At 33.8% G+C, this 202,944-nt stretch overlaps 14 protein-coding genes and 1 pseudogene across 18 annotated transcripts in view; 6 read left to right on the top strand and 9 right to left on the bottom strand.

Moving 5' to 3' along the window:
- Positions 1-25,644: 25,644 nt before the first annotated feature.
- On the bottom strand, positions 25,645-38,289 carry LOC112035557 (alpha-mannosidase At3g26720). Its single transcript, XM_024068378.2, has 29 exons — positions 37,837-38,289; positions 37,662-37,745; positions 37,433-37,521; positions 37,146-37,320; positions 36,834-36,953; positions 36,612-36,695; positions 36,452-36,523; positions 36,091-36,204; positions 35,850-35,950; positions 35,675-35,768; positions 35,415-35,582; positions 35,228-35,317; positions 34,582-34,647; positions 34,411-34,467; positions 32,895-33,114; positions 32,641-32,780; positions 32,344-32,412; positions 32,126-32,185; positions 31,942-32,013; positions 31,024-31,071; positions 30,356-30,475; positions 29,873-29,938; positions 28,782-28,894; positions 28,564-28,648; positions 27,585-27,695; positions 27,414-27,509; positions 27,267-27,314; positions 26,432-26,500; positions 25,645-26,338 (listed from the first exon to the last, which is right to left on the bottom strand). Exons 1-29 carry the CDS (start codon positions 38,029-38,031, stop codon positions 26,123-26,125), a joined length of 3,042 nt encoding a protein of 1,013 aa, XP_023924146.1. The 5' UTR covers positions 38,032-38,289; the 3' UTR covers positions 25,645-26,122.
- A 2,819-nt stretch (positions 38,290-41,108) lies between these two features.
- LOC112035566 (uncharacterized) lies at positions 41,109-43,849 on the top strand. Its single transcript, XM_024068392.2, has 3 exons — positions 41,109-41,700; positions 41,959-42,894; positions 43,458-43,849. Exons 1-2 carry the CDS (start codon positions 41,287-41,289, stop codon positions 42,868-42,870), a joined length of 1,326 nt encoding a protein of 441 aa, XP_023924160.1. The 5' UTR covers positions 41,109-41,286; the 3' UTR covers positions 42,871-42,894; positions 43,458-43,849.
- Positions 43,850-45,952: 2,103 nt separating this feature from the next.
- On the bottom strand, positions 45,953-53,172 carry LOC112035578 (uncharacterized). Its single transcript, XM_024068413.2, has 4 exons — positions 52,607-53,172; positions 51,117-51,166; positions 50,937-50,989; positions 45,953-46,720 (listed from the first exon to the last, which is right to left on the bottom strand). The coding sequence occupies exons 1-4, from the start codon at positions 52,861-52,863 to the stop codon at positions 46,391-46,393; spliced, it is 690 nt and encodes a 229-aa protein (XP_023924181.1). The 5' UTR covers positions 52,864-53,172; the 3' UTR covers positions 45,953-46,390.
- A 372-nt stretch (positions 53,173-53,544) lies between these two features.
- Positions 53,545-57,132, bottom strand: LOC112035559 (proteasome subunit alpha type-4). Of its 2 annotated transcripts, none has more exons than XM_024068382.2 (2): positions 56,970-57,132; positions 53,545-54,543 (listed from the first exon to the last, which is right to left on the bottom strand). In XM_024068382.2, the coding sequence occupies exon 2, from the start codon at positions 54,524-54,526 to the stop codon at positions 53,774-53,776; it is 753 nt and encodes a 250-aa protein (XP_023924150.1). In that variant the 5' UTR covers positions 54,527-54,543; positions 56,970-57,132; the 3' UTR covers positions 53,545-53,773. The 2 variants fall into 2 exon arrangements, with proteins under 2 accessions (XP_023924150.1, XP_023924149.1); XM_024068381.2 differs by having other exon boundaries at positions 53,545-54,538; positions 56,970-57,131.
- A 634-nt stretch (positions 57,133-57,766) lies between these two features.
- Positions 57,767-58,620, bottom strand: LOC136066746 (nudix hydrolase 3-like). Its single transcript, XM_065771513.1, has 3 exons — positions 58,408-58,620; positions 58,079-58,329; positions 57,767-57,977 (listed from the first exon to the last, which is right to left on the bottom strand). The coding sequence occupies exons 1-3, from the start codon at positions 58,603-58,605 to the stop codon at positions 57,884-57,886; spliced, it is 543 nt and encodes a 180-aa protein (XP_065627585.1). The 5' UTR covers positions 58,606-58,620; the 3' UTR covers positions 57,767-57,883.
- A 144-nt stretch (positions 58,621-58,764) lies between these two features.
- On the bottom strand, positions 58,765-73,836 carry LOC112035570 (histone-lysine N-methyltransferase, H3 lysine-9 specific SUVH4). 3 transcript variants are annotated; one of them, XM_024068398.2, is made up of 17 exons: positions 73,501-73,836; positions 72,943-73,415; positions 72,787-72,852; positions 72,585-72,623; positions 72,320-72,394; positions 71,689-71,743; positions 71,437-71,546; positions 68,446-68,625; positions 67,985-68,083; positions 65,338-65,436; positions 63,905-63,954; positions 63,724-63,812; positions 62,905-63,064; positions 62,658-62,763; positions 62,375-62,557; positions 61,436-61,672; positions 58,765-59,045 (listed from the first exon to the last, which is right to left on the bottom strand). In XM_024068398.2, exons 2-17 carry the CDS (start codon positions 73,375-73,377, stop codon positions 58,932-58,934), a joined length of 2,097 nt encoding a protein of 698 aa, XP_023924166.1. In that variant the 5' UTR covers positions 73,378-73,415; positions 73,501-73,836; the 3' UTR covers positions 58,765-58,931. The 3 variants fall into 3 exon arrangements, with proteins under 3 accessions (XP_023924166.1, XP_065627584.1, XP_023924168.1); XM_065771512.1 differs by having other exon boundaries at positions 72,943-73,836; XM_024068400.2 differs by lacking the exons at positions 72,585-72,623; positions 72,787-72,852; positions 72,943-73,415; positions 73,501-73,836 and having other exon boundaries at positions 71,689-71,798.
- A 19,043-nt stretch (positions 73,837-92,879) lies between these two features.
- LOC112035576 (N-alpha-acetyltransferase MAK3) lies at positions 92,880-95,054 on the bottom strand. Its single transcript, XM_024068411.2, has 4 exons — positions 94,777-95,054; positions 94,555-94,675; positions 93,930-93,985; positions 92,880-93,263 (listed from the first exon to the last, which is right to left on the bottom strand). The coding sequence occupies exons 1-4, from the start codon at positions 94,972-94,974 to the stop codon at positions 93,018-93,020; spliced, it is 621 nt and encodes a 206-aa protein (XP_023924179.1). The 5' UTR covers positions 94,975-95,054; the 3' UTR covers positions 92,880-93,017.
- A 10,327-nt stretch (positions 95,055-105,381) lies between these two features.
- Positions 105,382-108,493, top strand: LOC112035569 (ethylene-responsive transcription factor ERF113). Its single transcript, XM_024068397.2, has 2 exons — positions 105,382-105,968; positions 107,510-108,493. Exons 1-2 carry the CDS (start codon positions 105,836-105,838, stop codon positions 108,196-108,198), a joined length of 822 nt encoding a protein of 273 aa, XP_023924165.1. The 5' UTR covers positions 105,382-105,835; the 3' UTR covers positions 108,199-108,493.
- A 13,171-nt stretch (positions 108,494-121,664) lies between these two features.
- LOC112035588 (protein TRIGALACTOSYLDIACYLGLYCEROL 2, chloroplastic-like) lies at positions 121,665-160,281 on the top strand (annotated as a pseudogene).
- Positions 134,078-142,791, bottom strand: LOC112021024 (zinc finger BED domain-containing protein RICESLEEPER 2). Of its 2 annotated transcripts, none has more exons than XM_024053596.2 (7): positions 142,268-142,791; positions 141,652-141,835; positions 139,776-139,901; positions 139,558-139,658; positions 135,156-137,009; positions 134,957-135,066; positions 134,078-134,528 (listed from the first exon to the last, which is right to left on the bottom strand). In XM_024053596.2, the coding sequence occupies exons 2-6, from the start codon at positions 141,753-141,755 to the stop codon at positions 134,978-134,980; spliced, it is 2,274 nt and encodes a 757-aa protein (XP_023909364.1). In that variant the 5' UTR covers positions 141,756-141,835; positions 142,268-142,791; the 3' UTR covers positions 134,078-134,528; positions 134,957-134,977. The 2 variants fall into 2 exon arrangements, with proteins under 2 accessions (XP_023909364.1, XP_065627583.1); XM_065771511.1 differs by having other exon boundaries at positions 141,652-141,794.
- Positions 160,282-161,311: 1,030 nt separating the features above from the next.
- LOC112021011 (uncharacterized) lies at positions 161,312-164,188 on the bottom strand. The gene is made up of 4 exons (XM_024053589.2): positions 164,057-164,188; positions 163,821-163,975; positions 161,857-161,982; positions 161,312-161,738 (listed from the first exon to the last, which is right to left on the bottom strand). The coding sequence occupies exons 1-4, from the start codon at positions 164,099-164,101 to the stop codon at positions 161,609-161,611; spliced, it is 456 nt and encodes a 151-aa protein (XP_023909357.1). The 5' UTR covers positions 164,102-164,188; the 3' UTR covers positions 161,312-161,608.
- A 4,438-nt stretch (positions 164,189-168,626) lies between these two features.
- LOC112021034 (small ribosomal subunit protein uS14z/uS14y/uS14x) lies at positions 168,627-169,782 on the top strand. Its single transcript, XM_024053604.2, has 3 exons — positions 168,627-168,797; positions 169,294-169,393; positions 169,496-169,782. The coding sequence occupies exons 1-3, from the start codon at positions 168,736-168,738 to the stop codon at positions 169,502-169,504; spliced, it is 171 nt and encodes a 56-aa protein (XP_023909372.1). The 5' UTR covers positions 168,627-168,735; the 3' UTR covers positions 169,505-169,782.
- Positions 169,783-179,702: 9,920 nt separating this feature from the next.
- LOC112020957 (cytochrome b-c1 complex subunit Rieske-4, mitochondrial) lies at positions 179,703-182,885 on the top strand. Its single transcript, XM_024053532.2, has 2 exons — positions 179,703-180,065; positions 181,974-182,885. The coding sequence occupies exons 1-2, from the start codon at positions 179,870-179,872 to the stop codon at positions 182,615-182,617; spliced, it is 840 nt and encodes a 279-aa protein (XP_023909300.1). The 5' UTR covers positions 179,703-179,869; the 3' UTR covers positions 182,618-182,885.
- A 133-nt stretch (positions 182,886-183,018) lies between these two features.
- LOC112020965 (protein COFACTOR ASSEMBLY OF COMPLEX C SUBUNIT B CCB1, chloroplastic) lies at positions 183,019-185,181 on the bottom strand. The gene is made up of 4 exons (XM_024053539.2): positions 184,714-185,181; positions 184,452-184,576; positions 183,489-183,641; positions 183,019-183,411 (listed from the first exon to the last, which is right to left on the bottom strand). The coding sequence occupies exons 1-4, from the start codon at positions 185,065-185,067 to the stop codon at positions 183,225-183,227; spliced, it is 819 nt and encodes a 272-aa protein (XP_023909307.1). The 5' UTR covers positions 185,068-185,181; the 3' UTR covers positions 183,019-183,224.
- A 12,485-nt stretch (positions 185,182-197,666) lies between these two features.
- The window catches only part of LOC112020991 (uncharacterized), a 12,274-nt gene continuing 6,996 nt past the window's right edge, over positions 197,667-202,944 (top strand). The window contains exons 1-6 of the mRNA XM_065771491.1: positions 197,667-198,183; positions 200,117-200,535; positions 200,617-200,753; positions 201,467-201,580; positions 201,684-201,767; positions 202,521-202,696. Coding sequence (XP_065627563.1) covers positions 200,218-200,535; positions 200,617-200,753; positions 201,467-201,580; positions 201,684-201,767; positions 202,521-202,696 — 829 coding nt within the window. The 5' untranslated portion in view covers positions 197,667-198,183; positions 200,117-200,217. The remainder of the gene's footprint in view (positions 198,184-200,116; positions 200,536-200,616; positions 200,754-201,466; positions 201,581-201,683; positions 201,768-202,520; positions 202,697-202,944) is intronic.

Below are 202,944 nucleotides of genomic sequence, written 5' to 3'. Positions count from 1 at the left end.
AAAAAAAAAAAAAAAAAAAGCTCAGCGGTGGAACGTTTTGGAGGTGAAGTGAAAGAGAAAAAGGGGAAAGAAAGAAGATAAAATGAAAGGTAAGGTGGAATGTCCTGGTTTTTTTTTTTTTTTTTTTTTTTTTTTTTGTGTGTGTGTATTATGTAAGGTTTACATCTTGCATCTTTAGAATTTAATGTTTCTCATTTTATTTTAAATTCGTTAATTAGTTTTGATTTGATAAGGTAGTGATTTGTTATTTGATATTTATATCACAATTTTTAACTTAAGAATTTTTTTATATATAAAGTTTGGTCCCTTTGAATAAAATTTCTGGCGTTATTACTGCATCCACCTCAGTCCATCTAGACAGAATAGAAAGAGCTTGTTCATTTTCCTTTTCAGTTTCAGTTGTGACTGTTACAGTTCTATTTACTTGGTTTCTAGTATAGTTCTCCCCTTGTAAACCATTTCCCCCCTAATTTACAAATAAAATGTGACGCTCATTTACCTTATCTGTATTTTGACCTAATTTACCTAATTTACAGGTAGAATCACAGCGGAAGCCAATAAGCAAAGAGGACAGTTGTGTCTTCCAACATAGCCAAATAGCAGTATCCGTTCATTCATATTTTAAGATTATTAAATATCACGAAAATCTAATTTCACAATGATAAGGTTTAAACTAGAGCCAAGCAGTGAATATCACATAGTATTTGTAACAAAAATAAGAAACCATATTCATGAAATTCGAAAGGTTATTTATGAAAATAAAAAGTAGTAACAGTTTTAAAAATCTGTAATTTCAAAAAGTACTTGGAGAAGAAGTTCGGAAGAGAAAGGGTTGAAGAAGGGGGGATACTACAAATAACTGCACAGCTGCAACAGGATGCCTCACCAACTACGTCTGGGTTTTTGGTTTTTGTACTTTTTTTCCCCAAATAATAGTAGAAATTTTTTTTGGATAATTTAATGCAAAAAAAAAAAATCACTAATAATACAACTAAAGTGAAATTAAAAGACCGAATTGAATTTTAATCAAAGTTATGGTGCAATTTGTAAAACCTAATAACTAATTGTTGGAAGGGGCTTAGGAGGAAGGCATAGAGACATCCAGAATAACACTTGAGAAAAGTTTAATTAATAACTTTATCTCTTAAAATTGTATTGGAGAAAATAATATCACCACTCTTTTTTAGCCATTAATATGCCAAAGTCTTTCAACCGTGACATCATTAGAAGACTTTAATCCTACTTACCTTTCACCAAGTCTTCGTTATTGATGTTTGGAATTTCCAAATACTTGGAAAATTCAAAGTCTTGGAACGTTTTTTTCTTTGATTGCTATGGTCTCGGAACCATTAAACATGTGGCAAAAATGTTATCCAGATCAATTTTATGTCATGTCTTTCTTTTTCCTCAAATTAATTAAAAAAAATTATTATGATTAAATATCTACGCTTTTTTTTTTTTTTTTTTTTGAGGTAAAAGAGAAATAAAATATCAAGAAATTAAGTTTATTTATATTTAATACATGTTAATTACAAAGAGCACTTAGGAAATATTTGTTATCGAAAGAGTACTTATGAAATAATTTCAAGTTCGTTTAATCTCAATCTCTGATTAGCTTCCTGATATCTTCACCAAGGTACTTCATTTTCCTCACTTTCTTGATCATCAATCCAAACTTAGGGCTTATTTCTTCCATCTTCGTTTAAGAGGGGGATGTGTAATTAAACAAGTTATGAGATGAGCTACAACTGGCTTGATCCCATTATATGATGAGCTAGGAATCCTTTTTACAAGCTACCAGTTGCCGTGGGTTACAATCTTCTATAAGTGCACTAGCATGGAGGGGTGTAAACACCCCCTAGTTGCTATTTTACAACCTAAACCACCCAAAACCCACTTCATCTGGATTTGTAAACTTAAAAAAATTTGTAACCTAAGAATGGTAAGAGCATTAGCATTCAGGGATGCCAAAAAAAAAAAAAAAAACTTATTTTGCATACTCAAACACTACTTTATCTATTTTACCAACTCACCCTATATCACAATTTTTATTTTTACATACAATCTAATAAAATAATACAAACTATCTAATAAAATAATAAAAAGTATTATTCTCTATCTTTTTCCCTCACTTACTTTTTCTCTTCACACCCAACCACATATTAAAATAATATTTTTTTTACAACCTGTGAACAGTAAGGTTGCATATGTGCAACCTTACCATTCATGGGTTGCAAATTTTTTTAAGTTTACAAACCCGGATGGAGTGGGTTTTGGGTAGCTTAGGTTGTAAAATAGCAATTAGTGGGTATTTACACCTCTCAATGCTAGTGTTCTAAGGTTGTATATATGTAACCTTAGTATTCATATGTTGTAAAAAATATATATTATTTTAATGTGTAGTTGTGTGTAAAGAGAAAAAGTGAGTGGGGAAAAAAGAGAGATAATAATACTTTTTGTTATTTTATTAGATAGTTTATATTATTTTATTGGGTTGTATGTAAAAATAAAAACTGGGATGTAGGGTAAGTTGCAAAATAAGTTGGAAAAATAGATAAAGTAATGTTTGAAGATATAAAATAGTTTTTTTTTTTTTTTTTGCATCCCCAGATGCTAATGCTCAAAACTACAAGTCGCACTACAGTATGTTCAAGGGTCGAGCTAGGAGTTCAGGGTTTTGTGGGGGGACCTCGTCCTAACCCTCTTCCCACCTTTTATTTAAATGCTATTTAATGTATATATGTATGTATGTATGTGTGCAAAATAATAACATCATATCTAATTCTTTTTTTTTATTGATAATATTTTGAACTCTCCTACAATGGGCAAGGAAAAAAAATTATTATTTGTACTATATACGTAGCCTTATAGTTTTAAAATGGAATACTATCCAAACATCTCAACTAAATGTGCCAAATTTTATATATTGTTGTTTTTATGAATAACTCTACAATGCTACATACTCTTAAGGTTTTTTTTTTTTTTTTTTTTTAATTTATTTTTAAAAAAAAATCTATTGTAGTGGGACCAAATTGGAATTGATCTTCCTATAATAAATTTATTAATTGAAGGAAAGCTCGGATGAAGCTAGACATCATCTAAGTCCGGCACAAATAAGGATTGGCATCGCGTTGGATGACGCTAAGTTTGTGAACAACATGAAAGAATAAGTTCAAATTGTGAAAGAGAGTTTTGTACGAACAAAGGGAGCCGGATGAGTAAAGAGAGACTGGATGAACAAGTCTTGCTTAATTTCGTTAATTAGTTTTTATTTATATTAATATTTTTGGAATTATTTTTGTCTTACTTTTATTTTAGTCTTGTCTTCTAAAGTAAAATCTGGCTCTGACACTATCTGTGTTAAAGTCCTTAGTAAACGACCTATCGTTGTACAAAGAATAGCTAGCACTTGCGTTTCTGTTATGAAAGCTGTTAAGTTAGTTGTGGTTGTTAGGGCAGTTAATAATATGTTATGAAAAATGGTAACAAAGATGAGCAGTTATGCCTAGCTCTTGTATGTAAATAAATAAATTCAATGAATCGGAGATTGATTCTCTCTCTTTCATCAAATTTTCTCTTACGTACTTATCTGTTTCTTTTTTCTCTTTTGGTTTCACTAACTCTCTTAGTTCTCTTTTCATAACGGAGAAGTCTTTTACCTTCAGATTCTTGTTCATTGCTTTCATCAATCTGTATGGAAGAAAAAATACCACGTACTAGACTTACTATAAGTTTTAGACTCGCCAAATTCATTCTAAAGTTTGGAAGCGTATGCTGCAGGTTAATAGTCAATAGAATAACTTTTCCATGTCTTTGTAAGTTCCGAACAGAGACCAAAGACTTCATGAAAGCGCATGCTGGCTCTTTCTGTATGTCGTTAATAAATCTGCCAGTTTCCCTTTCATCAACCGTGAAGACGTGTGATACGGATTAGAAGACTTTAATGCCTGTTATTGTTTTCACCAAGTCATTGCTAATTGTCTGGAACTACGTTCCAAAGACTTAGAAAATTATAATCTTGGAATTTTCGACTATGACAATTGTTTGATGTAGATTGCAAACTGAATGTGTGGCAATCAATAAACGTGTAGCAATCATGTTATTGTGGTCGCTCTATTAACCAAGTAAGATTGAACGTGTAGCAATCATGTTATTCAAGTCAGTTTTATGCCATCCAATTATTTTTCCTCAATTAAATTAGGAAAAAAGACTTTTTATAATTACATATCTACTCATTAGTATCCCGTGCAATGATCAAGAAAATTAAATAAAATTTATTTTTATATAATACATATTTTTTTAAGACGTGTGATACGGATTAGAAGACTTTAATGCCTGTTATTGGTTTCACCAAGTCTTTGCTAATTGTTTGGAACTACGATGCAAAGACTTGGAAAATGGAACTACGATCCAAAGACTTGGAAAATTATAATCTTAGAATTTTCGACTATAACAATTGTTTGACGTAGATTGCAAACTGAATGTGTGGCAATCAATAAACGTTTAGCAATCATTTGTTTGATGTAGAATGCAAACTGAATGTTTGGCAATCGATAAACGTGTAGCAATCATGTTATTGTGGTCGCTCTATTAACCAAGTAAGATTGAACTTGTAGCAATCATGTTATTCAAGTCAGTTTTATGTCATCCATTTATTTTTCCTCAATTAAATTAGGAAAAGGACTTTTTATAATTACATATCTACTCATTAATATCCCGTGCAATGATCAAGAAAATTAAATAAAATTTATTTTTATATAATACATATTTATTTAAGTGTAAACTATAATTACATTCTGTAATTATATAACATATTTTCAAATCAATCATTTAGGGTCCGTTTGGTTGGAGAGGTGGAAAAGTGAGAGGATAGAAAATGATGAGAGAATAGAAAAGTGAGAGGATAGAAAAGATTTTAATTTCTCCCATTTTTGTTTGGTTGGGAGTGGAAAATTGAGGGATAGAAAAAGTGAGTTTGTATAAATTTATGCATATACCCTTATTAAAAAATGATGCCCAATAAAAACCAAAAAAGTGATAAACAATCAAACAAAAATCAACCACCTAAATTTATTAAAAAATAAAAATCATGTCCGTAAAAAAAATCACATCTAAAAAAAAATAATACTGGACAAGCTGCCCAGGAAATCAAAAGTAAAAAGAAAAAAAAAGGAAAAAAAAAGGAAAAAAAAAAAGAAAAAAAGAAAAGAAAAGAGAGAGGCAGGCAATGTAGGAAAAAAAAAAAAGTGTGAAGAAAAGTAACGTGGGTGAAGGTGCAATTGTACATGGCCTTTTCGTCCAAAGATAATGACCAATTTCTCCCTTCAGTTTTCTCTCCTTTTTGGAGAGAGAACTTTTTGGTAGGCCCGAGGAAAAAGTATCTAGGTTCCATCATTTATTTTCATTTCTCTCCACCCAACCAAACACAATCCAAAAAAAATTTCATTTTCATTTTCTCTCTAAAGTTTTTCATCTACCCTATTTCACCTCTAAACAAACACACCCTTAAGTTTCATTTTCTCCGTTTCAATCTTTTAATTTTGTCCAATCCCACCGTTAGTTTTAGATTGTTCACTTCCCAAAACAATGTCATTTTAGTGAATTCAAAGAGGCAGATCAAATGGGAAAATTAAATTGAAAACAAATTAAAGTTAAATTATTGAAGGGGAAAAAAAAGTGAAACTAAAAGGACTGAGTTGAAAACATATCAAAATCTTTTTCTTTTTTTTTGAGAAACCAGACTCGAGGGTGTAGTTTGTGATTTAGCCTTTATTTAATATAAGTGTTAATCAATAAAATTTAATTAGAGAATTTGTAGAAAATGATATGCCTTAACTAATTAAAATTTATTTATAGAAAGCCAATCCTAATTTAATTCAAACTTTGTTTAGTGTTTGGTTGTGTTATCTAATGTTGGGTAATAAGCTGACCCCAATTCAATTAATTAATTACATAAGTTGATTAATTAATTCAATTACATGCAAATTCCAATAAAAAACATAACCATATCACCAATCTAGAGTTCAATGTGTGTAGTAGAAAATAATGAGAAAACCTTCACAAGAAAAACCCCAATGAGTGATTATGTAGGTCACTACTCCTAAAGAATCCACTAATCAAATTGAGGTTATAATTATAGAGATCTTACACAATCCCAAAGATCAATACATACCTACAATAGAACATACTGATACTTGATACTAGCTCAACTCCAACTTAGTTGGACTTTAATCTTAGTGGACTTCTTATGTTAATTAGCATAGATCTCCTAACGATGTAGCTAATAGTTGCACGAATCCCCAATCAACGTGACTAGTTCTCCATAACAATCCAAAATAGTCGTTGGTGCAAAGTTCTTCGCAACAGTAAACTTCAATAATGAATCCGAAGTAGCTTAGAATTACAAAATTCTTAGCACACAAAAGTTGCAACAACTCTGTGTGGCGTATAGGATGACGGCTCTAAAAATACTATTTAAGTCATCTTGAAACCCTAGTGTATGAATCCCAAAGTTGCCATGTCATTAGAAATAGAACTAAGAATTCTATTAATTTGAGGCTTAATTGATCAACTGTTATCAAGCTAGTTGTCAAGGTATAAATTCCCTTAACGGATCGGCTGCTTCCGAACTATCTGTTGAGACAGCAGTTGCAACATTGATTTAAGCAAACCTTAAGTAGTTTTGATTAAATTAATCTTTCTTGAACGCTTTCTAGACACTCTAAATTAAGACTCAAATACATAAAAAGTGAGTTTTTACTCGAATTTTCCAATTTACAAAAAATATGACCCTAACATCTAAAAAGACAATAAATTCTAATTGGTTCAAATTAACAATTAACCACTAGTCGTAACTCCAAAGAGGTGGAGTTAGACCCTATTCTTTCTTTGAAGAGAGGAAAGTATCATTAATCATTGCTCTGATGATGGTGTTGATGGATGGAATGAATCCTAAAACTACTTGGGTTGGTGTTTATGAATGATTCCTATATAGACTAAAGTGTTGTGTGTTTGCTTTGAAATGGTGATGAAAACATGCAGAAAAAGAAAGTGAATTTTGTGGCTATGGGTGGGGGGATTGGTAACCTAAGCTTTGGGTTTCTAGCAAGGTTTTAAATTCCATTATGTTTCGGTCAGAAATTTTCATTTAGGTTATTCTAGTGCTTAATTCGGTGCACTTACCTGTTCCGTTTTGGTCTAAACTCGATCTATTCCAAATTGTTTAGATGTTTTAGATGAATTCCAGAAATTTTGGTCTCTCAATTCCAGACTATTTCGGGTTGTTCCAAATTGTGTAGAATTTTTAAAACGTTGAAACCCAAATTTGTTATTTGACTAAATTTAGTCTCATATCATATATAAAATTTTGCCTCGGTCAATTAGATATAAAGAAATATTAAGTTATATATATATATATACACAGCGTGTAAGTGCACTGGTATTAGAATATTCTGTTTCCTGTAGTCAAATGTTTGTGCAATTGGTGGTATAATCTCATGCTTATCTTCCATTAAATGAGAGAGAGAGAGAGAGAGAGAGAGAGAGAGAGAGAGAGAGAGAGAGAGAGAGAGAGAGATAAAAAGGGATATGGTGCTTTAAAAATTGATATGAGCAAGGCCTATGATAGGGTTAATTGGAACTTTCTCAAAGCTGTCTTACAGTCTATGAATTTTGGAACCACCTGGGTTAATTGGGTCATGGAATGTGTAACAACGGAACAATACACTTTACTTATTAATGGTAGCCCCACACAACCCTTTTATCCCTTTAGAGGTCTTAGACAGGGTGACCCTATCTCTCCATACCTCTTCCTTTTCTGTGCAAATATTCTATCTATTGCTTTACTTGATGCAGAGAACCATAAGAAAATCAAAGGTGTTAAAATTGGAGGAAATGGAGTATCCTTTAATCATATCTTTTTTGCTGATGACTCTTTCTTTTTCTTCCAAAATGATAAAACTTCTCTCCTGACCCTTAAAACCACTTTACTATGGTACTGCTCTTTGTCTGGTCAAACCATCAATCATTATAAATCCGAGTTGTTTTGCTCTCCCAATATTGATCTAAGCATACAGGAATCCCTGGCCTCTTCCCTTCAGGTTAATCTTGTTCAAGAGCCTAGTAAGTATTTAGGGCTAAATTTTAAGCTTAGAGGGAAAAGGATATCTAATTTTCAGGATCTAATTGATAGAGTTCAAAAAAAACTTCAAGGCTGGAAAGCCAAACTTCTTTCTCAAGCTGGCAGATTTACACTTATCTCCTCTGTTTTACAATCCATGCCTTTATACTCTTTTTCTTGTTTTAAAATTCCTGAGGCTGTGTGCAATAAACTGGATGCCATCACCAGAGCTTTTTGGTGGGGTCATGATCCTGGAGTAAGGAAACTACATTTGATAAATTGGGACACTCTCTGTCTACCAAAAGCCAAGGGTGGACTAGGACTAAAGAAATTCAGTTTTGTGAATCAAGCTATGATTTCTAAACAATATTGGAGAGTGCAGAACTACCCAAACTCTCTCATGGCTAAAACCTTCAAAGCCAAATACTTTCCTAACTCAAGTCTTCAAAACTATAAACCTAAACCTCACCACTCTTGGACTTGGAGAAACATTGCTACCTCTCATCATCCTTCTCTTCTACAGGGTCGTTGGGTAATTGGCAATGGTCACCTTATCCCCCTCACACACCCTGACTGGTTTCATTGTCCACAGCAAACCTTAGTTGAAAATCACCTCCTTGATGGAACCGTTGCTGACCTAATTGATCCAAATTCAAGGACTTGGAGAGTTGATTTGGTTAAGAAGTTGTATCCTTTTCCTATTTGTATGGAAATTTTCCAACTGGCTTTACCCAAATCTGAAGGGAACCAAGATAGACTGTTATGGAAACACTCCAGATCTGGAGAGTATAAAGTTAAGAAAGCTTACCAGATTATACAACAAAGCGCCTGCTCCTCTATACTCTCATCAAAGAGACCTTTTGGTATTCCCCATCATTGCTAGAAAATTATTTTTAAAGTTAAACTCCTTATGGAAGTTCTGAACTTCATCTGGAAGCTGCTTCATGACAGTCTCCCTGTGCTTACTGTTTTGAATAGTAGGGGAATTGTTACTCCTTCTTGTTGCCTTTTGTGTAATACAGATGATGAAACTATCAATCACCTCTTTCTCCATTGTTCTTTCTCCAGAGCTATATGGCACGGATCAATGTTGGAAATTAGAACTTCCTCTTTAAATGATATTTCTATTAAACAATTGATTATGGGATACCTGTCCTCTACTTACCCGTGGGAACAGAGCAAGATGGACTTTTTACAATCCTTCTTCACCATGTTGTGGTCCATTTGGAGACATAGAAATTTGGTCCTTTATCAGAGCAAAACCCTTAACCCCATTGAAGTTGTTTTAACCTCCCAGTCTCTTATTTGCAGGTACCTGGAAGCCTTCAAGAATTGCAATTCCCAAGTTCACAAATCCAATCAACAAACTCAGAGACTCACAAATTGTGATTGTCAGCTCATCCTTAAAGTTGCAGCTCACCGAAATAGGAGATCAAGAAGGTGTGGGTATGCGTATGAAGCTAGGGACATGGAGGGCAGAGTCATCTTCACAGGTGGTGCCATCAAAGGAAGACAGATCCTTTACCTAGCTCTTTTGGAAGCAGTGAGTGAGGCGATTTATAAAGCAAAGAATCTGGGCTTTAATGAAGTTAGCATACTCAGTAATAGCAAAAGGCTGGAACAAATATGCAATAAAGCTCAGTCTCTGACTTTGCAGGAGCTCCCTCTTGTTTCTGACTTGGTCCAGTTTCAACAGCAAGGACTTATAACCTTTTCCTTTGTTGTTCCTAACTTAGTTCTCTCTCGTGTAACTAAGTTAGCCTTTATTACTACTTGTTTTCCGGTTCACTTATGTAGACTAAATCCCATCTTGTCGTGATACAATGACTGTGTATATCTTGTTATGTTCTTTTTTAATGAATGTTTTATTTAGTATAAAAAAAAAATGATAGATCTGTTAGTTCAAAACTTCAAATATCACGTGACTCTCTCTCTCTCTCTCAGTCTCTCTCTTTTAAGTTTTAACTCAACTTCTATTTTTTAAAATAAATTTGGATTGTTTTTAATTATTGAATTGGAGTTTCGGCTTAAATCTACAATCAAGTTTTTTTTTTTTTTGGTAGTGAAATTTTCTTTTAAATTTAATTAATTTTCTATGTTTATAACCCTTCATGTAAATGTGTTTGGGTAATTTCTTGGAGTTTAAACACAAATTTTAATAAAGGGGTATTTAATAATTTTCTTCTTCTTCTTTTTTTATTTAAATAATTGCTCATTATCATAGCTAGGCCAAGGCACCAATAGTTTTTGCTTAATAATTTTCTGAAAGTAAAATCTACTTTCAGTTTTTTTGTTTTTTTTTTTTTTTGTTTTTGTTTTCATTTTTATTATATGGGAGTTTTGAAACTATGTAATAAATTTTCGCTTAATTTCTTAATAAAATAATATTTTTTGCAAGTTCATAACTAAAATATAAAACCAAAGTGTTTAACCATTTGTTGACATTCTAATATTTTGTCACATAAGTTTAGTAGTCCCACAATTTCACACATCTTTTTTTAATAATTTATTTATTATGTTAAAAAGAGAGGTTCAAACCGGCTATTACGTACTTAGCAAACTATAGAGTTTTTAGCCAACTACTACTGAATATCTTCATATGTGTCTTGAATTGTGGGTAATTCTTAAGTTGTCATTTGTTGTATGCTCCATGATCTTCTTCATATATAAGTGAAAATAAGTAAAGAAAACATACCAAAATTGAGTATAAGTAAAGAAAATAAGTCAAAGTACACTGCTAAGAGAATGTTCATATGGACATTCCAAAAACCTTAGGTGGGGTGCTAGTAACAATGGCCGGGAGAGGGGCAATTTGTTTGGCAACTGAATGAAGAAACAAAGAAGAATGTTAACGAAATCAACAGTACAATTTTTTATTTTTTATTTTTTTTTTTGGGTGGAGAAACAATAGGAAGCTAAGAGTCCGTTTGAGTTTTGTTTATTTTCGGTAGTTATTTGCATGGTATTTATCAAAAGGATATAATTTTTGGTAAGTTTTATGTTGAAGTGTAACAAATAGCTAAAACTAGTTTAGTTCCTAATAAAACCTAAAAGTTATATTATTTGAAAAAACAGCTAAGACTAAAAAGATAAAAAGAAAAAATCTTCTCAAAAAAAAAAAAAAAAAACTATAGCCAAACTCGTCCTAAAAATATAAAACAGCTAAGACTAAAAAGATAAAAAGAAAAAATCTTCTCAAAAAAAAAAAAAAAAAACTATAGCCAAACTCGTCCTAAAAATATTAACCAAACTAGAAATTGCATTATGATTAAGTGATAATTCAACATTGTGAAATAACTAAAAATAAAATCAGGAGGGAATGAAAAAAAAAAAAGATATTGATATATATGTAAAAGAAATTTGATTACCATATATTTGATAGAGGAAACAAGAATTACTATTGGATTGCAAGCAATAAACCGAATGTGGTATTGAATGGTTGATAGTTTCCACTCCGACAACAATCTGATGTGCATTGACTAAAGAGAGAAATTTGAAAAAAAAAAAAAAAAATGAAGGTCCAAATCTGAAGTGGAGCAGAGATAAGGCTTTACGGGTTGAGAGGAATTTTGGATTCAAATGTTGAAAGTGAAAGGGTGATTTGCATTTGAGATTTAAAATAGAGATAGTGAAGCCAAAGCATGGAAATTCATTTTTCCACTAATGGAGAGCAGTGCAAGGATGGGGATGATTGCGCTATCCGGCCCGGCATGGCATCAAATGAGTCATCCTTGGTGGGTCTTCAAGTCAGACATATAAGAGAGAACAGAGACGAAGGTAGTAGCATGGAGGAGTGCACCACAGCAATCTCTAGTGCCCCTCTTATGCGAATTCGACCAAAGCCCCTTTTCTCTCGGAGAGAAGGATGTTGGAAGCCACTCCGATGTTGACCTCAATGATGGGGAACAAGAACACCCTCAAGTTAATTCAAGTGTTCCACCCAACAACAGAGTTCAGTATCGCTAGCATGCAAGGGACATGAATATGGGAGTACTTCAGTACTGCATTACCCTGATGCATGGGAGAGAGTTCTCCATGGAGATGATACGCTGGATTGGATGGAATTTGATGGAGGAGGCTAGGCATTATCCCTTCCTCCTCCTGATGAGTGTCCGTCGCCCTTATCAACATCTAATGATGAATGTCTGGAACTGCAGGAGGGCGTTGAAGCCTTCCTTCAAATCCGATGTGAGTGAGCTGTTTGCTAATCACAATCCAGCTATTTTGGTGGTTATGGAGACCCGTTTAGGTGGTGACTGAGTAAAAGAAATACCCGAAAATCTCCCTTTCCAGGGAGCAATTCATACAAACACCGTTGTCTTTTCTGGCGGTCTTTGGCTGCTTTGGAACTCAGACAGAGTGGAGATAACCAATCTCACTAGCACAGAGAAAGAAATCCATGTTCTCATGAAGGTAAGGTCCTCTAATCTGAATTGGGTTTTTACTGTTGTATATGCTAGTCCTAGGCATAGAGAAAGGTGTATGTTATGGAATAATTTATCAACTGTAGCAAATAATCACAATTTACCCTAGGTAATTGCTGGAGATTTTAAAGAACTTCTATCTAGTTATGAAAATTTTGGTGGTAGACCTATAAGCATGTCCAGAGCTATCTCCTTTAAGGAGTGTTTAGACGTGTGTAACATGGCTGATCTTGAGTGTAACTTGAGTCTCACTAATGTGTAACTTGAGTCTCTCTATTAGGGTCTCTCAAGTTTTTTTTTTTTTTAATCAAAAATTCAACAAAAAAAATTTCTATGTTCTCAAAAAATGAGTGTGTTCTCATGGATGGATGATTATTTTTTTTAGGCAAAAATTCACTTTTAGTCCCTACATTTTGGGTCAATTCTCGTTTTGGTCTCTAAATTGATTTTGCTCCTAAGTCAGTCCCTGAAATTAGAAAATCAATTCTATTTTGGTCTATGCCATAACCCCAGTAACAAAAAATGCATATGTGCTAAACGGAATGCACTGTTGGCATATTATATGATGAATGGCTAATAAAATAATAATTATATTTAGCATTTTTTAAATGCCACTTCAGCATTTAAATTAATAAAAAGCCAGCTTGGAAAATTTAAACTAAATTAAAAAACAAACCTTAAATCTAATTTTATTTTTATTTTTACTTTCATTATTTTTTTTTGTAAGAACATAAGAACTTGTTCTTCATGTTCTTCCCAAATCCAAGAAATAAACCCAACAACCAAACCAATCTCTGGCAAATCCCAAATCCAAATCCAACAACCAAACCTAATCTCCATCAAATCTAGAAAAACAAGAAATAAATTAAAGAAACTAGTTTCTAAAAAAAATAAAATTAAAGAAACCAACAGTGCAGGTTGAACCGAGAACAAGAGCAAACCCAAAATCAAACTTCACTTTCTCTCAATCCAGCCCAGAACAAGAGCAAGGATACCGAACAAACTTAACGTTCTCACAATCAAACCCACCACCACCATCGATTGAGAGCAAGTCGAACCCAACCAAACAAACCCATCTCTTAGCAACCAAACACAGCAACAAGTAACAACAAACACAAAGAAAAAAAAATACGTCTCTTTCAATTTCGTACCCAACACCTGTAACGACAGAGCCCCCACAATTCCCGACTGCCGTGTGCACATACTTCAACTCGGGCTTAGATCCCCAAGTTTTCACAAGCTTCTGGGGTAAAAGTTTGTGCACACGTTAGTCGGGAACTGTGGGGGCTCTGTCATTACAAATGGTATCAAAGCCGAGGTCGGCTCTCCTCTTGAAGGTGTGGTAGGGTGAGGGGATCTAAGCCCAAAAGTCTTGATCCCACATCGCAAAGTGAGCGACCAAAGCAAAGGTTCATAAATGATGGGCAACCCCTAACGTGTGCACAAAAGCTTTTACCCCAGAAGCTTGTGAAAACTCAAGGATCTAAGCCTAGGTTGAAGTATGTGCACACGGCAGTCGGGAATTGTGGGGACTCTGTCGTTACAAATAAGCCCAAAAGTCCTGATCCCATATCGTAAAGTGAGCGACCAAAGCAAAGGTTCATAAGTGATGGGCAACTCCTAACGTGCACACAAGCTTTTACCCCAGAAGCTTGTGAAAACTCGGGGATCTAAGCCTGAGTTGAAGTATGTGCACACGGCAGTCGGGAACTGTGGGGGCTCTGTCGTTACAAATAAGCCCAAAAGTCCTGATCTCACATCGCAAAGTGAGCGACCAAAGCAAAGGTTCATAAGTGATGGGCAACTCCTAACGTGCGCACAAGCTTTTACCCCAAAAGCTTATGAAAACTTGGGGACCTAAGCCTGGGTTGAAGTATGTACACATGGCAGTCAAGAACTGTAGGAGCTCTGTCGTTACAACACCAACCTAAATCCAACCGAAATATCTCTCCCCCTCTTAAAAATATTAGCTTTGTGAAGATATTTCTAGGGTTTGCTTACCATAAACAAACCCCAAACAAATTGGGCAAAATCTTAGAACACGAACAAACCTAGAACATCGAGGGCAAAATCTTAGAACACAAACAAGCCCAGAACATCAAGGGCCAAAAAAAAAAAAAAAACACAAACACAAACACAAATAAACCCAAAGTTCATAAATCCAAGACCTACAACCTATAAAAACGAAACCAAACTCACTATCCTTGATCCAAATCCACCATCAACAACACCACCCCGCCAATCAAACCCATTTGCCCAAAGCAACAAACACCACCACCATCACTCCAAAGCACCAATGTCCTTTACTCCCCATGCAAAGCGACCTCGACCACTCCAACGCCATCGTTCTCTCTCACCCAGGTCGAGTTCATTTTTCCGGCAAAATATAGTGTTTACATCGTTTTCTCCGCATCAAGAGAGAAGCTTGATCTACTTGCCGTTGGTTTGCTTGTGAGCTTGTGAGCTCCGGCCATGCCCCTACAGTGGAGAGTGAGAGATTCTATCCATGGAGAGAGAGAGAGAGAGAGAGAGAGAGAGAGAGAGAGATTTTTGATTAAAAAGATAATGATTTTAAAAAAGAATGATTTTATTAAAAAGATCTGGGTTTTTTATTTTTTAAGATAAAAACAAAAAGAATTAGAATTAAAAAGAATTAAAAAGATAAAAACAAAAACGAAAAGAATTAAAAAGATAATGATTTTTTATTTTTTAAGAAATGATTTTAGTTTAAATTAGATTTAAGGTTTAAAAAAAATTGATTTACTTTTTTTTTTTTAATTTTCTAACGTGGCTTTTTTTAAAATTAAAATGCTGACATAAGATTTAAAAAATTTCAAATAAAATATTTTATTATTAGTATTTTATTAGCCATGTCAGTAAACAGGGCATTCCGTCTGTCACATATGTATTTTCTATTACTGGGTTAATGGTAGGGACCAAAATAGAATCGATTTTTTGATTTCAGGAACTATTTAAGAGCAAAATCAATTTAAGAACCAAAACAAGAATTGGCCCAAAATGTTGGACCAAAAGTGTATTTTTGCCTTTTTCTTTTTCTTTTTTTTTTCTTTTTCTTTTTCTTTTTTTTAACCCAGGACATACAATTCTCATTTTTCAGTTTGGATCTGAAATGGCTTTGTCAGGACATACAATTCTCATTTTTCGGTTTAGATCTGAAATGGCTTTGTCATGCTACACATTTTCGGCAATGGATGCATTGTGGAGATGCAGAATTGCCAGCAAACTCCTCATCTCCTATCTATTATATATAGCACAGGCTGCACAACATACAGCCCACACCAAACCACCGCACCAACACCACCCCACCTTCACGCCCACACCAACATGGCTAACGACGATGGCTGGGAAGAATTATATGAAAAGAGGTTCACACCCTCTGATGAAAGGAAATTGCAACTGAATGCATACGCTCTATACAGCACAAGGTGCACTGGATGATCATCAAGGTGTAATGAATTGTTGTGGTCTTATAGCGTATGCGTTGAGCTGCAAATTCCTTTCATCAGAGGTCTCACTCAGTTCAGTTATCTACCAAAAACATTAATGAAGCTGATCTCAAACGCAAAAGAATACATTTTCGTTGTGACCTTAACCCATTCTTAAATCTTGGTCCTCAAGATGTTGTCTCAGACTTTTTGAACGGCAAATCACAAGGGTTTGGGATCAGCTGTGGAGATTATCGGATACTCGAGGGGAGTATTGTCCTACTGGAAGTTCTCAAGTTGACGATATAGAAAGCTCTTTTTGGCTTGAATGCTCCGATCTCATTGATTCGGATCCTCCTCTCCTTAGGATAAATCAGGAGATCGCTCTAATTGCTTGTTGGGAGTTTGGTATTGCTCACTTCGAGTTTGCACTGCTATGGTATAAAATATTTGAAATTTTATATACATATATTTTAATCTTGTTTTCAATTTTCTAAGTATTTTCTCGTTTGTTGGCCAGAGTCAGATTCTAAGGGAGACGTGTTGCTGATGAGCTGTGTTGTCCTTGTTGTTGGCCTGTTGCTGGATTCTGTTTTTAAAATTTTATTTATGTTTGATGTTATATATGGACAATATTAATTTAGGTTTGCTGTTCAGTATTAACTTTTTTTTTTTAGAAGGATCATGTATTAACTTTATTAAACTCTATATTTCCTGTCTTTGTTATAAGTTTGTTAAACTCTATATTTCCTGTTCCTGTATGAACTTTTGTGGTATATGCTTCTTTAATCTTTTCGTGCTAGACAACATCTTATGGAATTATATTATTACATGGCTTGTATTATTTTGGACCAATTTTCATTCTATTCGTAATATTGGTATTGCTTTGGAGGACATCTCTCCTGCTCTCTCTCAACCCAAGACTGTGCCACTGCCCAGTGAGTTTTCTCAATCTAAATTTTTTTGAAGCTCTGTTTGGTTGCTGGGAAAACGAAGGAAAACAAATTATGATCCCACAATTTTGTTGATTTATGTGCTGAATCTGGTTTGTTTTTTATGTGGGTTTTTTTTTAAGTCGTTGGTTTTGAGCTTAGGGATTGAAATGTGTTGGAATGCCCTGCCATCTTATGGTTAAAATTTTGCTTTGCTTTGCCTAATTCTGAACTATTTCTGGGAAAGCATAAGAAAAAGACAGGAAAAAAGAGAATGTTCGTGGTTTTGTTTCTTAATATTTAGATATGGATTTACTTCTATATATGTATGGATTTGAGAAATATAACATCTTTTTTAAAGCTGGTTTAGAATGGTAACTATTCATTTAGTTCCACACTTGGATCACATATTCTGATCAATGGTAACTAATATAGTAATATTTAAAACATAGAGAATACATGAATACATGTTTTTTTCTTGGACATGAAAGTTGTAAAAATGAAATCTTGGCCTAAAGGATTCAGGTTTAATTTGTTTAGCAGCTTAGCAAATTCCATTCACATTTAAGCAAACTTCATGAATATCAATTACTGAGTTTGGTCAGGTCACAGAATTACAACACTCTTAATTGAAGACTTGCATGATTTTGTAACTTCTGTTATATGAGCAGGTTATCCAGCTCAAATGACCAATTCCAGCATTTTTTTTATAGAACAATTTGGCTGAATGATCACATCCAAGATGGGTATGACCAAGTGAGATAGTTCTGAGCCAAAGACCCTCAACTGTAAATGTTAGTGCCTAACAATCTCACAAGCTTTATCATATTCGGAAGATTTTTGCAAGAATGAAAAATATTGAGAGGTGGAAGAGGTTATCTAGATGTGACTAGTGAAGTTTTCAAAACTGTTTGATATCTTAGAGATGAATGTTTTTTTGTCCAGGCGGGTAGCTTTACATACTAGATTGTGTAACTTTCATATATTTTTGTAGTTATGTTGTCAGTGGGTTACTCAAGGAGGAGCTTTCTGTTGTAAACAAGCTAGAGCCTACTAGCTTATATATATGACAAGATGAAAACAAGATTATGCTAGAATGAATTGTACCATCCTATTTATCTTGCAATGGATTGCAAAATCCTATCTATTTTATAATTGTAAATTTTATTGTTATAGAAGTGTACCTGGGAAGGCAAGAGTTCTTTGCCAAGGCAACTTGGTGTAATTTTCGTGCTTCTGGTTTTGCTTAGTTTTATTTATTTTCACTTTCAAATAAACATAGTTGATTGATTCCTAACTTTCAATATGTAATGTTAATTTGTGAATGCATAGCAAATTTATTCCATAATTGATCCATTATGCTCAATGCCTAACCACATTCTAATATATCCAGAAATGAAGTCAAATGCTATTTGCATTCCCACATGAGATTATAGAGTAATAAGAATTCAAAGAAGAGATTATTTTTTTAATTAATGCATACTTATCAAAGTACATATCTACAACTCAGAACATTGTTCCGCATGAGATAAAGAGCGAAATTGTCTTTCATATATCATTTGGAACAATGTTCTGAGTTGTAGATATGTTCACTTCAACCTACTCATAGTTACCATTGATAATAAAATGACTTGTAGTAGATGGACATTTGCTATGTGTTCTTTTTTTTTTTTCCATCAATGAATTTCTTTTCTTGCTGATAATAAAATTTAAAAGGAAAAAAAATGGACATTAGCTATGTATTCCTGTGGAAATAAAACCACATGAGAATTTTAGTTCCAATAAATTACGACTGACTTATTTTACAAAGGTGTAGCTCAATTTGATAAGTCTATGCTGTTGATATGTATTAACTATTAACATATTAAATTGGCAAGGACATATACTAGTATACCACGTACCTAATGTGTTACTTATATCCGGATTTGGTGAAGCAATACAGTGAAGACTGAAGCCACAGTGCGTGGATTCCCAATGCCTTTTAAATTAGATCAACTAATCTAGACTGGATATCAACAGATTTGTGTGGCTGTTTGGAGGGCTCCAGTAGCAGCAAAATACAGAGGTCTTTCAAGAATAATCGTTCTAGCTAGTGCTGAAGATGCTGCTACATGTATGTCAGCATAAAACAGTTTGCACTTTTTTTTTGCTAATATAAAACAGCTTACACTTCCAAGTAGCATCATAGGAAACTTTAATATTTGATAGATCACGAGGCAGTTGCAAGGAGTGCTTAGAGTAGGTGATAATGATGTTAACGGGTATCATAAGGCGCTTGTTAAGGATGATTTATTATGGATCCATTTAATAAAAAATTGGTATAATATCTTTCATGCGCTTGAGTTGGAACTGTTATACCTTATTCTGACATAGTATCTTAAAATGCAACCAAAAAAATTAAATTAAATAACATTTTCCTTGTGTAGTAATTTCAAACTTTTTTTTTTGGGGAGTAAATAGTAATTTCAAACTTTAATAGCAGGATATAACATTGTATAATACGCTTCTAATGTTCAACTGGCGCTACTGCTGTCAGCAAAGTAAAAAATAAAGAGAAACTATAAGTTTGGTCCCTGACTTTTACTTAGTATGTCAATTTGGTCCTAACGTTTTACATGTGTCAATTTAGTTCCTAACGTTTTGATATTATGTTAAAATAGTCTTTACCATTAAGGCTGTGTTTGTTTCGTGTAAAATGTTTTCCGGAAAATACATATTTTCCGGAAATACTATTTTTCGGAAAAGGAAAATATTTTTAAGTGTTTGGTTGAATTATGAAAATTGTTGTGAAAAATTGAGTTCATGTGTTTGGTTCTATTAGAAAAATGCTATTTTCCTTCCATTTTTTCACATTAATTCCAGCAACAACAACAACAAATTGATTCCGGTGACAACAACGCAACAACAACAACAACAAATTGATTCCGGCGACAACAACAACAATCAAACTTTAACAAACAAAACTAAGATGGGTCTGGGTCTGGGTCTGGGTCTCGGAGCTCAGATCGAAGGCAATCGCCGGCGATCGAAGGCGAGATCGAGCGAAGGCGACGAGCTCGAGCGAAGGCGACGCGGTGCTTGGTGGGTCTCGGAGCTCGGATCGAAGGCGATCGCCGGCGATCGAAGGCGAGATCGAGCGAAGGCGACGCGGTGCTTGGTGTGGATCGGAGCTCAGATCGAAGGCGATCGTCGGCGATCGAAGGCGAGATCGAGTGAAGGCGACGAGCTCGAGTGAAGGCGACGCGGTGAGAGAGCTTGGAGAGTTGCTGTGCTGCTGTGTGAGAGAGAGTTGCTGTGTGAGAGAGCTTGGAGAGTTGAGAGTGCTTGGAGAGTTGTGTTGCTGTGTGAGAGAGACTTGCTGTGTGAGAGAGCCTGGAGAGTTGAGAGAGTTTTTTCCGGAAATTGGTTTAAGGGAAAATAGAAGGTGAAATCCATTTCCACCTGGGTTGGGGTTATTTTCGGTCAAAGGGGAAATTATTTTCCGTTGACCCAATTTTCCTAAGCAGCCAAATACCCTTATTTTACGGAAATTGATTTCCGAAAGTAGTTTGAAGTCGAAACAAACGCAGCCTAAAAGATGGATGGAAAATAATGACATGACTAATAGTCAAAATAAATTTTTTCTTTTTTCCATGACATATAAATTGCCACTTGTATTGCCACATAATCATAAACTTTAAAAATAAAAATAAAAATAGTAGGCACTAATAACCCAAGAATTTTCTTTTCCTTTGCTTTCTCGATAACAATTTTGGGGTTAAAAACCCAAAACTGAAAACTCAACTTCATTCATTTGAAAAAATAAATAAATAACTTCAAAGCTCATGAAAGCCACTCTTAAATCCCCATTCCCAGATTAAACAACAAAACTTAGCATGCGGTGGAGTGGAGAGCAGCAAAAAGATTTCTCTCCCTACTATCTTTATTTGATGGCCAAAAACTCAGATTCAGATCCTCTAGATTTTCTAGGGTACTCTACCAATAAATTTCTTAAATCTTAACCATTCTTTTATGATTTAAGAGTTTAAGATTTAAAAGTCTAGATTTTGTCATGTCAGCATTCCACTAATAATACTCTTAACATAATATAACAATGTTGCAAACAAAACAATTAAGATTATTATTAGTGAAATGCAGACATGGCAAAATCTAGACCATTAAATCATTCAAGAATGGTTAAAATTTAAAGAAATCCATTTAGTGGAGTACCCTAAGAAATCTAGAGGATTTAAATTCCAAAAACTCATATAGTGGAATTTTGTTGAGAATCTGCAGCTTTTAATTGATATCTGTGTGGGGTCACTTGCTGATGAGAACTATTATGGTTTCCTCCTAGATAATAACCCATATAATTTTCCTCCTAGCTGATAAGGAACCTCTGGGTTTTTAATCCCTAAACCTCAATATAAGGATGATCCCTAAACATATGGGTTAATCCCTAAATCTATGTTAATCTTGGAATTTTCCTCTTAGCAGTCATGGACCCCACCTATAAACCTCAATATAAGGAGTGACCTTGTTCTTTTATGCACCAAAACCATTACTAAGCTAGACCTCAAAGAAAAAAATAATTCGTTTTGGTTGTAATCTTGGGCCATTCGTGGAATCTGGTCCAGTTGATGGTTTTGTATTATTTTGGAACAATTACTTTTATGTAATTTTATTATCATTGTTTGTATTATTTTGGACCTATTACTTTTATGTAATTTTATTATTTGGCTTGTATTATTTTGGACCAATTTCTTTTATGTAATTTTATTATTAGATTGAATTGATGTAACTCATCTTACTACGACTAATATGGTATTAGTAATTTTATGTTATCTTTGACTCCCAAAGTGCGTTTGTACTAGATAGGCTTATCACAGACAATAATACTGTGGCTTTTGAAATGTTACACAGGATGCAAAATAAAAGACAAGGGAAGGTTGGGCACATGGCAATCAAGCTCGATATTAGTAAGGCTTATAACAGGGTGGAATGAGATTTCCTTGAAAGAATCATGTTAAGGCTGGGCTTCCTAGTGCCTTGGGTGAATCTAGTAATGACGATAGTGCACACAACCTCATACTCTATCCTCATCAATGGCGAGCCCCGTGGCTATGTAATCTCCTCAATGGGTATCAAATAAAGTGACTCTTTGTCTCCATATCTCTTCCTCCTTTGTGCCGAAGGTCTCTCTTCTTTGCTGCAGAAAGCCACCAAATCTCACAAGGGCTCTTATCTTGCCAAGGGGGTGTTCAAATTTTACACCTACTTTTCGTCGATGATAATCTGCTCTTTTGTGAAGCTAAACCCAATGAATGCCGCCAGTTACTGGAATTGCTCACACGGAATGAAGAAGCTTCTGGGCAAGTTATTAATCGACAAAAGACTACCTTGTTCTTTAGTCAAAACACTAGTCGTGGGGTGCAAGAAGATATTCGGGCAATGTTTGGGGCACAAATTTTGACAAACTGCGAAAGATATCTCGGTTTGCTTATGGTGGGGGGTAAGTCAAAGGTGAGCACGTTTAAGGAGCTCCAGGAAAGGATTACTAAAAGGGTGATAGGGTGGAAAGAAAAGTATATTTCTAAGGTTGGTAGATAGGTTCTTATTAAGACGGTGGCCCAAGCTATCCCCACTTACTCAATGAGCATTTTCAAATTACCTAGGGCAACATGCGATGGTATAAACTCAACGTTGGCTAAGTATTGGTGGGGACAGACTCGGAACAAATGGAAGATTCATTGGATTAATTGGAGTAAACTGTGTGCCCCTAAAGATAGAGGTGGTATGGGCTTTCGAGATATTCATGTGTTTAACCTCACAATGTTGGCCAAGCAGGCATGGCGATTGATTCATGGAACCCATTCTTTATTCTATAGGGTGTACAAAACCAAATACTTCCCCACATGTTCTTTCATGGAGGTAGAACTAGGGAACAATCCTTCTTATGTCTAGCGTAGCCTACTCAGTGCTAGGGAGTTACTACAGGCCGGGTCAGTATGGCAAGTTGAAGATGGACACACGATTGGCATTCAGAGTCACAAGTGGCTCCCTTACCCCCCATTGTTCCGTGATGGTGTGGACCTATCTTTGAGGTCTGTGACTTCATTGATCCACACACTAAGCAATGGGATCGGGGTAAGGTTAACTCCTAGTTCCTACCATTGTCAAGGGATGGAGTGCTCAAAATTCCTTTGGGAACCTTGGAGGTCTGAGATAAACTGTGTTGGAATGAGAACAAGTCCTAGACCTTCTCAGTATGAACTGCATATTGTGTAGCTCTTCGAATGAACCAAGTTTCGATGGCAGAGCACTCCATGGCTCATGAGGATAAACAGGTCTGGAATAGAATATGGAAACTACCCATCCCTTCAAAAGTGCGAATCTTTGTGTGGCGTGCTAGCTCAGACATTCTACCCACCCAAGCCAACCTTGTCCATTGGAAAGTCCCTGTCAACCCGAAGTGTGCAATCTTCGGAATGCAAGATGAGATAGTTATCCATATTCTCTGGCAATGCCCCTTAGCCTGAAATGCTTGGGCACTTGCTCCGAGAAAAGTGCAAAAATGTGACTCCTCGACTCAGAATTTTCATGGCCTCACTAGAATGTTGATGAAGAAACTACCCAACGGAGATATAGAAATATGGGCTATGGTGGCCTGGTCCATTTGGCACACACGAAACCATTTCCTTTTTTAAGCAACTCAGACTCCCCCTCATGCAATCGAAAAATTCTTAGGTAGTCCCGGAGTATAGTGAAATGGTGCTCCCTCCTCTCACATTTATGGTGGACTCCATCATGAATTTAATAAGCAGACTCCACCATGAATGTGAGTGAAGGAAGCACCATTCTCCGTATTTTGAGAGTACCTAAAAATTACTCCATGCAATCCTAAAATGAGCAGTGTCCATGATGGAAAATGATTAGAGGCTAGCTCGTAGTATGGCTCATAGCTGAGCACCAATGTGTGCCCCATACTCTTTTTTGAGACATGATGTATACCTTTTAGTTCTTTTTTTCTTTTTTTTTTTATTTGTTTGTCCTTATTGATGGGATTGGTCTATGGGTCCCTCCTTGAGTTTTTGTTAGACATGGCAAAACGGGCAGGTCGGGTCGGGTTCGGGTAGGGTTAATCGGGTCGCGGGTCAAAACGGATCACGGGTCAAAACGGGTCATTTTTAAACGGGTCAAACGGGTTGCGGGTCAAACGGGTCGCGGGTCAAACGGGTTGCGGGTCAAACGGGTCGCGGGTCAAACGGGTCACGGGACGGGTCGAGTTGACCCGTATTTTTCAAACAAGTTTTTTTTTTTTGGAAATAGATGCAATTTGTCAATTGTTTCTAAGTTCCTTAACTGTGATTAGATTTTCATTGGTGATACTATTACCACTTATCAATTACCACTAAACACTTGATACCTAAATTTGGTGCAACTCTTATTCCAGCTTTCTAGAAGCTAATCTTGGTATAATTTTTGATATGTTTAAAGTAGGAAGAGAAAATGAAGGTGGCAAGTAAAGAATGACAAACTATAATGGAGTACATAACATATTAAGTGAAGAAGAATAAATAAACATCTTATAAGAATTACACCTCAATCTCAATCTACTCAACGTTGGTAGACGTGGAAAAACGGGAGGGTCGGGTCGGGTCAATCGGGTCGCGGGTCAAAACGGGTCACAGGTCAAAACGGGTCATTTTTAAACGGGTCAAACGGGTCGCGGGTCAAACGGGTCTGACCCGTTTTGCCATGTCTAGTTTTTGTTTCCTTTCTTTGTATCTGTTGTTGTTGTTGTTGTTTTTTTTTTTTTTCCAATATACGTCTATCTTTTCTGTGTATATATATATATAAGGTATTTCCTGAAATGTTATCTTTCCTTTGGGTATTTAGAACCTTTGACTTCATAGGAATAAAGTGATTTCCAACAACGATCAATTTAGTTGTGTTAAAAGTTAAAGCCATCTGTTTTGGCTCAAGCTTCAAGTCCGAGCACCTATACATTATTTAGGCCAATGATTCTGTTTTGTTCCTATTGTATCTGTTGCGAGTTAATTAATAGAAATTTCCCCTTTTACCAAAAATTTTATTATTATGTGTTTGATTAATGTTTTTTATTATTATTTTATTTTAAAAAGAAAGTTGGGTAGTGTAGAGAAACTTCAAATGTGGTCATAGAGTAAATGCTAGGATACTACTAATTTAATTATTATATAAATATTTTAAAAAAAAATTAAGAATTCTGTGTACCATATTGTTGATATACCAACCACATTATTAGGTAGTAAGTTTATAAACATCTTGAACTAAATTTTATCTCTTTTTAATAGATCATATAGAATGCCCTGAGGGCACCATAAATTAAAGTGGTATCTAAATTTCTATATTGTTTAATTTACAAATGTCCTGGGACACTGTTAGCCAGGCCCATTTTAAAATGTGTAAAGATATCATTTTAAAGAATAATTGTTCCTTTTAACTATTGCTGAAGCTGCTGCTACATGGCAGCATAAAACAGCTACGCTTCCAAGTAGTGTTATAGGAAACTTGAATATAATATTTGATAGATCATGAGGCAGTTGCAAGGAGTGCAATTTAGAGTTGCAAAACAGTTGCAAGGAAACCTGAATATAATATTTGATAGTTTTCAACAAGCAGTTGTAGAATAATCTTTCATGACCCTAAGTTGGAACTGTCATAACCAATTCTGAGATAATATCTAAAATGCAAGAAAGAAGTCGAGCAAAAAGATAAAAATTTATCACTACACTTTTTTGTGCCACAACTCTTCTGTTGCAGATTGTGAGAGTTGGAGAAAAAATGTTGAAACCATGTATAAGTAAACAGGCAGTCATTCACAATCTAACATGTAGGATAATTACAAAAAATAGTGTAATCCTAGAATTACTCTCGCACGAAAATGGTGGTCAAGTGGTACCTGGGTGCTGTACTCTTCTTGCTCTTACTGAGATATCAATAACACGAGGGTCAAACAGGCATTTTCTGGTGCTTACAAATTGAATGATATTTCAACTTCAGCCACTAATGAATTACAATAATATAAAAACTGATTATCAGTTCTTTTTTCTTTCTTTTCTTGAAATTATGGGTACTGTACAGAGATATTTCCACACTGTGACATTAGCACATACAGAAGTGAAGCTTAGCAAAGAGTTCACCTTAGACCAAAATGCAACTTAGACCTAAGCTTCTCTTTCAAGAACCAAACATTTGGAGATAATCGAAGTCAATTAAGAAAGTCCGAATTTCCATTGGGGCAAGTTCCGCCACTAGCTTTACTGGATCTACAGGCCCTCCCCTTACCACCTTGGATTCTTCGGCAGGGCCTTCAACTTCCCAGACTAACCTTTTCTTCTCCATCTCAGCTCTTTCTTGATTGGCAGACAAACTCACCTCTGTTACTTTACTTATCTGCAAAGAATATGGAATGAAACTAAGAATTATGATCCAACAACATATTTGCCAATGATAAGAGTGATTTAGTCATGTACTTATTGTTCTTACCTCCTTCTTTGGAAACAGCTTCTTCAAATCCACACTCGCCATCACTGAATAGTCCTTGTCCTCTCCAATCTTTGTACACATCAAAGAGCAACCAAGTCGAGTTTAGAATATATATTGATTGATGTATATATGTAAACCAAAGGGCAATAATTGATAAATCAGCTTAAGAGTAATGCTTAAAATTTATCAGTCACTTGTTAAAAACTCTTCTCAGATGATATTCAAGTTGGCACATATAAGACAACAGACAAATGCCAGGAGTTTCCTTTTTTGGTTCTAGAGCAGGACTAGGGCATTTTGAAAGCAACTGATTCATAGTGCAACACTGCTACTCTGGTAAGATCATTGTAGATTGCAATGACTACCTCCATTTCCAGCGATATCCAATTCAAAATTACTCAACAGTAAATTGCAAAACAGCTCTCAAAGAAGTAGAAAGAAACTGTAGAAAGATTTTGGGAATGGATGAAAAATTTTTGACCATGGCAAGATAAACTAGAAGCTAGCAGATATATGAACCCATCACACATTGACAGGCAAACATAATTAAATATGCATGAGAAAGAAACAAAGTTGGAGAAAAAGAAACTAACAGCCAATCACAGTTTGCATGAGAATGTATGTCTTGACTCATTCCACAACACACACAACCTACATGAAGAGCAATGTGACAGAGCAACCTAAAAAGCAAACCAGTTTCTTGAATTTGTACTTCAAAATACTTAAGGCTAAGGGTAGCCCATACAAATCTTTAAAGTTGGTATCTTTTTTCTAATAAACTTTTAAGTTGGTATCCAGAATGACCACTTTTAGCCTTATAAGCAGATAAGCACACCTCATACAAGTGAGCCAGCCGAAGAAGCACTTTTCCATTTGCAAGTTCCTACAATATCAAGAAAAAAAAAATTATAACCACCCCGTCCTCATTATCATTAATGGGGCCCAACTTAGAAGAAATATTCATAAGGAATTTACCCATTACCTGGAGGGTTATCACAGCAATGTTGTTTGGTAAAGCATAGGAAGGATCAATTGCTGAGAAAGTAGGTACATGGGAATTTATCCAATTATTTCCATCCTGAAAAAAGGAAAACTAGTCGCCTGAGCATTGTGACCCCATGGCAACAAATCAATGTCAAGATTTTTCATTCACCTGCTCTGTGAAGGCCAAGAGAAGTGGAGAATAAATCTCCTGGCCAACTGTGCGGCGCCACTTGGCACCTTCTCCTATATTATCAATTTTGAGATAAAATTTTCCTTGGACCTGCAATATAGCCATAGATCAATAAGAGGTGACAGCTGCAGTAAAAAGAGAAATAGCAATATATGGGTTTACGCTCAATCTCTATTACAGCGCCTTAAAAAAATGTTAATGTGTACTGTAGCAAAAAAAGCAACCATAATCTGATGGTCTATCATCAAATAAAGGACAATAAATTAAAAAATAAGTTTGATATTTAATAACAAGGCAGCAGTAAAAAAGAAGAAGAATAGGTTTAATAAGGTAAAAGCCTTGAGGGAAATGGCTATTAAAGACAGCCAGAAGCCAAATTACACATGTACATCAAATGATCTCCTTGAATATTTGAAAACTGACTACATGATCAGGTAGAAAAATGGTAACGATAGAACCACATGTTCTTGTATGTGACATGGTAATGGATGCTTACAAATTTTTTTTTTTTTTTTTTTTTTTTTGAGAAAAGGATGCTTACAGTTAAACCTTCACATTTAGCTAGGACACAAACTGTTTCATTTAATGTACGCTCAATCTCTATTACAGCGCCTTAAAAAAATGTTAATGTGTACTGTAGCAAAAAAAGCAACCATAATCTGATGGTCTATCATCAAATAAAGGACAATAAATTAAAAAATAAGTTTGATATTTAATAACAAGGCAGCAGTAAAAAAGAAGAAGAATAGGTTTAATAAGGTAAAAGCCTTGAGGAAAATGGCTATTAAAGACAGCCAGAAGCCAAATTACACATGTACATCATATGATCCCCTTGAATATTTGAAAACTGACTACATGATCAGGTAGAAATATAGTAACGATAGAACCACATGTTCTTGTATGTGACATTGCAAGGGATGCTTACAATTTTTTTTTTTTTTGAGAAAAGGATGCTTACAGTTAAACCTTCACATTTAGCTAGGACACAAACTGTTTCATTTAATGCCTCACCAACACCTCTTGAATCATCATGAAGCAATCTCCTATGAAACAGAGAAGCACATCAGAGATCATGAAGGAACAAGAAATTCTATTTATACAAGTGAAATGGATAAAAACAGAATCAAAGTACATAATAATTGATTATCATAGAAAGCAGTGAGAGATATAAGAAACCTATGCAGCATCAACTCTATTTGACCATCCACTAAGCTAGTTCCTCCCACTGAGCGGTCCACCAATACTGAGAGTTCCATGCTGCTATCTTGTACATAAATTCCAAGATTGATCTGAAGCAATGGAGTAAAGGTAAAAGAAAAAGATTTGCTAAGCAAAAGAATTATTAAAACAAAAATGAACAACATAGAAAACGAATTCATTACAAATATGCTTGACGATAAATGCTAAGAGAGATCACCTTGAATGCTTTCAAAAGAGGCTTGCCATCTTTAAACCCAATATTCCTCAAAAGGCAAGTAAGCAGGAGCTTCTAAAAGAAACACTAGGGAAACACCCAAACTCATATCCAAATCCACAATATGCTTTAGTGTCAACTTGTAATTGGTTCACCCAAATCCACTTTTCACTAAGTACCAATGGTAGTTCCATGTGTAAGTGATGTAATCCAATCACAAGTTGACACCCAAACATGTTGTGAAATTGGGTGTGGATTTGGTGTGTCCGGGCGAACTGGTTTCTAGTTTCCATATAATGCCTTTTTAGGGACAAAGTGAACAACTGTACAACTTAACAGGCTTTATATGCAAGGGACACTGAACCACTGTACAACTTAACATGCTTTATATGCAACATAAAACTTTAAACTGGTGGTGGTAATTGACTGGCTTTTGGGGCTTCCCGAACAGCATCTGAGTGCCATGAAGTAATGTCAACACTTAACAGTAGAATATACCCGATGAAACATTTTTCAATTGATACTTCTTTCAATTAACAAATTTTGCTTGATATGCAGGACATTGTGGAGACTGCTAGACATCACATTTGAGAAAGAATTTTTTCTTAAAGAAGAAACTAATAGCATTAACTTAAGACCCCCCTTGTATCAAAATGATATATTTTCTGTCCAAGAAAAGGGAGGGGAAAAATGTGGTGTATCCTGAAAGGCGCATGAATATATAAAGATTGGAAAAGCAAAGAAAAAGCTGGAATATGAATATAAGAATTCACATAAATTAAAAAAGCTCCTAACATTTTATATCTATCAAATGAATAGTTGCCAAAATATTTCATGCAAAAGAAAAACATACAGGATAATAATTTCCAGCAACTGGTTGGTTCACTTGCAGGTTCCAGTCTGTCCTGAAATCCCGAACCTGCAAATCAATTAGAAGTATGAGGTCAAACCTTGAAATGAAAGTCAATACTATAATTAATACCCTGAGTGCAATTTTTTAATCAAGCATATCATGTATGTTTCTTTTCCAAAATATCCCCATTCAAATTTTCATCCTTAATGATAACGATAATGTTGTCTTATTTGAGCTATGCCCAACTCCCCACCCCCATGTGGGATGCCATTTATTAAAATAAAAAAAATAAAAAATTATATATATATATAGAGAGAGAGAGAGAAAGAGAGAGAGAGAGAGAGAGAGAGAGAGAGGAGAATTTCACCTAAAACATAGCAGATACAACAGTCAAAATCATTCACATTGTTCCAATCATAAGTAATGCAGCTAAATCTTAAAGAAACAAATTGTAGAAACAACAGTTAGCAAGTATTGCCATACCCTTTTGATGAAATCACGTCCATTAGAATCAGTGTAGAATGTCTTATTGGTCTTCATTGTTGTTGTGATTTGAGTTGTGATTTCTTTCCCAATCCCATCATCAGCAGGTATAGGCCCAATCTACAATTCATGTAAATAAAGTAAACAAATAAAGCCTCAAGTGATTTATCAAACATATAATAACCATGTTGTTTCAGAGGCCTTTTTGGTTAATATTATTGACCTAGCCCTAGTAATATTTGGACCTCTACTAGCCAATTCTATTAGGTCTTCTTTAGTGAAACAGGGAGCACCTATATACATATCTTGGTTGTTTTTGAAAAAGAGGGTTCAAGCCGTGGCATTAGCTTAGAGAAAATAAGGATTCTCTTCTTGCGTGCTTTTGAGAAAGATAGCTCTTTGGGTGTATTTGGGGTTTAGACTTTGTGAGAGACCTTTTGTGCCACCTTTGTAATCTCCTTATTTTATTAGTGAAACTTTCTCATTGACGCTGTCCATGGGCATTGGCCTAAGGCCTAACCATGTAATTGTTTGTGTTTCCTGTGTGATTTCGTCTTCTATTTTCCTATTTCTATTTTGCATAAACACTATCTCAACAAACCACAAAAGCCAAAAGGGAGGAAAAGTAATCGCTTAAATAAATCAACATACAAGAGAAGTTAACTTACACTGAACTCAACTTCAGCATGCTCTTTTCCCTTGAATACTCTGGTAATCTGTCCACACAACCAGCATAATATTATGGAAGTAGAAGTAAAAAAATCTTTTCTTTTAGGGGGTGGGGGAGAGAGACAACAGATTCTTACACAGCATAAAGTTATCGTTCAAAAAGAGATTCAGCAGGAAATTAGAATATAACCGCCTCAGGATCTAATAGAACTGTTTGATCCCACTGCTTCCTCTTTTAAAGCACTATCTATTTCATGAAATGACACTGATAAATCTAAAAAAAGGATTTCAGTAAGACTAATTAAAACCAACACATGTCATATTTCCACAATTCCTCCACAACTACAAAGAAATTAGGTCACAGGTGAAAGCACACTACATGGAATTTTCATTAGCAATGCCCACATACAGCATTCTCAATGGTGGCTATCCCAATATCTATCATAATCGTCAGCATCTCCTGTCTGACAACACTCACCAGTGACCCTCACCAAAATTCAATTCAACGGGGCCCCATAGAAGTTGGTGCATAATATTGCATCCAGCACAACCTAGGCCAACACCAAATGCATCCATGTCCATCCTCAACCTACTTCGTCACATTTCCACCAACAGAGGCAATACAGCAACAGTACCTATAAACAATTGCTTTGGTTTCTCTCTCTCAGCTCAATCACTATAGCACAAATCATATGCAGCTTCCTCTTTATGCATGTGACACCATCACAAATCTCTTGACATATGCATTCAGAAAGCTTTCTTGAATCAAGTAAATGATTTATCGATATAATTTTAGTGGATGAGAAAATCAAATTAATCTTTTTTATATTACTGCATTAGAAAAAGTAAGGTTCAGTACAAAAGTTGGTGCCTCTGTGTGTGTGCGTGTCTGTGTGTTCTTTTGAAAAGCAAACAACCTGAGATATCCATGGGTTGACTTGTTGGTGTACTTCATCCAATACTGGACCCCTGAGAACTGTTAAAGGATCCTGGAACAGATATGCATATTAACTCAATCAGGCACTCAAATTTTGTAAGCAATGAGTTTATAGTGAGAGATTTATTGATGAATTTTGGAAGATCTTTGAAGGACATGATTACCTGGTGTTCAGATTCAACCAGAAACGTAGCATTTGGGCGGAAGACGTATGCTCCAGAAGCCTTCAACAAAAGGAAAAATTATAAAATGGTAATAAATCTTACAACTTTCTTTCAACATTTGAAGCAAACAGAAATTTTGATGCAAGTAATATAATGACAGTGGAATAATGATGTTTCACAAGACATAATAAAGCTTTGATGTATACAGATTTGACTACCTGAGGATCTTTCTCAGTTCCATTACTTCCAGAATAATAACTGTATGATTGCTTAGCAGATGCTGTGACCTTCAGTAATGAGAAAAAGATTGTCAAAATGTAAGCATTACATTCATCGTTCTAGAATATATAGAGAAAGGCTATGATTGAAGATCATTAAACTATATATTCCATGTTTAATTACTTGATCATAATCTTGAAAGCATATTGGGATTCAACATATCCCAGGGTAAAGATAAGTCACATGGACAAAATACAATAGAACACTGAAACTGTATCTTATACAATATACAATACCAGATTTCTGCTATTAACAAAATGAGTAAGTTTTCCTTCATCTGCAGTAAAAATTAGCTTCAAACTGCCTTGCCCAACTTCTATGGTATTGCTTGCTCTTCCTTCTGATGTATAAACCATTGAGCTGGTGGAACTAGGACCTTTATTTCAATAAGTGGAAAGATGGAAATAATATTTCATGTCAGCAACATGGTACCACTGTTTCCTTATAGTTCTATGTTTGTAGGAAGTGTAAATGAAAAGATATTCCTAACCTGTCTGTTTTGCATTTGAGACAATGTAAGTGCTGAAGCCAAGAGGAGGTACGGATGCTGAAAAAGCAAGCCAATACTTAAGTGATCCATTAGGGGATGTACCCATATATGCTTTAACGTAGTAATTTCTCATGCTCAAAGTCACATTTGACAAAGGTAGAAGCTGAGATTCAATTTCTCTCCCATCAGAATCTTGAACAAAAACCTTATCAGAAGAAACCTGTAGCAAGTTCAATTTGCATTAAGCTATTTGTAAGTAAAGTTAATTCTTTTTTTTCTTTTTTTTTTAAGATTTGAATGACTTTTTTTTGATAAGTAAGAGAGAATTATATTCAAGAATTTAAGATTTGAATGACTTCTATAAAGTATTATGTAAACTCTAACCCTAACAAAAGGATAGGAGCTTTTTGATAACAATACAACAACCACAATCAAGTCTTAGTCCCAAAATTATGGAGTCAGCTATGGATCCTCAATAGGCCAATCCTAGGTCAGCCACATATATTCTTTTCCACCATTCTATTATGTCCAAAGTCATACTATTTTTAACATCCTTAATTGACATGTCTTTTTTTACTACTTCTAAACGTTATTTTAGTTATTTTTCTATCTTTTTCTATGCTCTCAACTTGAATCAACTTACCCTTTCTCAGTAGTGTATTAATTGCCCTCATCTGCACATGACCAAACTATCTCAAGCAACTATTCCTCATCTTTTCATCAATAGAGACCACCTCCATCATTAAGCAAATATCGTCGTTACAAATCCTATCTTTCCTTATATTTCCAATTATCCATCTAAACAATCTCATTTCAGCTACACTAATTTTATGAACATGTCACTTCTTAATTGCCCCACATTTAGTAGCATAGAGCATAACAAGTCTTATAGGAGTCTTATAAAATTATCCCTTTAATTTAATAGGTATTCTACAACCACATAATACTCTTGATGTGCTTCTCCACTCCATCCACCATGCTCTTATCTTACGATTCACATCCTCTTCTATATGTTCACTCGTTTTAGGTAATAAGAGGTTACCTTTCTATGTAGATGAGCTGTGTGAGTGTGGTGTGTGTCTGTGCAAGTGAGAGCATACATGTTTATAATACAACTTATGAGACAATCTCAATGTTTGATTTCTGGATGGTCAAATAATATAATGTTAATTTATACTGAAACAATGGTTTGTTTTTATGTAATTTGCAAATTATTACAAGGTTACATCATAAGCTATGCAGAGTCATTAAAAGCAATGCTATTCAGGGTGCTCTAAGTGGCAGGGAGTAGTATCAGAAAGGCCCAAAGATCAGAATGAATAAACAATGATTAAACTTATGAAAAAGCAGTTTACATGTAGATAATTACCATTAGATAAACAAGGGATGAAGAAAAATCTAAACAATATGATAATAAATTTAATTTTGGAGCATGATAACAAGTGCTGGCTATGAAGCATTGGTGAAAAATATTCAATTCAATTACGTAAGAAAGACTAAGAACAGAAGCACTCACAGGAATTCGTATTACTTCCTCCCTCTTCCATCCTAAGGGATTATAAACAACAACAACCTGCAGAGCAAATGAGAATACAAGACAATAATTAATATATCAAAATGCAAGATTTAGTTTTAATTTTTAATGAAGGATAAAATCAAAAAGTTTAAAATAAAATGATGACCTTACCAAGCTTTTACCATCTGACAATACAGCTTCTGATGGAGGACAGTAACTTATATTAAGAAGAGGACACTGCCAAGTACCCAAAATTTCCATGAGACAGAAGTCAGCAGAACATTTAACTCTGTTATTATTTAAAATTAAGAATTGATTACAGAGTTCATATGAGATACAAAATGGTCAGGAAAAGGGTGAGCGCACATGTAGTCTTCACCAAATTTTCTTCCAAATGCTAAGCAGAATAATATTTCAATGATTTTTTTTATACCTTTCGTGAATAAGTTCTTGGAAGACAAGGTAGCACTCTTACACATGATAAATTAAGGGACAAACAAAAACACCTAAACTTCAGATCTTGGATAGTCTGTTGTTAGATAAGACATCATCTTGAGATCTTCCAACAGGCTATAATTTAGTATGAAAGTGCAGTTCACCAAAATTTAAGCGTGAAACAAACCAGAGTTCATGTTGCAGCAGATACAAAAGATGACATGTAACATGACCTAATAATCATATTAGTCATATGACGTTTAGTGGCAAATGATTTGCCACCATACCAAAAGAATAATTTATAGCACGATTCTTCTGATGTAATATAAAGCAGAGAGTACATGATATACCAAAAAAAAAAAAAGTCAATATTGTATATTGCCTGCTGAAAATTTGTTACTGGATTTCCTTGTCTAGTACTTGATCTCAAGTCTGCCAAGAAACCAAGCGAAGAGGAAACCACCTTCTCAGCCTGTAGAGAAGTATAACTCGGCAGTATTAGACATTCACATAAAACTTTACAGTGTCAACAATCATAACTTATTGCTGGAAATCAAACTAAGTTGCACCTCTGCATAGCCCATCGACAATCGTTTTGCATAATCAGCAGCAACATGCTCTCTTTCTGTACCACTAACTGCATCATGGTGTTGAGCAATTGCCAGAGCATCAGCTAGTGCATCGGTGTTTGGCCCAGATTTGTTCCTGCCTTTGAAGAACTCCAATTGCCTTGCTGCCTAATTGTAGAACACAAAAGGATTTAAATGTTCAAAGCATGCCAAGATAGCCTGACAGGACATAATAGAAGAAGTAAGGACCAAGATCTTACCAGATAATAACCACTCATCATCCTGACATAACCTTTAAACGCTGGTCTACTTGTAAAGTAACCAGTCCAATAGGCATTTGGATGATCTGCATACCTGAACATGGTTTATATATTTAAATTCGAAGTTCGTAAAACAAAGATGAGCTGAGTGCCAAAATAATAATATCAAACTCACGGAAAGAAATCTTCGGTTTTGAGAGGCCATTTTTCTTTTGTTGCATATTTTGCATCAGTGTAGATGGACGGGGTTGAGTACAGTGCATTAACACGCCCATCCTGAGAATATTCCAATAAAACTTTTCAATAAATTTACAATACATATAAAACAGTGACAGAAATGACAAAAGGACGTAAACCTATGAAGCCATGTAATTTTAATCAAGTAATCTTTGAAAAGGCTTCTAAAAATTAAGTACCTCATTGACATAATGAATGAACTTGTCCATCTGCCTGAACCATGAATTTGCATATTGAAAGCGAAAATCTGTCCCCATGGTCCACATAATATGCTTTGTCCTGGTTACATTAGCCTAGAAAAAAGAAGAAAGTCTATTTTTTATCTGTAATAATCATTAAGCTAAAAAACTTCAGTGGGATTAAAGGCATTTCTTTCCATGTGCATTTGGTGAAGTACTTCAAGTTCAATCACTTCCTAAACTTGAATTATTCAAATTAGTCATTACACAACATGGCCATTTGAAGCTATGAATTAACCTTCACGTTGTGCAAACAATAAGGAACATGAATATTGGTGAGATAAAAATTTCTACTGCTTACCTGTGCCAATGCAGCATCTACAAAGTCATTAACTCGCTCTTGAACATTATAGTCAAACAGGAGAATATCATCCTTCAATCAAAAATATCATTTCAATAAGACCTCTAGAGCAAAAATTCAGGAGAACCATATGAATATTTTTTACCACAAAAAGTTTTACCTGAATAGGAGGGGAAACATCATTAATCTCAAATGTGAAGCCATCAGGAGGGTCATAATGCCTAGGGAATATCCCAGTGAATATCTGCATATGAAGTTTGCAACACAAGTCAAAAGAGTACATAAAATATCATCAAAGTAGAACGCATAAAACAAGTAGTAAATTCTCAAGTCGAACACTTTGAATAGGTAAAAGAATATAGACATCATGTCCCTCCCTAACCTGTGAAGATGAAGCTAGAGACTTGGAACCCCGCCAAACAATCTCAAGACTCTTGTCATTTAGTCGCTTAGCTCTATCTTGGTAATCAATTCGAGCAAAAAAGAGGGAATCAAATCCTAACTGCAACAGAAATTCAGACACATTAGGACGATAACGCTCACACAAAAACTATATAAATCTACCACATGACTAAGCCCTTGATTCAATCCATGATAACTTCGATAAATACCCATTATTAGATTGCAACAGATAAAGAATTTCCAGCACCAAAAAGAACACAAAAGAGAGCAACAAATTTTTTTATAAGCATACCTCTGCACCAAGTAAGTAAGCCTGCACAGCAGAATGCCCGAAAGGATCGATCTGCCAACCAACTCTAGGAACCTTACCAAATTCGTCTTTGATAAATTGATGCCCTAAAGTGGTCTGATCAATCAAATCAATGTAATGAGGAGTAGCCTCATCATGCATGCACATACCCCCATTTCTTCAAAATCCAAAAAAAAAAAAAAATTGTAATGTGCGAAACAAAATCAACAAATTACTCAAATCACAAAGCACTAGTACATTAATTAGCTTATGAAATTAATCAATCATACATGAATTCAAGTTGACCAGAGTTGACAAGCTCCTTGACTTTAGCCTTCCTACCCTCACTTTGCTGCCTCCACCATCTTTCAAAGAATGCCTGAACAAATTTTTCAACCATAACTACTTTAACCCCTAGTCCTTCACATGCACTATTAAAAACAAAAACAAAAAAAAAAAAAAAACTAATACCCATATCAAAAAAACACAATTTAAAGAAGAAACAAAAAAAATGGGTACCATCTCAACATAAATGAATTTGCGATTGCTATCATCCAACAAAGCCGAAATTACAGAGTCCAACACGTTCTGCACACAAGCTCCCTATTCCACCAAACAAAAACCCAGAAATCAGTCTTTAACACAAACAAAGATAAAGAGTGTGAGAAAGTCAAAAATAGCAATTTGGGAGTACTCGAATGGAGTTATTAGCGCCAACATAGTACTGATCGACAGTCTTAAGCCAACCCACATCGTCGTGAGAGTGAGGGACCAAGTGGACATTGATCTTATCTGGGACGATTCTGTGCGTGGTGTTGTAGGCTATGAACGTGGATTCTGATGAAGCCAACAAAATCAGCGACAACAAGAAGAACAGCACGAACGCCATGGCTGCCGATGGGATTCTGTTTCTTCTTCAGCAGGGAAATCAAAGAAGTGGATTGAAGAAGAGTTACTATAATAAGTAAAGAGAGATTGAGTTAGCAGATAAAATATGTGTCATATTCCTATATATAGTACAAGCTAGCAAAGTCTTGACTCTTGATCAGTGATCACTTTGAGGTTCATTATTTTTTTTGTATAGTATCTTTTTCTGCTTCTCTCTCTGTCTGCAGATAATAATAGAGTTCTCTTGACTTCGAAGAAATGTGAACCGATATGATAATTGGGGTTTGAGAAAGACAGTTTCATTTCTTTATTTTTCTGTTGTTTTTTTTTTTTTTTTTTTTTTGAGAAACTTAAAATTTGAAGATTAAATTGACACAGTTTCTAATCAAATTTTGATATTTTTTTTTTTTTTTTGAGTGTGTTTAAATGAAAAAGGATAGTATCATATAATTAATTTTAGAATTAAGTTATTTTCAAGATGAGTATGATCTCCTATAAAAATAAAAATAAAAATAGAGTATGACCTTATCCTGCGGTTTATTGTTGAGAAAAGTGAAGCATATCAAATATTGATTTTAAGTTTTTGATGAAAAAATATTGATATTTTGGATTGACTGGGATGAGAGTAGGTTGGTTTTAGTAAATCTAAAATGTCACAAGGTGAATGATACCTCTCCCATGTCTTAAGTGTATGGGGAAATTAGTTAAAAAAATGTCACTTGTGAGTGCTTATTTGGGACTAAATTCCAAATTACAAAGGCATGATTCAGTTAAGTTTTTTTTTTTTTTTTTTTTTTAAGTTCATTCAAATCCTGTTATTTTTATTCATTTTTAATATAGTCATTCGGTCTAATCCCCATCTTAACTCTACCAAAACAACCTTGTTTTGGAACTTGAAAATACAAACTAACAACAAGGTTGGACTGAACTAGAGAGAATAACTAAATTAAAAATACATTAAAAAAAATTTCATCCTTCAAATCAACAGAAGAATAACAACATGCTGAAATGTTTTTAATGAAAGAAATTCATCTACAATAACCCCTATATGCCTAGAGAGGTATTGTTCATAAGCAATTTTTTTTTTTTTTTTTAGATTTATAGAGATTATTGGAGCAATGTTTTGTGGTTCCACTCTCTATTGTAAAGAGTGTTTTGTGTTTAGCTAGACTGTTGCAAATGATCTTAACTTCCTAGTTACAATTTAAATGTAAGGACACGAAAATTAGAGGCCCAAATCCACTTAGAATAGTGAAGCCTATACCACCTAACTAAGCCCAAACAGATAAAAAATTATTTAGAGAGTGGATAAAATAAGTCAGGCTCAAGTCCGAAGATTCAAACAGGAAGGGAATGAACAGCAATTAAAAACAAGTATATTGATGGTTCTTTACAAGCTCGCTTGAGAATGATATTTTTATGCAAGGATACACACTGTTCTCCCTCTCTTTCTTCTCACTATTCTTGTTCTAATCTCTTTTTCTTGATTTTTTGGTCTAGCCCTTTCATTTGGAAGTTCTCTTCCTTTATATACTCCCATACTTCTTGCATCCCAGCCCTCTATTTGCAATCCTCTAGGCCCTCCTTAGGACACTTGTCCCATTAGATTCTTGTTGAAGGCGGTAGAATGAGCTGCTTAGCTGTGAACCTACTGTTCAAGGGTCATTTCTTCATCAATACAACTGATAAAACTGTTGCCAATCATTTAATGAGAAGATAGTAGGTGAGCTTTCACAGAAAACTTCTTTCAACTACCTTGAATCTCTCTCTAAACGCCATTCTCTCCTCCCAAATTTCCAAGAGCTATTTTGTCTCTTCCCCTCCTCTCCACGGGCAACCCCCCTCCTCGGGCTTAAAATGCTTTCACCCGAGGAACGAACAATGGTCACAGTGGTTTTACCCTTCTTTGGTCCTCGGGCCCCCACATTAAAGATGGTAAAAATGATTTAAAAAAAATAATGGTAAAAATAAGTAATCCCAAGTAAAAAAAAAAAAGCTTAAAAGGGGCAAGTAACGAAAGAAATTAGCTAGATATGCATATAAAAAGTTATGCTAAACTACTCAAGGAGGAATATGATTCCCATAAATAAATAAATAAATAAATAAATAAAAAGAGGAATATGATTGATGTCTTAAGCATCTAAGCACTGTGGTAGATGTTAATATGTAGTATTAATATTCTCTAGTTAATCCTTTTTGCAGGTATCTGTTCCTCAAATTATTCTACAACCAATTGCATTATCAACATAAAATTGAAAAAAAAAATCTCAAATAAATAATTAAAAAACGAAAAATTGTAGTTTTTTTTTTTAAATTAAAAAATTTATTTAGACCTTTTCTTCTAAAGCACACAATTTAGTCCTAGTTAAGAAAAATTTTAAAATTAGAAAAATCATTCCTGTGCTGCAAAAAATAAACACCCTCCGAAACTAAAGAAAAATGAAAAATCAACAAGCTTTTAAAATAGTGACGAGTGTCATTATATATATTTTTTAATTTATTAAATTATTAATTATGTGATAAAATTAATTAATTTTTAAATGGATTGATGAGATTTTAAAATTTTCTTAAATAAGTTGTCCTAAAATATTACTACTATTAAGACCAATGCATGTTGACCCACAAAACAACAGTAAGGTTTATTTTAGCTAGAGGGACTTTTTTTTTTCCTCCTTTAGATACAACAAGTAATATCTTGAAAACACCAACAAATGTTAACTAGTTAAATTACAAGTCTCTATGAATATTACTACTATTAAATTGACTATAAGTAATTCTCTTATTTTACAATATGTTTAAATTTCATAATTTTTTATGTTGAGCTGACATTTAGTAATTGGTGAATTTTTTTTTTTAGAAAAGTAATTGAAAAATAATGAAGTGATATTGGAAGATCTTTCTCAAAAAAAAAAGCATTATTGGAAGAAATCCCGTAGTAGTGACCATAAGATACTGACTAGTGACTAGAGGTTTGGAAGACCTAGAATCCCGGATATATCACGAGTGACGAGACCCCAGCTCAGATTCTACGAGTGATGGTTTAAATAAAACGACACGTCGTATAATAGCATCTAACAGACTGTAGAAAAACAACGGCGAAGGCTGGAGTAGTGGGATTCGCAGCCAGACATTGATAAAAATAAAATAGTCAGATTGTCGAAACTCCAAAAAGCTTCTCATTCTCAAACCCCCAAAATCGTGTAACTTTTCAAAACCCTGATACTTTCCCCTTCCTTCCTTAAAACCAGCTGCAGCCATGGACGACAGCTTCAAAGTCCGAGTTGATAAAATCTTCGGCTCTCTAGCTGCTGCTTCTTCTTCTTCTTCTTCTTCTTCAGCATCAGCTTCAACCCCAACAGCCACAACGCCATCTTCGTCTCTGTGGTCTCTCACAGACGACGAAATCGAAAGGAAGGAATGGGTCAGAGACAAGACCATTTCCGAACCCGACTCCCATTCCTTATTGACAAACCATGATCACAAGCTGCAGGAAAATCGTTTGGTGGATTTGAGTTTGAAGGATGAGCTGGTGAAAGACCTCGATGACCTTGACGATGACGACGTCGACGACGAACCCGGTTCACTCGCCTCCATTAAACCGGAAGACTTTAACGATGAAGAGTGGCAAATTAAGTGCTCTATTGGCCAAGACTGTACTTTGGATTACGAGGTATTTGGAATGTGGTTTTTATAATTTAGTCGTGTCATGTTATTACATGGTCAAAACGCTAAAATTTGACACGGGTTTTGTTTTGCATAGGTAAGGAAAATTTTATTTTGCAAGTAATTCCACTTTATGCAACATGTGTGATTATGGGTACTAAATACTAATTTTGTGTGTTATGTACTGTGTTAATTTAATGGGGTTTTAGTTGTTATAGTAGTGATGTGGGATTTGTCTAAATGGATATTGGATTATTTGGTGCAGGAAGAGGAAGATGAATATGACAAACTGGCTGTTAATAGTGAAAAGCCTGAGGAACGGTTGTATATGAAGGATATAAATGATTATGGTATAGCTATAGATTCTAACTATGAGCTTCCTGATTCGATTGAGGAAGTTGAGAGAGACCCACGTGCGAATCACTTGGCTGCAAAAATTAGGCTCAAAGAAGATGCCGAAGCAGCTCAACAAATTGATTCTTTGCGAGTCTCTGAGAAAGATGCACCGGCGAGAGAGGATGAAAGTAACATGTCTGAGGATGGTGTTAAACTGAAATCTATTCTGAAGAGGAAGGATTGTCAATCGGATTCCAAGTCAGACAAACGTGTCCGGTTTGAACCTGAATGTAAAGCTAATTGTAGTGGAGGTTCTGAAGGAGACAGCAATGTCCCAATGGATACCGGTTTTGTGGGAAATGCTATGGTTTTAAATGAGGCTAACTTTTCTTCTGCAGTTCCGGATTATATACGGAATCCTTCGAAATATACACATTACACCTTTGATTCATCTAGCGACATGGACGAGGAATCTAACAAGCAAGCCTATATGGACTTTTTAAAGCTGCTGAATAGGCCAAAGGATATGGACTCACAGCAGGAAGATGCTTCCAATGATCTTCCATCAGTCACCTTTATACCAAAAAGAAAAACAGGTGATACTATAATGGTAGACAATGCTACTGTCTCAAAGCAAAACCGGGATGATTTGGGCAAGGAATTTATGCATAGGAGAGGCTTGCCTATTAGAATTGCAGCTTGGGCCATGGAAGACAATGAAGTTTGTGCAATGGAGGAAGATGAAATGAAACCATTAGAAGATGGAAGTAACAGCTCGCAGAGACTGGGCCGAAAGTATAGGATGAAGTCCAAAGTAGAGTCGGACGAGTCTATTGCTTGATTACCCGATGAACCCCAGCAGCTTGTAAGGCACACTATGCTAGCTTCTCCTTTTTTGTTGAATCTTGATTCTTGACTTCTTTTTATCTGTATGTACTTGCACTTCTACCTGACTTTTTTCCTAGTGTACTATTGAAAAAGGATTAAGGAAAAACTGAAGTTAGTCAGACCACTGCACTGTGAATATGCATTGTGCTTCGGCTGTCCACTCAATCACCTAGTCAATGTGAATTTTTGCGTGCATGCATGATGCACCTGCAAATTGTTAATTGTATTTGAGCCGGTTTCTATCTTCAGCTACAGACTGACTTATAGTGCCATATACCTTTCAGTATCCATAATTTGTGTTAATATTGCCTTGACCTGCCCCATTCAGATCTCGTAAATCTCTTGTTCTTTCTCTTCTTCCAGCCAAGAATGAGATCTTCACGAAGGCAGAATAGTTATTGCCACTTTGAGTTTGCATGTTTTCAAACATTATGCATTTATTTCCCCCATTTCTTGTCTCAAAATGATTCCTCATTCTTTGTGTGACCTTTTTGATCTTATTGTCCTTGGCAAAGATAGAATGATCTTTTATGCTGCCAGAATGCAGATTGATCCATGATTCAAGGTGACATTTGCACTGAACGAGTTCAGGGCCCAGCTGGGATCAAAAGGTTTGACTCGTGAGTCAAATATGCCCTGAAAAACCCCTTGGAGTTGATTCTTGCCAACCTCATCGGCGGTGGCGTCAACATGTTTACAGCACTTAAAAAGAACAATTATGTTTAGAACATTCAATATGTTGCCAAAACAAAAAGGGGTTGGTGGCAATAATGTTTCTTAGTTTGTTTTTGTTGATCTTATCTAGAAAAGCTAACTTTTTAAGGGAACATTTAGTACATTGTCTATCATATGTTATAAGTTTTCAAAACTGTACATGTCGCCTAGTTATTAAGCAAGCCTGGAGAAATAAATTTCAAGATTCTCTGTACTTAGTTCTTATGTTGGCTTTTGTTTGTTTTGTTGTTTTTTCTTGTTGTTTGTTTCCTTCTCTGTACTCCTTGCTCTACCTTTTGTTTTTCATGAGGTAGCTCTTTGAATATACATCTTTTTACTTATCAAAAAAAAAAAATATATGTGGCAACATTCACTTCTGAATATAGTGATTGCAAACTGAATAGGTGAAGTTCAAAAGGTAGAATCCGGTAACTATAGTCTGGAATTGGAACTACAGCTTACTATTGAACTCGAGGAATGCTTTATAAGAGAGGAGTTTTGGAAACAGAAATTTAGAGTCTAATGGCTTAACGAGCTCAGACTTAAATATTGGTATTTTCACCTCTCAACAATAATTACAAGGAGAAAGAATGCTACTGATTTCTTGAAAGGCCAATGGAAATTGGATTTCTGGGTAGAGAGGCAATTAAGGATTGCTTTGTTAATCACTTCTCTGGTCTTTTCAAATCCTCAAGATCTTCTTCCTCACCTAACTTAAATCTAGAGCATTTAATTCACCCGACTGTCGCAGAAGAAGAAAATCAAAACCTCTGTATGGTCCACAATGATGTTGAAATCAAACAAGCCATTTTCAACAAGGGAGCAATAAAAACTCCAAAGCCTAATCTGTTTGTGATCTTTTTACTAGCATTATTGAAGTATTGAGGTGGTTCCCGGTGTGACCAGACTTAAGTATGATTTCTTCACCAGTGGTCTCAAAGAGATGAATCACACCTTCTTGGCACTAATTTCTAAATTTAATCGATTTGCAACCTCCCAAAACTATCGTCCAAAAAGCTTATGCAATGCGATTTTTAACACCATCTCAAAGATAATATAGCTAACAGACTGAAAAACTTTACTCCCCGAACTTATTTGAGGTAGTCTTCATTTATCGCAGGAAAGCATATTCATGACAACTCCATTCATGATTCAAGCATTGTATGATGCATTGCTCCACTAATCAGAGAAGATAAATTCATCTGTTTTCCCAATAACAATGGTAGATTCACTACAAAATCTAATAACTAATAAGCAAGATGATTTTCATTCCATGGTCCATTTCTCTCAACAGTAAACTTATGGAATACAAGTAAATTCTAAATTAACAAGTACCAGACCTAAAATCTAAGTAAGATCCAATGCCATTGATTCACAGGAAGCTAAGCAATTCATGATTAAGCTAAGTTTAATTGCAAACAGAACAGATCAAGGCCTAATTAGTCTAAACAATAAATAGATCAAATGATTCAGTACTTTGCATAGGAAATAGATCGAAGCCTAAATAAACATTCTAAACATCAAATGAGATTGATGCATTATAGATCAAACAAAATTGACAACTAAGAATTGAGATCAAACTAAGGTTGTGGATCCATTGAAACAAGATTAAACAAGTAACAAGTTATAAGTAACTCGCATGAACAACTTACAAAACCTTACTAAAGCAAGTTTGTTAGTAGAGAACGTGTCCTCCATTTATACTTAAGGCTCAACAGTTATCAACAATTGTTCCTTCCACATCTGCTTCCTACGACATTCTGGGGCTTTTACAAGTGTAATATCTCCAAGGCCCAATTACATGTGTTCAATTCATCTGTTTGAATTTTATGCTACAACTTGATTCAGTGAACAAGACTTTTGAGAGAATGTGCATCCATACAAAAGTTTGCCTTAAACTTACAAATAGGTCGTGCTCTTGTATGGAATTTGCTAAATTCTTGTGCCCTTGCATTTTGTTTCATTTGCGTGCACATGTGTATGCAGCTACACAAGGAAATAAAAAGCTTATGAGCTGCAATACCTTATTCTACATGATCTTCTCCATTTCAAAAACTATACATTTCGTCTATTTCATTATTTAGATTTTATTTTTGGATCTAACAGTGTATAAACTGTCCTATCATTCAAATTTTTGAATGATATGGCATATTGTACACCTTTGCTTTGAAATCCATATCTAGAAAGCAAATCCATATCTAGCTCGTACGGACAAGGTAGATTAATATTTGATAGAACCATGGACCAATACTCTGAGCTTGTTGGTTCAGAGAGATTAAGGTATGTAAACTAACCAATAAAAACCAGTCGATCACCACAGCTTGAAACCAATAACTCACATTCTTTGGTAATGTGATGCATCAAAATTTACTCTCCTTAAGGCATTCACACTACTTATCACGAAAAACAAAAATAAAGAAAGAAAAAAAAGATCTATAATTAAATACTCTTACATGTTGCAAGCACAGAAAATGCCCAACAAGAGAGACAATTCAGCCGCATAAAATTTCCACTAATAAGCAATTAAATTTTTTGATCAATGGATCTCTCTATGTAACTTGTGCTGATCCCAAAACCATGCAAATTGATTGTCGGACTTTTCCCCCCAAAAAAGAAGACAATTCAGGTGCATGCTTTGTCTAAAACAAAACCTTTGTGCTTTTATATCTACTTGAATTGAAGAAGCTTGTGTTCATGTTTTCGCATCTTGAGAAGACCCTCCATTTTGGGTCTTGCCCTTCTGATCCTGCAGGGAAGCTTCAGGAACCTGGTCTCGGTTCCACAGGCTCCTGTTTATTGAGATGATCTTTACCTACAATATTGCTGGGTTCTGATCTACTTTTGGTGTTGGTTGGCTCAGTGGCAAGATCCTTTTTCTCACTGCCCTCTTTCTGATTTTTGGCTAGACCACTAGCAGGTTGCTTCTTTGTTTCAACCACTATCTCCTTTATAGCCTCCTCAAGCTTATCCAGTCTCACTTTCACCTCCAAAAGCTCTGAATCAGATCCTGCTTCTTTTTCTTCTGTGGCATTTAACTCCATTTCTTTTGCTTTCTTTTCTTCTTCTTGCTTCTTTTTCTGCTCCAGTTCCTAAGATTTTGTATTTTTTTTTTCTAAATCATCAAAAAGGAAGCCAACTAAAATCCAAGCAAAACAGGAGGGGGGGAAACCTAAAAAAAGTTGTATACTAGGTAGTAGAAAGTTATCAATTGCTGACAAACATCCAGCAATTGATCCCCATTAAAATGAATCTGCTTGATCTCACTTAAGATAGCATTCTTCTTACATGTTGAACCTTGCAATGCTACTTCTATGAAATTAAGGATTAAAAACAAATGAAGCAATCTCAAAAACAGATATTATTATTCCAATTAATACTGCAGACTAATCGTATAGAGGAGTGTCTGCAATTTAAAAAATTAAGGTCATTTTAATGACTTTAACCTTTTTGTCAAATTACAGCCATGCCATCAAGATCTTTTGTTTTAAATAAGTTATAACAATGGCAATAGATTTGATCCAAACTATGACACATGCAATATAATAATTTGCACGTAGTTATGTATTACTCCTCACGTGTAGGGGACAAAAAAGGGAGGGGAGTTTTAAAGTAACATTTATTGATACTTTCGATTTTCAAATTACAGCCCAAGGTCAATAAATAAAAAGCATCCAGATTAGCCATATTAGCAGTTTATGAGGCTGTGTTAACTGTTAGGTTCTGCACAAACGCTGATATTACTGAGTTTTTGCTTATGTTCAAAATATTTCATGTAAAATGAAGTGGTTTTAAAATGCTTCCAAACGTTTAACCAAATACTAGTTGTGTAAATCAGTGTGCAATAGAAGCATAGTGTCAATTCCAATCTTGTAAATTGATTCTTAATTAGGAAGGTTCTAGCTAATTCAACTAGCAAAAGTCTTATGGTGTAATATTAGAGACTAAGCTTAAACCCCCACCTTCGAGTTGAGCAGTTATGGGCTTGCTTTGCAGAGTGAGAGCAAGAGAGCAGAAATTTTGAAACCATCTTAAGGTCAAGAGTGTCAGAAGAGCACCTATGTTCACTTGTGCCCATATTTCCAAAATTTTATGTCTGAACTTAGGCAAGTAAGGAATTTGTTGTCAATTCCACTCCAAATGCTCCGATTGCAAATTGGCTTGAAATTTGCCACCTGTAATGGCAAGTTATGTATAGTGGTTATGATGGGAGAGGACTACCCCCAACTTTGTTGCCAAACCTTTGAACAAGTTTTGGGGGGGGGGGGGGGGGGGGGGGTGGGGGGGGGTGAAATTCTTACTGTCAAAAGAAAATACTTTTTATCCCTCAGCTTCCACATGAATTTAGTAGTTTGCTTGGTCAAAAATTGATCTTTTTGTTTTGGATAAGACTGTAATTTGAGCTCGTTGTCCTTTACTTACGGACAAATTTAAATTAGGAATCTACTTTCCACACAGGAGTAACATAAATTCAAAAATTATTTGAAACAACACTACTAAAGTCATTGAATTTTTATGAGAGGGAAATAAAATGTGTTGGAACTTTCAAATTCCACTATGGTTTGTTGAATAGAAACATTTAGGAAAGATTGGATTTGGATTTGGATTTGCAATTTAGTGAATTGAATAAAGATGAGAAGTTCAACTTTTTTCTCTTGATGACTTTTTTCTCTTGATGAAATTTATGGATGAATTGGAGCTTTATTAATAAGTGGTTTTGAAATCATTAGACGTAAAATGTCATTTTAAATACATAACATCACAAGTGTCTTTGTTTGAGAAAAATCCCCAAATCTGAAATTGTCCTGTGTTATTAAATTAATATCAATAAATTTATATTAATAATTATTCTTCAAATACTTTGATTGTTAGTCCCCATATCCAAACACAACACTAATAAATTCAAAATTTCAAAGTAGTCATTAATCCCCACTAGAGGTATCATTAGAAACTTTTTTTCAGTAGTCATTACTGATTGAATAAAGCACAACAATAGCATGTGGCAAGTGAAATGTGAATGAATGCCACAAGGTGATATCATCATGTTTCTTTTAGAGAGAGAGAATGATGTAGGACAAAACTAGAATGTTACAATAATAAAACTGAAAAACAGAAAAACAAATGATAGATAACCTAGGAGTCAACACCAAGGAAGAGAGAACCTCTATAAATCAACACCTAGGGTTGGTTAAGGTCTCTTTGATGTAGTAGAGGATGCCACCAGAAATAAATTTTGGGTGGATGTGTGATGACAAGTGATAAGGAAGCTCCAGTAGCAGACCAATAATAGGGTGTTGAATTTTATATATCCATTTCAAGATTGTGAGTTGGGAGTCCTTTTCGTCTGTTTTGGATCTTTTACTCAGTTTCTATGAGTCCATGGAGAGGACAGGCATTGCTTTCTTCACTTAAATTGTGTCATTTGGGAAAATCTAAATAGTGGATAATTTGAGGAAAAAAAGCATTATTTCAGTGAGTTTTTGTTGTCTGTGTAAGAGGGAAGAGGAGATAGTTGATCACTTGCTTCTTCACCGTTCGTTTGCTAAAGTTGTGGAATATGATTTTGCCCTTTTTGGGGTTCAATGGGTGATGCCTAGAGGGGTTGTTACTTTATGTTTTGGTAGACATCCAAATAGTGGGATTTGAAAGGCCATCCTTTATTTTTTTATTTTTTTATGTGGTGTATTTGAAAGGAGAGGAATGTGCAAAGCTTTAAGGGATATGAACAAACAATCATATATAGGAAACAACAACATATTAGAACTTTGTTTAAATGAATGACAATGACAGGAATTTTTTTTTTCTTTCTCAAGCTTGTTGGATTTTATTGATTATCGTAACTTTAGCACTTACTTAGATCTTTTTCTTTTTCTTCTCTTCCTGTTTTGATTGATCATTGTTTTTTGGGATCTTAATTGTATTGCACCCATAGTACATTTCCTGTGTACTTGGGTCTGTTATTAGTTATGAGCTTCAACTTAAGTATATGTCCTATGTACTTGGTGCAATCTACTTTTTTAATCAATAAAACTTATTAAAAAAATTAAAAAAGTCAACACCAAACCAATGGAAATTTTCCAAAGAAATTTCATTAATCAAGCTATCTATAATTTAGTAATGAGTACAATACTACCCTTATAAGCTATATAGCCTACTAAACTCTATTATCAATGACTTGGGAAATTCTAATTGACTTGGAAAGTCCCATTTATTGAATTAAAAAAACAACATCGACTCTAGGAAATAAAATACCATTAACCTAATTAACTAATAATACCTAAAAAATACAATTGACTTTTGTAATTAAATAAAAATAAATATTTCTTTGTGCTTCCTGGATGAGAGAAGTTAACTATAAAAAGGAGGTGTCTATTTTAGAACATGATGTCTCCAGTATTTGAGCTAAACTATATGTATATTTTTTCCTTCCAATAAGCATAAACTACCACTGTACTGAAAGTGCTGTGTCACTGTTGATATCAATAACTGAGAGGAAGTTCCAGATTACATGCCCAACAAGGCCCCTAAATTAAGGTTCTCACATCAATATGGAGAATTAATTTAGGTTACTTACACTAAATGTTTCTTCAAGAGTTTGTCACTGCCATCAAGAAAGAATACAATGAAGAATAAACAGGGTATAAATTCATTTTTCTTCACAAGCTTTGTGGAACACAAATGTCCTACATGTAGAACACTCCTTTGTTTCAAATTCTCATGGTCAGTTTCTTCAAGAGTAAATTGCACGATTTCCTTATAAGGCAGAATTGTTTCATGCCAAATGTTTAACTAATGTGACTCTGTGATATTTTCCCTTCCATGAGAAAGGTTTCCATGAAAGTCAGCCCGATATTAAGACTAATGAGGTGGAAAAGGCAGAGTGCCTACAAAAGTTGTACATGCTGGCTCCTCACATTCTCACAATTTATTGTCAAATGAAAACTACTGTCTAATCTATAGACTTCAATTGCAGAAGCATAATTTATACAGATACAAGAATCAAAATTTGATGGCATAGAAGTTTTTAAGTTATAATTAGTACCATACAGTAATTATAATGCATTAAGGTTTTCTGGCAGGGAACTTGCTAAGTGGATCAATATGCACCATGAGTGTCCTTAAACTGTTAACAAGGAATTCCAATGCATATATGAAAGAACTGAGGATATATAGTTAAGGAAATAAAGAAGGATCAACAGTCTATAAACAAAGAGAGAACAAATGAGAAAACGATCCAAGAAAGGCCAATAATTTTATTGACTTCATTGCAGGCCTGTAAAGAGAAGAGGAAAAAAAAACAAAACTTACTGCTTCCATTTTTCTGATATCATAGCGAGCATATTGAGCCACCAAATATACAGCTGTCACAAAAATAAGTGTTTTTAGATAGTAGCACCAACCCAAGAGACATGTCTAAAAATAAATCCCAGCAAGACATGTCTAAAAAATAAGTGTTTTGTATATGTTAAGATGTGCAAATTAACATACCCAAGGAAGGCATGCAGGCAAAGAAGAATTGTACCAGATGGAAATCAAACCTGACCATGGAAGAGACATGTAAGAATATGTATTGATAATGGAAATGAAAATGCAAAGAGGGTTTTAGATATAGACAATATGACTAATATATCATTCCTCTGGGAAATAATTTACAGTATAAAAACATTGGCAAACAAGCACGCAACATTTCTGTAAACACTTAGAAATGAAATGTTGCTCATTCCAGGCACTCAAAAACATTAAGTATGGATATGGAATATGCAGCCAGAACATGAAGTAGGATACATTCAAAAGTTCAGCAGACAAAAGCAGATTTGCAGTTTACTTTACTTTCCTCAAAACACATTCTCAATTTATTTGTCAACTACATGGATATCTCAAACAATGTGGAGTATTATCATAAGCAGAGAATGTTACATATTATATTTTACCCGTAGGGTGCAGACTAAGAATCTCAAGGTGCCAGAAAAGGCACTCTTTCGTACAATATCCTAGATTTCGTGGAATGAAAGTAGCATATTGAGCTATGAACCAATAGATTACATTAGAATAAAACCCCTAGGATATAAATGTGGATCCATTTTGACAGGTATGAAACCAACTGAAAAGATCTAAATTTATGACATTCCAGGGTATACACATGATATGATGCAGAACAGAAGGTGTGAGCGGGCTAGATATTGTTTTAGCTAGATGCTAACCCTTATGGAAAATGATATTTGATGAATATCATGGATTATTCACTCTCCTATTATGATGATAATTGTGCTGATGAACAAAAATGTCTATTAGAAGATGATGTACAAAATACATACAGCATAGGATCCATATTAAATATGCCTAAGCCTACAGAAAATGTAATCCAAATATATGTGTGCATGTCATAGTAGAGATTACATCTAGATAAGAGGAATGACAATGAACCCGTCTCTTATATCAACATTTTGAACAAAATAAGTTTTGTCATCACCCCAATTTACCTTCCAACATTCAATTTTTAAACATTTTACAAACTAAGAAACCATCAAGCTTACCTCTCCTATCCATCAAACCTGTAACAAACAGTTGTTAAGAAACTTCTTTTTTGTTACAAATAGATTTTTAAGGGCACTATGCCCCCACATATCAAAACTACAATCTTTCCATCAGGGAGAGGCAGAGGTACCAACAGAGCTATAAGGCTTAAGAAACTATTATCAGAGTCAAAATGAAAGATAACTAAACATTGAAGTCTATACAACCTTAATGAGTTTCACTATCCTCAAATCCAACTGGTACCACTCTAATTTTCACTAACCTTTCTTCTATTTGTCCAAATTACTGTCCCCATTCCTAAATTCCATCGCTATCACAATTCATAAATATCAAAACACAAATGAAACAAAGGTGTTTGACGAAATGCCGAAAGAAGCTTAAACCCCAAGAGAACCCAAAAGCAGTAGCTACGACATGAAGTACCAAAAAAGGCAAAACAATACCCGAATTTCTTTTTCTTGGGAGGATCCGTGAAGAGCATCTTAGCGGCAGTGACAAAGTCCAGCTTGTCCAGCTGCTTATACGCTTGGTGGTAATCATTACTCACATTGGATTCAACAGCATTGTTTTCACTGACACTGATACTGTTATTGCTTGTGGGTTTGGTCGTCTTGTTGTTGTTGTTGGTGCAAAATGGTCTGGGTTTGGAATTGAATAATGGCTTTGCGGATCGGACCCAAGTGGCTCTGGTGCGAAACATGGTTGGTTACCTTTTTTCACATTTTTGCTTAAACTGCATGTAGTAGCTGTTGGGCTAGGATTGATAGTCCCACTCAACTATCAACAAGTAGGGTCCGATAACTAGCTTGAACAAGAAGTAACAGATAAACTAACACGAATCAGAATAATGCATCAAGAGAGACCCAGCTTGAACCTTCAAATCTGTGCGTTTCTCGCTCGCTCTGACTTTGTTTCCCTCACTTTCTCTTTGTCCCGGCCTCGGCTTTGGAATACCGGTGGTGGTGTTGGTGGGTCTAAACAATTACGGCCCGCCATAGATAATGGGCAGCTAATAGGCTTGGGCCTTAGCAGGTTTTGTTTCCACCAAAGGTCCAAAACAGATTTTTTTTTTTTTTTGGCTGATTGTTAAAGTAACTTAAATTTAGTAAAGTAAAGATTAAAAAATAAAAAGTTATTAGATTAAGGTGGTGTTTGAAAAATGAGATGGATTTGATTTTTGGAAACCTCAAAATGCTTTTGAAGGACCAAGCAATATTGATATATGATTTAGATTGGATTTCACATTACAACTAAAAATTCAGTGGGTGAGACCACCCCATTTAAGAAAACCACAATTGAAGATAATCACATGAATGAAAATCCATCTATACACCTAAAAATACATAAATTGCAAAAATATGAAACAAATTCCATGCTAAAATAACCAAAAAGAAGTAGATCAAACTTCCAAATAAAAGAAGTAATACCAGGAATGTGATAAATTTGGCTTTAAGCTACATGCCCGATTAAATACTAGGAACATCTGAGAGGAATTAGATGGAAAGATCAAACACAATGGTTGCAATCCAATACAAAAGAGTAATTATGAAAATACAACAAAAACATCCCGAGAAAACATAATTTAATAAACCAGTATAGATTAACATAGTTTAGGAAGCCTCAGCAGCTGGTTGGGTCACCCCAAACTTCACCAACAGCTTATTCAGAGTCTCGGGTGAGCAAACTTGATACTTCACATTGCCGGAAGGTGAGAGGAAAACCTCAGCTAATTCAAGCTTATCTGAAGTTAGGCTTGTGCTGTCCATTGTTTTACTGAGCACCTTCAGTGCAAGCTGGACCCCCTCTTCCCTTGTCATATCATCCTTGTAATCCTGTTTAAGCATTGATTGTGCAGCCTGGTTGTTCGCACCAATTGCTGCAGCTTTCCAACCTCCATAGTTACCACTTGGGTCACTCATATAAAGCTGAAACCCAAAATTTTTGTCCCATCCTGCAAAAAGAAATGAAACACCAAAAGGCCGGAGACCACCAAATTGTGTGTACCCTTGCTTAGTATCACAGAGAGATTGAACTAGCTGCTCAACAGGCATGGGCTCTTGGTAAGCAAAAGTGTAGCGTTGGGCTTGGACCCTAGCAGTGTTAATTAGGATGTTGGCATCAGACATTATTCCAGCCACAGCACATGCAACATGATCATCAATCTTGTACATCTTTTCAGTGGAAGCTGAGGTTTGCAGGAGTTTGGAAGTAACTTTCTTTTCACCAACCAAGACAACCCCATCTTTTGATAATATCCCAATTGCAGCACCTGCATTTCCAATGGCCTCCATTGCATATTCAACTTGGAATAGACGGCCTTCAGGGGAGAAGATTGTTGTACGACTATCATACCTTCGAGACATTTTGAATTAGACCTGGACTAATAAGAAAAGAAACTATCATGACTTCAATGCGCAAATAACCAGAATGAAAGAACATTAACAATGCCAACCCACAAAATTTTTTAGAACAGAGCAAAATAGGAAAAACCTAGAAGCCAAAGCACACACAAACAGGTAGAGGGCACAACTTAAGCACTTGAAGGACATATGTTGAGATATGATAATCAGAACATATTAGAAAGCATCCAAGAACATGAATCAAAAGCATACATATTTAAATAAATAAATTATTAAAAAAAAAAAAAAAAGCATACATATTTGCAACTTTGAAGAGATTTAGCAGCTATTTCAAGATGCTAATAATTATTAAAAAAAAAAAAAAAGCATACATATTTGCAACTTTGAAGAGATTTAGCAGCTATTTCAAGATGCTAACAGAAGATTCAGGTAATATATAAAAAGGAAAAATGATGTGTACACGTACAAAAGAACACAAATATATGTAAATATAGACATTAGGTAATAGTAGGCTACAAGATGGGGTAGCTTTCCCACAGCCAAATCTTTCTGCTCTCAAGGATTGAACCCAAGACCTCACCAATATTTTAGTAGACATGCCACTTGAGTACGATAGCCATTGGCATAATGATTTAGTGATAATAATAGCAGTAACTAGTGAAAGAAAGAATCAACACTACAATGTAGAAATGCCCTTTTCAAAATACGGAGGCAAAAATAATATATTTTACATTTGAGATTACACTTCATTTGATTTGGGATAATCTTTTAGGATTCCTGAGAATTTTTAGTGGATTCCTCATTCCAGAGCATTCCTAGTTCTGGTTGCAAATAGCTCAGGGTATAGGCACCAACCCTCACATTTGTAGGACTGTGAATTTACTTTAAAGTATCCACATTCCCATAACTTGGGAAAGCTCTGCTTTTTAAGAGTGACAATTACACCCCCAGTTTAATACCATGACTAACTAAAACAGAATACTTTTCTAATCAAACATCTCTTCTTTATTCTCAGGTGCTTACGCTATGCATTCAACATCTTTTATACATATTCACCTTTAACAATTATTGTTAACTTTGATTTTTTATCTTCTATTCAGAACTGTTTTAGTGTTCGAACAAAATAAATCAGTTTGATATGATAACAATGAAACACAAGAATTTGAAATAATTATTTCAGTCTTTTATGTGTCAATCAAAAGTGATAAACTTTCACTTTAAGAGATTTGACTTTAGTTCACAGTTCATACTATTTTTTCCATTATTTATTTGTAGAAGTCACATATAAGTGATGGGTAATATGCTTGACATTTTTAGGAGAATAAATAATTTCTAAAGGATTAAGAATAAACCAAACATGGTGACCTCGTATTCTTATTAAATCCTACTAGATTTCTAACAAACCAAAAGTGGGTATAATTACATTTCCGATCATCTAAATTCTAAGGAATCATAAACCTAGGAACTGAAATTTTTTTTTTTTTTGACAAGTAACGAAAAAAAATTTACTAAAAAGAAAACATACCAAGTACACTAAGGTTGTACTCAGGTTGAAGTACAATCAATTCAAGAAAAGTCCATTCACATCCCTCAAAACTTCTAGCATTCCGTTCTCGCCAAAAACAATGCAATGTGGCACAGCTTCCAAAAAGTTATGTTTCTATGCCTGCCTAAACTTCTAGGAACTGGATGTTGAGAGTACATTAGATTCCACGAACCAAATGCTACGTTAGCTCCCTATTCATTTTATCTATTATCAATCTAGAACTCTTTTATGTAAAAATTCACATGTTTAACAACATATTTCATAGCCAAGCTCAGTAGCATGAGATAATATCATAAACAAGCAGGCACTAAGTAGTTGGAGGGCCCTATTGCTTGAAAGATATCCCTACTCACAATTGATAGGTAGCAACCTAAGCACGGACACAACAAAAACTTCTCCGTGTCTGACACAGATACTGACACGCCTAAGACACAGTTTCATGTGTGCCCTTGGATAACATCCACCAAAAAGTCGAGCTCATGTGCCTCAAAGCAGCAATGTAAATTTTTTTTTTCACTTAATTTTTCTTTTCTTTTATTGTTGATGTTAAATATAATTTATTGTACTTGTTCTTTCTTTTCTTTTTTTACTATGCTATCTATTATTACTTTTAATCAAATGTAAAAGTGGAAGCTTTGTGCACAAACAATTCAAGGAAAATTGAATATCCTAATCAATTTAGTGTACAAACAATTCAAGGGTTAGCGCACTCAGCCAATAACAGCATATACTAATCAGTTCTAGGGTTCATGCAAAAATTGAATGCCATTATTGCAAACAAAATTAGGGTTTTTACAACAACCTAGTCTAAGTATGAGAGAGAGAGAGAGAGAGAGATCAGAAATGTGGAGGAGTGAGGTTTAAGAGAGAGAGAGAGATGCAGAGAGATATTTTGATTACCAGATGCAGATCGGACCAACTGAAAGCTTCGATCGTTCACTGTTTCTTTTCTGGGTGAAAGCTTGTTGAATAGCTTCGCTCTCTCTCTCTCTCAGTCTTCTCTGCTAAAATCTCAATCTGCCTTTAAAAAGAGAACCAATAGCTGCTTCTTTCTCAAGAAATCTGCACATAAATAAACGCTCTTTTTTTTTTTTTTTGGGGTATGTGGCTGTGCTTGAACCCTAAAAAAAAAAAAAAAAAAAAAAAAAAAGAACCACACTAACAAATTTAACGCCAATATGCTCCAACCAGTCAGCAAATCCAATAGCAACACACACAACTCCAATCAAGGCAGCAATCAATCCATACCAACAGTAACATGCCCAATCCACCAGCAAACATCAACCAACAAATCAACTCAAGGCTGCCTAAACAGAGGATCAGAATGGCAGTGGTGATAGCGGTGGGTGGTGGTTGAAGTGTTAATGGCAGTGGGTTGGGTGCTTTGATACCATGTTGTTAAGATTATAGTGTTTAGGGTTTGACAAGTCAATCCTAACACATTACTATTTTACCCCTAGTTTTAAACTAAACTCATAACAGGTATCAATAAAGTTCAAAGAGAAACTTTATAGTCACCAATAAACTGGTTAAGAACCAATGCAATCTATTCAAAAGAATAAAAGGATGAACTATAGTGCAAGTGTGTGTGTGAGAGAGAGAGAAAGAGAGACTTAACAGGTGCAAAAATCTTTTCCTTTTTTGGAGACTGTCTAATGAAAAAAAAAAAAAAAAACATAAAACATAAAACAAAATCAAATATTCATTTTTTTTTTTAAAAGGAAAAAAACAACAAATAGATATCATTCCATTGTGTGTTTTGTACCATCACCAAATGGTTTATGTTAACAGAATTATGAAGGTAAAACCAAATACTAAATACTAACCAACTCTATCCAAGCTATGTCTGAATCATAATAATCATTCGATAGGAAAGCATTGGCTTTGCTATGCAGCAATCTTTTCAAACTACAAAAGAAAAGAAAGATTCAGCAAAGATTTGCAAGCACAATAGAAATTAGCATATTCTTAGCCAATAAACTACCAACAGAAACCTGCAAACATATTACCTCGATGAACTGGTCAGGTCCCCTGCTTTACACAATAATTCAGCAGCATTTTTGAGGAAAGGATTATACTCTTGAGAAAAAGGAACGATACATAGATCATGAGTGGAATCAACAAAACGATTTGTCACGTCAGCTGTATCATTAGAGAGAAATGATTCCAGACCAAATTCACTATGCCTTTTGATAACATTGAAAAAGCCAGTTGCATCTTGTTTATCCTTTGTTAGACTGTCCTTCCATAATTCAAATTCCTAGACAAGAGAAACCTATTTGTATTCATGTATGTAAAACAATTTTTGATTCATATGATAAACTTCACCAACAAATACCTTTTTATCCATGTCTGGTGGATAGAAGTTTGCACCAGGGGGCTTCAGCATAGGAAAAGCAGCTCTATATTCAAGACCCTTCCACCCAGTAACTTGTTGTGTGGCTTCAGGAAGCAACTTTATGGCTGAATCTGCGGTTGTCAAAAATGCCTCATTCTTATCAAGGCAAGACCTGTTGATAAAGAAAGATGTTAACATGGAGTGGAGGGTGAGACAATGGGTCCAAGATCTACAGTGGGTATTTTTTTTAGAACATGTCTTTTTTTTTAAATGAATTAAATTATATGAAATTATATTTCACATCTTACATTACTCAACCCTATAAAAAAAAAACAAAAAAAAAAAAAAAAATGGACGCAGGGGAACCTAAGAGTAAAAATGATGTACGAACCACCAAAAAAGGGGACTCAGGATGTAGTTGGTTACATAATTCAAATCAGCGAACAGTCAGTGTACAAAATGTTAGGGCAAACCAAGGTTTCACCAAAAGAGCTGACAGGAAGGTGTTCATCACAATTAAGCACCTAGAATAACCGCTTTCTACAATCTGGTGCACCACAGTAACAAGCCATCTGTTTTATCTTTCCATCCGGACCATACACACTATCAAGGGCATAGCCATAGTCATACGTCAGTTCCTACAAGAAAAAAAAAATGGTTGGTCACTTCTAATATCAGTTGAAAAATACTCTTAGAGCAAGATTAACATAGCAGTGCAACAACAACAACAACAACAACCAAAAAAGAAAAAAAGACCGTTCAAACAAAATTATCATAGCAATAGCAGTGCNCTTACATTACTCAACCCTATAAAAAAAAAACAAAAACTTAATTTGATAATTTTTATTCTAAATTTTCATATGCATAATAAAATTTTCAACTTAAGTAACCAAAAAATAAATAAATAAACAATGAGTTCTGCTGCATTTCACAGATAATAAGCAAACTAATGTAGGAAGAATTAATAAATTTTATTTGATTTAGTATTGTGTAATTTTACAAACAAGTGTATTTTATTGGTCAATTGTCTTCTTAGTTAATCAGGTTTTTTTTTTTTTTTTTTTTTTAAGCAACGTAAGAAATTTTATTTGAAAAAACCAAGCAAGTACACTGGAAGTGTACTAGAGTGGCACAAATCAAGAGCCCAGATTAAACGATCAATAAGATTAGAGAGAGAAAAACAAGTATAAAAAGGCAAAAATACACTCCAATCAAGGAGAGTACAGAAAAAGCAAGATTTAATGTCAAGAATAGACCATTCACAATCCTCAAAGCATCTAGCATTCTGCTCCTGCCATAAGCACAAAACAAATAATGCGGCACAAACCTCCATAAATCTATATTTCAATACCTACCAAACTTGCCTGCAAGAAGCTAGCAATTCGCTAACTTTATATGGCATAACCCAATGAATACCAAACAAACAAAAAACCATGGACCACAACTCATAAGCTATAGGACAATGAAGGAGAAGGTGATCCACCAATTCTGACACATTTTACACAAAAAACACCACTCTATCATGCAATATGTCTTTTCTAAAGATTATCCATAGTTAAGATCTTATCTAAGGCAGCAGTCCAAGAAAAGAACACTACTTTAGAAGGAACCTTCGATTTCCACACCATTTCCAGGGAAATCAATGGCATGAGAAGGAGATAATAAGTGATAGAAACCTCAAACCTCAAACCTCTACTCAATGCTAGCTTTCTAGCAAAGTCCATCAACACAACACCGCGCACATTTGTGGAATAAAGCACATCTCAAAACAAATCGACCGATGCTTCCTCCCAATCTTACAGAAGACGACGAAACTGAATGTCCCAATGCAGCTGCCCATCAGAGAACACATAACTCCGACACTAAAGACTCCTTATTCCAACTAATACTGTACAATTCTGGAAATGCTACCTTAAGAGAACAATCCTTACACCATTCATGCTCCCAAAACTTTACTCTAGTACCATCACCCATATCAAACCGAAGGAATTTAGAAAAGTCCAACCAACCACTTCTAATGGATTTCCACACACTAACACCATAGTTCCTAACAGTGGTTTGGTGCACCATCCACCCCCTCCATCCCCATATTTTGCCTCAATAACCTTCTTCTAAAGGGCATCTCTCTCCGTTTCATATCTCCATTACCATTTGCCTAACAAAGCAGAATTAAATCATCTCAGCCATTGAATCCCTAAACCTCCATTCTATATCGACATACAAACCTTAGCCCATTCCACTAGAGAAATCTTAGGAGCATCAATACCATTCCAAAGAAAGTCTCTTTGTAGTTTCTCCATACGATTAGCCACCTTTACTGGAATAGGAAAGAGAGAAAGGAAATAAGTAGGTAAGTTGGATAGAGTACTAATAAGAGTTACTTTGCCTCCAAAAAAAAAAAAAAAAACCACAGTTAACATGTCAATGAATCTCACCACTTTGTTTTTCTACCTAGAGGCTCTGCTAAAAAAAGGGTTGAGAAAACAATGAACAACACCACCTTTGCAAGAGACTCTAAAAAGTAACGGAAGTCCAACCAAAATATCAAGTGCGTTATCAGTCCTAAGTAGCATGTCCACTTAACATAAGCAAGCATACATCTATTCTTTCTTCCAGAATTACTCATCCTTACGCATATGCAATGTTTAAAATCTAACCCATTCCTCAATTCATCAAAGGAATGGATTAATGGGTTTGTAGTTGAACAATTTGCTAAACACTTGAAACACTTTCTAATCAATGATGTCAGCATGAAAGCATATATGGTTATTATTTTACAGCATAATATTAGACTCATTAAAAAAAAATTAAAAAATTAAAAAAAAATAAATTAAAAAAAAAAAGCTCAAACCACTTTCTTTTTAAATTATGGTAGATGGAAATATGTGACAGTTCAACAAACCAATCCAATAGAAAACTAAATCCTATCTGGACAGAGAATCTAGCAAAGGTTGATTCTTCATTAAGAACTCCACCCCACCCCAAATGGCACTCACACTCACACACAGAGAGAGAACCAGTGAAGAACCTGCAAAGGAGGTATGTTGTCTGCTGCAAATAGCATTACTCGAGCAAGCTTGATGTCATGGTGTGAGCTCAAAACACATTGGACAAAAAGATTAGGCTCACAACTGTGATTAATAAACCTGGCAATATTTCCAGTTGAACCTGCATCGATGCAAAACTCCGGCACACTTTCCGATCTCAGATCATCATGTCTGTCTGAAGAAATGATTGTTGGTACAGATACATCTCCAAATCGCCTCTGTCAAGGAACAAATATCAGACAATATAAATTCAGTGCGACTTGAAAGTAACAAGAATAAGGAGTACATTAATTCATATGTAGATGAAGGGCGGCAGCATTAATCAGCCGATCATAAATCAGACATTTAGTTTCTCACCATAGAAAAATTCACATAGTCCAATCAGTTTCAATCATGATTTTGTTTCTTCGAAATTTTTAAATAAGGTTTCATACTTTCATTAGTAGCAAATGGAAAAATGGGACACAGGAACGAGTGATACAAATGTCTATAAACTCTTATCATATGGACAATGAAACTATTTTAGACTTGTTCTCAATCAAGCAGAATTTAACTTCTTGATTCATACTTCAATTTATCAATACAATCCAAAACTTTAAGATAATACACCTACTTCATTTCAGAGGAAATGCTGCTGCTTGGTCTCAAAGCACTAAAACATTAAAAATAAAAAAATAAAAGGTTAAGCTTTGGCAGGACAAAGACACTTTTATGTAGTTTTATATAGCACACAACAGCAAATGAACAGCATGATTTAGTAAAGTAAGAAATTCATAATGCAAATTTACTGACGTTAAAGCTTTGGCGGGACAAAGAAACTTTTATGTAGTTTTATATAGCACACAAAAGCAAATGAACAGCACGATTTAGTAAAGTAAGAAATTCATAATGCAAATTTACTGAGGTTAAAATAGCAATACCTCTCTTCCACCAATACCCCTCATTGTTTGCAAGCAATCAATGTCAAAAATATAATTATTCTCAGAGACACTATCTGTATCCTCTGTCTGCATAAGTATTCCTGTGTACTCACAAACTGGTGCCCCAGAAGGTATGAAGTCCCAAGATCGAACAGCCCACCCTTTCTTTGGAGTGCGGTAAACCTATTAACACCACCAAAAGATTTTCATGTATCAGTTAAAATATGTTGATAGTCTTAGACAGATAGTGAGCATTTTAGGAACTTGAGGAAACAAGCTCTACCTCAAGTCGATACTTCAGCCCTCTCTGAGATGTACGGTTCAAACAATCTGGTCCACAGCCACAATTTGGACCACATTCAAAGACAACATCCTTGGCTTCAATTAATCTGGGAGGTGCAACATATGCAAGGACACCATTAAATCATATATTAACATATAAATTCTCTATAACTCAAGCTAAAGTCCTCCCACCTAAAACATATTTCAACAAATTCAATCAAGCCTAATATTATCAATTAGCTTCTCACCTGCCACCATCACGAGATACGTAAGGAAAGTCTGAGCCATTAAGCCTAGCACAAGCACAAGTCCTGGGGTCCACACATTTTCCATTGCAGTTGCACCCAGGGACATTTGTGGGAAGCTTCACATTTTTTGCAACTTGTATAGACTTGCAATACTTGTAACCTGAAAGTTAGGTATGTAACAAGCATACCAAAGAACTTTATTACATTCCATCTGAAAAACAGTATTAGAAGCGAGAATGCAAAATGAAAATACAATAACAAAGCCTTAACAAAAGAAATGTTAGAGAAATGGCTCTTGGTTGTAATCCTCTTCGAGAGAAGAATGTGCTAGGCTTGTAAAGATGCTCATCCAAGCTTCTTTATAACACGCAAAAATAGAGCTTGAACTTAAGCTCAATATTTCAGCCCATCTGAACCCCTTAGCAATCCCAATCTCAAGGCAATACTCATCTCCCCTCTATTTTGTGTGGCCCTCATTTTCTATGCTCCTACTCCCCATCATCTCTTCTGCCAACCTAGTGTCTTCGGAAAGTTTTCAGAAACTTAAGAGCCTCATGCCAACATCACAAAGTTGGATGTAACAACATTAGAAAAGAAACTCAACCTCACTTTCCTTAATTGGCAAATATGCCAAACAATGAACTCAATGAAGTCCTTTAAACAGGCTTGTTGAGGATAAAAATCAATTAAATAAAGCCAATCTAATCTCATAACCATTAGCAAAGAACAAAACTGAGACAACATGGCAAGCCAACATTCTCAAAAAAATTCATAAGATCAGGGAACCCATAAATGTATCAAAGCTACTGTTTAACTTGCCTGTGGGTGCAACAGGTGGATCATCAACCAAATTTGTAGCTGGAATGGGAATATCCTCTTGACCACCAGTGATGTCCTCACACACCAACCTTAGCCATAAGATAATAAAATTTAAGCACAGTTTAAACTTCCAATTTAGAATATAAAATCTTTGATTCTTGATATTTTGTTCTTTACGTACCCACGTATTTCTGAAACAGACTGTGGCACACGCCCATAAGAAAACTGAACCTGCAATTAGAGAACTTTTATAAACTAAAGATTCATTAAAGGCTCACTGGCTTGCCAAACAAGAATAGTCTAAATGAAGATGGAATCCAAACTTTTCTAGAAATTAGAAAGAAAACAGTTCAACAGCATACATCATATCTGAGATTAGCTTGGCATCTGACTCATTACAGAAGGCCAACCATGTAATCAAAGACAAGGGTAAATTTTCAGATCATAGAAATTTATTAAAAGTAACTACCAGCTAGTCTTCAACAAACTCCAAACAGTATTGAAAACATGTGACATGGCTCCACACTATCAGAACAAGGCCTACTGCAATTAGTTGCTCAGAAATGACTATTTTCCTTGAGTTGCTAGATATTCCTCCACAAAAAGCAATAGAGAGGTAGTTGTGTATTTAGTGTACCTTGCTTATTCATAATGCTCCATTTGGTTGGGTGGAAAAAGTGGAGGATGGAATATGAGAGTTAAAATTTGTTTGGTGTGGTGGAAAAGAGGAAGAATGGAAAGGGGTGACAACTGGGTCCATCAAAAACCATCCTCCCAAATTGGGGATACAATGATTTTTACTTGGAATTTACTATTTTGCCCAATATTTTTTATCCATTCTTTATGTAATAAGGGTATAATTATAAATTTATTCAAATTATATTTTCGATCCTTTCACCTTTCCATCCTCTCCAAACACATTAGGGAAAGACTGGAACATTTTCTATCCTTCCTACAGTTTGCATCCTCCCAACCCAAATGGACCCTAATGGTATAATTTAGTTGACGTGAGTAGCCAGGACTACGATGTACAAACACTGTCATATCACTTGGATGATATTCTCAATTATTGTTTTTTGATAAGTTGATATACTCAATTATTGTTGACACATAACTAGAGCATAAAGTGTATCTTTCTCTTTCAGAAGCAGCTAACTAAAGAGAAGCTCCCACCCACAATATGTCAATACCTTGGCTGTCTTCAACGTTTGAGATTTCCTAATCAAACAAAAAACAAATGTTCAAAGGGCAATTCTAACAGCATTCCAGAAAACCATTGGCCAGGTCCCAATAAGACCAATCACTCTCCAGTCAGTATCATACTTGACAGACAGAGTGTTCCACAGTTGGGATAAAATCTGCTAACTAGATTTGCTGTAAGATGCCTAGAGTGACCTTTTGTTTTCTTCTTCCCTTGTAGTCACCCTCTTCTTTCTTCCTCAAGGGGAGACACAACTCTAGAATCCAACATGGGAATGCCATTAAAAAAAAATCAGGGCTGGCCTACTCTCCAATCAAACTAATCATATATGCCAAACTCCTCTTATCCAGATACCAGAATCAATATTGGAACAATAGGCATGTCTGTCAGACAATCAATGAAAATATGCAAACCTGGTTAGTGGTCAATAGTGGCTGCCCGTCTTGTCGCCTTAGGCGAAACTTAAATATGGTAAATCCAGAAATACCCTTCTCTGCCCAGTAGTGAACAACCTGTAAAGAGAAAGCAAATTTGATTGAAGAAATGGAAAGTTATAGCGAATTGCGTGCACTGGAAAATCAAAAATTCATAAATCTCTCAAGTTTAAGAAAGCAAAAAAAAATTTTTAATATCATAAAGCAATCAATGAATAGTTTTCAAAAGATCCCCCACCATTGAAAGAATTGGATCAAACATATGTTGCATACTTTTTTTTAATGACATGTCCGTTTGAGAACAGCTTACTTAGTTTTTTGCTAAAAGTGTGCTAAAGTATACTTGTACCTTGAAAAAATTTGAAAAAGTGAGAAAATACAGGAAAATGTGAGGTTTTAAAAAGCTGTGCATAAAAATTAAAAACTAAAGCTGATGTCAAACAAGCACTAACGTGGAACCTCACCAAGGCAAGGTCCTTTAGACCCACCCCTCGAGAGTAAACCACAGATACATGACCCCACCCGCCAAAACCATGTATTAGGTAATCCAGGGGAGCTCCTAGTGAGGATTGAATCTAGGATGTCTATGTCTACAGTTCATCCCAAGCCTCCAACCACTAGGCTGCAAACATTATCATCAAAATTATCAAAATCTCATTAAAAGTAGTACAAACCCGGGAGAAGCAAAGGCCTTGTGCACTAGCTATGAAATTTTTCTTTTTTTTACATCATAAGCGGTACAAAGAATTCCACAAAAATAACTCATTCTATCTCCCATCATTTAATCTAAAAAATTGCAAAGTTTTATATATGAATTATTTGTGCCCAAACAAGGACCTTCACATAAAGATTAGACAAAAGAAGAACACATAACCAAATGCTAGCTCTAACCAAAATAAATTTCTGCTTAAAAATTGACTATCATTACAATTAAATTATAAATCTTGGGCATCATCATCACTAACATTGTCATATGACAAATTCACAACTCTACAAATATAAGACAAATGAACAACAAATGAAACCAACACATGAAAGCCATATCAACCATCACACACTGTTCAAATCTTAGAAACTAGCTGAAAAACTACTGTTTGCCCAAAAATCTTAAGCAATCAAGAAAGGGTGATTTAATCATTCTTCTAACACTCTCCCTCATGTGTGGGCCCAAACTTTCCCTTTAAAAGTGGGGCACAACATGTGAGATTTTAGAACTTTTTAAATGGGAGTTAGAGTAAAGAAAAGGTTTGAAGTTAGGGCTGTATTATCTAATACCCATAAGCTACCGGTCCCAAAAGCTTAAACGGTTAGGAAAGAGTAAATTTGGTCATTTGACCATTATTCTAGCATTGGCTATATCTCCATCAAGACCGAGACCCAAAAAAAATTAAACTTCAAATGTTATAGTGGAATAAGATAAAAAGGAAATTTTTAACCCAAGAACACATGCACAAAAGAAAATTCTGTAGGAATTATTTACTTTTACCAAGTAGAGTCTTTTATTTTGAGTAGTGCATATTCAGGATAAAGCCAACAATTCATTGTCAGTGAAACCATGAGGTGCACTTAAGCACAAAGGCCTCCAAGATCCCAGGTGCAAAGTAAAAATATGTGCTTGATTGAAGCACACGTTTTACAAACATAATGTAGTCAATTTTTAATGGACAATATAATAATCAAGTGATCAACTACAACAAATCACTAAAATTTAAACATAGCATTTTATATAATTATTTTGTGCTATACAGTAACACAATTTTAATATTTGATAAGCATAGTCAAAATGAAGTACATTGTTGTATCAGATACACCAAGAAGGCAAAGACCAAAAAGCACCAGAATTGTAAGTAGTGACTTCTATGCCTAAATAAGCAATGCATTGCAAGATCTGTAACCCTCATCATCCTCCTCATCTAAATACCCCACCCCCACCCCAAAAAAAATCCAATGCCAAGTAATTATCATCGAGCACAAGCTCATGTTCAGCACATTAATTGGGTTCTGCTTCTCCATTCTCCTGTTCAACCACTAATTGTAATCTATCTTTCAACCATACTAGATCCATCATGTAAAAGAAATAAAACCATGGGGTTCCTCCAATATTTTTCCTCTTCTTATAGAAATTATAATGAGGAGAAATCTTATTGTGCAGCGTATCACTATCACACCACAAGGTGACTATTTTTCAACAAATCAAGGGCCCATGTCAATAGTGTGCTTTACAAAGAAATTGCATTTTAAAACCCAAGAAAGGTGCAAAAAAAGTGTGCTTTACAAAGAAATTGCATTTTAGCCACGCTTTTTAAAACACAATTCACTTTAGGTGTAAAAAGCACTTCACTCTTGATGCTTTGTGCTTTAAGAACACTTTAACCAACTGCAAAATTTTCAATTCCAAGTATGATAAAGTACCACATGCATGTTGGAAAAGAAAAATATATCCCCCAATTAGTTATCTTTGTTTATATTACTTAATTCTTCAAATTAACTGTATGCATCCAGAACTTAGATATTTCAAGCAGAGAAACTCAAACAAATTAAGAAGTAAATGAAACTAATGCAAGATAGAAGTCAATGGGGACCCAAGAAATAAAACAAATTATATAGAGATGTTTTAGAAAATCACCTGGTACAAGCCATCATACGTGTAAACTTTGCCACAGTAACTGCTTTTAGATTCATGGCCACGAATGACTCTTACAGCAACTTTCTGTTCCACACAGTTCTGCAATTGAGTGCATAGCAGGTAGGAGTCAAGTAATATTATTTTAAATTCAGAAGGAACTTCATACACTCTCACTAGTTCTTGTGGCAAACTGATTTCCCTCATTAGATCACACTGAACTTCTGGCTAAAATCAGGACTAACCCAAAATATAAAAATTAAAATAAAAGAAGAATAGATCAACTACAGAGTGTATCTCAAACTGTTGATCCAGTCCACGCACACGCACACGCACACACACACACACAATGGTTAATGTTAAGATAAAGTCACTTTGGTTATAAGGAGAATGGTGACAAGTTCCATGCAAGTGAGTTATAGACAGAAAAATGTCCAAACATGGGAGAGCTTTAAAATACACACCTTGAGTGCCAAATTTCCACGTTCCATCTTTTGATCCTGAATTTGACGTTTATTACCAGTTAAATCATGTCCACCTTGACCCGTATATAAAACATCCTCAGCATTATCCAAGTCATCCTCATACATGCCAGACAAAACAATGGCAACTGCTAGTGGGAATGTTTTGCCCTTGTGCTCCTCCTGTTTCCAAAAAGAATATTTTTCATGAATTTTAATTTAGTTTAGATTCCTAAACACATCAACAAGAACAAATGCCATTTAGTCAGGGATTGTTTTTAATTATTTAGTCCATGGTTTACAGTACAGCATCTAAACACATAGCATAGCATATACAAGGTTATACCACTAAAGAACAACAGAAAAACTTATAAACTAGCAAAACTGTAAATAGTTGGCATTCTTCTCTTTTATATATATATATATATATATATGATAATTCCATAGTTGGGGGAGGGAGGATTTAAATCCTTAATGTCTCCATTGGAAATATCAAGAAGTGCCAACTAGTTGAGCTAATGTTATCAATACCGTTTCGGTGCCAATTTCGGTTTGTCTATTGGAACGGAATATTTCGATACCGATCTATTTCAGTGTACCAGTTCAAAATTGCAGTTCTATATATATTTGGTCAATACCCATATAAATTACTAAAAATATTAAAATAAGTCCATATTTTTAACTAATATATCAATCTCAAGTTCAATAATCATAATCACAAAAGTAATAACAATAATAATAATATTTTAAAAATATAATAACGATAGGATTTATTATTTACTAGATAATGAAAAAAAAAACAACAGCAACAACAACCCAAAGAGTATCAGGTGGAGGCTACAAATGAAAAGACACAAAGGCTGAAAAATTTACTCTACTTTTCAAGTTCCCATGTTAGTCACATGTAGTGGCTCACAAAACAAAAAAGTGGAATATAAAAGCCAAAAAAACAAAGCAAAAAGAAAAAATTGGAGGAAAAATGGACAGACAGAAAAATAAAAAGAAGTGAAGGAGTGAAGAACAAAGATTGAAACACAGAGAAGAAGCCAAGAAGGGGCAAGCTGCTGGGTGTGTTCAGACTACCGCGAAGTGGTGGTGAGTGCCGTGGTAGGTTTATTCATGTAAATAACAGTCATTAAACTTGAAAGTATCAAAATAGTAAAAAAAAAAAAAAAAAAATTATGCATTTTTCAATACTGGCCGAAACTGTTATACCAACCAAAATTCACCGAAACCGGCCGGAATGGCCAGAACAGTCCAGCATGAACCGAAATTCAGTTCGAAGTGGAACAAAGGGGTGCTTTGTTCCGGTTGAGAGGCTGGTACAAACTATTCCGGCCATTCCAGAAAGAACAGAATGGTATTCATAACAATGCTTTTAAGTATAATATGCAGACAATTAAGTTGCAAATGGCATGCATTGATAGTGTGGAACCAAGAAACTTAAGACCTCTAGTTCCCAAACTACAGCCACAACTAACTATGCTACCTGAGTAGTAAATGGCTTAGTATTCAAAGATAGTGCTTCCAAAAGACTAAAAAATTTAGGTATATAAAACATAGAGCTATTGAATGCTAAGCATATGAGAATAAAACGTTGAGCAATACCATTTCAAACCTAAGACCTCTAGTTCCCATCAAGAACCCCAACAAACTTTGCTACCCGTGCAGGTTGTATTTAGCTTAGCATCCCACAATAGATTTCTTCTAAAAGACAGTAAAAATTTAGTTGTATAAAACATAAAGCCACTAAGCAGATAGTGCTAACGAAAAGCCAATTAGCTCAGTGTTGGTATAACAGCGAGGCGCACCTAAGCGCAAAGACTTTTTGGAGCCTAGGCGCAAAGCTTGTGCAAGCTTGATTGGAGTGAAACGCACATTTTAAAAAATTGATTTAATAAATTTGAAAATAATTATTAATGGACAATACAACAATCAAGTGATCAAATAATTATATAAATTGAAATAAGACATTTTATATAATTCATATAACATTTATATATGTCCTCCTTTTGGAGTTTTACCACAAAAATTGCAAGTCAAGTCATTATAATTTTTTAGATCTGCTAGATTTGAGAACTTCCATGCAATATCCTTTCTTGAATCTCCAGTAGCCATAATGCCCTGTTACTAATTACTAATATTAATCACTAATTATACAACTTAATGACTACAAGTCTATAAGAATTGCTCAGTATAAGTAGTACTATGTTTAACATCAACTACCAAAGTAACTAAACGATTAACAAAAATAAATTATATCATAATTTTTGTTTTCCCAAAAATGAACTAAGAATTTCAGGACAAACCAATTATGGTAATTGGTACCAAGCAGATACTTGAAGAGGAAAAATACAAAATAAGAAGAAGAAGATGGATGGGTTAATGTTTCAGGGAGAAAAAGACAACAATAACAAAAATAATAATAGAGGACTACAGGGTTGCGGGTTTCAAGATAAGTTTCACTAAAAATATGTCAAATCAATGGTTTACATCAATAATGTTAGGATCCAATGGTTACAGTTCAGTTTTGGTTTATTTTTCTGAACATAAAAAAGCACAAAAACACACTGAGCTTTTTTTTAAAGTGCGCTTTGCTTTGGAGGCAAAAAGTGCTGGAGCCTTAGCACTTAAAGCTCACTTTTACCAATACTGAATCAGCTTGAGCAATATCATTTCATAAAGCTTTTAAAAACATAAAAGAACATTTCAGTACAGCCTATTTTCAAATTTTCAATATCCTCCATGAGTTACCTATTAAAATAAACTCCATGAGTACCAAAAGAAAAATTAGGAGGAAAAAAAAAAAAAAAAAAAAACCAAACAACAGATCCGTCTGCATGTCAGTTGATTAAATTTTAGAAGACTATTTATTTAATACGACAGCCTTATATTAATCATACATCCAATCATGATACTTGTCATGAAAAATGAAAAACTACAAGAAAATGCATTGCTTGCATTCTCAAACACCCCATAACCAGATTAAATTACCAATTTGCTGTAATTCTGCCCCATATAATCAATGCCGTTCAGCCAGTGACTATGAAAACCAACAGCTACCATTTCAGCCCGTGAATAGAACTGATGCCCAACCCTAATGCCTGCCATAAAAAAAGCATTTATCAATACCTCCTAATAAAAACTAATTACAGTGTAAGTGAACAGGTAGATATTAGCTATAAACCAGTTCAAACAACAGCAAAACACAAATTACCAAACACAACAAAAGAGCTAGCAACCGACCTGGAATATTACCAATTCTTTTCTCAGGGTACAATATTTCACCATTCTCCATCATCTGCCAGAGATTTTCATTTGGAAAAACAAGGGGTGGATTTATCAGAACGTTGTAACTGCAACCATTTTAATACCATCATATTCTCCACAACCAACATCATTCATCATTATCATAATTCAGAAATATGACCATAGACAAAGAAGATGGATTCAAGAACTTATATCATTCCCACATTACCATCATCACCTTTAATACCATGAAACACCATGTTACTTTACATGTTTCACACAAAATATTTTAGTGCCTATTTAATAGAGCAAAAGGGTAAAACTAGATTAAGAGCATGAGTTGCTTTAAAGTGGCTATTGTTCAGAATGTTTCAGACTAAGGTTTAGTACAAAATATTACATAAGAGATAAACCCTTCAAAACAAACAAGAGGGAAGAATGTGACATCAGTCCAAAGGAAAATGACATAATAATTATTATAAAAAAAATTAAAATTAAAATATCATGTTTTGCAATCATAATTAGTGAAATGGATGATGATGATTTACCGCATAGTAAAAAATTATTTCTAGAAAGCTATAGTGAAGATTCTAAGAAAGAACCATTAGCCCTTCAACTCTCAACTTACCTTAGATATGGCCTTCAAATCAGGTCGCTTGGCCTTGCTCTTTGTATCTTCGGGAAGGACAGGGACAACCAGTTTCTGCACAAATCAGTATGTTAACATAGCACATAAACATCACAGCAGTTAAAAATCACAATATACAACCCATAAAGCTTCAAAATGAAACATCAAAGCAAAACAAATAAAAACCCTGATGATAAAAATACAAAACACACCATTGTACATAAAAATAAAGCCCTAAGAACATATAACTAAAGTAGATGCTAACCTTAGATTTCGAGCCTTTGGTTGCTTTTGACTCTTTTTTCTGCACAAACCCATATCTTAATATAGCAAATAAAACAATAGCAAAACACAAAATCACATACAAATAGAACCCATCAACCCCCTTCACCCCAAAATCAATTTCAAAGATATAAAAACCCTAATAAACACCAAAATCCAAAACCACAAGAAAAGATAACGTTAACCTTAGATTTTGAAACCTTAGAGGCTTTCTTATCGGCTTCGACTTTTCTGCACCTCTTTTCCTCTTCCTACACACCCAATCCAAAAAACTCATACACATTTAAACAAACAAAACACAAAAACCAAAAAAACGAGAGAGGGCAAAAAAAGTAACAAACCTGAACAAGAAGGAGGTAGTACTTGTTGAACAATCTGATAGTCTCCTTGACCTTAGCAATGTCACTCTTCTCAGCCACCACGCCTTTAACGGCGCCATTGCCGGCCTCGGAATCTTCGGCGCTCTTCGCCACCTCTCCATTAACCTTCTTCTCTTCCTCTTGACTCACATTTCCACCAATACACCTCCTTTTATAGGTCTTCTTCTTCTTCTCGCTACTCTTTTCTTCGCTTCCTCCTCCTACTGCTGATGCTACAACTTCTTCGTTGTCATCCAAGAGCTCCACTCTTCGCCGAACCAAAAGCTCCTTCTCGACTCGCTGCTTCTCCTTGAGCCTCGGACTCACCCTCTTCTGAAACTCCGAATCGGTCCTCAAACTCACCTCTCCGTTCGAAATACTACTCTCCTGTACACATTTCGGGGACTGCACAACCATCTTCGCCACACCAAAAGAGAAAACAAAAAAAACCCTACCTACACGCAAAACCCAAAATGTACGGAAATGAAAGGAAAAGCAAACAAAGTTGAAAATAAAAAGTGAGTGTTTAGACGGGCAAACCTGATTTTGAAATTAACGATTAAGAATTTGAATTTGAAAATTTGTTAGGGTTTTAAGAGTTGGTGGTGGCGGTGACGGTGGTGATGGGACTTGGAGAGACAGGGGTAATGGTAAAAAAGAATTTAGTTTCTACTACAATCGAGGAGTGCAGTGGAGGGCAGTGAGAGTGAAGTGGACAAGCCTTTTATTATAGCTTTATATATTTTGTTTTTTAGTTTTCTTTTTCTTCTTCTTTTTTTCTTTTTGTTTTTTGAGTTTTCCTATCGTTATGGATTCCCGCTCTACTTTTTCATCTGCCTCGCAAACAAACGAGCATTGAGGCTGGCTGTAAAAGGAAAGAGAGAGAATGTTTATGTTTATTTGCGGTTTGAGTGACAAATGGGACAAAATGTACATAAAAAAAAAATTTGTATTTGTATATTTTATATATACATATAGTAATTTGGATATTTCAACTGTTAATTACTCCTGCAACGTGATTGACGTGGCGGAGACGGGTGATCACGGCCATCGAAGATAAAAGATTAATAATGAGAGAGAGAGAGAGAGAGAGAGAGAGTTAGGAGGTTTGTTGGTGGCGTCTACCGATTTGGAGTTGAATTGCCATTTTATTTGACCCCCTAAATTTTTATTGGTTCAATTGAGTCGTTTGTTATAATTGTGGGTGATATGAGACCCATTTGGTAAGAGATTTTTAGAGGGTGTTTGGATGGTTTATTTTCGTAATTCAATTCTCTGTATTCATTACTCATAACTCAAAAATGATAGAATCCATAGCTAAAAGTCTGTTTGGCATTACCATATTTCTGTTTCCATCATTCAATTCTCTGTTTTTTGAGTTATGAGTTATGAAAATTGAAAACACATTTTGTCTGTTTTCAATTTCCATAACTCATAACTCAATGATTTTTTGTAATTAAACACACATGAGGGACCCACTCAGCTGCAACTTTTGACCAATCTACTTTCTTTCTTTCTTTCTTTTTCCTTTCTTCTCCTGGTTCAGTCTTCAGTTCTAAGTTTTTTTTTTTTCACTGGATTCGGTGAGTTTGGGTACTTGGAGAAAAAAAATGCAACACCAAGTGACAGAGCTAGGGCCCACAAATAGGGCAAAAAATATTGAATGATGGCATTTGTGTGATATGAGGCCCATTTTGGTAAGAGATTTTTAGAGGGTGTTTGGCTGGCTTATTTTCGTAAGTCAATTCTCTGTTTCCATTACTCATAACTAAAAAATGATGGAATCCATAGCTAGAAGTCCGTTTGGCACCACCATATCTCTATTTCCATCACTCAATTCTCTAATTTTTGAGTTATGAGTTACGAAAATTGAAAACACATTTTGGCTATTTTCAATTTCCATAACTCATAACTCAATGACATTTTTGTAATTAAACACACATGAGGGACCCACTCAGCTGCAACTTTTGACCAATCTACTTCTTTTTTTTTTCCCCTTTCTTCTCCTGGTTCGGTCTTCAGTTCTGGGAAAAAAAAAAAAAAAAAAAATTCTGGATTCAGTGAGTTTGGGTACTTGGAGAAAAAAAAAATGTAACACCAAGTGACAGAGCTGGGGCCTACAAATAGTGTGAAAAATATTAAATGATAGCATTTGAGTGATGGTGCCAAACGGATGTAATATTTTAGAGTGATGAGTGATAAGTGATAAGTAATGAGTGATGAGTGATGGAAATTGAGTGATGAAAAAAAAGCATCTAAACATCCCCTTAGTAACTGTGTTTAAGTTTTATGGAAATTCGTGTGCGTGAAAAAGTACGTGAAAATACATGTTGTGAAGTAATGCTATTTAGGGGAATATTATTTAATGTATTGTTTTTCAAATCAAAATGAAGAGTAATGCTATAGTTATTACCAATTTTATAACATTTTTACAGACCACATATGTGACCAGTTATTCTTCACCTAGAGTAATGCTACAAACTTTTTTATAAAAAATTTACAAACTACTGATGTAGTGAGTGGTTATGGATAAATGAAAATGTGATATTAATGATATGCCTAAATGAAAATCAATAAGAAGTTAGTCACATCAATAGTTTGTAAAAATATTGTAAAATAATTTGTGACTGTAGCATTACTCTTTCACCTAAGTCCACCATTAACGTCACTTTTTAATTTACCAATAACTACTCACTATATCAGTAGTTTCTAAATTTTTTTGTAAAAAAGTTTGTATCGCTAGCATTACTTAAAATGTAAAGATTTCTAAAATTTAAATTTTTAACAAAAGAGAGGTATTGACTTTTAAATTAAATAAATATTAAGTTAATAATTTATCCCAAAAAAAAATACTTTTGCCTTTGCGAATAATGCTAGAGATTTCAACTAGTTTACAAAAAATTTTACAAACTGCTGATGTGGTGAGTGATTATTAGTAAATGAAAAAGTAAAATTAATTTGTGGGCCTAAGTGAAAACCTAAAAGTAGGGGTGGCAATTCGTGGTCGCGTGTCGGGTTCATGTCGTGTCAACTCATGAGTATCTAACTATATAGGTCAACACTAACCCAACATGTTTATTAAACATATCAAGATTGCTTAACCCTAACACGACTCATTTATTAAACGGATCAGTCGTATCAACCTGTTTATTAGATATTATCAAAATGAAAAGAAAAAAAAAACTTAAGAAAAAAAAATTTAATATAAAATTCAGAACTAACGAGTAATTGCATCACAAATATTCAAACTAAATCATATTTCAATATCACAAATAATCAATCATAATATGTCAAAAAAAAAATAAACCACAACAACTAATAAATTTATATATTTAAGGTTTTAAAGGTATATTAGTAAAATGTCAATTAATTAAACAGGTCAAATAAGTCAAACGAGCTTCGTATGTTAAACACTAACTCAACCTATTTATTAAATGGGTCATTCATGTCAACATGAATATCACAGGAACTTATTAATACTCAACCCACAACCTACTAATTTCGTGTCAGGTTCGCAGGTCGTGTCCAATTTTGCCACCCCTACCAAAAAGAGGTTAGTCACATCAATATTTTGTAAAATAGTTTATGACTATAGCATTAATCTTTGCCTTAATATTATTGATTTTTCAAAAAAATACGTATTTAAGGACATCTCAAAATGAAATAAACAATTAACAATTTGGGATGAAATAGTGATATGATCTAAATAATCTAGTCTTTACAAATAATTCAAGGTAGAAAGTAATGCTAAAAGAGGGAGAAAAAAAAAGTATCTAGGGCATGTTTGGTTAAGAAAAAAAAGTAGTGTTTTCAGTATTCATTTTTGGTTTTTTGTGAGACCTACCATCAAAAAACTAGTTTGGTTGTGTTTTTGTACTCAATATTCATTTTCAATTTAAAAAAAAAAAAGTGGATTTAAATACGGAAAAATGAATACAAATTTTCAGTGTTTTTGATTTCTATGAATATAAATACAGTGGTATATTCATAAATACTGTGAAAACAAAAAGATTGCTTTTTTTTAGTGATGTGATGTGTGTGAGCGAGAAAAGTTACCTTTAAAAAAAATAGAAAATAATGACAAAACCCAAGTATAATGTATTTTATACTCAAATTATGTATTCAAAACAACTTATCAAATACTATTAATTGTGAAAATTAGTGTTTTTTTTTTCTATATTCAAATTCAGGATTTGAATATAAAATAATAAAAAAAATTAAAAAGTTGATACACCACTTTTTGAAACCAAACAAGCCTTTCCATTTCTGCAATTGAGGAGGGGACACGACCTTTATTTTCCCCCTCCCCTTTGCTTTTACTTCTACCCTCCTCTATCACATCACCTGTCATTTAATATGACAAAAAAAAAAAATCAAATTTAATAGATATATTGTTGAGAATAAAATTAATGGATATTATGACCTATTATTTTGAATACACGTGAAAATGGTAGAGAAGAAGCTTATAAATTTTTTATTTTATTTTTATTTTTTTAGAAAATAAGAAACTTTGTAAAGAATAGTATGCAACTTTTTTTTTTTTGTCATTTTTTTTTTCTCCTTACATCCAAACAAACATTAGAAGATATATTTTTTCCTCTATTTCCCCTTTCTCTTGCCCTTTCCCTTTCCCTACCTGCCAAGGTGCTACCAAACATTATGTGAATGGTCAAAATAGTAATTTAATATTTAAATTATTTCAAATACAAATTCAAAAAAACCACCATTTAAATGGTCAATATTTTCACACCTACCATCCTATGATCCCTTTCCATTTCTTGTCACCTCAATGCTCAATATAATAACATTAGTCGATAACCAGTGCAATGTAATAAATAAATTAATATAATTTGTTTTTCTTTTTTGTGTTTTTGTTAAATTTAATTTTTTATAATTATTTTATGACATTTATTTACTATGAATGTATTTGTATATAGAACTATATATTATAACATTAGATATTTATTAATATCGTTTTTGTATATGAAGTTATATATTCAACTGTTTAAAGAATATATTTAGCTGATTAGCATGTGAAAATTTTCACTTTTCTTTTATATGTTGCATACCTCTCAAGAGTATCATAAGATTCTTCATGTGATTAAATAAATAAATAAATATTCCATTTTTTTGTGATAATGTCCTGAATAATTAATTTCCATGTTTGCATCAGCCAAAGGCAAGATTATTTTCCTCATTGATTTTACTTTCTTAATTTTAATATAAAAAATAAGAATAAACAAATATTTCATTGTATTATCCGCAATTCCGCACCTTTGGAGAATGTTGGTTGTCTAATTAAAATTTTAGCTAAAAAATAGGGAGAAGAATAAAGAAAGAAAAGGCAAGGGATTGAGAAGAAAAGTTGTGGAGAAAAACAGTTGAAAATTGTGTTATAAGCGCTGCAAATCATAGTATTGCTTGTTTTGTGTAAATTATGGGTTTCAATTAGTACAATTGATAAAAATTTTTATTGTCAAATAATAAAATTTGAAGTTTAATCGCACTTATATTAAAAACTAACTGGTATTTTAATCTAATGATAAAGACTAAATGTAAATTAAAATTCGATTGTACCTAGTGAATATATATATTTATAACAAATAATTCATTATATTATGGATTCATTTGAAATCTGTTTATTTTGTTAAAACTGAAATTTTTTTTGAAAGTATTATAAATAAAGATAAAAGTTAGTTAAAATAGCACAGTAAGACATATGAATAGTACAAAAAATAAGTTAAATAGTAAAATAAGTAGACAAAAATAATTTTTTGCCAAACGGGGGCTATATTTGTCTTTGGCCAATATTGGCTGCATGATTAGAGTTTGACTACACAAAAAAGGAGAGCGACCAGAGATACAAGGCAAAATTTGCTAAATAGACTGATTTTTAGAAGTTTTTTTGTGAGCAAAATGTGCTTGAAACTATATCGTTAGTCAGACTGTTTCCAAAAAAAAAAAGTGGAAGTCGAGTTTAAGAAACTCGACTTCTGTGCAAATGCAACTCGAGTTTCTTAAACTCGACTTCCACTTTTTTTTTTTTTAGTCACTGACAGGGTGCGGGCAAGAGAAAAATGGGTTGGAACTCGATTTTCTTAAACTCGATTTTCAAAAACAGTCCAACTAACAAATTAGTTTCACGCGTGTGCTGTTCACCCAAAAAATTCTTAAAATCATGGCAAAATTTGCTAAATAGACTGATTTTTAGAAGTTTTTTTGTGAGCAAAATGTGCTTGAAACTATATCGTTAGTCAGACTGTTTCCAAAAAAAAAAAGTGGAAGTCGAGTTTAAGAAACTCGACTTCTGTGCAAATGCAACTCGAGTTTCTTAAACTCGACTTCCACTTTTTTTTTTTTTAGTCACTGACAGGGTGCGGGCAAGAGAAAAATGGGTTGGAACTCGATTTTCTTAAACTCGATTTTCAAAAACAGTCCAACTAACAAATTAGTTTCACGCGTGTGCTGTTCACCCAAAAAATTCTTAAAATCAATCCAACTAGCAAATTTTGCCGAGATACAAACTATAGTCAGAAAAACAAGAACCTAAAGATAAATTGAATTGAAAAGAGAGATTTTGATAAATTGAATTGAAAAGAGAGATTTTGATAAATTGAGATTGATCATTATGGTGGTCCGGTGGAAGTGATCTCGTGAAAATCGTAGCTTCAAGATACAATGCCTAACGTAAGAAAAATTAAGGTCTAACTCTTCAATTATCTGTAACAACTTTTTGGTAAATTTTTTTTTTGGGGTCAAATATCTATTTATAAATCATTAAACACATTTAGAAAAGTATCATAACATAAGAGAGAAAGGAGAAAAGCCTCTATTGAAAAAAAAAATAATCTTTCTTATTGTATCTCTATTTAAGCATTCATAAATAAATCAAAAGACACATTTTTAAAGCCGACCATTTTTTATAAGTGGGGTATTTTAGAAAAAAAAAATACTCAATTTGATATTTCATGAACAATTATTCCATTTTGTTCTTTATTATGTTATATATTAATAATAAATATCTGGTGTCTTAGTAGTTGTGCATAATGATAGTATTTAATTAATTAGGTGAATACGTGACAAGTATTTATTGATGGAGTATATAGTGGAGCAAGAAAAGTGGGACAAAATATTTGGATTGTGGCATATTTGAACTCCTTGCCAGTGTTGTTTATTGTTTTCTTTAGTGAAGTTTTCTAGTTTATATTTTCACAAACACTTTCTCAACATATATATATATATATATAAGATAAATTACAAATTACATCCCTAAAGTTTGGGATTGACTAGATTTTACACCCTAAAATTTTGAAAACTTTATTTTTTCTGCCGTTAAGTGACACATCATCGTGGTGATATATTTTATTTTTGACAAATTAGTCTTAAAACTATGTCATTTTAGTGATGGCCAACCAAAGAGCTGTCATGCATCAAAATTACGTAGTTTCAAAGCTAAAATTAAAACAAAAACTTCCACCTAAACGGCACAATTTCAGCCAAAATCCTAAAATCTAAAAACAAAAACTCACCACAAAAAACTAAGTTCCCACAAATGTTCAACTACTTCAAAATGGGAACTACAAGTCTGGATGTATAGCTTTATCCACAGCGAACTATGAAAACTATTCCAACCACCTGGGATTAGCCTTGTTTTGGGGAAAAATTACAAGAAATACAACCTGAATTTCCCCAACGCACAATTGCCATGAAAAGAACGAATTCAAAATTTTCATCAGTGTCATCTTTAACTGCCAAAGTAACAATTATCCCTCTACAGCAAGATGCGGAGTACAGCAAGACCAACTGCAAATATTGAGACGAGGGTACCTATGTAATATTTGATCACATCATACTTTGCAGCTTCTAACTAGGCTTTTAATGAATGAATTTCCTGTTAACAATATTCAAAGAATTATGAATTAGTTCATAAATCAAGGTGCTTTAAGAATACATTTTCCAACGCAATCACTACACTCACTTTGTCAAGTTTGTTGGTGAGACCCATAGTTCCCATTTTGAAGTGGTTGAACATTTGTTTTGATGTATTTCTCGGCTAAGACTTACAAAGGCCAAAGTCGTCACTTAGGCTGCCTGAGTTTTTTGTTGTGGGTTTTTGTTTTTAGATTTTAGGATTTTGGCTGAAATTGTGCCATTTAGGGGAGGTGTTTGTTTTAAGTTTAGCTTTGAAACTACATAGTTTTGATGCATGCCAACTCTTTGCTTGGTCATCACTAAAATGACATAGTTTTGAGATTGATTTGTCAAAAATAAAACACATCAGTATGATAATGTGTCACTTAACGGCAGAAATTAACCGTAGTGGGTGAATTGCTAACAGACCAAATTTCAGGAGTGTAATTTGCAATTTACCCAAAAATATATATTTTCACAAACAATTTCCCAATATTCTATTTGAAGTGTGTTGGGAGATATGATTTATCTTTCATATAGATTGAATCAAAAGATTGATTAATATTTGGTGTGAATTATGAGTTCAAATAATTGACTTGTTGCAAATGGCATTTAGGCTGATTGGCATTTAATTTGTGAGGTCTCCCACTATGATCTACCAACCTAAAAAAAGACAACAAAAGCTCCGTTTGGATTGTGTTCCACGTTCACACGTCTGCGTCTGCTTCTTTTTTTTTTTTTTAGCTTTTCCAGTGAATTTCGTGCACTGTTCACAGGGCTCAGAAACCTCTTTTTTCAACAAAACTTTCATTAAAAATAGGTCTCAACACACTATTCACATATTTAAAAAATTATTTTGTTACAGTGTTTTTAATTTTCAACAAAATAAGCGGTATCTAAACGCACACAAAGTTGACTTAAAATACCATTTTTGTGTTGATTTTGTAATTCAAATATACAGAATTATTGTTCTTCATTTCACATTATTGTTGGGCATACGCTAGATCTCAATTCACAATTACAAGAAAAAATTTAAGACCACAACCAATTCCACACATATTTTCACAACTATTTGTGAATGGTAAGAAAAAAGTAGTGGATTTTTGTTTTTATTTTATTTTATGGTAGTGGATTTAATTATAAGATAGTTGTGAAAATATGTGTGTAATTAATTGTGGTCTGACAATAACTCCGGTTATAAATATGAACTCCCATTATATTGATTTGTGGTGGTGAATTACATTATGTCATTAACTATTTTTGTGTCAATGATTTGTTTTCTTTCATAGGTCATGCTAACGAGTGTCCTTAGGGCATTGGTTAAGAATCCATTTTAAGAAAGTTTTGACATCACTTTTATAGGAAATAAAAAAAGCTGTCAAAACATTAATTGTTTTTTTTTTCCCCCATAAAACCTTTCTTTAAATGGATTCTTAACCAATGTCATAAGAATACTCGTTAGTATTTTCCTTATTTCATTATAACATTTAATACTTTAGAATGAAGAAAAGAAGATCATTGAAATTCATTAACGGATAAATTTGGATGAATGTGCAAATATTGCTTTACAAAAGTCGGACACAATTTTATTTAGTTAAAAAAAAATCTCAAATTGTTAAAACAAAATTAGAAAAGACATGTTTAATGTTTTATCTAAATATCTCCAAAATCCCACCGGTTCCCATCTATTTCCTCTTCTTCTTCTTCTTCTTCTTCTTCTTTTATTTTTATTTTTTTTAATAAGCCCATCTATTTTCAACTTTGGTTGTCAATTTAAGTAATTTTTATATACAGAGAAGACCAACGAGCTAAGAGTTTTGAAATTCAATTGCCGTGATTTGTTGCTACTCTTGCAACTTGCCTTGAAGCATTTCTTTACCCCTAGAGTCCTAGTCAACGGTTACACCTCAACTCTTTAATAACGAAGCTACGAATTTATCCTTGGGTCAAATTAAAATATGACAATTAATTTATTTACATAATCTATGTTATGTTATACATAGTAGTGTAACACAAATCACGTGAGTGTTGGTCTAGTAATTTTCAAGACCTCATAAGATTCATAGGGTCCTAAGTACACATACTCAAGAGCACAGTCATACTTCTATACCAGTTTTGGTCATTCTGGACACTCACACAAACAAAAAATAAAATAAAAGTAGCAATGTAAAAAAATGTATAAACATTTTCAACATGCAAAATTAAGTATTTTATAGACTAACAGATTTATAACAAAAAGTATCAATAAACTTCATAGAATTCAACTTAATAGAAATGTGCTAAATCTCATTGTGCACGAGCATTCACAGCAGTGTAGCTATAATGCTATATTGCTAAAATTTAGCTCTACAAACACAAAAAACGTGCTGCAGCAGTGGAGGCATAACTTAAAATTTTAGATGATTTGCTACAGTGCACATCTATCTTTAGATGTGCACTGTAGCTCCAAAGCTAAAAAAAATAATATATTTTATTTGACTATTCTCTCTCCTTTTCATTAAAATATTCTCTCTCTCTCTCTTCCTTCTCTATGTTTTCTCTCTTTCTTTTCGTCAAACTCTCAGTCTCAGCTCTCTCTTCCTTCTCTATCTTTTCTCTCTTTCTTTTCATCAGACTCAGTCTCATGGCGTGATCGGCGATGGCGTGGGTCAGTGGTTGGCGATGGCGTGGGTCAGTGGTCGGCGATGGCGTGATCGGCGATGGATGGTCCGGTTCAACGGTGGTTTGGGTTTGATTCAGCGAATCTGGTTCGGTGATGGCTGATCGGCGATCGGCGATGGCATGGGTCGATGGGTGTTGTGCCTCTTGGTCTTGTTTCTTCTCTCTATCGATCAAGCTCAGATGGTGGTCTGGGGTGCTAGCTCCATCGCCAATCTATTCTGCTGTGCTGCCAAAAAAAAAAAAAAAAAATTTTTGTGGATGTTTTTTTATTATTTTAATGAGTTTTTCTGTGGTTTTTTTTTTTTCTTCTGCTATGGGCTGGTGGTGGTTGTGATGGTGTTGGTGCCGTGAGGGGCTGTGGGTTGAAAAGAGGGAAGAGAGGGAGAAAATAGAGAGAAGATGAATAGTGAGAAAAAAAAATAGCTGACTGTGGATATATATTATTTTATCGTGGTTGTTATATTATTTTATTGTGTTGGAAGATAAAATAGCTCCACTGCTGTAGTATTAGTGTAGGTAAAATAGATAAAGTGGTTTTTTGTAGTGCTAAATAGCTATAATTATTGCTCCACTGCTGTGGATGCTCTAAGAAGCCCATGGAAGTTTTCTAACAGTTTTGTGTGGCCACGCATTTGGGCCAGGTCCCGGAAGGCCTTTTAATGATTGTTAAGCTGGTACCCTAGGTTTGTTCAAAAGGAATTGTGAATTTCACACATTTTGTAGCCTAGGGGCCATAAATGACAGAACCTGAGCTCCGTGATCATTAGAATGCAAACTCATCCACTACAGAATTTTGAAGATGATTTGTACTAATGCCAATACCACAATATACCAAACTAATGTGACAAAATAAACGGGTCCATAAAATCCTTCCAGTCTTACTATGTGCTTGCTATGTTTTCTTTTGTAATTAAGCAATTTGATAAGAATGGTCCAGACCAGCAGTTTTTGCTTGTTAGCCTTAGGTAACAGCTCTACCAAATCCTACTCAGTGTAACACGGGAGAAGATGGGTTTTTGCCCTTTTTTTTTTTTTTTTTTTAAATATCTATCAAAATGCCTCCTATGTGAAACTATTTAGGGAAATGTCCTGATTTTGAAACTCGATTTTCTAACAATCAAGTTCCAATTTAAAACTAAATTTTTGGACAATCGAGTTATAACGAACTAAAAATTAAAAAATATATATATATATATATTTCTGGAACTCGACTTCCATGTGAAGTACTCAAGTTCATGGAACTCGAGTTCTTTGAAAAACAAATCAAGTGGAACTTGAGTTCCATGAACTCGAGTACTTTACATGGAACTCAAGTTCCAAAAAAAAAAATATTTCTAAGTCCACGTTCACTATAACTCGATATTCCAAAAATCGAGTTATACATTTGAAACTTGATTTTTAGAAAATCGAGTTTCAAAACAGGGGCATTTCTCTAATTAGTTTCAGACTAGGGCATTTTGATGGAAATTTTGTGAGAAAGGGGTAAAAGCACATTTTGGCCGTGTAACACGATTTGTTTCTACTCTTTTGTTTTTCATAAAACGCTATAGCTTTTGGTTGTGGTTTGTTGTAGCTCTTATTCATTGAGGGTGATTTGGAGATAGTCATCAACTCCGATCCTTACAGGACGAAGCTAATTCTGTCCTCTTTTGGTCACCTACTTCAAGATGCTAAGTGTCATATAGAGACATTTGGCAATATGTTTTTTTTTTTCTGATGTTAGGCGTGATGGTAATTTTGTAACGCATAATCTTGCTAGACATGTTTTACATGTCACATATTTTTTGGTTTGGATAGAAGATGTTCCACCAGTAATTCTTTATGTTGTAATTCAAGTTGACTTAGTTTTGTTTCATTGAAAAAAAAAATCCTCAATTTTCTTCTATATATATATATATATATATTGTCAATGATTGCCAACACCTAATAAAGGAAAAATATCTTTGGTTAACACAAAAAATATGGTTATTTTTAGAGATTGTTTTTCACTCATTTAAACAAAAACAAAAAAAAAAAAACAAATCTATCTCACCTTAAGCTAAATAAGAAAAGTTAATATATATATATATATATTTTACTTATTTAAGGTTACTACCAAACATAGGAAAATATAATAGTTTTATATAAAACATTTTTTTTGGAAAATGACTCATTTTCTAGAAAATATTATTGTTGAAACAAATAGAGCGTTAATTGGTGAATGTTTGACTATATAATAACATCATTAACCATTGTGCACCTTTGGTGTGATGGTCATTCCACAATTATAAGTGCTTATAGGGTATGAGGGGACAAAAGTCGGAGTTCAAGTTCCTAAGAGAGAGTTTCACATACATAAACTTAGATTAGACTAGAGTAAAATTTTTATCTTGTATAATAAATAAATAAATAAATAAATAACACCATTAACTACATGCTTTTGCCATATATTTTTTTAGAGGGTGTTTAGTAAGGGTATTTAAACAACGGTTTTCATTGTTTAAACAATATAATATGTATTTTTACAATACTTTTTCATCTCATGTATTCCCAAAAAACTTAAACAACATTACTAAAACAACATTACTAAATAGCCCCTCAATCGCTTAGTTTTTGGAGACACCATTGAATTTATTAGGTAAATTTTTTTTTTTTTAGGAAATATTATGAGGTAAATTTCTCAGCTCATGAAAGGACAATTTTTATTTCTCCAATTATATGACTTGTATTTTTATTATACAGGGAACCAAATATAAACCAAGGGGGCAATGGCGCCAAAACAATTTAAAACTTTAAATAGGTTTTTTTTTTTTTTTTAATAAATTTTTTTATTTTTTAGACAGAAGATTTAAAGAAAGAAATATATTTACTATTTATAGACAAAAGATTATTAAATTTGGATTAAAATTTATTCCAGGCCCCTCCATATTGAAAGTTGACCCAACAAAATTTTTTTTTTTTTTTTGAGAGATGATCCAACAAATTTAAAAAACTAAAAGTCACTTAATTAATGTTTTCTAGTGGGCAGTGACCTCTTTCAAAATAAATAAATAAATTGATTTCTATATAACATGATTAACCACCGTACACTTTTGGTGTGATGGTTACTCTACAATTATAACTGTTTATGGGGTATGAGGGGACAAGAGTCGGAGTTCAAGTCTTTAATAGGGAGTTTTATATACATACACTTAGATTAAACTATAGTAGAATTTCTATCTTGTATAATAAATAAATAAATAACACCATTAACTACATACTTTTGCCATATATTTTTTTAGGGGGTGTTTAGTAGGGGTATTTAAACAACGGTTTTCGTTGTTTAAACAACATAACACGTATTTTCACAACACTTTTTCACCCCATCTCACGTATTTTCAAAAAATTTAAACAACATTACTAGAACAATATTACCAAACGGCCCCTCAATCATTGAGTTTTTGGAGACACCATTGAATTTATTAGGTAAATTTTTTTTTTTTTTTAAGGAAATATTATGAGGTAAATTTCTCAGGTCATGGAAGGACAATTTTTCTTTCTCCAATTATATGACTTGTATTTTTATTATACAGGGAACCACATATAAACCAAGGGGGCCATGGCGCCAAAACAGTTTAAAACTTTAAATAGGAATTTTTTTTTTTTTTTTTGAGACAGAAGATTTAAAGAAAGAAGTATATTTACTATTTATAGACAAAAGATTATTAAATTTGGATTAAAATTTATTCCACGCCCCTCCATATTGAAAGTTGACCCAACAAATTTAAAAAACTAAAAGTCACTTAATTAACGTTTTCCAGCGGCCAGTGACCTCTTTCAAAATAAATAAATTGATTTCTATATTAAAAAAAAAAAAAGTATGAATGCGCGTAGAGTGTTTTTTGGTTTTTTTGAAATGACGTTGTAGCTATATTAGCTATAATTTTTTTTTTTTTTTAGTCATTGGTTTGTGTATTTATTTATTTTTATATTTATATGAGCTGGCATATATATTGTTATAATGCGTGTAGCTACAGTAGCTACCGCGTTTTTTGGTTTGTTCAATTGACAAAGTAGTTATAGTTTTTTTTTTAGTAATTTTTTTATAATATTTATATGAGCCGGCCTATATATACTGTTATACTAACACAACAAATTTTGCAATATTTTCACAATTATTAAGGTGTCAATTTATTATAGGTCGAAATAAAATAATAAATGTGAGACTGTGACCTACCACAACTGAAAATAAATGTTTTGTGAAAATGTTGTAACACTTGTGGTGTGAATGTGTAAAAGCTATTGTACTTTTTAGTTTGCTCAATATGTACTGTTAATCTTCATTGTTTTGTTTTGTTTTGTTTTTTGTTTTTTTTTTTATTTTTTCATTTTTCGATTTGTACTTTAAGAAAAAAAATTGTATGAGTTGGCATATGTATTATTATACTGACACAACAAATTTCACAATATTTTCACAATTATTTAGGTGTCAATTTCTTATTGGTCGAAATAAAATAATAAAATATGAGAATGTGACCAACTACAACTGAAAATAAATGTTTTGTGAAAATGTTGTAACACTTATTGTTATCACAATATTTTCACAATTTTTGATATTTTAGTTTCTTATAGATCAAATAAAAAAAGGCTAAGTCCACAACATTTTCATATTAATTTCATAACAAATCATAGGTAAACTATTATTGATGGATAATAAAATGATATTAGTCATAGATCCATTTTAAAATCAGTAACAACTTGCCATATAAAATTTGTTATGAATATATTATGGAGATAGCATTTCTATAAAATAAATAATAATATATCAAACCGAAACTTACCACGGCTAAAAATAAAGGTATTGTGAAAATATTGTGACATTTTGTTGTGTTCACAGACTTATTTTTTGGTTTAGTCAACTTTGGTGAGCAAAAAATCACTGTTTCATGCATAATTTTATTCTGTTGGTTTTTTTTTTGTTGTTGTTTCTTTTAATGCATAGTTTAAATTGGTTGTTTTAATTAAAAACCAATAGCAATTTACCACCTAGGACTTGTTGTTAAAATGTTGTAGATGTAGCATTACTCTATAATAAAATTATAAAAGATGATACCATGGCCCACCATAGCTAAAATAAAGGTATTGAAAAAATATTATGACATTTATTGTGTTCTTGACTTTTTTTTTTTTAGCCAATTTGTTGAGCCAAAATTCATAGTTTTATGGACAATTTTCTTGGGCTAACTTTATATATATATATTTTAACACATTGGTTAAAGTAAAAACACATAATTTTACTAACAAAAAATAATTATGTAAAAAAGTACTTTCCCCCTTTATATTTGAGGTAGTTTCATCCCCCCAACTTTAAAGTTGAATAATTTCCTCTTTTATATTTTGTAGACAAGTTATAGTCCCTACTATTACTCTCTTATTTAAACCTTAACAAAATCTTATGATTCGTAGAATGTTTCATTGTGTAATATCTAAAATGCCTCATGAAATTTTAATGTCCCATAAATTTTCTTCGTGTATTTTGGGTTTTATATGTTAGTCATACTTAGAAAGTAAAAATAGTGATGTATGGTATTCTATTTGTTACCTAGATAACACTAATTTATTAGTGGTTTAAATCTTCTAAATTTATAATTTTATCTAATAGAAACTTCAATGACATATGTTTTTTGTTATTTTTTTATTCTTTTAAAAATTGTTTTCTCTCTTAAAAAGGTATTCATTAAAAATAAAGTAAGCTAAGCATCGTAGTTAGGCTCATAAAATAAAATGATAAAGAAGGAATTATGAAATCTGAATAACAAAATATTGGGGGAAAATGGGCTTTTGCCCTTATTTTTTAAAATATCTAGCATAATGTCCATGTTTTGAAACTATTAATATTGAGTTACACTTAAAAATATACATATTACTCGACTTTGAGAATATTGAATTTTACACAAAACTCAATTTTTGTTAAGATCACGTTTCAAAAATAGGGGCATTTTGCTAAATAGTTTCAAAACTTGAGTATTTTATTGTATAGTTTTAAAATTAGGGGTAAATGCCCATTTCCCCCCAAAATATTCATTGCAAATGGTTGTAGGTATTTAATTTGATAAAGAGTTTCAATTGTAGCATATGTCATCATTTATTGCAAAAATTTAAATATTGTGACAATGTTTTATCTAAACTTAGTTGTTTATTGTTGGAAGATGACGACATTTGTTATAATTCTTAGTAGAATTTTATTGTGAGTAGATATATACTGTCTTTAGTAAATAGGTTATAGGAAATAAAAAAAGTATTTTATATCAAATGATATCACGTCATCCGTATCAAAATCCAATAAACAAGAGACATGTGTACAAAAATAACTACCTACTAACACATGTCTTTCAATTGTTAGTGAGTTAGTTATTTTTTGTTGATATGCCTTACACTTATTAGAGTTTGATACCTCTGACATGGTATCATTTGATACTAAATTCCTTCTATTAAGAAATTGTTAGTGGCGAAAAAGTATACCATGTTTTGGTAATACCAACTTAGTAAATGTTTTAGTATTTCTTACCCAATAAATGAGTGACATCTTTTTCAAAAAATCACATCAAATTACTTTAATAAATGATTAATTTATTTTCCCGATAGTATAAAAGATTGTAATATTTATTGGAGTAGTCTGATGTGATTTTTTGACATAGACTCATTTATTAGGTAAAAAATACCAAAATAATTATTGAGTTAGTATTACCGAAACATGATAAACTTTGTCGTTAGAAGTCACGTGCAATCCTTACCAGTGTTTGTAATAAATCCGTAAGTGTTGTTGGAATCAACGCGTTTGGCTTTTATTTATTTATTTATTTTTATATAATATTAAAATTATTGTTTTTGGTATTTCCAAACGTTACTGTGTATGGCAATTTGGTTGGTCAGTGTTTGGAACACAAAGGGAGAAGTTTGAAACTTTCATGTCGTCAAATTGTTGCTCGTCCCCACCTAAACGACTCATTTAGTTTCTTAAAAAAAAGGAAAATTAAAAAAAAAAAAAATTTACAGATCAGTGGTCAAATTGTTAATTGGTTAACAAAGTGCCTGCTAATGGGAAAAATAGCTTGTAATGCCTTAGTGGAGAAATTTTCTCAAAATATTATACTGAAATACAAATGAGTTTTATTCTCATATATCCTGCTGACTTGTGCTTCCTGATATATAGGCTTGTTCATGAGACATTCTACTTGATTTTAGCCATATTGCCATCATGGTCATTTTGGGCTTATAACATGGTGTGTCGACACTCTATTTTGCATCTCTTATGACTCAAAACTAATAAAGAATTCTCATGAGTTACAATGTCTTCTTCTCCTCTCCAAAGAAACTTAAAAAGGAAAAAAAAATCAGGTAGAAGTAGAACTACTGAACTACCATCAACTCAGTTGGCTGGTTGGCCTTAGCATACTTTCTTCAAGTACAAAGGTGGAAGCTATTTGAAAATTTATGAGAAATTTTCTAAGGCACTAAGCAGAAATCACAAGAAGAATATCCCATATGTTGGTTCTCAATGATTATCCATTGTTCTTCCACTCATCATAGTCAAAATCACCACCCGCAACACCATCAAAATCTGAGAACTAGAATCTGGTCAAGTGGTGCTATGTATTTGCAGTTTTTGCCTACTTGAAAATGGTTGGAGAAGTCCATGCCCAAAACCCAAATTCGGATACTTGAAAACCTCGAAGATTTTGAAATTTTGTAAGAGTAATTCTAGTACTACAAACTAATCTGCCACATGGGACAGTTGTGGCTTACTTTTTTTTTTGAACTCAGTTGTGGCTTACTTTGTGGTACTAGAATTACTCAAGTTCAATATGAGTCATGCTCCCCCTGCCTTCTAATTAGAGAACTCGTCCACATCCATAAACCATGCTTGGTCTTCCGCCTGCCCTGCTTTTGGATCAGCCTCTACCCTTTCGGGTTCTATCTTTTCATGATGCATGAACTCTACCACAAAGTTTGCCAATGCTTGTTCTTTGATAGCTATCTTTGGGCAATAACTCGCTCAGTTCAACTGACCATTGCATGAGACAACTAGTGGCATCTAGCCTATAGAAGGGCTTTTTAAGCAGGTGGTCAATCATTACAACAATGATATGTGAACATAGAAATAAAGTACTACACATAAGAAATTGTATCTAAATTTCATGTTAATTTCAATAGCTATTTTCTTAGAAATCACCTTATAAATAGCATTACCCAAACTAATAGGTCCAGAGCTTATTAGCATTTAAAGCACTATCAAACTTGGGTATTAAAGCAATAAAAGTGTGATTTACCTCTTTTAACACAGCCATTAGCAACTGACATGACTTTATTTTTCCAAAATTGGCATTAGCGTTTATAAAACACAACAGACATGATTGCTTTGAGACTTCCCAAGCTGAACATCGCTTAAATTAACTCAGCAGTTTCATCTTTTGTGATGAGCTGAGGAATAAGACCCTTCAAAGTTCAATCCATAGAAAACTGAGGAGAAGATGTGAAAAGAGCCTAAAAACGATTTATGAAACTAGCTCCAATCTACTCTGGCTGATATCCTATTGCCACTGCCATCTTTGAGAATGTCAAAAAGAATTTCGTAGAAAGATGAAAAAACTTACAAAGATTAGCTACTGTCAACCACACTTATTTTTTTTTCTTCCATAGCTATTCCTCTTTGGTAAGAAGCTCAAGAAGTTCTTGTTCAGGAATCTTTCAATACCAAGGGAGTTGAAGATGAGGGCTGCTTTTGCAATTCTGAGACCTGGCTTCTTCTATCTTGGCTTGTATAGCATTCAATAAGATTATAATTAAAGCACAGAAAAAGATTAATGAGAAGGTTTATCTTCATGATATGACTATAACAGTTGCAGACTGGGCTAGTTACCCACTTTCTTGTGAGTTATACCTTCATTTTGCCCAGGTTTATGAACGATGACCTCACCAAGCAAAATTCTAAGTCTGCTGTCTGCATGCGCCAAATGATATGCTTGCTTCCAACTTTGGGGTGACGCAAAGACAAACTTTTAAGCATATTACAAAATAATAGGAACTCAAATTTGGCCAACAGGTTGGTGGTTTGCTACACATTTACTCTTCCAGAAGACTTGTTTTGTCTTCCTAAATGCAATATGTTCTGGGAACAACAGGTTTTCACTGCTTTTAAGACAGAGCATTTCTAATATGCTATGGTATCTTTATCCATTCCATTCTAGCGAATACCTAGTAAAAAAGTGTATATTGTGTAAAGAAAATAAATTCTGAAGCTTTCAAAATCAGCATGGTAAACCAATTAGCAATTTAGCAATATGAAAAAAAAAAAAAAAACAGAGCTTTCTAAGGATAACCATTGCAAATGATGGATAATGAAGATAGTATACATCTCATTGAGAAATTATGTCAGAGATAAAAAGTTATAGATAAATCATAAATGACTCTAGCAATGAACTGCACAATTTTGTGGATAAAACATATACTGAGCTGGAAAATCTAAATTACAAGTGTTGATGTAGCTCACAACATTCTTCATGTGGTATGTGATCATTGTGACTGAGGCTTTCATCTTTGTTTGCTATCATAGGCAGGGAGGGATATAACTCGGGACAAGGGAATAAAAGCTTCAGACGGAAAGCATCAACTCCATTCAAGTAGTACCGGAAGAGCCGTTTTGCCCTAATAAACCCCAGACGTCCATACAGTGCTAATGCTCCTTTATTTGTGACTTCTGCTTCCAATGTTACCTTCACAAAGTAATAATAAAAATAAGAAAGAATATTAAGAAAAGAACAATAATAACCATGAGTCAGTATATTCCCTGCAGAACATTGCTAGAAAAAAAATGACAAACTCAAGAACACCATGAATCATACTAAAGAATAATTGTAGTTGGGATATGTTAGTGCAAATGAAGAAAACATCACTATTGGTATCCTCATGGAAGCACACCCATATTACATTAACCAAGTCATTGAATTTTAATCTTTTGAATGGATCAATCAATTAAATATGCTATTTCAGGTGTATGTACCAATCAATTGGAGGGGGGGGGGGGGGTGGGGGGGGGGGGGGGGGGGGGGACAATAGCAAGAAACAATAACGCAGGCCATGATTTAAAAAACAGAATGAAATGGGAAGCCAATCCATCATTGCTCCATCAATTTACAATTCTATTGACCTTCTCTGCTTTACTTTATAAAGATGAAGGGAAAGAGGTAAAAACCAAATAAATCCTAATAAACCACTTAAGAAACCTTAAACAAGTTTGCAAAATCCAAGCTATTCATTTAAACTTGGTTACTTTCTCTATATGGATCATTACCTTCAAAAATTATATATGGAGGAGTATTTTGGAATAAATTGATACAGCATAACACACAATGGTAACATTAGAATCCACATTGACATACCTCTTCACAACCAGATTCCATCATCACTTTGATAGATCTGGTAACAAGTTCTGTAGCTGCAACATAAAGGAAACCTCAACTTAGATAATAATACAAAAATGCATAGATATTATGAGAAACCAGTAGCCTCAAAATTGCACTAGACCATCATTTTCTACTACAACAAACTTATCATTCCTAAGTAACCCAAAAACTTAAATATAATAAATGCATAATCACCAAACAATCATTTATGTTACTCAACTAAATGGAACAAGATTCTCTTCATTTCAAGTCCTATCCATTTAGTGCATTTCATGGTTAAGATTTTATTTTATGGATCTAATATTGATGACGTGACAGTAGGCACACCTTTAGATTTGTAAAATTTAATCTGAACCATGAAATGGACAAGACTTGAAATTTGGAAAAAACTTTCCCCATGAATGACAACTCATTCTTCATGATGCTTTCTCTTTACAAGATCACCCCATATCTAAGAGTTCTACACACACACACACAAAAACAGTTAGACACAGCCACAAATAAAACTAAATAAAATTCAGGATGATCAAAATGCAATTAACATAATTAGTTCAATGAAGTTCCATCCCAGTAATTAGATTGGATGGAAGGGAAAAGTTACCAATGCCTTTGCCTCTATAAGGCTTGATGACAACCAGCATAGCAATGTAGCCTCTGAACGTATTTCGATGCTGACCCATCTTACACACCACCGTCCCCACACACTTCCCATTGTGAAAAGCCTAGACCCACATAGAGAAAAAAACCAAACGAATTACAGAGTGAGTGAGTGAGAAATTTTTAGTTTTGAAAGAAACCCAATAGAAGTGAAAGTAAAGGGTACCAGGAAGGAGAGCTGGGGCCAGAGATAGACGAAGTAACGGTAGGTGAAGATGGAGTAAGGTTCACTGAGTTCTTGGTCAACAAGGGACATGACAAGGGGTAGATGGTGTTCTCCTCCATAGCTCACGTACTCTATTTGCGATGCATCCAATTCTGATTTTCCCGTTTCTGTTTCTTCTTCTTCATTCTTTCTTTCCATTCCTCCTCCTCTCTCTCTCTCTCTCTCTCTCTCTCTGCACTCTGTTTGCACTCTGTGTTGGTGGTGTAGGGTTTGAAGCAGTGGGCTTAGTGTGAGAAAGAAATCAAAGAATATGGATTTTGGGCTCTTTATGGGCCTATACTTTTAAGGGAGAAGAACAGGTCCATCTAAAAGGCCGACGTACTCTACCCCTTCAAAAAAATAGGCCCATTTTTCAACCCAAAAAAAAAAGAAGGAAAAACAGACTAATTTATCAAATAAAAACGAGTTGCTATGACCATTTGGTCCAACCACAAGGTGCTTCCTCCCTTGTTAACTGAGAGTTTTATTGAGGGTTCAAATGATAGTTTAATTGTAATGACATTTTTTGTTGTACTTGATAAAATATATATATATATATATATCATGAGATCTCCTAGAAATTTGAATGTGATTCAAAAATGAATTTTCATTTAATTATGTATTTTGTAAGTGCCTTTCATGAGCATGTATTTTTATGGTAAAGAAAGCAGAAACACGACAGTTGACTGTTGTAAGTTGTAAGTGTGCATGCATCTTTTTTTGTGTTGTAGAGATATTGTTCATGATATTTCTTACTCTTGTTCGGAAATTTGAAGTATTGTTGCCATTTCTCTCTTTAAAAATATATTGAAACACTTATTTTGGGCTCTTTATGGGCCTTTACTTATGAGGGAGAAGAATTGGTCATTTTAAAGGCTGAAATACTCTTACCCTCCAAAAAAGGGCTCAATTTTCAGCCCAATAATAAATAAGGAAAAACATACTAAATCAATAAATAAGACTTGCTATGATCATTTGGCCCAACCACAAGGTGCTTCCTCCCTTGTTAATTGTGAGTTTAAAATAACCACTTACAGGAAGTAATAGTAGAAATAAGAGGTTACAAGGTAAGATGGGGGTAGGGAAATCTAACGGGAGTTTTAAAGCTAGAAAAGTAATAAGTTTTGAATACAACTTGAAAGGAACATCCCTTTTATAAGCCAAAGAAAACACTATTTAAACAGTGAATATATATATATATATATATTTTAGCAAGCGATCTCCTAGAAACTTGAATGTGATTTGAAAAATGAATTTTCATGTATTTTGTAAGTGCCATTCATGAGTATGTATTTTGATGGTAAAGAAAGCATAAGTATGACAGTCGAGTGTTGTAATTTATAAGTGTGCATGCATCAGTTTTTTGTGCTGTAGAGATATTGTTTAAGGGGTTTGGCTTACCTCTAGTATTTTTTTAATTGGACATGTCATTTTGTTCTAAATATACAATAACAAGTGGCAATGAGTTTAATCTCTACTTTTTATTTAGTTAGTAGATAATGTGGCAATTTCTTATTAAAATAAAAGGAGATTCTAGTTAAAAAAGTAATGGAAGTAAGATAAACTCTTGTTTATGATATTTCCCTGACTCTTGTTTGGAAATTTGGAGTATTGTTGCCATTTCTTTCTTTAGAAACACTTATAGAGGTAGGCAATTTCCCTTCAAAGTAGTAAATTCCTCTATCAGTGTGCATGACACACACCCACAAACATGGAACATTGCTAGTGCACCAAACACGAAACGCTATCAAGGGATTTTGCCCACACAAATGCAGAACTTTGTAAAATTTTGGCCATAAGAACTATATAATATAGGAGATACATATCTTTGTGTGTTTAATTATGTATAATTCTTATCAAAGGCCAAACCACATTGCTCCTAATTATTTGGTGGCATCTAGATTATGATTGGCAAAACCAAAAAGCGTTGTTGCTTTGATTTATGTTGAATTCTGAGTACATTATAATATTAACTCATTGACAATTCACAATTTTCAAACTATGAGTACTATTTTTTTTTACTTAACCCCCAATCAATAAAAACCACTACTACCAGCCACTAAAGTAAAGTCTATGTTCTCACTTATTTTCCATTTGAATAACATTGTAAGAGATAGTTAGAATTATCTACCATCTTTGAACGACCATCAAAAGAAGAGGTGTAAAACACATTCTCTACGCATGACTGAGCATTCAGATCTAATTGGAGACATTATTTTATTATTTAGGTTAAAGGACTTTTAGAACTTTATGGACCTAGACCTTAATAAGTTAAGAACATTTGAATTGAATGATCAATTATGATTTTGAATTGGTGGTAACCACTTTAAACTTTTTCCCCAAACATACGTGCGTCATCATTCAAGTGGCTGATATCCCCCGACAAAAAATTAGACTTTAATACATAGAACTTTTTTTTTTTTGGGTGTCAATTTGTGTAAATGAGTGATAGGAAGAAATTTCAATTTTTTTAGATTGGATTTGGATACTTGAATTTGGATATGAATTTAGATTTGAATTTAAAAGCGATGGATTTAAAATGCCTTAATATTCTAAATCTATAAATATATTTAGCCAAACAATAAATTCAAGTGTAAGATTCACCATTTTATAGATTGCAAAACAAAAAACTATATTTAAATACTCTTACCAAACAGGACCTAAGTATGTCATATGAATTTCTAAAATGTTATGAATTTAGAAGTTATTTCAAATTTAAGAATTTTAAGGTTTAAAATCTTTAATAGATTTGTCAAATCCAAGTTCTTGACCATTTGTAAACTAGTCAAACAAAGTATTTGAAATTTAATCACTTAAATCCAAATTCATGTGCCCAAATTTTGCCATCCAAGCACGCCATTAGGTTGTGTTTGGAAACTTGAATCTAGATTTGAATTTTAATTTTAAATTAAGAGATTTGAAATGTCTTGATTTCAAATTTATTGATTTTAGGAGTTATTTTAAATCCAAACATTTTAAATATTTAAAATCCTTCTTAGATTTGTCAAATTCAAATTATTGACATTTTTTTAATTGTCCAAACAAGATATTTAGATTTCAATTACCCAAATCCAAATGGCCAAATTATGTCATCCAAACACACTATTAGAAAATTTTAGTCAGGGCTTGAGGGCTCAAAATTCTGCATATAAATTTCACCTAGAAAAAACTTATTTCCAAATTTCGATATCTATGACTTGGAGTGAGAATAAATTGCCTTGAAACAACCAATGATAACCTTCTCATTGAAGTGAGGATAAGCTTTTGAGCAACGAACATTTCACTATTGCTACTCCACCTCCACTCCACCAATGGAACCGCTTGTAGTTAAACACAACAATTATAAGTTGCGTTAGTTCATTGACGGAGAGTACTGCAAGTTGCCCAACCACGTTAGATTCTTCATTGTATAAGGTCTTGTGCTACTCAATGGTGTGTATGACCATAGCACCTCCTTGGGTTCTTCATTATTTTGAACAAATGAACAGTTACTTTTTTTAGTTGATGAGAGGGGGAATTGAATTTTTTGATAGTTTGATAGTTACAAAAATAGGGGATAATTTCGAGGACTTAATACATGGTTTTAAATCTGAACTGGAAGAAAAACCAGATTTGCCTCTGATTCCTGAAATTTTTTTTTTCCCGGTTTTGATAAGTTTTTCTTTGTTTTAGGCAATTTTTTGGACCGGACTAGCCTCCGGTTCCCGGTTCAACTGATCGGATTGGCAGGTCCGGTTTGGTTTTTAAAACAAATGAGGACTATGGAAAGGTCTTGTGCATGCCATGTAGTTTCTGCAAATTTGTTTATGTATTTTTTGTAATGGGTGTGTGTTGAATGTTAATTCAATTATTGTATTTATATATGAAAATATGGTTTAATAGTGAGCTTAACGATTATGATATACTTTTTCAATTTTTTTTTTCTTATATTTAGGTTAGTATAATTTTTTTTTTTAATTTTTTTTTATGTATATAGTATCCAAATAAATTTAGGGCCGTAAACAAGTCATGTTTTGCTGAGTAGTTAATGTTCGAGTTCAGCTTGACAACAAAAGTAAAATTTTCAAGTTCGACTTGAGCTCGGATCAAGCCTACAAAAAATGTTTGAACTCGAGCTCATCAAAAAGTTCATAAGCTTGAATTTGGCAGCTCAACTTAATTCATTAATCAAGCAGAACTTGAGATTCAACATGAGTAAATTATCAAATGCTTAAATCTCCAAAAATCAGGTAAGCATAATTAACCTACCAATTACATCATGCTTCTAATCCTACATGTGTATTTGCAATTATTTAGAATTTTAGATTACAACTTTACATGATTATATCCATACATTCATCTCTCAATTTGCTATTGTCACCTCACTTTTCACTCCACCTTTGTTTACAACTAATTGTTTTTGCTTCCTATAAGCTATTTTACGACTTAAACAAAGCCTTCAACTTTCAAGTGCCTATGGGATTGTGTTGTTGCACCCTTTCCATTTTAGGGAAGTGTTTTTAGGTAGTAAACACATTAAACCTTTCTTGTTCCATTGGAAGGACAAGTTTTCTATAGTCATTCCAAACCATAAAAATTCTCTTCCTTTTTCTAAATTTAATTTAAAAAAAAAAAAAGGGTTCTCTCTTTACGTTCACTCTCATTATTTTCTATAAATACTTCATTATCATGAAGACTAATTGCTATGTCTATATTTTCAAAAGCAGCCATTTATTGACTCTCCGCTTCACAATTCTATATATTAACATTCCAAAACTTATATGAATAAACAAGAAATTAACTTTAATATAACATTTAAAGAACTTATGGCACATATCACAAAACAAAGCTAATATAACAATTTCAGTAGCTACCCAGACAACGGACTCTACACCTCAACAAAAAAGAAAAAGGAAAAATAGAACTTCATTCCAATTTACACACCAAACTCCCAATTTACAAGCTAAGCTGCCATCAAACAAAAACAATAAAAAAGAAGTTAGCGAGTTTTATAGAAATTTCAAAAACAACCATAAGCTGAACATTAAGATTGTTAGAGATATATTTATATATTAGACCAATAGTATATGCCCAAAGCCAATCCTAATTTGTGTGCAACAAGCTAAGATCCTACTTGTACTAAAAGTCTATTAACTATAGGATTAAGTCTACTATATATACCCATGTTGGGTTCATTGTAACACGATTTATACTACACTTTCATTTAATAAAAATGTAGGCCTTAAGAATTTTCTCTATAGATGTAGGCTGTCAAATTGAATCATGTAACTCTCGTGTTCTTGTATTATCTATTTTATGCTTCCACTTGCACATATATTTTAGCATATTCAACATAATAGTAGGATTTAGCCTACTATATATACTCATGTTGGGTTCATTGTAACATGATTTATACTATACTTTCATATAATAAAAATGTAGGCCTTAAGAGTTTTCTCTGTAGATGTTGGTTGCCAAATTAAACCATGTAACCCTCGTGTTCTTGTATTATCTATTTTATTCTTCCACTTACACATATATTTTAGCATATTCAACATTATATTAGAGCAAATATTCAACAAAGATGTTTCTAAGTTATCAAAGAAACAACAGTGGCTAACAACTATAAAAATATATAGACATTTTAAGAATTTTAAACCAAAAATTCTCTCTCTCTCTCTCTCTCTCTCTCTCTCTCTCTCTCAGTTGAATTCTTTGAGAAAAATTGAAAAAAAAAAAAAAACAATTGAAGTGAAAGAGAGAAAAGATGAGGCAATTCGAGGAAGTCAGAGCACTAGGATATAGAATATGTTGATGAAAACACAATAATAATGGAAATAACAAAAAAAAAAAAAAAGAATAATACTTTTGAATATTAATTATTTGGAGATAAAAAAAAATACACAACACTATTTAGACTGAGGTGCGACACTCGCTCTCACCTCCTCCCTCTATCTCCCCCTTGCGCACATATTTAGCCAAATATTTGATTCAATACATATTAGTCTATTAATCGCCACAATTAAAAAGAATAAAATAATCCATCTCTTTTTCAATGTGAGATTAAATATTTTACTAAATCCTTATCTTCCTTATTAACTCCCATATTTTTATATTTTAGTATGCATTGGGGTAGAAATTATTCTATCCTGCGTTTGCGTTTCTGGCGTTTCACGCCTCTTTTTATTTTTTATTTTTTTTATTATTATTAATTGAGAAGCACATGAACATAGACCTGCCAGTGAGTCTCGTGCACTGTACACGGGACCAACCACCTTGTTGACCGTCAAATTTGTACTGGAATAGCACTGTTCAGTGGATTCCGTGCACTATTCATGGGACTCACAAACTTTTTTTTAACAACTTTTTCATTAAAAATGGGTTCCACGGCATTATTCACACATTTAAAAATTATTTTGTTATAATGTTTTCAGTTTTCAACAAAATAAGTGGTATCCAAATGGACCCTTAGTTATATTATTAATTCATTTTAATTAGATAATATTAATATGCCCCAACAGAATACTAGAGTACTACTCTCATTTATTGGTTAAAAAAATAGAATACTAGAGTACTAGACAGAAACATTGAGGATGACTGCGTGAAAAGAGCTAAAGAAGTCTAGAACAAGCTAAAATGAATAGTAATTACTAATGTCTAATGGCCTGTTTGGTAACATTGTTTAAACATCATAACACGTATTTTTGTAATATTTTTTCACTTACACGTATTTTCACAATACTTAAATAACATTATTAGAAATTTTTTACCGAAATGACCTATTTGCTAGGAACATAAGCAAGGTAGGGAGAGGTTTGGCTAAGTTAGGCTAAGGCAAAAAGTTAAAGTAACAAGAGAGAGAGGGGGAGGGGGATTCGCCTTAAAGATGAAAAAGGACCCATAAAGGATGCGGTTACATTAGATGCATGGTGGACGCATGGCCCACTTAGATGGAAAAAAAAAAAAATTTGTAACTAAAGGGGCTTCATGTCCAGTCAGCTAAGAAAGAAGAAAAAAAAAAAGTAATGGATTCCCTAACTTGGCTGACTATGGACATCTGATAGAGGTGGTCAAGATGTTGGCAGAAAGTTTTGTAGCAATTGAGTTCAGTTTTATTCCAAAACAGTGTAATATTTTAGCCCATAAATATGTTAGCAAGTATACGGTGTAGATGGAGGATGTTCCTCTACACTTGTTCACTGTAATTCATGCTACTTTGGTTTCTTAAATAAAATCCCAATGTTCTTTCTCAAAAAAAAAAAGAAAAAAAGAAAAAAAGAAAAATGAAAAAAGAAAATGAAAAAAAGTTCAAGTTGTTTTGAACTAAGCCTTACTGTTCATGAGTTTGTTCATGAACAATTTTTTTAAAAAAATTTTATTTGGACTCTACTTGTTTATTAAATAAGTTTAAAATTAAGGCTTAAACTTGACTCATTTATATATATATATATATATATAAGCATAAATGAGTCTTTTACTTTTTATTTTTATTTTTATTTTTTTATATACAAGATAGAAATTTTACTTTAGCCTAATTTAAGTATATATGTGTGTAAAGCTCCCTCGTGGAGATTGAAACCCGGACTTTTGTCCCCTACACCTCACAAACACTTATATTTGTGGAGTGACTATCACATCAAGGGTGCGTGGTAATAAAAGAGTCTTTTACTGATCCAAACATGAATTGTTTATGAATCACTTAATTTATTAGAACCCTACAAACAATGAAGTAAATATTTGACTAAGTATGAGTTTGGATAGCACTAATGCGTTGGGCGTTTGGCTTTTTTTCCTAGTCTCGTGCACTGTTCACGAACTAGCTTGTACAAAAAAACGCGTTTGTAACTTTAAAATTGGGTCTCACGGGCACTATTTGTAGTTTAAAAATTATTTTACTACAATATTTTCATCAATAAGCAGCATTCAAATAGACCCTAAATGATGGAGTTGCATACACTCATTTTTAATTCTCTATGCAAAAACACAACATTTTTAATGTGTTGCACACAAACTTTGGACTTTTTTGTAAAAGACAAGTGCCCAGTAAACGATACCTTTGTTCTCGGTAGAGCTTAAGAGATGGATCAGAACTATTGTGACACATTCTTCATGCCCCTTCAAAATTCAAAAACAAATGCCTACCGCTACCGCATCATCATTAACTTTAAGAATGTTTATCTATTACAGTAAACCACTGAGAAGATAAAGTGATAAACACACGCTCAGGGAAAAAAAAAGGTAGTTCAGAAAAAGGATAAGATATACACATATTTCAAAGCCCACCATTATCACTGTGTCATTTAGATCTAATTTCGTACTCACACCACTCCACTTGTCTTTATGCTTCTCAAACAAACTCTATCAGTGTAGCTGCTTATTACAAAAAAACATTGTGGGAGTAGAAAATGAATGAACAACCAAAAGAATTGACAGACAAGATGCCACCAAGTCATGGCTTCCCAGTAATTGGGGAGGTGTGTTTGGGCTTAGTCAAAAAAGTTCTCATGCATTTCCCTAAATTTAGGAAGCCCCCTTAAAAGAAGGGATGTTAAGTTATAAATATGAGAAATGATATATTTACAATATTTTTATAATAAATTCTAAATGATTGGTTGTTACAGGTTGGGTTAAAAAAGTAATCTCAGTGCTAAATTCAAATTTGAACTAATAATAACTAATCATTTATCATTTGTTGTGAAAATATTGTAAAAATATTTTAGACGTAACACTTTTCTATAAATATAGAGAGGAAGGAGATGGAGATGGAAGATATTTTGTATAAAATGATATTATGTCGTTGCCGCATATCTTTGAAGTGATGGTCACTGCATAAATATAAAGTTTTTACGGGATGTGAGAGGGGGTAATAAGGGTTAGAATTTAAGTATTTAAGAAGGAGATTCACACACATATACAATTAAATTAAATTAAAGTAAAAAATTTATCTTGTTTAGAAAAAAATATATTATATCAGTATTATCAAAATCCAATAACTATTTTACATACATGTCTCTCATTTATTAAATTTTAATAAGAATAATGTGATATCATTTGATACAAAATATTTTTTCGAGATAGTGACTGTGGGACTTCACAGCACCGACATGGATGAGACAACTCAAGTGGTGACTACGCATCAGGGTTGGCTTATACTGACTGAGGAGTGCCTTTGCTGCTCACGGAACCTTTGCCGTGCACATCACATGCCCAAAGCCAAACCTTGCAAATTTCTTCTTCTAAATATTTAATATTATTAATTAACTTGATTGCCTCTGGTTTATAGATAGACTTCAGACATGACAACCAGACCAGAACATCGGGTTTAGGTTTGACCATGATTGGGTTTGGATGAAAAAAGGATTTTTTTATTTGTTAAAAAAAAAAAAAAAAAACATGTTAGATCAAACGGATTGTTATTCTTATGACTTTTATCCGGGTTTTTTATGGGTTCAGTCAACATATGATTACACAGGTAGCATTTTTATTTAAATATAAAAAATCTGATATAACTAAGTGTGTAATGTTACCTAATATATATAAATGAAAATTAGTCAATAAAAAAATTAAAATTAAAATTTTATAATAGAAGCTTGGCAAGCGGATTTGGATTGAGTATGGCAAATCCATTTGTAACAATCTAAGTAAGGCGCTGCACATTTTTTGTGCTTGAATACCCTAAAAGGATTAGTTAAGTAATAATTAAGATTCTTCATAATCATTTATAAACTTGTAATTGCAATTATCTGATATCCGTAAGACTTAGTAGTTAGTACATGCTTACACAACACACATTAAAACAATTATGTCTAATAAAATCCACACAATTTGGGGTATTAAAATATTTATCCATTACTTTTTATTTTTATTTTTTTATATGTGTTTAAGTGGATTAATGAGTTTGAATCCAATTTTACCAGGTTTATATTACTATGGCAATTTATAATTGAAACAACAGCATTTTACATAGATACATTATTAATATTATCTTTATTATGTACCATAGTAATAAAAATTATATTAGTAATTATGAAAAAGAAGCTTGTGTACTACATTTATATTATACATCTAAGCTCCCATTGGTTATAAAATTTAAAGATTCCAATGGCCAAACTTGCAACAATTTGCTCTATTTTATATTATTATCTCTAAGGTGTTTATAGTTGAACCTAGTGTGAAAATCAGCATTGTTAAAATTTTAAAACATTTTAGAAGTATATATTTGCACTTTTTTTTATTCACACGTTTTATGCATATTTCTTATTTCGTAATATTTGATTTTGAATATAAAATATTAAGGAAAGTGACAAAAAGTGGTCATGCGAGGTTAGATCCCGTAGATCGGAGTGAGATTTTGACATTGCAACCAATTGGTTCATTGCACCTGAAATCAAAAATTGCAATTCAATTCACGTGGGATTAATTAGAAAATGACACCTGTACCCCTTAATTTAGTTTGGACGGAAAGGAAAAAGAAAGATCATAGTCTTGGAAAATGAACATTAACACATGGACGGTCCAGACGTGGCAGTGTAGACCTCTTAGATTACATTATCTGGTAGAAAATCCTTTCCCTGATTTATTAGAATTCCAAATATTTCCTTTTCATTCTTTTTGGCACCTCCAGGAGACAAATATAACCTAACTTTAACGTGTATCAATGAAAACCCTCAAGCAACCCCTTTCACCTCCCTTCTCTCTGTACTATTTTTTCTTCCTTTCTTTCACTCTTCCTTTTCCTCCTCTAATATGATCCCTACTCTTTATTTCTCTTCTTTTTCTTGCTCTTATTGATCTTTCACAGTCGATCACACACAATTTTTATTAGATCTGCCTTTTGATATGGTCACAAGCCATAAACTACTAATCAAACAACTTGGAGAGTTTCATGAGCTAGAGCTACAAGCTCAGCCACAAAGAGATTAACAAGGTGGATCCAAGGCATGGTAAGAGGGCTCTTCCTTATGATGCATCGGAAGAGAAAAAGGAAGATCATGTCTTTTCCGTAGATTCATCAGCTTGGGTACTTCAAGATCCCTCAGCCATGGCTTCATCAGCCTTTGCACCAATTATTGGCACTGGGGACAGCAGCCCAACTCAGAGGCAAGCAGACATGTTAGTTGGGTCAGAGTCTAACGTGAAAGAATCTGCCACTTCTAAACCTACACACGATCAAGGTAAGTTAATATATACTATATTAATTCCTAAATAATACATATTTTTTTAGATGAACATATTTCAAAATTATAAATCCAATCTAATTGTTATCATATTTAAGAATGATTATATAGCTCATATATAGTACAATCTCTAGCCCTTGGCCTAGCTTGTTACTAGCCATGGGATTCTTGTTTGAAGTATCCAGTCTAACAAGGAAGCAAATTACCATGTCCATTAGTCCATGTGGCCTTAATCACCATAATGATTGACATACATTAGTTGATATTTTAAAATCAAGATGATTTGGCTTTGTAATCATAATGATAGATATATATTGCAATCTGATCAAAATTAAAATAAGTTTGCCCTTGCCTGTTTTGAAAGAAAAAAAAAAAAAAAAATCTAAAATGTATATAAATGACTAAAACTCAACAATACATAATCTTGAACTATGTACCAAGATATAATTATTTTAGTGATTAACTGGGTGCAATCACTCCCTATCTCACTTAATTAAACAAACCCCATAATTGTATTGTTTAAGTATTAATTCGGTTCTATTTCTTAGTCAGCCATACAAAGTACAAAATATCTGCATGTAGTTACATGCTTTTAGTTTCTCCCGAAGCACATATATACCATTAAAAAAAACCCTCAATCAAAGATATAAGACTAATACATTATTTAATGGATATATTTGAATTTGCAATATTTAATTTGAACAATGAAAGGTTCTATTTCTTGACCATTCTAATGAAATGTTTTCACGTTCTTGTAAAATAAGCATAAGTGGTAACTGAAAAGCCTACCTCAATCTTTTATTACATAAACGTTGCAACGTATATGTTTAATTATTATCATTCCCAAAAGATCTTGCTATTTTATGCTATAGTGTTGCACTTGATAATGTTTGTTAAATTACTGATTTTCCTAAAGCACATATATACCATAAAAAAAAACCTCAATCAAAGGTATCAGACTAACACATTATTTAATGGATATATTTGAATTTGTAATATTTAATTTGAACAATGAAAGGTTCTATTTTTTGACCATTCTAATGAAATGTTTTCATGTTCTTGTAAAATAAGCATAAGTGGTTACTGAAAAGCCTACCTCCATCTTTTATTACATAAACATTATAACTTATACGTTTAATTATTATCATTCCCAAAAGATCTTGCTATTTTATGCTATAGTTTTGCACTTGATAATGTTTGTTAAATTATTGATTGTCCTAAAAGTTTAAACTGGTAGAAAATGATGAATTTAATTACTTAACCATTATTCTAACAATGTTCACTATTTTATGTGTAGATTTATTTATTTACTTGAATGTTACAATAGGAGAGGGACATTTGAATCATTAATGTTTTCATTGAAAACGCCAAAATGTAATAATTCAGTTATAAGGCACTTAAGGATTTTGTTATTGCTGCAGTATTTCTCATTGGGTTTCAACATATGAAGCTTTTGATCTCTCATTCTTGCATCTACATTTGATCCTAAACTACAATGTCTTAAACTTGACTAATCAAGGGCCTTGAACTTCTTGTAGCGAATAATGTAATAAGAAGAAGGCATTATCGAGGAGTAAGGCAGAGACCATGGGGCAAATGGGCAGCTGAAATCCGTGACCCAAAGAAAGCAGCTCGAGTGTGGCTTGGAACATTTGAGACAGCTGAGGCTGCAGCTGCTGCTTATGATGCAGCAGCTTTGAAATTCAAAGGCACAAAAGCTAAACTCAATTTTCCTGAACGCATTGAAGGAGGGACCGATCAGATGGGCTACTTCATGAATGGCCACCAAGGTTCTTCAGCCATTAATGTTGCACCAAGTTTTCCCAATTACTCATTTTCTCATCATGCTCCTCTCCAATCTCCACCACCACCACCACAAACACTTTATCCTCTCCCACCTCCATTGTCAGCTGAAGCATTCCCAAACCTTTTACAATATGCACAGCTACTTCGCAGTAGTGATGATAATGCATTACACTATGCCACCTCAGGTCTTTATAATTATGACCATGGCCCTTTATTCTCTTCATCAACTTCTTCAGCAATATGTCCAGAACAAATGGAAAATTTTCAGAGCTCTCAGATGGGGGGTTACTCTTCTAGTTCTCATCATCATGTTCTTGAAAATCCATTCAGCTCGCAGATGGGGAGAACTTACTCTTCTGGTTTTCATTTCTTTGAACAGGGGAGGGATTCTCAAAATAATAATCCTGGACCTGGGGAATAGCAAAGTAAGGTCCATGCATGTAGTTTGCGAGTGGAAATAATATTGCCAAGAAATTAACATTCTTGGTTTACGCTAATCATTTATCCAAATGCATAAAATATCAAGTTTTCGTGGCTGTACCTTTTGGCATCTAAGAGTAAAAGTAACAACGATGTGATATGCTTGTGAGATTGGTCTATATATATAAAGCCAATTAGTTTAGTACAATAGAGAGAGAGAGAGAGCTTTGAATATGTATTCGAATTGTTTTTTAATGGCTATTCTTCTTATCATCAACAAGGATGGCTTTGTTGCACAGGTTTTGCATATTTCTTTAGTTGCTACTCTTAGAAAATATTGTCTTATTACAACCCTTAAATGCAATGTCATTCTTAAAATATGGCAAAGATTGGGGTCTAAATGCTTCTATGTATTGAATCCATTAGAATTATAACATATGTCTACCTTTGGTCATATGTTACAATTAATCTTGTCGAATTTAGTGCACCCAAACCAATTCCCTCAAAACATGTAAATTTCACAAGTGAATGGGGTCTAGCAATTATGAGAGGGACATTTCATGAGATTGGTCTTAAAAGATGCTTTCTCACAGTCTCACTAAAGTTTTGTTGAAAGAGTAAATTAAGCGATTTTTTGCTTTCCAGATATGATATTTTTATTTGCTTTTAAAATATGCAGACTATTTCATGATAAAGATTTGATTGTCCACAAATCTAAACCTATATATATTTTTAGATTTTTTAACATCACTAATCATCCTTACAAGGCATCCTGTGCATTTTTATAATTCCAAAAAAATTAAATCTTTGCTATGAATTAGACATTCTCTAAAGATTGGGTCTCAATGCTTCTATGTATTGAATCCATTAGAATTATAACATATGTCTACCTTTGGTCATATGTTACAATCTTGACGAATTTAGTGCACCCAAACCAATTCCCTCAAAACATGTAAATTTCACAAGTAAATGGGGTCTAGCAATTATGAGAGGGACATTTCATGATATTGGTCTTAAAAGATGCTTTCTCATAGTCTCATCAAAGTTTTGTTGAAAGAGTAAATTAAGCGACTTTTTGCTTTCCAGATATGATATTTTTATTTGCTTTTAAAATACGCAAACTATTTCATGATAAAAATTTGACTGTCCACGAATCTAAACCTATACATATTTTTAGATTTTTTAAGATCACTAATCATCCTTACAAGGCATCCTGTGCATTTTTATAATTCCAAAAAAAATTAAATCTTTGCTATGAATTAGACATTCTCTAATTTAAAGCCTTGTGCAAGAAGTCGCACCAAAAATTCTTCCCTTTTACTTTTATGCTTCCGGTTCTTGACTTTCAACTGCACAGCCACAAAAATGGAACATAGCGACAGTATAGTGATGGCATTAATAAATAGGGAAAATGTCTTCTGACCCTTGCTTATATCCACTATTTTATACAAATATCCACAATTGATCAAAGGATGGTGATTAACGCACTAGTAACATTAATGCACCAATAAGGAAGAATGAATTAATCAAAATTGAGAAAGAATTAAAAAAAAAAAAAGTAGAGAAAGACTCAAATTAACATTAGTAGAACTTAAAGTAATAAAAAAATTAATTATCAATTAAGAAAGAATGTGATTTTAAATAAAATAAAATGGAGAAAATGAATATATGTGGTTGAACCTAATTAATCTATTGAGAATTAATAGCAGATTCCAAAAATTTGGGATTAATACTTATTATTGTTGTTATAGTATCCATAATTGATATGAAAATATTTATATTTTTAAAAATCTAAAAAAAGAAGAAGAAGAAGTCTACATCTGGAAATACAAAAATGGAGGTAGAAAAAAAAAAAGGAGTGAGGGTATCATTGCCCTCAATATACTACCAGTGTGTGGACCAAACAAAAGTAAAACCATGACCCTCCAACTTAAATTGACATTGGATAGGATTTCAAGTTCAAGCACACAATAGGAAAGAGCATATTAATTAATTTAAGAAAATTTTTGGTCCAAGTTATACTCCTAAGACTTCCAAAAAAGGGGTATAAATTATTAACACGTTAGTCCATCTTCTGATCTCATCACTTGGATCTCCTTTAGCCGCCACCCAGAGTGTTTATTCTAACAAAGTTCCTTACTTCAACAACTCATCAGCCGAAAAAACAAAGAGGAAAATTGCACAAACCGGAAAAGAATTTTGCTATCATGTCTACCCAAAAGTCCAAAAGAGTAGAGAGAGAAGGGAATCGGGAAAGAGATTTCTAGCTGGTGGACATGAGAGAATAGAAGCTTCGTCACATGTTGAAAAAAGCTAAATTTCATCAATTGATTTGTACGGGGGGCGTGATCAAACGTGGCACCGCCCACTTTTTTTTTTGAAAATTTTTTGGAGTGATTTCCTTGTACTATCAACTATGAAAGAGGAAGGGGCCAAAATGGCCTAATTCTACATATTTTTGAAAATCTCAGCAAAATAGCATCGTTTGTAAACTATGTAGCAGGATATGAAAATTGAGTTTCATGTAAACTCAATTTTAACGATATTGAGTTCTATGTGTAAAAAATGCCATGTGATGCTGCTTTTCTTAGTAAAAAATCCCACATGAAACTCAATACTTATAAAATCAAGTGCTGTGTAATTTTCTCTTGGAACTCGATTTGTGAAATCAAGTTTTTACATAGAACTTGATTTTTATAAAATTGAGATAAAAAAAAAAAGTGGCATTCTCCTGCATAGTTTGTGTATGGTACTAGTTTGCTGAAATTTTCAGCCATATGTAGTATTTGGCCATTTTAGCTAGAGAAAAGTGATAGACACAAAAAATGACAACACCGATGTGATAGACAATTCCTGGTAGATAAAAAATATTGTTAGTAGTAAATTTAGATGAGATTGTCACTTAACTGTTGTGAAAAATATTATTAAAATTTTTGTATCTTTTTGTATATCTCGCTATATAAACGTGAGATATATGTAGTTTTCCTAGGGGAACAGTGTTTTAACATCTGCACAGTCCATAAATCGGCGGATGGAGACTTCAAATGAAAGCGTGAAGATTTGCTTTCGGCTCCAACTTAACTTGCGTGCGTCAATCTTTGCGGCTGTTAATGTTTGCTCTGATTCGATTACATGTATCTGGAAGTAATCAGTCAAGTACTTGGCCAGACCAAGTAAAAAGCAAAGGCATTCAAGCCTTATCAATTACCCTTTTAATTATTTTGTGACTCACTAACCCAACATGTCATAGATTTCTCTTTTTTGATAAACAAAAGAAGGTTTATAATTATATTATATTGATCTCATCCTAATCTCGTACAAGCTTCTCGTTATGGCTATAATTGGTTGGGAGAGAATAGAAAATATATGGATTATAAAAAAATTAGAAGAAAGAAAAATATTTTTTTAAAGAGAAAAATATTATTTTTAGTACAAATAGATAGGATAGAAATGTGTGTTTATATATATATAACTCTTTTTTGGTTTGGTTGAGAAAAAAGAGAGGAAAGAAACAATAGTTTTGTGTTAATTATTATTATACCTTATTCATTTATTTATTTTTGAATATGAGAGAAACATGAGATAGAAAGCTTATTTACGTAAGTTATAGTTAGCTAAACTGGTAAAGTTATATGTTGTTGAATAAGAGATTTGAGTTGGAAATTGGAACTTAGCCTATGCCATAAATTATTGATGTCTTGATTAGAAGATAAAGAGTAGTCATTATAAAACAGACATCAAGTTGAAATTCTATTTATATTTATCGAAAAAGAGAGCATTGAAAAAGAAAGCTTATCCGCAGGTGAGTTTGGGGTATGGGAAGGCAAAAACAGGGGAATGAGAACGATGTAGTCCTCTTATTCCTCGGCTCATGTGTTTTGTTTTGTTTTGTTTTCTTTGATTAATAATGAATAATAGTAACTTAGGGACGTTGACAGTGAAAGGTTAACAGAGTCGGAAGGAAGGGACAATTTGTCCTCAAAGTTAAAGGGGTAACCGGGTAAAATGATTATTTTAAAATACAAAGAACTAAAATGACAGTAAGCACAAATTGAAAAGGAGCAATATGTAGTTTTGCCTTTCTTTTTTTCATTAGAGCAATGGGTCACATAATTCAAATCATTAATTTGGTTGGTTGGGTGGATAGAAAAGTAGAATAATAGAAATGATGATAATTGAAAAAGTGGGAGGATAGAACTCATAGAAAAGATTATAATTTTTTCACATGATGTTTGGTTAGGGGTGAAAAAGTGAAGGGTTGCAAAATTCTCTTGTTTGTTTGAAAAGAAAATTGAAATGATGAAAAATATTGTTTGTATAAATTTACTTTCTTTGCCCTAACTGTTAGATTATAAACAATAACAAATTATATTTTTATTAAAAATTTTGTATGGATGTGCACTTCCTCTTTTTTTTTTTTTAGTTACAATAATCCAAAAAAAAAAAAAAAAAACCAATGAAAGGTATCAGAAAAAGACAAGAAAGGGACAAGAAGTATGGGGTCAAAAAAGGTTAAGAAGATAACGACAAAAGCCAAGTGAACGTTGAATAGGGATAATTTGGGTCTCTCTCAAGTGGGGCTTTTTTGTTCAATTTTCTCCCAAGTTTTTTCTTCAAATTGGGGAGATTGCATTATGGTGGGTTTAGGGAAAAAACACCTAAACCCATTAGTTTACACTCTCATTTTCCTCTCCAACCAAACACACCAAAATACTATTTTCTTTCCACTCTTCTCTCCCTCTTTTCCATTACTCCTAAAATCATCCCAACCAAACGGACCTAATATATATAAAACTAAACCCAATGTGGTGGGGTGTACAATTGCATAGTTTTAGTTAATTTTAGCATGGAAATGAAAATCATTTTATGGCTTAGGAACTTTAGAAGTTGAAATTAAAGCCAATTCTTGGCTTATTTAACAGCATTTCGGCATTAGACCTTCCAATGATAAAGTTATTTGCATAAATAAAATATATTTGAATTTATGGCGTTTGCTTTATGATGATTAATTTTTATTATCAAATTAAGACCCTAATTGATTTTTTTTGTGTAGGTAGGATTTGAATTCTAATTCCTTATTATTCAATAATAAAAAACTATATCAGTTAAACTAATTAGAAACCACAAGAATGTTAAATTAATCTCATGTAATGTTAGTTAATGGATTCAAATGTGCCATAGCATGATTTTATTCAAAATTCCAATGCTCTGGAAACATTAGAGATGATATCAAAACAAGGTTTTAGACTGTTCAACACAATGTCTTCAACAAGAATTTGTAAGCTAGAGTCTCTTGTGCCTAATTTCAGGGACTATGAGAAAGAGACAGAGGCATCGTGGATGTGAGAGAGAGGGGCAAGAATGAAGACTAAGTGATTTGTGAATTTTGATAATGAAGTATGGAAATATATGGTCGTCGAGTGTGGACACAGGACACCCATTTTATGACTACTAAAAAACTTAAAAGTTCTCGATCCCCTGTGATCATGAATTAAGGAGAAATAGAACATCGCTTTTAAGCATCAAAGTTAACAAAACCAGAAACTGCCCAAAATTTGTTCCAACTTGCTGTTGAAAAATGATATTCCTACCTTCTTATCCATATCTCACAACAGACAGTTGGACTGAGATTAATTTGATTTGAAAGTAGACATATATACAAGGACTTATACTGACTAATGAGTACAAATTTGACCAATTTTGGATAAAAAAACAAATGAGATATGACTTTTTTAAGTTGGCGCTACTGTGCAGCCCGTGAAAACATGGGATTTTATCTGTTAAATTGGCCAAAGTCCATTTTTGATCTCAACTATCCAAATTCCAAAATATTTAGGGTTTATTTGGACTACTAAATTAAAAGCATGGAGTCCTAATTATTTTTGTATAACCATGCTTTCTCATAATCAAAAGGGATCCATGGGGCGGGAGCTTTAGAGAGGATGATTTTGATATAGCCCAGCTAGGTGATCTTGAAATCTTGATTCATTAATGACCCTCTTAAAGAGTTTCTCAAATGATCTGGTCATTCTCTAAATCAAATCTTTCAAATCACTTAGCGCAATTGTGTTCTTGTTTCCATATATCTTTGTACCTGTGTTGCTCACATATCAAACACAAAAATATGTAATTTGACATTATTATAATTCTATGTAATATTATGAATGTGTACAATCGATTATTTAGAAGAAAAAAATGTGTACACTGTACAATTTAATACTTATTTAAGTAAAAAAGATTCATATGTGTGTATGTGGGGAGTGAACGGGGGGGGGGGGGGATTTAGGTCCAGTTTCTTAGTTGATATTTATTTTTTAGATGATATAAATTAGCTTGACTAATAAAATATAATAAATTTATTTTTCAAAAATAATTTAATTCTATTCCTTTATATACATTGTTTGAAGCTAATAGTATAACCTAAATTCTATGCATATATATAATATTTTTAATTTCATTCTACATATGCAAGGCTTAAGGGTCCATTTGGTTAGAGGAGTGGAAAAATTAGAGGACAGAAAATGGTGGGAGAATGGAAAAGTAGGAGGATAAATTTTTTTTTAATTTCCCTTATTTTTGTTTGGTTGGGAGTGAAAAAGTGGAATGAAAAAAGAGAGTTTGTATAAATTTACTCATACTTTTCCCCTCTCCCCTCTCTCAACCAAATACCCTCCAAAAAGTTTTCCTTCCTCATTTTCTCTCTCTCTCTCTCTCTCTCTCTCTCTCTCTCTCTCTCTCTCTCTCTCTCTCTCTCTCTCTCTCTCTCTCTTTTCCTCCCTAAAATCCACTCTACCAAACACACCGTAAATGATTTATTTTAATATATAAAAAAGAAAAAAAAAAATGAAAAGAGGGGAAAATATGCAGGGCTTAAGTTAAGCATATTTAGTTAGTATTGGCAGTGGCCTAGATAGCCTAGGTCTATCAAGGCCCAAAGGGTGCCTATGCGGGTGGCACAAAAAAAAAATAAACCCTAGCTCTAACTAGGAGGATGCAAGGGCATACACACACACACACACACATGATTTACACCCCACCCCCCCCCCCCCCGGCGCCCCAAAAAAAAAAAAACACATGTACATGTTCCTCCCTAATAAGTTGTCACCTTAAAGAGAAAAGAACAAAGTTTCTCTCCAAACTAGTTTAGAGAGAAACACTTCAAACTCTTCATTTATTGTTCTAGTTTCCTTTCCAAATAGACCTCATACTCTTTTCTACATATACAAAAGGGTTTCCAAACTTCATTATTCTCGTTCACTATTAACTGATCTAGGTTCGTGAGGAAATGGATTTTTTGGAGCATTTGAAACAAGGCTTTGTTTGTTTGTTCTTCAATTTTGTTTGGTATATCTCATCATCTATTATCTATTTATATATGTGTGTGTGTGTGCGCGTGCGCATTATAAAAGTTAGATTTCTAAAATTGGTGGATACACAAAGTGATGATACGTGTATCCTTTTATCAAAGCCTATAACAATGACATGTATAAAACATCTAATAATTATCATATTTAATAATAATAATAATAAAAAAAACCTTGGAAAGAAAAAGGATTGCCACACATTTGATGTTGAAAAAACGTTTGAGGTGAAAAACTAAATAGAAGAAAAAAAATGCCAAAATGAAAACGACTCTTTTCGGTTGCAAACCTAAATTATATTATTATTATGTTATAAATAAATATTACAACAGAAGTCTCCAAGTCTTAAAGCACACTTATAACTCACCAAAATGATTACCTTTTGCATCTTTCTTTTTAAGTAGGCCATTTGCATCTTATTGATTTTCCTAGTCATTTCCATTCCAATATCTATTCAATAATTTTGTTGAAAATGCATAGTTGACTAGTATTTTTTATAAAAAATAAATCCAAAAGAAGATTGAAGTATTGAACTAATAATTAAAAAAATAACAAAAAAAAAAAATTAGGGTCATTATAATACATAGGCATTAATTTCCTTCAATAACACCACTCAGTAATTTGTCAATATTCCTTTGACAATAGAGTGCCTAATAATTACCAACAAATTTTTTTCAAAAAGGAGAGATGGCTTAAACCAATAATTTTTTAAAAAAATAATAATAATAACCTACAAAAATCATTCGGTCCAATTCAGTCCACTTCTGACCTCTATTTCAGTACATTTCAATCCATCTAATAATATCAAATTTGTTATATTAAAAAAAAAAAAAAATCAAACACACAGTAGAAAATAAAAAATGCTAGGTGTGGGGTGTGGAGTACTGACTCCTCCACTCTCCCCAAAACCCTTTCCAATTCTAATTCCCAAACCTCCTCCCTACTTTTCTCTCGCATGGACGAAGAGGAATTCGAATTCCAAGACTCAGACGGTGAGGATTATACCAGAGTCAACGCTGATGCGCTCAAGAAAGAATCGGTGATTTCAGAGCCTAATGTTACTATCGAAAAATTAGCACTATAAATTTTAGTACCATCTCATTTCAAAGTTATGTACTTTGTTGATAAGTAAGTGGTTTATTGCTAATGTTGTGTAAGTAACTTGTAATTGGTGGTAAGAATGAGTAATTCTTGTCCAGTTGATAAATATATATTTAACAATGTTTATGTATGTTAGAATTCGTTATGTGTGATGGCAAATTCATAATCTTATTGTTTGAGGTACTTAAGGTTGTTTTATTGCAATCTTTTGTCTGAAAGTTGAAATTCTTGTTATACATTTTCTTGCTAGCCCTATGATCTCCTATCTCAAAGGTTGAATTTGTATATTATTATTAGCTTTTTAAGTTTATGAGTAGAGATTACAGTCCCATTGATTGGACCCTTGATCACTCTAAGATTCTTTATATAGATGTGTCGCACATCAAATCTCAAAAGTCTCTTTGTCGATTACTACTTGTATGGAATGTCATTGCAATAAACAGCAACACCAAGCATGAAGAAAAAGCACAATCGACCAAAGGGTCATTGTTCAGATATCAAAATCCAAAGATGTTACATCCTTATTCCTTGTGCTTTTTCTTGGGTTCTTTTTCATCTTCAATACCTTTAACTTTCTTGTCAACCTCTCCTACCAAATTGAATCCTCGTTCTACTTGTCCAGTAAATCTGTAAAAACTACTAGCAGTTCATCACTAGCTACATAATCTTTTGTGTCTATCGTCTTACAAGTTTGCAGAAACATATCATTCTAAGAAATTAAAAGCTGTTGGTATACAATTTCTACATGCCTATAAATTAAAAATTCTCATCCGATCGCCTTATGTTACGCCCATTACATCTCTCTAAATTCACAATTGGGTTCCCTAGAACCTCTAATAAGCTCTATTAATTTAGAAATTCATACATGAATATCTCAGTTTTAAATGTCTCATTTAATGCTTCCAATTCCCATATTTGTATACAAAATACAATGTGAATGGAATCAATACGGAAGTTTGAATTTGATATGACCTACGAAAGTTTGAACATAGCAATGATAATGTTACTGTTATGTTTTAGATGTTAGCTAATTTTATGTGACAAAAATAGTCAGAGAATTTTGAAATTTATGTATTTGGGTTAGGTTAGATGTCTAAGATGAGCAAATTGAAAAATTTAAAGAATAGCACTATCGCCTAGGCGAAACGCAGACTCGCTCTAGTGAAACATTAAGGTAGCGTTTGGATTGCGTTTTTGGGCAGCGTTTGCCTTTTTTTTTTTAATTGAGAACAGTGTTTTCACGTGGGATGTTGTCCGTCAGTGGATCCCGTGCACTGTGCATGGGACCTACTACCTCTTTGACCAGCAAATTTTGCATCGAAATGTGTCTGTCAGTGGGTCCTGTGCACTGTTCACGATACCCAAAAACTTTTTTTTTCACACAAAACTATAAAACTTTCTCCTTGGGCCTAAACAGAGAAAATCCATTATTGTACTTTGATCCTATACAGTATTATTCATTGGTTTTCCATTTTGTCAATTTTTTTTTTGCCTTTTTTTGCTATAATTATTATTGCTTTGGTTTGGTGATTGGTTACTGTGTTTCAATTAAATGTTAGAATATCTTAATGAAATAACTTGGTCAATACATAAATTAATCTATTGCATAAGCTGTTTGGGGTCTAAATAGAAATTTTCAACTGATAAAACTAAATGCCAATTATGTAAAAATTGGTTTTTTTTTTTTTTTTTTGGGGGGGGTGGTGGGGGGGGGGGGGAATGAAGATAATGACTCCCCCAAGATAGTTGAATTTGTAGAAACTCTATAATAGATTTAGTGATTCCAAAATTAGACGTGGAGTTTGAGACTGACCAAGAAACATATAATTTTATTAGAATTATGCTCGTTTAGTTGGATTTAGCAATAGTAAAGGGAATAATGATGGTATAAGCAAGTGCTTAGATTGAGTTTATGTTGTTCTTTCCAGTGCGTACAAGGAAAATATAAAAGAGACAACAATGTAAAATATCATCGCCCAAAAACAAGATGTGATTGCTTAGTAGAGATGGATGTTAGTAATAGATCTAGTAATAAAGGTTGTGTTGTCAAATTTGTGGCAAAGCATACTTATGTATTAGCTTGTACTTGTAAGCTTATGTTCTTTAGATCTTAAAGGACCATCAATCATGCTTAAGATGTTGAAATAGGGGAAGACATCAGAGATCAAGGGGAGCTCAATTTCCACATAAAGCATTCTTACATTCTCTCAAACCCATTCCATTATATAATTTCCATTTTCAACATCCAGAAAACTAAACTCATTATCCAATTTCCCTCCATTACATAGTTCCAACTGTTCTTAAACGGATCATCAATCATCCTCATCAATGGATTGACACATCCACAAAGACTTACAACACCATGAGGTAGCTTTCTGGTTTCTGCTGTATTTTTTATCATCTCATAAAAGAGTGTATGGTATACATTACGAGGTTGCTTTTTAGGAAGAGTTAGGTATGTCATTGAATCTAGTTAGTTAAGATTTAAGAACAATACATTTTATAAAATTTTGGACATTTGAATAATAAAATATAATTTTAATAAATTAATATATATATATTTTTTATACCATATGAAAACATTACAAACACGTTCATAGGGCTGTTAGAGTTCACTTGAGTATCACTAAATTCTGGGTAAACCCAGTGGTGGTGGACTGGAAATCTAGAGGCTATAGCTGCCAACTTAACCAGAGGATATAAAACAAAATTGGGGACATAGATAGTATGGAATAACATCCCCTGTTGCTCTAGAAGGTTAGATCAGCTACCATAGCTTTGTCTAGCCAATGGGGTTTGCATCTACCATTGCAAATCTTCACCAAGTTCCTGCTTTTGGTTAGGATAAGGATAATACTAAAAACCAGCTCTCTAGCTTTCAAAATTGCCACCATTAAAGCTTCCTGCATTGCCCTTGAAGGTGTCTTGGCTCTGCTGCTTTGGCAACCACCAAAGATTATATTGCCCATTCTATTTTTTGCTTCATAAGCATACCCGCATCTTTTGTATTTTATGCTTCTACAGTTCTATTGCCGTCCACTTTGAGGATGAGCTGCCAACTCCTATCTGGTAAGGCTCGGCTGGGTGGATTCTGGAGTTCTTTGGAGTGGGGAAGTTCTCTGTTGAAATCAGCATGATACCTGCATGAAAGACATTTGGTGGTTAGAATGATTTTCCATAGGATCAGGTCTATTACCTTCATGAACAACTTGATTCCTTTGCAACCAAATTGTCCAAAGAGTTGTGAAGACCGTTTGGAGGAAGAACATATTATCTTGATGCAGATCTTTATTTCTCAAAATACAATCTATCATCAAGCTTTTTAAAGAAATCTGGGCCATATCAGAAGTTCTAATTGCTAAGGTGGAACAGACCAAACAGCTCTGGCCAAGAATAGGTGTTAAGGATGATTTGATCTCTTCCTTGCACATGGGACAGTTATTGTCATTAGGAATGCCTCTGTTAGTGAGGTTAAGTTTGACAGGCAGGCAGTCATGTAATAATTTCCAAATGAAAGTATTGATTTTCACAGGCAATTTTACTTTCCAAACTAATGGCCAAGTTTCCTTAGGTAAGTCTGTACTTCTGAACTTTGTAGGATTAGAATCCCTGTAATCTTTATGCAAGAGGTCATAAGCTTTTATAACTTGAAAGTCACCAGATTTGGAGTGTTTCCAAATGATTCTATCCTGACTTCCATCTGTTTTGGCCAAAGGGATTTGCAAAATCTCCTCACCAAGGGGATAATGATATAACTTCCTCACTAGCTCATGATTCCAATTGTTGGATGAGCTGTCCACAAGGTCAGCAACATTTTTATTGGCCTAATTAAGCTCCTCTCTAATTTGAGGGCAGAAAAAAATACCAAAGAGGGTGATTCAAAGGTAATTAAATAATAAGTTGGCAAATTAATTGACAACAAATGGGAGTTTCATGTGGTTAAGGAGTCTTAAGTGATGAGTTATTTAGGGTCTATTTGGCAAGGGAGTTCAAACAACAGTTTTCGGTGTTTAAATTGATTTGCATTTTAGGACTCTAGACTAGAGTTTAAAGAAAAGAAAAAAATGCGCTCATGTTGCTCTGGAAAGCAAGACCTCCTCCAGTCCTCCATATTGCTAGCAATGTCTTACTGGATTTGTCATGACCAGGGGATCCAGCCATTTGAACTCCAAAAGGTTGTATTATAATTGAAACTCTCCATGTCACTTGTATATCCCAGATTAACCTAAGCTATCACAATCTTTGTGGATAAGTTAGCCACCTCTATACTATTCTTAAAAAGACTAGTAACGGTTAGATTCTTTATAATCATCCACATAACCCAAATCGACCTAATACAGTTGTTGTAAAACTCAATAAACAATTAAACATATATCCAAAATGTCACAGAAGTACCTTTTAAAATTGTGCTGAATGCAACAAACTTACAATTTTCTATATTTAAGTTAAAAGATAATAATCATTACAAATCTACATATTATTAAGGCTTGAATCCATTCATGAATTTCTTCAATAAAAAAAAAAAATACAGTTTTTTAAAACTCTCACTTTTTTTAGATACACAGCATTTTTAACCACTCATTTTCAAAAGGCTAAAAAATAAGTTGTACCAAAATGACAAACTAAAAACTGAAATTTAAATCATTCTATTTAAGTACCTCCATACAAATCCAAATGAACCATTATAGTTTTTGATTCCCTAAAAAATGTTGTAAGTTTGCCTAGATAGATTTATTTACAAATTGTTGCATTTACTAGAATAATGAATTGTAAGTAAGGGAGGTTGTCCTGCCATTTCCTATCCTTTGCATTAACTAAAGTAGGATACAGTGATAACCCTATGATTATTACTGCACCACTGACTAAAAATGTCTTCAAAGAGGCCAAGCACATAACAAGAACAAGCATCAATGCAGGAGGCAAGCAAAGCATCGTTACCCCAAATGTTCATCAATTTGAATGACCCATTTGGTGCAAAAATTTCTCACCTGGGGTTGAGTAAAAGATGGTTGGAAATCCTATGGCCCATGTCTCTGGATGCCCAAAGGTGCTATACTCACCAATTCTTACTTTACCGAGTAGTTCTTCAAATTGCTTGCCTCAGTTTCCATTGAGGAAACCAGCCCGGATAAGAGCTGCATCCACTGATACAGGACATAGTCACCCACCCTCTAATGTGAAAACTAAGAACCCATTTTCTTTGGTTTTGGATGTCCCTCAAACTATTTGGAAGCAAACATTGCGGCCATTGAATGATTTCGGGTTTAGTCGGAAGAGCATTTGGGAAGGTGGGGTTGTTTTGTTTCTAGTGTCCAGTACTGTTCTCATAGCTCTCAGTTTGTCTTGGTTGAGGGGGTATCTAATACGGCATAAATTCCAGAAGTATCAGGCTGTGTTTGAGTTTGCTCAAACTCGTGGTATTAGAACCGAAACACCAGTGAGGATTAGAGGGGTGAATGTTGGCAATGTCATCCGCATTAATCCTTCATTGAAAAGTATTGAAGCAGTTGTTGAGGTTAGTTTGACACCATAATCTTGTATACACATCTTTCTTACTTATCATTTTTTTTCTTCATGTTTCCATCTCAACAATGAAATTCTTGAATGTGATCATTTTTACTTGGTGTATGTATTTTACTTTAATGTATCGCCTTCTCTTTGTAGGTTGATGATGATAAAACAGTCATACCTCGAAATTCACTTATAGAGGTGAACCAATCGGGTCTTCTCATGGAAACTTTAATTGAAATTACACCTTGCAATCCAATTCCAACACCTTCAGTAGGGCCACTTGACCCAAAATGTTCTGAAGAAGGTCTAATTGTATGTGATCGCCAAAAGATAAAGGGAAATCAAGGAGTAAGTTTGGATGCATTGGTTGGGGATATTCACCCGTTTGGGATGTGAAGTGGAGGACATTGGTATTGCCAACCACTATTCACTGGATAAATGAGTTTTATCTGCTACTGAAGGAGCAAGGCCATTGCTCTCAAAGGTAGGATGTGCATCTCTTGGTTTATATGTTTAACTAAAAATAGTTATTGACTGCTTTGTTGAACTAGCTGACGGTATTACTATTGCTAATGCCAAGCAAGTTTATGGAAAAATGAAGAATCTGTTAGTAAAGATATAGAATGTAGTAGCTACATACTTTCCTATTAAGCTACCCTATTTGATTTATTAAGATAGGACGAGTGTCTATGTGCGAGAAATTGTTGAGGCATCTGTTTACAAGGGAAAAGTGCAGACCAAATGAATGTGCCTAATCTAAAGAATTCAACAGAGCATTGCCCTTTAGCAAAGGAAACCAATTACATCCATAAACATTTCTAAAGAGATGTGGCATTGGGGCAGTCCTTAAAAGATTATGGATGAAGCTTTTTGATATATGAAAAGTGGATTTATTGCAAAACTTAAAAGAATTCAATTCTTAAATTGAATATATGTGGAGTGGAGTGAGAGTAGCTTTAGAAATTGCCATATAAACATCAAATCAGTTGAATATTCATGGAGATAGAAGTGAGCATTAAACAAACCGAAAATCTAGTGTATAAGTTACATAGTTAAGGAAGTTACATCTCGAGTTTGCAGTATTGGCCCTTAAAAACTTGATTTCTTTAAGAACTTTCCAGTTGTCCAATTATTTTCTCAATTTAAGACAATCCTTGAGGAATTCACCCATTTTATATTCTTGTAGTCCTCTTCAAGATCAAATTTTCAAAATTGTTTAGGAGGGTTATTGTCCTCAGGGAATTGACAAAGTGTGTAAATGAGACAAACATCCTAGTCTGCCATCTGCGTCTAAGTTTGACAAGTCCACTAGCAAGAATTATCTTCTTGAGCATTGTGTGTTAGACTCTTAAAGAAATTAGGTGTAAGACGTATTGTGAGTGGGAACTTCTGACATCTTTGGCTTTGGCTTTAAGTGAACATATAATGCCTTCATTGTTCCACAGTTATGCTATTTACGGGAAGCATTTGGACATTTTCCACGGTTAGTTATTGCGGTAAAAGTAACTAAATCAGATGGGTTAGAGTCATTTAAAAAGTTGCTTAATGGGGCTGTGATCCTTCAAGGAATCTCACTTGGAGAAATGTCAGTGTTATGTTGAAGAAGTTGGTAGATCTTTCACAACTCTCGATATATTGACACGTTTCCAGCATATCTTCTCTAGCATTTAAGCTTACCTGATCCTTGCATATTGAGTTATATTATCTGTAACTGTTGTTGTGTCTATTTGTTTGTCATAGAGAACCACATCATGGCAAGTAAGATAACTGTGTTTCATCATTCATGTTAAAACTAAAATGGTGAACTTTTCTAGTTTACCCTAGCTTTTTTCAGGGATATGGTAGCAGTGCCTAATGTTGAAAGCCATGGCAGTACTGGAGGTCCAGTACATTCAAATCATGAGGAAGAAGCAGCTCCAACGGCTACTTCTATCAAAACGGTGTCATGTATAAGGCTGGGAAAACATGAAGGAAAGTTAAAACAAAACGTCACCATTTCTCATTAAAAGGAATGGTGCCGTTTTGTGTTTGTTGTAGGCTTGTAGTTGTTTCCTCATTAAAGGAAACGATACCGTTTCAGTGTGTGTAATATTATTAAACTGTCAGTTGGTTGGCAGTTTGTTAGTTTTGGGATTGCACGTGTGTGAATCTGTTAGAACTTAGAGCAAGTGTGAGGCAGTTATCAATCTTCCTCGTGCTTTCTCTCTCTCACTCTGTATGTATAAATATAGGTTGTAGCCTCCATTGTTATGGTATTGTGAAATGTATTCAGTGATATAATACTTGAAGAATTTTTCAGCTTTTTCTCTCTCTCTCTCTCTCTCTCTCTCTGTTTTCCTTTCTTTTCTCTGTTTTTCGTTTCAGAGTTTCTGTTAAAGAACCTATAGATTTGATAGAAGTTTTCAGATGTATTGCACTAAGATTCATGACAAGTTGGCAACTTCAGCAATATTTAGAAAGTTCGTTATGCAGGAGAAATTGGAATTAGTGTGTCTGTGTTATGTCATGTGCATGCATCTATATAACTAAGAAAATCATTTGAGTAATCAGCATTAATGTATTCTTAATTTTATTGTAGTTATGTCTCAGATCAAAGCCCTGGCTGAAGATGTTCAACCTTTGCTGGCTGAAGTTTGTGATAGTGGTTTACTACAGGACGTTGATAAATTAAGCAGAATCCTGTGAGGAATTGAGGTGAATTGTCCAACCTTTATTTTATGTATAAATTTGGACATAACTATTAATTGATAGGTATTGACATCTTGTATCACATGGTTACCGTTTTAGTAGATTCCAACTAATTTCTATTGAGGTGAGATCCTAAATTGACAAACTGCCTAAAATCTTTGCTGATTATAAGTCGTGAGCTGTGTTTATTTATTTATTAATTTTTCCCCTTCTCTATACATTTCCATTTCTCGGTCCAACCACAATTGCAGAATATATGCTCTGATATTCAGGGATTTACGGGTGATGAGGCTACAAAACAGAATTTGAAAGCACTTGTCAGGTCCCTTTGCAGGCTAATGTAAAGACAAATGAAAGTTGGAAATAGGGAAACAGATTACGACAGTTAATTATATGGTTAAAAACGGTGTTCTTCTTCCATTGTCATGTTAGGGAGAAACTAAAGTTTGTCCTATTTGGGATTTTTTTTTTTGGTTGCACTTGCATAGAAAGGCTTTGATGCTAGAGGTACAAGTTGCATACTTTTATCTGGCTTAAATGTGAATTCTGGTCAAAGTATGCATTCTTAGCATTTAGCTTGGAGGTTCCGTCCGTTTATTGCAACATCAAACATATGATCATGGATAAATTTCTCATATCGGGTTGTCTCTTCCCTTTAATTTTTAAAATTTGAGTTTGCAGATGCAGCTAAGGAAAAAGAATGCCCAGATTAGCTCGTGACATTTGGAATTTGTAACTGATGCTTTACAATCTAATGGGACTGAATTACACTCCCTTTCTTTTATTAAGTTCTTGTTTCTTCACTTCTTGTCATTTTACCCTAGTTGTATAGTAACTTATAACTAGACAACAGTTGTTGCTATTCAGCCAATATTTTTCTATATGCTTGGCAATTTGAGACTCGATTTCTATGATTATGCCCAAGACTCCTTGTTATAATTGGGTGGTGGTTGTCTTGTCCCTACTGGTATATTCGAAGAACACATCTCCAGTACAAGGACATGCAGCAGCTTCTAGAGCATGTATTTGCGCTGCCTTGGTCTTCTCACTTACATGGAATGCCATTTTTTGTTGCACAGTAGGACATGGCAGTTTATTGGCCCCAGGAATAGTCCAATATGAACAATCTGATGTATGTGCTATCCATATAGAAAAGGCCGTGCAGCCAACCCCTAGCAAGATACACTTGCTTCACGCTTGGCAATGCCATTCCCACCATGCAACTCCCATCAAGTTAAGACAAAGCAACACCATGGTGGTACTAAGTTTAACATTAATGGCATGTTTGGATATTTAAAAAAGGAGGGAGGGTAGAGTAGAGAGAGGGAGAGTAATGCAATTACTTTGTTTGAAAGTTTTTTAAAGAATGAGGGGGAGGGGTTTGGAGGAGTTTGGAGGGGTTTGGACTCCCTCTAACCTCCCAATTTTAATTCCCCCAAATTGGAGAGATTTGGAGGGGGAGTAGAGTACATAAACTATTGACCAAGTAAATTACATAATTTACCCTTATTATATTAACAAAATTACACAAGGGGAGGGCTAATTACTCCCTTCCCCCTTACTAATTTTAAAAACATCCAAATAAGGTGGAGGTGAATCATTCTCCTCTACTCTCCTCCCCACTACTCCCCTTCCCTCTACTCCCCTCTACTCTCCTCCCTCTCTAAACTTCCAAACAAGCCATAAATGGTTCAAAGCATAACCACCTGGCTCTCTTATAACATAAATGAATAGATAGCTAACACCAAACAACCTAACAATCAATATATATATATATAAAAGTAGAGTTCTCATGTAGGAGAGAATAAGGTTGAGTCAAGTGGCGCATTTCATGAAGTTTTTTATTATTATTTAGGCTTCTATTTCAAAGAGTTTGCATTTATATCAAACTAGATGATATCTCGCGCAATGCGCTGATTACTTTACAATTTCATTTGAAATCATTTTTATGTTTATTGAAATCTACATATAATACTTAATACTTATTTTGTTGTATAATATTTATGTTTGCACACAATATTGTTAAATACTTTGAAACTTTATTTTTTTTTTTAATTCATAATTTATTTTAAAAAATTGTATAACATTGTAAGATTATAATATATTATAATATTTACTGTTAAAAGTATATTTTATTTTTCAAACTGATTAAATGATTTTGAAATCTACAAATAAGAATTCAAAATATAAAATACTTTTATATCCTAAAATTACATAAATTTAAGCAACCTACCAAACACTTTTTCAATCACTCTATTCTCACAAACAAATATGGAGATCTTGATCATAAACACCCAATTAATTATCTCAATGGAATTAAGGAAATCATTTGTTAGTATCAACATAAAGATAATGTGATTAAATAAAGAGAAATTTGCGAAAAACACATTCATTTATCAAAATTCAATTGACTTTAGTTGGGCTTTTGTATCCTTTAAAAAATTGTGAAAAATACTTTTAAGTCACCATCGATTTTTGTTTTTACCACTATGGCTACATACAAAGAAACCTACAAATTATGAATTCTAACAAAAAATAAAATAAAATAAAAAGCTAACTTAATAAATAATCAATTACAATGTTTTTTTTTTTTTTTCTTTAGTTCTAAAATAAAATACATTTATAACTTTTCCAAACCAAAATCTCAAATACCCAAAAACTCCAAGTGAATCATAACCTTCACAAAATCTATAATATCTAACTTCAACATCAAAACAGTAAGCTACCATCATTGAATAAAAAATGCAAGCCCCCTTCCTTGGTCATAGCCTACTTATACGGGTTATAATCAAATGATACTGCAACGTTGGAGTTATGTAGGTGTCATTGAAAGGTTGAAACTAAATAACATCATTTTTTTCTAAGTGTATTTGAGATAGGATGATATGAAAGGCAATGAACATGTGTATATAAAGGAGTAAAAGTGAAAATGATGAATGGAAATGCAAAGAGTGTTATGTGTGTGAGAGATGGAAGGTCTTGAAACATTGGACTAAATGAAATAAATAGTAGTCTTAAAATATTGAATACAAAATATAATAAAAATTAGTCTTGAAACATTGAACCAAAGGGAATAAAGAGTCTTCACTTTTAAATTTGTTTTTATCTCTAAGTTATAATGTTATAATGTTTTATGTAAATTTGTTTTTGGAAAATATTATACATAAATTATAGCATATTTATTATAAAACTTTGTTAGTAATGAATTCATCATAAAAATTAATAATGATAAATTGCACACATATATCTATTATAATTATTTTGTTCAAGTAATGAGCAATAATGAAAACAACTTGGAGTAATATTGTATAATAAAAGTTGATAAAAGCATATTAATTCATTCTATATTATTGATTTTTATTGTGTGATGTAATAAAAAACTTCATTACGATTTTTTTTTTCTTCAATGCTTTGTTATTGTTGTATGGTGATGCTTGTTGTCATCATCAGTTTCTCCATCTTCATCATTTGAAATTTAGTCCGTCCATATTTGTTCAATTTTTGAGCTTTCATCATATTTTTCCTTTTGTTACATCATTTGGGTTAATTACTAATGAATTGGCACCGAGAGATTCTTGATTAGATCTTACAAAGTTTGGACTTTGTCGCTAAGATTTTTCATAGGTATTTGCATTTATATTAAATTTCAAATGATGTGACAATTTTTTATTATTTTTGTTAATTTTGGAATAGTGCAGCAAAAAGAATTAATAGAGCATGTTGAATTGTGTTTTTTTTTCCCCCCTGTCTTCCATACCTTTTTATCATTTGAAGGCGCATAAAAAATCTTAGCAGCTATGTAATTTTCAAAACCATCTTTTAGATTGAATTCATTCAAATGAAGTAGAGAAATCCATTTTTTATCCTAATTTTTTTTTTCAAATCACGTGGGATTCCTTCTCCAATATCAATTGTGGGGGATAAGGGGGTTAGGCCCAAGTTAATGGGCCGAATACCCAGGAGAGGATTGTTTCACATCCGAAGAGAAAGATGCGGAGAATGCAGGGCCCAGAGTGAAGTGGAATCCTCCTGAAGAGAATCATCGCTGTCCGAAGAGGATATCTCCAGTCCGAGGAGGACATCACCTGTCCGAGGAAGGTGTTTTACTTTGATATGATATCGGAGACTAACTGAGTAGGGGAAAAGCCTGATTGATTGTCCGAGGACTCCACCTGATCAAGATAAGCTCAAAACATATTCAGGGACGATAAGGATGAGGAAATATCTGAGGGAAAGGCTGCTGCCACCGTATTCAATGCATTGCAACAGCTTTTCTGGCCGCATTTATGTGGAGAAGACCTCTGAACAGTGCTTCATAACCTACCGCCACTCACACAGAGATGAAAAGAAGCTGCCTGACGTGACAGGTATTTGAGCAAGTCCATGGATGGGGAGCACGTGGACGGTAGAGATGAGGGTGAGAGTGGCTATATAATAGAGGGAGGGTGTTTGAAACAAACCAGGAAATGTATGGAAACTGATCAATGAATAGTGGAAAGAGTGATAATCCTTTTTGTTAATCCCTTGCCAACTCTAGCTCTTTGACCCATACTCTACAAATTAATTGTCTTTGGGTTTACGTAAAGAATTTGAACCCTACATCAATATTTTTACAATAATTTAAATAGTTGTACCTTAGTTTATTTTTCAGCAAGATCTCGATCTTGCAAATTTATTTAGGATTTTCTCGGCATCTCGATTAAATATCACAAACTTTGTTTTGTTAGTTGCATTAAAAACTTCAATTTGAATCTTGTATTTGAAGTAGTTTGCAATTGTATATATATATATATATATAGTAGTTATAGTGAGATAAATATATTATAAATATTTGGAAAGTATGTAGTTAATGTGAGTGCCTCTAACTTTGGGATATAAAGATTTTTTTTTTTTTTTTTTTTTTTTTTTTTTTTTTACATTTTGCACACCAAAATGATCTTGCTTGTAATTTGACATTCCTTTCACAAAGTACGCACAAAATGTAATACCAACTCATTGTTGTATCAATGTTACTTATTATTGCAATACCCTAGCAATTCACATCTTGCAATGAACTTTGAAATTAATATGTATTTTTTTTTAATGTAAATAATATGATGTATTATTATTTTTTAACATAAACGATGGGTATAATTTGAAATAATTAACGAACCTGTTTCGTAGAATCTCATTCAATGCTTTTTATCTTTACTATTGTCTTCATATTATTTAAAGATAAATCCTCCTATGAAAATTGTTTTGCATGTATTTTTGGTATTTCTTGTATAGGATCATGTTTTTGACCATTCCTATCATTGAATTTTTTTAAAGAAAATATTAAGTTAATGGCATTTTGTGAGATAGTATATGCTATTTATTAAACTTTTTTGTTATTATAAATTTTAGAAATAAGCACTTGTCAATTATTTCAACAATCCGAGGGATCTCAAGATTTATATATATTTTTGTTGCACTGGTTGATGATAGAGAATTTATCTACATAAATTGCATAGAATATTATTAATAGACAAAAGCATATTGAATTGAAATTGGAAAAAATGAAGAGATATTTCATGAGAATGAGATTTTCTAAAAGTATCATCTATATGTGGGGGAGGAAGAAGAGAGTTTGTAAGAGGGTAAGAGTTTTTGCTTTGATTTACACGTGGGAATGGTCAAACTTGGGTCATAATATGTATGGTAAGAACTGAGCTTGAGTTTTTCATAAGATTTTGTCTACTTTTAAAAGATAATCCATTTTATAGCGAATAACTTTTGGTCTAATTGTCAAAAACAGTTCATATCAATATAATAGTAAAAATAAGTTACTATGATCTATTGGGTAACAGTAAAAAAAACTTAATAAAAAGAGGTAAAAAATGCTAAATTTATATAATAGTAAAAATAAGTTACTATGATTTAATGGGTAACAGTAAAAAAAACTTAATGAAAAAAGGTAAAAAATGTTAAATGCAATAAGTTACTATGATCTATTGGGTAACAGTAAAAAAAAAAAAAAACTCAATAAAAAGAGGTAAAAATGCTAAATTTATATAATAGTAAAAATAAGTTACTATGATTTAATGGGTAATAGTAAAAAAAAATTAATGGAAAAAGATAAAAAATGTTAAATGCAATATTAGAGTACCACGTGGCAAAACATTATGTACTCTTATATGAGGTCTCTACTTTTATATATATATATTGATAATATTGATGATTATTAGTTTTTTGAATCAACTAATAGAGTAAATGTATATACTAATTATCTATAGTTGTGCATTAATTATTTATATTAAATGAATTTATAAGATTATTTTTATTAACTTTATTTAAGAAATAATTTTTAGTTGGAATAATAATATTAGATTTACAATATGAAATTATTCCTCATGTTTAGTTGTTTTGACAAAAATTGACACAAAAACTAAAAAAAAAAAAAATAAATTAAATTAAATATTTGTGAATTCATTAAAAATTAATCTTAACCCTTTAAATTTCCTGATTCCTTCTAGTGACATGTGATATATATATATATATATACACACACATACATACATACATACATACATACATACATACATAATATATATATGTATGTATGTATGTATGTGGAACCAACATTGTAATATTTATTCTATATAATTAGAAAGATAACTAATAGAATGAATATGTTTATTTTGTTATATTAATTATTTTAAGTATAATGAAATTTTAATATAATTTTTCTAAGATTTATATGAGAAACAATTGATTTTTTTATTTATTTATTGGAGAGGAACAATTAATTTGAAATATGGGATTCTTACTAAAATTTTAGTTGTCTTTGCAACTATTGAAACAATGTCCAATAAAAAGGAGAAAAAAAAAGCTTTACTAACACAAAATCCAGAAGGTAAAAAAAATAATTTGAAGGATATTTGCATTTTTTGTAGGCATGAAACATGCCTATTTATATGACCCAATATATCATACAATTTTCAATTTAAACACACACACACGTGTGTATACATATATACTATGATCAAATTACTACACTATTCTGAGTGTCTTTCAACACTACTCAGCTAGTTATTTATTCACCTGACCAACCAGGCCCAGTTTGTCTTTTACTTAAAAAAGAAGCCACATGTTTTTCAAGAAAATGACTGCATCAATTGAGAAATTTACACCATTTCTGCGCAACTTGAAGGAACATCTCAACCTTTCTGACTCCACAGACATTACCCAAAATGCCCCACAAACTGCATTCCTTAACGATAAAATCCTATGCCTGCTTGTCCAGCATGTTCGAACAACCAAACATTAATGACATCCTCTAAAATGGCACATTGTAGCATCTGTATAAGAACCCTGTAATTTCATGCCTTGCGTTGTATACCAATAATTAATTGAAAGAAACAAGTTTGATATACTTCTCTTAACCTTTTGTGATGTGCATCAACATACAAAGAGACATATAACTGGAGCTTGTCTACTGCTAGACATTGCCACAACTGAGGATACAGGGGCAAGGTAACCAATTCAAAGAACGCCATACATACCCATAAAAAATTTGTGCAAACTTAAATTCTCATTTTGCAAGTGACCTGCAATTTGGGGTGTCAAATTGTTGGGTTTGGATGAGTTTAGGGTGGACATAATTGGGTTGGGTATATAAAACTTATTCACCCATTAAAACCTATTTAACTAATTGCTTCTAACCCAAACCCAACCAAACTCAATTATTATGGGTAAACCCCAACCTACCCAATTACCCAATTATCAAAATTATCAAAATGCTCATAAAGTGAAAATGTCCAAAGTACTCTAAAATCTTCAAAAATGACCAAAATATCCCAAAATCGAAAAATTACCAAAATAACCCTGAAACCTACAAAATGACCAAAATACCTCTGAAACCTAAAAAATTACCAAAATACCCCCCAAAACACAAAAAAAATGACTAAAATACCCCAAAACCCAAAAAAGACCAAAATACCCCCAAACCCAAAAAAATAACCAAAATACTTTCGAAACCCAAAAAATGACCAAAATACCCCTGAAACCCAAAAAATGACCACATGACCTCCCAAAACCCAAAAAATGACCAAAATACCCCTAAGCACAAAAATTACCAAAATACCCCTGAAACCCAAAAAATAACTAATACACCTAAACCCAAAAATTTACCAAAATATTCATCCCACTACTTTCGATATTTTACCTTTATTTTCTTATAAGATAAATATTCATCCCACTACTAAAAAAAATTGGTTAGAAAGAAACATAGTGCTATAGCATTTTCTACTAGTTATTTGTATATTCCTTTTCTCTAAACTCACCGGAGAATTAAATATATAACTCACCGGAGAATTAAATATATGAAATATTTCTAAAAAATATATTCTCTTTTTATTCCCTTAATTATAGAGATATTTGTAACATGTCTATAGAACTTTTGTAAGGAAACCAACTCAGTGAGACTACTCTGTGTCAAATATGCTCTTGACTGTGGATGTGAGTTTATGAAACTAGTTAAGAGCTTTTGTATAGAATTTGTCTTTGAGAAAGGGAAAGACTGTTGACACAGAGGACCATTTATTTCTCCTTGACCTACGGGTACCTTCTTTAGCTAAAGTTTATATATATATATATATATATATAGACACCCACCTGATTAAGGAAACCAACTTGTGAGACTGCTCTGTGTCAAATAAGAAGTCATATATGTAGAAAGATTCAAACCTGATTGGGTCTTAATTTGTTTTAACTTTCTTGGTGATGATTTCTGACTGTGGTGCACGAAACATATAAAAGGACCAAAAGTGGTGATGTTTCCATGCAAATCCTTGTCAAATGAACAGTCCCTTTTGCCCATACCTCACATTCGTCGTAAGTTCCACCTTACCACTGGCTACTCTTTAATATTCTAGGTATGGTTGATCACACACTAAAATTTTTTAGCTTAATCTATTTATGTACAATTTCTTAAAATTTCACATTTTGAATGTATAAACAAACTTGATAACAACACCTGATGCATAACACCTATCAAGATAACCAGACACCCACCTGGATCAAAATTTGAGAAGTATGGTCAAGGCACCTGCATTGAGGGACTAGAATCACATACAACATTTAATTTTAAATCCAGTGATCGATAATTTGACATTGGCGAATCAGCTTTTAAGCCATGTGAATCACAGGCATAGAAATGTGCTTTGGTGTTCAACATGAATGCGAGTTACTATATACATGAAACCAGAAAACTAAATTGCAGTGAAGCATAGATAGCAGACTAAAGACAACAGGGTTTATGAATCATACATTAGTATCAATATCAAAACTGGCCAGTTTTCAAAAAAAAAAAACTGTGACCCTTGTTAGCCTATGTTGTTCCATTTCATGAAATACAATAAAGTCCAAAACTTGTAACAGCAAGATATTTGACCATCTTAGTCATATTATCCTCAGGACCCATAAGCTCAATAAACAGACCCAGAAGTTGTATACTCAATAAACAAAGCTCCCACTATGCAAAACACTGACTTTATGAAAAATAAATAACTTAAACATCACATCAAACTCATAAGGACAGTCAGCAGAATAGTTTCCAAGAACTGAAATACTTTCAAGGAAGCGGTCCCCCATTAGCTCATAAGGTTTTGCTGGAAACACATAGAGGGGGAACAATGGAAGCAATGGCCATCTGCATTCAAAATTCAAAAAATCACACACAATGGACAACACAATACATTTCAATAATTAGCTTCTAATAAATAGAAAGTAGAATGTTGCATAAGAGACAGTACAATAAGCCAAAATATTGACATATATCCTCCATGTAGTGAAACGATCAATCAATACATCTGGACCTATATTTAAGAAATCTCATCCATGGATCATTGTTCCAAGTATAATATTATAGCAACTCTCACTGCAAAAGTTATATCATCCCAGCAAGACCGAGTAAATATAACATTCTCTATAAAATGGATGTATCCCATGAACTAGCAATTAATGAAAAGGTATACTGAAGTAATAAATGTGCCATAAGGCATAATAATTACAACAAGAACAATTAGCTCCCACTACCAAAACCTATAGAAAAATTACACAAACAACAGAAAAATTTACCTTAAAATAGCTTCCTTTCACCTAATCCTCATCAACATATGAACTAGATTGAGATAGGCACAAGTTGCCAAAATCGTCCACGAGACTTTCTTCCTCAAAATCATGTATAGCTAAAAAAGGAAAGCAAAGCATTTATTAGCACATCAAATACAGATTAATGAATATTGCGAGCACATAAGTGATAAAAAATATGATATACCTGGTACTCCATATAGCCAATCACGAGCACATAACAAAGCTTCTGTAGTTTGTGGCAAAAGAGAACTGCGAAACTTATCAAAAATGCGACCACCAATACTGAATGCAGACTCTGAGGCAACAGTAGTAATGGGAATGCTCAAAATATCACGTGCCATCAAGGAAAGTTCTCGGAAACAATGACTATGAGACTTCCAATACCCCATAACATCCAAATCCTCGTGAAACCTATGGTTAAGTAGAGTCTCTTCCAAGTATAAATCCAATTGTGACCTGCTTGAATCTGAACGAATAAGTTGACTCGTAAATGTCTCAAAACCAGAGAAATCATCATTCCTATCATAATGACCACGCACTCCACCACTACTGGATGTTACTGCAACCATATTGCAGATATCACTAGTAGAATTCTTATATTCCTCAAAGATGTCATACAATTTATCACGAAGATTCGCTGCCATAGATATTGCTTCCTGCTTATACAACTTGCCATAACAAAATTCTACACATTGCAACTTGTATCTAGGATCCAAAATGACAGCAAATGATAGCACAGGACTGTAATACTCCCAGTATTTATCAAACTTTTCTTTCATTTTTTTTGCCATTGCTCTAATTATTGCATCATCATCTTCCAACTGTTCTGTAATACGCAACTGAATTTTCCAAACACAATGGAAATACAAGTTGGCTGTGGGGTAGTTTGTCCCAGAGAAAAGCTTGGTGATATTATAAAATGGTTCCAAAACTCTTACTATCTTCTCCACCCTTTCCCATTCCTCCTCTGAAGGGCAATTGAGAAAGTATTTATCAATCTTACTCAGGCGAGAAAATGCATCTCGATACTTAAGACAAGTCTTAATCATCAAGTATGTTGAGTTCCATCTTGTTGGGACTTGGCGTACTTTCTTACTTGTCAAAAAAGGAAGCTCTGAAAGACATTGAGCAAACCTCAACTTCCTATGATCCGAATCTCTCACATATTTAACACTTTCACGTAAATTATACACAGCCCCATTTATGACTTTTAATCCATCTTGTACGATAAGGTTTAATATGTGTGCACCACAACGCACGTGAAAGAACTCACCACCATAAGATAAACAAGGTCCAAAAGAAGGATGTCTCTTTAAATGACTCACCAAAGTATCATTATATGAAACATTATTTAAAGTAATGGTGAACACCCTCTTCTCAATGCCCCACTCTTTCAACAAACCTAACAACCTCTCTGCCAATATAACACCACCACATGAAGGTGGCACATGAGAAAAACTCAAAACTTTCTTCTGCAACACCCAGTGTTTATCAACATAATGTGCTATAAGAACCATGTACTCATTAGCGTTAGGTGAAGACCATAAATCTGATGATAAGCAAAACCTCCCAATAATTGACTTTAAATCATGTTTCAGATTTTCCTTTTCTCTCCTGTAAATTTTTATCACATCCAATTTTGCAGTGTTCCTAGATATAGTCTTAACATCAGGATTCAGATAATAATGAAGCAACCTATTGTTCTCATGTTCTGCAAATGAGAATGGATAGTTGTGCCTAATGATTGCCAATGCAACCATTTCCCTATACATAGCTTGATCTAAAGGCTGACGAGACACAATTTGATTATCAACCTCATGGCATTTTGCTTTGTGACGCAACAAAGAATTAGTGTCTCTAGAATCGGCAACAAAAGAATTTTGACATTTTTTACACTTTGCTCTCTCTTTCCCATCAGGACCTTTAGGTAATATTTCAAAATCCGACCATATAGAAGAAGTCCTGCATCCCATTCTTTTTGGAGCACTTGAAACAGTATCACCATACGCATCATTTTCTTCCTTCATTGTATCCATATCTAAAATGTAAAGGAAAACAAAACCAACAACAACAAAAAAAATAAAAAATAAAAAATAAAACTCAGCATTTTGAACCATTCAGAAAGGGAAAGATTAAGTTTGTTTAAATAGGCCATATCTATCGTCAAAAACTATATACAAAACCAGACTGTAGAATCACCATAGTATCAAAATATAGGTATATGCAATATGCCTAGAAGAAATGGACAAAGATAATGAAAATATACAAGTAAATTCTCATCCATAACCAAGTAGCAAATTCTCGTCCATTCCAAAAATTGACCACTCAAATAATTGGATATTATGGGTATAACTGTGAATTTGAAAACTATGACAATATGGGATTACAATAATAAAAAGTTCGCATGAAATACAACAAATATACCAGGATTCCATGCTTGCAAACTATTCAAATTCCAAACACGACAATATGACATTCTTACTTTATGACCGGTAGCAGACTCTCACAGGCTCACAGTCACAGACACAACTTTCAGTTTATGGTTCAATACCAATACATTGGCCACTGATCACAAATTACAGAAAAGTTCAAACTTTCATGTAAAAATCACATATTTATGAACCAAAGTTTTCAGAAACATGGGCGGGAAAAATCCTCTATTATTTCTATTCAATGCTCCATTTGGTTGCTGTGTAAACGAAAGGAAGATAGAAACTAACCCAGGAAAAAAAAAAAAAAAAATTCACCTTCCATTTTATGACAAAAGTTTCAATTTTTCATTTTTCCTTTCTTTTCTCTCACTTTCTTAGAGACCAAATAGTGCAAAGTGGCAGTGTTGGTCAAAGCGAGGGGCGCACTTAAGCGCAAAGACCTCTTGGGGCCTAGGCACAAAGCGCAAGCGCGCCCCTGATTGAAGTGAAGCACACATTTAAAAATAATAATTTAATAAATTTAAAATAATTATTAATGAGAAATGTAACAATCAAATTATCATAGAAATTGAAATAAAATTTTTTATATAATTCATATAACATTTAGATAAGCCCTACTTTTGCAATTTTAACACAAAAATTGCAAATCAAGTCATTTTATTTTTTTGGATAAGCTAGATATAAGTACTTCCATGTAATGTCCTTTCTTAAATCTCCAATATCCATAATGCTCTATGACTAACTAGTAATATTAGTTAATAATTTAATCACTTGTAACTCTATAAGAATTAGTCTGCTATGTTCAACATCAACCACTAAAGTAACTAAACAATTACCACAGATATGTTATATTGTACTCTTTTTTTTCCCCATGAATGAGCTAAAAATATGAGGACATAGCAACATGGTAATTGGTACCAAGCAGATATCCAAAAGGGAAAAAATAGAATAAGAAGAAGAAGCTGGGTGGGTTACTATTTCAAGGAGAAAAATCAAGAAAAAATAAAAATAAAAATAGGGAAGAACTGGGAGGTTGTGGGTTGGGTTTTAGCCTTTTAGGACAAGTTACACTCAAAATATCTTTTTTTGATAAGTAAGTTACACTAAAAACATGTCAAATCAATGGTTTATATCAATAATGTTAAGATCCTAAAGTTTTATTTAAGTTTTGATTTATTTTTTTGAAAAATATAAAAAAGCACCAAAAAGCGTGCTTTGAGATTTTTGAAAAAGCTCAAAAAAGCGCACCTAAAGCGTGCTTCTTTGAATGAGCCTAGGTTTTGAGGCAAAAAGTGCTGGAGCCTTGGGGCTTCGAGCTTTGAGCTTAATCGTGCTTTTAATAACATTGCAAAGTGGTGAATAGAAAGAAAGAAAAAAGACTGAAATTTGAAAATTACCAAGTGGGCTTTCTAAGGAGACGAAGATCTGAGAGAAATGACAAGGCATTCCCAGGAATCTCCGAAGCTTTTGAAGCTGCTGGGTTTCCGATTAAAACATGATTGGAGGCTGAGAAAAGGACGGAAATTTTGAAAATTTGAAAACCTAGTGAAACGTCTGAGGGCTGGGTTTTTTTTTTTTTTTTTTTTTTTTTATGGGAAGGGCTGACTTGAATTTGGGTTCTAGTGAAACGTCTGAGGGCTGGGTTTTTTTTTTTTTTTTTTTTTTTTTATGGGAAGGGCTGACTTGAATTTGGGTATATTGTTTTTAGGTTAAATGGGCCTCAATGGGTTTTTAGTTAAAACCCAATAATCACTGGATCTAATTAGATTGATGCCCATTTAACCTAAATAATAATTTGGTGGGTTTGGGTTCAATTAGAATGGGAGGACAAATGGGTTTGAGCTCATTTTACCACCCCTACTTGCAATGTGCCCACTATAATCATTTGAAGGATCCATATGAGATTAAAAAAAGCCCTTTCATAGATGTTTTTACCTTTGGTCAGGTACAAAGATGGCTTGCATATCAGAAAGTCCAACTTATGCACTGGTCAAGTGACAATCATACATCATTAATCTTTTACAGTTTCCTATTTAGTGTTGGAATTAAGTGAGTAGTATAAAGAATCTCCAGTCAGTTCAAACTCCAACTCTACTATGCACCAAAATGGTTGCAAGCTTAATTATTAGACTATGTGAAATGGTGGAGCCTCACCAAATTTCAGAATGCAGGCTGTCTCATAAACAGGCCGCAGTTGCATAATCACTTGAGCATCCAAATAGGCATTGCAGGAATTACACCAAACTGATAAATCACTGTTTCCAAAAGTAAACAGAACATGACCAAGACAGCTTTGTAAAACATTGCGGAGAAAATAAATAAAATTAAAGAAGACAATTTGAATAAAATAATGCTAATTGTAATATGTATACCGGTAGCCGAGTGACAGGCAATGATTTGACTGTTGAAAATGCTGCAGCATATGTTTGTTCACATAACGGCTACAGAGCACGTCCTTACAGCTTAAACATAACCAGTTCTCATTTGGGTGTTGGCACCTTTCATATGTCAATGCTTCCACAGATTAGATAATGCGATATACAGTTCAACGGCCAAGCTTCACTTAAGATAATTAAATTATCATTGACATAGATAGCAAAATATAAAATTTAAATGTTTCTATAATTGAGGGCTTTTTAAGGACTAAGGTAGACTACAGGGGTGAGACATGAGTCATTACCCATAAATTACTTGAAAGATTAAACAATTTTTAGAAAGATTGCAGTGAATATTCTAGTTTGAGCTTGTATCCGGTTTTAGTTTCATTATTTCAAGGTCACACATTTACTAAAGCAAGTATGTAATAAATTGTTAACAGAATACGAACCTTACTTAGTTTCAACTGTATAGTTCAAATCAAACCTAGCTTTTGTAGAAAAAAAGGGGGCCTTAATTCTTACTTTCAGTCCCAAATGGATCTCTGTTCTTCCTTTCATCTCAAAAATGTGTGTAAATTGTAAAATATTCTAAGATTTATTGGTAAATGAGTATAGAACTAGACAACTTCACTTCTTAACAATGCTTTTTATTTTTTTGGAAAGCCAAAGGTAAAATATATAACCATGCTCTAATGCAGTTTAATACAATACTATTGACACTATATGGGTTTCTATATTACATGATAACATGATAAAATACTTGAACCTACAGACTCAGTCACCCACATCACTCTACAATGGGGTTACAATTTGCGTTCTTCTAATTGAATACTTAGACTACATGAGTTGACATGAACACGATTTGTTTAGCAATCATGTCAAAACCCTAGAACATTAACATTGCCAGTTTAGTAAGTAGGTAGAAAACACATGATTCACGTAACACTTAATAAACATGTAGTATTATGTTGACAAAGATGACATATTTATCTCAATAAATAAACAGGTTGTGTTATATTGAGTTTATTGGCATAGACCTAACTCATTTCAACCCGTTTAAATATGAATATATGACTCAAAAATTGACACGATTGACATTTATTTATTTATACACACATAAATTACAATAATTTTAATTAAAAAGAAAAAAAATTCTATTCCATAATAACATCAATTAAAATACCAATAGCATATAATCTAAAAGTTCTGAGTTCAACCCAACGAACTTTCATCCAAATTTAAAATACACAATTTTTAAGAAAAATTAAATTAAATGAATTTTTTTCCCCCCTGTTTTTTGGTAGAAGGGCCAGTTAAAGACTTTTGACATTGTCCATAAAAAAAAAAAAAGAGTATCAACATAACCATTAAAAATTTGTTTAACTATTCACCCATACTTCAAATCCAAATTTATTTTAGAAAACGACAGTTACTGATATGGGCTAAATAGGTTCGCGTCAAAGCATGAATAATGAACCCAGTCTCTTCATGTTGATTGCGGGTCAAGCAAGTCAACACAAAATTGACCTATTTATTAATCATGTCACGACCCATTTACACTAAACAGTAAACACTAACCAGCAAAAAATCATATGGTGTACATAGTTTGTGTCAAGCATTGCTATCCTTAATCTATAGACTATAATGATATAATCAACTAATCATAACCCGTGTGGGTCCAATTATTTTCTTGCAAGTAATTTTAGTGAATGATTTCAATTGTTGAAATTGATGGATGTAGTTGATCATAACAATTCTAAAACAAAATGGGTATGATTATAATTTTTTTTTAAAATAAAAATAAATGTTTTGTAAAAAATAGAACTGGTAAAAGTAGAGTAGAGTTGGGATGTGAGAAAAAGAAGTAAACCTGGAACAAGGAGTATCGGGTGTGGGAATGTGAGCGAGGTCGGACGACAGATAGGCCAGATGGTCACAGCTCGTTCGAATTTCAACCGAACCCGATTTCGCCATTCAGAGACAGAGAGAAACCGTGGTGTTAACTTTCACGCTCTGTTTGTTTCGATGTGTAGATGAAAATGTATAAAATTTTCCTTCAATAAAAATAAACCCAAACTCAAAAATTCTCAACGAACAAACTCAAATGACAAACAAAACCCAACCCCTGAATCAAACCATAAATTATTATTCCCAAAACTCAAACCGGGAATTACCCACAACAAATTACCAGAATTTTTTTTTTTTAGAAGAAGAGAACCCAAAGTGAAAAGCGTGAATCACCCACAACAATTTACCAGAAAATTCATGAAGAACCCACAGTGAAAAGCCTTGAATAACCCACAACAAATCTCAGCCACCCATCACAACCCACAAACCCAACCACAGCCACCCAAAAACCCAGCTACCCACCGCAACCCACAAACCCAGCCACTAGCCACCCACTGCAGCTCAAAAACCTAGCTACCTACCACAACTCACAAACCAGCCAAAAAAACCAACGCAGCTGTAAAAAAAAAAATCCTGACCTGAGAATCGGTGGATGAGTCGACGACGATGGAGGTCGAGTCGTCGAGGAGTAGCGGCGGCGCTGGAGACAAATCACGCCGACGAACCGGAGAGTGATGAGTGGCTCGGTGGCTTTGGTGGTTTGTGGGAAGAGAGAACCTGAGGATGAGAGGGAAGGGGGCTGTTGTACTCGTGACTCGTGAGAGTGAGGGAGAGTTGTGCGAAGAGAAGCGTAAATTTTAGAGAAGTGGGTAAAAATGGAGGACTTAATCTCAGCCGGATTATATGACCAACTGCCCACTGTATCTTTTAAGCACCATATTTTGTTGCGGTGCCTGCGGCAAATTGTGTAAAGGTAGAAGAAGGTTGTATTTCGGTCGCCCTGTAAAGTCCAATCGGTTCTAGACTTAAGAGCCCAAAATTCTTCTTCAAGGCGAAGGACTTGCTGGTATTCGCTTCAGAGTTTTCGTTCAAGATGAAGCAGGGAGTCACTGTGGTTGGACTTTGGAGCAGAGTGCCTTTTGGATGCCAACTAGCCGGGCAAGGAGTCTTTTCGTTTTATGAAAAACTAGCTTTTAACCCACGTAATGCGCGGGAATTTTTTTTATTTTTTTTATTTGTTATGTTTTATCTTTAAACGTATTCTTTACAAAGCAACTTATATTCTTAAAAAAGTAACTTTCTTAAAAAAAGTAACTTAACCGGAAAGAAAGAAGAAAGAAATAATAAGAAAAAAATAGAAAAAAGAGAATAATTATAAATTTGATTAATCAAATGTATTATATAATGTGTAGAAAGAAAAAAAGAAAAAGAAAAAAGAGGAATCATTTCGCATCTCTTGTAAATTTCAACTACTGATTAATTATTATAGTACGTCAATGAGTATTTCATCACTAAATACAACAGCAATATTTGATTGATGCAGCCTTAATACAACAATAGCTCTTGAACAATGCAGCAATTCAATATGATGGACTTGTACACCGATAGCAGGAACGTAGCAGTGGTGCAACTTAAACTCTATGGGGAAAGCATACATAGTGCCATTAAGCATACACAATTTCAAAAGTAATACAGTGTAGTATATCAACGGCTTCATCATTCTCTGTAGTTTAGGACATGCAAATCATGAGTGGAACTCATTGTGAATGTCATAAATAAAAGCCTAAAAGTATTTTAAAAACTTTAGACCTTTTAGTGGTAATTTAAACTCTAGTAGAATAACCTACTAATAATTTAATGAAATTGCTTCCTGGAAGACATTTTGGTTTTACTACAAGAGAGACCAAAAATATTAATTATAAAGCAATAACATTTGATCAATGTTTGCTAAGGACTTAAAGGAAGCAGCAACTTAAAATACTGACCTGTTTTAGTTGTCACAATCACTAAAATAAAAAGAGTAGCTAAAAAGAATCAAATTGTTGTAGCAATATTACTTGGTGAACCACTATACATAAAAAGCTAAAAGGCTAAGGACTTAAAGGAGGCATCAACTTAAAATACTAACCTGTTTTAGTTTTCACAATCACTAAAATAAAAAGAGTAGCTAAAAAGAATCAAATTGTTGTAGCAATATTACTTGGTGAACCACTACACATAAAAAGCTAAAAAGCTAAGGACTTAAAGGAGGCAGCAACTTAAAATACTGACCTGTTTTAGTTGTCACAATCACTAAAATAAAAAGAATAGCTAAAAAGAATCAAATTGTTGTAGCAATATTATCTTTAAATGTATTCCTTAGAGCACTCGCAACAATGGTATTAAAAAGCTAAAAAACTATTTTTAGCACCACTACACAAAAAAGAGGCTTGCAGCAGTGGAGCTAAAGGTAAAATTTTTACCTTCATTGCTATAGTGCACAACTATGTATGGTTGTGCACTGTAGCTGAGAGCTAAAAAATATTTTATTCTCAAGCCGGATTAAAATACATATGATTGTTTATTTTTTTATATTCGTTTATTCTCACTGTGCCTCTCGCTTAGTGTCACTCTCAACTCTCTGAAGCTCTCATCTCTCTTCCCTTAAAACTCTCTCAAGTTCACTCTCTCAAACTCTCACCTCTCTGTTTCACTGCCAACGGCCCACTCGATCCTCAACGTCACCGACCCACCAGCCAACCCACTTAGTCGAACTCCTAAGCCGCCAATCAGCTTCAGACCCACGCCACCAATCACTTCTCTTTCGCCGATCCACTTCAAGTCAATTGTCTCTGTCTTCTTCATCTACATGCTTGGGATTTTTGATTTGGGTATAACATCAAAGAAAAGGATGGATATTTTGTTCTCTGCTGGAACGGGTGTCCCTTATTTTCCATTTCAGCTTGGGGATTCAGGAGACAAAACTGAGATAACTAGCAATGTGGTCAATGATTTCTTTTTCTTGTTCTTTCAGTTCATTATTTTAGATGCAATAATTTTTTGGTTGTTCTTGCTCAATGAAAAGTTCTATCATTTGATCTCAGAGCATCCATGAATGGACAGAAACTTACTTACTACCTTCTTTTTTTTTCTTTTTCTTTTTTTTTTTTCTTTTTTTGCTTCATGCCTTATTTCAATGAGTTGTGAGTCACTTAGTTTTGATTCATATAATATTTTTTGTGAGCTGAGGATTGGAATGTATTGGGAATTTTCTGTTTGCGGGAATCTGTTGTGTGGTTTTCTTGTAATAGAAGTTCTTGTCCTAGTTTTATGTTTTGTTACACAAAACTAGAAATAGAAGCACACAAAAAAGATTTCTTGTGGTCATTTTAATGAGAATTTGTTAGTTTGGTTTTGAGATGCTCAAAAATGAATTTGTTGTTTTCTTTATCAGTGGGATTAAGCTACATATCAAATTAAATATTTATGTATAATCGTGTTCTAATGTTATAATTCTAAGTATTTCAAGTTTTGATATACATGTTAGTTTGGGAATTTTTTGTGTGCAAGAAAGTTTACATTTTTTTTTTCTAATTTTATGGAGTCACGTAGAGACCTAACATATTACACAAGTATCATGAATGGGGATATAGAAATTGACTCACAACTTTTGGGAACATCTCAAAATACTCCTATGTCAGTTTCTGATTCTCCACCTCAAGTTGAAAATGCTTCTTCTACAAAAGGAAAACAGGACTCTAACTTTAGTGTAGAGGAAGAACAACTCCTAGTGTCAACATGGCTCAATACTAGTGTTGATGCCATACACAGTAATGAACAAACACAAAATACATTTCGTCAAAAAGTTTGGGAATATTTCACGCAGTACAATACATCCAATACCACACGTACTGCTATCTCCTTGATAAGTCGTTGGGGAATGATTAGTGAAAAGACAAATAAGTTTACTAAGTGCATGGCTAAAGTTAATGCACATCATCAAAGTGGTATAACCGAACAAGATAAGGTATAAATTATATTGCAATAGTGTTAACATACCCATTCACCAATAGTTTGAAGATACTAATCATGTTATATTTCTTTTAATTTTTTTTAGATTACCAATGCGAAGGCTTTGTATAAAGAAACCTTCTAGAAACCCTTTCTTCTTGAACATTGTTGGCTCATGTTAAAGGACCAACCAAAGTCTGTCGATCCTAATGGAAGATCGAGAGCATCAGTGCCTCAAACTCCGAAGTCAACATCTATTGGCGAAGGGGATTATGGGTTCGGACTCGGTGACATTTCCAATTTTGAGAGGCCAACTGGTAGGAAGGCCGAAAAGGCCAACCGAAGGAAGAAAGCCATCGGAAAAGATGCAGGGGAGTATTTAACCAAGAAATTGAAATTTATTGAGGAGGTAACTTGATTGGAAGAGGAAAAAATATTTATTGAGAGGGAAAAACTTACGATTGAGAAGGAAAGAGTCATGATTGAGAAGAAAAAATTTGAGATGCAATATATGTTAGAGGAGGAGAGAATCATGATGAAAGATACAAGTGGCTTGACTGAAGCACAAAAAGCTTTTTATGAACAACTCTAAGAGGAAATCATGGCAAGACGAAGTTCATGTAATTAATGGGCTTGATTGCATTTTGGATGTAACTTAGGCTTTTATGTATTTTGTAGTGGCTTATGTAGGCCTTTATGTAGTTTGGTAGTAACTTATGTATTTTGTAGCAGCTTATGTCACTTGACTTTAATCTTAAATTAGATGTATGTATAAACCTTTAAATTTATTGTTCATCTTGTTTGTGTTGTGACTTGTGCGTGAATTGGTTATATTTATTTTGTAGTGGCTTATGTCACTTGACTTTAATCTTAAACTAGATGTGTGTATAAACCTTTAAATTTATTGTTCATCTTCTTTGTGTTGTGAATTGTGCGTGAATTGGTTATATTCATTTTGTTATGGCTTATGTCACTTGACTTTAATCTTGCATCTATAGTAATAATTGCTTTCCAATTGTCTTGAAGGTTGCATCCATGAATCGCTCTTTGTTTCGCAGGTTGCTTCTTGATGACTCAGATGAGGGTGAGATAATCGAAGAACTTGTTATGGAAACATCACAACCTAAACGTCGTCGCTCTATCCAACGTAATCATTTGGTAGGCCATGAGAGGCTTGTTCTTGATTATTTTGCTCCAACACCAATATATTCACCCACTTTATTTCGTAGGAGATTTCGGATGAAGTGTTCTTTTTTTCTCCATATTCAATCTAAGGTAGAAGTTCATGACTCTTACTTTGTCCAAAAAAAAAAAAAATAGTGCCAACAAACTTGGTTTATCTTCATTACAAAAGATAACTGCTGCACTTAGAGTGCTTGCGTATGGAGTATCGGGTGATTTGATAGATGAATATGTGCAGATTGGAGAAACTACTGCATTAGAAAGTTTGAAAAAATTTGTTACTGCAGTAATTGATATTTTTTCTGAGGAATACTTGAGAAAGCCAAAACAATGTAGATATTGCTAGACTGTTAGCTCATGGCGAACGCCGAGGTTTTCCAGGTATGTTAGGTTCAATTTATTGCAAGCATTGAAAGTGGAAAAATTGTCCATCTGCATGGAAATTTCAATATTGTGGTCATATTTGTGAGCCTACTATTATTTTGGAGGTAGTAGCATCATGTGATCTCTGGATATAACATGCATTTTTTGGGTTACCTAGGTCAAATAATGATATTAATGTGTTAGAGCTCCATATTTTATATGTTTTCTTATAAAGTTCCTATCTTTCATAGTTCACATTGTTCCAAGATTGCTTCCGGACAATTGAGACGATAATAGGCTATCATGACAATTGAAAAAAAAAATTTAGTCAAAAGATAAATTTGTATATATATAATTTGAGATTAAAATAAAATATTATTGTTACTCTAGTTTCTTATTTGCTATCATGATGATTGAGAAATTGTTTTAATAAAAAAAAATGTATAAGTATAATTTAAGGTTAAAAAAATCACTTGTTAACTCTAAGCGATTATTTGCTATTATGTGGCGGCGGTGGTGGAAGAGTCGGTGGTAGCAGCGATGGTGGCGGCAATAGTGGCAACAGTAGCAGTTGCGAGTGGTTGTGATTGTTATTTATTGTAATGGATATATTATTTTATTGTAGTAAATATATTATTTTATTGTGATGTTTATATTATTTTATTGTGTTGAAAGCTAAAATAGATCTATTGCTGCAGCATGTAAGCAGGTAAAATAGATAAAGTAACTTTTTGTGATGCCAAATAGCTAAATTTTTAGTTCTATTAATGTAGATACTCTTACAAAGCAACTTATATTCTTTAAATGTTTTCCTAAAAATGTAACTTAACCGGAAAGAAGGAAGAAATAATAAGAAAAAAAGAAAAGAAAAAAGAGAATAATTAGAAATTTGATTAATCAAATGTATTATACAATGTGTAGAAAGAAAAAAAAAAGAAAAAAAAAAAAAGAGGAATCATTTCACATCTCTTGTAAATTTCAACTACTGATTAATTATTACAGTATGTCAATGAGTATTTCACCACTAAATACAACAGCAACACTTGATTGATGCAGCCTTAATGCAACAATAGCTCTTGAATAATGCAGCAATTCAATATGATAGACTTGTACATCAATAGCAGGAACATAGTAGTGGTGCAACTTAAACTCCATGGGGAAAGAATACATAGTGCTATTAAGCACATACCATTTCAAAAGTAATACAGTGTAGTACGTCAATGGCTTCATCATTCTCAGTAGTTTAGGACATGCAAATCATGAGTGGAACTCATTGTGAAGGTCATAAATAAAAGCCTAAAAGTATATTAAAAACTATTAGACCTTTCAGTGGTAATTTGAACTCTAGTAAAATAACCTACTAATAATTTAACGAAATTGCTTCCTAGAAGACATTTTGGTTTTACTACAAAAGAGACCAAAATATTAATTATAAAGTAATAACATTTGATCAATGTTTGCTAAGGACTTAAAGGAGGCAGCAACTTAAAATACTGACCTGTTTTAGTTGTCACAATCACTAAAATAAAAAGAGTAGCTAAAAAGAATCAAATTGTTGTAGCAATATTACTTGGTGAACCGCTGTGTTGCAAACTTGATAGTACTAAAAGTTTTAAATCATTTACATATTGGAGTTGCAAGAAACCGCAACAAACCACATCTTTATAGACACTTTATGCCAAAGGAATGAAAGAATGACCTTCTCTAAAGGGCATTTGAAGCACTCAGAAGATTCACTATCTTGTGAACCATCAAAAGAATTTTCAACAGTAACATCAGCTAAATTAGAGCATTTGATGTCAACTACAGAGTCATCAACACAATCAACGTTGTTTTTAGTACTTGTATGAAGCAGCAAAATCAATATCAACATCCAACCTTTTTTTTTTTTTTTTTGATAAGTAATATAAACACCCAACTTTGAGGCATAAATGTGAATAAATTAATATGAAAAAAAAGGAACACATTTGTACATTAAAACAATTTCTACACATTTACATTAGTCATAGTTTGGAACCTGATTTGGAGTATATTAGCCAGAGGATTATATTGTGTTATGAATAAGGACTATCCTAACCATAAATATATAATCCCATCTGAAGGCTGCAAGTCTTCAACAACAAATTCACAATGGCAAAAAAAGAATTTCCCATAAACATTACAATAATTACAAACTTAGAACCAAATTACATAGGCCAATTCCACATACATATACTTAAATAAAACCACAATATTAAAAAAGAAAACCAAATTTCCAAAGAACTAATGTACAAAAATTATATCTTTACCAAATATTGATATCACAATTCACAACAAAATTTAAAAGAAATCTATAAATAGCATTGTACGTGCATAAACAATTGGGTTCCACACATCCAATCCAAAGTTCAGTTTATGCATTTCTTCAAACATTGGTGTTCCAATAATAATCTGCCAGAATTGAAAACCCAAAAGAAAAAGAAAAAATAAATAAAACAATGGTGTTCCGATACCAAAAAGAGAGGGAGAAAGATTAGGTATTGTTGTCCATGATGCACCTTTCTTCATATTCATTTGGCCAATTTGAAGCATTCTTGAAGTCTATATTTGTCCATGGATAGCATTTTTTTCAGGATAATAAGGAAGATTTGAAGCATTCTCATGCATTCAGTTGAAATTGATGAAAGTTTGGTTGCCTTTCAATTTTGTTAATATCAATCAAAACATGGTGAGATTGGTCAAAGTTTTGCTCAAGGCAACTTGTATTTCAAATTTTGAAAACCAATCCATTCATGAAAGATCTTAAGCATTCTCACAAAATAATAACAATAAAGGAACAAATCATGATTTTTTTGTTTTTTTTTTTAAAAAAAATTGCCTGAAGAGCTTGTGTGTTTCTAAAAGAAACAAGTTTTTCCAATAATTAATCAATGCTCCATATTTAAAAAATGGTAGTACCTAGGAGGTAGGGACCATCAACATTGCACATAGGAGGCAGGGACCATTTATTTACTCCTGCAAGACCATGCTCCTTATTTCCCTTCCACCGCCATTTATTAAGAATTTTAGAATAAACAAAAGATCAGTAATTTTATCAAACAAATTATGTATAAAAAATTAAGTTGTTCTATTAGCAAAATTTAAAAAAAAAAAAAAAAAAAAAAAAAAAAGGTATGTAACCATCAAAATTTCAAACAATTCTTCAAATGTAACTACCACCAATGTAAGAAACAAAGAAATATAAGAGAAAAGAGGTGTTATCTTCAAAAGAATAATTCATTACCACAATTGTTGCAAATATTACAATCTGAAACAAACCAAGACAAAAACCTTAAGATTCACAACTTTGATATGTTAGTCATATTCAAACATGTAAGATTTGTAAGTTATATGATTGTCATCTATACAATACAATCAAGTCTATAGTAGAAGAATTATTGCAATTATAGGTGTGTAGTTTATACTATACAATAAAATTCTAGAAGTAGCATATTGCAGTTTAAGTCTATCAAAATCAACCAATGTGAAACTCTAAATACATTAATATTATATCACAACAATTACAAAATAGCAGCATATATATAATTTGTACTAAGTTTTTCTTGTGTCTTTCTTTAATTGTTTTTGTTCTTTGATGCTTTCAGTGTAGTTGCCTTTTCGATATTTGTGACGCATTTGAATTGGCATTTTAGAGCTTCAACAGTTACGAGAGAAGCAAATGAAGAATTATTAGTTAAGGTTTCTGCTACTTCTATTTTTTGGTTGTTGACGAGTTGTCAACCTTTGGTTTTCCTATAACAAAATTTTTTGTTTCTTACAATGTTTGACATTTAAGACAAACGATTTATCAAAATATGTAAAATATATCCAAATTACATACTTTATGCTTAACTTTCTTATGCAATTGAAGATTAAATGAATAAAGATGTGGAGACATTTATACTAATTCATATTCATAGTAAGTTGAAAACCATTAAAAGTGCAACTGTAATTTTTCCCCAAACCAAGATATGTCTTGATCATCAACATGAAAATTCTCTACAAAAATCAAAGGTGCACAATAAGGTATATCTGGAAGTAAGCATCTTAATTCAAGTAAGTTTACTCTAAAAAGTTATTTATGTAAAACTTCTGTTGGTACACTTTTCCATGTTTTCATTTATATTTTAAATGTTTCCTCAAAATCAAAGTAAATAAGTAGATTATTGTAATGTTCCTTTTTGTACAACGGCAGCTCTAGCCCTTCAGAGTATAAGGTGGTGGCTGTGGTTTGGGGGTATTGCTCTAGGAATATTTCAAAAATATTACCAAAAAAAATAAAACAAAGAAGAAGATCCAAGGATGAATAGATAGTAATTGGCATCATACAGCTATGGGCTATCCTTTGCCTACTCTTTTGTAGGCATTTATTTTATGAGTCAATAGTGTAATCATCTTAATGGTATTAAAAGTCAAAGGATTTGTTTTATAAGTATATATTTTCTAAACAACATAATACAAAGGGAATAAAATGCAAGTCCATAAATTTTGTCAAACACGTATCATGCTATAGAATTCAGCCAACAATCATGCAAACACTGTTAACACAGTTAAGATAAATTTGATGTATATCAATTAGAAGCCCAGCTATTAAAACAATGTAAATATTGTAGCCTTTGAATTATAAGTTTGGAATACCCTAAAAAAATGAATCCAAATATTTCCAAGCAAAACCAAATCATTTCACAAGTTGCAGAATGAAGAAGTAACTGAATTAAAAATCAGAGAAAAAAATGAGAAGATTTTGGTAATCTAATAATCACAGCATATGTAAAATTCAAGGCGCAATCAATTACAATAAGCAATCTTTCTTAAAAAAATAAATAAATAAAATAAGATAAACAAAATCCTTTATCAAAACCATATTTAGCCCAAATGCCTCAATCAAAACCAAACAAATACGTAAACATAAACAATAGCTATTGCAAGTTTTTGTTATTTAATTATTAAAAATCAAAAATACAAAGAAAAAAAAAAAAAAAAAAAAAAAAAAAATTCACTTGGTGACAATTCTAGCAGTACAGTGGTGACGGAAGTTGTTTGTTGGTGGTGCTAGCCTGAGATGTCTTTCTATCTTCCCCTGCATGAGATGTTTTGTTTTTCATTCCTCTTCAAATGGTAGAAAAAAATGGTAGAATGACTGGTTTTGTTTCTTTGGGTGTGGCGTTTCAGTTTTATTTTTGACACGTCACTGTCATAGAGAAGGGATAGGACCATAGTAATTAAAACAAAAGCATCCAAGAAAGAGAATCAACTCATCAATTAACAATAATAATCCAAGAAGAACCCTCACTGATTCAGCAGCTTTTAAATAAATTATAAACATACTAAAAAGGTTATATGGTAATTTGAATAGAAAAAGCAACCATGGTAAAGCTATGCTGACATTGGGAAGGTTTTGCAGAGAAGAAGCAGAACAGTGTGCAAAGTCGCAAAGAGCATACGGCAAATGATAATTAAAAAGGAGTGGTTAAAAATAATAACTCGCTTTTACTGCACTTTCATCTGAAGTTTTATGTTGAGGTTCAATTGGAATATTATATATTCTCTTGTGCATGATGCCTTCAAAGTTGCATGGAAGTGACTTATGCCCACCTTGTAAAAAGAGTAAAATATATGCAACATTAGAACCTTCAATCATATAAAGATCACTAAACACCTAGAACATAGTAGTCCAAGTATTCAAGATACACCATTCCAAGATTAGGTTGTAAATAATATGCTCAAGAATTAATGAACATAGAAATTAGCATCGATCGAAACCAAATGTCAAGAAAGTATGCAATACCAGATTATCATTAGCTTGCATCCACGATCAAGATATCATTATTAAAGAAAGTGATCATGCAGATCATAACCATTCAACAAAAATTTAATTGCAACTTAAATTCTTTAAAGCAACATGTATATAACCAAATTGAAATCCTTCTTCTAGTATAGAGCAATGCAAACTACATGGTGATTAACTCTTCCCACTCTACCTAATTCTTGATAATTAGACATTCTAATGTGAATGACAAACCACTAAACTTTTATGATAGAGGTTTATAGTTCATAAAACAATAATAATAGAGGTTTATAGTTACATATCTTTTAACTAAATCAAACACAAAAAATAACTTTTTTGTAAGCATATAGTACTGCTATCAAATGTTGAAACACCAATGTAACACACACACCAAGATAAATAAAGAATTTGAATAATGTTTAATATTCACCTAGTGTGAGTAGCAACACTTAGAGCTTTGGTGTGATTCCTAATTGACCAAGTTATTTATTAAATCTAATGTTTTTCTAACATAAATCATGCATGCCAATTTTTAAGTCAATTACCAATCTGTTGATACTATTTGTGCTAAAAGAACTCAAGTTTCATTATAATACATTATGAATTATTATCTAGGAACATACCTATTTTGCAATGAATTGTCTAGGTCTTCATTTCCTTTGCCTTTGCCCTCCACATCTTTCTACATAAAAGAGAGAACCAATTATGGTAGAATATAGATGCAAAAATAAAAAGTACAATGAAAAAAAAAATTAAAGTATTAACCTTAGGTATGAGGATTCTGTAAAGTGTAAATAATTGATACATAACATGATAGAGTTGAAATAATAAATAAAGCTGAAAAGTTTATATGCAAAAGAAATGAAGTTATTGTAATAAGTAGATAGATACCCAAAGTACCAATCCATTAAAACTACAAACTTTGAAACACAAATTGAAAGAGATTTCAATAAAGGGAAAAATAGACCTAACTATACCCATTCTTCTTAGACTTTGGGTTGCCTCAAAGGCTTGGCCTTTCCACCTATAAACCCAGAAATAAATAAAGAAACATAAACAAAGAGTGCAGTCGAGATCGCATAGTGAATTTATACTTGAAATAAATCAACAGAGAGTTAAAGGAACCTACCCAATAATGGCTCTGGCGGTGTGACGGCAGAAGAAATAAAGTTTCCTTGTGGTTGGAGGCCGACGGTAGTGCCAACCATGAGATGTCTGTCTTTCTCCCCTGTGCCTTAACAACACATCACTATTAACAATGCATCCTTTCAGTAATTTCTCTCTTCTCTTTTAAAATCAAAACCAAATGTAACCCAAATACCTAAATAAAAATCAATCCAACCAAATTTCTCAAAACTAATTCATATTTCATTCCTAGATCTAAGAAAGAAAGTGGAAAAAAAATTACCGGTGGTAGTTCTCTCTATCTCCGTATCTCAATTCCTGCATGCACCATTAGGTTACCGGTGCCGGTTCTGGTGGTTTAAGTCTGGCAAGGGATGGTGATGGCCGGCCGTACGAACTCTGTCTCTCCCCTGTATCGCAAGCTTCTTTTTTTCTCCTTCCCTTTCTCTGTATCGCTCGTGTTTTTTTAGTTGCAAGCCTTTTTTATTTTATTTTAACCATCTTTTTTATATACTCATAAACTATCAAAGGGTGTGTAGATTGCCAAACAACATAATTTATCGCTTTTTGACTTATACGTGGCTGAATTTTAGATGGGTATTTTTTTTTTACATGGCAGCACCTCCTTAATTGCAAGAAAAGACTTCTACTATTATATATAGTATATGATGTTGCCAAAAGAGTTTCGATTCCAAGACTTGACCCACTGAGTGAAATCCATGAGGGCCAAAGCAATTTCATTTGGGTGAGCATTCCAAGAGTCTCTGACGAGGTTAGGGAAGGAAGGGTCGTTAAACCACATTGTTTCCAAGCGAAAAGGTCGTGGACCAAAGTGGAAGGTAGTAGGGTGAGTATCAATGAGGATAGGGTGATGATTGGAGGATGGTGGTTTCATCGTAGAGGAGTTTCCATTGGGGATTGGATAAGACTCGGTCAAGTCGTTTCATGACCAGACCCGCATGTCCTCCAAGCAATCTCGGGTGAGGTCATGGATTGTGAAATAAAAAGGGCTATCTTCTCTTTTCAACCGTATAAAGCTCCTGGACCGGATGGCTTCCACCCCATCTTCTTTCAAAGGTTTTGGAACATTGTTGGACATTCTATCACTTCTCGCATTAAGGACATTTTCTTGGCTAGGAAAATACCCCCCAACTTAAATACCACTCTCATCTGCCTCATCCCGAAAGTTAGCAAACCCGAAACCATTCACCAATTTCGCCCCATCAGTCTTTACAACACCATCTACAAGACGATCACTAAGATATTGTTTTAGAGATTAAAACCTCACCTAGACGATCTCATACATCCCTTCCAAGCTAGCTTCATCCCTGGACAAAAAGCAAGTGACAATGTCATCTTCGCTCAGGAGCTCATTCACACCATGTCCATCTTAAATAGTAAGCAGGGCCTCATGGCACTCAAAATAGACCTTGAAAAAGCCTTTGACAGACTTGAATGGGGTTTTATCAAGCATATCCTAAGCTTCTTCAATTTCCCTGAACTGAATTAAGCTTATTATGTCCTGCATTTCCTCCACTAGCCTTTCGGTCCTAATTAACGGGAAAGCCTGAACTACTTCCTCCCTTCTAGAGGCATCAGATAAGGAGACCCCCTTTCGCCCTACATCTTCATTATTTGTATGGAGTACCTTGCCCGACTCATACTGTGTAAAGTCACTCATGGTCAGGGATTAGAACCTCGAGAGATGGCCCAACCTTCTCTCACCTTTTCTTCGCAGACGGCCTCATTCTTTTTGCTAAAGCCTACAAACGAAACTGCCTAACCATCAAAAACACGCTTGAAAAATTCTGCTCTCTTTCGGGGCAGAAAATAAATCTCTCAAAATCCAATATTTACTTCTCTCCCCATACCTCTCTGGATAATATCTCTACTGCCGATAGAGAGCTTGGTATGAGAGCTTGCAGCGACTTTGGAAAATATCTCAGCATCCCCATCCTCACCAGTAAGCGGAACACAAGAGCCTTTAATTTCCTCATCGATAAGCTCCGCTCCAAACTAGCTAATTGGAAGGCTTTGGCCCTCTCTCTTGCTGGCCGCCTCACCCTTATCTCGGCAGTCACCATTGCCATTCCCATGCACATTATGCAGAACACCATGCTCCCCTCCAAGGTTTGCAAAGAGATCGACAAAATTAATAAGAACTTCTTATAGGGAGACTCCACAACTAAGAGAAGGATCCACCTTTTGAACTGGAACTCTGTCACTCTCCCCAAAGCCGCGGGTGGTCTTGGCATTAAAATAAGCATCCACAGAAACAAGGCACTTCTAGCCAAACGCCTTTGGGACGTTTAGACCATTCAGATAGCTTGCATGCCTTAATATTCAGGAAAAAAATATTCTCACCCAGCCTTCTCCAAACGTACCTTTCCTACTTGGGCCAGCCTTTGTCAAGCCAAAAGCATTTGTGATAGCAGTTCAAGGTGGTTGCTTCGTAATGGTTCCTCCACTCGCTTCTAGCATGACAACTGGATGGGAGATGGGCCCTTGAGAAGCTTGATTCATGGCCCACTCGACAGGGATGGCGACAACTTAAGGGTGAGAGAAGTATGGGACCACCAAGGACAATGGTCACTCCACACTCTTCTTTTCGTCCTACCTCACCACGTTGTTGACACTATCCGTGCCACTCCCAAGCCACTCTCATTGGACCAGGATGATCTCCTCTCTTGGAACTACTCCACGAATGGCACCTTCAATCCAAAATCAGCCTACACCATTTCTAGTAACTCCGTTGCGAGCCATGCAACCTGCTCATGGAAATGGTTTTGGAAGGTTCCTACACTTCCCAGAGTCATTACTTTTCTTTGGCTGGCTTGCCATGGTAGACTCCCCACCAAGGGCAATCTCCACTCCAGACACATTCTACACGATGACCTTTGCCCCTTCTGCCTTACGAGCCAGGAAACTACTCTCCACATTCTTAGAGACTGTCCTCGTGTCACCCCAATATGGTCCACTCTCTTCGGCAGCACTCCCATCCCTCCCTACTTTCATTCCAGCTCAACCTTCAACTGGATTCGCAGCATGACAGCGTCCTTCCAACTTATCCCAGACCCAGGCATCACTCCTTGGCCTACCCTTTTCCCCATTGCGGCTTGGTCTATCTAGTCCGCTAGAAACAAAACGGTCATGGAGGCTATCCAGTTCGACAGCCACACCATCCTTAAAAAAATCAACGCCATCTCCATAGACCTTTATTTTGCCCTCCCTCCTAAGCACGACACCACCTCTAAGACCACCATGCATATTGGTTGGACCCCCCCCTCCCCATGGCTTCTTTAAGCTTAATACCGATGGCTCAGTCCGAAACAATCCAGGTGATGCTTGTGCTGGTGGAATCATTCAGGACTCTCATGGCAGATGGATTAGTAGCTGCACTAGGAAGATTGGCCGCACCCACTCCATGGCGGTAGAGCTTTGGGGTCTTCATGATGACCTTACCCTCGCTAGAAACCTTAATATTCGTAAACTTTTAGTAGAAGTTAACGCTAGTGTCATCGCAAATTTCTTTTCCGCTGATTACTCAATGCAGGACACCACCCACCCCTTTAGTGCCGTAATAATTGATTGCAGGTTCCTCCTCTCACTTTTTGAGGAAGTTCATCTCAAGCACATCCACCGTGAGGGTAACCAATGCGCGGATCTTTTGGCGAAAGAAGGGCATCAATCCCATTTAGATTTTGTTATCCACCCCCACCCCCCGGATTGTATTAAGTACCAACTTATGGCAGACTCTTGGGGTATTGTTTACCCCCGCCTTTGTAATCTTTTTTAGTCTTTAATGAATTTACCTTTTCACCCAAAAAAAAAAAAAAAGAAATTGGGAAAATATTTTACACATATGTGTTTGGGTGTACATATAAATTGAAAATCTTAAACTTTGACCATAAAATGAGCCCATTGACCTAGAAAATCATTTACACGTCTCATTTACCTTCAAATGCTTTTTTGGGACTCAGAAACCCCCAGAGAAAAAGAGAGAGAGTAGGAAGAGTGAGCTAGAAGAGAAGCCAAGCCATCGGACCACCACCCAGATGGCACTGCCCCAACCCCAAATCGCACTACTAAGATCGCACTGCCGAGATTGCACCTCATAGGAAACAAATTGCATCCTTAAACATATCTAAAGAGATGTGGCAATGGGGCAGTCCTTAAAGATTATGGATGAAGCTTTTTGATATATGAAAAGTGGATTTATTGCAAAACTTAAAAGAGTTCAATTCTTAAATTGAATATATGTGGAATGGAGTGAGAGTAGCTTTAGAAATTGCCACAGAAACATCAAATCAGTTGAATATTCCTGGAGATAGAAGTGAGCATTAAACAAACTGAAAATCTAGTGTATAAGTTACATAGTTAAGGAAGTTACATCTCGAGTTTGCAGTCTTGGCCCTTAAAAACTTGATTTCTTTAAGAACTTTCCTGTTTGTCCAATTATTTTCTCAATTTAAGACAATCCTTGAGGAATTCACCCATTTATATTCTTGTAGTCCTCTTCAAGATCAAATTTTCAAAATTGTTTAGGAGGGTTATTGTCCTCAGGGAATTGACAAAGTGTGTAAATGAGATAAACATCCTAGTCTGCCATCTGCGTCTAAGTTTGACGAGTCCACTAGCAAGAATTATCTTCTTGAGCATTGTGTGTTAGACTCTTCAAGAAATTAGGTGTAAGACGTATTGTGAGTGGGAACTTCTGACATCTTTGGCTTTGGCTTTAAGAGAACATATAATGCCTTCATTGTTCTACAGTTATGCTATTTACGGGAAGCATTTGGACATTTTCCAGAGTTAGTTATTGGGGTAAAAGTAATTAAATCAGATGGGTAACAGTCATTTAAAAAGTTGCTTAATGGGGCTGTGATCCTTCAAGGAATCTCACTTGGAGAAATGTCAGTGTTCTGTTGAAGAAGTTAGTAGATCTTTCATGACTCTAGATATATTGACACACTTTAGACACGTTTCCAGCATATCTTCTCTTGCATTTAAGCTTACCTGATCCTTGCATATTGAGTTATATTGTCTGTAACTGTTGCTGTGTCTATTTGTTTGTCATAGAGAACCACATCATGGCAAGTAAGATAACTGTGTTTCATCATTCATGTTAAAACTAAAATGGTGAAGTGTTCTAGTTTAGCCTAGCTTTTTTCAGGGACATGGTAGCAGTGCCTGATGTATTGCGCTAAGATTCATGACAAGTTGGCAACTTCAACAATATTTAGAAAATTCATTATGCAGGAGAAATTTGAATTTGTGTGTGTGTTATGTCATGTGCATGCATCTATATAAATAAGAAAGATCCATTTGTGTAATCAGCGTTAATGTATTCTTGTGCACCTTATTTAGTTTTATTGTAGTTATGTCTCAGATCAAAGCCCTGGCTGAAGATGTTCAACCTTTGCTGGCTGAAGTTTGTGATAGTGGTTTGCTACAGGACGTTGATAAATTAACCAGAATCCTGTGAGGAATTGAGGTGAATTGTCCAACCTTTATTTTATGTATAAATTTGGACATAAATATTAATTGAGAGGTATTGACATCTTGTATCACATGGTTACCGTTTTAGTAAATTCCAACTAATTTCTAACACTTTATACCCGGAAAAGGATCCTTGCCATTTGCCATGAAAAGAGATCCTAATCCCTTTCGCTCTTCCCTACCCCGAAAAGGAAACCATTTTAAAATTTTTATTTTTATTTGTGCAGAAGGGTACATTCATCTATCATGACCCTTGAGAACACTGTACTGATTCAGGATTCTATTCAAACTCTGCTTTTTACCTTGAAGAACATTGAGGTGAGATCCTATATTGACAAACTGCCTAAAATCTTTGCTGATTATAAGTCGTGAGCTGTGTTTATTTATTTAGTTATTAATTTCTCCCCTTCTCTATACATTTCCATTTCTCGGTCCAACCACCATTGCAGAATATATGATCTGATATTCAGGGATTTACGGGTGATGAGGCTACAAAACAGAATTTGAAAGCACTTGTCAGGTCCCTTAGCAGGCTAATGTGAAGACAAATGAAAGTTGGAAATAGGGAAACAGATTATGACAGTTACTTAGATGGTTAAAATGGTGTTCTTCCATTGTCATATTAGGGAGAAACTGAAGTTTGTCCTTTCTGGGATTTTCCTTTGGTTGCATTTGCATAGAAAGGCTTTGATGCTAGAGGTACAAGTTGCATACTTTATCTTGTTTAAATGTGAATTCTTGTCAAAGTATGCATTCTCAGCATTTAGCTTGGAGGTTCCGTCCGTTTGTTGCAACATCAAACATTTGATCATGGATAAATTTCTCATATCGGGTTGTCTCCTTCCCTTTAATTTTTAAACTTTGAGCTTGCAGATGCAGCAGGAAAAAGAATGCCTAGATTAGCTCGTGACATTTGGAATTTGTAACTGATGCTTTACAATCTAATGAGACTGAATTACATTCCCTTTAATTAAGTTCTTTGTTTCTTTCACTTCTTGTCATTTTACCCTAGTTGTATTGTAACTTGTAAGTTATAACTAGACAACAGTTGTTGCTATTCAGCCAATATTTTTCTATATGCCTGGCAATTTGAGACTCGATTTCCATGATTATGCCAAAGACTCCTTGTTATAATTGGGTGGTGGTTGTCTTGTCCCTACTGGTATACTCGAAGAACATGTCTCCAGTACAAGGACATGCAGCAGTATTTAGAGCATGTATTTGCGCTGCCTTGGTCTTCTCACTTACATGGAATGCCATTTTTTGTTGCACAGCAGGACACGGAAGTTTATTGGCCCCAAGAATAGTCCAATATGAACAATCTGATGTATGTGCCATCCATATAGAAAAGGCCGTGCAGCCAACCCCTAGCAAGATACACTTGCTTCACACTTGGCAATGCCATTCCCACTTTGAACATTAAATGAAAACACTATGAAAACAGGCCCAGTTTTTAAGTCAAAACAACACCATGGTGGTCCTAAGAAGTTGAACATTAAATGAAAACACTAAATAGTCCAAAGCATAACCACCTGGCTCTCTTATAACATAGATGAATGGATAGTAACACCAGACAACCTAATAATTCTTATTTATTCACCTGACCAACCAGGCCCAGTTTTTCTCTTACTTAAAAAGAAGCCACATATTTGTGCAAACCTAAATTCTCATTTTGAAGTGACTTGCAATGTGCCCACTATAATCATTCGATGGATCCATATGAGATTAAAAAAAAGTCCTTTCATGGATGTTTTTACCTTTGGTCGGGTACAAAGATGGCTTGCATATCAGAAAGTCCAACTCATGCACTGGTCATGTGACAATCATATATCAATAATCTTTTACAGTTTCCTATTTAGTGTTGGATTTAAGTGAGTAGTACAATGAATCTCCAGTTAGTTCAAACTCCAACCCTCCTATGCAACAAAACGTAAACCTCAAAATCTACAATGTGAAACTTCCACTGCCTGATGATGAACCCTCAACCCCTAGCTTGACAATCTTGCAAGCTTAATTATTAGACTGTGCGAAATGGTGGAGCCTCACCAAATTTCAGAATGTAGGCTGTCTCATAAACAGGCCGCAGTTGCATAATCACTTGAGCATCCAAATAGGCATCGCAGGAGAAACACCAAACTGACAGATCACTGTTTCCAAAAGTGAACAGAACATGACCAAGACAGCTTTGTAAAACATTGCGGAGAAAATTAAATAAAATTAAAGAAGACAATTTGAATAAAATAATGCTAATTGTAATATGTATACCTGTAGCTGAGTGCCAGGCAATGATTTGACTGTTGAAAATGCTGCAGCATATGCTTGTTCACAAAACGGCTACAGAGCACGTCCTTACAGCATAAACATAACCAATTCTCATTGGGGTGTTGGCACCTTTCATATGTCAATGCTTCCACAGATTAGATAATGCGATATACAGTTCAACGGCCAAGCTTCGCTTAAGGTAATTAAATTATCATTGACATACATAGCAAAATATAAATTTATAAAATATAAATGTTTCTACAATTGAGGGCTTTTAAAGGACTAAGGTAGACTACAGAGGTGAGACATGAGTCATTACCCATAAATTTTTTATAGGTAGTCATTAGACTCATTACCCATAAATTACTCGAAAGATCAAACAATATTTAGAAAGACAGCAGTGAATATTCTAGTTTCAGCTTCTATCCGGTTTTAGTTTCATTATGTCAAGGTCACACATTTACTAGAGCAAGTATGCAATAAATTGTTAACATTATACGAACCTTACTTAGATTCAACTGTATAGTTCAAATCAAACCTAGCTTTCACAGAAAATAAGGGGCCTTAATTCTTACTTTCAGTCCCAAATGGTTACATGTTCTTCCTTTCATCTCAAAAATGTGTGTAAATTGTAAAATATTCTAAGATTTATAGGTAAATGAGAATAGAACTAGACAGCTTCACTTCTTAACAATGTTTTTTATTTTTTGGAAAGCCAAAGGTAAAATATATAACCATGCTCTCATGCAGTTTAATACAATACTATTGACACTATATAGGTTTCTATATTACAAATAACACCACAAGATAACATGATATGCAATTGTTCTGATAAAATACTTGAACCTACAGACTCACTCACCCACATCACTCTACAATGGGGTTACAATTTGTGTTCTTCTAATTGAATACTTTGACTACACAAGTCAACATGAACATGATCTATTTAGTAATGTCAAAACCCTAGAACATTAACATTGCCTGTTTGGTAAGTAGGTAGAAAACACATGATTCACGTAACACTTAATAAACATGTAGTATTGTGTTGACAAAGACGACATATTTAGCTCATTTAATTAACAGGTTGTGTTGTATTGAGTCTATTGGCATAGACCTAACTCATTTCAACCCATATATATATGAATATATGACTCAAAAATTGACACGATTGACCTTTATTTATTTATATGCACATAAATTACAATAATTTTAATTAAATAGAAAAACAAATTCTTTTCCATAATAACATCAGTTAAAATACCAATAGCATATAATCTAAAAGTTCTAAGTTCAACCCAACGAACTTTCATCCAAATTTAAAATACACAATTTTTAAGAAAAATAAAATTAAATGAATTTTTTTCCCCTTTGCTTTTTGGTAGAAGGGCCAGTTAAAGACTTTCAACATTGTCCATAAAAAAAGGGATAAAAAAAGAGTATAAACATAACCATTAAAAATTTGTTTAACTATTCACCTATACTTCAAATCCAAATTTATTTTGGAAAATGAAACTTAATGATACGGGTTAAATTGGTTCGCATCAAAGCATGAATAATGAACGCGGTCTCTTCATGTTGATTGCAGGTCAAGCAAGTCAGCACAAAATTGAGCCATTTATTAATCATGTCACGACCCATTTACACTAAACAGTAAACACTAACCAGCAAAAAAGCATATGGTTTACGCAGTTTGTGTCAAGCATTGCCATCCTTAATCTATAGACTATAATGATATAATCAACTAATCACCTAATCATAACCCGTGTGGGTCCAATTATTTTCATGCGAGTAATTTTGGTGAATGATTTCAATTGTTAAAATTGATGGAAGTAGTTGATCATAACAATTCTAAAACAAAATGGGTAAGATTATAAATTTTTTTTTTTTAAAATAAAAATAAATGTTTTGTAAAAAAATAGAAATGGTAAAAGTAGAGTAGAGTTGGGGTGTGAGAAAAAGAAGTAAACCTGTAGCAAGGAGTATCGGGTGTGGGAATGTGAGCGAGGTCGGCCGACAGAGAGGCCAGATGGTCACAGCTCGTTCGAGCTTCAACCCAACCCGATTCCGCTCCGTATATTGATAGCAACTCTTCCTCTTCTTGCTGAAGTTGAACTTGGTGGCCCTGACTCAAGATTATTCAGAAACCCATATTACAATCTAATACAAAAAATATAAGAAGAAGAAGAATTGATGGTTTGATTACCTGTGGAGCAGAGGAAGAAGACGAACCAGTTTCTTGATTCGCCATTCAGAGAGAGAGAGAGAGAGAGAAACCTAGTGTTAAATTCAGTAATCGCGTGGAAGCTGTACCGTCAGGTAAAACGACGACACTTCGCTCATTGGGCTTTTGTGAGTTAAAGAATATGGAAAATTACAACTTACCCACCCCCTTCATCTACCTTAGCTAAAGTTTTATGGATTTTACTAATGTGTACCCTAAAAATTTTCAAAAATTGAAAAAGTAATAATAATATTTTCAATTTTCGAGAAAATATTTTTAAAAATAGAAAGTTTAAGGGCACACATTAACCGGACCTAAGTTTTATAACCTACTTCGATTAAAAAAATAAGTCACATCTATATGCAATGATTAGATACATAGGCCCAAACGTTTTTCTGTAGCTAAGAAAGTCCTTCATACTTCTCTTAGACAGTAGGATAGCCATACCTTCTATGAAGGTTGTTTTGTTCGCCACGATCTAACAGTGTTAGTTAGTTGACTAGTTGGGTTTTCTTCAAGGGAATTGGGAAACACATTGTTTTTTTTTTCCCCCTTTAATTGCCTGGAGAAATATTTGACATGGAAGAACTATCACAAAGCTCGACAAAATTATCGCTTTCAGAGAGAGAGGAACCAGGTTGCTATTTGGAAGACGAATTCAATTCCAAAGAACACATCATAGCAACAAAATTCCTTATGAAACGGGCACTTAATATTGAGGCCATTGCAAAAACGTTTGCCCCATTGTGGCGCTCAAGAAGTGGATTTAAGATTAAAAACCTAGGTGGTCATGTGATTCTGTTCATTTTTTAAAACGATTATGAAGTAGAGAAGGTCCTTAACGCTAAGCCATGGTGTTTTGATAAGCACTTGGTGATTATGCAGAAATATGACAAGAGTATGGCAATGGAAGAATTGAAATTTGAGAAGACTCGCTTCTGGGTGCAAGTTCATGGACTCCCCTACAAATATATGAATGTTAAGGTGACTAAGAAAATTTGTGAAGTTGTTGGAAAAATTGTACCCTCTACCGATCTAGCTAAAACGAAGGGGGAAAACTTTATAAGGATTCGTGTAGAGATGGATGTATCTTTATCCCTTTGATGTGGCCAAGTAGTGTCCGTGGAGAAAAGAAAAAAAATCTTAGGTCACTTTCAAATACGAACGTTTACCCAATATTTGCTATTAGTGCAGCAAAATGGATCATTCGGACCGTGATTGTGAGATTTGGCTAGATAGTGAAGGAAGTCTAGCAAAATCACAAAAGCTGTTTGGGCTTTCACTTCGTGCACCACCATTCTTTCCGTCAAAGCGAAATGTGGTAGCTGTTCCATGTTTTTATAGTCAGAAACATTCAATTATAAAGCCTCATGTCACTGAAACCAGACTTGAAGTTGACGGTGTAGCTGGTGAAGGATCACGAGCCATGGAGGAGGTCACAGTGGAGCAAAATCTGGACACATCGACAGCACATTCAAGGCTCATTCAAGGGAGAAAACCGACACTTTTAATGCACCTATTTACTCAGGAAATGATTACTCCGAAATAAAATCCAAGACCCTAATACCCCTCCACATAATCCGGACCAATTTAATGCAGAGAATTTACGGAGCAATCAACACGAAAAGATTGGTGCTAGCTGTCAGACAAATCCAACAGACCCAATTGGAATTACTCCAATTAATATTATTAGTAAATGCTCCAACAACAATGAATTTTTGGAGGTGGCTCGTGCTAACCCTAATGCTCACATGTTCATCCTTAATCCCCTGTCACGTGAGGGCCATGAGTTTACTAGGGCAACAAAAAAAAAAAAAATATGGCACGTGGACAAGGCTAGACAGAGGCAAGTCTATGCAGCAAGTTGCTCAAGCAGATCCCATTGGTCTGTGTAAACAAAAATTCTCTACAGTTGATGATCATTTTGAATTACCTTGCAACAAAAAACAGGTTTTGAAGGATGATGCTGAATTTTCTTCTCAAATGGTGAAGGCTGTTGAACAGCTCCGCCAGGAGCCATGAATCTTTTAGTATGGAATTATCATGGGCTTGGGAACCTACGTACAGAGGAGCTGGAAGATTCTTCTGTCGTGTTTTTAGCCAAAACATGGGTGTAGACATTAAAATTTTATGAAGTATTCACAGCCGTCCGATTGTTCATGATAAAATATTTGTGATCAAATTAATCTCCAATTGATGAGGTGGACGATCAGCAAATGAAATTAAGCCATGTGGCAACATCAAATAAGAAAGTCATATGGCAATGCCAGAAGAAAAGACCTATATGGAAAATTCTTATCAAACGGGAGACTAAATTAAATCCATAATTAGCTCTCAATAAATGCTGAGAGAAAATTCCAAATTAAATACGATTGAGTTGCCTATAAATAGGGGCTTCTCATATGAGAAAAAGGGGAGAGTACTTAGAGAGAAAAACACTACTGACACTCTGCCAAAATAGAGAGTCATCTCTAAAGTTCACAAGAATTCCATTGTTCATCAAGGCTTATTCCTACTTCTTCAAATCAAAGTGGGGATTCTCCTTGAATCTAGTTTGAGATCAAGTCAACAGCCCTTGCATCAAATCAAGCACATTCAATTATTCATTCAACTTGGAGACATCAAAGCATGATTCAAGATCAAGCTTCATAGCCCCTTCGAATCGTAACATTTCTTAGAGATTGAATCAGAGGAATTTATTGTACTCTTTCATTGTAAAGATTCATACAGAGGATTGTACTCACGTATATACAAATCAAATACAAGTTGATTATTTGTTACACTATTTCGTGATCGTGTGATTTATCTTTTACGAAAATTGTGTGTACAAATAGACGAAGCTAGGTTAGAACGAGTACTTCACAGTATAAACTTTGATCACAAGTGGGAGGTTTGTAGTGGGAGGAGAGGTGGAGGATTGGTGCTATTCTGGAAAAATGATGTTCATGTAACTGTTGAGGATTCACAAAGGTATTTTATTGATATAACCCTAGATAAAAATAAAGAGACAGAATGGAGGTTTACTGGATTCTATGGAGAGCCTGAAACTCATCGGAGAATGGAGGCTTGGAATATATTGAGGGGGTTGAATAACAGACCAAGTATTCCATGGCATTATGTAGGAGATTTCAATGAAATCAGTAGACAAGATGAAAAATTGGGGGGAGCAATGAGAAGTCACAACCAATTGCAACAATTCCGAGATGTAATTGATAAATGTGGTTTCATTGATTTGGGGTTTAAGGGATCAAAATTCACTTGGAGCAAACATTTTACCAATGGTCATTCAGTTTGGGAATGGTTGGATAAAGGGTTGGAGAATAGTGAGTTCCTCATAAGATTCTTGGGCTCAAGGGTGTCCCATCTTAGATGTATGTCATCAGATCATATTCCACTCCTTATCAATCTTACGGGTTTGGAAGCTCCACCCAAGAAGAAAGTGTTTCGGTTTGAGGAGATGTGGTTATCTGACACACGATGTGGAGAAATTTTAATAAAATAATAATGGTTATATGATCCTAATCTAAGTAAATTAGTTATCTTATCCATGTTTCTAAGGTTATATATATATATATATATATATACACATATATGTGTGTGTCTTATCATTTTAAATATATAAAAAAAATTATGCAATATTGATTAGACTTTTATTAGTAATATAAAACCTTTTTTATATAAAATTTTTCTTTTTATAATACACTAAATGTAAAAAATAAGGATTACATGGATAATATAAAGAATTTGGATTTTGTAATCAAATTAGGATTTTTATCAGCTTAAAAATTATAGGAGTATCTATAATTTTAAATAAAATACTAATGGTTACACGATCCTAATCTAAGTAAATTAGTTATTTTATCAATGTTTCTAATATTTTTTTACGTGTCTTATCATTTTAAATCTTAAAAAAATTCTGCAATATTGATTAGACTTTTATTAGTAATATATAACTTTTTTTATATATATAATTTCTCTTTTTACATGTAGTGTAGTAATTAAAAAAATAAGAAAATTGTTGCTTTTTTTTTTAATAATACAATACACGAAAAAAAATAAGAATTACATGGATAAGATAAAGAATTTGAATTGTAATCAAATTAAGATTTTTATCAATTTAGAAATTATAGGAGAAGAAAAATTATATATATATTTTTAAAATTCAAAAAAAAATTTTAAAAATTATAATATAATAAAGTCACTTAACCCAACTACGACTTTTAAGTCTAATTTTTATTAAATAGTATAATATATATTGCTGTAGCGATGATTAGAGTCAACTACAAGGGGGTCATGAAACAGGCCAAACAGGCCCTATATTTCCTTTATCTTACAAACGCTAATTCAATTCTTCTAATTCTTCTACTAAATCTTTGGGCTACCACCAAACTAAAAGTGGGCCGACTAGTATTTACTGGGCTTAGATTTTAACTTCACAACCTGACCCAATCGTTTTTCTTAAACCCAAGGGAAAGGGGATGCGCAATACGCACCGCACGCACAATAAGAGAAGCTAGGGTTTTTGGAGACTTTTCCTATATAAATACCAACATTTCCTGACTGGTCTCCTTCTATTGCTAGGGTTTTCGATTTGCTCTTTGCTCTCGCGCAGCTCCGCAGACTTTCACAGCTCTTACAAAGCAAAGATCCAAAATCAAATCATGGGGCACTCAAACGTGTGGAACTCTCACCCAAAGAGCTACGGCCCTGGTTCCCGTACCTGGTATCAAATCCTTTGATTCTATTTATCTTCGGTTTGTTTTTTTAATTGTCTATCTATGTATGTTTTTCTTAGTTATTATCTATGATTTTTTGTTTTGTTCCTAGATTACTGCTTTGACCTATTTGTAGTATGGGTTTTATTTCCTCTATCATGGGTGTTAATTGCTTTTAGATAATCTTGTTGTTTTTCTAATACTCTGTTTAGAAATGACCTGTGTTTCTCTTTGAATATTAAAGCAACATACTAGTCTGAAACAAAATGGTTTTGCTACCAAGAAAAGTGTGTTATTTATGGTCATGGTGATTAGTGAGAAACATATGGGGGTGACCCTTTTTTTTTTCTTTTTTGGCAATACGGTTTCCTCTTTGAAGATTTAATTACTTGGGGTTTTTGAGTTGTAATGATTTTAAAAATATTTCAGATTAGACTACATTTTCACACATCAATTTTTGTTGTTGTATTGATTTTGTGTTGTTTTTTTATTTTTGTTGGGCAGCCGTGTGTGTGGAAACCCCCATGGGTTGATCAGGAAGTATGGTCTCATGTGCTGCAGACAGTGCTTCCGCAGCAACGCCAAGGAAATTGGCTTCATTAAGGTAATGTTTTTCGATTTTCTCTGTACCAATGGCGATTTGTACTAGATATGATTCTAGTTGTTTTTAGCATGTTCTTATGTTTTGAAATATTTTATTTTGCAGTACCGTTAAATCGTTGTAATTGGCTATGGCGCAAGAATAGAGGTTTTGGCCCAAGCAAGATCCGATCAGATTAGTTCTTTCAAAGTTTGAAGCAACTTTTGAGAATTTATGTTTTGCTTTATCTAATGTTGAACATGTGGTGATTGTTGGATAATGGATATTTTTGCATTACTCATTTGCAGAGATTCATTTATCTTGTTTGCGGCCTTTACTTTTTATTACTTACTATTATGATGTATTTACTATGGTATCATGGATAATTGAGTGCACTGGATTCTTCTGGTTTACTGTTATGGGCATCAAATATAGGAATATTACTTATTGAGATTCCAGTTGGTTGAGTGAAACTGAAATCTTCGAGACTAGCTGCTATTGCTCTTTGATGCCAATGGTTTGATGATTATGGCTGTGTTTTTTGCATTGGTTGGCATGGTGCAATTAATTTCATTTGTAATATCCTGTGTGGTTTGCAAACAATTGTCATGACCAACATTCTATAGAGAGTGATCATGATAATCTGTTCTCTGTTTGGATATTACCTATGATCTCTTCCAATTCCTCCGTAATGCCTTTGTGTTGCAGCACAATGACTAGGATGATTTATTTCTGGCACTGCCCTATATGGTCATGGATCGATGTCTCATGAAAATCCCCTCAATTCTCATCAAGAATGATGGGAATCATTATTGATCCCATTCTTTTACTTAATCCAAAATTTAAAATTAACTGTACCTTCTGTTACCATTAGAGGCCATAATTCTACCCCGAGAACCAGGAACCCGCTCATAAGTAACTTGTGGCATTACTCAAACCCATGCTGGTGCACCCTGTAGCCCTCTGATATGTAGGCACTGGACATTGATCTTTTGGCAACTCCTCCAATACATACTTAAAAGTCAAATTCAAAAAAGAAATGTAATCTGATCTCTTTTTCTTTCAATAAAAGGAAGGAAAAGTTGTGGTATGAGTTTGCTCTGAACTCGCACTCAGCCTTGGGCAATAGAAAGAGAGAAATGCTCTCATCGGAGTCCATCCCTGGCACCAGCAATGACATTTGTAGTTGACTTGGGCTTCTTGTTAGGAAAGCTCATATGCCCAAGAATCTGGTCCTTGGATAAGTCATAAGTCCTTAGATCCCTTGAACCCCTAAGTCTTGGGGATCTGAGCAAAAACCTTAATAAGCATTCACCAAGGTGCCAAACATAATAACCAGTTAATTTTCAATCCAAGGCCTGTGAAGCGTGAACTTGAGGTGCCCCATCTCCTCTTTGATGATGCAAGTGTCAAACCACAAATGCGGAGAGGCTTGTAGCTGTGGCTGTTGATCTTGAATGTACTCAACTGTGGTGTACCTGAGGGAAGAGTTGGGCAGTGAGGTTGTCATTTGAGATGGAGTAGTTGGGAGGGAAGTGGTTGCCCTAGAAGTAGAAGGGGCAGATGCAGGAGGCAAAGTTGGCATTGTGGTGGTATTTGGATGGTATAATTATATAACTGAAGTTTGTCATTTTTGGGATTTTTCTTTTGGTTGCACTTGCATAGAAAGGCTTTGACGCTAGAGGTACAAGTTGCATACTTTTATCTGGGTTAAATGTGAATTCTAGTCTAAGTATGCATTCTCAGCATTTAGCTTGGAGGTTCCATCCGCTTATTGCAAAGGGTTTTATTGCGACATCAAACATATGATCATTGATATATTTCTCATATCTGGTTGTCTCCTTCCCTTTAATTTTTAAATTTTGAGTTTGAAGATGCAGCTAAGGGTAAAGAATGCCTATATTAGCTTGTGACATTTGGAATTTGTAACTGATGCTTTACAATCTAATGGGATTGAATTACATTCCCTTTTATTAAGTTCTTTGTTTCTTTCACTTGTCATTTTACCCTAGTTGTCTAGGAACTTATAAGTTATAACTAGACAACAGTTATTGCTATTCAGCCAATATTTTTCTATATGCCTGGCAATTTGAGACTCGATTTCCATGATTATGCCAAAGACTCCTTGTTATAATTGGGTGGTGGTTCTCTTGTCCCTACTTCTGTTAAGGCTCGGTTGGCTGGGTGAATTCCGGAGTTCTTTGGAGTGGGGAAGTTCTCTGTTAAGACATTTTGTGGTTAGAACGATTTCCATAGGATCAGGTCTTTTCCCTTCATGAACAACTTGATTCCTTTACAACCAAATTGTCCAAAGAGTTGTGAAGACCGTTTGGAGGAAGAACATATTATCTTGATGCAGATCTTTATTTCTCAAAATGCAATCTGTTGGCAAGCTTTCTATAGAAATCTGGGCCATATCAGAATTTCTAGTTGCTAAGGAGGAACAAACGAAACAGCTCTGGCCAAGGGGCATTATAAGAATCGGTGTGAGGATGATTCGATCTCTTCCTTGTACATGGGACAGTTTTTGTCCGTAGGAATGCCTCTGTGAGGTTCAGTTTAGCAGGCAGTCATGTAATAATTTCCAAATGAAAGTATTGATTTTCACAGGCAATTTTAATTCCCAAACTAATGGCCAAGTTTCCTTAGGTGAGTCTGTACTCTGAACTTATCTTTATGCAAGAGGTCATAAGCATTTTTAACTTGAAAGTCACTAGAGTTGGAGTGTTTCCAAATGATTCTATCCTGACCTCCATCTGTTTTGGCCAAAGGGATTTGCAAAATCGCTTCACTAAGGGGGTAATGATATAACTTCCTCGCTAGCTCATGATTCCATTTGTTGGATGAGCTGTCCACAAGGTCAGCAACATTTTTATTGGCCAAATTGAGATCCTCTCTAATTTGAGGGCAACTAAAATACCAAAGAGGGTGATTCAAAGTTAATTAAATAATAAGTTGGCAAATTAATTGAGAACAAATGGGAGTTTCATGTGGTTAAGGAGTCTTAAGTGACAAGTTTTTATTTATTTATTTTATTTTTTATAAGTATGTTAAAGTATATTTGTACTTTGAAAAGTGAGGTTTTAAAAAACTGTACATAAAAGATATAAATAAATTTTTTTTAAAAAATATTAGCTTAAAAGCTACTTCCAAACACACCGTAAATCTCACACTAATAAGAAAAAAAGTTTCTTAATTTATAAGTGTTTTAATTTAGAGACTTTATTATTATTTCGGGGGAGTAGCTAATTTATAGCTCTTTAAGTGTCTAATGCAGGAGAAACACTCCAACACGCCCATGGGGCAAGTTAAAGAAGAGGAGGTATGAACCAACACAAAAGACAGCAATCCACTCAAACACATTGCACTCAAATGAACTGTTGGTCTATTGTATATAATAGGAAACAAGTCAAAAAGAAGGTTTATTGCACTAGTATTATGGACTTGCATCTCCTTAAAAAGGTCAATATTTTCGTGCTTTAGTCCAATTGTGTTTGAGATAATTTTCAATTTGTTGTAATTTCAATTGATTCATAAATTCACCAACATACAATCTATTTTAATTGTTTCAGCTTGGTAATATTTTTTGGTTTAAAAATTGGTTCAGAATTGGACCAAAGATATTCCAATAGAAAACTTTTTTAAAATTTGGCTCTATCATTCCTTCTAAAAATGAGTGTTTAAATTTTGGTATTTTTCAGGGGCGTAGTCAGGAATTCGTATTGGGAGAGGGGGGGGGGGGAATTGCAATATTGATAGAAATATCATAATTCATAAATTTATAAATAAAAAATTATCAATTTTGATATATTGTCATATTCTTAAATATTAATAGAAGTACAAAAGACAGTCTATTTTACCATACACATATACAAAAATTTGCATACTATTATTTTAAGCACCATCAACCCATCATTATCCATAATACTGAAAATTTTCTTATTTTTTAATGAATTATTCAGCTCCTAATTTCAAATTAAAAAAAAAAAATGATGATGTGGAAAGATATAATATATTATCATATAGCAATACAACAAATTGAACAACTTAATAAACAAAGCATATTCATAAAACTAAATGACCATTATCGTATATATAAAAAGCATAAATCTAAATGCCCATATGATGTTGAAGAAACAAACAAACCTGAAATACTGAGACACAAGAAGAAGCTGGAACTTAAAGCAAATATTGATAGTTTTTTTAGATGAAAGGAGTTTATTTAATTTCTACCCTTATTGAGAAGAGAGTTAATGGGTTTAGAGCAATCAACAATGAGAGTAAAGAAACATGAGGCAGTGTAGGCTTGTATCAGCAGGAGAAAAAGTAGTAGTGATTACTTCTATTTTCTTTAAGAATCCCATAGGTGGCTTCTTGAAATTGAGAATGATAAAAAAAAAGAGTAAATTTTTGTTTGAAATGAGTGGTAAAAGATGATACTTTGAGGGTGTGGATTATTGTCTATTGGATATTTGGATTGTCAACAAATCATTTGGACAATTGAGAGAGCTAACTAGTATTTTATTTGAGGACTTTGGGTTATCTATTGGACTAAGTAGAGATCCTAGGAAGAATTGGGGGGGTCAGTCATTATTTTCTAGGGGCCATAGCCTTTTACTTATTTTTTGCTATCAGACTCATAGCCTAACAGTAGAAGAAATCAAAATTTGGGGGGGGGGGGGGGGGGCCAAGGGACAACGTAGCTCCGCCCCTAGTATTTTTCATATGTATATTTCTACAAAAGCTAGTTTTAAATATGGTGTTCTCTCATACATATTTCCACTAAGGTTGTGTTTGGTTCTCGTAAAATATTTTCCGAAAAATAAGCGGAAATGCTATTTTCGGGAAAGAAAAATATTTTCAAGTGTTTGGTTGCATTATGAAAATTATTGCAGAAAATATTTTCATGTGTTTGGTTCTATTCTAAAAATACTATTTTCCTACACATTTTTCACATTTTCTCAGCTATTTTCTTAGCATCCAAACAAAGTTTATTACAAAAAAATTTCAAAATCACAGCCAAATCCGGTCAGATCATTGCGATGAGGCGACTGGGTTCGATCGACGCAGTGCAACTCGCGGTTCATTGATTCATGGTGCGACTCGTTGGGTCTAGGTCGAAGGCGATGGGTTTGTGGGTTCGTGGCGATGGGTCTGGAAGTGTGATCGACAATCGACGCAGCGCGGTGCTGCAATAGACGATCGGGGTTCGCCGACGAAGTCTCTCCTCTCTCTCTCTCTCTCCGGAAATGCTTTGAAGTGAAAATAGGAACTGAAAACCATTTTCGTGGTCAAAGGGAAAATAGGAAATGATTTTACAGAAAATTCTATTTTCCATAACAGCCAAACACGTGGGTCAGGTGGAAAATGATTTCCTGAAATTGTTTACCACCAAAACAAACACAGCCTAAGAATGGTTCTAACCTATAGTTTAGACAAACTTGATATAAAAATAAAACCAAGTATGAACTCTTTTTTGTTTTTTTCTTATATGAAACTATTTTTGTCATATCTCAAACACTCAAACACTCTTTTAGGCTGTGTTTGGTAACCATTAATTAATGCATTCTCATGGATTTCTAAGCATAAAATGCATTCTGGAAAAAATTAAGGTGTTTGGTCAAAAAATTGAAAATGCATTTTGTAAATCAAAGACTTTGGAGCAAAAGTCAGAAGTGAAAAAAGATGAAGAAGAAGAAGAAGTGAATTCTCATTTTACTACTACTTCTACTTCTACTTCTCATTTTTGCTTAAGCAATTGAGACATGTAGGGCTATAAATGAACCAAATTGATCATGAACAACTTGGGCTCAGCTTGATAAAAGGCTTATTCATATTGGTTTGTTTGTAAATAAGCCAAGCTTAAATCTTAGTTTTAGGCTCGTTTAATAAACAAGCCGAGCCCAAGAAAAAAAAAATTGTTCACAAACAAGCTTGTGAGCTATTAGGCTTGATACACAACAATTCAAGCATATATTTATTTATAAGTTTACATGTGTTAGCTAAATATACTCATTACACATATCTTAATAATAACATGGCCAACATGAGACCATTGCCTATATTACCTTAATTTTTTCCTTCCGTTTAAACTGATCAAGAATCACTTTAAACTATAGTTACATTTAAAAATAAAAAAAAATAATTAAGTAAGCCACCTATGATCCTTCCGAGTAAAGTTATGAAACATGTTAGTATTTTCTCATTCATAATAATTACAAACAAGTATTTTTCTAGTTATTCACCATCTAACGTGAATGTAAAAATTGTATTTTGAACAATTGCTAAAACTGTAGACTGTTAGGACATATGTGATTCACATGTTAGGAACATATGTCACTATTTTATATAATTGGCTAATCATTTGACAAAACATACTTTACTTGTATTTTGGTAGATCTAAGATGTGTCTAATACTCAAGAAACTTTATTTCAAGTTCAAGTGTTAAAGCCATGCAAGTCTGTCCAAGAATCAAGTGAGAAAGTGCTGAATTTTAAAGCTCGATAGTTACTCGACACCTGACTATCTGTCGAGCTCTTCAGCTAATTCTTATCGTAATCTCGATAGCTTCTCGACAGTTTGTCGATCGATCGAGAAAGCTTCTGTCCCCTCGACATATGCTCGACACCTCCTCGATAGCTATATCTGTCAAAGTTTAAATCTCGACACCTGCTATCTGTCAAAGTTACAGGAATTCAGATTTTCAAATCTAATTTTCGGCCAATGTTTTTGTATTTGTGTAAGGTTTTTTTTCTCACAACCCTAGACCTATATAAAACTTATTTTAGAGGCCGTCACATAAGAGAATACAAGGAGAACATATGCAAAAGGTGGCCGATACCTTATTCTCTCTAAAAGAAGCTACTGCGTCTTTTGCACCTTAGGGTTTTGTAACCAAATGCTTATTGATCTTCATTGTTGATGAAGCGAAGAACTTTGTAGCGAACATCTTCTTCTAGTTGGTGATTGAAGTCGCGTACTGAGATCCACGCATTTGGTTAGTCACGTACTGGGATTCATGCATCATCAAATGGTGGTGTTCATATATTGAAGAATTTAGAGGTTTTAAAGCGGTAAAAGGTTTCTACTGTGAGTTCATCTATAGGGATTGTAGAGTCTAGGGACAAATATTTTGTACTAGATCTGAAACTTCTCTTTACTATACTGAATTGCTTTTCGAGAAGGTTTCTCCTCAGGTTTTTTTACTGTGAAACTAGTTTGTTTCATTGGTTTTCCTAGGTTATCATATCTTGTCTTATTTACTTTTTCGCTGCATTCATTATTGACATGATATTAATGTTTGTTTATTTTAACAAGTTTTATTCATAATAAATCCAATTAACAACTTGAGTTTAAAACTTGTTAATTCTATTAAATGGGGTTTAAATTTCCCAACATAGACAAGGAATGATGAAAGAATGAATTTAATTATGTAAATTATTAATTTGAATAATAGCTAATCATAAGTAAGACTAGATGCATGATAAAATGAGTATACTATTTTCTTTTTTTCTTTTCTTTTTTTATTATTAATTTTAGAGATTTAAGCATTTAATAATGTGATTTTTTTAGATCTTAAGCTCAAAAACTTGACTTGAGCTTGAGTTTGAGCTTGATATTAAGCTTGAGTTTGGCTTGACTAATTAACCAAGCTAAGCAAAGCTCAAATTTTTTGGCTTTCCCACGAGCTCAAGCTCAAATACTATTTTTAGCCTTATCACAAGCTCAAGCCAAACTCGAGCTTTTGATTTTTCTTGACAAGCTAAGCTTGAACATGCACTACTTAATAAAGTTCAACTCGTTTACAGCCCTAGAGACGTGTTGACTTACTCAAAATGGGTCTTTTCTCTATTTTCTCTTTCTTTTTCAGTTTTTTTTTATCCAATTTGTTTCTCTTTACAAAAAACCACAGCTAGTAATGCTCTTCTATCTCGATCAACCTTTCTCTCTTTCAACCAAAAATTAAAACTATCAAAAAATCCCAAAATCACAACAAAAAACCACAAAATACAACAATAAACCCCTTCAAATTTGATCGAATCACGTTTGGAGAGAGAGAGAGAGAGAGAGAGAGAGAGAGAGAGAGAGAGTTAGATTAGCGGGGGGAGATTATTATAATGCTTTGTTTGTTTAGGCATTAAAGTTTTATAGCGAGTCATTTTTCAAAAAATATTTTTTTATAAAACTATTTTATTTTTTTATATTTAATAGCAACTTTAAATGTGTAAGAAAATAGTCTCCTAATTTCCTTTAGTTTCGCTTGCCATGAAATAGAACTGTTTAAAAAAATATATATGTAATAATAAAATAAAATAACTTGTTGCTTTTTTTTTTCTTTTTTTGATGAACAAATGCATTGGCCAAACTAAAATGGACTCAGGTTATTGACGACTTTGATCCGTACGTTGATTAAATTGTCAACATTTTGAACCCCTAAGCCTTAATCAATCCGAATCAAAATCAACAAATCAAATCAAACCACAGGTAAACTAAAAAGCAGAAAATTTTCCTCTTTTTCTAGCACAGGAACACAACCCAGGTTCTAAACACATGTTTCGACCCGTTTTGTTCTCGTGAAAATGAAAGAGAAAACAAAAGGAAAAGGAATAATGCTCTAAACTCTAAACAATGTACCGCTTTTGCTGATATATTGCAGCTTTACGAGGTAATCATACTTAGTTTAAAAATAGGTATTTTTGTATGTTAAGAAAACCCTGCCGTGTTATTAAGTAGATAGTTCTTGATGGCTCACGTGGATTTTACCAAAGGCGTGGCTTCTCTCTAATTTTCAATTGTATGGTTAAGAGAATGCAATTGTGTAACTTTCATATATTTTTTTAATCACTCTCGGGTTAAAACCTCATTTTAATGATGTATAAGAAACATCAACGTATGGCTAGTAGAATTAGAGTGACTCAACCCAAGACTTTTGGAGTAAGACCTTTTTCCTTTTCTAATTGCACATGCAAGCTTGAATCCTTTAGAAGTTCTTAGAAAACTCGTGACATAGGATGGGACAAGTGAAATTAAACATTGATCGATGCTCAAAAAATCTATTACCACAACTTTACGTGATATAACTTTGCCATATTTTTTATGTAGCAAATTGTAAGAGATGAAAGAAAAAATAGCGAGCTTATGTAAAGTGACTACAACTAATCAGAATATAATACCTAAAATAGTTATTGAAAAAATTGTAATAATTGTTGCTGTAAAAGAAATAATGTTAAAATTACAATTTTTGCTACAACTTACTCATTTTGCAGTAGTCAGTAGTCACCGGCTATTTGGGTAAGAGTAGTAGCTGAAATATAGGCGTAACCAGAAGGACTCCTGCTTCTTTGAGAATATGGGATGATGGTTATAGGAATATTCTCTTTGTGGTAGTCTCTTAGATTCTTTTAGTTCTATTTTTAATTTTTTTTCACTGTCTTTGTGCTCGTGACTCAGCCAACTACAGGAATCTGCTTGCATAAAGTTAGTTAGTTAATTTTAATTTTTATTTTCTTAAAAAATTAAATTACAAATTACACGCTTTAATTTTGACATATTTTGAAGTCAACTATTTTTAAAAATAAATAATAATAAAAATATTACAACTTCCATTCATTTTCAATGCAATCTTTTTTTCACTCATATTTCTAAGTCTGGCTGGAAGCTGTTTCAAACCTAACTTGACATTGTCAGGATGAGAAATTTCAACTCATCACATGTTTAGAAATTAATTTGACCAGACCCAACCCTCACAATGAGTTTTGCACTTAAGCTTATTGCCTACATATTTCATATCTTTTATAAAAATTTTGAACTTTTATAAATCATTTAAGCAATTTTTGTTCAATAAATTATTATAATTATATTTTATATAATATGTCTAAATTATATTTCAAAATTCATCAAAACTAAATTCTCAAACTACCAAAATATAAAAATGATAATAATTATAACAAAATAAACTAATATATATGGTGAGTAGTTTACACAGGATGATAGGTTGAATGCACATTTCTAATTAAGTCCACTAAAATTACATTGTTTGGAAAGTAAAAAAAAAAAAGACTAAAACCAACCGTAGTAAGATTGGATAGCACTAGATGGAAGAATTAAATTGGAAAGCTTCTTCTTCTAAAATAAAAATAAAATTGGAAAGCTTCCTTTTTTTCTTTTTGGTACTCTTTTTTTAAGTATAATCTCTTTGGTCCCTCAAAAAAAAAAAATGTATACTCTCTTTGACTTTGTGTATGTGAATAAACGACATGTAGGATTTGTTTGGGTTTGGGCCTAGTTGATCAATGAAATGACGTGTCAAAATCAGAGACAGACAGACACTACCTGAGGAAACCAAAACGATCACAGTCTCCCTTTCCTCTTCCTTTGCCTCTCGAAAAAAAAAGGTTCTCTCTCTCTCTCTCTCTCTCTCTCTCTTCCGAAATTCCCAGAACTTAGCGAAAGCGGTGGGCACTGGTTTTGCGGAGCTAGCTAATCGAACTTCGAAGAAGATGTTGAGGGTTGCAGCGAGGAAGCTTTCTTCTCTGTCTTCGCCTCCGTGGAGGCCCAACCAGGTTCAGGCCTCCTCGGCCCTTGTCTCCCGTCATTTCATCAACGGCGGTGATTCCTCTTCCTCTGGTGATCCCAGATCCAGCGGCTCTGCTTACTTCTTCTCTTTTGGACCTGATTTTCACGCCCCTTTCAGAGGTTAGGGTTTCCTCTTTCCTCTAAAATTTTCTACAAAGTTTTCAACTTTCATTCTTTTTTCTTGTTATAGGAAATGATTAAGTTAATTTTGAATTTTTGATAACTGGGATTTTTTTTTTCCTGGGTTTTTTCGATTGCTTTTGCATAATATGGTTTTTGTTGTTAGGGTAGGAGAGCTATACTGTTATAGTTACTTGAAATTATTTGAGGGGCTTTGGAGATTTGGGTATGGCGGCTTTTTGAATAATTGATACTTTGTGTGCGCGCGCGATAGTTTCCTAGTTTCTTGCTTTCCAATGAGTTTTGGTTTGACTAAAAGTCAAAGGAGCTCACAATCAAAATTGGGGTGTTCCTCTCTCAAGTTGCATCTTTGAAATTGCTTTGGCACTCAAGGAAATGTAAAGTGAAAGTTGAAACATTGTGAGTTCTTGTCCTAATGATGTTTGATTGATGATGTCAGGTAGCAAATTTTGTGTGTGGTGTTTTGATGAATATTTATGTGTTTGTCAATGTTAAAGATTAGATTTTTATGTAAACAAAGATAATTATAGGTGTCAAGGTATTAATGTCTGGTTTACGTTTTTGAATCCAACTATCTGAGATTCTGAGCTTACTATTGCTTCTCCTGATAATGAAGTGATAGCTAGATGATAACGTTGTGTGTGTGTATATATCTGTATGTATGTATTGTTTATCATCTCTTTGACCTCACATACAGTTGTTTCTACCTATTGATAATTATTTGTTACCAAAATGGCTACCCCTCAACCTGTAATAACAAGTTGGAGACTAAGGTTGTGGGGGACTTATTGTTTAGCTTACCAATATTAAAAAAAATGTTTGTTAACTGAGAGTTTGAAGACTGGAATCTTTTTATATCCAAAATTTGGGTTACCATCTTTTAGATTTGTAAATCTGTATTCCTGTGGTACTCTGTTGTTAACCAATTATCAGTGATTGGAAAATTTTACTGTCACCAAAGAGTTGCAGGCTTTATAAAGGTTGTGGAGTTAAATGTTATTACTCATCTCTATACAATCCTTTTTTCCCTTGTTTATATGCTGCTTTTACTCATTGGAGATGGTGCATCCAAATCTTTCATGCATTAAAATCCTCTATTGTTAAAACAGGATAGCAATCCCTTTTTCTAGGGTCTATTATGCACTTCTTTGGACGGCTGTTTAAGCAACTATAGTTTATGTTTGAAATAAAATTTTGAGGAAGATTGATTTAAGATGGCCAATGGAATAATCTTTAATGGTCTCCAGGGCTGTATCTTCAGTGTCTACCTTTCTTTAGCAAGCCCTAGGATGACTAGTTACGACACACACATATCCTTTTTAATGCTTAGTACTTTTCATCTTTTGTACGAAAACTCCCTTCTCTAGTTTCACGAAATTGAAGCGACCTGCCCTATGGGACTAAATTGTTTTCCACATGAGATACACGCATAGCCGTATCCAACTGCAGTGTGTTGATATGCAAGTCAATTCATAAGAATATGTATTTGCATAAAACCCCATTCCTAGAGTTTGCTCTTACATTTTTTGTGTTTGTTGGGTGATTGGGAAGTGAAAGTAAGGGCTGCTGACGAAAAAAGTTATGAGAAGTATATGTCAAGATGATAGAAAGTTCAAAAAGCCCTGAAAATGAATAAATGTGTAGGTTCTTTGATCATGGTGCAAGTTGCACATGATTATTAGTGGCTCTTTGAAGCTTTCCCTTTTCCTTCACCCTTTAAAGATTGGGCAGCCTTTTCAACTGGTTTAGGCCACGGTATACCTGATGACCACTGCTCTCCCTTTTGGTGTATAAACCTGTATACTGTAATATAAAAGGTTGACCAAATCTATGGTTTTGCAAGTTGCTTCTTTTGCTTTTTCTTATAATTCTTTTTGTTTATTCCAGGATTTGCTTCTGAGTCTCTTACCCCGATGAAGGAAAATGGAATAGTTCCAGATGTTCCTGCAACTGTGGCAGCTGTGAAGAACCCTACTTCAAAGATAGTTTATGATGAGTACAACCATGAGCGTTATCCTCCAGGGGACCCCAGCAAGCGGGCATTTGCATATTTTGTCCTGACCGGTGGTAGGTTTGTATATGCCTCACTGGTTCGTCTCCTTATCCTCAAGTTTGTGCTGAGCATGTCAGCTAGTAAGGATGTTCTTGCCCTGGCTTCCCTTGAGGTTGATCTCTCCAGCATTGAGCCAGGCTCCACTGTGACTGTTAAGTGGCGTGGAAAGCCAGTCTTCATCAGGCGCCGAACGGAGGAGGATATAAAGCTGGCAAATAGTGTAGATATTTCATCTCTTCGTGACCCACAGCCGGACTCAGATAGGGTTAAGAATCCTGAATGGCTTATTGTTGTTGGAGTATGCACACATCTGGGTTGCATTCCCTTGCCAAATGCTGGTGACTTTGGTGGATGGTTTTGCCCATGCCATGGTTCCCATTATGATATCTCTGGCAGGATTCGCAAGGGGCCTGCACCATACAATTTGGAGGTACCGACTTACACCTTTTTGGAGGAGAACAAGTTGATGGTTGGTTGAGAATCATAAACTGCTCTCTAGCAAACTGCAGTTATTTGAGATCCCAATATCATTTAATTTAATCAGATAATGTCGAAGATTTGTTGCAAAAATGTTGGATTTCAGCCCCTTTGTTGTTGGGCACGTTTAGAAATGTTTACGTAACTTGAGATTTGTAAACTGCTACTGTTGGTGTCACTCTGAACTCTCAATAATTTCCCTAGCCTTTGAGGTTTGATGGTTTTGAAACTTCACAATTTGAGGAAGCAACTATGAAATTGTTATTTTAGGTTTGCTGTGATGCCATGGTAATGAATTATGGTGCTGTGTGTGTCTGTGGTTTGGATAGGGGAGTGGATGGGGTAAGGGGTTGACAATCAGGTATGTTCCCATGTAATGCTGCACTGCAAACACATGCTTCATTTCTCTACAACTCATAAAATTTAATTTTAATAAATATCACTTATTGTTTTTAAGAAACCTCATGCCATGACCTCTTATCTGTGAGTAATACTTTGAATTGTTTGAGCACAAAGGTACAGATCAAATTCTAATGGTACAGCTCGAGCCGATTCTGTGTGGGTGTTTTGTTTAGAATCTATTTTTTTTCTAGTAAAAGAAATATCAGTCATCTCTCGAAGATGCCCTTGACATACACCATGCCTTTTTCACTCAGCTGAAGCTCCTTTCTCATTTGCTCTACTTGCTGGTCATCTCCTTGAACGACGATCTCTGAAAGGGTCCCATCTTCTGCAACCATCAATTTAACCTTGATTTGCTCCTTTCTTGATGCTCGTTTCCAGTAATAAGCTCCTCTGTGGCCGGTCTTAAAGTGTTAGTACATGAAAGTCACAGATTACTCAGATAAAACACAAAGAGTGCCTGCACTTACGCCAATGGACTTAGGATCGTAAGCCAGAACCAATTATTGCCAAAATCAGGAACAGTTATTGTAAGAACAAGGGCCACGCTTGCCATGCTGATGCAGGTGCAGAAAGTTAGCAATGCTGCTTGGCCTCGGCTTGGAACCATCATGCCTTCAAATCTTTAATCAAGAGAAAAACACGTCATATAACTTCACCGAGGGGAAAAAAAATGAAAAGGCAATTTTGTTACTTTGTTATTGTGCTTAATGTTTTCACTTGGGAAAAATTATTGTGCACACCTAAGTATAGTTGTGTGGTGCTCCCTCCTCTTAGTCTCAGCTCTCACGTTAATAGTGGGATTCATAGTTTATACAAAATGAGGGAATACTACTTTGATGTATTTCAAAAGTACTAAATAATTATTCTTTCACCGAGAGATTTCACTCACAATACGTGCCCCAGGATGTAGTAGTTGGGTTACCTTAGTTTAGTTTAGCGCTTTTTTTTTTTTTTTTTCCCTTTCTTTTTTTAGGAAAGTGTAGTTGACGCTTGAACAAATATCAAACAAGCATTTTGGTTAACACTAATCACCTCTTACTTGAGTTAGAGTCAAGCATGCATAGCATTCAAAAGAAGTTGATTAATGTTAAGATCACAAAATTTTTCATAATCTTTTTCATAACTATTGACCTAGCAAGTTGAGGTTAGAATATCATTTACTATCATTGATATCATTTTTACCAGTAATGCCTATTACACACACATACCGTATGCACACTTGTTTTTAATTGAAATCGTGATTTTAAGTCATGATTTCAATTAAAAACCACGTATGTGTGTAATGATGTGGTGGAAGAGTAATTACGGCATTTTTATTAGCACCAACCACTAGTTCACCACGTGTCACCTCAGCAACCGTGGAAAAGATAGTTAAAATTTTTGTGCAGACAATTCAAAGAAGTACTGGGATGAGGATGTTGGTATCTTACGTAATGGTCTCTCCTCTATCAACCACCACAAAATTGTTGCGGGTGAAGAAAGATAGGATTTCTCCTGCGACAAAATTAGGTGCCTTTTTCCCTTCTCCTTCACCTATAAACGTCTTCTGCACAATCTGATATAGCACCCCCCCACCCTCATTCGGATTATTAGCCCGTTCAAAAACAAACAAACATAACCACTGAAACTTTGAAAGAATCAACTTTGACAAAGGCACTAAAATTTAAAGATAATCGTGAAGTTAGAAAGAACCTTGGACTTGACAGAGCGCTTGATGAGGGACCATAGGCCAGGAACTGAGATGACAAAGAGACCCAATGAAGTATAGTAGCTAGCCAAGGAATAACTTGCTGTATCTGCAAGTAATATGAGCGAGGATGGGTTATGGTGGTAGAGGTGTTGAAGCTGCTCCACAAGAGCAGAAGAAGAAGAAGAAAAGACATGTGGGTCCTGGAGAGAGACACGAAGTAGTAGCCTCTTGGGTCTTGCGGGATTCCAAGCAGGTCGGAGCCATGGTTTATGGTGGGTGAAGAAGTCCCTGTTGGAGGAAGGAAGAGAGAGAGAAGTGAGAGGGTGGGGATGTGAGGATAATATCTTAGCTGCCATTGGTCTCTTGGCTCAGAGGAAAAGGATCAATTTCTTTAGCTGAGATAGGTTAACCACAGAGCCTCTCATGGTCAGTCACTTGAATGATCCAGATAAAAGGATCAAGTTCTTTTTATTTATATATATATATATTTTAATGAGAGAATGAATATATTGTAACCCAAATACAAGTTATAAACTTTACTTAAGAGTCTAAAACATCTCAATTTGTTTTAGTAGTAACTTAACTCACATTTCAGCTTGTATCAACATTAGCTTCTGTCGTATCAAAAATAGTTTTTCCTACTTGGATTTAAAGAAACAATTTTTTTTTAATCACTTTTACAATTGTTAAGATGGTCTTTTGTAATTAGTGTTAATAAAAAAAAGTGTTAATATGAGGTTAATTTGAAAGTGATATTACTTTAATCATAATTTGCTAAGTTAATAATTGTGAAAAACTGTGTCTTAGCATCAATGAGAAAAATGAGAAACTACTTATATATATATATATATATAGAAAAGAAAAAATATATAAAAAATCTCTAAGGTTAATTCCTAATGAGAAACTACTTATATATATATATATATATAGAAAAGAAAAAATATATAAAAAATCTCTAAGGTTAATTCCGTTTAGCAAAAAAATAATCCTCCACTGATTATTTTATTTTTATAATTTTTTTTTAGAAGGATTCTATTTTCATAACCTAAAAGTCCATTCCTATCAAAATTGTCACATAGATGATCATGGTGTTAATTAAATAAGAAGAAGAAACAAAAATATATAAATACCCATAAACTTTAAAAGGAAATGCAAAAGTAGTAATTAAGGCGAAGTTTGGTTTTAGCATTACTTAAAACTCTAACCCATGTCTCGTATCATATTCTCTATTTTTCTACTCACTTAACAATGTGTTTTTCTCAAATATTGGCTTTAGTTTTCATTTTAAAAACTCAACTTTAACTAAAAAGGGTGGAGCCCACACATTCGATTAGGCTCTCTCCCTTCCTCTCAACCCATAATGTTAGTTCTACACACTGCCAACATAGAGAACCCAGAACCACTCCATCGCAAAGAAACCCAAGTCAGTTGCCAACTAGAACCTAACACCACTATTGGCATCACATGACTACCCCTCTGCGTATCTATCGTTGTTTTCCTTCCACCACCACTCAAATGACAACAAATCAAACACATCCACCATAGCAAATTCACTTACACAACCACCACCTTTAACACCACACCAAATTACCCCATAAAACCACCAAACTCTAAAAATCAAATTTCAAGCTTATAAAGCACATTTCAATCGGGTCTAAACACAAATCACAATCCAAATTGGAGCTCTAATCTAGTTATTGGGCCTTCGCCATCACCGCTGAAGTCCGATCTTCTTTCTTTTTATGTTGAGAGAGAGAGAGAGAGAGAGAGAGAGAAGAAATCGTGTGGTCTTAAATTTTTGTTAGTAGGTGCTAGATCCCACTTAAGTTTAGTTTTTTACAAAAATGCCACTTAACTTAGTTCTCATCGAGCTAAAAACTTCAAATATTTTCTTTTAGTTTTCACAACTCTAACTCAGTTTTTTTTTTTTTAGTAATTAATTATGGAAATTGAGAACAAAAACTAACCCAAACTAGCATGCATGCTTGAAGTGGAGCCCATGAAATTTGGGAATTGAGTGATGAAAAACGAGAGTCAAGTGATGGAAATAAGCAAACCAAACATAGCCTAAGTCTCTCCATAACACAGCTACTCTCCCCAAAGGGGGTAGTGCCATTTTATCATCATCTATGCACTTTTTTTAGCCTCATTATTTGAGAATGTAATTTTCTCTTATTGTCTCATATCCCTTAATGGGCTGACCCATAATTTTGTTCAATGGGCTTCTGTTTGTTTGGTTTAAGGACACTAATCCATCAACTCTATCCCCCTTTTTGGTCCTTGTTGATGACTTGATGTTGACAACATTCCTTGGTCCCACTTTTATTTTTTTATCTAAGAGACCGTTTGGCTTGGGCGGAAAAGCTGAAACGCGCGTTTGCGTTTCAGCATTTTTTTTTTTTTTCACGAGTTTCAGTCTTTTTTTACTGTTTATGTACTGTTGCGGTTACTGTTCAATGAACAGTAGCCGCAAAGTTTGACCTTTCAACCCAAATTTTACTATTCACAGACCCACAATTTTCACTTTTCAACAATTTTTTCATTAAATATGGGTCCCACGATACTATTCATACATTTAAAAATTATTTAGCTATAGTGTTTTTCAGTTTTCAGTTTCAGTTTTCAGCTGTATCCAAATGGACCCTTAATGTGCATTTAGCATGTTAAAAGTTTGCTGCGTTTTTGTGTTTTGGTTATTTTTGTAGGTCCCTTTTCACTGTTCATGGGGCCTATAGCTGAAAGAAAAACGTAATTTATTTTTGACAAAAACGATGCATTTAGCAACAGTCATTTTTTGAATCTTTACTTTCTCTTTAGCCGTATCATGCAAGATCTCCCTTCTTCTTCCTCATCAATGCCCCAAATTCGTCCTCAAGCTCTTAAATTTTACATCTACCACCACCTATCCAAATTTATGCAAAGCATCTGATACGCAAACTCTTTAGAACAGCCTTTATTTGGACAAAGTGATACAAACTCTCTGGAACAACCTTTATCACTGTCATTTTCTTGGCTGCGAGAGAAAATCAACCACAAAACTGATGCCGCCACTATGAGGGAGAGATGCTGATGTCAGACCCCTATGGGTTGTATTTAAATTTGTGAAGTTTTTTTGATGTGTTGGTGTGTTTTCCCTTTTTGTTGGGTGTGGCCGAATTTTGCATGAACAAAATTTCGATGGAATTATGTGGGTTTGTTTATGGGTTTTGTATTTTTGTGTGACTTATTCGTGGGTTTCTCTGTATTTCATTTAATTTTGTGGTTTTATCTTCCTGTCTTTGAAGTGACTCTAATTGAAATGCAATTAATTGTTTGTTGAAATGCCTTTATGAGCTATCTATGGAAATAAGATACATTTGTTGAAAGGAGGGTCACCTTCTTCAATTTTTAGAACCCTTCTTCAATGTTTTGAAATATCTCTTATAAAATAGAGGGTTATAATAATACCATTTGTTAGGCTTAGAACCAGAAACTTGAGCAAGTTGGACCTCTAAATCATAAAATAAGAAAAAAAACGGTTGACATATATAGCTTGGAAAGAACTTTTACTACATCCTCAAAACTACTGTGCAAAATATGAGGAATGGGAATATTAATAAAAAGAAGGGAGAACTTCTAAAATATTCATTGAACTGGAGATGAGCTTTCTTTCTTTTTCCCCCTAATTAAAGAAGTGAGATCCTGTATTCCAATTTAAGACTTGGATGTGCTGTTTAGAAAGAATAATTATCTAATGATAGTTGCTTGAAAGACCAAACAATTTTTTTTTTTTGAGAAACGAAAGACCAAACAATTGGTAAGCTTGTCCTGAGTTATATCATTTTGCTTGCCAAAAGCATTGAAACAAAAAATTTCACTGCTTATGCAAAATCAATGGCTAAGTTTTATAGAATTATGGTGCTGCTACTCTACATTGGGATTGCCTAGTTTACCCTTTAATGTAACTATTATGTAATTTTAATATTTGCTTCATGTGACTATTTTTTTATATATAAGTAATTGATGAGACTATTTATATACAGGTAATTAATTAGTACAAGACCATTTAAAATATCCTTGAAGATTAATTTTATTGATGGTTGTGGGTGTTGGAACACAAAAGTTGAGTTCCCTGTCAACTTTCAGGTGCAAATTTCTTCTTTTTCTTTCCTTTTTGACTAGGCTTTAGATAAAAACTTAGTTCTTGATTTTGTATGCCTACCTTTTTCTCGCGGGAAAATAAGTGAAGATAGGTGGACAAAGCTCATAAGCTTATCCTAGAAGTACCATGTTTATGTATATTTACTTGCTTCTTCAGTTGTCATGAAATAGATAGACATAAATCTGACTGTCTTACTTTGCTAAACATCAGTTGTGTTGCTAGATCTCATTGTCTCTAACTTCAAATCAACCAAAAATTGAGTTGGGAAACTTTGGGTTTGGCGGAAACAGCTCCTCTACCTCTGCAGAAACAACTACAATCTACATAGTGCTCACTACATCCAAAAACAGTTTCACACATTAGCAGGAATAGCTCCATAGTAGGCAACTCTTTCATTTATAAATTGTTACTCTTGTTTATTGCATGTCTTTATGCACACAATGTTTATTTAAATGAATGTGCAATAATGAAAAGATGCTTGAGTTTGTAATAATGGGCTGTTACTTGGACTTATGTTATTTAAATGATGGTGGTCTAATTAGGAAGGGTTAATGAAACATGGCTTGGAAGGTGTTAGAGTTTTATACCAGTAATTTTTTTAGCATATAAACTATACAAAAAGATGCTTATGAGTATATAATTTCTTTGTAGCCAAAATGGTTAAGGGGAAATCGAAGGATGTTGAACGAAAAGATGAGCGATCAAAGTGGAAAGATCCAATAGAACTAAAAGCCTTTTGTGATTTGTGCGTGTTGAGGTCTAAAAATTCATAACACCAATGCCCAAAAATAGCACAATGGGCCAACTCCATAGAAAGTAATATTAATGTGGTTGAGCTCACCATAAGGGAAAAGGATAGCAAGCCTAAAAGATTTGAAGCTCAAAACCCATGAAGGGACAGGCCTTAGGGCTCATGAAACAAAGGGAGGAGAGAAAAAAACCCAGCCTATCTAGAATCAGAAAATCAAAGGGAGTCCAGTGAAAGAACTAGGCCGGGATATCCAAAGGTTGTCAGGGGCTCAGGATCCTCGGAATGTGCACCACAGCTAGGAGGAGATTGAGACAGTTCAAAAAGAGTACCTATAAACACAAGAAACGAATGACAGATGCGTTCTTCTCAATTGCCCTATGATGCAAAAAGGAACTAGAAGACTTGGAAAGTAACAATTCATGAACAAAGGGGTTGGTACCTCGGGCAACCTAGAAAGAAGAATTATAAAGAGAAGTAGTCAGGAAAACCTTCAATCTAGCAGGAATGAATTCGACTCACCTGGGAAAAATAATAAAAGGAAGGACAACCGAAAAGCTAAGTCTGAAAAGGTAAGGTTTAAAAGCCTCGAGGGAAGAGAGACTGGAGGTCAACCTTTTAAGGACATCCCAGAATGGAAAGTCAGCAAGAAGCTTTTAGGGAAACAGCACTAAAAGAAGAAAACTAGGATAAACAAGGAAATGACTAGTCATCAGAATGGTTGGCACAACGTGAGGTCTAGTACCCAGGGGAGCAAAGAAGGGGAATCAATAATACCTCGGAACCATAGAATGAGACTATAAAAGGAAGAAGCAGTCAACATTGGAGGGGCATTCGGCAAGAGTGAATCAGAATAGAATCATTGAGAAAACTCTGTCAAAAAACTCAAAGAAAATAGTAAAAGAAAGAGGAATATAGCCCAGTATCCCGAAACAGCCACTATAGAACATACTTTGATTCAAAGGGATTCAAATCTTGCAAGACTTAAAGGCTTGGATAGCCATCTAAGTCTGTAATTTTTGAGTTTATTTGGACCTTGTAACACGTCTTAATGAGCACGTTGTAAATTACAACTAATGAAAGTAATGAAATATCTCACAATGTCTTAAGGATCCATAACAATTATTTTGTCTCTCTCTTTATTACATTATCCGTTTAACTGTTTCTTGTTGTTCAATACATATATTCTTGTTTGCTACTGTGTACGTATTGTAGGATTCTTGCTCTATGCATCACTTGGTTTATAAATAGCCCATTTAGTTGCAGTGAACCAAGCTCAGTCCCTTTAAACTACAACTCAAAGGCCTAGGGTTCTTGCTTTAGCTTGGGCCTGGACACTGTCCAAAAAAGGACCCTCACAGTGTGCTACTTAAGTCCTAGCAAGTAATAAAAGCGAAGGATGTTTGAAAAAGGAAGGTTATGATGAAGTGATAAAGTAGTTAAGTGAAATGAACAAAGTAGTGACTCACCTGTCAGTTAAAAACAAATGGGATCATCTGAGAAGCCAATGGAAGGTATGGAAGCGGCTTTTTGAGCATGAGACTGGGTTGGGTTATGATCCTGACACTTGGAAGATTGATGCGAGTGATGGATGGTAGGAAAGAAAGCTTAAGGTTAGTTTACTTTTGAGAATGTTGACAACCTCAATTTTCTACAACTAAGAAATAGTACCATAACTATTATTTGTAAACATGTAGGAATGTCCCGAAGCAAAACCGTTTCGTAAAAAAGGTTTGCTGAATACTACTTCCATGGAAATCATGTTTGAAGGCATGGTTGCAACGGGAAAAAATGCATGGACCCCAAGTGGTCAAATACCAAAGGAAAGCTCTGAAGGTTCTAGGGACTCCTCTAATAGTAAAGAATTTGTTGATCCCTAATGTCAGTCCCCTGTGGATGTTGACCCAATGGATGTTGAATGGTCATTATTGTTAAGAGCAGGACCAAAAATGAATAAGGAAAAAGGCTTGACAAGAAATGTTCAACTTTTCAAAGGAATTCACAAGAAGCATGGTAAAAAGCGTTCAGTTGCGCAAGAATTGTCCGACTCTTTGAAGAGCATGACAGATGTAATCATTTAAAGTAAAAGTGTAAGTAGTCCTGCACCATTTACTTTCGCAGCAGTTACTGAGGTTCAAGTAGTTATGGACATGGTTTTGAGTCTTCCTAGGGTGCAATCAAGTGATCGCCTCCATGTGTTCAGCGCATTCTTTTTCATGGAAAATGAAAATGCGATGCACATGTTTGCAGCAAATAGGCATGATAAGTCGTTCTAGTTAACGTGGCTACAGAAATAGTATGAAAAATGGTCTAATCTTTGGTGAAGGAAAGGGGATTGTATTGAAGGGGTTGATTGGAATGGTGTTGTAGGGTTTGTTTCTTTATGTTGCTATTGCTTCTTTTTTTTTTTTTTGGTAGAAACTATGCTTAACATTGGGTACTCTTTTTGGTGGGTGTAGAACTATTGGGTACTCTTTTTATTCTAGTAGTAATAGTTGTGGTGTTAAGTATGTACCAGTAGTTGTAGCTGTGACTTAACATTGAATTTTCCCTAGATATGTGTACTTGAAAGATATGTGTTAAGTATGTACTTTTTTTTTCTATTCTTTTTTTGATCCTTTGGGTTTTACATTAATTTCCAGTTTTTGAATGGATATTGGCAAACCATTCATTCAGCCATTGAAAATGGTGGATATAACTTTGCAAAGATTATGTGCCAGATTTGCCTACCCCTATACTTGTTTATTTGTAGGTATCAAATATGTGTGGGGGATTGGAATTTGTGACAAACTAACAAGTGCTCTTTTTTTCTTGGTGATTTAGGGGCATTGTTTACTATTATAATTGACAGCAAGTTGAATAGGATGGACTACTACCTCCTATGGCTGGATGATAGTGCTTAAAATTACATTTTTGTTTACCATGAATTTTTATATCTTCAATATATTCACTCAAGCTTTATTAAGGAACCATTTTATGCTAAATGAGTTACCACATATATGCAGGGAAATGAGTTTTGAAATAAGTGATGAGCTTGTATATGCATCATATTTAGCTGGGTATGCAATTGTCATAGCTTATATGGAGATGTATATGAACAAAGTATTGATGCATACAAATGTTCAAATAGAGTATGAATAGGTACAATATATTTTACATGGGAATGAGGGGAAATGTTGCAATGTATTTAGAGTATCACATCATGTTTTGGGAGAATTGTGTAATACATTGCGCACTCAATATGAATATAAGGGTAGTAAAGGAGTTCGCTTGGAAGAGTCTGTGGCAATTACATTGGTGGTACTTGGTAATGGCATGTGTAATAGAATGCTTTGGGATAGATTTCAGTGTTCGGGTGAGACAATAAGTCGACATGTGAAAATGGTAGTTACATTGTTAGGCAATGTTATGACACTAGACATTATCAAGCCTATTGATCTTACATTTCCTAATGTGCCACAACATATTCTCAATTCAGATAGATATTGACCACATTTTTCAAGGTACTTTGTTATTTTGGTATATTGATTTAATTTTATTCAATTTATCTTTATGATGAAATCACGTTGCAAATTTCACATGGTATTTTTATGGCAATGATTAGGATTGCATTGGTGCGATTGATGGGGTTCATGTTCTTGTGGTCTTACTAGTTGATAAGCAACATATATACAGAGGACAGAAAGGGAAGCCAACAATCAATTGCATGTGTGCTTGTAATTTTGACATGAAATTCACATTCGCATGTGTTGAATGGGAAGGGTTAGCACATGACACAATAATATTTTTAAGGTGCCTCAATAATGAGAATGAAAACTTCCTAAAACCTCCACCTAGTATGTATTGTTGCATTTTAATTACTATATTAAAGTATGTGTTATGTAGTGAAAATGCTAATGTAATAAACATTCTCATTTGTAGAAAAATATTATCTTGTTGATTCAGGGTACCTTATGAAGAAAGGGTTCCTTGCACCGTTTAAGGGAGAGAGGTACCACCTCCTCGATTTTCAGCAAGGTTGAACACCACAAAATCCAAAGGAAAAATTTAATTATCTCCATTCATCACTTTGTTTTGTCATAGATCAAACTTTGGAGTTTGGAAGAATAGATGGAGAATTTTGAGAAATATTCCATCCTATGATATAAGCATTCACGTATGCATTATTGTTGTTACAATGGTTCTTCATAATTTTATTAGAGCACATGACGACAATGACCTTGGACAAGGGCTTTTTAGAGGGGGCACATGTCAAAGTAGCGAGGAAGGTTATTACGATGAAATGACACATGTGATTTCTTCTTTAGATGAACCTGAGATGAAAATGGTTTGGAACAATATCACAACATTGATATGTGGGATGCCTCCATCCTAGGACTTTCTTTATTACTAATGTTTTAATTACCATTCATATTGTGGTATTTTTTTTGTCAAAATCTAAAAACTTGTGGTTATAATTACCATTAACATTATGGTTTTTTTTTTTGGTAACCATAATTGATGGCTTTGATAAAATATGTATTTTAATTATGATACACAAACTTGATAGTAAATTAATATCTAAGACAAAAAAAAAAAGTTATTATTATTGTTGTTGTTGTTAAATATTTGGCTTTCATATTTGGAAGTCACTTTGCATATTCAAACATTAAAATAAGGTTCAATTTACACCCAAAAAAAAAAAAAAATCTACACTACTTTCAACACTTTCAGTTTTAGCTACAGTATTTTAGCACTTTCAGCCAAAAAACAATCAGCTAGCTTTTAGATTATTTTGTTACATACTTTTAGTAATAATTTTTCAGTTTCAGCAAAATAAGTGAATTACAATCAGACCCTAAATATGTTACTCTTATTTACCAAAAATATAATAAATAAATAAGAGGCAAAATTGTTGCATCTAAAAGCATACTAATGTTCCAAATCTATCAAACCAAAAAAAAAAAAAAAAAAGTTTCCAAATTCAGGTAGAACTGTACCATGATTACCAGAGAGTTTTCATATTATTTTATTATAAAGATTTTAAAACTTTATTTGGATAAAAAACAAAAATCATGTTTTTGTTTTTGGGGGTTATTTTATTCCGGAAAGTACCGTATCTTCACCAATCCAGAAAAAAGTGAAGGGAAATTTAACAAATCTCTACCAACTTTATTGTTAAATATATTTAATGGAAAAAAACTATAATTGAGCAGAATATAACCTATACTATATGGTTGTTTTTTTTTTTTTTTTTTTTGATGGATATACTATATGGTTGTTGGAACATAAGGCATATATATATTACAAAACATGAAGACAAAAAAAGGCACATCTAAAAAAAGAAAAAAGGAAAAACCAAACGAAGAAGAAAAGGATATAACGTTTACTTGAGCACCAAAAAGTCCACGCGATCCAAAGAAAGACTTCTCTACCTCTAAACATTATCGGAATTGGCAATGTCGAATGACGAAATAACAACAACTCTAATCTAATGGCTCGTTAGTCGCTATCAAAATTTCAGTAGCCAGCCGAGCCGAAACAAATAGACAATACTTTGTTACTACTATTACTGTCATTTGGTACTTTTTACTTTGTTGCTATTTTTGCTTTCTGGGATTTGATTTCAGAGTGAGCTGTGTTGTTATCTATTTTTAGGTACGAGTATTATTCCTATTTCTTCAGAATTTAATTATACTTCCCTTTCATCGTGGCTCAAAGTTCAAAAACCAGCTGCGGATGCAGAAATATATAAGAAAAACAAATAGTTATTTTATTAAAATATATTTGATTAATAAAAAAATATAATGTGAATATGAATTATAATTAATTTTTTCGTGTTTGATTTCATTTTATTTTTCGAGCATAGTACTAGGATTAGTATAATCATTGTTATTATTAAGCTACTTCATAATTTAAGTTTTGTTATGAATATATATATTTTAAACAAGTAAAAAAAAAATCAATAAATAGTCATTAATAATGAAGTTAAAAGATTAATCTAAATATAAATATTGAACAAATTATTTAAATACTTAAAAGTTAAATAAAAATAAATTAAACTTAGAAGCCTTAAGAATATGATCATATGATTGAAAATTTTAGAATGTTTTGTGTATGCCTTGATTTTGTTAAAGATGTTGTATGGTTTTTTTTTTATTTTTTTATTAATAACTTTAAAATATCAATAATTTTTTTTCTATCTTATTCTCATTTTCAACTATCCAATTGTGAATATATTTCAAAAGACCTAAAAAGTGGTATATAGCATTGTGAAATTTTTTTAACTATAAATTTAGGCACATTGGTTAAGGAGATATTTTGATAATATACATTTAACTTTTTTTCCTTGATTCCATTAGGAGAGTTAAAAGTTATTTCCAATAAAGAAGTTTTGAATTTGGAATATTAATAAATACAAATTGGAGTATAATTTTCTTAACAAAATTATGAACTTTCTTTAGAACCATGGAGGAGGGCCGGGGGGGGGGGGTTTGCCTCCTTCTTTGTCCCTAGCTTAATTTCAAGTGCCATTCAATATATATAGAGAGATTATTTCAATATTTTAAAATATTGGTCTTTTGCTTAATCTTTTTGATATGCTCTCACATCCCTCTCTCTCTCTCTCTCTCTCTCTCTCTCTCTCTCTCTCTCTCTCTATATATATATATATATGATAAAAGGGACCAAAAAATCAAGAAACTAATATGATATTTTGATTTTGATAAGCTAATATGATATTTTGTTACTTAAATTTAACAATTGATGTCACATTATAAACTGGGCTAGGAAATAATTCATGAGATGATGACATGAACTTTAGATTAGGGTTTAGCTTAAGGGCTCCAGAGTATTTTTTATTCCCCTTTTCACGATAATTTTAGGGTTATAACTTTTAACATTGCTCATTTTTAAAAATTATTTTGTTATTGTCACCAATTACCTTTTTTTTTTCTTTTTCTTTTTTCATGAAGTAATTTTTTGTTGTTGTGGTGGTTGCTTTATTGCCTATTAATTCACACGAGAAATCAACCATCAGGTTGAGCAAGATGGGTGCATAATATTTTTTTCATCTTGTGAATTAGTCTCTAAACTTAAATCGAATGATTTAGGCTAGTGTCTTTTCCACAGTAATATTTTATTTCTATAGTTTGTAACCAAGAGTCAAAGTCTTTCAATTTATTCACTTAGATTGTTTCTAGAAAAGAATTGTCATATCATTATTCATTTTCTTTATTTATTGAAATGATGTATTTATTTTTTAGTAAAATTTATTTTAATCGGGCTTATGGATTTTATCCAGCAAAGAATCATGTGATGAGTCCATTTGTGATTCTCTTAATCTAAAGGATAAAATATTATAGTTAAACTAAAATGTAGTGATCAAATTGACTATAATCCCAAAATGTATGAACCAAAATAATATTTTACAAATTAAATAAATAAGCTTAAACTTTTATTACTATTTTTTTTTTGTTGATGAGTTTATTAATCCTACTTGAGTATATTCCCCACTCCTAGAAAAAAAGGCTAAAAATGCAAAATTACACCTTCTAATTTTGACTGAAACTCATTTTAGTCTTCTAATTTTACTATTGTTCAATTATTGTATATTCTAAATTTCAAATATTTTTAATTAAAGTCTTTTGTCCAATTCTATAAAAAAATTTGCCATTAAGTAAGTTATTATTAAGTAATAAAAAAGTTTCATTTGAAAAAAAAAACTCAAGTAAAAGATTTATAAAATATTTCTTTTAGCGTGAGATATTTTTATAATGATTTTTTAAAATAAAATTAAATAAAAGATCTGGATTGAATAAAATAAATTTCAATTAAAGAAAACGATTTCAGTCAAGGTCAACTCAAAAGAAATAAACAACTATAAACTTTTAGTAATATATGAGTACATCCCTACTTGGCTACTCCCCTATATATATAAAAAAAATAAAAATTTAAAAGCAATCTTGTTGAGTGACATCACAGCCACACAGACATACCGATGCCAACCAGACACAACAACACAACAAAAAACAAAGAGCAGAAAAGACCCACAGACCACACTCCTAACTCCACAGGGTTCGAGCTTTTAGCCAAAAGCCAAAGCCAAAGCCAAGCCCCGTCGTGCGCACCAAGGAAACTATTACTATTCCAATGCGAAAAACCCCAAAAACGGGGGTTCCGATAAAGCAACCACAGTCGTCTGATCTTTTCCTTCCAATCCATCACAAGTCACAACACACACACACACACACCCGTGTTGCTGCCTTGTACACTCGTGGCCGTGCGTGTGTACGAGACTCCATCTCTCTCACATTCACGTACACTATCTCTCTCTTCTCTTCTCTTCCCCCAAACCCCCAATCAGATAATTCATAAATTTATTTATATAATACTCTCTCTCTCTCTCTCTCTCTCTCAACACCACCTTCTCCTTCTCTCGTTTCTAGGTTTATTTAACCCAACTGTTATTTTGGGGGAACCAGGTTAAAAAAAAAAAATCGGCTTTTACTGTATATCCCAGCTCTCTATTTGCTACGCTCTTCAAGCTTCGGTTTTTTTTTCTTCTTCTTCTTCTAGGGTTTCGCTCTTTCCAATTCCAAAGAGGTACCTTTTTTTTTTTTCCTTTAATATTTTGCCCCTAATTTCTTCAATGTAGATAAGTTTTTCTTTTGGGCTAGATATTTATTTATTTATTTTATTTTTTTATAATTGTATGTTGGTGGGAAAAAAAGGGTTTTTTTTTTTTTTTAATAAAGTTTTGTTTTTTTTAGGTTATGTCAGTGGGGGAAAGGGTTATTTTATTTTATTTTATTTCTTGTAAATTTTTTCTTCATAATTGTGCTTAGTAGCAATTTTGTTATTTTCTGTAAATGTCAATGGGAACTTTTATATTCATTAAAATAAAGAGGAAAAAAAAGAAAAGAAAGGAAACTCTGAATATGTTTATTTATTTATTTTTGTATTTTTTTTTCTTGAAATGGTTATCATAACTTCTTGTGTTTTAGCTCCAAATAGAGTGAAAAAATTTCCATGTTGTGCTTTGATGGTGACTGTTTCTTGAAAGTTGGTGCCTGTATGAGATATAAAATTACCCGGGTTGGAAATTGGACAATGACTCTGTTTGTTGTGTTTATTCTGTCTATATATGGTTGGGATTGAGTTTCTTTGAGTTGGGGTTGTTGCAAATTTAGGGATGACAAAGGGAATTTGGATTTTGAAGCCGCCGTCACTGCCCCGTGGGACAGGAAGCTTTGATTTTTTGTCAATTTGGGAATTTTGACAGTAATGTGTAGGAATGTTGTTGATGTTCTAGGTAGACTTTTTACAATGGCCTTGTAGGTTATTATTATTTTTTTTTCTTTTTTTCTTTTTCCCTGCCATTTAATGATTTAAGGGTTTGTTTTATCTGAAATTTTAGAATAAATGCCACCAGGGAGAGGATGATTGCTTTCTTGTGAATCATGATTTCTGCTTCTTTGAAGAACTTAAATCTCCTTCTTTACTCCATTAGGGTCTATTTATAAAAAAAAAAGTCACACCCAGTGCACAAAACTTCCACTTTTGTGGGGACTGGGAGAGGTTATGGTAGGTAGCCTTATCCCTAATTTTTGGAGAGACTGATTCCCAGGCTTGAACCTGCGACATGTACCTTTTGGTGGAAGGCACTTGCCATCGCACCAAGGCCTGGCCTCTCACGAGGGTCTATTTGTCTATGCTATAAAATGATAATATAGGAATCTTATTATGGTGTATATATGGTCATTGTGATTTGCGACATGTACCTTTTGGTGGAAGGCACTTGCCATCGCACCAAGGCCTGGCCTCTCACGAGGGTCTATTTGTCTATGCTATAAAATGATAATATAGGAATCTTATTATGGTGTATATATGGTCATTGTGATGAATATATTGCCAGGAAGTTGTTGGTGTGTGTATGGGAGGGGTGAGAGGCAGCCATCTTAGTCAACAGTCACTGTATTCCACATTGAATCCTGTTTAATGCGGGTAGTATTGTGGGATGGGTGAGAAGGAGCCATCTTAGTCAATAGTCACTGTATTCCACATTGAATCCCGTTTGATGCATGTAGTATGGGTGTAAATATTCAGGATTTAATTACCCTATAAAAAGATGGTAGAATGTGATCCAATGAGGAATCTATATTTAGCATGGAGTTTATTCATTTTTTTTTAATAGAAAGTATGGAGTTTTCACAACAGGGATGTGATATTCGAAATTTGCTTAAAAGTGTGCTTCAAACAGCACTCTACATCCTGATTCGGTTACACTGTGGCATTAGATTGTAATAAAATCTATTACACTGACTTTGAAAAATGCACTGCATGCAGTTGATAACATGCTTCTTAAAAAGCAGCATACTGTGCTCTAAAGGGGATAAAAGGAAAAAAAGTAGGGGAGGGAGAGGCTACACCTACTCATGTTTGCAAATTGTAATTCTGGGGCTTGTTCTTGATGAATTATTGTTTAATTCAAGAATGATGATCCTCTGCCTCTTTTTTTAATACGTGATGGTTTCAGGTTGTATATGAAGGGAAGATATTTGTTGAAGATGATGAAGACAGTATTTCACAATTTGTTGGTGTGAATTCCTGCTGTGGATTTTTTTGACATCTGTGCCAATGGCGGCTGATCAGCGCAGAAAACGTTTGCATGGTGCGAGCATTATAGGTTCCAGTTCTAGGGAGCAACATAAAGTAAAAAGGAAGAATCTAGGATTGCCACACAATGAATCAAATACGAAAGCTCATATTTCACTTCAGTGGGATGGCAATCAAAAAAGGGTTGTTGCTAAAAGGGAACAAATTGGTGTGAGTCGGAGAGATTTGAGGCCATTTAATGGTTCAGTTCCTGAGCATCACAACACCATAGCAGATGTTTTTGCTATTCCTCAAGAAATTTTTGAGTTAGAAGATTTGACAGAAGTTCTTTCGCATGAGGTACCCATGGTTTCATGGTATACAAAATGTTCTTCTATTCTGAGATTATGTTCTATTCATTTGGTTTGAAACTTATTACAGGTTTGGCAGAGTCATCTTTCAGAAAATGAGAGAAACTCCCTTATGCAGCTTCTCCCTAGAGGACCTGAGCCACAGCAAGTTATGCAGGCATTGTTTGCTGGGGATAACCTTCACTTTGGGAACCCCTTTCTCAAATGGTAAGTATTCATATGTGATAACTTTTTTTGAATCTGCTGAATTGTTTCCTCTTTACTAGGTCATATGATTACATAATTAATTATATCAGTATGGGTAAATGTTTTTTTAGAAAAAACTTGTGTGTGCACGTGTGTGTGTGTGTGTATTGTTATACACATATTGTGTTGGTAATATATGTCGAATGGCTTACTGATAAAAAAAAACCAACAACATTGAATGGCTTAACTATGTCAATTACACACATGTTGCATCTATAGATGTATATTTTTAGAGCACTTACTTTTATAGTTGTGAATATTTTGAGAGTTTCTGTGCGTGGATCTGTTCTTTTGCACTGACTTGAGATAATTTGACCTTGAAGATACAATTCTATTATGTCTTAGCATCTATGTAGAGTAGGGGTGCTCATGGATTGGGTTTGGTTGGGTGTTTGTTCAACCCGACACCTGACTGAATCGCTTCAGGTTAAGGAAAAAAATTGCTGCTGACTGACAACGATTGGATAATCAATTGACTGGTATCTTTGGATATCAGTCAGTCAGACCTGGTGTATTTATTTATTTTATGCCATCTCTTTCCACTGCCTGACTATTGATTTCCAAAATACTATGGTTTTGCTCTTATTACACCGAAGCCTCAAAGATAGCCATCTTTTTTACCCCCTAAGTTTAGAGTTTAATTCAATGAATGTCTTTGGAACATTTGTTTTCAGGGGTGCTTCACTTTGTTCAGGTGGTCTTCACCCTGATGCAATTCATCATCGGGAACAGTGTCTAAAGGCTGAGAAGAAAGCATACTACTCAAATTTGCAGAAGTATCATTCTGAGTATGTGAAGTGTTACCCACTTTTCCTGAATATTTGATGTTGTTTTAAGTGTAACTTTTTATTAAATTCTTTGGTTGTAACATCTTTATTCTTCTTTTGGCAGTATGGTAGGATATTTAGTGAAGTTGAAAGGAAGATGGGAAAGCGGCAAGGATCTGGAAAAGGAAACTGTGCAAAAATTATGGAGGTTATATTCACCACATGTTGTGATTTATTTATAGCTGTCAGTGTTCCATAATTTAATCTGCTCAACCCAGTCAACACATTATAGTGGCAAAAATGTGTATTTTGAGGACTATGTTTCTAAATTGTCACTGCTTTTTCTTCAGATCAAAAGAATGTGCTGCTCAAGAGCTTCTAGTTTTGTATATAGTGTTAGTAGAAGTGTGATATGCTGATGATGGATTCTTAAATTGGATATATACTTTACTCAATGGTGTCTGATGATTTTGCACTTGCCATATATCCTCTGTTTGCATATCAATTCTAGAAGATTTGTAGAGCTTAAGAGGGGTTTTGTCTGTATTTGTGTAAATAAGATTGCATTATAATTCTTTGGAAATGATCCAGTATGTATAAAAATGGGTAACCTTTACAGTTATCATTTTTTTCTTTTTTCCAAATAAATGGAGTACCCAAGTGCAAAAATTCTCAAAGTACTGTGTAGTGATATATATATATATATATATATATTTTCCCCTCTTATTAAAATTGTGTAAAACTTGCATAAATATTAGTACTTCTAGATCTATCAAATGCAAAAAAGTGAATGAACTCTTCTGGGATATTACTTTGGACCATGATTTGGTTATTGAGAGGTTATGTTGCATCCTCATTGCCTTTCAAAGATTTATTGTAATTTATGGTTTGTATTGTTCTCCCTCTCAATCTGATTTCTTAAGGTGATCTATTTTGAATTTCATTTTGGTTTGCCGAGCAGGTCAAGAAATGGTGTGGAAAAAAGAATTACCTCACATGGAAATGAGTCAAGATTTCCTGATCCTGAGGAGGATTTGACAGCTACATCTGAATCTTGTTCCTGGGCTGCAGATGACAAAGCATGTAGTAGTGATAACCAGAACACCTCAGGGAGAAGGGTGCAGAACTTATTAAGAGGTAATTCAGCTAAGCTTTTCACAATGAGCCATACTAGTCAATGTATATATTGCTACAGGATGTATATTGTCGTCCTAGTAGAAAATCTGATGCCGGATCTTTAATTCATTTGAATCAGCATTGTCTTAATGGTATTTGGGATTATGGATTGATGTTGGGGGCCTATGATTATGCTTCTGAAACTGCCAGAAAATCTCTCTATTCCTAAATAAGGTGGCATTAGGCTGGTGACAAATCTTCTTCTATTA

Source organism: Quercus suber, unplaced genomic scaffold (assembly GCF_002906115.3).
Source record: "Quercus suber isolate HL8 unplaced genomic scaffold, Cork oak 2.0 scaffold_45, whole genome shotgun sequence".
NCBI lineage: Eukaryota > Viridiplantae > Streptophyta > Magnoliopsida > Fagales > Fagaceae > Quercus > Quercus suber.
The sequence above is the reverse complement of the archived record's forward strand: the minus strand, read 5'-3'. Positions and strand labels throughout refer to the sequence as shown.

Coding starts and splice junctions, on each gene's coding strand:
- LOC112020957 (XM_024053532.2), top strand. CDS start 179,870: ATGTTGAGGGTTGCAGCGAGGAAGCTTTCTTCTCTGTCTTCGCCTCCG. Junction 180,066..181,973: donor TTTTCACGCCCCTTTCAGAG/GTTAGGGTTTCC, acceptor TGTTTATTCCAG/GATTTGCTTCTGAGTCTCTT.
- LOC112035578 (XM_024068413.2), bottom strand. CDS start 52,863: ATGTTTCGCACCAGAGCCACTTGGGTCCGATCCGCAAAGCCATTATTC. Junction 51,167..52,606: donor CCCAAGAAAAAGAAATTCGG/GTATTGTTTTGC, acceptor TTCCATGGTCAG/GTTTGATTTCCATCTGGTAC. Junction 46,721..50,936: donor ATATCAGAAAAATGGAAGCA/GTAAGTTTTGTT, acceptor ACAAAATCTTAG/GAACTGGAGCAGAAAAAGAA.
- LOC112035559 (XM_024068382.2), bottom strand. CDS start 54,526: ATGTCTCGAAGGTATGATAGTCGTACAACAATCTTCTCCCCTGAAGGC.
- LOC112021034 (XM_024053604.2), top strand. CDS start 168,736: ATGGGGCACTCAAACGTGTGGAACTCTCACCCAAAGAGCTACGGCCCT. Junction 168,798..169,293: donor GGCCCTGGTTCCCGTACCTG/GTATCAAATCCT, acceptor TTTGTTGGGCAG/CCGTGTGTGTGGAAACCCCC.
- LOC112035576 (XM_024068411.2), bottom strand. CDS start 94,974: ATGGAAAGAAAGAATGAAGAAGAAGAAACAGAAACGGGAAAATCAGAA. Junction 94,676..94,776: donor GGCCCCAGCTCTCCTTCCTG/GTACCCTTTACT, acceptor ATGTGGGTCTAG/GCTTTTCACAATGGGAAGTG. Junction 93,986..94,554: donor TTATAGAGGCAAAGGCATTG/GTAACTTTTCCC, acceptor TTTATGTTGCAG/CTACAGAACTTGTTACCAGA.
- LOC112035569 (XM_024068397.2), top strand. CDS start 105,836: ATGGCTTCATCAGCCTTTGCACCAATTATTGGCACTGGGGACAGCAGC. Junction 105,969..107,509: donor TAAACCTACACACGATCAAG/GTAAGTTAATAT, acceptor AACTTCTTGTAG/CGAATAATGTAATAAGAAGA.
- LOC112021011 (XM_024053589.2), bottom strand. CDS start 164,101: ATGGCGAATCAAGAAACTGGTTCGTCTTCTTCCTCTGCTCCACAG. Junction 161,983..163,820: donor CCCGATACTCCTTGCTACAG/GTTTACTTCTTT, acceptor GACATATGAAAG/GTGCCAACACCCCAATGAGA. Junction 161,739..161,856: donor TGCCTGGCACTCAGCTACAG/GTATACATATTA, acceptor TTTTGGAAACAG/TGATCTGTCAGTTTGGTGTT.
- LOC112020965 (XM_024053539.2), bottom strand. CDS start 185,067: ATGGCAGCTAAGATATTATCCTCACATCCCCACCCTCTCACTTCTCTC. Junction 184,577..184,713: donor AGCGCTCTGTCAAGTCCAAG/GTTCTTTCTAAC, acceptor GTGCTATATCAG/ATTGTGCAGAAGACGTTTAT. Junction 183,642..184,451: donor GATAGAGGAGAGACCATTAC/GTAAGATACCAA, acceptor TCTTGATTAAAG/ATTTGAAGGCATGATGGTTC.
- LOC112035566 (XM_024068392.2), top strand. CDS start 41,287: ATGGACGACAGCTTCAAAGTCCGAGTTGATAAAATCTTCGGCTCTCTA. Junction 41,701..41,958: donor ACTGTACTTTGGATTACGAG/GTATTTGGAATG, acceptor TATTTGGTGCAG/GAAGAGGAAGATGAATATGA.
- LOC136066746 (XM_065771513.1), bottom strand. CDS start 58,605: ATGTTAACATCTTTCTTTATCAACAGGTCTTGCCTTGATAAGAATGAG. Junction 58,330..58,407: donor CACCAGACATGGATAAAAAG/GTATTTGTTGGT, acceptor TCTCTTGTCTAG/GAATTTGAATTATGGAAGGA. Junction 57,978..58,078: donor GACCTGACCAGTTCATCGAG/GTAATATGTTTG, acceptor TTTCTTTTGTAG/TTTGAAAAGATTGCTGCATA.
- LOC112035557 (XM_024068378.2), bottom strand. CDS start 38,031: ATGGCGTTCGTGCTGTTCTTCTTGTTGTCGCTGATTTTGTTGGCTTCA. Junction 36,696..36,833: donor CTCTAGCTTCATCTTCACAG/GTTAGGGAGGGA, acceptor CTTCATATGCAG/ATATTCACTGGGATATTCCC. Junction 34,648..35,227: donor CAGTAACAAATTTTCAGCAG/GCAATATACAAT, acceptor GGTACTTGGCAG/TGTCCTCTTCTTAATATAAG.
- LOC112021024 (XM_024053596.2), bottom strand. CDS start 141,755: ATGGCGAAATCGGGTTCGGTTGAAATTCGAACGAGCTGTGACCATCTG. Junction 139,659..139,775: donor TGCCTGTCACTCGGCTACCG/GTATACATATTA, acceptor TTTTGGAAACAG/TGATTTATCAGTTTGGTGTA. Junction 135,067..135,155: donor TTGGCTATATGGAGTACCAG/GTATATCATATT, acceptor TTCCTTTTTTAG/CTATACATGATTTTGAGGAA.
- LOC112035570 (XM_065771512.1), bottom strand. CDS start 73,377: ATGGTTGTGCAGTCCCCGAAATGTGTACAGGAGAGTAGTATTTCGAAC. Junction 72,853..72,942: donor ACTACCTCCTTCTTGTTCAG/GTTTGTTACTTT, acceptor TTGGGTGTGTAG/GAAGAGGAAAAGAGGTGCAG. Junction 63,955..65,337: donor CACTATTGACCACTAACCAG/GTTTGCATATTT, acceptor CTCTAATTGCAG/GTTCAGTTTTCTTATGGGCG.